The sequence below is a fragment of the Fundulus heteroclitus genome, chromosome 20 (genome assembly GCF_011125445.2).
Source record: "Fundulus heteroclitus isolate FHET01 chromosome 20, MU-UCD_Fhet_4.1, whole genome shotgun sequence".
Lineage (NCBI taxonomy): Eukaryota > Metazoa > Chordata > Actinopteri > Cyprinodontiformes > Fundulidae > Fundulus > Fundulus heteroclitus.
Genome location: NC_046380.1, coordinates 40,775,969 through 41,013,571, shown reverse-complemented (window position 1 = coordinate 41,013,571; position 237,603 = coordinate 40,775,969). Strand labels below are relative to the sequence as shown.

Here is a 237,603-nt window from a genome sequence, read left to right as displayed (position 1 = left end):
TTACTGACCTTTCGTGACCCTTGGGGTTTTTCCTCCTTTTTGAGGCAGTTCCCAGCAGAGGATTTTGCCAACTCATGGAGTGGCATCTCCAGGAGTTGTTGAACATAACCCATTAGCGGCTAACGCAGCATGTTTGCCACCCAGACGTTAGCTGTAGGAGATTCCTTGTGGAGCTGGTATTTACTGCCTGTATGATGCTTTGCAGGGGAACTACATACCGACTTTTGTCCTTGCTCAGACATGGTCCTTTGAATTATGAGTGTCAAAGGTTTCAATTTTGCCCTTTCTTGCCCCTGTTATACCCAGCTAAAACGCACCCATAGATACCAAAGCCACAGAATCCACTGTCTCTCTCCCCACAACAACATTTCTAATAAAAATCAGCCCTCTATGACAAACTCAACCATTCTGTCGACCCTTGCAGATCAAATAGGGTTAAAGGAGCACCAGAAGATGTATTGCTGTAAAAAAGACACCTGCGAAAATTCTAGTTAAAACATAGACTTACCAAAACTTTTCACACGTGATTTAGGTTGCAAGAGGAAGGTGCTCTATGAATATGGGCTCTCTATCTGCTCATGGCTGGGAGAGAGCTGTTTCAAAGGTTAACTGAAAACACACTCTAAGGGGAACAGGTCCAAAAAGGGAGTGTGTTTGGAGGGCCCTCTCAGCGTTGGAGCATTCTTTTGAGCCGAGCTTAACCACTGTTGGAAAGAACCCAATACGACGATCGAAAAAAGACCACCAATATCCTGAAAGGCCACTCCTACCTTCCACCATAAGCCTTGATTTGTCCAAAGGGCGTTTTCTTTAGGCACGGCAATAACTTTGAATGGATTTGTGAGGAAAAATCCACCATTTTGTAAAACAGTTGTATTTGCTTCCTTTCTGCACATAGGTTAGTTTGTTGCCCATGCATGGCACCTTTGAAAGGGGAACACCTGACAAGAAAACCGACCCATGAGTGAACGTTTAAACTCCACCCTACAGCTCGCAAAATGGTCAGTGTTCAGGTGCTGCTGGGCTTCATTACATACAAGAAAGGGTAGTGTGTTGATCTTGCTGCTTGGGCTATGAAAGTCCGATTGGGGCATACTTGGTGTTGTTGCGAAGGGCCTGATCAGACAGTTAAAATGAGACCACCAGTATCTCTGTAACCAGTTGCTAAGTGCCAGAACCCACCCACGCTGAATGGCCGATTCAGGCTTCTGAGGCCTTCTATTAAGGCATAAGCTGGAAACCTTGGGGCACCTGCAGTACTGTGAAAGGGGGATAAAAAAAAAACTTTAAAAAGTTCTGTTTTTACTACCAAAGGTCAAAATCTCTCTCCTTTTTCTGGGGATGGCCAATCGGCCTGAGGGCTCCAGATAGACAGAAGAATGCTAGAGTTGAAGGTTAGAAAATATTCTTCACAAATGTGGTAGTTGACCTTGTTTTGCCCATTTTTATCACATTTTATAAATATCAGATGTTGGTGACAAATATCTGGGATATATTTTTTTGCAACCACAAACTATTTTTTTTTAAACTCATTACAATATTGTCTTGTGGGGATATAAATTAATTATAAATGTTGTCTTTTTTAATCAAGTTTTTAATGATTATCTCCAACCCAAAGATAATAATTTTGTGAGAAATAAATTAAAATATCTTCTAAGTTGATTATTTCAATAACACAATTGAAAATAAACATGTAAAAAAACTTACAATATGTGCAAAGGACCCTCTGAATATAACAGTCCATTTTTAAGCAATAATTGTCTTTACAAAATGTTGTTTATTTTCAAACAGAAATTGTTACTTATTGTTGTGGGAAATATTTTTTCCAAAAAGTTTCAAGTCATAATTACCAGGAAGTCAATTAAATATTTTTTAATACTGACACTAGATGCCAAGCTTTTAAAATACTACTATAAATAGACCACTGCCTTTAAATGTGTAATTATGATTATTATTTATTATTAATAATCATTATTTTTATTAATATTATTCATTTATTTATTTATTTATTTTAAAAAGAAATCCATTTGCAAAAAAAATCTGTTAACTCCATATATATCTAATCTCAACAAGTAAAACAAGTAAAACATAGTAAAAAGCATCCTCTCTTCTTAATATAGAATGGACTTGGCTTTGAATCCTTTTCTGAGTGGCATCCTAAGTATTTGGTCACATGATCAGAACTGCCCATCAGAAAATTCCCCACACAAGCCAATCAGAAAATTCACAACACAAGCAATCAGAAAATCCCACTTATTTCGTTGCAGTGCAAGAGAGTTTCCATTAGAGGGTGATCTAGAGCAGAGTCATTCACACACTTTTCAGTGACTCCTATCTCACTGGGGTCCACCTGTAAAAATTTACAGGGTAATTTTTAGGGTCACAGAGCCTATTGCATGATTATTTTTGTTGACCAGCAAAATGTCCACACAACTGAGAATCTCCACCAATGTTGTCTTCCGTCAGGGATTGAGCCACACGAAGTATAGAGAGAACAATGCACACCACAACACACACACACACACACACACACACACACACACACACACACACACACTAACCTCCTGGGTGTCAGCTAGCACCAGGATGACGTCTCCCTGTTCAAACTGCAGCTGGCCTTCATCAGATGCTTCATTGCTCTCTGTCGCCACAGCCTGGAGTAAAGTAAGAAGTGCAGTTTTGTGATGCTTTATTTGTAGGGCAGAGAGATTTTTAATTCCAACCCAACAAACACTATAAGCTGTTGCTGTCCTGGGGTATCATATGCAGTTTTCTGCAAAACACTTTACGAAGCATTATTCTCTGTTTTTTGTTCAAGCAGAGTCTGGTTTAGGACTCAGACAATGCTAAGTTTGTGAAAACAGAGAAAAATCAACCAAAAGAAGTTTTTTTAATTTTTTTAATAATAACTCGCTGCCACTGGAAAGCAGTAATGTGTACCTTGTAGAGAAAGCCTGGTGGATTCTGGGAACTCGAGTCATCCCCTGGTCCCGGTGTTTCCGTCTCGTCCTGCTCTTTGGCTGGTAGCAGAGGCTGCTGGTCTGTGGAGTGAAAGGACTGGCGGGGGGGCGGAACTGGTGGAGCTTCAGTTTTGGCCTCCTCTGATGGCGGACTGCTCACGGCGCCCTGGTTAAGACTCTGCATATCGTCGCCATCTGCCAAATGAGGGGGGCCGGATAGTTCGAGGTTGGCTTCCTCAGACTTTGGCACGCCGACTCCAGAGTCATCCGACAGGTTAGTTGCGAGCTCAGCCTCGGCCTCGGCCTCCAGGTCCTCTGGACTCTGACTGCGTGTGCTCTTGTTGTTCTCATTGTCACACACAGACTGCCTCTTGGGTGTGTTTACGCCGCTGGAGCTGAGATCAGAGTCTGATGAGCTGACGCTTTGGGATGGGATGCTGCTGTCCTCTGGGGCAGTGCTTCCTTCAGAAGGGCTCTGAGACGGTTGGACGGGGGACGTGGAACCAGCCTCTTTGCCATTTTGCGTGGAGGCATGGATGGAGACGTGGTCGGCTGGGAAAGCTGTGTTGCAGGGGATGGGGTTGGAGATGGCCAAGGACTTTCTTTTCTTTGACTTGCCAGTTGTGAGGCTAGAAACCAAAATAATGATTATTGGCTCGGAATGCAATAACGGAACGTTATAAATATTGGAATATAAGTACAAGTGTGATAACAAATCAAATTCACTGCTTTTTGAAATGCAACTGTGTGATTACAAGGCGAATAAAAAGGTTGCGATGTGAAACACAAACTTAGTCAACAGGACTAAACAAGCTTGTAAAACTATTTTGATGTAGCAAAGAGGATCTGGGAAGGAATTTCATCACCATCTCCCTAAAAGCTTGAGGCAGTCCACTCCCCCACCCTGTCTGCAGGTCCCTACCAGGCCAACTCTGGTGTACAAGACAGTCCAGCCACTCTCCAAAAGCAAAGCTTCTGAAGCTGAAATATTTGTGAAGATAACACTTACTATATTATCTAGTTGGCATCAGTTGACCCCCCCATACTCAAGCACCAGCTACCTTCCACTAGTGAGGTGAACTTCACTTTCAGAATCCATACTGAAAGTGTACGCACAGCAAGAAATAAAATGACGCACGGTACATTAACTCTGGAAATAACAATTGGCTGCCGCCCAGTTCACACGGCACCCAGCCATTTCATCTCTATCCACAAGTGATCCACAAGAGGCGGGTTGGTTGGACCCACCCCACTTCGACCTTTTAAGCCCACGACTCCAAGAGAACGCCTTGGTATTTAATTTCCTGACAAGGCATTCTGTTCTGTCAGTCTTTTCTTTTCTCGCTCCATCCAGATATTTGAATTTATTTTAGCCGAACCCAGTTAGCCCCGGATAACAAATCAGTGGCCAAGACTAAACAACAGAAGAACCCCCCCAAGATCATAAGGGTACTTCAACCCCTTCAAATAAGTTGCTGATTCCAGAATACACATCTCACTGAACACAGCAGAGCCATAGGCTGCAGACTTACTCAGAAACGTAAGAGAAGCAATAACTGCTGCCTGTCAGGCTAGGACGGCTCTGAGATCACAGCAGATGTCTTGCTTTTCTGGCGACGGCTACACCAGCCAAACACCTGCTCTTTATACACATCTACTTTATTTGATCTCCTCATGGTTTGATCATTTTAGTGACTCAGGTAAGGAGAAGTCTTAGTATGGGGTACAGCCTGGACTCAGGAGAACTCGGCGCTCATCGACAGCTCCTGTGAATCAGCGTGTTGTGCGGATAAAAGATAATGGTCCTTCCTCTGCCATTTTCTCAAAAAGTGTCCACTCAATGGCAGTCATGCCTTCACTAAAACTAAATGTGGGCCTGATTCTAACAGGATTACATCGTTTTCCTGTCATTACAGAGCTGCTGCGCCGCATTTTGGGCCATTATCTGCAGGGATTACAACCGGGGCTATGAGACAAACACTCTAGAAATCCCCCAGTAATCAGTCACTGCATACTGCAGGGTCAGGGCAACCTGTGGCTTACACAGCACACCAACCGGCCCCTCCATGTTTCACAGCAAGAATCTCTTCCATAAACAAAGCGCGTATCTCATACACCAAACTGTTTTAGTTTCGGAGGCTGTCTCTCTTAGGAGGTCTCCTTTTAATTAAGCTCTTCTTGAAAGCAACAGAATTACTTGAATTTCAGGCACTTTTAAAGTGACAGCAGGATAGGTTATGTGTAATCCTCATGAACCCAAACAGGTGGTATAGTCAGAGTTATAGTGGAACAAAAGATTGGCACCATGGGACATTTTTACCGTACAGACAAACTGTATGGTACCCCACATAAAAATGTGCGAAAAGCATTGAAATAAATTATGTTTCGATTTCAGCAGCTTAATCTCACGTAAATGATCCAACCTTTCATTTGAAAACAACTATTCAGCAGGGAAAAGATCCCAGGTTAAAAACCGCTGAAACAAAAACACAGGTGGGACAGACAGTTTAGAAATGTTCTGTCCAGGAGTGATGCTGAAAAACTAGTCCATGCAAATAGTCTCCCGATTCTTTGAAAAAGAAGCAAGGCCACAGCATCACAGCTCATCAACGGTTGGGCATGAGGTGCTTTTCCACACATTTCTTCTTTATTTCACACCAAGCTCACATGTGAACAACTTAACACCATCATCTGTCTGAGCAAAGTTCAGCAAACTCCAGGTATTTATGAGAGTAGGACAGAAAGTGTATTTTTTTTCCTAAACTCACCACCGGAAAAACAAAAAGAATCTTTGGCATGTAGACAGCATCTAATGGTTGTCATGGAGACTCCAAGATGCTACCCTTTACTGCAACAATAAGCTTTGAGCAGGGTTAGGATAGTTAGAAACATCTCCACTGAAGGTGGATCTTTTCCAGCCGAGGGACCAGTGGCTAAAGTAATGGGCCTCTGTGTTACGTCTTATTTATACTCCAGGGAAACAGAACATTATGAATTACCAAATTACAATTTCTGATTAACTTAAAAAGTGTTCCATTTATTTTTCTAAGGATATTATAGAGAATTGGAACAATTGGTGGAACAATTGTTCCACCAGTTCTTTGGGAACATTATTTCTGAACATTTTTCTTTCTTACTGAATAGATGTACTTAAAATAAAAAGTTGGATTTTTTTTTTAATAAGTGTGCAATGAAAGAGGCAGGTTTATTTGAAAGCCTTCTACACGTTCACCAGGGATTCCAACAAATTTGGCTGAGTCTGTATATATACAAAGTTGGGACCAAAATGATTCATACCCCTTGTATATTTAAAATATGTATTTTCATTAAACCAACAAGTTTGTTTCTGACAAGAATTTTAGAGTCATCTCTAAAGGACAAATAAAATTATAGAGATCATAATTTTAAAAATTATTTTCTGCTTTTAATTTGCCTTATAAATAAAAGAAAATGCATGTGAAATGTATAATTTTCTCAACAATCAAGGAAATTATTGCTCCTCATTGTTAAACAGCTTTTTGCATGTTTCCACAACTATTTTGTTGATTTATTTTTGATGATGAGCTCTACGCCTTAATAGTTGGAAAGCTTCAATGCCATCACCCTCATCTTTAAGTCCATCTACAGATTTTCTATGATTCAAGTCAGGACTTTCACTGGAGTGCTCTGAAAACTTTAATATTACTTCCAGTCAAAATAAACATGTTAGTAAAATTAAAAGGATTACATTAAATCTAAATCTGCCAGGGGTATGAATAGTTTTGCCACCATCGGTAACTATAAATGAGATCAACGCAAAAACAACACCGTACCTATCCAAACCCTTGATGATGAAATTTTTGCCCGAGTGCTGAGTCTCCAGTTTTTTCATCACGTTGTAAAGTTCCCGGTTTAGCTGTAAAGGAAGCAGCCCGCGGTCATCAAAAGCGTCTTCCCAGAGCATTGTGGGACAGTGGGAATGCAGACGGTTGTGGGATTTCTTACCACACTCATTTCTTTATAAAAGACATCGCGCAGGTTTGAGATGTTCTGGAACACGGTCACGTAACAGCCGATCCGACTGCAGAGACAGAGAAATCAGCTTAAATTCCACCTTCATCTATGAAACGCCTTTTTCCCCCCACTCGGGTCACAAAGATTCCACCTAATCGGAGTCTGCTTTCAGTTACTGCTGCTGATACCTCTGATAGAGAACAGGCAACTCCTCCCGCAGCTCATTATTTATCTCTTCAAAGACATTCTGGGCTTTGTTGAACTCCTCCTCTGCCTGAGAAACGGGTTTGGTAAAATAAATAGAAATTAAAAAAAAAAAAAAAAGGTTACGGAAATAAAAACGGATACCACAACTGTTAGCCAACATGTTTACTCAACCTTAGTGATTTTGGCTTCATCCTTTTTCTTCGCACTCTGTAGAGCTTCCAGGTGATGACGAGTTGAATCGTAGTCCACCAGTTTGCGACCCCGCTTTGCAACTCGGTCCTGAAAAAACACACACATACCACACAAAACGTTGCACAAAAATGAGCATCAAAAGAAGAAGAGTTGATAAGACATGAAAGAATGGACATATTTGATTTCCCAACAAGTAATACCGTGCCGTTTTGCACAGGCTTCAACCAATCAGCCAAGTTTCCATTTGCCAGCTCCAAGTTTTATGTTAACTGAATGCTTAAACACTAAAAATTCCCATGACAAATGCATCAACTAACAGCAGGTACTCTAATGTACATTTGTTGGGGCTTAATAAGCAGATAACGCATTCATGACACAAGCTTTGATGTATAAATCTGGATAATTTGCTAATTCATTCATTTCTGTTAGAATCAAAGCTAGAACCATTGTGTCTTCCTTTTAGATTTTAACAGTCCTTAGGAAAATATGTAACCTGGCTAAATCAAACTCGACACATTGATCCAGGAATTAAAGAGAACCAGAGACACCTTTTTGGGCAATCGAGTATTGCAAGATGAGATTCCAGCTAAGCTGCATCGCTTTACCTTGACCTCAGGAAACTGGCTCGTGTAGTTCTCCATGGTGCGGACAAGCTGGTCACTTATTTTCTCCTCAAAGTCGTTCCACAGCAAGTCCTCGCTCTGAAGCCCAGGAGGAGACACGGGAGAAGAGACAGTCCCAAAAAAAAAAAAAAAAAAAAAAAAAAAAAAAAAAAAAAAAAACACACAACATCATGATTAAAGACACAACCACCTGAATCAACACAATAACCTAGAATTCTAAAAAACTGATTCTATCCATAATAGTCTATAACTTATAGTATAATACACAGAACAATGAATTACTCCCAGGTAAAGATGTGTAAAAACCCTGAAAACAATGTTTTAATTATAAATCCAACTTGAGTTTAACTCTGTGGGGGAAAAGCCCATGGCCTTTAAAAAAAAAAAAAAAAAAAAAGACATTTTCTACTCAAGCAATCTGACTCCCTAAACATTGCCTCAGAATAATGCATCTTGGGTAGGTTATAACAAAAAAAAAAAAGCGACATGACTTTTTTTAATTATTATGGGGGGGATTTTTGGTGGCATTAATGGTCATTTCTGTTGAAAGTAGGCTAACAGGAAGGGGGGCTGAGAGAGGGGGGGGGATAACATGCGGCAAAGGAAAGAGACAAAAAAGTTGAACATCACTTCACTAAACACCTCCCTTGTAGCTCAGTTCGTACGTTTGGGTTCGTTGTCCAGCAGGAAGATTAACTCCCACCTCCGTCTCAAGTCTTTTGCAACCTCCAACAGGTTTTTACTTCCAGTTGCCCTGAGTTTAGTAAAGCGCTGCCAGCGCCATATTACAGTGCAAAGTTGGTGAGTAGTGGATAATGCGCAAAGACGGTGTTAGATTTCCTCCACTTACAGCATTTGCATGCCGCCAAGAAATTATATTTTGATTTCATCCAATCAGAGATCCTTCTTCCACATGTTTGACATTTCCCCTTCTGTGATTGAGGCAACCATTTTGCTGCCCATTCAAAAAACCTTCTTAGTATTGTGACTCTTTCATAAAGGCCTGCGTTGTGCATACAAAGCGAATAGTTGTCAGCATTTAACAGTTCTTAAATTTAATCCAATCCAGTTTAACTATATGGCAGCGATTCACAGCTGGTGTCATCTACAGTCTCGCTGTACATTCCAACCCTGCTTTAAACGTCTCCCACGCTTTAAAATCCCACCTGGCTGCCGCTTTGCCGTCTGAAGGAAAATGATTGCACAGGATTTTATTTACGGGTATCAGAATAGGAAGTGATACAAAAACTGCTACACTTCTTATTCTTAATTTATCCATATAATTTTAACAGTCATGAATCATCATTTCACTTCACAATCACGCACTACATGGTGACGGTCTATCTCTATGTCCCAATAAAATACACTTAATAGATTTGTAGTTGTATCATTACAAAATGTAAAAACTGCCGTAAGTCATTTTGCAAGGCTTTGTGTGAACATTAACACACTAAACTCACCTCTGTAATGACAGCAAGGTCCTCCACGCCGTTCCAGTCCGATTCGTAAATGTCACTCAGGGTCATGGACAGTCGCTTGGAAGTCTCGTGCACAGCTGTGGAAACACATTGCAGGTCTTGAAAAAGGCCAGAAAATATTAGCAGGACTCTACAAGCTTCGGCTGAGTACGGAGCCTTGAGAAGGAATTTGTTTTAAAGAGTTTGTGGTCCCGTTGCAGCACCCACACAGAAAAAGCCACAACAACAGTTGTTTCCTGACTGGAAGTCGGAAGAGAACACAGAAACAACTCATTCTGCAGATGAATCATACAGGCAGCCGTTTTTTTTTTTTTGTTCTTCCACTGTTGGCCTTCACTTGTCCAAGTACAGCCCAGCAACCCCAGAAAGAATTGCAAAAGCCAACCTAAAATCTAGGAATAGATCAAATTCACTTCCCTTTTTACTTCACTAGATTTCCTGTGCAAACAGTGGTGATGTCTAAATGCTGCGAGACTGAATATTTGTGCTTAAACTCACTTTTCACTGCTGCATAGTAGGCCTTCACGTCTTTAAACAACCTGTTCCCGTCGATCTGTGGGTGAAGGAAAAAGCAGAGTAAGTCAAGAAGCTCACTAGTCACACAAAGTAATCAAATCTGTATGATTTTGGCCATTTCTGTCTCTTTTTCCCCCCTTGGGAACCTCAAACTATCGTCACGATGTGTCCGTTGGGTTGCAGCTCATCTCATTCCCCATTAGTTTACATACACAGAGCATTTTACTGACCACAACCAGCCTAAATAGTGGCAGCAGTTGATATGGTGAAGTGAAAGCAGAAAGCGTGTCACTGTGCACTTCCTTCCTGTTGCTCGTTAACACTTTTCTTTTACAACAGCCCTTGTTGTTTCTCAGAAACGTTAACATTGACCAAGTCCCAACAAGAGAACGTAGTTAAAAAGGGGCAACTGGAGGATACACAGAACTGTGCAACACTGAGCAACATAGAAAGGACGTGAAAAAAAGCAACAAAATCGGTCAAGTGTATCAGCAATTGCCAGCGGAGGCCATTTTGCTAATCTTAGCCAAAAAGCTAATGATTAAGCAAGCTCAAATAAGAGATCATGAACCACAGACAGAGGAACAGATACCATTTTGGCTTCACAGCCTTCCTCCGTGTTATGGAGTGGCAAGCTTGCTATGGAAATCATGAGCAAACTTGGATGCTGGGTATATTGAGATTTTTTTTATAAACGGAAGTTTATATCGAAGTAATTTTGGTATATGTTTTTTATAAAGACCACTAATACACAGAGGGTCGTAATGGAAACAAAATAATAGCTGCAAATCAAAAATAGGAGATAATAACCAATAGTCCTTAAATTACTTGGTGCCATGCATGGAATAGTCAGTGAACCAAGGTCAGGAACCAGCTGTCTGAGTCATCTGAAGGAGATTCTGTTTGTGTAATTTAATTAAAAAAAATACTTTTCACAAATGTCAATTTGTTGAGCAACCAAAACCTGATCAGTAAAATAGAAATAGACATATCCTTTATGGTTCCACAGTGGGGAAATCCAAGCGTACCTGTGGCAAAGATATTGAACAGTTATTAGTTAAAAAAAACCCATAAAAAACTCAAAGAAATGTGCAACTGAGCAGGGTTACCTTAAATTTACCAAACATGCATGTATATTAATGCATACAAAACATCAACAGACCATTTACAAGAATGAAAAAGACTGCACAAAGATCAGCTCGACAGCAAAATATGGATGGGGAAGCAAGGAGGACGAAAAAGAAAATCAAGATTAAGAGGAAGTGTTTTGTTAAGTATTTTTCTCAGACAGCTAATTTTTTTTTAGCATTGCATGACTTTTTTATTTTTATTTAATATTTAATGCATGATCACTCTTACATTAGTAGTTTGCCCTGCTTATTAGGAATAAGGGATGACTGAAAAAGAAAAGGGTCTAATCATTGACGGTTCTTTCAGGAGTAAATTATATATTCTACAGTCATCAACCACCATAGTAGGTACATCTTGTTTTAGCAGGTTGGACAACTTATTTACACTCAATACTCGATTCAGCTAGGTGATGGAAACAGTCATTTAGAGATTTTTCCACCACATGGTACCCAATGGTGCTCTATTGGATATAGATCTGGTGACTGTGGGGTCCGTTGGGCTTCAGTCAAGTCATAATTATATTCAAAAATCAATTTGAGATGATTTGGGCCTTGTGACATGGTGCATTATCCTGCTGAAAGTAGTGATCAGTTGGTGGGTGTAAGTGTGGTCAAGAAAGGACGGATATGGTCAGCAACACTACCCAGGTAGGCTGCGACATTAAAACAATTTAACTGGTACTAGATGATCTAAAAGGTGCCAGGAAATTACCCCCACACCATCAGCAGCAGGAGCTGATACAAGGCAGGAATGACTCATGCTTCCATGTTATCTATGCCAAATGTTGACCCTACAATCTGAAGGTTGCAGCTGAAATCAAGACTCGGCATACCAGGCAACGTTTTCCCAATCTGTCATCACTTTTTGGTTAGTCTGTGTGAACTGTAGCCTCCGTTTTTCACACCTGTTGTGTGTTCAGAAATGGAATTCGGCATACCTTGGCTGTTATTTGAGCCACTGTTGACTTTACGTTGTCTTAAACCAGTTTGTCCATTTTCCTCCTACATCAACAGGGACTTTTTATTCCACAAAACTGTCACTCACTGGATATACATTTGGACCATGAAGATCCTAGTAGATGGGCAATTTCTGAAATACTCAGACCAGTACATCTGACAAAGAATGTTTGGTTTGTTAAACAAAACTAGACCTTGGTTCGTTGCCGAGTGGGAATCAGCAATGCCCCTGATTCCAACTCATTGCTCTAAAGAAGATAGCCACATGTGTCAAATGCAGCTGTTAAATCTAAAAGTACAAGGATGACACAGTCAGCAACTAAAAAGATAGTATTAAAAGCGTTTTAAAAAGAGTTGATTCAGTGCTGTGGAGTGTTCTAAAATCAGACTGAAGAGCTTCAAGAATGCAATGCTTGTCAGGAAAGACAGTTAATTGAATGTGCACCATCTTATCAAAGGCTGTGGATATAAACAGCAGTTTAGAATTGGGCCTAAAAATAGCTAAATTTGCAGGATCCAGTCCAGTTTTACTACTGCATGTTTAAAATGATCAAGGACCACACCAGAGGACAGACTACTGTTGAGAAGTTCAAGTGCAAGATGGTCTATGCAGGGAAAATGCTCTATGCTGGGAAAATGCTCTTTAAAAAGTCAAGAAATGACAGGATCGTTAGAAGAACCTGATGGCCTCAGATGAGTAATAACTTCCTGCATAAACGACATAGTCACAGGTTTAAACCTGTCAAAGAGTAAACGAGCAGGATCACAGACTTTACAGCTCTTAAACCTTTTCAGTGAAAATGGGGAGAAAATAGTCACAGTGAACAGAGGATGCTTCCATAGAAACTAAGTAGAGTTAAAAGGTTAAGTAGAGTCAGTGGTTTTAAATTAAACACATGGTTTATGGGTGTTTGACAGAATATCTGAAATATAGCTTCTTTTGGCATCCAAACAGTTTTCTAGTAATGATGCAAGGAGTCCTTTAACTTTTGAAATCAAATCTCCAATCTTCTTTTCTTCCATTTGCAACACGCTCTGCGGCAACTACGGCATCACGAGTCGTGTCACTCAACCACGGTTCAGGTTTAAGTTCAGGCTGTCTGGCCTTAAGAGGCAACAGTGCCCATAACAGACAGGCAGGCGGTGTGAAACAATGAGCTACTTTCCTGCATCTTGTTGCACAAAAACTGTGATGTGAAGTCGCTGACTAAAAACAGACAAGAACTGAGCACCAGAGGAAAGGTCAATGATTCGGCACCGGGAGGCTTGAATGTAACTACTGCAAGTGGAACTTCAAATGGCATGGGCATGTGGTCAGAGAACGCTGCATCGAAGATTTCCTGGTTAAGAACAGGCAAACCATAGGATAAAACCAGATTCAGTGTGTTCACACTCTAGTGCAAAACCACACACACAAACTGCACAAGATAAAAGAGTAATTTAAAAAAAAGGATAACACACGAATATTAAAATCACAGAACACGATCATACTTCGCTTTTATCGGCCAAATTGCAGGTTCTGCGTCAGAATTGCCTCTGTGAGGCAGTACCTGCCATCCTAATTCTAATATGGCGCCTCATGGCCCATCGCTCCCATGTGGAGCTTGTGCAGAGGGATATCATGTAAATCTGTCACTCAGCCTGACATTCGCGCTCAATGTGAAGGCAACTTCACATTTACAACTGCATTCAAATACAGTCGCTATTTGCCATTTATCCGGCATTTAGTCCTGGCTGGAGTGGGCAGATCCACAGTGGCCCCCCCTGTTCACACGTACTCCTCCATCCGTGTGTCATCTGTTAAGCAGGAAGTACACTGGCTGTGTAACGTAAGCGGCGCGGCTTACGGGCGTGTTTTTTTTTTTAAAGCGTAAATTTACACCAGACGCTAACACGTGCGCTCCACAGCTGCGTGTTTATGCCCAGAGAAGAACTTTCGCCACATGAAAAGAGCATCTTGGCCTTCCTTCTGCTAGTTGATGAAGTGTTTTGAGAGGAAAGGCAGAGAACTCAGCAAAAAAATGGGGGTATCCCATCCAATCCAGTGTCAACTTGTGACTTCTACCATCTTGTGGCCGAAGAGAGACTCGACTACTTTGGCAGGGAATGAGCAGGAATACCACATCCTGTATCAAAGTTCACTTCCGAAAGTATGCCAAACAGGAGCGTATATGCGTCTGAAATTAGAACTTCAATCTAATTTAGGCATTGTGTAGCATAAATACAAACATATTATGAGCCTAGTGTATTGATTAAAATGAAAAGCTAACCTAAGCGTAGGACACGTGTATGCTGCGCTTATGTGCTGGAACCCTTCTGTATCTGTAATATTTCCCCATTAACATCACAAAGAAAAGCCGTTCTAGTCAATAGGGCATTTCCCAGCAGCACTGTGGTGCTACAATATGACAGAGATCCTTTCACTGTTGTCCGTCAGACATACAGACCAAGTCCATTTGTGAAGGATGACAGAGCGTAATGTGTCAATTTCTGAAAATCAGATGAGCCAGACAGGAAATCAGACGCAGGAAGTGTAATGCAGATCTGGTAATATTCTAAAATAAAAGGGAGGGGGCGGGGCTGTCTGGATGCATGCTCGAATCCAGTTCGAATTGCTGCGCAGCACATGTTGCAGTAAACAGACGGAGCGCACAAGGAATTTAGTAAGTGTCAAGCCGGCTTGAAAGTTTGCAATGTCGTCTGCAAACATCACAGTCCAGCTGATTTCTGGCTAACCTCATCTGTCGACCCATCAATCCCCACAGAAAACAAGACGGGCCTCAGAGCCGATCCTTGGTGCAGTCCCACTTCCACCCTGAACCCCTCTGTCCCACCTACAGTACACCTCACCATCCTCTTACAGCTCTCATACATCTCCTGCACCACTCCAATATACTTTTCTGCTACTACAGACGTCCTCAAACACCACAGCTCCTCTCTCGGCACCCCATCACATGCTCTCTCTAGTGTTGCATTCCATTTGCCTTGGACAACTACAATAGGAGCTGGGAATGGGGTCAACCAGAGTGAAAAAAAACTTTTCCAGTCGGACAGGTCAGGATTTCAAAATAAAAACAAAAAGGATTAGGAGGATAGGATTCTAATATGGCGCCGCCAGGAAAACAGTCGTTTAGGTCGTCGTAGCTCTTAGAAACGTCCTTCTGTTCAGTTCAGAGTTGCAGCCGCTACATGAAATGTTGATTTTAGACGCACTCTTACAACTGTGTCTTGTGAAATAAACATGTTTTATCACAGCTTACGGTTGTTGATACAAGGAGCAGCCACGCTGAATCCGAGAATCAGCCTTGAAAAAGTTTCCGAGGGGAAAGTCCAACTACAGCGGCTATCACAGTTGATTTTTCGTTAAGAAACAGGAATTTCTGAGTGCTGACTAAAAAACAAATGCAACATCAATGTCTAAAAACACAAAGCAGCTCCCTCTGACCTTCCCTCTACTTCTCCATCGACATCCTCAAAGCAAATAATGCACCTGCTGTAGTACTTTTCTACAACGTCACAAATAGTTGCAGTATTTGGTTGTAGAACCATTGTGCAGCTAATCCCTCCCAGTACCACGCTGTGGTACAGCTTGACCTAAATACAACTGGCTCACGTCACATCAGCTTTTTGGATGTGTTTAAAGGCCGCTCACATCGTGGCAGCGACGTCAACACATGGTGGCTCACACACAGCACCTCACCTTGTTTGTCAATCAGAGCAACATTATACCAGAAAAAAGGTGTTCATTTCACTTTCTAACATTGTTAAAGCATTAAAGTCAGTGAAGTAGGTCCGTAATTCACAACCAAGAAGCTAAAGTTAAAAAAATAGATAAGAAAATAGGGGTGTTGAATTGTATTCAGTTCTTCTTTTTCTTAAATCTGCCAAGTTTTATTTTAAAGCGTGTTTAAGATACCAAAAAGATTCCTCTTCCAGAACGAAAGTCTGAATTTGCAGAACAAAACTGTGTCACTTCTTACATGGAAGAAACATCTTAATGCCATCTCTTTTCTTTTTCAACCTGGAGCTGATCCAGAGAGCAGTGCCAGAGAAATAACAAAAAGTCAGACGAGAAGATAACAGAAGGCTAGTTTCTGTTTCAAATCTTCCAAATCAAGGCCAAGCTGATTGCCTGAACTTGTCAGTTGGCTTAATTGCAACATCAGAAACAAAACGCTGATTGTTTAGTCTCAATGGCAGGCAAAATCACAAGGAGGTTTTTGGTGAGGAGGCTGAAAAAAACTGCTGCTGAACTATTAAAGCTAGCTTTAGAGCAGAGCGGCTGATCGTGGTCTGCCAGGTGTTGCAGTACCTGTTGCTTGTTGAGGTTCTGGAAACACAGTTCAAATTGTTCATCCTTGGTCTCCATGGTTTTGCCCAGTTTCTGAAGAACCTGAGAAACAAAAGCACACGTCAGTGGGGGATGTTTGGTAAAACTTTATTCTCATTCCCAACAGTTAGAAACCTTTCCATACGGACAAGGAGTACATGAGCAAGAAATAAAGAGAAAAAATGAAGCTAGAGGTCAACTGGAGCAGCGGCATGTTGCGTCCTCAGTGCTCAAGAGATCTGGTGGTGAAGACGTTTCAGGCGCTCGGTTTGCAGATATGCTCAGCAGGAACAACAGCTCCTGAAGGAGAAAGATCTGAAGCACATTTGGAGCTATTGGGAGATGCAAACTTCTCCTTGTTTCTGGTTTTGTTTGGAGATGTGAGATGCTGAATTAGATGACTTTTTATTTCCAAGGATTTAACAGATGAAACAGAAGAATATAGAAGAAACAGACGAATATAGCTTCAAGTTCTTTTACCTCATTTAATGCATCACAGCACACATTTAAACTTTATCCGATTCTTATTAATCTCAAAAATGCATCAAAGTGAACGCTCTTGGTCGGTGAGTTTTGATTAAAAAAAAAATTGTAGTAGTTCTTAGTGTAGATACATTTCGTGAATAGATTACAGCAAAACAAAAAATTTCAGTCACAGAAGACGAATCAAGGAGAAAACTGGCTGCCGTCCATCTCTGGCTGATTGACTGGGCATCTCTGCATGTGCTGAGACCTCCTGCTAGGTGGAATTCTTTCAGTGAGCAGGACTCCTAGCAGCACAGAAAATCCACCACGGCCTTTAGAGACTACTAGGATATTGTGCCTAAGACTTCTTTTTAAATATTATCAAATGGCAAATATTGGTCTAATTTATCAAGGAATGAAAATTCTTGCCCGCCTCTTATTAAGGCAGTAGCCAAGCCCTCCTAAGCCCAACAGAGTGAAACTCAAACATGCAGTAAATACTTAACCAAACAAGAAAGACGTGGCTACACTTTACAATCCACTGAACACAGCTGTTTCAAAAAGGTAAACAGTTAAAACCTGTACTTCCTTCATTGTGGTTTTCTAACGGGAAAAGTAAAAACACATCCCCCCCTCCCCTTTAGTTCTTATAATACACAACTTTGCAAAAGTCGGTTGTTTCTCTTTAGGAGGTAAAGCACCAGCGCAAAAAAAAAAAAAAAGAAATCAGCCACAAGCTGTGAGAGAAAGAGGAAGCGAGAGGAAGTGCAGAGTCAGGAAGTGGCAACTTTTGTATGTCCGCACAGTTGTACAGCACTTGACTGAGAATAACAGAGCCCCGGCTGCTGTTTCCATCACAGCACAGGGAAGGCTTCAAATCCAGGCGCTTTTAAACAGACATGACAGGCAATGAGCAGCTTTGGTGCGCTTCAACGCTGCGGGGATGAGGCTTTTGTCTTTTCTCCGGAGGTACAGATAACAGTTTGCTCCTGATGAGGTCCTGCCTGGTGTCATCCCAGTTAGAATAAAGTAACTGCGTGCCCCGGCTGCCAGGATCTAGAAACGTTCTCCTTCCTGTGCGTAAAAGTTAAACGGAGAAGCCAGCGGTCCTCCTGCTCAGATCCACCATGTGCTTCTACAGAGTAAGATCAAGAGACTCTAACTGGCTGAGACGTTCTCCAGCAAACTCTTCATGACATGAAAGCAGTGAGGCGACAACCCACCTTCTCCTGCGCTCTATTCAAGGACTTCTGGACGCGCTTGGCGAAGAAGCCAGCTCCAGCCTGGAGGTTCTGGCCCGCTTTATTCTCGGCCATCTCTCTGGTCGCTCTCCGTTCAGCTGAGCTCGGTTCAGTTCTCCTGCGCTCTGCCGCTTCCTCGGCTGCGAGCTCAGCTCAAGGCGCTGGAGGTGGAGCAACAAGACGCACTTGCGAAACAAGCCCAAGCAGCGATCAGGAGCGAGCCGTCAGCATCACCGCCCGCCCACACCAGCGGCGGTCTCCCGGTCCTGTTCAGACCTGCGGGCCCGTTCTGCCTGTCCCGTTCCGTCCCCTCTTAGGCAACTGTTCCCGCCTGCGGCACCTTCTTCTGTGGGAGCCTTGCATCAGAGCTCACCTGAGGGCGATGGGCGTAATTTACGTTCCTCTCCAGCTGACGCGGCTCTGATTCCGCGACGTGACGCAGGCGATGCCGCCGTTAAACGCTGCGTCAAAAACAAAGCTTTACACTGATCACACCAAGAGACTGTTCTACAGTTAAGTTAAGAATGAAAGGATGTGAAAATGAACTTGGGTCTGTTTTAACCTGTTGGACAATATAAAATGTACACTATAAACAAAAAAGTGTAATTGTTGACTCGTCTATCTCATAATATAATAATTAATAAAGAACAGCAAATAAGCAAAACATGTTTTTAATGGGATGATATATAAAAAAGTGAATTCAATAAACAATGGCTGACTAAATTAGGTACAGTGAGCTTGATTGGGGAAGTTATGTGTGATTCTGTTTTAGGGGCAAAAAATAGAAACGAGTAAGAAACTCTTACCTGTGATCCAGAGTACAGGTGCTGGTCATATATTTAAAATATCATGAAAAAGTTTAGTTTGCTTTTTTCCGAAAGTTCATTCAAAAAGTGAAGCTTGTATATTATATTAATTCATTACACACAGACTGATATATTTCAAACGTTTATTTGTTTTCATTTTAACAATTATAACAACTAATGAAAACCCTAAATTCAGTATCACACAAAATTAGAATATTGTGAAAAGGTCCAATATTAAAGACACCTGGTGCCACACTCTAATCGGGTAATTACATCAAAACACCTCCAAAGGCCTTTAAATGGTCTCAGTCTAGTTCTGAAGGCGACACAATCACAGGGAAGACCACTGACTTGACCGTTTTCCAAAAGATGACCATTGACACCTCGCACAAGGAGGACAAGACACAAAAGTCATTGCTAAAGAGGCTGGCTGTTCACAGAGGTCTGTGTCCAAGCACATTAACAGAGAGGTAAAAGGAAGGAAAAGAAAATCGACGGGGTATTGTGAAGAGGAAGATGCGATAAGTCAGACCTTACAATGCTGAAGGCCACTATGAGAGGACCCTGGGCTCACATAACACCTGAGCAGTGCCACAGTCTGATGGACTCCATGCCACGCCGCATTGCTGCAGTAATCCAGGGAAAACAGGCCCCAACTAAATGCTGAACATGCTCAGACTTTCCAAGCTCATACTTTTCAGTTGGCCAACATTTCTGGAAATCCTTTTTTGTATTGGTCTTAAGTAATATTCTAATTTTCTGACATACTGAATCTGGGGTTTTTATTAGTTGTTCCGATCATCAAAATCAAAAGAAATAATCATTTGAAATATATCAGTCTGCGTGTAATGAATGAATATAATAGCAAAAAATCTACTTTTTCATGATATCCTAATTATATGACCAGAAGCAGGGTTTCTGGTTCCGTATCTGAATACACCATCTTTAAACTGACAATCCGTGTAAATAATCAAATTTGTAATCTGCCGATCCTTTTCTGATTTGCTGTCAGTGAGTGTTTTCCTCAGCAGTCTAACACATTCTATCTGGAGGAGTCCAAAATCATTGCAGGTTATTTCTTTTTCCCATGCAGAAATAGAGGCATCAGTAGTCTGGGTGTGTGGTTGTCAGCTGACCACTGATCAAGCGGTTAACTCGGCAAAGAGTGCTGTTTTAGTTGCAGCTTTAAAAAGTCTGTGACCACTGCTGTGCCTGTCAGTGACACAGTTAGTGGTGGTAGGGTGGAAGGTGGCTGCGTTGGTTTGGGGGTGTGATTGACATGTGTGTGGGAAAACAACAGAGATGAGTTATAATTGAATGAAAGCTGCGTTTAAACTGAATTGCTTTATTTGTCCCCCGGGGGTGGAATGACATTTCATTCAGCCCATCAAGAAAGACAAACATGGGTAGACTGTTGATGTATAGTTAAGATAAAGGGAATACACAAGGAAGTCTAATATGTCCGTTTTCACGCCGTTAAATCCCTGTAGACATTATTGGCTGATCATGCAGGCACAGCATCTTTAAAATGGCATTAGAGAGGCTGAAGAAAAATGGCTCTCCATCCCTCAATTATTGTCATGTGACATAATTAGGACACCTCATAAGTGCCTGTATGTTTTCAACATAATTGAACATATAGACATTTGATAAAACTTTTAACAATACTGAAATATTATAATAGAAAGAAGAACAATTTCAGGCAGGAACAAATTAAGACAACCCCTTCATCCATTCCCATTTTAAAATGGTAGAGATTAGACACAGGTGTGTCACACATAATTAGAGCATCATTACTCAGCATATTAAAGGAGACGTGTCCTGTTTAAATCTCAGACATGGTTGGTTTGCTCCTGTCCAGACGAAACGTCGAGAGAGCCGTCTGGCCTTCAGGGAGAAAATTGCACCAGTTTAAAAGCCTGGAAAGGTGTCAGCTGAGGATGAGCTGGATCATCGTCAGGAACCCTAAGGTCTAATCATGGGGCCTACAGTAGCCTCCTGCTTTTGTTGATAATGAAAGTGTGTTCCTGTGCGATCAGAAAGAGGATGTACAAGTTTACCTTTCATGGGAGGTTTCCCAAGGAAGAAATGTTTTCAGTCTGAGAAAAAAGTGAAGGGCATACAGAAATTTGACCGACAGAATGTAGATAAACCCAAGGCCTTCTGGAATACGGTTCTTTGGACATAGAAAGTCTAAAAGTAAGCCTAAAACACATTAAGTCTAAATATCTCACTGTTTGGACTTGAGAATAAAGGAGATGTGAAGCATAAGATGGAAATGTCCTAGTTTGGGGATGCCTGCTTTCTGCAGCAGGACCCATCAATCTGCTTGTTGTTATAGAATCTGTATAGAAAACATAACATACATTCTACCATGTATAAGAAGGCACTTGAAGAAAACACGAGACCACCAGGATAAACCAAAAAAATTAAGCAGAACCCTGCAATACACCAATTATGCAAAAACATAAAAATAAATACCTGTAAGTCCACCAAGGACTGGCTGAAAACTAAGAAAAGGAAATTCCTGGACTGAACCAAAGCCCCATCTTCATCTTGATAAATTGATGCTTTTTTTTTTCTTTCTGGAAATTATGAGAATATAGTCATAATATTGCAAAAATAAATTTTATCCTTTTTTTGAGAACTCTTCCTCCTGTGTCAAAATGAGCAATGTTGAGCATCTTGTAAAGTTATACTTTGGTATTGGTTTCCTAATTAGGGAAATAGTCAAACTTTTTTAGCAAATCAGCATCAAATTATTATTAGTGTCCGGGTTTTGAAACGACTATGGAAACGTCTGTGTGACTTTATTTTCGAAATATTACGACATCACTCTCGTATATGAGTTTATTCTCATAATGTCTTTCTTGTACCACTACTATTATGACTTTATTCTTGTAATTTCCAAAAATATATATATATTTTTAATTATGGTCATTGTAGATTAAAGAAAATAAATTACTGGCCACATACAAGTATATTTCCACAAGAAAAATCTGAAATTTTGAGAATACTTTGACATATTTGTGAGAGAAAAATTTGGACATTTCTGATGTCCAAAAGTCATACATTTTCAAGATTTTTTTTTGATTGATTTAAGACATAAATTTGCTATATTAAAACAATTATGGTATATCTCTGACATCATTTGGATCATCTCAAGACCCCTGGGATGGGGGGGGGGGGGGGGGGGGGTCCCGACCCCACCACTTTAGGAACACCAGGTCTAGACCATGAGTGGAAGCCGGAGCACCCAGGGAGAACCCATGCATTCAAGGGGAAGACATGCAGAAAGATCCAGGCTGGGATTTGGACCCAGGACCCCTGATGCAAGGCAACAGTGCCACCAACTAGGGTGCACCCTAGCTAGAAAATGCATTTAGTTTATATCTTTTAATTAGTAAAACAGGTCTACGTTTAGTTGGTTAAGGCCGAGTAAAAGTAATTTTCAGCCAGAGATAAAGAACAAATCAATTAGACATTGATCTCTAATCTTTTATGACTTGTAATTCATTAGTTCATAGATATATATGTACATTATGCACTAAATAACTGGAGACAACTGCGGGTCCATTTCCTAAGGACTAAACATCTTACAGGAATGGTGGACAAAATGTAATGGGATTTTTTTAAATCAATATAAATCTAAGGTCAGCCATTAAAGGTGCAGAGCAACTTTTAATGTACAGAAAAAAACTTTTTTTAAAATTCTTTTCCACAAGTGAAATAACAGGTTAAATGGGTAAATTGTCAGTTTGTTTGCAACAAAACCACATTGTTGAACTACTTCACTCTGAAGCTGATCACATAGTCTGTGAAATGTTTTGCCTGAGAAAATCCCAGATGCTTACAGATGCCACTGCGAGACTTTCAAATAAAAACATATCTGGTATTTTTCTAACATTGTCCCAACCTTTTGAAAGCATATATGTCAATTTTGTTTTTTCATTATTGTATTTATGTGTATCATAGTTTTATTTTATATTCATCATAATTTCATTGAGCGGTAAAGTAACATTAGTCATTCCAAAAAGGTGCTAAAAGAACACATTTATTGTAGATCCTTTGAATATTCAAGTCTCAGTTCAAAAGCTTCCCTTCCACTCTGGCAGCTTTCTTTCAGTCACAAATCACCCAAGATTTAAAAGTTTAACATTTTTCTGTCATTTATATTTGGTTACCTGCACTAGTGGAATCAGAACAAACTGCAAAATCTAAAGCAGTTACCTTTAAAGAAAGAAGGGCAAGTTACACAGTAACATAAAATTAGCACCCTTAGGCCCATTTTAACAGTTTATCTGCAAAAAATAAAAGAGTTGATATTGGGGTGAGTTACACTTTAAAGTCTCGTTATTCTGCATCACTTTTTCACTTTTTGGACATCTCTGGGTTGTTTTTATTGTGTTGTGAAAACTGGCATGCAGTGGCAGGATGCTGTTACTACACAGTTCAAAACAACATTTGCTACAGAAGGCACAGTTTCAGCCACTTTATACACTTTAAAAAGATATATGCCTCTACTTTATGACATGATATGCCTTTTTTGGCTCTTGAGGGCTGGATAAATTGCCTTGACGGGCCAGTTCAGGCCTTTCACATATGTGCTTTACAATGATTCAGAGAACACTAGACCAGATCAGACCTAGAGTGGAGATATGCCAAACAACTATGCACAGACCCCTTCAGATCAAAGAGCAATTTAGAGATTAATTTAAAGGAACAGTAAGTAATAATGACCCCTATTGGTTAAAATCAGAACAACAATGTGTTTCACCAAGCTACACCTTTTAGTCAACAGTCTGTTTTGCTGTGAATCTCCACTGAATACGTACTTCCACAGGACAGATATATGATGTTGTATTCTGTTCTATTTCTGGTCCGCTTCTCTTACTGGCCTCCATGTTAGCAGGCTGCTGCTCTTTTGCCCAGATAAAATACCAAACGATGAACTCTGTTTTGGAAGTTCTGGGAACTCTCATATGACTGGCTGAGGAACCAGGAAGTAAACGCAGGCTACACTCTGAACCAAGGTAGTTCTGCACGGTACCTCTGGGTTTAAAAGGAGAAAAACATGACAGATATTGTTGATGGGGAGGAACAATTGTTTATAGGTAATGTTACTTCCATCCCAGGTGACAAGAGAGAATGATTTTGGTTGATTTTACAGTAAATATCTGACTTATTGCTCCTTTAACAGCCATTCATGGAGAGATCATACAAACCGGCAGTCTGTTTAGGAATGTCCACCACTGCACTACGCTACTTGTCGTCTTTGTGGAAACTTCGGTGTGCAAATCTTTTATTTGTTTTTGTTGTTGTTTATTGTGTTGTTTTTATGTCAATTTTAGTAATAATGGATGTTGCATGTGTATTCTCTATAGGTTGGATGATTGACTGTTTGTAAATATAGGCCAACAAAAGTTTAAATAAAATAACAAAGGAGACACCAGCATTTAATAGATATTTACATGTCCAATAATAAAGAGTAGTAAAGTTTACGCAATTTAAACCTTCTCTCCATTAGTACAATTTATTTATTATTTATTTATTTTACAAATTAATTCAATCACAGTTAACCAACATACATAAATACCTAAACGCAAACCCACACAAACAGAAAACAACACAAACTTTATGACAACAAATCAAGACAGCAAACAGAAACAAACACCCAGTTATTTCAATACTTGTGATTAACATCCTAGTAAATCTTTGTACCTTGAGAAAATAATATCCTTTCATTTATTTTTGAAGTTATGTTTGGACTTTGTTTTTATTCCTCCTTTAAATTGTACCAAAATCTTACACCACTAAGGGGGAAAAAACCCCTTCTTGCCCTAAATTTAACATGCATCAACCCTAGACTCTACCACAGAAGTATTTCAAAATAGCTTTTGGCAACCGTTTGTTCCTTAATTAAACGTAACCTGTCTTATTTTGTGCCTTTATGTTTTCACAAAAACTTGCATCATGTTTAACTCTTATGACTCATTTTTGCAATAAATACTGTGTCTGTAATGAACCACCACTAACGTTTCCTCAGACTCCAACACATCGACCTAAATACAGCAGTACCAAAGAGCAGGTTTCACTGATTTGGCTCCATAGTTTTACATCATTGGAGGTTGGAAGTCACAACTATGCAATGTATTGACCTAAAATAACCAGCAGAGGGTGCTGTAGGCTATCAAATGGGATTTTTTTGTGGGCAGTAAAGAAGACACTTTATGGCCAAAATGGACATTAGGAGTGTGTTCCAATTCAGGGGCTGCATCCTTCGAAGGCCGCATTTGTAGGCTGATTACCTCACAGCGGTGCAACGAAGGCTGTCCAAATTTATGATTCCTTGAAAGGCTCTTTCAAATGCAGCGAACAAATGCGTCCTTTTTTTTCTCGCTTTGCGGAATGGGTCTGGTGTATCCTTAGTGGCCTACCTTTTCCCACGATTCATTGTAGGTTGAAGAGAATTGTTCAAATGGAAACAGCAATTACACAGAGAAGTGAAAGGGTGTTAACCCCGACAGGCTAGAAAAGCTGTGAATATGGTTGGACATTGGTGCCACAGCGGTGACAGATGCAACTTTGTTTAAAAAAAAATCTAACTACTGCAGGTGGCTGGGTTTGCGTTAACATTCCAATCACAGCTTGGAGTCCGGAGTCAGACCTCAATTTCAACGTTAATCTTCGGGAGATTAAGTCAAAGATGGTTTATTTTAGCCTGCATTGGCAGTTTGGTTTGTACGGCAGCCTGTTTGGGAGGCGAGAGAGAGTTGGATGTTTGAGAGGGATAAAGTAGTCAAAATGTCTGGGAAGTGTGATAGGGTTGAAGCTTCACTTGATAAAGGAGGGAACGCGTTAAAATAGCTAAACCCACTGAACAAACTGGGGGTTTAGAGCTGTTAGCCCACAAAAGTGGATGAGTCATTCAGGTGTGTAGGCGAGGGCCTAGGTATCCGAGTTTAAGCGAGTGGGGTGCTTCTTGTGTTTAAATAAGGAACTTGTAAAAGGTGTCATTTGTAACCTGTGTGCTAAAATGTCCGAGAGTGAAATTCAAGAAAACATCAAAGGAGCAACTGTGAGTGATGTAAAGCGATTAAAAGAAATCCCAAGGTGGAAATCCCAATGATAACAGATGCTAGAAAACGTTTGCCACAAAGTGTTTATTGAATGTTTGTCTTTTCAAGTGAAGGTTTATCAAAGACTCCCTTTAAATGTCAGCAATTTGGCCATGTGGCCCTCTCCTGTAACGCAGGAAGGCAATCAGCTAAATGTGGCAAATATCATGATTTTGTCTTGAAATGTCCCTTCTCTTGAATGCTGCAATAGTGGAGGTAGTCATATGGCCTTTTAGAGGGAATGTCACCAGTTTGTAAAAGCTAAACAAGTACAGGAAGTCAAAGAATAACAGGTTTATTACACTTAAGCCTTGAAAAGGGTAAAACGAAAGAATCATACTTCAAGTACTAAAACAAATCCTCCTTGAGTATCCCAAGAGGGGTGCAATAGCTCCAACCAAGAGGTATTTGTGGTAAATAATGAGGCTCATATTGCTTTTGTGGTGGATGTACCTTATGTGGTCCATGATAAACAATCAAGGTCTGACTTAATAAAATATGTGTCTGAAGCTGCTGTAAGGTTCTTAGGACAAAAGGATTATGCTCCCCAGGATCTCCATTCCTTTATGAGGGTCAGGTGGATTTGAGTCAGCCTGACATCACACTGGTTACACAGCTGCTTGATAATGAGGGGAATCTCCTTTCTTATCAGGAATGTTTTTGTCAATTTAATTCTCATTAAATTCGACATTCAGTTGCTAACCCTGCAGTTCTACCTAAAAATAAGTTAGGGACTGGAAATGTTGATATTACCAACAACATGAACGCTCCAATATAATTCTAAGATTATTTTACAAGAAGTAGAACGTCCCTCTGGAAGGACCTAATGGGCTCCTCTGTATGGTGAAGCAGACTGGACCCCAGTTTGGTTGATTGGACAAAGAAGATTCCCTTAAAAATGTTGCACATTTATCCTTCAAAAAATTTATATTAGAACGTTCTAAACTTGTAACTGATTACTCTCACTCTTTCTGTGAATGTCATGTTGAAGCAATTCACGTTTATTTTTCCATCGTACCCACAGTAAAATCTTCTGGACTGATTTGCTAAAACCGGGCTGAGAACTGCTGTCGTGGTTCCTCAGGAAATTTCATTGCCACAAAGCCAACTGGACCAGCTACAAACATGACTGCTTCCTTCAACAACTTTTTTATAATTTAAGCACCAAACACATCAATAACAAGAAACCTATAAAGACAAAAAGATATTTCTCCACAAATTCAAGCTCCCCGACCCCTGTACATGAAAAGCCCCTATGCACAAGCAATGATGTATACCTCCGGGTATTTTGTTTATTTTACCACTTTGCGTTAATTATTGTTCTCAGTGACTTAGGAACACAGAAATGTTTTTTGTATGTCTCTTAATATTCAATAAAAATAAAATATGGGTGGAATGAAGCGACGCTGGGTCAAACAGTAACGCTTGTGCTATTTACAGTGACATTATTGCTTCACGTGTATTGTGTGTGACACATCCAAATGTGTAAGCAGCTTCATATGCTTTGGTTCGTGAAATGGAGAGAGAACATTTTGTCAAACTTTTTCTTCTCCGGATTTAACTCGCATCAACCATGTGCGTTTCCGTCACATGACGTCAGCAGTCTCCTTTCCGCCTCAAGATAGAGTTCTCACTGTTGACCTCATGAAAGGTCAAGGAACAGGAGCTATAGGAGCTATGATTGGAACATTTCAGACAGAGCCCAAGTATATCCTTCTCTTCTGGTCTTTACGTCTTCACCGCCGCACAAGGACCCGCCCCAAGTAGACCAGGTTATTTGAAGGATGGAGTCTCTGAATTGTCACTCTAGTTTAACAAAAGTGCAATACAGAATGGAAAGACAGACTATTAAGGATATTTAATTTACTGGGAAACACTTGCTGCCTGCAGCTGGTCCAGTACAGCCAGAGGGCTCTTTACTCACGAGCCTGAAAGTGTGCAGCAAATAAACCCGTCAATGCATTTTTACCACAGAGAAGCAAATGTTTAGAAAGGATTTTCCACAGGGCTTTTTTAAATTATTATTTGTATTTCAGGTTTGTGCAAAAATAGACTGGAAATGTTAAAAATGTTCAGTATTAAAAAAAAAGAATTCTGCATCTCTTCGGGAGAAGTTTGTGTACAATTAGTTGCCTTTTGGTTTCTGGAGCTAACATGTTTTAAACATAATGATTGTGCTGATTTATTTTTAAGATCTCTGCAAAGTATGAGCAAAAGTTTATTCTAACCTGAGCATAGATAACAGCATTTATTTATTGTTTAAGTCCTTAATCTTCATTTTGTGTTAATGAACAACATGGTTATTTCATGTGAAAGGTTACATTAATGTCTATTTATGTATTTATTAAGTAAAAAGATTGCTGGGCCCCCCAAAAAATAAGCAACAGCCCCATCAGCTAAATTCCTCTGGAACCGGGTCTGGGTCAGTGTGTCTGGGGCTGCATCCTTCGAAGGACCCGGTATACTTGGGACGCGTCCTTCACTCAATATGTATGGCTCTGGAATAAAAGGAAGGCGTTATTGCCAGAGTATTATATGGTTTTTGTTTTAGCGTACTTTCACCAGCAGGTGGCGAAAGGCTCTAGGCTTTAATGCTTCACTGTTTCAATGAGCAGCATTAAGACATAAGCGATGCTCTAAGCTAAACTATGGTCAACTCCGGCCTTTCTGTGGTGTCTCTTGCCAAAACAACCACGAGTTAATAGCAGGTGAATAGGTTATCACAGCGCCATATTTAGCCTATTGATTAACTTTTATGTAAAGTTTGGATATTTTATCTTCCAATGTTCTCTGTAAATAACAGCATTGCTCTACTGACTGCCATTATCCCTTCTTTTAGCTCCACGGTGTGCTGCTCTCTAACGTGTCAGTTGAGTAATTCTTCTAGGGCGTGTGTTAATAGGTGACGCTGTGACGTACCTCATAGTACCTTCGTTTTATAACCCTCGATTCCGCGTGTGGGCGGAACTGTTCCGGGTCCCAACAGCTCACTATGATGCGTACGGTGAACGCGATGACACATAACGAGCACACCCCCATGGGAGTTAGATAAGAAATGCTGGAGACGTTTGGCGCGGCTGTTAGACGACTACCTGCTGGCGGTGGTGCGGTAAGAAGCGCGGTGTCTCCGGTATTTTGTCGCCCCTAACAGACTTCAGGCGGGGTTTGCTACTAGGAAGAAGTCACTGGTGCAGCTTGTAAGCTTTTAGTCTATTATCTCTGGCAAGTCGTCTATCAGAGCTTGCTTTGCGCAAGCCGAGGGAAATAGTTAGGGGGAGAAAATGCCTCCTATCAAGAATGACACCGGCAAAAATGAACTCAAAACTCAGATTCAGCAGCTCATTGACTCCAATCAAGTGATGGTCTTCAGCAAAAGCTACTGTCCATATTGTGTTCAGGTAAGTTAGCCTTTCTTGTGTTTTGCCTTATTTGGCAGACTTTGACTTTATCCGGGTCGGTAAAACTTATATTTTTTTTCACCGCGAACTACACGGGATGGGCTCGGCCTAAGTGCTGGAGCGTTGCCTCGACGCCGCCGGGGCCTCTGTCTCTTTAAGAGCCAGTTCCAGGTTATCCGGCGGTCCGAACGACGTGGTTAATCGGAAACGGAGCTAACCTTGCCCTCACGTTCACGTTCATGGGCGGCCTGCAGCTTGCCCGTATGAGGCAAAACGTTAGCTTGCATAATGTCTTGCCCTTCATTAGTCACCCTATAAACTAAAACCTGGCCTGTAGTTCAAGTCAACTGTGTTTAGGTATTTATGTAGCGACATACCATGATTGTGCCATACCGGTAGTTGCATACAACGACGGTTCTGACGGTCTCTAATCAACCATTTTCCTTCTAGCATTGTCGGTCTTTGTAGTTTCGACTAACGTGAGCTAAAGAATGGAGGAACCCGAAGTTATTTCCTGTAAGTCCAGCTCCCTTCAGGATGAAGCATCATTTTCTGACAGTGTCTTTATTTTCTACGCTGGACGCTGAAACATAATCAGCCCCTAGTTTCCTGTCATAGCAAGCTTCCAGTTGACCCTTGCAGCCATCCGTACCCTGGCTGCTGTTGCCTTACGGTATGGATGGACGATGCGGGCTGCTGTATGGCTGTGACTGCATCTCACATTAATCGTAGCCCATAAACACAAATGCCTTTACAAATATTTGGAAATATAACCTATTAAAACAAAATTCAAAATGGGCTTCATCAAAAAAACTAGCTACAGAAAGTACAGTTGTTTTTTTTGTCACTCAACCCCACACATTAACTGCAATTAAATAGATTTTGTAATTCATTTATATTTATTACTGCTCTCAAGGAAGCAAAACTGCAAACAAATGGTCAAAAATTACAAAACTGACAATCCTGGCTATTTTGGGGGTTTTCAGGCACCACTAATTGGAAATTACCACTGCCATGATAAAGCTGAAATGTTTTCACCATAACGATAAAACGATATGTTGAATGTCCACCCTTACTGGTTAAAGCGCGCTGCACCATAGGGCTGGACGATAATTCAATAACAATATATATCGATCGATAGACGTGTGGCGCAATAGGAAAAAAAAAAACGGTCGATAAAAGTTCTATAGACAGTTTTCCTTCCTTCCTTTCAGCCCATCATATCTGTTGATGCTACAGTCACTACTTCCTGTCAACCAATCGTAATCGCGGACCCAGGCACGCCGTCACAAAGCGCCGCCCTCACAAACCACAACACAGAGCACGTGAATATGTCGCAGCAAGGAGCGGCGGAGGAAATTTCCCAAAATGGGGTTTTACTCATTCACCAGTCTGACAGAAATAAACCAGTGTTTGTGAAATTTGTCAGGTAACACAACCAACTTGTTTCATCATCTAAGCCACTCGCAGCAGCGCGAGCAGTTTCAGCCCCGCCGCGGCACCGCGTCCTCAGAGGAATCTTATGGAATTTCTTCCAAAACAAAGCAGGTATAGCAGCCAAACTGGGCTCTCTTCTTTGTGATAAAATGACAAAGCGTCCAAGCGGCATAAGGACATCACGCATGCAGTAACGTGCTTCATAGTGATGGATATGCTGCTGTTGTCTGCAGCTGAAAAACCTGGCTTCAAACAACTACTTGCCACTCTTGAGCCCGATATAAAGTTCCTGGCCGCTATTTTTTTTTTCTTTTCTAACAGTGCTTCCTAGATTGTGCAACGAGTGTGCAAAATAAGCTGCAATCTGTGTCTTCCCACGCCACAACCTCGGACCTCAGCCCTGCATCAGCCCCTCAATTGACTATATAGACAGAGAATGGAACCTGAGGAGTAACTAATGTACTATTCCCACCTAAATAGGCTATTCTATTTATTTATTTATATTATATATATTTTCTATTAAATTTTATTTATATAGCATCAATTCATGAAACATGTCATCTTTTGGTCATTTTACTGTTCACTTTATTCTTTGTCAGTATTTAATAACATCATCCAGGTCTCTTAAGTTGAGTTATTTTTCTTTTAAAAAAAAAAATCAGTTATGGGTAAAAATGTTGGTTAAATAAGGATTTAATTGGGATTTAGTGTTTGTGTGTTTTTTATTAAAAGTATGTCATTTAACAATATCATAAGAGCCAGGTTTTAAATCTTTTTGATAAATATCGATATCGATCAATATAAAAAAAAAAATGTTATCAATATGCTTTTTTTCTATATATCGTCCAGCCTTACCGCACCATATTAGGAAAAGTTACGATGTGCGATAATATCGCTACGTGTTATGACGCTCAACAGTGGCTCAACATCTCACACACCAGGTTGGACTGAAAAGGCTGCCTCTGTCTGAGACCTCCTGGACAACATAAGCCCACTCTTCAGTGTTCAGAGGGCTGTGCGCTGTCACTTCCCACTTCTGTAGAGCACTATGTGAGGGGGGGGGGGGGGGGGTCAAAGCTTGAGAGCGTTCTGACCTGTGCTGTGGTCCCGGGCCGTAAACTGTGTCTCAGACGCTTTGAGGTGAAGCTCTGCTGACAAGGAAGGCTTTTTGCCCCAGTTCCCCAAATGCTGCGCTACCTCTGGATGAGACCAGGGCTCTGCTGCTCTTCCACTTCTACACTTTGTGGATGATAAAGGGAAAAGTTGATGCGTATAAAAATAAATCGCCCACAGAACTTAGCAGAGCGGTGTGGAACTTCAGTGTGAAAGGTTTGCATATCTATACGTGTGACTCTGCTCCAGCATTGCGCCGCCTCGGCAGACATGATTCTCCGTATAGACTGCGATATTTTATCAGGCATGAAATGGTTTGGTTATTTCAAAGCGGGCTTAACGCAACAGAACACTGTCTTGGTCTGCAGGTGAAGGACCTGTTCAAGGAACTGAAAATCGAGTGCAATGTGATGGAGCTGGATCTCATGGGTAAGACTAAAGACTCCTTATCCTCACTTTGGGGGGGGGGGGGGGGGTTCACTACAGTGACGATGGTGAACAAAACGTGGATCAGAACATGTCAACAGAGGAAAGGCTGGCCCTAATCGGCTGGCCCATCTTTCTGGTCTGTTGTGTTTGATGCTTCTGATTCCAAACAGGTCAACATTTAAGTGTTGTTTTTTTTTTTTTTTTTTTTTTTTTTTTTTTTTCTCCCTCCATTTCGGGTCAAAGTCCATTTCCTGTTGCCACATCTAGAACCACTCTGATGCCAGAGAAATGCCCCCATGTTGGGGCAGACTGATGCCAACCTTTCTGGTACCAGCATTCAGTGGTCAGTCCGTCTCCCAGGGCAACGCTGACCAATCAGTGCAGACGGATGTAGCTCATTGGTTGGTTAGACGCTGACAGAACTTTAGCAGCCTGTTTCTAAATAAGAGCCAAAGCCCCCAATGATGGCTATACATGTACGCACACTGAGGCTTCTTTCTGAGAAATATACCAATGTTGTTGCTCAAAGGAATCCAGAGTGCCTTTAAGCAACAGCAGAGTGAACCGTGATGCTGTCTCATCCTCCGCTGAATAACACGGCCTCATTCAGTTCAGCGTTCTCCGACACGGAGCTCTGTTCCTCACCGCGTTGCTGCACAGCGCTGCCGACAGGCTTCCTATGCACAACCCCGACACGCCTCTGTCCAGTATCGGTACCAGCGTACTTTCTGCATCCGATCCATCCCTCAGACGTTTCTGATCCATACGCTGCGTCTGCTTTAATGTTTTCTGCTGAAAAGTCTCCTGTCTCCGCTAGCTGGCTGCTTGCTGTGGAAAGGAAGCAAGCTTTTGAGTTTTGTTTGGACAGCGTAGCCTTAGATTTTTATGATCCACTTTACATGTGGCTTACATATGTTAAATTGATAAAATTAAGATGGTAAAGACCGAAGTAGAATAAAAAAATTAAATCAGTAAGGATTCAAATAAAGTTAATTTAAAAGTCTGAAAAAATAGGGTAAATGGCTAAAAGAGCTCTGGTACAGGACAGTATCGGTATTGGCAGATGCCCAAATTCTGGTGTCGGATCAGAAGTGAAAAAAATGTGTCTCTCTACTGGCAGCAGGAACATAAACTTTGAATAGATGTTGTTGTTTTTATGCAGGAACTACATTTTTGGGGAAGTTGAGAAAGTAATTTCTTCATGGCTCTGGTTGAGCATTATGGGAGACTGAAGCATCTTTTCTGTCTGAAGTAGTCCTGGCGCCATCGATCTAGAACCCGAGGCTTCCTGCAGGCAGGACAGAGTTGGTGGAGCAGAGCTCGTGTTCTGCTGTCTGCCCCGTTTTTCATGCGGTTCGCTGACGTCTGCGTGTCTTTGTCCAGAGAATGGAACCAACTACCAGGAGATGCTGCTGGAGATGACCGGCCAGAGAACGGTTCCTCAGGTCTTCGTCAACAAGACGCACGTCGGTGGTTGTGACAAAACGATGCAGGTGAGGACCTGGCCGCTCTCATCCACGGTCTGCTGGCTTCAGATTGGAAAGTTTGTTTCTCAGCTCCGTTGTGTGAAAGTTTCCCTTTGATGACTCGGTGGGCTATAAACAAGCAAAGGTGGGCTGTTGTACGCACCAATGAGCTGAGGGTTTTGTTCTAACTGCATTGTGGGAACTGTGTCGATGCTCTGCACCAGGCCCATAAAGACGGCAGCCTGCAGCAGCTTCTCAGCGGGGAAACCCAGGCGTACGACTACGACCTGATCGTCATTGGCGGAGGATCTGGAGGCCTGGCGTGCTCCAAGGTGACGGACTGTAGTTCAGCTCCTGCCGCGTTCCTCTGAACGCTCATGATGGGACTGAACAATGTCTCAGAACTTCAGAGAGAACGGCAACATGTTGACCTTGTGGTGACGGCAACATTTCCAACGCTGTAACATTGTGTCCACCGACAACAGGAGGCGGCCTTACTGGGGAAGAAGGTCATGGTGTTGGACTTTGTCGTGCCCACGCCCAAGGGAACCTCCTGGGGTAAGGTGCCTCCCCCGATGGAGCGGGCCTGGCAGCCAGCAGGCAGTCTGACCGTCTGCTGCCTTTAACAGGTCTCGGTGGGACGTGCGTGAACGTTGGCTGCATTCCCAAGAAGCTGATGCACCAGACGGCCCTGTTGGCCACGGCCATCCAGGACGCGCGCAAGTTTGGTTGGGAGTTCAATGAGTCAGGTGAGACCGCCGGGGATCCTGGCTCCGGCTAGGCAGCCGGACGAGGGTTTAACCGTGTGTCCGCGTGTCCTCAGTGAAGCACAACTGGGAGACGATGAAGACGGCGGTGAACAATTACATCGGCTCGCTCAACTGGGGCTACAGGGTGTCGCTGAGAGACAAGAAGGTTGAGTACGTCAACGCCTACGCAGAGTTCGTCGAGCCGCACAAGATCAAGGTAAACGGCAAATTCTACCATTAACGGCACACATGGACAAAGAAAGCAGTCGATCAGAAAAGTTTAGCCTGCATAAGATTACTGTGGCTCCCTTAAACAGACCGCTGCAGCTGCTCGTCTTTATAAGGCACATATTTGGTAACTGGAGACGGTCTGGGTTTAAGTATAAATTGTGTCAGGGCCCGTAGGCTTGTTGGGGAACCAGACGTGGCAGAGAGGCTGCTTCATGCTAACAGAAGCTGCTTAGGGATGGAGGAGCAGATCTGAAACTTCAGGGTCATCCCAGATATCCAGCCAGGCCTAGAATGTCAGTCTGGCCTTTAAACGGGTCACTGACACATGATCACAAAGATTCTGTAGCCGTAATGAAGTTGTTGTTGTTGAATCTCTCTGTTCAGCCTGAACCTGAGCTGCTCAGCAGAGCAGGGCCAACGAGCTTTTCAGCGTTCAGACTGCGGCCAGGTTACATTCAACAAAGGTTTTACTCACCTGGCTGGATGCAAATGCATGCCGCACCTTTCAGATTTCTTTGTTTTCTTTCACTTAACGGTGGTTTGCTCCTGTCTGTTGGTCTATCTAATGAACGTTCAACACAAAACATCAAAGCTTTTGATTGAATTTTACAAAACTGTAAGAACCAGGCAAGCTGCATATTCTGGGATGTTCCTGTGAATTAGCAGGGAGTTTGGGTTTGGTTCTGTTCTTAGAGGAGGTTAAAAAGACCCATCCAGATGTGCTTTTGTCGCTTCTGGAAACACTCCATCCTGTTAAAGGCAGCAGAGCATGGATCTGAAGCGTCACTGTTCGCTATTGCAGCCGTTCTGCTTCACTTCCCGCTCCACGCTGAGGAAAGGCTGTTTATGCAACTGGGTGGAAACCAGAGCTCTGCAGCGAGAACGTGCTCATAAGTCCGCCATCTTCCTCTGTGTTCTGTGACAGGCAACAAACAAACGGGGAAAGGAGACGTTTTACACGGCAGCCAGATTTGTCTTGGCGACAGGCGAGCGGCCGCGTTACCTGGGAATCCCCGGCGACAAGGAGTACTGCATCACCAGGTGAGAGCCCCGCCCCACCCCGCACCGCAGGAAGCTGCTTCTGGAGCTCAGCGCCGCTGGGGTGTGTAGGGTGGACTCGCCTGTCTGTCCACTGCTTAGTGCGGCCTGCCTTTCTAAAGGGTTTAAGCCAAGATGGCCGTCGGCGTAAACTTGAGTTGTAGTTTAAAAATTAGAATCTTCCCAGAACTGGAAGCTGGATCGTGTTAGTTGGTCTTAATGATCTAAGCCAGGTTTGCAGATCGTAGCTCCTGCTGCTCTGCAGAGTTCATCCTAGAAATGAGCAAATCGTCATTAGATCTCCTTTAATCTGCTTGGAGAACTATTTTTATTACACGTTAGAACAGCAGATATTAACACGCAGTAGAGCATGAGAGGTGGCAGGAAAGTAGACATGGTTTGTGTTTCTCTGCCTCTGCCCTAGCGATGACCTCTTCTCGTTGCCCTACTGCCCGGGAAAGACGCTGGTCATCGGCGCGTCCTACGTGGCCCTGGAGTGCGGCGGCTTCCTGGCCGGCCTCGGCCTCGACGTCACCGTCATGGTGCGCTCCATCCTGCTGAGGGGCTTCGACCAGGACATGGCCAACCGCGCTGGAGAGCACATGGAGACGCACGGTGTCAAGTTCATTCGCAAGTTTGTGCCAATAAAGGTTGGTGTGCCTCCTGAAATCTGTGGCAGCCTGTGAAGCTGTGAATGTGACCTTCAGGCCAATGAGCATTTCTCTGTGTGGGTTCGTGTCAGATCGAGGAGCTGGAAGCAGGCAGTCCCGGCAGGCTGAAGGTGACGGCCAAGTCCACAGAAACGGACGAGATCATCGAGGGCGAGTACAACACGGTGCGTGTTATCAGCTCATCCCGCAGCCCGGCTGTTGCTCAGCATTCTTCATGTTGCTGTGGAATCTGAAACCAGGAAATGTCAACGAGTTCCTCGTTCATCACGGCTCTGATCAAATCTGTGTGTTTTTCTGCTCCTCAGGTGCTGATAGCGGTGGGTCGGAACGCCTGCACCGACAAAATCGGCCTGGACAAGGCAGGAGTCCGAGTCAACCCAAAGTAAGTCCCCCTTCGTCTGCTGCTCCTCGTGGTTCTGTACGTTCAGCCGCGTCACACGTGCCGCGCTGTCCCTTTAAGGCTCGGCGTACAGTCACAGTGATTCAGCAGTTCTGGGTCCTGCTGGGGATTTGTCAGGAAGAGATAAGAGCTGGCTAGTAAGCTGAGAAGGTTCCTGTGTTCAGTGTCGGCGTTCAGTTACAAAACTGATCCCTCTGTTCAGAACCTCTGACGGCTCGGCGCTGAAGCAGCGTCTCAGCAGCGTGCAGGACGGATCCAGCATGAACCTGACGCTTCGGGCTGGAAACACTTGGAGAACGTGGTGTGAACGACTTGGTAGTGGAGCTCTGTGAGGCCAGCTGGGATTAGAGTCGGCTCAAGTGTTCTCGGTCATGTGTTCTGGTCTGATGACTGGAGCCGGGTCTAGGGGCCATGAATGGGCCCCCGGGTGGTTCAGTTGTACGCTGTGAAATATTAACGCTATCTTGATGAATGCTGCTGCAGCCCTGTGCTCAGGATGACCTTCGACCCGGTCGTTTATCTCTGCTGAGTCAGAGGAAGGAGTTTCTGCAGCTCTCCTGTGTGTTGGGAGCCATGTGGGTAAAAACAATATATATTGATCAATAGACGTATATCAATGCTAGAAAAAGGGTCAATAAAAAGTTCAATAGAATCAGTTTACCTTGTATATTATTATTATTATTATTCATTCATTCATTCATTCATTCATTCATTCATTCATTCATTCATTTCATTCTCCCAACCAATCACAACGCAGACCAAGGAACCAAGCACTGCCCCCTTCACATAGTTCAGAGAGCAGGTGTTTCTTTCTTTTTCTTTTTTTTTTGGTAAAAAGTTGGTTGGTTTGTTGAATCATCGATCAATATGATTTCTATTTTATCAATATCATCCAGCCCTATAAAAACCCACATGTCCTCCTTTGTTGGGTCATTACTGGCTGATAGTGGGTCTACCAGGAGTAGGATCTACCCTGCAAAGCTCTTCTAGAGAACAAGATCTCAATAAAACACAGATAATCAGAATTATGCAGTGAAGGGAAAATGTTCCATGATTAAAGGGTTTCTGTCAGAATGGACAAAGCTGTGACAGGAGGGATCTGTGTTCAGCCCTAAGTCAACTCTGTCTAAGCACCTTTTACTGCATCATTGCAGCAGATCCTTGATGCATTTGGTCTGGACTTTGACTAGACCATTCCAGCAGATGGGTCTGAACCGTTGAACGGTAGCTTCAGATGAGAGTTTGGTGTCGCTGAGCTGCTGCTGCTGCTGCCCCGGTCCTCTGTCCTGAACGGTCCAACTTGTCCAGCATCCCTTCTACTCAGACTGCCCCAACCCGGTTCAGGACCAGAATCCCCACAGCACGGCGCCGGCCGCTTTTCACCGTGGTCGTATGGAGTTTGTTTTCCTCAACACTGAGCCTTTATAAAGTCTAAATGAGACGCATTAAAGCTTGTGGTGGTGATGTGACGAACGGTGAAACAGGCCTTTGGAAGTCCCCATGGCGACGCTTCAGCTGCTCTCATGGCTTCTGGTTTAGCGTTAACAAACTGGATTAGTTTCCGCTGATGTGCTGGTTCCAGCAGGATGTTTGCAGGAGAGACACGGTAAAAGTAACTAACTCTGACAATAAGATAGCTGATATAAACGCTACGAGGTCACGGCTGCAAAGGACCTGCATGGACGCCGCGTCATACATGTCATCGTATTATTAAAAACCGCCTGTTTTCCTGAGTCCGCTCGCATGATGCCGTCTACATGTTAAATAGAATCTGATGTGGTCACTGTTGGCTTTGTGAACAAAGGAGCTTTATTTATTTCTCTTTTCAGAACCACCGTGGCTTAATGGGTCTAATTTATGAGTAACTGATTCAAACTCGATGTCAACATCTCCTGGCATTATCCATGGTGACTTGTGTCATATGGAGGGTTAAAAAGGACAAATTTAAATAAATGTATCATGTGAATTTACCATTAAAAAATGAATGTACCATTGATTTAATACAGGGCTGTGCAGTGGGCAGTGCTGTTGCCTTGCAGCAAGAAGGTCCTGGGTTCAAGTCCTACCCTTGCCCTGGGTCTTTCTGCATGGAGTTAGCATGTTCTCCCTGTCTATGGCAGGCAGCACAGAGACAAACAGGACAAGCCACCATTTTTTTACACGCATCTAATGCCAATTTAACCTAACTCGTGTTTTTGGGAGGAAGCTGGAGTACCCAGAGAGAACTCATGCGTGCACAGGGAGAACATGCAGAAAGACTCCAGGTGGAACCCTTCAATGATTTATTAAATAAAGGGTACATTTATTTCTTAGAACATTTACTCTTTCTATTGTAAAGTCACATTTATGTCATTTAGTCCCTTTTTAACCCTCCATAGAGCCATGAATGGGTTTTAATCTTTGCCTTTTAACACAAATGTAACTTTTTCCTTCCTTGGATGCATCCCTCCTCATTGACCTGTGACCCGTTTCCCAGGAATGGAAAGATTCCCGTGAACGATGAAGAGCAGACCAACGTGCCTCACATCTACGCCATTGGAGACATTCTGGAGGGAAAGTGGGAGCTGACGCCTGTTGCCATCCAAGCCGGGAAGCTGCTGGCTCGTCGTCTCTACGGCGGATCGGCTGTGAAGGTACGCCGTGCGCCTCCTGGCGACTTGTACTGAGTCCCTGCTGCGTGGTGGCTGATGGGATGCCTAACGAACGTCTGTCTGTCTGTGCCCAGTGCGACTACATCAACGTTCCCACCACCGTGTTCACCCCTCTGGAGTACGGCGCCTGCGGCCTGTCGGAGGAGAAAGCCACTGAGCTCTACGGACAGGAAAACATCGAGGTGAATAATTCATGGTGGCGCATCAGGTTCATATTAAAGGATCGGGTGAGGCTTGGCCATGTGTTTGATCCCTGCTCTGCGGCGTGTGTTCAGGTCTACCACAGTCTGTTTTGGCCTCTGGAGTTCACCGTGCCGAACCGCGACAACAACCGATGCTACGCCAAGATCATCTGCAACAAACTGGACAACGTACGGTTACGCCGTCGCCTCTAGCGGGTCCTGATGCTGGCGTCAGCTGCTGGGATTCATCGTAGTTTTCCTCATCTCCTTTCAGGACAGAGTCATCGGCTTCCACTACCTGGGTCCAAACGCAGGCGAGGTGACGCAGGGCTTCGGCGCTGCCATGAAATGTGGCGCCACCAAGGAGCAGCTGGACACCACCATCGGCATCCACCCAACCTGTGCCGAGGTAGGAGGAGCTGTCCTTTGACTAGGGTCTAACGCTTTTGAAACTGTCGGCTTAAAATGATTATGATCCAGCCTGGATCATAACGACCACGCCTGAAGCGTGATTGGGCTTCACACCGCCTCGCTACTTCCTGTATGACGGCTTCTCCACGCTGCGTGCCTCGTCCCCTCTTGGTAAAAAGATGCAGAGCTGAGTTCTGGATCCGTTCTGTTGAGCTGATGCATGCTGGGTATTAGCTTAATAATGGAGCAGCATTACTCCTTCATTATGCTAATGTCTAGCAGTGCTAATTATTGCTCATTAAGATGCTCCGGGTGTCTAACATCGTGTTCAGGTTGTCCTTTCTGCTTATCCTGCCCTGGTTCTCAGGCTGCTGTTAAAAAGCCCAAATAAAAGTTGTCATTCTGGCCTCTGCGGTTCCAGTTGCTGTTGGCGTTGAACGTTTCTGAAACGGCTGACTTGTAGATCTTGTTGGCTGCTATGAAAAAGATGTGTAGGGCTGAACATCCTGCTTTTATTGCAGCGATATCCGTTTATGTGGCTGTTTTTGGATCGTGGGCTCATGCTGCCGTTCTCTCCAAGGTTCTCTGAGCCTTTGGAAGAACACAAGCTTGATGAGCTGTAGTTCTATGCTGCCACCTTTACAGCTGAATTAGTTTTGTTTGTTTTACACATTTCTACACGAGGATCCAGTGTTTGCTGCCTCTCTGGGCTCTTTCATGACCATTTCTCCTCTGCCCACAGGTCTTCACCACCTTGGATGTGACCAAGAGATCCGGCGGAGACATCACCCAGAGCGGTTGCTGAGGTTAAACCCTGCTTGTTTAGCAGCCTGCTCTCACATTAGACTCTACCACCTGTCCACCGGTACCTGACCCGGTGGAAGATGCTTGCCTGCGCTCTGATGGAGCGAAGCGGCGAAGCGCTAAGAGTCTGAGCTGAGGGTAGTCTGCTGAACGGCGGGGTTACTCTGCTCGTGTTTCTGCTGGCCTCCACCGGCGTGTCCCTTCTCAGAGGAGCTCCAGCACACACTGCCTGCACGGATGTGTGTGTGTGGATGTTTAATGACGTCCTGGCCCGTAACCTAAAATACTGAGGTGGGCTAGGATCGATGTTCTTCTGCAGGGGCGCCTGATGGTGGCTCACAATCCTTCGTCCAACTCCCCAACTGCATCGGCTTTGTGTTGCACCTTCTGCAAGCAGAGGGTGCGTAGACTGAAAACTGCTTGACCCAATGCGTGGCTCTGGTGTGTGTACGTCATTCCACACGTTCCCCCTACCTTGAATTCAACATCAGTCTGAAACGTGTGCTTGTCACCGTCAGCAGGATTCTTGTAGGTTTAGTTAAGTAATGTGCTTATAAGAGAACAGGAGCTCTTCTGAGCGCGTAAACGTTCAAGCCTTTTGAGATCTGCTTTGCAATTTTCCAGCTGAACGGAGATTTCAGCCGGAGTTGTACTGGCAGTCCATTTATCGTGTGTGTTCTGCCGCTGCATTTTGTATATAAAGGTATGTTAAGTCTTCTGTCAGTGTGGGACATTTGGTCATCTGTTAAAATGACAGGTTTGCTCATGTCAAAGTCTTTTAGACAACTTTTTCTTCACATTTAATAAAGGATGTTATTCAGCACAAACGTGTCGGACTGTTATTGCTCATGTTGACTTAAACTTTAATGTTTACTTCACTTTATTTACTGCAAACATCACAGATTTACTTTATTAAGGAGGCATGATGCTTTGTTTGGGCTGACATTGAATCAGACTAAAGTTTTCTTTTTTTTCTTTTTTAAGTTTGGCTATTTATCACATTTATGCTGAATACAGAAATTATTTGTTCATATTCAGAAGTCGACCTGCAAGATTAGTTTGCCATAGCACAATTTTATGAAGGTCCAAATGATAATGATGGCACCTCAGAGGTTGATTCTCAACGTTTAAGTTAAAAAGTCACAGCTGAGCTGGGGCTGGATTTTAAAAGACCGTGTTTATTTTTCACAAAACAACCTATGGAGAAGATGGTTTTTCATTTTTCAGACCAGAAGGTGCCCCGTTCATGTTAAAGTAATTACAAGTCCTGTAGCAACATGGGCTGAACGACTATGGAGGAACATGACGTTTCCCTGCTGTTCTCTATTCACTGGATTGCTGATTGGCTGTATACACGTCGCTGTGAAGCTACCAGCCGCCATATTGATACTCCCCATTTTCCTCCAGTAACTAGGGAATACGTGCACTACAGCATCGAACAATGATGATTTTTCTCATGTTCAGGGGGGGCTTAAGTCAAATGCCATATAGTTTTATGTTATGTACTAACACTATCAAGTACTGAGAAAGTCATGTGGTGAAATATTTTTGCATGGTGTGTGTATATATCATGCAAAATATTTCAGCACATGACTTTCTCAGTACGTGTTAGTACATCCACTGACTAAAATTAGCTGTGAAACGTTTTTTCACTGCCAGAGTAGGGAGTAGCAAGATGGCGGCCAGTGACTTCACTTTTACGGGCGAAGCATCAATCCAGTGAATAGAGATCAGTGCGTTTCCCCCAGAAGCATCCTAGTAAAAAATCACAAGCTTGCGTATGCTCTCCAATTAAAAACGTCTCCATTTTTGCAGACGTCTGAAAGTAAAACTGATGTGCTTGATTATGACCTTTTACATATGGAGGATGCTTACAACCCTGCTGATGCCATCCCAACAATGACGTAGCATGTCTGCTGCCTGTAAGACGGAATAGTGAGGAAAGAACACACGATGTGGAAATCTTGAAGCAATCACAAACAAAAAAATCAAGCTTAAGCACAAATGACTTCCAAATGGACAATGTCTCTAAGCAGTTACAAGTTAAGCTCTTTAAGGACAACTAATCAGTACTTTTGAGTCACCCTCACAAAGCCCTGATTTGAGTCTCAAACATTTAGTGAGCAGAGGTGGAAAGGTGAGTGTGAGGCATACAAATCTGACTCGCTTACGCCTTTTCTGTCAGGAGGGATCGTCCAATATGCCAGAAAACTGAGAAGCATGCGGAAGGCTTTCCTATTCAGTTTTTTTTCTGAACACCATTACCAAAGTGTTTAGCATTCAATGCAATTGTGTTCTCATTAACAAGCATTGCACACATAGCATGAACCCAAACAACAACTTTTTTAGATCACACCAGAATTTATTGACACAATAACTTTACAGTTAAAATAATTTAGTCAAACTCTGGTTATGACTAAAGTAGTAACTTTGAACTAAAACATCAAAAGGGAAATGGCAAAAACAAGGCAAGTCTCAATGTAGCGATATCAAATTCAAGGCAAGGCAAATTTATTTATATAGCACAATTCAGTACAGAGACAATGCAAAGTGCTTTACATGATTAAAATATAGGAAAATAAAACTAAATAAATAAATAAAAGCAGGAAGGAACAGAATGTAGAAACAAAAAAGAACATTAAAAACAGTTTAACTAGAACAGTCAAAGGCAATTCTAAACAAATGTTTTTAATCTTGATTTGTTTTCTGGAAGTTTGTTCCAGATAAGTGGAGCACAGGAACTAAATGCTGCTACTCCGTGTTTGGTTCGTGTTCTAGGTATGCAGAGCAGGCTGGAGCCAGAAGACCTGAAAGGTCTGGAGGGTTTATACACTGATAACAAGTCTGTGATGTATTTAGGTGCTAAGCCATTTAAGGATTTATAGACTAACAGAAGTATTTTAAAGTCTATTCTCTGAGATACAGGGAGCCAGTGTAAGGACTTTAGAACTGGGGTGATGTTCTCTACTTTCTTAGTCTTAGTGAGGACACGGGCAGCAGCGTTCTGGATCAGCTGCAGCTGTCTGATCCACTTTTTAGGCAGGCCTGTGAAAACACCGTTGCAGTAATCAATTCAACTAAAGATGAATGCATGGATTAGTTTTTCCAGATCCTTCTGAGACATTAGTCCTTTAATCCTGGAAATGTTCCTCAGGTGATAGAAAGCCGACCTTGTAACTGTCATTAGATGCTTTTGGAGATTCAGGTCTGAGTCCATCACTACACCCAGGTTTCGGGCCTGATCAGTGGTTCCTAGCTGAAGCGACTGAAGCTGTGTGCTAACTTTTGATCTCTCCTCTATTGGTCCAAAGATTATTACTTCAGTTTTGTTTTTATTCAATTGGCGAAAGTTTTGGCACATCCAGGCATTGATTTCTTCTAGGCATTTACTCAGTGCCTGAATTGGTTCATAGTTACCTAGTGACATGGTGATGTAGAGCTGTGTGTTGTCTGCATAGTTATGGTAGCTGATGTTGTTTTTTATTATCTGAGCAAGAGGGATCATGGAGAGGAGGGGACCCAGGATGGACCCTTGGGGAACCCCACATGTGATTTTTGTCGTCTTTGATGTAAGGTTACCTACTGATACAAAAAAGTCCCTGTCCTTTAAGTAGGGTTTAAACCAGTGGAGAGCTGTACCAGAGAGGCCAACCCAGTGTGTGTGTGTGTGTGTGTGTGTGTGTGTGTGTGTGTGTGTGTGTGTGTGAGAGAGCAAAGAATGTGCAAGCTGAAGGACTAGATGTTGGACAAAATGCTGTTTTAGATGTAACAGGAAAACAATAGTGGGGAAAATTGACACCAGGCTAAATGAGCTGGTTGAGCTTGGGGCTAATTCACAACACGTCTGACACTGCTACTGGAGCATCGCCGCAAAGGGGAACATAAAGTTAGGTTCCTGTATTCCTGCTGTATACCGTGGCAATCAGAGACTAAGAAATGAAACATTTTCACATTTAACAGGACTAATAACAAATTCAGATGATTAAAAGGCTTTGTCAGGAAGAAAATGGTCTGGTAGCCATAAAATACCTCACTAGTGAGCGTCACACCATGTCCAGCTATGCTAATATAAGCAGGCTGGTGCTTGGGCTAGACACAGGCCCAAGCTTAGTGGTACCACTAGTCATAATGTTTTGATACAGGAATTTTTTATTTACCTGAAACATTTTTTAAACTGAAAATAAAAGATTTGAAACTAAAAAATATATATTTTTAGCTTTTTTTCAGATTCAAGTTTTTTTTTTTTTTTTACACTTTCAGATTTTCTTTTTTTGTTTGAAACTTTTGGCCCTGTTTTGGTGTGCTAAGAGATAACATGGATGTGGAATCGTGACAGCTCAACACACAGGGCTGGACTAAAATGTCCCAGCTGTTGCACTCTGGGAAATGGTGCCAGCAAGGGAACCAGAAGAAGAGGCTGTGCTGGGTAGAGCTGTGGTCGGACTCTCCTGCTCCAGGTGACGGTTCCTCTGTTTTGATTAAAGAGCATGGGATGTGTCCAAGACATCCCAAACAACTTACATCAATTAAGCAAGTTTTTTTTTTTTTTTTTTTTTTTTTTTTTTTTTAAACAATCACATAAACAGAATATCTTTGACATTTTAAAGACATTTCCAGTTCCCACAGTTCCTGAATGCAACAGCTGGGAAATTTTAGTTTTGGAGTTAGAGAAGCTCAGCTCCGTGACGTGGTGACATATTTTATCATGGGACAGAAGGACCATTTCTGGGGACGGCTTTGGCCGAAGACAAATCATCCAAAACGGGGACTGTCCCTGGAAAGCAGAGATGTCTAGTCACCCTGTAGTAGGCCCATATGCTAACTGCATTTTTAAACAATCTTTTTAGAATTTACGTGATTACTGTTGATAATATTCTGTCCCATTCAGTATTTTTACCCCTTATATAAATTATCAAAGAAATAGGATTTAGGGTACTCTGTGGGAATAAGGGAATTGATGACATGGGCCCAGCCCCAATACTCCCGCTACAGCCTATGCGCCTCTGTAAAGTGTGTACCTAGTGGAAGTGGACATAAGGGTTCCAGTGGGCAGGTTACAAGTGTGCAAAATTGGAGAATTAGGACAGTATGAGTTACGCCATTGACTGTGTGAAGAACTGCAACACCAGAAATTATGGATAGTCACTATTTTTACAATCTTTACTGCTAAAAATTATTAAAATTGCAACAAGCAATCATTTTGAGGAGAATAATGTACAGGAACTGACATTTGAGAGGATTGGGCATAGCAGAGTGGGTATTGCCACAATATATATATATATCCATCCATCCATCCATTTTCCAAACCGCTCATGGGGTCGTGGGGGTTACTGGTGCCTATCTCCAGCGTTCACTGGGCGAGAGGCGGGGTACACCCTGTGCAGCCCTGTTATTTATATATATATATATATATATATATATATATATATATATATATATATATATATATATATATATATATATATATATATATATATATGCGTGTGTGTGTGTGGATTGATAGATAGATAGATAGATAGATAGATAGATAGATAGATAGATAGATAGATAGATATACATACCACAAATAAATTAAAAATAACCAAACAAAATGTTGTGTGCCTTTAGATTAGATTAGAATCAACTTTATTGTCATTACACAGGTACAGGTACAAGGCAACGAAATGCAGTTTAGGTCTAACCAGAAGTGCAATAGCACCAAGTGCAGGATAAACAACGGTTCCATATGTACAGGACATGGATATGTACTGAATAAATATAGAGATGAATACTATTATAAACAGAATTTTACTGATAGATTTGTCCTATGAATATAATGTATAGATAACTAGTATTGTGAACTAAATTTACAGCTGGATATGTACTGAATTTAATATACAGGAGGATATTACTATAAATAAATAGTTTTTACAGATATGTACAATAGCATAATATACAGATGGCTGTTATAACAGAGTTTACGGGTGAATATGTACTATGAATATATGTATAGATGGCTATTACTATAGGCAGAATTATGAGCATAATATACAGGTGGCTATTACTATAAAATGAATAAATAAAGTTTGGACAGAATTAAAGTGCAGTGGAAGGTAATTGCATATTACAGTTAAAGTACGGTATTGCAAATGTATATGTAAACAATTGGTATTGTGAATAAACAGTCGGCAGTGCAAATCAATATTCAGTCAAGGTGAGTAGTGCAAGATGCATATAAACAGTTGTTACTATAGTAACAGTCAGGAGTGCAAGTGATCATTATAGTCTTATAAATAACAAAATGGAGGTAGGTGTGAGGAGGGAGAGGAGAGTCTATCAGTATATAAGGGGAGTGGGATTAATCTTTAATTAATGACAGCACCATGTTATGACATTGTTTTCCTTTGTTACACTAAATAATTAAAATAATAATAGAGATTTGATATTTTTCACCACTATTTGTTTATTGTATTATTACAATATCTTCAACAGCTGCTGTGGGGTAAAAAAAATCAACAGAGCAGACAGGAAGCATAACTGGTTGCTTACTTTTTTCAGAAACAGTCACTTTCAGATAAAACAAACCGAAGGACTCACGTTGAACGAACTGAGTGTAGCCAGTAAGGTAAGAATGAAACCAGTCAAGGCATGTGTGAGTGATGCCAATTGAAAAGGATGGAGGTAGAAACTGTATTGAAGGCCGCACCCAGATCCAGAAGAATGACAATAGAACGTAGACTGGAGTCAGCAGACGTCAGAAGGTGATTTTTATGAGGGTGGTTTCAGTACTGAGGCGGGGATGGAAACCAGACTGGAACTGTTCATAAAGGTTATTATGAGTCAAATGAGAAGGAAGTTGGAAGGCAACTTATTTTTCAAGTACCTTGGAGATCAAAGGTAAATTAGAAATGGGGTAGTTGCTGGGATCAGAGCCAGATTTCTTCTGTAATACACTCAAGTGTGTGATGACTAAATGTGTTCTTTAAAACTGAATAAGGTGAAGCCAGGGTGTAGGAACTCGTGGAAGTCCTTCCCCATGATGGATCTCACAGGGGTTGGACTCCTTCAGAGCTGCCCATTGACATAGCTGTTAAGAGGAGGGTGTCTGGTTTGGTCATTTCAGGGTCTCCTCTGCATCTTGACTGTTTCTCTCCCTCAGTTTCCGACTCCACGGTCTCCCCTTCACCTCAGGTCAAGAGTCTGGGTGTCATCCTCGATAGCACTCTCTGCTTCACCTCTCACATCAATAACATCACCCAGTCTGCACATTTTTATTTACAGAATATTCATTGTCTTCGTCCCTCCCTTTCCCCACACTCTGCATCAGCTCCTGTCCAAAGACTTGTCACAACTGTAACTCTCTTCTCTGTGGCCTCCCTCAAAAATCGCTCCATAAGCATCAAGTGGTTCAGAATTCAGGTGCTTGCATTATTACCAAAACCTCCTCGTTTCACATCACCCCCGTCCTACAGCAGCTCCAAAGGCTCCCAGTTAGATTCAGAATAGAATTCAAAGTCCTTCTGTACACATTGAAGGCCGTCCACAATCTCACTCCCCGCAACCTCTCCTTCACATCACTGCTCCTTCCTGCACCCTTAGATCCTTCTCTTCCATTCACCTCATTCTTCCACCTTCCCCTGTCAGCACCACAGGGAGCAGAGCTTTCTCCCACTCTGCTCCTAAACTCTGGAACTCTCTCCTTCCGGCCATCCACAGTACTGACACTTTTTCTCACTTCAAACTGAGAACACATCGGTTCAAGAATGCCTACTCAATGTAATCGCCTGTTCTATAAAAGCAGTTTTTATCATGATTTATTGTTGATATATTGTTGAATTTATACAGTATCTTTAGGTGCTTTCAAAGGCACTGTTAAATTAAAATTATTATTATTATTATTATCATCATCTTTGCTTTTGATGACATGTTTGGCCCTTTCAGGCCTTGATCTCTGGAGCACACTGAACAAGTGCAGTTCATAGCTAAGTCAGAACCAGCCAGGTCTGAGCCAGTGGTTCTCAAATGGAAAAAGTGAACTATTCCCTTCAGATATGCAGTCAGTCTCTGCCTCAGGTAGAGTAGTTTACCTATGTTTGCCAGATAGAGGCAGATAGACGGGTTGGTGAGTTTTTTGCAGTATAGTGCAGATGCTGCTCCAGTCTGTTGTGGTGATGAGACTTGATTCACTAAGCCATCTATGATCCAGTCCTTATGTATGGTCAAGAGATACGGAGAATGGGATCCAGGGCACAAGCAGCTGAAAGGAACTTCCTATGTAGGCTGAGCGAATTCTGGCATCTGATCAGGACGTCTAGGTGCAACCGTTTGGAAGTTCTCAGGGGGGGGTATGCCAGGGCAGACCCAGAACTCACTGGCTTGGTAATGCCTTGAAATCCCAAAGAACGAGCTGAAGGACTGTTTCTAGGGAGAGGGATGCTACCTTTGTTACTTGTTTACGATAATTGGATAATAGAAAAATTAACAAGGGATACAAATCATGGCAATGAAATTGTCTGTAATTTAAAAAGTCTTTGTTAGCAAATAGGATAAGATAAGATAAGAATTCCTTTAATGTCCCTCATTGGGGAAATTCAGGTGCGACAATATCAGGATTTAGTTCTCCCCCTCCTAAGTGATGTGTCCTACACACTTATAGTATCAGTAAACCTGCGGCCCCTCGTCCTGCAGCGAAGAATGAATAATCAAAACATCAGGTGGGAGGATAATGTGGGCTGCTCGTGCACTGTTAAAATGGATCAGAATCATGCCATTGAAGTCTTTTCACTTCACCCGCATCAGAGAGCCCGGGGGAAAGAATAGCATCATTTCCTCTGCGTATCTGTCTCTGTAGGACTATTCAGCCTCTGTGAGTGGCCCTCCTGATCAATGGCGTCCAGGCTGGTGTGAAGCCTTTGTCAGGCTCAGGTGCTCACATCTGAAAGCTCCATCACCTGCACGGGCTGCCATGACAACTCACTCTTTGATGAATTTTATTTGGCAGATATCCGTTTGGGTGAGGGCAGTCAGTGGGGACATGAGCTAATTAATGATCAGCCTGCTCAATGTGTTGTTTGCGTACGTTTTAACATGTAATGGAATGAAAAAGTAGCCAACTAGTAAACTACCAGTATCTCAGTTGCAGAGTGTTTTATTTAGGATGTGGTAAGTCTCTTATTGTAAAGGTAGCCTATTCATTCTAGGGTTGTCCTGATGCAAAACATCTTGAACTAGTTGATAGTAAGAAAGACACCTTATTCCATCTTCAATATAACCTTTTTTGAAAGTATATGGTTCTTTCTAAAAGACCACATGTCATATTGATCACAATACGACAAAATGTTCCTTGCATTAATTAGGGCAAAAACAAGAAGTGTTACGTCGCCACATTTCAAAAAAGTAGCTGATTTAGAGGAAATCTATACACCCTTTAAAGAAATATATTCCTTAAATCTAGTTGTGTCATTATTTTATATACATTAATATTGCTTATCTTTAGTGAGTATCTGTGTACTGCTGTTTTCCTTTCACTGTGCTGCTGATATACATACATTTTCCCACAGAGGGACAAATAAAGGATATTTCTATTCCGAGATAGTTTTTTTTACAGTGTAGACAAGGATCTGGTCCATGGAAATGTGTTCAGCAGCAGCCCATCTTCTACACTGCCACCACTCAGTCCTGTGTTTGTCCGTCACAGAACCAGACTCATCCATAGAACCAGACAGGTCCAGCCTGCAAGAACATAGTCAAGTCTGCAGACAGGATCACCAGAGCTGACTTTCCCTCCGTAAAGGACTTGTACAGATCTAGGCTCAGAAAAAAGAAAGGTAACATCACTACAGACCCCACACATCCTGCACATAAACTGTCCAGATACTTTTACCCTCAGATTGGGGCAGCAGAGTGCTATTCACAAAAACCAGCTGCCAACCCAACCCACAGATTTCTTTGAGTTTTGACAAGCAGCACTCATTCCTCAATGCACCTCATGTGCATTGTCAATGACTTTGCAGCAATCCCTCATACATGTCTGAGTAATCCTGCAGCATATCTGAGCAGCAGCTCCTTCCTGTCCTGGGAAACGGGCGGTCATGACATTTCTACTCAGACTTGTTGTTGCTCGGTCACTCCAGGAAGTACCTATTTTGATCGTACCACCCCTGCCCAGTAAACAACACACCCACTTTCTCTAATCAGCGAGCAGTGATGTGAAGCAGAGCGTGATCATTTCTGCTCAAAGTTGATACAAAGTGGCTCTTTTAGCACCTAATCTGCACAGCAATAGCAACTGCTCTTTTTTCTCTTAGCTATAATACGTCATAGAAAATATGTGTTTAGTTGACTTTGGAAGGCTTAAAAAAGCAGGATATAGAACCTTTAAATTGTGTTTGTGTACATGGATTTTATTTGTAGTCTCACATGTTCGATTTCTCCCTATTTCTAATAATTCTAACAAAGCAAAAGCAACAGCAGATAAACTTTAAATCATTGGTATAAATAGTCGAGCATCATATAACCTTTATGAAGGCTATTTCAGGGTCAAACAGCCCGCCCTGCAGGACCTGTTAGGAAATGACTAAACTTCCCTGGTTTCTCACTTACTTGTGTCATCTTTGTGTCATCACAGTTTCTAATTTTATTATCATCGTCGTGTTTCTTTGTCACGACTTTGTGTCTCATGCCTTGTTGGAATTCTTGCCCTGATCAGTTTGGATCATATATATTTGGACAGAAATGTGTCAGGGTTCAGTTTTGATTTGGGTTTACTATTTTTTTGTTCTTCCTGCTGTCTGGGTTTAGTTAGGTTCTGGCTTTTGTCATGGTTAGTTCAGTTTCCTCCTACCACTCCCACTCAGCCTTCCCTTCACTCAACATCATTCAACACCTACTCCTCGCCTGTCTGCCTGGTTTGCACCTTCTGACCATTTGTTTTCTGCCTTAGTGTTTTGATTTGTATCTCTGCTGGTTTCTGGATCCACCTGTCTCCCCTCTGCATCTCAGGCTGAGTTTCTGGACCGTGTTGACTCAATCTGCAAGTATTCACCTGGATTAGCTGTTATCCTGCTATGGTTCTGGTCTTCATGTATCCACCCTGTCCTGCTGCTAATCCTGCTGTTACTCTGGCCTTCAAGAACTCATTCCCTGCCGTGCTGAAGGGCCTGCTGCTGTGCTCTGGTTAACTCTTGCTGAGCTGCGGACTCTGTTGCCTAACTCATTCATGGACTATTACTCCGCTCTGTACCTGCCAGTCAGCTCCTGCATCCTTTATTTCCACCTGGATATAGACTCTGGTTAATCATGTCATCATTCACTTTTACAATAAACTCTCTTAAGACCAGCTCTGTGTGTGCATGCTATGTCCGGGTTCATCCAAAGACTAATCATGACAAAATGAATAGGAGGCTGACAGCACAGTGTGTGGGGTTTATCTGTTTTGCGTAGCTTTGTAGTCATCAGTGTGGGTGTGTAAATTTTTATTTTTTTCAGTTTTGTGTCCCATTGTTCTTCTCATGCCTGATTTAGCCCAAAGTCTTGTGTGGGTCCCTGCTTTAGTCCAAGGAGGTCATCTTTTCAGTAGAGGGTATTTCCTCTACAATGTTTTACCACCATAGCTCTGAGGATCACATTTCAACCAGTGTCTTGTAACTTTTTTTTTTTTAAATGCAAGTATCAAAACTTTGAAGAGATTAACATCTTCAATTTGAGACAAGCCGTCCGCCAACAATCCCAGGAACATTAATCTAGGATCCTTGGGGTTCTTGGAATTGAATAATTCCTCAAAGGTCTTAATTTCATCCCCAAAAATGTTGCAGTTGTGTACATGACCAAGAAACGTGACGAGTTGGCATTTGTGTTCTAGCATGGTCTTCAGCATTGCTGCAGTACTCATGACTTACTTCTTATTTGAGGTGTAATAAAAAAACAAATCAGGTTTTTTCCATTTAAATCCTAGTGTGGTGATTCTACTTTTATTTGTCCATCTGCTTCAACACACCTGAGTCAAATAACTCTGGAGAACTTGACTGCATAGGAGGTAATTCAGCCATTTGATTCAGGCGTGTTGGACCAGGGACACATCTAAAAGTTTCAGGATACTGGACTTCAAGGAGCGGAATTGAGGACCACTGCTCTAGTGGAAGATTCCTGCCTCTCGACTGATTTCCTGTTGATTTCTTGCTCCAGGCGATTTAACTCATGTCTTAAGCTTTCATCATCTCCTTTGAGTTCTGTTTTCAACTCCTTTATCACATTAATTGCCTCACTGGGTTCAACCTTGATAGTAGTGCTTCTGTCACTGCTGTTAGCTTGGTCCGGGTTGATATTGGTTGGCCTTTGTCACCAAAGCATCTTTCTTGGGTTTTTGCTATTGTCTTTAGTGGTTCTTCCCCCACTCAACAGCTTACACTGATAAAATTCAGATTACCAAGTTATTTCGGGGCACCTTTTGGGAGAAAGCGGGTTCAATGTCCATTCTACTGCTTCATCAGCCAACCACAAGTCTGTGGTTTTTATGAGTCCCTGTAGTTGCATTTGTTCTGCTGACACCATCTCATACCTTTTAGTTCTTTTAATCATTTCATACCTGACTTCAAATGGTGTAAATGGTATACCCACAGTTGAACCTTTTGTACCAACCATGCATCAATTCATACCTACAAGGGAAAGGTTTTCCATACCCACTTTGACACCAATTGACGTAATGAGATTTTTTATATTCTGATAGCCTACTGTAAGAACATTCTTTCAATAAAGTCAGGATCCCCAGGGGTGTGATCACTCATGGTAGCTCCCTGAAGATCCTGCAGTTGGTATTTATGTTACTCTTTTGCTATGTTCATCCTAGGTCCTTGTGTTGTCATCTGTTTAGTTTCTGTTCAGCATTTATGTTTATTATATTTTTGGGTATTGTTTTGACAAGCTCATTCAAAAAGTCAAAGGTTCTTTATTGTCACCGTGTTTTACTGTGGTGAAATTTCTTTTTGGCCACTCCAGCTAGAGTTGTAGCAATGGCAGGGGTAGATTGACTAATGGATGGCAGGTGTGGAGAAGGAGCTGGAAGAACAACTGAGGAGAGAGAGCTGGTGGCAACAGGGGACAAGAGAGCAACAGAGGAACATGAAAGATAATCTAAATGTAACTGAGGATAACTAGATACAAGGAATAAACTAAATAAATTGCAGAAGGGACCTGAAACTAGGCTGATCTGATAAATACCAAATATCAAGAACTACTTAATACTAAATACCAAGTACTGTGTAAACCGTGACAATGCTTGGCCTATTATCCAATACCAGGTTCTGTTTATTCCCTGCTCCTGTCAGCTCATTAGCCCTCCTTTCCTTCAGCCTTATTGTATCACTAAGCTCACCTGTGTCTAGTTATCCACCTATTATTTCTCTCCGTCTCATCCCCTTTAAGTTCAGCCCACTATGTCAGACACATTGTCAGGTCCTCCGTCTTCATTCATGATTCTGCCCTGTTCTGTTCCACCCATGATGTATTCCTGGTTCCTGTATCTTGTAAGCCTTGTTTTATTCATTAAATCACCTTCACATAAACATGCGGCTCCTGAGCGCTTGTCTGACTTTGGTCCAGTTCCAGAAACTTTGACAAGTGATGCATTGTTTGGTGTTATCCTGGTTTGATCAGGGCCCATTAGAGTCCATGGCTCAACTGAGGATGAGAACCAACATAAACATAACCTCGTTGTAAAGCTGTTGAGTCTTGATGATGTCCCATCCCCTGTTGTTTTCTCTATGCTTACCTCTTTTGTAAGGTTTTGTTAATTTTTTTTCTTTTCTGGATACTGTGTTTTTATTCTTCTTTTTATCCTTTTCAGAAATTCTATTTAATAACAAAAACACTCAAGGATATTTATTGTTTGAAGAGATAAAACATTGTACTTCCAGAAATATCAAATCAATATATTGGCTATTGAGGCAGTTTGTATTGTCTATGTATTGCTGTTTAACTGAGAGAGAAAAAAAGGCTTGTTTAATCAAGTGACAGGGCCAAAAGTGCTCTTAAAACTTAAACATTTGGGAACCTCTGTATTAGATAATACCGTTTTTGGTAGATATTACTGAAACATCACAAATATTTAATGAACATCTACTGCTATACAAAGCAGCAGCGCTTTGAGGTATATTCAAATACTTTTTTGATCTTAAAGAGTGTTTTTACACCCGTTACCATAAAACTGCAGCAAAAGCAAATCCCTTTCTGATAGAAGCAACCAACAATAAGGAAGTGGTATTTGAAAAAGAGTCTACCAGACAGGAATGAACCACAGTGAAGCTGACTTAAAAGACTTTACTTCCTTGTATTATGACTGACTTAGTTTATGGGAAAGTAGGATTTCTCTGGGTGGATTTTAAAAATGGCACAGACAAAAGCGAGCAATTCTTTTGATTCATGCTTCCCCCTCATGGCTTTGGTGCGGGCAAAGCATGCCGGAAAGACTGAGAGTTCCCAGAAAGCAGTGCAAGCCTGTTTACCAAGATGTTGAAAACCAACCCTGTCTCACAATGACTTGCTAATTTCAGCACGCGTCTATACATCGCTGGCCAGCACCGACCACATGGTGAAACCCATAGTTATGCAATCGAATCTCCCATTGCAGCTGCACTCTCATGATGACAGCAGTCCCCTTTGTATTGTACTTTCTGCAAATCAGTAACCCACGTCACATAAAAGCAGTTGAAGCAACTGGATGTCATTTTCATACGTCTCACCTTGTGTGTAACTGCATGTAACGTTACCTGGTTATTGATTAATTTTTGGTTATTTCTACAGAAAACAATCTGTTCATTTCCTGCAGGGAAGCAGGACAGTCCTCTTAGAACCCTCCCATCCATCGTTTGGACCCACTTAGACCTGCAGGGTTGGGGGTAGGGCACCATGGCAGGGTCTCACAGAGAGACCAATAGACCTAGCAGTCATGTTCTCAGTCTGTGGAAGGAAGGCGTCATATCTGTAAGACATTATCTTCTAAAATTAAAGTAATTACATTTTCTGGCCACCTTCCACAGGGCTAACAAGTGAAAAAAGTTGTTGTACATCAACTGGAGATTTGTGTGTTTTTGCAGCAGGTCCAGCAGTACTACCTGCTGATTGATATGCATTAGTCAGACAGCAGCCTGCATGGTTTTCTTCCTGTACTGAGGATATCCACGCTGCTGATGCTAACAGCCAGCAGCCTGTAGAGGGCAGACCTGTCCAACAAATGTCTGCATCCAACAGTGACCTCTGAGCATCAACTTTATGTTTCATGTGACATGGCATGGCACACTGTACGTCACACCGATGCATAATTCAAATGAAAAAAAAAAAGCTGCATCAAAGTGTGTCAAATCCAACAACTAATTTTGACAAGCAATCTACATCCCAACAAGGCATTATAACAGTTTTTTTGCATTGGCTAGAATGACTTCAGTCTGTCCTGTTTTCACAGAACATTCCCTATAAATCAGCACAAGCTTCCTCTCCTTCCTTTTTCCAGCTAAAAACATGTTGCAGTGAGTTTTCAGCTCAGCTTTCCAAGTAGAGGAGGAGACCCCACAGCTGAGATATGAGCCTGAGACTGAACTACATTTTTCCCTTGATCATATTCTCATCCCTCTGCATGCATGGCATCAAGGAAAGTAGAGGATATTTTAGAAGTCTGTGAGTTTTTTTAGTGAAATCAGTCAAAGTTTCATGGACTTTACACAAGCCTGTTTTTAGGAATTTTTGTTTGATTTTTTTGTTCATTTTTGTTTTCTTTGGTCAATATTGTAATTTTAGTTGTTGAAAACCTTTGAACCCTTAGATACTGTTCATATTTAATACCTTCATGGTCCCATAAATGCCTCCATAATAACTTTATATATACAGTGTCTGGATCTATGCAGCAAATGGATTTCTGAGAGAAGGCAGTGTGAAGTTTTTGTCTGGTTTTATTTATTTTTATTTTTTTGGGGGGTGGTGTTCAATGTTTAATATCACACATTACCAAGCTCTACTTCACCAAAGACAGGAGAGCATTACTTTGGTGAATTTTAAAAAGGTTCTAGTATTATTAAACATTTATTTTTAACCACTAAACATTTTATCCACCAGTTAGAAGCATGTAGGTCCCGCACAGTTCAACATTTTCATTCCTGACCATTTTGTGTAATCTGCTTCCTGTTTGCGACAATGTTCCATATTGGCGGACAAGGTGTCATGATATGTAGGGCTTTGTGTTTATTCGGTGTTAAGTACTTAGTTGCTTATACATTTAGGTTCTGTTTGGAGTTTAAATCTTTAGTTACTGGGTTTCTCATTTGTAGTTAGGTCCAGTTCCTGTTGTATTTTTGTTTAGTCTGGTTCTTTCTGCTCTCTGTATATTCTGAGTCGGTGTCTGTCTCGTCAAAAATGTAATTATGGTAACATGTGATGACAATATAGATTCTTGATTGTTACCTGATCACGACCAAGTTCTTGTTTCATGGATGTCCCTGTCTCACCTTGCCCTCCTCAAACGCTTCACTGGATTCTGATTTCTGGACCTCAGCCAAGTTTATGCCCCTCAAATTAGACCCCTTGTTTAGCCCACAGATCTGTCTGCCTGTCTCTGTCCTTTGCATGACCCTCTCCTGTCCATTGAATACTCTTCTAGTCTGAGGCCCTGTTGACAAAACAAACAGGTTCCAGAGTGTGATGGTTCGAAAACGTCCCGGTCTCCGATGTCGCGTAAACAGGACAGAACTTTTCTTACAGAGGAATCCCTGGCTTATACGCAGTATGACACAAATAAGTGGAAATGAATGCACATGCACACAACATTAAGGCTGCCTAAACTTTTAATCACCACAGAAGAAAAAAAAACAGCAACAATGGTGGATAGCAGAGTACTGTTTGTGCTGCTGACTCTTCTAAATAGATACATGGCCCTTGCATGCACTGTTCAGTTTCTACGCCTGTACCTCAACCATCAGAGATGTATATGATACAGGTCGAGGGGACGAGAAGGAGGGAAACACTGACTGTTAGAAAAAGTCTGATTTCTGCCTTATAGTTTGTTAACCTTTACTGTTCTCATTGGGCAGAGTTCAGAGTAGTGAATGGATATGTACAGAGAAGAAACACAGCTACAAGACACTACTGGACGCAATCTGGGAGGACAAGCCAATGGTGGGATACTTTTGTTAACAATGTAGTCAAGTGAGAAAAATGGAGGGAGAACATTTGGAAGTTGAAACTATTGGCTTTGAGTGAGGAACTTCGCCCCTGTGTTGAATCCGAAAAACAGCCAATGCTTTTGGTTTGTCACAAGCCGCTGTCTTAGTTATCAGGGAAAATTGTTACGCTATTTCTGTTAACCTGGGTCCAAAGTACATTTGGTTGCCTTTCATTGAGTTGAAGCACTGATCACAGGATTTAAAAATGCCCATGGTATGCCTCAGTGTTTAGGAGACATAGAAGGGACACATAAAAAAATAAAATAAAACAACCCCCGAATTACTCCACAGACTATCTACAGAGAGGTACTCTGTGTATGACTATGAATACAGATTAATGGATGTTGTTATTGAGTGCTCTGAGAGTCTTCATGATGCGCGCATCTCGCCATCTGCGACAATAAATGGTGGTCTCAAGAGTAGAAATATCCCTTCACTGCAGTGGCAATGAATCTAATATCCTCCTGCAGAGGAACCGATTCCAGTTTTCCTTTTGGGGGACCCCGCCTACCCCTTATTGCCTCATTTGTTAAAAGAATATTCAAATGGTGGTGTAACTCCACAGGAACTATATTGTGGACTCTGGCTGTACAAAGCTTGCACGGTACCTGCGAGCTCAAAGCCAGATTTGCATGCCTAAGGCGACCCATGGACATAAACATTCACGATCTGCTGCTTGCAATGTATGCATGCTTTGTGCTTCACAACTACTGCGAAGCTTGTAAAAAAGATGTGCATGAGCACTATGTTGGTGGTGTCACACAGGGTTATTGTCAAGGCCAGTCTCCCTCAGAGAGCAACAGTTATCTAACAGACACAAATGAAAATGCTGGGAAAAGAGTAAAAAGAGTTGTCACGAAATACATGGATCCTTGAAACATACTTATGTACTTAGTTTAGGGATAAATGTCCACAGTGTCATGTTTATACTCTGCGAGATTTACTAAAGGAAGGGAAGAAGGGGAATGAGGATGCGGGTCTGGCTGGGAGTTTCTGGTCACAGACTGTCAAAGAATTAAAAGGGAAAGGTGAGCGCCAGCAACAGGTAAACTGGCTAGATGGAGTGGCAGAGGCAGATTTATTGGCAGGATGATGAATAATGAACCTCTACGGCACAGCACCGCATACCTTACGCACTATAGACGCTTTAAAAAAGTCTGTTAACAGTTTGTTAACCATTACTGTTTTCAATGGGCAGAGTTCAGAGTTAATTTGCCAGGTTTTTGATAGAAAACTATGACATGATTAATGTTTTTTAATTATTATTTCACATAATGTGTGATGTTTATCCTGCACAATAACAACTTGGTGAAAATTTAACTGCTGCGTCAGTGTGCATCTTTTGATTAGATTTTTTACAGCAACACAGGAGGTTAAAGTTAACACTCAAAAACAAAACAAATTCATAAGACAACATGGAATAGAAAAGGTCCTGAAGTTGGCTTCCAATTGTAGTTTTTATTCCAGAAAGGGTATCCCACCTCAATTTTCAATAACTTCAGAATCTTCAATCTGTTCTAGCTCATAATCCCAATATGTAGACTCTTCAAACGTGGATTGGGTTATTCCACACTAGTTTTAGAATTGCACCAGTTCTAATATAATCCACATGCAAAAAAATAAAATAAAAAGAATATGTTTTGTATTGAACTTTGACAAGTAAAAAATGCTTTACAGACCGTAAACAGGCTTTGAATAATTATGCTATTAATGTAAAATTAGAAAAACCTAAATTCAAATGGAGCAGATTACATATGCTTGAGATAGTGAGCAGAGGTGAAGTAGCTCTTTAACTGTTTCCACAAATTAGAAGCTACAATCGGAAGCTAACTTTAGCTTTGTCCAGAATCCATGGTCAATCGATGGTTATCTGGAGTTACATTACAGGATCCATAGTTTTACATTGTCACACTCTGTAGCTTCATCGAAAAAGGCACTAAAAATATTTTTTTCCCTTTCCAGAAGTCAAATCTGTTTTTTGTTTTTTGTTTTTTTTGCTTAAAACTGATTTTGCATTCAGTAATAGAATAGTCATTAGAAATAACATAACTACAGTTAAAAAAGGAGAGGGTAGTTTCTGTCTTTTATTTTATTTTTATAGGAAGCATGTTACAAATAATTTGCCATTTGGTCATTTATCAATGGCTATTTCCCAACGAGTGTCAGGAGCGCCACCTGATGCCAAAGCAGCAGGGGTAGCCGTTTCAATTTATATTTGTATGTCTTGTTACTTATATGCACTCTTTGTTAAAGCTTTTAACCTTGCATTATTTATTTTTACTCTAACCCTAAATGCTGCTTCTGCTCCTCTTAAACAATGCTGTGTGGGGTAGGAAACATTTGGGACCCAATATTCTTGCACTGAACGCTGAATTGTACGCCATTCACAAAGTAGGGTCTCCACTGTGACCTGGACTACTAAACTTCTGCATTTTACATGACGTTTTACTGGACAGCTCTTCACAAACTCTTAAAGGGGCAAAGTCCCCTGCTGTTTTTTTACTAGAGGTGGTCGCTACAACCTTTTAGACAGGAGACCCAACCAGACCGACAGCCATGAATCTGACGGCTGTTTTGGACTCCTCCTGAATGGACAGATTTCCAGCCCGCCCCTACTTACGCTGCCAATCCAGCCTGACAGAGAACGAAGGTCTTCTCCCTGTGAGTTTTTTTTCCTAAAGAAAAAGGCTAAAAATGTAGATGAACAGATCAAATCCAATCCAACTTTATTTCCAAAGCTCTTTAAACACACAGGGACCAAAGTGTTGTACAAAAAAACCCCAAATATAAACAGAATAAAATTCTGACATATTGATAAAATAATATGGGGAAAAAACACAGAACAAACTGGCATAAAATCAACAAACACTAACATCCTCTTGAGTATTAGAAGCCAAGATAAAAAGATGAGTCTTTAAAAGAGATTTAAAAATGCTCAAAGAAGAAGCCTGCCTGATCCACAGCGGTAAATCATTCCAGAGTTTGGGATCGGCTAAGGAACACATATGTAACATGTTGCAGATAAGTGCATCAAAAAAAAAAGTCATTGCATTTTGAGCCACATTATGAGGTAAAAGGTAAAAATGTTCCTCCTTACTATATGGCGGGTGGTTAGGGAGCCGGGCGTTTACATCTTGGAGAGGCTGCAAAGGTTGGTGGTTTGAAACTACCTGGGTCCCTGAACAAGACTCTTGGCCACAGATTGCTTCCTGTGTGCTCCCTAAGGGACTATAAAGGGAAATCTAAAAGGAAAATAAATTTGTGGAACCACAAAATCCATGTTGCTAGCACAAGATGTATGTTTTTTTTATTTCTTTATTGCTCGCAAGAAATATACTTTTTTACCTTCTTGTTTCCAAGAAACAAGAAAGAAAAAATGTGGCAAAATGTTGGACCTCCAACGTTTGCGTGATCATTACAGAAAAGTGTGAATATAAATGAACGGATCTCTTTCTGTCATGTCTGCTGATACCAAAGCAGCACTCATTTACATCCACTTCCAACACTAGATTGTTGCATACTTTGCGGCAGAATGTAAACGGAACGTGTGCAGTATTTTATTGGATGATCCAAGCTTGGGGCCAGAGGATTTGTACCCCACGGCCGTCTACTGAGATCGTGTTGGGCATGCACACTGCGATTTCAGATGTTCATCATTAAAAACAAACGTTGGTCGGCTGGCCCCAACGTCAAGGCGCCTCAAGAGGATTTAGATATATATAGACACAAATGTTTTTAACTGAATTTTATTGGTAAGGGGTTCGGCCTTTTTTACAATATTACTCTAAAGAACGATCCTGTCCCACTGATTATTGTGAACAGAAGAGCTCCACAGAGACATCTGGTGGGGCCAGCAGAAACCCATTGAGCTCCCACAGGAACAGCTGAGCTCTCTCTCTTCTGTTACGCTGCCCCCCGATGGTGACCTTGTGTGAGTTTTTAGGTATTTTTGTTTCCCTGTGATCAATTTGTTCATTTTCCATCAAAACCAGTGTCCTGACGGTTTTGCTAGAGTCAAAAACACACAAAAAAATTTCATAGTGGTGAGATAAGGCCTTTAAAAGGATGTGCTGTGTATTGTAGAAAATGGCTGATAACACCTACATACATATATTTCCTTTTTGTTGTTTGATGCTAAAGAATTTACAGAAGAAGTACTTTTTTTCCAATTGTCATAATAGAAGAAGATAATAGGGTATTTTCTATAAAACAATTTTAGGAAAAAAACACTTCTTTAACCCATTTAGAATAAAGAGTGCACAAAGAAGCATGGTGAATTATTTCTGGAGACGACATGTGAGTATGTGCTGGTGGTCACGGTGTTTACCTGAACTCGTCCACCTGTCTCTTTCAGTAACTGTTTAAAGAAAAAGCCAAGTGTCCAGACCCCGTGCCTGCCTAAGCCTGTTAATTATGCTCATTGCTACCCTCACCGACCAGATCCAAGCTGGCAGCGTTTCGCGCCAACCTTTAACCACGTAACGACTCAGCTTGACACCTCTTGTTAGTTTGGCCAGTCTCTTGAAGAATGTGCTCAGACTTGTGGCCAGCACTGACCTGGCAAACATCAGCCATCATTCCATTCGCAGACCGTAAACACAGACAGACTTCACACCAGCTTTCCATTAGGCCCACGGTTTGATCAGTCGCGTGTTTCCGAACCCGTCCTGACTACTTCTAGGGATCTGATTTGTGACTCCTGGGACGATGGACCGGAGGAATGCGGGGGAGGTCAGAGGTTAAAAGTAGCTCTGCGGGCTTCCCCGTACCGCTCTAATTAGCTAAAGATGGGCTCCAGTTTTGGGATGGATGGATGGAGCTGCCTGAGGAATCAGGACGGAAGCAGGCATGTTACACACCATTTTAGTAAAATGATTGCACTCATGTGCCCACATAGTAACCAGTTTTAACATATAATAAAAAGTACAACTTTTTCTACTCGCCATTTTGAAGAACAATAATGTTGTTTTTATTTGACAAAATCTGTGTATACGTAACAACAAGTAAGCAAGTTTGAATTTATACCACTAAAACACAAGTTTAAGGTTTCTATAGGTTCCTGTAAAGCTGGACATTTAAAAACAAGACTGGTTTTGTATTCCATTATTGATTAAACTATTCTTCCTGATAAAAATGAACACTTCACATATGCAAAACATCATTCTTTGTAGGACAAATCATGTCATGTTTTCCATTCATGTTGATTTGGGTTTCTGTTACAGATACCCATGATTACATTCGACATATCTAGAATAAGCAATGCGGAAATCTGACACAATGATAGCCAGGAGAAACTGGTGTGTCGCTTCGGATACTGTATCTACAACACAATTCTTGCTGCTAATAAGTCTCGTTTCAAAACTATTCCACGTTTCCATAATCACATTCTGGATGGAACTGCTGTTGAATTAATGTTAAAATTAATCAATTCATCCATCCATTTTCTGATCCGCTTTATCCCTCATGGGGTCGCGGGGTGCTGGTGCCTATCTCCAGCGTTCTGTTAAAATTAATAATTCATAATTTATGTTGTTAAATTGTTTAGATAAAAACTTTAAATGAGAATTCTTGTGTGTGTTATAAGGTAAAACACAGGTTAATTTCATAGTGTATTTTAGAAGTTTGTTGTTATCAGTGCTGTTATGTTTTGGCCAGGAACCAATGTTAGTACCTTTGTGCTGCTACGGTAGAATTAAATGATGCTGCACTGTGAAGCTAGACTGCAAAGCATGATCTAGGCGTGTCAAGAACCTCTCTTCATGACAAGCGGCTAATGAGGTATTATTACTTGTTTTAGTGATGGATTTTGTTTATACTTACGCAGCGCAGCATTTTGTTCTTATTTACTTCATGTACAGCCTTTGTTTGAGCTGATATATATTTGTATTTGTACAGTTATCATGGCATGAAAGTCATAAAAGGAGTAAATGGAGTGGTATGTTGAACGACATACAGACATATTAAACAGCATGGGAGAAGAGACGAAATAAATGTCAGTTAAAGAGAAACCGATCCGTGTCTGTCGTGACGAGAGCTACACTGCATATCCAACAATACATGTTTTTTTTATATTAGTATTTAGTTTACATTTTTTAAATAATACTTGGTTATTTACCTTACCTGTCACTTGGCAACATCAAAAAATGTAATTATGACAGAAAGTGAATCCTCAGGATTTGTATGGTCCTGTCTGGCATAGGAGGCAGAACTGAAGACGCCATTTATTTAGAAGTTCTGTCTCTATGTCCACCTTTTGCTTTACAGTTATGGTACAAAAGTCACAGAGGTTAGGGAGTTTGTCCTGCAGTTAGCGGGTTGCCGGTTCGATGCCCCACTCTGGTTGTCTCTGTTGTTGTGATGCCATCATGTCAATATGGACCAAACTCCCTGAGGAATGCTTCCAGCACCTTGTTGAATCTATGCCACGAAGAATTGAGGCAGTTCTGAAGGCAAAAGGGGGTCCAACCCGTTACTAGCATGGGGTACCTAATAAAGTGGCCGGTGTGTGTATATGGTCAAACTTATACAATCCTGTTTTTTATGTTTGAAAATTTGAATTGTGGCCCCTGCGACAGACTGGCGACCTGTCCAGGGTGTACTCCGCCTCTCGCCCATTGACAGCTGGAGATAGACACCAGCACCCCTCGCAACCCCAATAGGGATAAGCGTGTTGGAAAATGGATGGATGGATGGATGGATGGATGGATGGATGGATGGATGGATGGATGGATGGATGGATGGATGGATGGATGGATGGATGGATGGATGGATGGATGGAATTGTGGCCCCAACCCATAAGGCTATTGCTTGTGTAATGCACTTGAAAACAAAGCTCATTCTGATGAGGGAAAACATTTTTGAAACTTGTTCCTGCGATACTGATTTCATTCTCAACACTTTTCCTTTTCAGTATTTTTTTTAGTTTTTCAACCTTTATATATTACAGGTTGTCTCATTGAGATCCAAGATTTTATTGACAAGAAATATCTGTTTTGACAAAACATAAAACATTTACAAAGACATTGATAGTGAAAAAAACTAAAACGTTCAACACAAATTTTAAAAAGCTATTAAAATATGAAGTAAAAGTAATAGCACTTTTGTGTGAAGATTTTTCTATTCGTTAAAATAAGATTAACTTGTCCCTGTGGATGTCCTGTGATGCACTGGGGACCTGTCCAGGGTGGACCCCGTCTCTCGCTTAATGACCACTGATTATAGGCATGTGACCCTGCAAGCATAAGCAGGTATAGACAGTGGATGGATGGATGGATGGATGGATGGATGGATGGATGGATGGATGGATGGATGGATGGCCAAAATGTGAACATTTTGGTCCTCACTCCGCTCATCTTAGGTTGAGCGGAGTGGTGTATGCAGTTCAGTGCAGTGAGGAATGTTCTGATCTTTATATTGGAGAAACCAAACAACCTCTCCACAGACGCATGGCTCAACACAGGAGAGCTACCTCCTCAGGACAAGACTCTGCTGTCCACCTACACCCCAAGGACAAAGGACACTCTTTTGAGGACCGTAATGTTCACATTTTGGACAAAGAAGACAGATGGTTTAAAAGGGGCGTGAAGGAAGCCATTTAAGTTAAGAATGAAAAAACAACTTTAAACAGAGGAGGAGGACTTAGGCTTCAACTCTCAAAAACTTACAACACAGCAAGAGGGTTGATTCCTTCCAATTATCACCTCAAACCTCACCTCCAAAGGTCTCTCCTGTAAGCCAGGCCAATAACGACCCTAACGACTCCCCATTGCAGAGGCATTTGCAGGCCAACAATTACCTTGTCGACTCCCCATTACTTAGGGGGAGGACCTGTTTCGGTTCAATTTGCATGTTATCTAAGCCATAACAAGGCCTTTGTTGGGCAATACTATAAAGCTTGGAACTCCACACTACTCCAGACATTTTGAATTGAGAAAGCTTTCTGGATGGGAAGCAAAACGTCTTCAAACTTCGGAAAAAAGTCCAGTTGTTTTTTTTTTGTTTAGTTTTTTTTACTTTTTTGAAATGACATGGCTTTTTGAAGTACAGCTTTCAGTGTTCTGGTCCTGCTGGAGGAGTTTCTAGGGACCCTTGCTTTGCTCTGATCCCACCCTTACTGGTGAATCCAGACTAATTTGGGAGCCTCCCAGTTTAGAGGAATGACCTAACCTTCCATTAGATTTGTGACACTGGTATAACACGTGTGAGTGTTTGCAGGGCTGAGGCTTTGTAAAGAAAGGTAGAATTATCCCGGATAGGGATTTATTTTAACTTCAAAATAAAAGCACAAAAAGTTCTTCACGTCATTTGATTTGTTTAATCTTGAGTCGTATTTCTTCAATTATTTTTACAACTGATAAGGCTTTCTGTAATAACATTCAGTTTTTTTTACAGTTTTTATTACAAATAAGTTGCTTGATAAGCTTTTAAAATTAACTTTAACTGAGTGAATTAAAATTAACTGAGTGAATCAATATGATTAGGTATATTAGTATGTAACAGGAGAGGTGTAAGACTTATTATTTGCTTATAATGTTTTTTTTTGTTTGTTTTGTTTTTTTTGCCTGAAGTAATAAAATCAAAAACTGTAAATGCAAGTCTTTCACAGAGACCCTGAAACAGCTCCTTAAGTTTCAAAACTCAGGGTTTTTAATCAAATCCTGCATCAAAATTAGATATGATTGCTGCCAATCCTATTGATGGTTTGTGTTACATTGATTTAGTGGCACATTACTGGACGACCTTCCATGTTCATTAAGTGTTTGAGCGCATAAAATACTGTGAAATGTATTGCACTTGGCTTGTATTGCTAACAATAGATAAGCAGCTGACGAAGTATTACGTATTGGATGTTTCCTACTTGCAGATGGATCACTGTTAGATAGAGTGTCTTCATTTCCAGATGTAAATACTGACCTCTGGGACAAAATAAATGCAGCATATTGGAGTTGAACATAATTTGTTCAACTCCAAAGTATGGAGTTGTTGATAATGTCTTTAATTTTAAAATAAAACAGGCTTTCTCAGTAGGACATGTTTTGCCCCGATTCTCAAGAATCTGTGTAGTAATATTTCATTTTTCTTCGCATATCCATGAATTTACAACGGATAGATATTTGTTATGTGAAAAGGGCACTGTTGGCTGTGTGAACCAGAAGGAAATGTGTGGTGAAATAGGGCAATAACTGGCACATGCTGACCACATGCTGACCAGTTTTAATATTAAATTAAATCTCTGAAAATGTGTTTTTGCTGACATTTCTGAGCTAGGGTGAAGCCCTAATGTTTCAGGATTCATAAAATGTCTCTGATTAATACGGAAGAGGGTTATACGGAAGAGGATTAGGGCCACTCATTAAAAAAAAAAAAATCTGACCTTTTTTCTCAGAATTCTGAGATTAATGTCAGAATTCTGAGAAAAAAGTCAGAATTGAGTAGACTTTTTTTTTTTTTTTTTGAGTGGCCCTAATCCTCTTCCGTATTTAAGAGCATTCTTGTTCTGTTATTAAGCTTTAACACATATGCTTGCCTGAAACATGGCTGGCTTGAATACTGCTATATATTGAATTTTTTTAAAAACAATTTTAGGGATATTTGGGCTTTAAAGGGGGGGGGGGGGGGGGGGGGACTTTGAGCTGGATTTCCGATTGGGAACTCAGAAATTCCGACTTCAAAGCTTTTACTTTGAAGACCCCGAGCGGAAGTCCATTCAGTGAGACGCGAGCTTGACCTTCCATTTAGGAGGAACCGTAAACCTCTGGCTTCTGGGGAGAAAGGGGTTTGGAAAAGGCGCCGCTGGGTCAGATAAAAGCCCTTTAACAGAACCGGGCGAGCCGGTGGCCTCCGCTCGGCAGTAATGAAGGCCGCTCGCTAGTTTTTCCAGCAGCGCACAGAAACGCCTCATTAGCCGGCGGGGGAACAGCGGGCTCTCGTTTCCTCTGCTGCTGCCTCCCCAACCTTTTATTCTCCTTTTTTTTTGTCTCTCTCGCTCCTCGTCGCTTTGTCCTCCGGCGCGGACATGCAAACATGTGCAAGAAAATAACCAGGGCCGGGAAGCGTGAGCGGGCCGGCTCGGTGCTGCTGTCGGTCATAAAGTAGGAGGAGGACGGGGGACGGGTTGCCGCATGAACCGGGGCAGGAGTCGCTCGTTCCCGCAGGCTCAGGATGAGGAAACCCAAAGGGATCCGGATGGTTTCTGCCCTGTGTCTGGGATGTTTCATTATGGTCATCTTCTACTTTAACAGCAGCCTGAAGCCAGGTGAGCCCGAACAGAACTGCGTCTGAGCAGAACCAGCAGAACAGATGAGAACAGCCTGTCTGTGGTCCGATGTGTGAGCACAAAGCGCTGGGAGCTGTGATGCAGCTCACTGGATCCCAGTCAGAGACAAAAGAAGTAGAGGTTCCCCCTAAAGCCTGCTCAGGTGTGGCTGTCTGACTCCTTCAGGTTAACTCGGATTATTCCTCATTATTGTGAGGCAATCCTCAGCAGTCAGCTCTCAGCAGGCTAAGAATTTACCTTTAAGGTCCTGGTCCTCTAATAATATATAATATAATAATAACAGATTTCTTGCTCTGTGCTGCTTGCTTGGTCACATATGTTCTCCAGAATTTGGACCTCATGTAGTAATTTTGTGACCACGTTTCACGCTGTACTTTAGAAAACCGATTTTACAGGCTGAACCTGAAGGTGTTTATTGGGATGAATGTGACAGACCAACACAGAGTATAACCTCTGTTTACGTGAAGCAGAACCAATACGATTAGTGGCTTTCCCGTTTTGATCTTCTGTCCAAACGGTAATCCATAAAGAGGTCGGTGTTCGTGTCTGGCCACCCGTACTCCGATACCCCCAAATAAAATCAATTGGAGCCACATTGTCTAGCTCAGGGGTCTGCAACCTGTGGCTCTGGAGCCGCATGTGGCTCTTTGGACCTTCCACAGTGGCTCTTAATAACTTTGGCTGCAAATTATATTTTTATTATGGTATTTAAATGTAGTAATGATAATAAATGCAGGTTTGGAATAGTTGCTCTTAATTTTCACAACATAATGATGCTAAAATTGCCAGTAATATTTTATTTTAAATCAGTATTGTTTTCATTATGTTGGAAACTATGATTTTTTTTTTTTTACATCATCCACAAATATCAACATCCTGTCCATCCTCTTTTTTTATACCTCAAAGTAGACATAAAAGGGAGTTTCTTTAATGATGACAACATATTTCCTACAGTAGATCTTTATCAAAAATTATAACTTGTCTTTTTTCAACAAAAGGCCAGGCAACATTTGCGGCTCTGAACGGGTTTAATTCAAGGGGACTGTAGGCAAAATGGCTCTTTAGACCGTAAAGGTCGCAGGCCCCTGGTCTAGCTGAACACAGCGTCCTCCATGTTGAAAGGCGGTGGTGGCAGCGGCATGCTGCGGGGCCAGGAGGGCTGGTCGATGGCGGAGGCTGAATACAGGAGGATCCTGGCAGAGGCTTCAAAGAACGGCCATAAAGATGCAACCAGAGCTACGATGGAGCGCCTCAGATCAGGGGTGTCCTAACTTTTTGCCTTTAGAGCCAAAAATGTGACATTGAAAATACACAACTGGCACAAAAGTCAGATTTTCTTTTTTTTATTCTTAATTTTTTTTAATGCAAAATCCATTTTACTTTGTTGCATTTTTACATTCTCAGGAAGGAACTAAACCCGATATTTCTTTCTATATATATAAAAAAAGATCTAAAACCTACAAAGGGTTTTGTAAAAAATAAAAGTAAGACAGCATACACCTCTTAAATTTTTTTGGGTTGATTATATTCGCCTGGATTTATAATTGGTTTGTATTTTAAGCAGCAGGAATAGGATTTAGCTTATTCTTGCTTCATTCAGCCAAGTTTAATAAATTGGTGTGCCAAGTCTGCTGTTCAGGAAAAAAAAAATCACTGGATGTTTGTGGTCTTATTTACTATCAAAGGTAATTAAAAGCAAAAAACATGGTTGAGATAAGATGAATATTTTGTGTTGCACCTGACCTTTGTCCATTTAGTAGGACTTTAACGTGTATGTGCCTTTTATTGAAAGGCCTCGTCAGCGAAAAATTGCACCCAAACATTTTCTTTTCTGGATCAGCCGCCTGGAGCTGGTGAGCCCAAATTAATAATGTCTTTGAATTGTGCTGAAGGGCCACACGACACTTTATAGTCACCCCTGGTTTAGATTTAAGCATATTGATGCATTAAATTGGCCTAGTCCAAGTCCAGACCTACGGCCAACGAAGAATCTCTGGCAAGACGAACACGTATGCTAACCGACAGCCTCCATAATCGGAACGTTCTTGAGCTGTTTATGTGGAGAAATTCGGCTCTACGAAGTACTGACTCGGGAGGTTAAATGCAGAGGGCGTGCTGTGATGCTTTTCCTGCTTTGTGTTGGTCTGTCACAGAGGTCTGCAGCCTGCACCATGCAAAGAGGCACCCTGGCCCTTGTTCCAGCCGATTAAGACTCGTTTAGAGCAGCGAATGTTACATGACCTTTCGAAAGAAGGCAACCTATAATTTTTATATCTACTATAGGAAATGTGTTGTCATTTTTTTAAAGCCTAGTTTTAAATTCTATTTTTAGGCTTTAGAATGAAGAAAATCATAAAGCATTTGCTAAAAGAGGATGGAACTTAAAAAATATTACTGGTATTTTTAGTGTGGAAATGAAGTAGAATTATAGTCCATAAGAAACTGAAAACCTGCGTCTGTTATTTTATCTTCTATCAAATATATTAGTTGTGTTTATATATTTTTAGCCAAAGTTATTAAAAGCCATTGTGGCAGCTCCGGAGCCACAGGTGGCAGACCCCTGGTTTCTCACATCTCACTGCAACACGCTGTGCATCTTGACTCCAGGATTTCCCCGGGCGTGTACATCGATCGCCACCGTGGCTGCACTTTGGGCCCCTTATCACTTTCGCTCATCCCTCTCTGAGGATGGGTTCAGTAGTCGAACAGATTAGTGGAGCGCTTCCTCTGCTCCATGGAGGAAGGCTGGGAGCGGTCTCAGCTGACTGGTGGTGGGGGTTTGGCCCTACAACCGCTCTCAGGTCCCATTCCTGTACCTTACAATAGCCCCATTCAACCGCCTGCAATCTCAGGCCCCTTCGAAAAGCATCTGTGGTCCTGAGAGTTCTGGCTGTGTGTGATGTGTCCTCGTTTAAAGACCCGTCTCCCTCTCAGGCAACCTACCGTGACATTGCTTGGTGAGATCTCTGGCAGCTCATATTTAAACGGATTAAATGTACATAATGTATAGTCCTAATATATTCAAGTCATGCTTTGAAAATTCCATTAGCTCCTCTGTTGTGGTGATACATTATTTTAAACACGTCCACTCCTTTGGTCTTGATGAAGCCACTCCCTACAGCATAATTTCCTAAGCTGTTTGATGTGCTGGTTGCTGATGTCGTAATTTTTTCATATACCATCAAATGACTTCTGAGAGCTGCGGTCAGCAGTTGTCCGTCCATCGTTAGAGCTGATAGGAGGGGCAAATACTGGGCTACGTGATGGCATTTAAAGAACCGTTGGGCTGTATCGCCACAAACATGGCTGGCTGGAGTCACGGTAGACGTTTAAAGAGCCAGCAATGACAATATTGTGCAGGAAATTCCATTTGGATCCTTAAGTTTCAGGGGCCTAGGGGCCCATGTGCTTCAGTATAAGGGGGTCCCTGAGAGCGTTAATGTGGCTTTGCTAGGCGACACATTTGTTTGTTGGGCTGTGCATAAAAATCGATACAAAGATTAATATTGATGTTTTTAAAAACAATTTAATATCAATAATCTGGCTTTCAATGTCAATATACCTCCCAACCCCTAGGGGGTGCTATTGCAGCGCACCATTACTGTTAACAGCGAGGAAGTGCTGTTCGTCCCTAAAAGCTGACATTTGGGCACAGTTTTGGTTTCTGTGATACGCTAAATGCATTGAACCAAATGTACTTTATTTTCCTGTTAATATATCAGTGTTTAATAAATTGAACATAAATATATTTGGCTGGTTTTGTTAATTGAATGGCTTTGGGCATTAATTTGAAAGTAGTAAATATCGATATTGGAGTCAAATCAAATCAAGCTAAGCTATATCGAGAATCGTATTGTATTGGCTCATCCTAGATGATACCCAGCCCTATTTGTTTGCTTGTTTTTTGTTATTTACTTACAGTTCAGTTTGTTTAAATATACCTGTTTAAGCAGTACAGTTCAGGGAGTTCATTTCTAATATGTTGATTTAGATACAACTGTTTTTTTTTTAATTGATTGAATGCAAGTGTTGTGATTGTGCTGAACCTCCTTTACTGTGTGTTTTCGCTCATTCATGTCGGTTTGTAGGGATAAACACGTTGCTGAGAGTCATGAGCTGTCTGCAGAAGCTGATCTTACCTTGTTTCTTATCAGATTGTCGTCGTTATCACCACCCACTGACACCCCACAGTTATTCTCCGTGGTTAAAAGACTTTCTTGGCCTCTTTTTTGATTTTGTCCATCTTTTAGACAGGACCTATTGTTTTACCGGCTTCTTCATATGGGGATAGAAAATCAAATAGTTGTTCAGACTGATTCATACAGCAATCAGTAGACCAGGGGGAATGTAGGGTTCAATATGTCTTCCACATATGAACCTTATGTAGAAGCTCGGGTCAAACCAGTAACCTACTAATTGACAGCCAGTGACTATAGTTACTTTAATAAACTATTTGAATTTTTTCAGATTGTAAAGTCATTGCTTGTTCCTCGTCTGTTTGTGTCTGTAACGATTCTGACCCAATCACACATGATCTCAAAGTGACTAAATGTGAACCTATCCTTTACAGAATGGGTTTTAGAGTTTGTAGTTGGTGATCACTGAGCCTGAATAAAACCTAATTAAGGGAGAACACCAAACGGTTAAATTCCCCTGTGGTCTTATTAATAACTGAATAATTGGCTGATAGTTTGCAAACTGAAGAGATAATAGTGTCCAACGTGGATATGGTCCATGGAGTTTTCTGCTCACTCTACCAACTGACCTTACACTGTTTACTGGCCTTGAATTTGTCTTGCACATGTTTTCGATTCAATGCTGACGGTGTGCAAATCAAAATCCCAAAGATGAATGAGGCCGATTCGAGTGCATAACTGTGTAAAGATTGATTGCCTCTGGTAGTTTTGCTTGTATGTAGTTCAAATGCACTTGGAATGCAGCACATCCTTCACAGATTAAAACTGCCTGCTGGCTTTGAATTTCAATAAATTGGTGTCAGAAACAAGCTTGGGCAGTTGATCTGCATTTGGAACTGCTGAACGTCCTCTTTTCTGTTCCTTCTGGGATAAAGGTCATACTGTAGAAAAAACAAAAAAACAATAGAAAGCTGCAAGAGAGCACTGAAAAAAACAGAGCAATGCACTGAACGGTTTTGGAGTTGCACATTTTATGGGATTGCAGTTTTTTTTAATGCGTTGGCACACCAGACTTAGAGCAGTGATCTAAATGTAGAAAACTACAAATTCAATGTGAGTTTACAGTACCTGTAACATGTGACCTTTGGTCCACTATAATTCAAGAGCTCTACACAGATATAAGTAATAAGAATAAGCAGAGATGCACCAAAAAATGCAGATAACTATAATCATTTGATTTTAAGCTTGAATGGTTTTAACAGATAACCAGAAACCATGACCATACTGTCTCTATAATGTTTTTTCAGTCAGATTTTTTAATGCCCGTTTTGAAGTATCATATTAGAAAAGGTTGATGGAAACAGCAAAATTCAAAATAACTTCTTCAACTTTGCAAAAAGGTTTTTACACTCGCTTGAGGTGGTTTTTGGATTCTGCAAAAGAAATGTTAATGCACAAAACGAGAGACGGAAACACATTCTTTGAATAAGTTCTGACGTAGCGAACATTTACCTCACATGACTGATCGCCTGTTCCCGCCGTTGCCGTCTTCCAGGATATTCCCATAGCGCTCATAGAATCACATTTCTTTCTGTAAGACTCTGGCCAACATGTAACATCACCTATACTGGTGGATATGATGGAACAATTACAACTTGCCTGATAGCAACACATTCCTGAAAATCTCCCTTTTTTAAACGTGTGGTCCATGCTGGTTTGCAACATCTACGTTTGTTACAGCCGTGCGTAATGTCAACGTCTGATGACATCACACTTTGCCTAGCCTGGTTAATTCGCTCCAAATCAGTAGATGGAAACATGTGTAATTCACATTTTCTTTTTTGCGACATTTTAAAAAAATTGCCCAAAATTGGCATGACAATTATATGGAAACATGACTTATGACAACAACTCTTATACCTACAGTAGATACTGTTACTGATTCAAAAGCTGTGAAATCTAGAAAATCCGTATCATTAAGTTGATCAAAAACCAAGTTGGAGAAAGCACAGAAATGTAAGGCGCTGTTTAAAAGGAAACTTTATTTTCTATAAATTATTGAAGTCATGTCTGGTTCTTTGGAGACTGAGAGAAAGGGAAAGAGAGCAAGACTTAGGGCAGATAACAGACTTAATGATGTGGAGCAAAAGAGTGTTTTTTTTTATTCTGTGAGCTTCAAACCTCATTTGTGAAAACTAAAATTTAGAAAATTTCTGCCGCAGAGATTATAGCAGTTATTTTAGGAAAACGACAAATAAAATTTTGTTAACAGAAAAAATAGCAAAAGCTTTACAAATCACAAAGTGTGCATTAAAGCACCCGTAATCGGTGAACAGTAACCCAGTCCAGTCTGGACCAGACCATATGTTTAGGAGCCAATGCTTGTCTAATTCTGAAATGTTATAAAATGATATGATTTTTGTATTTATACGAGTAGAATAAAGGTTCAATTTATATAAGGACTCTGAAATACACGGAGTGATTAAATCTGGATCATTTTGGTAATTTAGGTCAGGGTTATCCATGTCCGGTTTGATCACACCAAGTACTTTAGATTTTGAACTAGAAAGATTCAAATCCTTCAATCATCATCAGAAGCTGATAGTTGGCTCGTTGCAGTATTCTCAGCACTTCATCTCTTGCCTGTCACTCCATTATTACAATAACAATAATACTAAAGCTCTCTCACACAGTGTGGCGTCGCCTCTGCTCTAGAAATGAATAATTTTTAACCACTTTATAGATGATTTTATGTTCCTACATGGACCTGGCTGGAATTTGGGTTGTATGTTACGCCTTTGCCAGGGTCTTCCTCCTACATGGTCCTGGAAGTAGGACTAATGTAATTACACTGCAGATACAGATGTGGACTGACAGCTTTCATGTAGTTCGCTCTTGCGATTTAATCACCAGCACATCCTTAGACCACCGCTTGGGGCTCAAGGCAGCCATCTCGATTATGTTCAACCCATTCCTGCCCTGTCTGGGCTTGACACGAGGCCCTGACAGGAGGAATTATCTGTTCAGTTCTTCATCTGACCGCATGCTGTGCATTGAACAAATATGTTCCCTGGCTTCCCTGCATATTCCTGTCTGGCAACAGATTTCATCACTTGAGTCTGGAGAAAACTTTTAGATGTGACATTGGAAAATGAATAGTGCTCTGCAAAATAAGCACACTCGGCCTGATCTTAATAGTATGCTCTGCAGCCTTGCCTGCTGAAATTAGCTCTTCCTTCCAGCTGCTGTCGGTTCTCCTCCCATCTTGGCCTATGGGATGGCAGATCTGAGCGGCCCTGCTGCCTCCCGTCCTGTAGTGCTGCATGTTCATGACGCGGCACTACAGGAGCCTATTATGCAACAAGTACTCTGGTTTCTCAGAATCTGATCAGTAACATCTGTAGCGAAAGCTGTCACATTTTAAATGATTTCCAGGTTTGTCCTTTCACTGATGAAGTTCTTCAGAACCCATCAAACTGAGTTCCATAGAATTGTCTTCAAAACTAATAATTTTCCTCATCGGCCGTGTGTCCAGCACCACGCTTTGGGTGAGTGTTATATTGTCGGTCTGCATCGTCACCAACACCTTGGCCAGATGCAGATGTCTGTGAAAAGACCTGGCAACCTTGTTGGCAGACAACAAATGTTACGTCACGGACACTAGAGCAGACCTTGGGGTATAAATGTGCACATTAGTAAAAAAATAAAAATCTCTTCCTACGCAGTCTGGGGAAATCGAAAAGTATGGAATTTCGACAGTACTGAAAAACATAGGCCTTTCTAGACTTTATTCCTTGTGACACAACATGGTCCAAATTTTCTAAATGCATCAGTCCACAGACCAGACAGGTCAATAATTAAAAGTCTGTCTTTGTTAGCCATTTCTCTACAGTGGTCAGAGAAGTCTGCAATTTGGAGCGGCTGTACTTATGTGTCAATATACACCAAGGATTCATCCAAGAGATGAGATGATATACAATAATATTAATAAAAGACTAAGACATGATTCTTCAATAATTCCAAACAAAGTTTTTTTTTTACTTTATGCAAATACAGGAAAGGTTTCACAACTCACAAACTGTTTGAAGAATAATTGATGAACATGCAGTCGAGGTTTGACACGAACATATGTGGTGGTTTTTATGCTTGTCTAGATCTAAGGGGCTCTTAAAGCTATAGGCCTGTTAAAACTCTGACCAATCCTGTCTTTCGGTCCGAATGGAAAGAACCAGTCAGATACCTTCATGTCTCATCCCACATGATTGGTATGTGGGACACTGGCCAATCATGTGGCACCCCCCACAGCTGATTCACATTGGAATCTGAAACAGCTGGGGGAGGAGGGGAGGGGGAAGGCTATTTGCTTGATGGTGCGATCTGATTGGCCAATATATGAATTTGGTATTCAATTTAGACATCAACGCGGCCTGATCAGTGCACAACAGATCATATTATACCCCACCCCCTGCAAAAAAAGGCATTTGTTTTCATTGCCTCTTTAAGGAATATTTATACAGTGTAAAATGATCTGGTTCAGGTTTGACGAGCATAAGTATTGTAGATGTTCTAGATCAAACTCTAGAACAGTATTTTAGTTTAGTCCCGACAGGAAGCTGTGAAGCAGAGGCCAACTCTAGCGTCATCAGCAGTGGCACCCCCAGAAACGTTTCACAGCAGTGCCCCCCTTGGGGCCACTAAAAGTCACAGGGGGGCAAAACCGGTGACTGGCTTTGAAAAATGCTTTGAGGTTGTAGTTTTATATGATAGGAAACAACACAAAAACTACCCTAGACCATTTGTCTTTTGTTTTTACAAATTTATATTATATTTCAGATGGACTAGAAATGAGCATTTAAGGTCTCGCTGCCTACAAGTATTTTCAACAGTTTTATTTTTAAATGTAAATATCTGTGTATGTAGTCTTGGTTTCAGGGCAACAGACTGTCAAATTAAAGATCATTCGCATTTCAAGTCCACATTAGTTCAATCAACTTGCCCAGCTGAAGCTCTGGTAATTCAAGAGCAACTTGGCAAAGTGTAGACATCTCATGGAACTCTTCCCTGAATGGTTCAACGAAAACTGTCAGCTCCAATAAACTGTCGGCGCCACTGATCAACAGCGGCTAACTTTTATGGTGTTCTCACTGCTTACAAATCCTTCATGTGTTGTGTGGGTCAGCTTTTTTTTTTTCTGTTTTTGGCTGAATACCCGCAATGCTTCGGCATGACCAGAAGTCTTTATTAGCCGCCTCTGTCAACGCAGAAGGGCAATTCAAAAATGGCTTCCATTCTTTACATTTTTAATAATTTGAGATTCAGTGCGACACGATCACATCCCTAACACAGCCATTCAAATACCATGTGCCAAAAGCAGGCCTGCGTGTGTGGATCAGCCAGCTGAAGCCTGGCCCCACACATGTACCTCAGGGTCTCGTGCTTCTATGCCTTTTGAAAGGGTCAGAAAGTCTGTCTATATCTGCATGCATTCCTCTGAGGCTCGATAAACAGAAACTTCACACTCAGTTAAAAGGATCAGCGATTTACTTTTACAGCGTTTCTGGTAGTAAAGTGGCCCTTTGGCATAAGAAGTTGAAAAGGAGAGGGGCCCCGTTTTCCCAGTGGAATTTCAACAGAGCTCCGTTCATAGCCAGGACAGGACGGACATACATCGGCCTTCCAACGTTTTGCATTTCCTTCGCTGTGGTTGTGCGAGGACTAATAGTAGAGCTGCTGGGTTTTCACACCAGACAAGATAAAACTGGATTTTCCCTCTGGAAATGTTCCTAAGTGGGTCGGATCAATGTCACTAGACGTGGTTTAGGGAACAGTTTGAGTCTCTCGCCTTTGAAGGTGTATTTACCACTGTACAGTATTCTATTCTGTTTTACTCTCTGACATGTATCAGCTCCGATCGAACAATGTAATGGCTTAATTTCCTGATGTTTTCACCTACCCTTCTGTTAAAACCCGAGAACCAACCAGTTGGCTCTGAAGGCTGATGCTGCATCAGCAGGGAGATGATGTCACACAATGAGCTCCTTAATGTGTGCCATCGCGGCTTGTTGCGGAAACCCGCCGTCTGCCAGGTGTTAGTCATTTCCTAAATCCCTTCAGACATTACCTTTGCTCACTGCTCCCTGGTCTTGGTCGAAGAAGGAGACAAACATGGCTTTGGGTGTTTTAATGTGTGCAACGTGGTTCTGACTCACTGATTTAGAAAGGCAGCAGATAAATCAGTTGCATTAAAGAAAAATGTTCAGGTAGGAGGATCCCCCGATTATCTTCATTTCTGGGATTTAGCCTCCCTGCAGACGTAAATCCATTTAAGGAAAAACAACGTAGCTGTAAAACTGGCCTCCTCTGCACACAGCCGCAGAAGCTGAATGGCTAGATGGAAAATAGGCGTTATCCTTGTTAATGAATTATAAGCCATTGTAGACTTGTTTCTGACATAGCATTCCCCTGTGAGCAACAGTGAGCCAGTTAATAGTATTTCCACACTTTTTTCCACAGAAACTCCTGTTCTGTGGATGACACAATGAGGCCTAGCATCCTAGAGAGGCAGACATTATGAGGAAGTTTCTACCTCGAGCCTCCCTCAGAAACAAACCCCCTTAGTGAGACCGCGAGACGCTTCGTTTTCATCAATTTCTGACAGCAGAATATATAGACTGTTTATATCCTAAACTAGTTTTCCCAAAGCATGCATGTTCAGTCAGTGCCAGTCAGAATTTTACGTACTCATTGTCACCATGACAACGATGTTAATTTTGAGCATTAGAACCAATCCTTTTACATGGGGGGGGGGGGGGGGGTGATGTCGGAATATTCAATCACATCCAACTTGCGTGCACAAGTTTGAACTTAATCCAGTTTTCCTCTGATCCAATTTAGGTTAAAAAGATACCTAAACCCCGTTTACACTACCCTTTTTTAACCGAGCCGAGACCAGTCCGAGCTCGGTAACCAAGATAACTCTGGAGTGTAAATGGTAGGCAGACTGAACTGGACCGAGCTAGACATAACCGGACCGCGCTAAATGCAGACCAGTTCCAGTTGTGGTCTTGGCCTGGTTTTTTCTGTCCCGGTTATCTGATAACGAGCGCATGAGCAGACCGCGTCTGGTTTACACTTCAAGATTTTAAAACTGTTGGCCGATTTGTAAAGCCTGAAAGACACTACACATGTTATAGCTATGATAAAAATCGTAGCTACAACAGGTTTGCTCCTACAGTGTGTGGTGTCTGGTCAATTGGCTAGCAAACACATCACACACCAACAGTTTTCACTCAGAGCAGATTTGGATGTCAGACGGGAAATCTTGCTAAACCCCTTGAGATTAAATGTGTTTAGAGTAAATACACATGGACAACGAGGAAATATAATGGCAATAGTTTGTGGACTGATTATAACAGAGGAAATCTTTATGTTGGCTACTCAATGAAAATAGATGTTAGTGTGGGATTTTTTTTTCTCTGGGTTTCCCCTACCTTGCTTTCTGATTGGCTACTCATCAAAGTCAACAGGCTCCGTGCTCATTTTCCCACTGGAAACACCCCACACGCTAGGATATCAGGCCTAAACAATTCAACATGTTGAATATCCCCAATATGAGATCGGAGCGGTCCCAACATCCATCCGAGGGGACCAGATCACTCTTTACCCATCACGGACTGCATGAATATCTCTTAAAAATGATCTAAAGAGATACCAGGGCATGTCGGAAGGTGGAGATCGGGACCAAAATTCAAGCTAATTATCCTGCTGTGTGAACCAGCCTTTACCTAGTCCATGCATTTGTTACTTCAAGGTTGGACTATTGTAATTCTTTACTATCAGGAAGTCCACAAAATGCAGTTTAAGCTATCAGCTGATCCAAAATGCTGCAGCTAGAGTTCTGGTAAAAATCAACAAGAGGGATCATATTTCTCCAATTTTAGCTTCCCTTCATTGGCTTCGTGTTAAATCAGGAATAGAATTTAAAATTCTTCTTCTAACGTATAAAGCCCTTAATAATCAAGCTCCATCATATATCAGAGCTTTGATTACCCCGTATGTTCCTAACAGAGCACTTCGCTCTCAGACTGCAGGTATACTGGTGGTTCCTAGAGTCTCTAAACGTAGAATGGGAGGCAGATCCTTTAGCTATCAGGCTCCTCTCCTGTGGAACCAACTCCCAGTTTTGGTCCATGAGGCAGACACCGTGTCTGCTTTTAAGACTAGGCTTAAAACTTTCCTTTTTGACAGTGCTTACAGCTAGAGTGGTTTAGGCTACCCTGAGCTACCTCTATAGTTATGCTGCTATAGGCTTAGGCTGTTGGAGGACATCAGGGTCTATTTTTCCCACTCTGCTGAGTTCTACTGTTCTCCAATTTGCATTGCTTGTTGTAATTTTAGCTTTTAACTTTTTGTTCTCTGCCATTTTTTATTTATTTTTTCTTCATAGCAGGTACAACTGGTCTGGTGGTCTGTTAGCTGTGACATCAGCCAGAGAAGACAGATCACCTGCTGTTACCATATAACGTAGAAAGGGTTCCTGGATCAATGTGTGTTTCTGTGCTTTTTGTGTCTCTGCTCTGTCTTCTCTAACCCCAGTCGGTCGAGGCAGATGACCATTCACACTGGGCCTGGTTCTGCTGGAGGTTTTCCTTCCTGTTAACGGGGAGTTTTCCTCTCCACTGTCGCTTCATACATGCTTAATATGAGGGATTGCTGCAAAGCCATGGACAATGCAATGCGGACGACTCTCCCTGTGGCTCTACGCTCTTTCATGAGGAGTTAATGCTGCTTGTCAAGACTTGATGCAACCTGCTGGGTTTCCTTAGATAAGAAATGTTTTGACCAATTTGTATAATGTGATCCAATATGTATAATTTGATTGAATTTGAATTTGGAAAGTGTCTTGGGATGACATGTTTCATGAATTGAACTGAATTGAATCTGTAGAGGTAACACATTTGCTGCAATACCTGCTCTCCTTCAGTACACTAATTCTTACTAAATGGGTGAATAGTTTGCTGCATGTTTATACCTGATAAGGTATAAAAATTAATGGGGTCATTTCAGTAAAAACTGGCCTTTAGAGATGACACTAACATAATTGTAGCTCTATCGAGCTACAATTATTTACAATGCATAAAACGTTTTGTTTTGTAGTGTTACTGCAGAGAAAAGAACAACTGTTTGTTGCGTCATGCATCAATAAAACTCACATTAAAACCCCTAAAATACCTGAAATTACATGCAGCAGCAATAAAACAACAGCAGTGGGCTCCTGAAATAATATTTTTATTGTAATATTAGACTTGTAACATATTGCTGTCATGATGCATAAATATACACAAATATGTTGCCGGTCGTGCAAATAGAAACAGTTTCACTGCGGTTAACATAATTTTTAATGACTGAGACAAAAGATCCCATATGAAGGTGTAAATATTAACGCTGTCACTGAAAACAGCCTGAAGAAGGAGCAGTTTGTCCCGTGAACCTGCAGCAACACTCTCCAACACACAGTTTCAAAGCAGACAGAGTTCAGACAGGCTTTATTTTATTATTAAACGTGTGATCCAAATATTTGTCCCGGGTGAATTATTCCTTAAAAATATCCTAGACAATCTTGCATGTACAGATATAGAAAGATTATTTACATTTTATTTATGTTTCATTTATAATGATGTATGATCATTTACCATTTTTGGCAGATTTCTTTAAAGCATCAACTGGGGGAGGGAACGGAGGGACAGGAATGGGGGGACTGGGCCCTGGAAGAGTATCCCTCTTCTAGGCCTTCCTAGGCCGGTAGAATCACTAAGATTACAGATATTACAGTTTAAAGTTGAAATGTTTGGCCTTTGTACTCGGTTACCTCTACAGTCAGGCACTTAAAGCTTAACTGTGTGCTTTTTATATTAACTGAGTCCACTGTGTGTGCGCCAGTGGGTCTCGGCTCATAAGCAGCTTGGCACCTTTGAGTGGCCAGAGCACGCCCAAGTGAGAAATACATGAACACGCTTACTGTTGGTCCCCAGAGCTAACTTACCTGACTCCGCCAGATAGATATGCTCCGCATATCCATCTGGAAACCTTCCGTTGAAGTAATTTTGGGAAGGGGCGAAAATACTGGTTAGCTGATTGGCCTATGTTGGTGATAGACGGGCCAAATAAACCAATCAGATTCGTCGTCGCTCGTAACAGAGCGATGACGAAAACACAACAACAAGCCAAGCTACTCCTGCTGCTGCAGGTAAAGGCTCGTTAGCTCAGCAGAGAAATACTCTGTAATTCCGATAAAACTTGCTCGATAGCCACGCTAACGCTAGTTTCATCGGCTGAAGCCGCCATGTTCTTTAGACTGAACTGTCGATCTTCACGTTGCGTCACACCTCAACCCGCCTCAAAGCCAACGCTGATTGGACGTTCGTTTGGTGAACGGCTCCAAATTTTCTTTAACGGAGAGCAGCGCCATAGAGATTGAAAAGCTCTATGGCTATGGTACATTGTTCTTTTTAGCTCTATGGCTCTGACGGAGAGTAGCCAGACTGATCTGCGAGTGAAACCTTGAAAACTCGCGAGATCAGGATGGTCTCACGAGGCTAAGAGCTAACCGCACCACAAAAAAGGCTGACTTATGACTGATCTATGTTAAAACAGCTCTGGACCATAATATGTTTGTAAAACGATGATGCTAAATTGAATATTAGGTTAGTGTTAAGCTTGTTGCCTAAGGAGCCACATTTTAATTATTATGTCTAGAAGAGGACTGTCTGGGACCATATGAGGTGAGCAGGTAGCCGCTGGATGAATAGCAACAATGACTGGACCATATGATGGTGCGGATATTACAATTCAGTTTTATTTATACAAAAGCATATATCATCTAAAATGAGACAATAATCTGGCTCAGAGGGCTCTCATTGCTCTTTACAAATATTGGTTATAGGAGTTGGACTTTCTTCTTTTGCAAATCTTAGATGCTCATACTTACGAGACAAGTCTTTCTCAGCTCTGCGGGCTACTCCCTTGTTTACTGCTAGCTGTTTGAGCAGTGAGATGCCACAGATGTTCATGGTACCTGTAGTTTTATTGCACACATGTCCCGAAAAGTGCATGCCTTGTGAGTGTGTGTGTTTCCTGAACTTGAACAGATTTAGTGACAGGTTTGCTGTTGTTGTTGTTTTTTTCTGATCCTCAGAACCTCTGGGGGAGCGCAGCAGCGGGCAGAAATCCCGGAGGAGCCCCCTACAGACGCTCTATGAAGGGGACCAGGTCAGTCCTGTGTAAACACGTTCACCTGTTCCAGATGCCTGGACACTGTTCTCCCATTTGTTTGTTCGTTTTGTGCCAACACACAAAAAAAAAAAAAAAAAAAAAAAAACTTTGACTTCTCTGTGTGGGGAATGAGCTTTGCTCCAGAAGTCCTGTGGTTGATTATAGGACTTTGCAAACAGACGGCATTCTGCCACATTCGTTTTAGAAAAAAGAGACTGAAAGATGTGATTATTACTTTTTCCCAATCATGCCTATGATGGATTCCATTTCACTTGCAGTTATTGTTAAAACCTGTTACAACTGCATATGCCTCAAAGTCTAAATAGTTCATTACAGCTAAATGATCTAGTTGACAATGCTTCCCTCAGTTGATCATTTTTTGGAGCTTAATTTCAACCATCTGACTGTTTGCTGCCTTGATGTTGAATTTTACAGTAATCAACATCTCCATTTCCCAGTTTAACAATAGAAACAGCATCCTGAGATGATGAAACTTATTTTATTCACTAATATGCTTTTAGTGTTTACTGCCAACTCTTGAACACCATTGTCTACTTCAGCACCACGCTTATTGTTTTCGTCTTGCTCTGTTGGTTGCGCTTTTGGACCCTCTCGTAGGGTTCTGATCATTTTTTCTTTACACACTCATTTCTATTTTTCCTCTGTTTTAGCTTTTAAATGCTTTGTGTAGCGACTCAGTCATCTGCCACAGCTGTTCCCAGTTAAATCTCTGTGTGGAGAAGGAAGGTTTCATTTTAATAAAACAAACAATCTCCAGCGGACTTTCTTAAATCAAATTGCTTGTGATATTTTCTTTATTTCCCTTCCACTTAAGGTCCAAGCTCCAGATAGAAAAGTCAGCTAATCTGTCAGGAAGGCCATAGCTCTACAAACTTAGAGGTTTGGGAAAAACAAATAAAAGCCCCCCCCCCCCCCCCCCCCCCCCGACTTAAAATGAAACTGTAGGGATATGAACTGGAAATGAGACATGGCTTGATTTCAGTTTCATTATATTATATGTAATGAAACATATAATGTGATGAAATATAGTATTACACATAATATAATTATATGTTGTGGAGAAAAAACGTGTTCTTGGTATGAGAAGGAGCACAGCTCTGTTATTTATTTATTGGAGATTCAAGCTTGCTTGTATCAGGGCTCTTATCTGTTGAACTCACTGATAGTGTGTGCATTTTAGCAAACACTATCAGAGAAAAGAGTGACAATAATTCAGTGCATACATGATTTATACAGGAAGTGGCGTAGAAAAAGAACTACAATGATTGGTTGTGGAAAGCCGTGAGTCACGGTGGTTGGCCCTGGCCCTCCATCATTGAGGCACAGGTTGGTCTCAGCCTCAAATTCCCAGTGACTGCACCCTGGAAGGACACACCTCCTCTCTCTCTCATTATGCTTATCCCTTCTGCTGCTATGTGTGAGGGGACATAATTAGCATTTTCCTCTATCTAGGTCAGGGGTGTCAAACTCAGGGGGCCGGTGTGCTGCAACTTTTATACGTGTCTCTGCTTCAACACACCTGAGTCAAATAATCAGGTCACCAGCAGGACTCTGGAGAACTTGACTGCATCCTGAGGAGCTGATTCAGCCAGTAGATTCAGGTGTGGTGGACCAGGGAGGCATCTAAAAGCTGCAGGACACCAGATCCCGAGGACTGGAGTTTGACACCCCTGATCAAGGGAATATATGTGTACGGAGCAGGCTTGTTACGATACTGAAATTTCACACTTGATACCAATACTAAGAATGCACAATACTATTTTCGCTACAACTGCTTTTTTGAAGGCACAGGGTTCCTTTTAGTTGAAAGCAAAGAATATGCTTTATTACAATATTGCAATATTTTAACTTCCTTAATTAGGGCAAACCCAGTAAATATGAGACATTTCAGCCCTCAAATAGAGAAATATATTGTGTTACGTCCTTGGGGTACATTCACACCAGGCGAATTTTAGCAAATTGTTCGCCTGGATTGGCTGCCGTTGACATTTCATCTCTCTCTCACAAACAATATGCACTGACAATGCAGTCCCCGACACACTTCAACAAATAGGAAGAGCATCTATCCGCTTGCAGGCTCCTCCTGTCTGTTGAACTCAAAGAGCGGCGAAGATGGATTTTACAGAGGAGATGGGTTTTTTTTGTGCGAGTCACAGTGCTCTCTGTAATGTGGAAAGCCGAACAAAAGCGTCGGCGCCCCTGAGTCCACCAGTTCTTCCTGAGACGCACCAGGTTCGGCGAGTACCACCGCCTGTAGCTGTGTGGATGACGGTCGCTTCCAGCGGTACTTCTGTCTTTCCAAAAGTGAGCCTGAGGAGCTGCTGCCCCGCGGCAGACGGATATGCCCCCGGGACGCAACCTAAAGGCGTCTTCGGTCAGTAAATCCATCAATGCTCAATAGAAATATACCCTAATTGTACTGTCTTGTACTAAATATGTAACACATAAAAAAATAACATTTTGTGCTTAAATAAATGGATGCAAATTGACAGAAAAGTTTTTTTTTTTAACTTGAGCAAAATTTCACTTTGTTGTATTTGAGTTCGGTGTGAACACAACTTTAAAACTTTATGGAAGAATGTATTTTTAATTTAGATTTGTAGTTGGTTATCTTTAGTGTGCAACTGCGGGCCTCCATTTGCCTGTCAATTTGTAGTTCATTCATTTTACTGCACCAACCCTTTTGTGTTTGACACTTGTCTCGTCACGTTTGCTTCTTCGCTCGTAGCGTTAGCACAGCTAGCATGCGGCGTCGTTCAGCTTTTCTTCTTTTTCTTGTCCATCTGCCTTTTAGGAAAAGTTCCCACCAAACAACACGTTTGTATTTGCCTTGTCGCTGAAGACGGTTTCCCATTCCTTTTCTTTTTTTGTGTCTGTGTTTTGTGTCTCATGTTATCAGAGTTTAAAACTCGGTGCAGCAGCTCATTGTTTTGGTCAGACGAGTGACCCAGGGAGGGAAGAAGTTGTGTGTCTGGTATCAGAGCACTTTGATCAGAAGAAGCACGAAAATCTGGGCAAATCTTAATGCATCAGTTTGTATCGATTTTGATGCAAATTAGTATCTTTGAATCATTGTTTTTTAGTACTTAGTAAGTTACAATGTTGGAATGTTCTACTTTTCAGCTATCCTTGTAGGGCACCAGAGTTGTAGGGGAGCGTAGAAGAAGAAAAGGGGGAGTGGAGGGAGAGCTGCCGCTAAGTTCTGCTGTTAAGGTTACAGTCTGTTTTTCCTTCTGGGTTGTTCTTTTAGACGGCTGGTCTGGTAGTCGTTGGCGTGGTTACGGCCGACAGTAACCCATCCTGTTAGCAATAAAATAAGTGTTTGCCATAGCCTGAGCTGTTATTTGGCAGACACTATAGTATCAATTATTTTGACAACCCTAGTGGGGAGTGTGCATGCTGCCAAAGAGTGCGGACTCAGGGGTGATTCACATCAGGAGCATCTGCTTATCAGGATGTGTGTGTAACAGGGCAGCTTTGTAAAACAGCAGCTGTTCACAGAACGCTGTATCCAGTTAAAGCTATATTTGGTAATCCTGTTCAGAAACACTTTTTGTTATTCTGAGTAAAATGGTCCTTCCATCCTGATAGTAGTCGATACATTATGTATTTAGAAAAAGGAGGTTAAAAAATAGATCCCTGTGAAAGCTGCAGGCCTGTTAAAACTCTAACCAATCCCTGCTGTTCGGTCCGAAGGGCAGACATTTGTCAGAGGATTGGTCCTGCCCCCGCTCCCCTCAGTCCCTTGAGTTCTGGGGGAATGGCCTTATCTATTGGTTGTCCCACATGCCAATCATTGTGACGCGCCCACGTAACAGTGTGCGTTCTCATTCCTTCCTAGTTTCCACTTGCTGGTTTGCACGTTTGCACTTCTAGTGTTTATGTGTTCGGCTGGCTTAGTGGTTAGCTTGAGTGTTAGCCATTCACTATAGCTCCACTGCTCTGACCGTATGCTTTGAACATGGCTGAGAGTCGCAAGATGCAAACTGTGTAAGAAGTTTATGACAAGGAGAGGGAGGCCTAAGCTGAAAGAAATAAGACCAGAGACAACGTTAAATATTATTGAAGTTAAACTTGGCTGCTGTAGCTTGTCTCTCTGGCAGGTGTTTTTGGGTTGGAGTAGAAATGAGTTTGTTTAGCAATGTTTCTGGTGCGACTCACTTCCACAGTGTTTCTTCACATCGTGCTTCCCTCCGTGTCAAGTTGAAAAATAACTTTGCCAAACTTGACAAAAAGCTCTCTTAGAATCATGTTTCTCTGGTAACACCCAGTGACAAACTGTTCCGCTTTCTGTGTTGTAGCAGCATTTTATTTTCTGTGACGCAGTTTCCTTAACAATCGGTATGCATCAAAATCCTTGTCATTTTAATTCTTACGAGCATCCCGGTGCACAGCAGCTCAACAGATATAGATCGACAGCCGACACAGCACTCATTGACAATGACTACAGCTCTGCGTTCTTTGTTTCAGAAAAGGGCATGTCAAATAATGTTTTGACTTTTCCGAAATTTGACCCAGTCAAATGCGGGACATTGTTTCTGTTTATGGGACAGCGGGACAACCGTGAAAAGTGCTGTACAGTCCCGCATAAATTGGGACAGTACCGCACCAACTGGGACATCTGCTCACCCTAGGTAAGACGGTCTTGCTCATGCGAGATACAAAAAGGGACTTGGGGAAGTTTCCGGAAAAATCGCCGACTCTACCCTCAAATGAAAAGTTGAGTGGAAGAAAGATGTGTGGTAAAAAATGTGCACAAGCATAAAGGGATGACTGCAACCCTGAGAGAACTGCAAAGCGAACCTTTGGGGGAGCTTCACAAAGCGTGTGAAATGTAGCTGGTGTCATGCTGCAAGAGCCACCACACACAGACATAATAATAATAATAATTGAAATTTATTGATCTCAATAAAGTTGAGAAAGTTGTAATTTTCTAATAGGAATCAGCACCTGGCCACACAGACAAAAGTACACATGGCTGCTTTAATGGCCATGGTATTACCGGGCTTCACTGGTCAGCAGACAGGCCCGGACTAGACCCACAGGAGAATCAATGGGCTTTTGTTAGGAGTTAGATCAGAGACACCAGAGCCAACAAATATTAAAATAAATTTACTTTTTGATGATATTATGAATTGCCTCTGTGTTGCCAAATGCAGCTTGAGATCTAATTAGACACAAGCTATACATGCAGTACAATCAGATTCAGTAGCTCATTCAAGGCCAAATATTAAACTGCGGTCTGTGGAAGGAGCCAGCAGAAACTAATAAATATTCACTCAGATGCATTCCCCCATCCTGAGGAAGCATCAGGCTTCAGGGGAAAGACAGACTTATTTTTCTTCTTTTTAATAGGAAGAAGAAGAAGAAGAAAAAGGTAGATTTTAAATTAAACCACTGAGCTGTTTTTTCTTTTCTTTTTGCCCAGAAATGTTAAATCAGCCAACTATTTGATTTATTGAATTTGTTCTGGTGAGGCTACACACTGGCAGTAAGACCCAGATTTCACGGCGCAAACGAGATTAACGCAGAAAACACTGATTTTCATCCTCTGTGTCGGGTTCCTGCTGAGACGGAGTAAAAAGCTCCGGGTCGGTCCAGGAGGCGACTCAGACACATTCCTAAATGGAAATGTAGCAGGTTTGGTGCACGTCTTTCATCGTGCTACACTTGGTTTTTCCTGAAAACCAAAGCCTACGCGTTAACCCTCAGCGTGTGCTCCAAACCCCGCTACTGTCTCCGAAGGAGGACATGTTTGCCTTGGAGAGTCCCGGTTGCTATAAACGTCCCACATGGAGAGATTTAAAGACGAGCTCCACAGAGACGATTGGAGTCAGGTTGGGCTTTAACCTTTCCTGAGACGACCGGCCAGCATTGGCTGCTCAGAGCTTAACCCCTCAGTGCTCCCTTGATGTTCTGGTGTCTGTCAGAGGACACAGAGAGCCAGTCAGTGTGCGTCGGACACATAGGCAAACTCTGGAGTTCTTGCGCTGTGACCGCTGCAGTGATGGGCCAGCCCGAGTAAATAAAAAGAGTAAATAAGACATCTGTGCCAATGGGAGAGCAAGATGAACTAGATGACCCCTCGTTTCACCGGCTAGCTGCACGTTCCAGAGGTGGCAAGGACCACCCTCTGAGGAGAATCTGATCTTTACTCACTCAGGGGAAGCCAAGTCCTTATTACATCCAGAGTTATTGGGGATGACTTATATATATATATATATATATATATATATATATATATATATATATATATATATATATATATATATATATATATATGTGTGTGTGAATATATAGGCCTTGAATATATTTAAAACCGTTTTTACATTACAACTGCACACTTGAATATATTTAGTAGAAGGAAAAACATAAACGGATGCTAACATTTTCTTAAAGCAGAAATCTGACGTTTGAATCGGTACCATTTACAGCCACTTTTACCACAATAGCAGCTGCTGGTCTGTATGGGTTTGTCTCCAGCTCACTGTTAATTGCTAAATAACTCCAACTAGGTGTGACGCTCACAGATCCCCTCCACCTGCTTTCTTCCAGCATTGTCCCGTATTCAGCTCCATCAAAACGTTCTGTGTTTAGGTCTCATCTGGCCAGAGCATATTCTTCCGTGTCCCCTACACGGCTTGTGGCTAACTTCAATCAATCAATCAATCAATCAATCAATCAATCAATCAATCAATCAAATTGTATTTGTCAATTACAATTTGCATTGCAATCGAAAAATCAGTTCCAGTACAACCGTCCATCACATACACTTAAACTTTACTTGGTTCTTCCGACAGACGGCATCCTGACAACACATCAGCTCTTTCAGGTTTCCCATCAGCCTCTTGCCTGCTCCTCTCATTGATCCTCCATTTACCAGGCCTGCGTTACAAGTAGTGAGTTGAACGGCACTCTGTGAGATGTTCTGATCACTGGATATTGTTCTATAACCCGACCTGTCTGCTGTCCCCTAATGTTCTCCAACAAATGTTCTCTAAGGTGTTCACATAGCAGCTGCATTCATACTGAGATTCGGTTCCACACAGGTGGACTCTGTTTACTTCTCAGGTGGCCTCTGCAGGCGCCTGGCTGTGGTGGATTCTATTGAGGAGATTAAAATAACTTGCTTCATTGTCAAAGATTTTCTAAGATGGAGGAAAACTGTTTCCTTTCACTTCCCACTTAGTACTTTGTGTTGGTTCATCGCATAAAATCCCAATATGAGACGTGGGAGTTTGTGGTGTTCATGTGAGAGGAAGTGGAAAACGTCAAATGCTATGAATTTATTTACTTGACGTGTCACTTTTCTGTCTGAAAACACGCCGTCCAAATAGGATCTAAACCGGAGCTGCTTGTTCCTGTTCTTATTTCCCCCCCAGGCCGAGTCTGCTGTACAGGCCATCCATCAGGGTCGGCGGGAGCTGCTGGAAGAAGCCTGCCGCTCCTACACCCGCAAACGCCGAGTCCTCATCCCCGAAGACCTGAAGCACGTCATCGTGGACGACCAGCACGGCTTGCTGTACTGCTACGTGCCCAAAGTGGCCTGCACCAACTGGAAGCGAGTGCTCATGGTTCTGACCGGCGTCTCCGGAGACCACAAAGACCCGCTAGCCATCCCCGCCAACGAGGCCCACGTCCCAGGAAACCTCCGCACTCTGTCGGAGTACTCCACCGCCGAGATCAACCAGCGCCTGCGCTCGTACCTCAAGTTCGTTTTTGTGCGCGAGCCGTTCGAGCGGCTGGTGTCGGCGTACCGCAACAAGTTCACGCGGAGCTACAACACAGCGTTCCATAAACGATACGGCACCAAGATCGTGCGCCGGCACAGGCTGGACCCCCAGCCGGAGGCCCTGGAGAAGGGAAACGACGTCTCCTTCGAGGAGTTTGTGTACTACCTTGTGGACCCGGCGACCCAGCGGGAGGAGCCCTTCAACGAACACTGGGAGCGGGTGCACTCGCTGTGTCACCCGTGCCTCATCCACTACGACGTGGTGGGGAAATACGAGACGCTGGAGCAGGACTCCCGCTACGTGCTGCAGCTGGCCGGGGTGGACGAGCAGCTCCGCTTCCCCACCTCGTCCAAAAGCACCCGCACCACAGGAGACATGGCGGCAGACTTCTTCAAGAACATCAGCCCCTTCTACCAGAAGAAGCTCTACAACCTCTACCGCATGGACTTCCTGCTCTTCAACTACTCTGTGCCAGCCTACCTCAAGTTCAGATGAGGGCGGGACGTCATTCCCCCGCCTGCCTGGCCTGAACTTATGGACGGGTTTCTCTTCCCGCAGGTCTCAGCACAGACTTTTAACGGAACAGCAGAAAAACTCGACCGGGTTCTCATATGCGAGCTGCAGAGAAACGCCTCTGTGCTCAGAGCGGACGAAGGTTGTGGAGGACGGAGCCTCTGCCTGACGGGGCAAACGAGATTTTATCGGAGCCGTGGAGTTAACCGTTGGTCACTGGCTCTGAATGTGTGAAATGCTGTTCAAGCTTTGGTTTACTATCAGTCCCGCTGTTTTCTGCTGTTTCAAAGGTTAATTTGCACAACAAGCGATCTGTCTGCCGAGTGCAGGAGCCGAATGAGTTGGATCCACGCTGTAAACCGGGAGCTAAAGGGAAGTCAGATTTTCTTGAAACGGGTGTGTTTGTCCTTGGTTTGAGCAGGTCAATAAGATGGCCTGCCAATGCGATGAGTATGTTTAGCCCTAAAATAAGATGATTAGATCTATTCACATGAAATAAGATGATGGAGATGAGTTGTTCCTGTTTTAAGTGCAAAAATCTCATTCCATTGGCAGACCATTTAAACGTGCCAGCTAAAATCGAGGACAAATGCAGTCATTTTAAGAAAATCTGGCTTACTTTTAGTTCCCCGTGTGCAGTGAAAGGGTGTGTGGACAGCGAATGTCTCCAGACATGTGCCTTGGATCATGGGCCTTACTTTCTCTCCAGGCAACAAAGACAGCTTTTCTAACTGTGACTCTTGTTCTTGTTTTTTTTTTTTTTTTTTTTACTGTAGGAAAAAAAAAAAATTTTGTGTAACTATTATTTTTATTTATTATTTCTAGCTCTAAAAAAGCCAAACCAAACTAGGTGTAAGTTCTTCCACGTCTTTCGAATAAATGCATCTCAACAAGATGGTGTCTTTACCTTACATGTTTTATTCAACTGAACAAATCACAACCAGTTATTGCCATTTTCAAAGAAATCCGAAAAGCTCCACACTAAAAACAAAACATCGGATCCCAAACACAGTTGTTTGTCAGCTGGAAGACGTACTAACACTCAGACGAGTTTGATACCAGAGACTGGACTCAGACCGAGGCCCGGATCTAGCTAAGATAAACACGGAACAGGTCCGTCCAGACTTTTACAGCATCTGATTTAATGCACACCCAGTTATGTGTTTTTGGCCAAAACAAAAGCCTCTGCCATCTAACATTAACAACAGGCATACGGACGCACCGGTAGTTTCTGCAGAGCGGTCCGTTCGGAGCTCATTGTGAACGGCGCACAAATATTGACCGAGGACCAAAGTGCAAAAGATGTTTACAATTCATGTCTCTTTTCATATGACCACCTTTGTCTCTGCTGGACAGGCCTGATTTGTGCTCTAATATGGGCTACCTTTACTGGAGAATTCCCCCCTACTGAAACAAAATGCTGAATATTGGTCTTTGTGCTGTTGTTAGCCTACAGCTTCACACACAGGGTAGCAAACATAGGGTCTCATCTATTTTAGCTTGCTCGCTTCTTCTCTACGCTAAAACACCTTCATTGTAAATATACGTCAGCCTTTTTCAACGTTGACTTTTTTTATCTAAATGTTGTTTTCTATACACCCCTCCGGGTCAGAACATGAAGTTCCCAGCTCTCAGTTGCCTCAGCCTCAGGTGTTCCTGCGTCTGTGTGGTACACCTGCTCAGCGCAGCCCGTGCCGACTCTGTGAGCTCAAACGGCCCGCGTCCTTTCAGCTGCGGTCCCTCGGTTCTGTTGGTATTCATTAATCTTGGGCTGCTGGCAGAGTCTCCGTCAGGTTGAGGTTCAGGCTTTGAGTTCTCCCAACGCGTTGAAATCTCACCCCTAAACCACCGGGCACCAGGATTTATCTCGCCTCCCCTGGGGCAGCTTTTGTCAAGATTTTAGTATTTAGCACCGTCCATAATGGATTTAGCCAAGTTCTGCTAATGAGAAGCAGCGTCATAGAATGATACCACCGTGCCTAATTTAAGTAGACGACATATTATGTGCAGTAGACGGACAAGAAGAGCGGCTATGGGATTACACTTGAGCTGTTCTTGTTCTTTAAATTCCTCATTAAGTGATAGAAATGGACACTCTACAAGAACCTTTGAAGCATGGTTGTGGTACAATTACGTTCCGATTCATAGTCAAATTGTCCCATCTCTAATCCTCTCCTAAATGAGACGTAAGCTGACAAAAGGAACCACTCGTCTTTCATTGTCTTAAGCTCAGCGGTGTGCTGCGGCCCAACAGGAGGCACCGGAGCAGAGTGACTGCCTACTAAATGTTTCAGAGTCCAGTGCCACTAGAGCTGCCCTCGGTGAGGAATCTGAAGGTCAGCGCCAAGAAAGCGGTCCCCAGCAGGTCCCCCAGAGCTGTGAGGTAGGGGATGGAGTAGTTGTCTGGATCCAGGCTCCTCCTCCACAGCCAGCGGACCATCAGGGCGGCCGAGTAGAGCAGGATCACCACCTGGGTGAGGACAACATCTGCTTATTTTTCCAATAAGAACACTGAACGCTTTATGGTGTCCTCAGATAACAGGAACTTTTAAAAAGGATTGTGTTTCTTGAAGGAAAATGTTTCTAACCTGAAGCAGAGCTGCACTTAGGTAGCAGATGATGAACGAAGCTGTCATGGGGGTATGGCCTCCCTGTAGCAGCTGGACAGTGTAGAGGAAGAGGAGGTGACCCGGGACCACCAGGGTGAGCAGGACCCTGGCTGATATGGAGTTCACATCTGGATAAACATAGAGACGGGAGTAAACATCATTTCTTTCTCCAGTACAACAGTCATGGAGGATCGCAGCGAAGGAGTCAGAAAAAAACAGTAGAATCTCCAGTTTATCAACCGTGTCTGTTTTTGGGCTGCGGGAGGAAGCCCTCGGCTGAAGATACAAACTCTACGCAGCAGGGAACCAGGCAGGATCCTGCTCACGGACGCACCTAGCAGGAATTTCCTCTTGGTTGCGGAGTTTGAGGGGTGTGAATATTTTTTTTGCAAGCCTCTAAATAATGAGCCTGAGTAAATGTCCGCTATAAAAAAAAATAAATAAATAAAAACTATTTGCATTTTCAGGGCATCCTTTTAGCCCTGAACATAAAACACATAGAACCGGTTCTACTGATTATATTTTTGTAAAACTAAAGATTCTGTGCAGACCCAGCTGCTTTTCAGTGGACACTTTCTGTTGCGTTTGACCTGAGGAGAAGAAGGTGGCACAAGGTCCTGGGCAGTCGGCACTCATTTTCAGTGGAAGAGCTCCAGGAACGCTCCAGTAATGGAGGAACGTAGACATCCTGCTCGCCTGGATGGCCACGAGATTTCCTCCAACACCTGCGAGGACATGGAAGGAAGCAGAGTAGCAGTCGTCGTTTCTAATTTTAAAAACAATAATGTAGGAGGTACGGATTAATTAAGGTGTTGCGTTTACATGTCTTTAAACAAACATATCATTCTCATGTTCCTTTATGAAGAAAAACATGGGCCTGTTTTGATGTGAGAGGTGGGGATTTCTAAAGGCTGAACACTGACTGCAGAGTCAACAAACGTAGAAGCAAAATTTGCTGCGGTCCAAACAACCACTTTACTGGAAATCTATTCAGCAGCCTTTCCCAATTCTGTTTCTCATTGCTTCCTCCCCCCCTCGCACTGTCTGGAAAGGGATTGTCATGTTTGTGCCACAGTTTTCATCAGCCTTCTCACCCCTCCGGCTGGTTTTCTGAGCAGCAGAGCCCTTTGCTCACGGAGCTTTGACGCACACGGATCATTGGAACAAAACAGGGGAAGTGTTTCTGGTCAACAAGGCAGGAGAGGAGAGCCCTGCATTGGAATGCAAATTCACTTCCTGGACTGGGATGGCACAGAAGCTGGCCCAGAAGCTGGCAGAGATGGAGCAGAAATGGGACCCAGCGACTGCATAGTTGACATTCTGGTCAGGCTTGTGGTGTATGTAAAGATCGTTGTTATTCCTCTCTGCTTAGTATGCCACTTTGTGGTCAGCGGCATTTCGGTCAGAGAGGATCTGCTCCTCCACGCCTCTCTGAGGCCCCTTTGACATGAAGGCCACTCGGACAACAGCACTTTCATTCCTTATGATTGATGAAGGCCTGAGACTTGAAGCGGAGCTCAACCTCAGCATGTGTTTGAATTTTATGGTGAGGCTCTGTGAGGGTAAAAACATTAATCCCATTATTCCCCATGAGATTTACAGTTAGCTTCCAGCATGGATCAATAATTTCAACATGTCATCCACTGGTATCTGATTTTCCCCTTTACTGACAGTTATTAAGTAAACAATGGAGCTTAAAATCAGTTCTCTAAAGAGATAAAAGTCATTGTTATGAATCCCACCTGTTCACCCTCTATGTCAGTAATTTAGAGAAAGTTTAAGCTTGTGGAATTATTGCCCTGAATTTGTTTTAACACAAATAAAAAAAATGTTTATTGCAGAATAATATTTAGTTTAAAGAAAACTAATCAGAATCATCACACAAATCTCTCGAGACCCACAAATGAAGGATTAGTCTTGAGCCACAATAATCCGCCAATAAAGTTTCAGCTCTAAATGTTTCTGCCTGAGAAAGATGGATTGTTGTAAAATATGGGAAAACAGAACGTTATGTCTGCAACCAGCTGCTAAGACCACACTTATACACTGATCCTTCCCAATGAAAGTAGCAATGTAAAGTAACTTTGAGGCTGAACTGACAGTGGCCAAGTGGCTTGTGGCGTAATAACTTTTCAATGGGTGTGTGTTTTGTCAAGCTGTAAACACGCTAACAAACTGACTCAAGATTCATAAGTGGTTTTATAAGAGGGTTCTTGTCAGATAATAATTCATTGCTGAAGGAACTTCTATTCCACCATAACACAATGCTACAGTCATTAGTAGCCTTTCTGGTTATGAAAAAATGTGCTGTCTGTTTTGCTTTACTTCTTGTATAGTTTCTGTGGAGTTAGGTTGCTAGCTTATATTTTTATGTTATTACAGCCCAGTAAGCCTTCAGTTCTGACCTCTAGGCTTCAGAAAGAAAATGTTTATCTTGATAATGTTTTTCTTATTAAATATAAACGTAACATCTTTGACCTATTTTTAACAATGGTACTGGTACTTATCTATGTGCAGTAGCTAGCTGCGCAGCTGCGGCTAATGCTAGCTTGCGTATCAACCAAGGAACAAATCAGCTTCAATCTGTTGTTTCTGAATGTACCACCACAATACAGTACATCACTGGCAGCATTTCTGGTTACGAAGAAATGCTGTCTGCTTTGCTGCACTTTAATTTTTATATAATGTCGCTGCTGAGTTGCCAATTTACAGTATATTCTTTCAGCTTCCAATGCCCAGGCAGGCCTCTAGGCCCCCATTTATCACTTCTAGGCCATGGGGCAAAAATCTTTGTAATTTTTCACTAGAAATAGGTTAAAAAAAAATATTCATAAACTTCTACACTGCTGCTTATCTAACTACCTGCAGGGCAAGTGTAGGACTCAAACCCAGGACCTTCTTGCTGCATGGCAACAGTGCTACCCACTGGTTCACTATGCAGCCAATCCCAAAACAATAAAGCTGAGATATAGTTTAAGTGTAAAATTAAGATACTGTAATTTCATTAACTGCATGGCATTCTTCAGGAGGAATGTAGAGAAGACTAGCCTATAGCTTTTAGCTATCATGGCCCTGGAAACCCTCTTATTTCCACTATGATTTGACAAAAATGTATCTTTAATCTTCTTTCAAGAAATCTTAATAAGCCTTTTTGCTTTATTTGCCATGATTTCTTTTAAATGCCAAGATTAAAATTATCCATATCTATTTTTATTGAGACATAATGGTTTCATTTTCAATGTTATTGTCATTTATGTTTGCTGAAAACAAAATGTATCCATCAAACAAAACAAAATCTCCAAAAAGAGACACCCCAAGTTGAGGAATTAGGGACAAAGACCGAAGTTCTTAACTTTTTTCAATAATAAAGTTATAATACGTTTCTAATACGTTGTGTATATTATACTAGTCTGTTAAGTGTTTTCTGCTTTATGAGGGTGGGTAAATTGTTTAAACTATATCTTGTACTTTTAAATGAGTAAAGACCTTTTTTGACTCACCGTTGATGATGGGAGTGAACACAGCCATGCCTTCAAAGTTGGGATTGCTCACAGTTTTATCCAGAATCAGACCACCAATACTAAAAAGATTAAAACATTACAAACATTATTGCATACAGTGTGTCAGAACTGAATAGTTTTGCTGAAACACTGTTTGATTCCTGGTCTTGGAATTTTAATTTAAAATTTGTAAACCTCTTTACAATTTATGAGATGTAACTAAAACATAAATAGGTCAATAGCTTATTATCCAAAAGGGAAAAAAAATAAAGGACAGACTTTATTTCAGTATCTTGTGTCTGAACTACTTTACCATCTTTGGTATTTCTGAATAGAATCTCATCTGCAAAAATTGTCGTAATGCAATCTTTCAAGGTTTAGAAAAAGGTTGTGGGAGATTGCTTGGTGAAGGTGCCAGGATTAAGGCCTTGTCTTCCCCAAAAATAGGGTGGGTGGGTAGGTAGGTATAAATTTGTGTCTGTGGGATTAAACATGATTTATAATATCCCTACATTTTTTGAAAGTAGGGCGTATCACTTAGAAATCTCATGAATCAATCTTTGTGTTCAGATGAGGAAAGGTTAAAATGACGTGTCACTGCGTGGCCCACCTGCTGATAGACATGGCCAAAATAACTGGCTGCCAGCCTGACTTTAGGACCTCTCTGATTGGTGGACTGCGTCTTGCAATGCAAACCCACACAGGGATGAGGAGTAGGAAGAAGCCACACACAGCGGAGGGCAGGTACCACGTGTCTGGAGGACAGCAAAAGAAATGATCAGCCAAGAAAATAATAAACCACGTTGTTATTTGAACACAATTCACTTTTAGCAGACAGCAAAGACGCCGTTCTGGCTGTGGTGTTACTGTTACAGCTCTTTATGGCACTCGACAAGAAGTTAAAATTGACATTGCTGCCCTCCTCTGGTTGAAACACCCATTAAATAAGTAAACATTTTGACATCTAGCTGCATAAAAAAGTCATTAGTTATATTTTTATAACAAGCTTTTCAGATGTTTCTATCTACATACATTCCCTTCAGCTACTCTGCATCTGTGATGTATGTGTTCTTTAAGGTGAGCTGTGTCTGGGACCTCTGTAAGCGAAGAAGAAGCTGCTGACACCAGCCAGCAGGGACAGGGTGATGAGGTCACCGAGGCTAGCAGCGATGGGCGTCGCCACGTTATCCGGGTTGACGCCCACCTTTCTGGAGGCAATAATCACCGCTACCACCACCAGCCCTGAAAGGCACACACATATCATAACCCACTAACTGTGTTGTATTCTGTATATTTTTTCTACACATCATGCAACAGCTTGCGTCTTCGGCCAACCTAGAGCGAGCGCGGCGATGAAGGCAGTGGTGATGCTGCTGGCACACAGGATGGCAGCCTGGACACCATCCACTCTCTCTCTGGTCAGACAACCGAGGACCACAGCAGCAATGGCTGCCAGGAAGCCCACAACTGTGGCCTGAACCTGGACACAAATTTTACACAACATTAAATATGAAGTGAAAGTTCACACATGGAGGGAAGGAACCACAAACCTGTGTTCTTGCCGATAATTCATCAAGAACTCAAGTATGTCAACTTTTGAGCTGCTGTTAGCTAATAAACGCTAACCAGCTACATCTGGAAGCTTCAACCGAACTGTTTAGGTTCGGTTGAAGTTGAACCAATGACTGAGTGGAAAGTCAAAGTCCAGTCAGTTGTGAGGAAACCTTAATGATACTTGACCAAACGGTGCCACTGATATATCGTCATAGGCCATTGAAGAAAATGAGGAATAAAAGGTACCTTTTTTTTTTTTTTTACAAAGGTATAAACAAAGATTTTACACGTTAACAAAGAATCAGCTTATACACGTAACTCTGTCAGAGTTTTGTTGAATGTTTTAGTGTTCACAGCTAGCATATTATTTTTCTGGAAAGTCTGATTAAAGCCACCGTGAGACACAAGCAAACTGAGTCAAGAGCAAAGGGCTGCAGACAGTTTTGGAGCTCCACTGGTTGGTGGAAAATGACAAAAACGTGTGATCTTTTACTCATACGTAACTCCCCAGTTAGTCACTAGTCTACAAATCCACCTATTCAGTTGCTAATAATTGTTTTTTTAAACTGTATTGAACATTTACATGAACAAAAGCAAATATCTGTGGTTTAAAGTGGTATTCATCTGTAAAAATGACACTGGCTAAACACTAAAACCTGTACGTTAATTCTAACCTGTGTAAAACAAACAAAACAAATACTGGCCCATAGGAGTCTAGATAGATTGTATTGGACTGTGGGAACCCTTATGGAGTTTTGAGTTTTAGCAATTTATATCTTTATATATTGTAATTTCACTGAGATGTATACAATTTTCTTCTTTGCTTCTTTTTAGCAGTATTCAGAAGGTCAATTTTAAAGCCCTATATACGGTAGTCTAAAAGAAAATAGTAAAAAGAAAGCGCACCCTATATATTTTAGGGTTTCAAGTAATTTATACATGGTAAGTTTTTTGGGAGTGTGGTTAATCTTTCAGAAAATAGCTTTTATTACACATGTCATGTCACAGCATGTGACAGAGTGTGTTTGTGTGTGTGTGTGTGTTCTGGTTTGACACCTGAAATTGCGAAAATACCACAGTGCTCCTTTTGACTACTTACAGCACTAAGTGGCCAAAAGCAGCAAAGGGCAAATCGCCCTGGCTTCCAATTGGCCGAAGCAGACTGATCCAGACTTTGCCCCACTGGGGATGGGAGCTAGCTTCATGTCAGAAACCATGCTGTTTGTCTTCTTTAAAGTTAGGGTCACCCCTGTCTCTGATAATCTGTTTCTGACAGTAATTGCTGGTAGACATTATAACCATCGCTGCTCCCAACAATCTCCAGAAGTGTGTACATCCCTACTGCTTTTGGAGTCTTATTCATTCTTTTAGACAGTCTGTTGGTGTTCTTCATGCACAAATATTCTTGCACGTTTTGCAAATTTCTTAAAATCCCCCTACTCAGTTGCACACTTCTTTAATTTATTGTGTATGATAGCTACAAAATCAGTGTATTTTTGGTTTATGTTATAAATCTAGTCTTTGTTGCTGCTACAGCAGAATTTCCCCAATGCAGAACAATAAAGGATCTTTGCAATATTCTAAATCTAGATTAGATTAGATTAGATTAGATTAGATTAGATTAGATTAGATTACATTAGATTACATTAGATTACATTGGATTAGATTGAACTTTATTGTCATTACACAGGTACAGGTACAAGGCAACGAAATGCAGTTTAGGTCTAACCAGAAGTGCAATAGCAGCAAGTGCAGGATAAACAATGGTTCCATATGTACAGAACATGGGTTTTTACTGAATAAATATAGAGATGTATACTATTATAGACACAATTTTACTCATAGATTTGACCTATGAGTATAATATATAGATAATTAGTATTGTGAACTAAATTTACAGCTGGATATGTACCGAATATAATATACAGGTGGATATTATAGGTGGAGTTTTACAAATATGTAAAATAGCATAATATACAGATGATTATTATAACAGTTTACATGTACTATGAATATATGTACAGGTCGCTATTACTATAGGCAGAATTGTGAGCATGACATACAGGTAGCTATTACTATAAAATTAATAAATAGAGTGGACAGAAGCTATTTAAATTAAAGTGCAGTGGAAGGTAATTGCATATTAGGGTTAAAGTACGGTATTGCAAATGTATTTAAACAATTGGTACTGTGAATAAACAGTCAGCAGTGCAAATCAATATTCAGTTATAGGAGAGACCGTGAGTCTTGCGATCTACTCGCGCTGCCATCTTGGTGATACATCTACCTTAATTAACAAAGTTTATCTTAATCTAGTGTCTGCTTAAATTTTCTGTTATATTCAGAAGGTCAAAACTTCCTATAAATCCCCACAAATAACAGCTGGAAGAGGGGCTTTTCATCTGAGCTGCTACGGTGAACTGTTCTGAAATGAGATGAAGACGTAACGATGCCAGCAGAGCTGCTGGAGCTAGAAGTTGTCATAGGGCCACCTGAGAAAAGACAGTGTGTGTGTGTGTGTGTGTGTGTGTGTGTGTGTGTGTGTGTGTGTGTGTGTGTGTGTGTGTGTGTGTGTGTGTGTGTGTGTGTGTGTGTGTCCACCTGAATGAGGGCCATGTTACAGCACACCAACCTCCACCGCTGCCGGGCCTCGTCCATCTGCCCAGTGTTGGCCTGTGAATGGGAACAGCTTTAACGTGACCATTGTGTGTGACATTGTGGAAACTTGTCAAAGTGCCAAATGTCTCGCATTTTCAAATCAAGACTGACAATATTAGTTTCATTAGAGATATTCTTTTAGCCGTGTGTGTGAATGTGTGAGTGATTTTTTTGCACTCACTGCTGTTGACAGCCTGGATGCCAGAGTCATCTCTAGATTTCCCTTCAGCCCCACCAGAGCTGGCACCAAGATAAACACCTCAGAGATCTCTTGGAACACCTCCCAGTGCTGAAAAACGCAAGGATGGGGTTTTATTAACAATGTTGATATACATCATGGTGACAAAAGCAGCATTTTAATCCAGACATTCAATTCAATGATGCCTCTTTTATCTCAGAGGTCCTTCTTTCAGAGCTATAGAATTTAAACCAGACATCCACATTACATACATCCACATTACATTACATTCCGTTTTTTCTCATTGTCAGACATTAAAGGGGACATATCATTCTTTTCAGTCCTTCCTTTTCATTCTGAAATCATTCAGCTGTGGTGTACATAAAGTGGAACTGCAATTCTTTGGTCTGAATTCCTCGTTAATTTACCCCCACGTTCTTCCTCTTTTCCCCTGTTCTGAGGTGCGTCTGAGAGCAGCTTGTTTTGGTGCTGTCTCTTTAAATCTAAAGGAGGCCCTTCACACCCCTCTCCCACTCCAGTTCACCCAGTTCACCTATTTTTTTGGAGTATGCTGAGGGACGGTGTGATGAACAACCGGACATTTTGACTTTTCCACATGTAGCTCCGGCGTTCTTGAGTCTGGACTATAAAATCACTTTGATTTTTAGGCACTTGGACTACTTTACTGCATATTAAAAACAGAAAGTAAATTTAAAAAAAATTATTAAAATGCGATTTCAATTGAAGTAAGCAGACATTTGAGGTTATTTCATGATTGGGAAGGCTCTGTGCCTTCTGAGCTTCCTCACAGAATTTGGTACCTACAAAAGCTGCTGTTTGGTCAACCGAAGAGAATTTTAACAAATTATTTTTGTCCTCAATATATCATATATTGGAAAGTGCACTGGTGCCTCCTGCAGCAAAACAGCCACAAAATGTGACACTGACTCCCTAGGAGTTCACAGTTGGGCTGGTGTTCTCAAACTTACAGGACAAGTAATGGTCTTTTTGACTAAACTCTTCAATTTTACTTTCACCAGACACCAGGTCTTCAGAAAATAACGTATTTGTCTTGGAGTAGATTTGTAAACTGTTGCTTTTGGAGTAATGGCTTCTTCCTCACTGAATGACACCCTCCTACCAGCTTCAGCGAGCAACTTATCGATGTCTTTCATTCCGGGCTTGATATGATCATTTAACACAGAAATAAGCTTGTCTCTGGAACACTGAACCTGTCTAATTCCTGAACAGAACCTGTCTAATTCCTGAACAGTAGACGGGTGAACATCCCAGAATCAGAGCAGGAGAAGGGCCACACTTCCCTCCTGGTGGCTTGGCTGATGTCTTTGGCTTTTTCCATATTGTCACAAAGGAAGCCAGTGTGTTTAAGGTGTTGCCTTAACCCTTAATTGCCATTTGTATCATGTTTGCTACATATGTTTATGTGACCTTTTTTTTCCAACCTGATTAATATTTATGAACCCTAACAGCCAGTTGTGTACAATTTGAGACACTTTGTCTGCCCTCTGCTGAATTATACCTGCACTGCAGGGACTGAAAGAGTCTTTTTTTCCCTTTTCAAAACGCTCCCACGAGGTTGGTCACGCGTTTTTTTTTTTGCAGGAAAGTTTTACTTTAGCCAGACACTATTTTTTAAATGAATATCAATATTTTTAAATCAATAATTACCTTTAAATGTGATTTCTTTCACAATAACAATGATTCAAAAACTATAATATTTATGGTATATTGACTGTTTACGGAGAATTTTTAGATGTCAAAAAGATTAGAGGAAGAACAGAGAAAAAGAAGATATCAACATGATATTGGATTGCTCACTAGTGACGGAGCAGTTAGGAGAAGATGGTGAGGATTGGACTCCCCAGGCCATGCATGATGAGGGAAATTCAGAGAGCAGTCTATCAGGATCAACGTGTTGCCCAGACAAGCACTGAAGTTGTGGTCCCAACAACAACTCTAATCGCAGCCAGCAATTAATCAGTGAAGGCCAAAGAGAAAAGGAAAGTGTACATCCATCCATCTTCTAACACATCTATCACTTTTAGGGTCATGAGGGGTGCTGGTGCCTATCTCCAGCAGTCAACAGGCAAGGTATGCCCTGGACCAGTCTATCACAGGGCAACACAGAGACAAACATTCACACCTAAGGAGAATTTAGAGAGACCATTTAACAGTCATGTTAGAACCCAGAGAGAACCCATGCATGCACAGGGAGAACACTTGAGGACTTGAACTTGTCCTCGTATGCCCTCAGATGCCCTGTTTCAGAGCTTATTGGGAGATGGAAACAAAGCTTCCTGCAGTTTGTGATGTGATGTGTGGAGATCTGATTCTGAAATTGCTGATCCTAGCTGTGGAAGCTCAGGCCATGGTTACTAAAACTACAAGAACGCTTTCTCTGCATTCCTCCTGAAGAATACTATGCAGTTTATGAAATTACGGTATCATTCAAGGAAAAGTCTCATCTACGTGTCTACATGTCTGCAAAACCTCATAAATGGGGTTTCAAGATGTGGGGGCACGTTGGACAAACTGGCTGTCTTTATGACTGATATGCGTATGTCCTTCCATACAGTGTAGGGTTGTCAAAATGTATTGATCTCAATATAATCGATACTAAATTAGCGCTGAGATCTCTATGAACTGACCCATTCACATTTGCCCAAATTGATGCACTTCTTCCAGGTGCAGCGCTGCAACAACAGAGAGACTCGGCCACTCATCTCAATGATCTGCTGCTGGAAGTTTAAACTCTGCTAGCACGCGAAGTTCTGACAGAAGAAAATATGCGACAAATGCGACCCTCTTTCTCAACAGGATAGACACAAACGTCTTGTTCCGAGGAACGTTGCCTCGCCTATAAGGCAGACATATAAGAAAAAACAAAATTGCTGAAAGACGGCAAATGCTAAGCTATCCTGTAGCCACCTACCCTGTTGCTGTGGTTGATCACTTAAGAAATGGTCTACAAAATGACCAGAAGAGCACAAACTGTTGCAGGCCTGCTGCTGAATACATTTGCATATACAACATCCTTGTTCAAACTGTAAAAAAAAGCATGTTTTGCGTGTGCCAGAATCATTTTCAAAAAAAATTTTAATTTAGAATGATTCTTTATTTCTCCCTCGCTACTAAAATCTTGGTATCATCAACAAATTGTTAGGAAAATAGAGGCAGACAGTGGCACACTGAAGATAAGCAATCATGAAATACTAAAATAATTTCATGACTGAATCAAAGGTACATGTTCCCATAAATAAAAACACTTGTATTGTTATCTTTTCTACTGTTTTGCCAACAAGGAAGTGACATTTAAATGATATGTTTCTCTAACCGAGGGCTGAATTGGCTTGTTATTGGCTTTGCACTGATTAAAAATGTTTGTTAGGTTTTTCATGTTGTAATTAACAATATAGATTTTTATTTGCTCTTGTCCCAGAAAACTTTTTTTCGCTGTACCTGAAAATTATATCGACCAAGTATTTTTCTTACTATCAGTATTGCTTTCGAAATGTTTGTATCACAGATGTATTTAAAAATCTTCAACTATGCATGGTTGTCCTCTTGTGATGATAAGTGAACTTTACCTGGTCACTGGGCACACAATCTAGATAATCACACTAATTTCCCGAGTGGAAACTGAAACCAGATTCTTTATGATTTTAGCCTCAATTGGAGGTAAAAAGACAAAAAAAGAAGCGCTCTGGTGAATAATCTGAGAGCCCTTATGGATTTCCCTGTGGAGAAGTAAGTGGACAAATCACCTGGGAACAAGCGCTAGTAGCTTCTTCTCCAGCGAGAGGGAAGTCTGTGTAGAAGTTGTACATAAAACGGCTGCTGGGATGCACGGTGGTGCACTTAGTATCATTGTTGTCCTGCAGCAAGAAGGTTGTGAGTGCAAAACCCTGGTTTGGCCTGGGGTCTTTCTGCATGGAGTTTGCATGTTCTCCCTGTGCATGTGTGAGTTCCCACTGTGTACTCCACCTTCCTCCCACAGTCCAAAAACATGACTGTTGGGTTATTTTGCCTCTCCAAACTGCCCTTAGGTTTGTATGGTTGTTTGGTGCCCTGTGATGGGCCGGCGACCTGTCCAGGGTGGACCCCACCTGTCGCCCAATGATTCAATTCAATTCAATTCAATTTTATTTATATAGCGCCAAATCATGAAACATGTCATCTCAAGGCACTTTACAAAGTCAAGTTCAATCATATTATACAGATTGGGTCAGATTATACAGATTGGTCAAAAATGTCCTATATAAGGAAACCAGTTGATTGCATCAAAGTCCCGACAAGCAGCATTCACTCCTGGGGAAGCGTAGAGCCACAGGGAGAGTCGTCTGCATTGTACATGGCTTTGCTGCAATCCCTCATACTGAGCAAGCATGAAGCGACAGTGGGAAGAAACCACTGGAGCTAGGCACCAGTGACCCCCCACCACCCCCCACCTCAACACTGCATGGATAAGCAGGTTGGATTTCTCCTAAGAAGAGCCAGTTTCTAGAATGTGGTGATGTTCTCAAAGATGAAATCAACTCACATCAGACCACACCTTTCAACCAGTCAACAGTTTTAGAAAAATATCAATTAAAGTCCCGGTCCTGTTGTCATTTTACTTGTACTTTGTGAACTTATTTCCTTGATGTAGTACTTTTTATAAAGTGTTTAAGAACCACCGGTTTGGTTCCTACCAAGATAGTGTTGTTGTTGTTTTTTTCACGCAGATAAAACAGTGAATCAATATATAACAATGAAAATATGACATCCTGCTCTGTATTTATGCAAAATAAACTAAAAATGCATACGATATGACATTATCCATACTTGCACTACGTCCATGACCATCCCGGCTGCCACCATTCCCAGCCCAGACACCAGGTAAGGGAGCAGGACCTGTCTCACAACGCTCCGTGAGTTTTCTGGAAGGAGGCTGTGGGCTGAGCGAGTTAGCTTGCAGGTGAAGCCCCTCAGCTTCTTCCCCTGGAATTGAAGCTCCAGCGCCAGATGTGTCACCACCATGGCTGACGGATTTTAACCCATCGCTGCTTTAAGGCTCAGCTCTGGCCTGAGGTGTTACATCCCGTTCCCTGTTACTCCAGGATCTGTTACCTCCAGTGAGACTCCTTTTGACGTACAGCTGACGGTTGTAGGACTCTCCGTTTGCCTCAAGTCTAACTCAGACAGAAGCTCAATGTGGGTGGCATCAGAAATATCCTCAGTGGGGGCATGGATCACTTCATACTCCGTGGTGGAGTACACACACACACACACACACACACACACACACACACACACACACACACACACACACACACACACACACACACAGGTCCACTTAATGCAGCTCTGCTGGGCCTCTTCTGACACTATGTGCGACTGACAGATCCTCACACACACACACACACACACACACACACACACACACACACACACACACACACACACACAGTCCTCATTTATCGCCTCACGCCTCACTCTTCAGCAGCCGGGCGGCCGAGGCGGAACGCTGGAAGCCCGGTCTCTCTCGGGGCCAGAAGAGGGTCCACCTCCTCTGGGACAGGGACATCCAAAAGGTCAGGAGCTTCCTCTCAACCCTCCTGCTCTGCCACTCCTTCTCCTCCTTCTCTTTCAGCATCTCCTTCTCTTTGTCCACGATGCTGCGTCGTTCTGTTTGAGCCTGCACACTGCATTGGAGACCCTTCTTCATTTCGAGGAAGTCCGTCCAGGCTTCGACCCTCTGGCTGAGCCTGACAGCGTGGCCGCTTGGAGGAGGAGGATGAGAGACACTCGTCCTCTTCAGCCAAGTGGACCACACTACACCAGGGCTCCTTTCCTCCTGCTTCCTTTAGAAACTACTTCAGAGGAGACTGCAGCTGTCCCCTCTTGCGTTTGAGTGCTCCTCCTCTCCCTGCAGCCCGATGTCTTCTCTGTGAGCTGCTGACGCACTCGGGGCAGCAGCAGGTGCCGTACCTGTCGCCAACACGTGATGCTGCTGCTGTCTGGGAAGGACACGGTCTATCCTTCTCGGCTGGAGGTGGGGGAGAGAGACACATGCAGCCGCTATCTGTTCTCCCTCTCTCAGAGATCAGCTGTTTTTTTTTTTTTTTAGATAATTATAACACAGTCCCATTTGCTCTAGGGAAGAGAAAAGAATCAAAGCCTCCCCCCCACAGGGAAACTTCATCTTCAGGTGCGACTGGAAGCTAAACTTGAATCTAGTTGCGACGCTGCGCCCCAACAGTGTGCAGGCAAGGGCACGTCCTGAAAGCCCTCACAGACACTCAAACGTGAGGACGGTGACTCAGTGGAAAATTGTCCTTGAGACATGGCTGTCCTCCCTGCAGCTCCCCCTCCCGACTCATGAGACAGAGGGACACATCCCGCACAGACAGACAGGAACACAGCACATGTGATGGTACCCACTCTGTTTTTTTCACCCTTTTTGATGTTATACCCACAACCTAGAATCTGCTCTGTTTTGGTGGGATTTCATGTGAGTGACCAGCACAGAGCGGGGCACGATACTGAGGTGGAAAAGAAGTGATTTACAATTTTGTTTTGTAAATAGCAATCTGAAAAATATGCATTTGTATTCAATCCAACTGACACATCGAGATATAACCCAGTGCGCGCAGTTGCATGTAGAAGCCCCCCTGATTAGTAACTGGAGTCAGTCTGTGTGCAGTCTAATCTGAGCAGAGGCTGTTTTTGACTGTATAGTTCACAATGTGCTTGTGTGGGATGGAGCTCAACTTTCCCTGTGACATATTCACTTCTGAGTGTCGGGTTGCTACGTTTAGTTATGTCCAGCCGGGAAATCTGAAGGAATGGCGTTTTCTCTGTACTCTGTCACTAAAACCGAGTGACGGTGAAAGACGGGAAGAGCAGAGGGAGCTAAATTAAAACACAAAAAGACAAAATAATTTAAAACAAATGCACAAGGAGCAAAACAAAAGAAACAGAACACAAAGAAATCCAGCTGTATTGAAAGACCTTAACGATATTAGTGTATCAAACACAAGTGAGAATCAAAAATACATCAAGCTATGGATTGTGATGATTGGTTTACTTGACAATTGTGTTTGTATCCAACTTATTGAATGTATTTTAGTGCCTAGGAACTTTCTAAATTTACATTTAATAAAACGGTAACTGTCCACATAAACTTAGGGTAGACATAAAATGTTGCTGCATATTTTTATATCTTGATAGTTCATTAAAATGAACAACCAAGGGGGTGGTAGTGTATAAAGCCCCTGGCCACGCTACAATCAATCTCTTTTCACCTCCTGCTTTAAGCAGTATAGGGGAGCCTCTCCTCATCCTCTGCAGAGGATCCTCGGCTGAGTCGAAGCTAAGTGCATCCCTGCCCTTTCCAAAATCGGAACTTAAACAGTTGACTGCCATAAAAACAGGCTGTTTGTAATGTTTCTCAGCTGTTGCAGGAGAAAAGGTGATCTGAAAATCACGCCTCCAAGCTGTAGAGGGAGCCCAAGAACACAGCCATGCCAGGAAGGCCGTGCAGAGGTCCACGTCTCCATCGCCCGAGCGTAGACCACCGGAGATCCAGGCAGGACTTTTTGATCCCAGGCCGGGATTCACAGCCGGCCTGAGCTTCTTTCATCCCTGAGCTGCTCTCATCCTCGCTGCCTTGTCGCCACAACCAGACAACAAGCTTCACTCCTTCCAATCATAACGCCCAAAATGGACCGAACGGACACCGAGGCAGAGGTTTGGCAGAGAAATGAACAGGGAAGCTTAGAATGGTTTGCTTTAAGGGTGTTTTACTGTTGTTGGTGTTGTTCAAGCTTTGACCTAGCTAGGCGAGGCTAACAGTGCTAGCTCCCACTGGCGTTCTCAAAACAAAGCTTTGCTGGTATGCTTTGAGTGTGATTTATGGTTATAACTAACTTTATTTCCATAAGGGTTTTATAATATATTAATATTGTGCTGTTCGGTACGACCAAATAGAGCTTAAAATCATTTTTAAATTAGCGCAGAATGTCCGCTACCATAGCGCTATTAACTTCCCGGATAACATTAGTGCTACGGGCCTAGTAAACATAACTAGGATTTGTTTTTTTAAACATATTGTTTGTCTTGCTTCGCTCCACAATCGTTCGCTAATGCTATGAGCATTAGTACATCATTAATAGCGAACATTAATGTTGATGAAGGTATTTTCTATAACTTTACATCAAGCTAATGAACGATTGCTACAGCGTCCTCTAGCTTCCTAAGTTACCTATTAGAATTTTCATTATTTCCCAGAGAAATGATTACATTAAAAGAAATCAAGTGTCCTAAAGGTTATTGGTTTGTACTGAGCAAATCATTCTTTAAAATATTCTCAAATAATATTTGTTTAACTCAGGATTTGCATTGTGAATGGGTTGAAACACATACCAAATGTTGTTCTAAATTACTTAAACTAATTTATTCTAATTCCACATTCTTTAAGATGAACTTTGGTTCTCTAACTTGGATCTGCAGTGAACCAGGATTCACTGAATCATTCTGATGATGGTTTTCAACTATTTTATTTGTCCTTTTGTTTCTTTTGTGTGTACATAGTTCTTTTTATCCTAATTTTGCTTAGTCGTTTTAGTTAAGCTACACTAGCCTAGTAGAGAGGGTTTGTTGATTGAAATATAGTGTTAATTCAGATAAACAACATTCTATAGTGGTGTTCTCTGGATGTTGATTTTATTTCTGTTAGTAAATTCTGTTAATAAATTCTTGAACTTGGTCATGGACATAGTGCAAGTATGGATAATGTCATATCATATGCATGTGTGTGCAGAGTTTGCTGTTAAAAGAATGCCAGAGCTTGAATCATCCCTTTCAACTATTTTCCTAATATCAGCTGTTTAGGTTGATATTCACTGGACAATACCTAAACAGACAGAGAATTATTCAATAAACATTAAATAACTTAAACAGTGCATAAAGGCACAACACAGGTACTTTTTGCAGAAAATGATAGGGAACCAAAACTTTGATGCTCTAACAGTGCAAAAGAAAATGGAGAGAGAGGGATGTTTCTCGTGGTGTAACGATAGCCTCCTTTATCACCTTTGGGACTCATGATAACTGTTGCCAACTGTCCATTCTACTCTAATGCTGGATAAGAGTTGCTAGATGTCGCCATGGTCGATATGCTCTCGTCTGTTCTCGTGACACACATTTTCAGAGTGGACTGATCTCCATGCAGCAGCCATATGGTTTTTATGCTCTGGGTTCAACTGATTGCTCCCTACTGAGGAGTTTAAATGTTAAAACCTGGCATTTCACTTGGCATTTCATCTCCTTTTAGACCTGATCTTGACGGCCTCACCTGTCAAAAGATACTCTGCTGGTGTTAAATCTACCAGTTCAGTGCCACAAGTCTTCTGCTGTCATTATTTTTATATTCTACGTACATTGTAGTTAGTCTGTGTTGACACAGAAAATAAAATCCATCCTGCGCCTGATAAAAATATCTAACTCAAAAGCAAATGGCAAATTCAACATTTTTGTTGCCCAGTCTTCTCTCCAATCATTTCTTGTATGGAGACTGTCGTAGACCAGCTCCACCTTATCTCTGAAATGTGTTTGTTCATCGCCCAGGGTCTGGGTCACCTCACAGAACCTGCTCGGTCATCACGACCTCGTCACCCGTGGCACAGATTACAACCAGATAACACCGGACTTGGGTTCAGATTCCATGCAGGCTACTGGAAACAATTCATTTTAACTCAGGAAAGAAAAAAAGAAATTGGAAATGAAATGTTTGGAACAGTCAGTCTGCAGACTACATATTATAATAAAGAAAATAAATGCTAGCAAAGGGCTTTTTCTTCTAAACATAACTCCTTCAGTGTTTTCTGGACCTCCCTGGTTCCCATAGCTGTCAAGTGATAAAGTTTAGCTGCTGCGTCACCAACCTGCGCGCGGTCCAGCAGCATCCCGGCCGTCACCATACCCTGCCCGGCCAGCAGGTATGAAGGCAGAACTTGAAGGCACGTCGTCCAGGATGACTCTCCACAGGAGAGGTGCAGCTTCTCTTCTCTCATCTTGTCAGGACAAGACAACGGTGCTGCTGAGATTCATAGCTTACTGTAAAGCTGCCGGTCTTCAGTTGCCCAAAGGCCCCCCGCTCTGTTTGTCTTTCACCTAGCAGGCCAGCCTGCCCCCCTGCCCCCTGCCCCCCTGCCCCCCTGCCCCCTGGGGCTCGGTCCATCTCTCACCATCGTTTCATTTGCTGTGAATCAGGAATCAGCTACTTACTGCTGACATCTGAGGACCCATCAGTACATCAGCAGCTGGAGATGTAACACCATGAATTTAGCTGGGGATGTGAGACACAACCTTCATTCTTCTACAGCAAGATTTTTTATGACAGTCCAACACGTAAAATTAGAGAATTGTGAAGTAGAATAAAAATATTTAGGATTTTCATGCTGTTTTCCAAATAAATATGTGCACAGTGGGGCATGCATGTGCATTCAGCCCCTTGAGTAGTAACTGAGTGAATACCTAGAACCTTCCTAGGCTGCAGTCTTTATGGGGGATGCCTCTACCAGCTTTGTGCATCTGGAGACTCAAAATTATTACCCAGCATTCTCTGCATTTCTCTGAAAACATAGCTTTTTCAAATGGACTGAGGCGTGGACCGTTCCAACACTAATATCTAAACCCTTCTGGCTGTGACATTTAGGTTGTTGTTTAGCTGGTAGTTGAACCTCCATCCCAGTCTTTCTCTCTGCAGCTTCCTTGTTCATTTGACCTTAAATCCTCCCACTGCATGACGCGGCCACCACTGTGCTTTCCGGTGTGGCTGGTTCGCTGCAGGGGAAACACAGCGTTAGTGCTGCACCTCACACGGTGCTTTACGAAGTTTGGTCCCATCTGACAAGAGCATCTTTTTCAACATGTTTAAATGTTGCCTGGTAACAAGCTGCAAACAGGGTGTTTTATGGCTCAACCACTGCATCTTTAGTTCAGCTCTTTAGTGAAATCCATATTCATAGTCTGCACAAGTTTTAACAGATTTCCCACCTAAGCTGTGGATCTCAGCAGCTCCTCCAGAGTCACTGGCTGGTTTTCTCTCCTCTCCTGGCCTGCTGCTGCTTTAGGTGGGTGGTCATGTTTTTTAAAGGCTTTCATTGAACAGACACCTGTGGAATCTAGAAAGTTTTGGATATTGTTTCCTAATCTAACTCCTCCTTAGACTCTCCACAGCTGTTCCTTGGTCTTTATGGTGCTGTTTGTTCTCCATCGCTCTCTAACAACCCTCTCAGGCCTGCACAGGGCAGCTGCATTCATACTCAGGCTGAATTACACACAGATGGACATGCGTAGGTAAATAATTAACTGGCTTTTGATGGCAATCGGTTGTAATGGGATTTATTTTGAGTTATCAGGTTAAAGAAGGTTATACATAAATGCACAACAAACGTGTGGCAAAGAACAGAAAAGTTCAAGCGGAGGGGCACGGTGGGGGTCGCAGGGGGTCGCGTATACGACCCATGAATGGAGCCCTCATTCCGCGACTCAGCCGTCCCGGGCTCGAGTTCCCGGCCCGTGGGCCGTTGCTGCGTGTCTTCCCCGTCGCTCTCAACCCCATTTCTGTCAGCCTACTGCGAAATAAAGGCCAAACCGGTCAAAAAAGGTCAAGTGGTTCTAATACATTCTCAAAGCATTCCATGATAAGTAAAAAAAAAACTTACAAAGGAAATAGGTCCTGTTGAATGTTAGAAAAGTGAATATAAGAATCACTGTTTTGAAGTTTATTGGGGCATTTCAGGAAGTCACAGCTTTTCCTTTGTGTAACAGTATAACGATAAACAGCTTTGTTTTTACAGTATTCACTCTGTTTGATTTCAGTACCTATAAAAAATAAAAGTGAGAGGCCTCTCCATAGTACAGAGACACCGCCCAGCTGCTATAAATATCCAGAGTAGCCCTCTGCCTGGGGCACGGCTCATGTTATATGTCAAACACTGAGCTTAAACACGAAGGCGCCACAGAAATCAGTCGGACTTGTTGTCTTTAGCTCTGCTGTGTTTGCTGCTAAGCTGGGAGGATTCTCAATTCTCTCCTCAGGGTCTTCTGTCCTTGCTGCCGTGTGGGAGCTTCACGGATGTTTGGCTTGAGGTGTTGCATCCTGCCTCCTGTAGGCTGTCGCTGGCATGTGCTGGCAGAGGTCATCCCCTCCAGGCTGTCATGTGGCTCCAGCCGGGTTTAAAGTCACTGCAAGAAAGCAGCAAGGTCACACAGAAGAGAGCAGCTCAGCAACAGGACGAAGCGGTGAAGGTCTGATTCTCCTTCAACATACCGAGCACTTGGCAACATTTGCATTGTTTGCGCCATCTCAGAAATACATGAATGACTGGGCTATGTTTTTATTTTTGTGGTGAATGTGAAGTTGAAAATGTCGGACTCAGCGGGCGAGAAGAACCGGATGCCAGCGCGGGTCTCGATTTGCCCCAGCAGGCCGACCGCGACAATCAGACTTCAGGATATATACGTTCCAAAGCCTCCAAAAGCCCCCGTTCGGATCCGTCCGCCCTCTCCAAGACCCGCCTCTGGGAGGGAACATGGTCTGAAGCAAACCGCTTCCAGCGATCCGGCCACCAAGGCCAGCCGGAGGAAAAGGGCCCAGTCTCTGTCTTCGGCTTCAGACAAGAAGAGAGTGCCCAGGAGGGTCCAGGTGCGGTTTGTGGATGCGTTGGGCCTTGACTTAGAGGAAGTGAGGGTCTTCAGGGTTCAGCAGGACCCCCTGATACCCCAACATGTGATGTTCAGGCTGCTGATGAGCTCAGAACTGGCTTTTGGAAAGTCCCCTGAGCTGAACCTACCTTACCTGAGGCCCTGTTTCCCTGAACACATGGGAGCCCAACCAAACTTCCAGGACCGTCTGCGCTCTCTGAGGGTCTCTCTGGAGCAAGTGGTGTGCTCAGACCACGGCATAACAGGCACCATACATGTACTAAATTTAGCTTATGAGAAAGAGGTCAGAGTGCACTACTCTTTCACCAACTGGAGAACACACACTCACACAATAGCTTCCTGGGTATCGGGTGGCCCCCCTGGTGACCGCGGCGCTCCGGGCACCGACATCTTCAGGTTCCGTCTGCCTGTCCCGCCCTTCATCTTGGAGCCAGGAGCCCTCCTGGAGTTTGCCATCTGCTACCATGTAAACGGATGCGACTTCTGGGACAATAACAGCGGCAACAATTACAAACTTGCCTGCCACAGCTACAAGGTGACTGTGCCAAAGGAGTGCGAGGACAGCATGCTGCATTTCACCTGAGTGGCCACACGAGGGAGCTCTAACTCCTGTTAGTGGATGCGCGTGAACGCGTTAAACCACTTACCTTAGTATTCAGTGTTCCTCGGTTCATTTATCAAGTTGGACTTTTCTGGTTCGTCAGAGACCGACACACACCTATGCAGCAAATGTTCTATTACCAACATGAGTCAGACCTATTGCTGCAGGTACTGTATTTTGTATTCAGTAGAAAGTAGAACTAATAAAAACAAATCCATAATGCATAACTACCAGTTACAAGTTACTCCTTCATTCTAGACATAGCATGCTTATGCTTCAGTAGATCCATAAAAACACTATTTAGGTGAGTTGTGATTTCCTTTGTGAGTGCTTCGTACTGCCCTGGGAAAATAAAGAGTAGGTTGAAGTGCAGACTTGAAAGTTCTTCACCACCAAAACACGGTGAAAACAAAAACATGCAGCTGTAGTTGCAATGGAAGGTGGTTTTACAACTGAATAACTGACGACTGAATAACCCCCCCAACCCCAGCCTTCCTACGCCCCAGGGCAATACATTTATTTTCTCAATGAAAATGATAATTGTCTTTCCACTTCTCAGTTGTGCACTACTTTGTGTTGCTCTATCCTAAGAATAGATATTGTGAGGCCTTGTAACAGAGAATCTTTCCCAGTCTTTTCCAGTGTAGCTGTTGCACAGATGGAGCAGACTTGATGATCTGCAGGCAGCCTGAGCTGAGAGAGTTTTCTGCTGCAGCAAACAGGGCTCTGACCCCATTCCTGTGGGACTTGTTTTGTTTTATAAGGAGGATTATGGGGAGAAATGTTTGCTTGACCTCGGATCTCAGACTGCCCCGACCTTTCTGTGGAGTGTTTCCAGAGATGTAAGAGCCCAGGTTCCTGAGTGGTTCCTACCAGGTCATGGATGTTGCCTCATCAGAGCACTCCTCCGTTCCATCTGTGCTAGTCTTTGCAGCTGTTTGACACGCCTTAAACCAAAAATGTTGTGCCATCATCCAAAGCCTTTTCCAGGCTTTGCAAACACTACTGTATTTTTACAACCTTGTTTTACAACATGTGGTTTGGTTAAAGCCAACTTAAAACGATTTATTTTATTTTACTGTATTATTTTCTTATGTTCTGTTCATGTACAGCACTTTGAATTGCCGTGCTACTGAAATATGCTTTACAAATAAACTTGCCTTGCCTTACTTTACAGAGCTGAGGAAAAAAAATCTGCCATCGTGTAAACACTAGATGGCAGCATTGCTTATATTTATGTTATCTTGGTTGATGTTTTTTTTATTGCAGTTGTCCAATAATTTGCTCCAATCACCAAGGAATCAAAACGTCACCTGAGCTGAACATTTAAAATGTTGAGACTTCTAAATTACTATGGGGATGGGAATTACAAGAGTTGTGTTTGGAGTAAGATCATATGTTTTAGGATTATATCAATCATTTCTAGTTGTCAACAAACGGCTGTGAGTAATGTTATGTAGGAAATAGAGTGGGATATCCTGAATTAAAATGTATGCTTTGTGTAAACTAAACTTTCATTTGTTGTAACTGATTAGTTGTAAACTGAAAAAAAAACCCAGCTGTATGAAAGAAGATCTTGATGAAAGGTAATATTTTATCAGCACTTCTTTGTGTCTTCACCCTGATCAGAGATTAGTGCTCCTTCTGACCACTGATCATTAAACCACTATATAGATTATTATATCCAGACATGCAAGTGTTACTGTAGCACAGACACTTGCAACAGGAAGTTAGAAAAGTAGCAGTTTCAGAGAAATATTTCTATCAGACCATGTTAAGAGTATCTGGCCAAAGCTACTATCTGGGTCGAAAGCAATGTAAAAAAAATATACTAGTTAAGCAATTATTTTTAAAACTGCCTTGAGGACCCTTAATTAGTTCATTCATTATTATTATTATTATTATTATTATTATTATTATTATTATTATTATTATTATTATTATTATTATTATTATTATTATTATTATTATTATTATTTCACCTTTTTTAACCAGGAAACGCTTACTGGGGTTAAAGATGTCTTCTGCAAGAGGGTCCCAGCAGGACAGAAATGGTTCTAGACACAATTTCCCATATTAACACATACAGTAAAAGCAAACACAAAACTATAAAGGCATTGGGGGGGTCGTGGCCAAGTGGTTAGAGCAGCATGCTTGCATTTAGAGAAGGATGCAAGTACCCGGTTCGATCCCCAGTCACGGCACTCTGGGTCCCTGGACAAGACCCTTAACCCCTGATTGCTCCCCAGGTGCCACACAGTGGCAGCCCACTGCTCCCCAAGGGGATGGGTTAAGATGCAGAAGTGAATTTCTCCATTGTGAGATCAATAAAGTTCAATTATTTATTTAAAACTAGCAGAGATGATGTCCACATTCGTCCAAATGTTCATAGAGACCAGGCAGATGGAGGAGCAGCATATTGAATCTCAATTCAGTATAAGCCATGAAAAGGTAAATGCTCTGTGACAGTCACATCCCAAATTCCTTTGGTCAGTATAGCATAGTAGGCATGTACGTAGAAATTCAAGAATACTTAGATATAGGCCTCTAGCTACAGGCCTATGTATCACATTCCATTTAGTAGCACAATTCTCATCATAAGGTAATTAGGGACAACAATATCTGACTATCCTGTTGTAAATAACCATAAACTGTAAAGTCGATAACAATCAACTGCAACAATACGCCGATTTGATGGATTATGACCAAGAACACACACAATGCAGTGTGTGTAGAGACAGAGGCTCGGTACCAGAGTCACCAGCAGAAGCATGGTTTGAATCTGAAACTGCTACACCCCTCCTTGCTAAATCTAATTTTAGTTCCTTGGACAGGACAATTACTTACAACTGCAAGGATATATGCAGAGTTGAAACCTGCAATGAAGAGACCATTGTCGTTTTTATCATTATTTCTGACCAGCGAAAGAGCAACACCTGCAGTTGGATGCGCATCCTTCCCTCCAGGGGACAAAAGCATTGTGTGATGCTGCGGTCAATGTCTGATCTAAACCCAATTCAGTAATGACAGTAGTGGTGAGTAACAGCGGACATTGTTCTTCATAACATTAGGTTACTATGGAGACTGAATACAAGCTGTTGGACAGATGCTATTGCAAACCAAGGAGTTACACAGGCTTCTTAGGAAACATCTTCCTGCTGCATGGGGGTCAAGAGATGTGACAGAGAGTGCTCCCTTCCCAAGTGTTATTTCAGTTCAGTTCTATTCAATTCAGTTTTGTTTATAGCATCGATTCACAACAAATCCAAACTCAACAAAATATATTATTATTCGATCTAAGCTACGCAACAGTCTTTCTAAGGAAATCCAACCAACCACAAGAAAAAAATAAAGTCACCGACTTACAGCAATCACTCCTCCTGACTGAGCATGTAGCGACAGTGAATAGCTGACACCATTGAATCATTAAGATTACAAGCAATCCCTCACACTGAGAGTGCATGCAGTGACAATGGAGAAGAGAACTCCCCTTTAACAGGACGTGAGCTCCAGCAGAATCAGGCTCAGTGTGAGAGTCCAGAAAAACATATCAGGTTTTATTAGTTGTAATGTCTACAGGATAAAAACCAGTGAACACAGTGAGTCAATATCTCCCACAGCTGTTTTTGTCATCTATAAAATGTTATATTTCCAGTAAGAGTTTGGTCAGTGGCCCCCTCCAGAAAGGTTTTGCAGCTTCACAGAAAGTCAGGACATATCTGACCTCTATGATGGTAAAACAATACAGAGGTAAAAAAAAGTTAATGGCAGGAAATAACTGTAGAGATGGTGCAACTGGAAAGTAGTAGGAGAAAGTAGCAGAGTGAGACAAAGTAAGTTATGGCACCCTAACTATTTCTTTACATTATTGAAATCCCTTGGACAAGAGACACACAAACGTCTTTCAATGTAGAGTTTTGATAGATTACCTGGATCATCATAAAATGCAGTTTTCAACTGATGTTCCCCCTAAACCTAAAAACTGGCTTTGCACCCTCAGAGGCAGTGACTGCTGTCAAGCATTTACGATAGCTCAGTGACACACACCTTGTTAGCTTTTCCACAAACCTTCCTGTACACTGCTGTTCCCATGTATGGGCTCTGTATGTTGAACTAATTTATTACACCCCTTTGTAATCAAAGCACCCGGTGGAGTGCCCTATCCTGCCCACAACCGCTAGTCATCTCCTACAGAAGGAGCAATGATTGCAGCCTTGGAGGTTCTCCAGGGGTAAGTGATGAGATCCCATCTAAATGTCATTGTGAATCTGATAACCGTCTTTTCTCAGCCTCTTTGAGCAACCGTTGCTTAGACGTGCTTTTAGGTGTCATATGACGGCGCTGTAGTAGAACACAGTGGCAACCAGCTTGGAGGCACATTTACTTATGATGTGATGTTTGGTAGAGCTTACATAACAAGGCACCATGTTAGGAGGGTCATACAGCCATTAACCAATCTTAGCTTACGCTGGAGCTTGAGTTTCAGCAATTACAGGCTACGTCAAGAAAACCCTGTTTTGGCATGTGGATTTTTAGGATAACAAAACAGCACCACTCACTGTGATATCTGTAGATTCCACCCGTTGGCTTTTAAGGGTTACCATAGCTGAAAACAACAGTTTCCGGCAGCACTCACTCCGAGTGGCGATGACGCAAGACGCTGGAGAGATTTACTATTTCCAATACTTATTTTTAGGTATACAGAGTAGTCGCTCTTCCTCTTGGCTTGAAACTGCACAACATATGTTAAGCGTGTGTGCTAGCTAAGACCCAATCCCAGCTGAAGGACACCCGGAAGTAAGGACATCCCCTTCTTTTCTGATGAGAGCTTCCCCCGTTCCTCCCACGCACCTCCACAGGATTTGGACCACACGATGGACTACCATCAGCCGGCGCCGTTCTCAGCCAGGACCTGCTGGTTTCATTACTCTAAACTGTGAGGGGTTCTGGGAATCCTGTACAGTTTAAATGAACCTGCCACCTGTTCTCACAGTGACGCCAACACCATGAGAAGAAAGTCAAACGTTAGTCACGAGCCTTGTATAAATGTCCATACCCCTGAAATGCATAAAGACCTGCAGCCTAGATGTGGTTTACTCGTGGGGTTGAACACTTCCATGTCATTATGCATTACTTTGTGTGCTGAAACCCTACAAAACACAAAGAACAATGAGGTTGTAACCTGATAAAAGATGAGGAAAAAGTTGAATATGTTTGCCAAGCACTGTATGTGCAGGTTTGGTTTATTTATATTTCAGCATCAGTTAATAGGCCTTTACTTTATTAAAGTAAGGTTTTTCAAGGGCGTCTTGTCCCATCATCCCCTCTTCCTGTGTTTAAGTGTGAATCATCAGACAAGGGAGAAGCACTCACCAGTATTCTCCTTATTCCTCAGGCAGCGTGAAGCAGCGGTACAGAACATCAGACGACTGACCAAACTCAGTAGTCAGGTGAACGTCTTTCCCTGAGGGAAATCCGCCTGGCTAACCCGCTTAGTAGGACATTACAGCTGAATTAAAGATCGGGTCACTGCCTGCATTTTGTGAACTAAATGGTGTTAATCTGGCGAAACAAGTTCAGCTTTGCTCCATCCTCCGTATTTGCCTAGTAAAGCAGTTCAGTGACTGAGGTTAAGCATCATAGCCTAATCACGATCACCCCTCCTAATTCTGATCTCTATCATAAAAGCAACACGTCCAAACCTAGAAATCCTATTCATTCTCAGCTGTTTTGTTATTTTAGAAAGCATAGATACAAATGTTAACTGTGAATTGTTGAGATTTCTGTAAAGATCATGCTTTGAACAGAAAACAAGCAAAAATCCACAGAATGGATGGATATGCAGATGGATTTAAACAATGGGAGTCACTAAGGACTGAGATCATTTTCCCCCGCATATTCAGACCTGGGAATCCTTAAATCAAATTCCATAATCCTCCATTGCACTGCAGAGGAACCCTGGCATCCCATGTTAGTAGCCTCCTGCTTTGCTGCGGCATTAACACGGGACCTGAAAACAGCGTCTCACGCTGCGACACAAGACAAACGAGGCTTGTTACAAATAGAAAACTTGTATTGTGCAGACAATAAATAGTGCTTACAAAGGGGCTTCTGTCTTGTACGCCGACAAGGTTTCTGTTTAAGAACATTTTACACGGCTGATATGAAACCGATCAGTTGAATCATTGAGACTCGGACACAGCTCGGGGATGTGACTAACGTTACTGGGGTGGGACTAGTTCACTTCTTCACATGCAACCCCCCTCCCAAAAAAACAAACAAACAAAGTCTTCGAAAATAGTCTGTTTACAAAAAGAAGTCCCTGCTCGTCTCCTGGAGATCCACGGCCTAGAGTCCTTCCTGCTCCTCTGACAGGGGGGACAGGTGGTGAAGGAGGGGTTCCCCTGAGCGGAGGCGGAGCTTGCTGCATGCGGCCTCTCCTACCAGCAGATCCCCAACTGGAGACATAGCCTCCAAGGTTTGCTGTACCCAAATATCAGGACGGCCGCTGACTGTGGGGGCCCGGGGTGGGGGGGGGGAGGGGTGGGGGGCTCAAAGACCCTGTGCCAGATCTTCTCTGACCGAACCAGATTTAAGCAACTCTTCACAGAAGAAACCATGCTACGGCCGGTGGAACCTGCACAGCAGAAGGAAATAAAGCAAGGGGGGGAAGAGTGAGAGAGGTCTAAAAACAGTGTGTAGTCAGTGAAACTATTATTAGCTCGAGGAACAATGCTCCTTAAAAAAACGGGTTCTGGTGTGAGCGCTGCCCCTGCTAATTCAGCTCCAGATGACATAAGCAAAACGCGAGCTGAACAAGCGAGGACATTCATTACGGCGGCGAGCTGGTCCAAAACGGCCCGACTTCTCATCTCATGGGGACTGGGCGGAGCTAAATTAAGGCCCAGCTCTGCACTCCTATTGATGTGAAACAGTTGCACAACATCGCAGGGATGCTGTTACAGACGGCCAGCGGCGACGCAGGCAAGAGAAAGAACGGTCGCGGGCGGGCGGATTGGCGGACTCGTGCTTACCTTGTCAGATGCTTGCTAGAGGAATGGACTTCCATCTCGTTGCTCTTGAACTCGTTGAGCTCCCTCCTGATGGCCGCCTGGGAGAACAAAAGCAACACGAGCTCAGGTGTGGAGCCGCTCAGGTGTTGAAGCTTAAGTAATGAAGCTGAAAAGGCATCTGTTTTAGGGCAGATTACGTCAGCAGAAAGGAGTTCACGGCGGATCCCAGTCAGAGAAGAGTTGCTTCGCCCAGATTAACTAACATAACTGTAGGTCTGTTTCATCTAACTTCTGATTTCCACACGTTTATTTACCTATTCATTTTTACAACACATTTTACATTACACCTCTGTGGAATTCGATGGGTTAGCTATTTTTATTGCATGACAGGGTTTCGTTGTATGGGTTTGGCGCCTACCTTGTCAGCGGCTGACAGTCTGGTCCACGGCTTGTCTGCGCGTCTGTCGTAGTCCTGAGCTTTGGCCACTTCCACGTAGTCGCTGAAACGGATCAGGATCTTCCTGTCCCGCAGCTCGTCCACCGTCGGCCTCTGGTTGAGCTGGAGGACAAAGACCAACGTCAGCATTCAAGGCGTCAACGAGGCTGTTAAAACGAAACCGCAAACCCTGAAGTTTTATACATTTGCTTGAATCGGTCACTTCTTCCTCACCTTTCTGTTTAGCCGCTGCTTTATCTCCCTCCTCTCCTCCTGCTCAATCTGGTCATTTCTCTCTGTTAAAACAAAAAATACACATATTGACATGCTAAAGTAAATGCTCAAAGAGCTCTGACTGGGCATATGCACAGGTCCTAAGCATCCAACGGCAGCTGTTCAACTGCTCCTCTCTACGCTGGGCTGAGAGGTGACGTCTGAAAGCACAGGAGCAGTCAGGTCACCAACAGGATGTCTGGTTATTGATCCCTGCAGCACGTTTCAAGCCAACTTCAGTGCAATCCATTTCTTCGCTGCAAATTTGATTTACTATATTAAAACACGCACTTTTTGTTGCTCTCGTGCATCACACAGACGTCTATTTGCCTTTTCGCCAGCGAGCGCCTTGTGCTTTCAGTTGAGCATCCTCTGAGTTGCTTTCGGAGTGAGAGCGTGTTGCTGCGGGGAGGAGGACGAGGACAGCTGCTGAGTGTTCACAGGTGGTCCGGCGTACCCAGGAGACCCAGATCAGAACAAAATGTGGGACGGTGACGACAGAAACACTCGCATCACTACTACGAGCTGATGCGTCCCTCCTTCACAATTAAGACCACGGAATTCAGAGCAAATACACGAATCAGAAGGGTTATAGGATTATCTAAGACCCTACTGAGGTGAAGAAATACCCCAGGAATGTTAGGGTCACTTAAAGGGATTAACAGACACAAGGAAATTATTTTATGAGCGTAAGAGCCATGTTTAGATTCCCAGTGACCCAAAAAGCAGGACTGGCTCACAGTGACACATCCAGCTCAGCAGCAAAAGGCACCAAGTTTAAAGAATGCCTTTTTCTTCAAATGCTACTGTAGCACTGTGGTAATAGGTTTGAGCTTATAATTTTATAAAGAGGTAATTAAATGATTCGCTTCCTTCCTGTTCTTTTTCCCCCATTAGATCTCTCAGGGTAGTTTTTTTTATTATTCCTAGAAAAAGTATTTTGATTCAAACACAGCTAAATTTTCCCCCTTAAAACAGAACTATAGTGCATTTTTGCTGCTGCGGATATCGTCAGCAGAATGGAATAATCTACTGTTTGTATGGCTTGTGTGTGTGGAGTTAAACTGTTCATATTTTGGAAAGCAATTTATTTAAAATTGTAAGACGACTACATTATTTTGAAAATCCTATTCTTGAATAAAACATAAAATATTATACATGATCGCTCATACAGCCCAAATTAAGTCCTAACTCATTACTATTATAAAGATTATCATTTTACAATTAGTATAAATGGCAGGCCGTTGCTATGGAATATAGTTTGGTACTTTTAAAGTCGCTGTAAACAAATAGAGCCATATATGACTGGGACTTTGAGAACTTTACTTTGTAAGAGAAGACTGAAGTTGTGTCCAAGTCTCCGCTACTTACGCTTTAAGATGTTGCGGCTCTCCAGCTCCTCCACGGCCGGTCTCTGGCTCAGTCTCCTGCGGAAGAACACCAGAATTACGTTCTGGACCATCTTCACACCCTAAAAGCCGCCCAGCCTCGCGGCTGCCGGCTAGCAGCGCTTCTTGAGGGGCGCGTGCGTCCGACGAGCGCCGCGCGACCACTTGGTGAACAGCGGCTCCCCACCGCGGCTTCTCTCTCTACTGCACCATTTTAAACTCCACATCGGGAAGGAAAAAGTCCGGCTGCGCGTTGGACAGCACCGCTCCCTGCCAAGAAAGTAGCTACAAGCACGCTTTCCCCGAAGAAGGCAGCACAGCTCGCATATTCCAAGCAGCAGCGGAGAGGCGGAGAAGGCGATGAGCTGGAGAGGGAGAGACCGGGATGCTGTGCTGCTTCTCCGCCTGGTACTCGCCACATTGCTCGGAGTTAATGGGGAGGGGAGGGGCGGAGGGAGGAGGAGATTCCTCAAACAAACACACACACGCGCGCGCGCCCATCCTTGCTTTAAGTGCAATGTGGAGACCGTGCGTTGACTTCCATAGACTTGCGTTCATTTTCAAGCTTTTTTATGGCCTAACCGTAACCTTTACCAGATACCTATCCCTAACTTAACCAAAACATAATTGACAGCTTCGTGCCAAACCGAGCCCCTACCCCAGAAAAAGATGAGGACCACAAACAGGTCCTCACTTTACTAGTAAAATGAGTACACTCACGCAGAGCTAAGGGCACGGAGCTAAATTCTGTTTTTCCAAACATATTTATCTAGCTTCGTGTGTGTGCGTGCGTGCGTGCGCGTGTATGTGTGTGTGTGTGTGTGTGTGTGTGTGTGTGTGTGTGTGTGTGTGTGTGTGTGTGTGTGTGTGTGTGTGTGTGTGTGTGTGTGTGTGTGTGTGTGTGTTTGCATTTCGTCTATCCAAGTAACTTGGAACTGGGGATATAACGACAAATTTAATATCAGAGCTAACAATAACATACTTAGAAGGAAAGTGCAGGTATAGATGGAAGTGGAGAAAGAGGTGCAGTGGATGGGGTAGGGGGATACGGGGATTGGTGCTGAGGCAGGGGATGCTCTCTGAAAAGTCTTCAAGTTTTACAGGGACACCACAGCTCTGGGGCTGCTCATCAAGTCAGTTCGCCACCATGTCAATTGCCGCACAAGCAGCGTCTGAATCGTCTTGAGAGAACCGGCACTGCAAGCCGACACGAATCAGTAATCATAATCCAGTCCAGGTTTGCCCTCAAAAAAAGTCAACCAGGGCAGTTGTCCACTTAGTGTTAACAATGGCGGTTATAAAACAGGTCATTCTAAAGGATTTAAAGTCAGAACACCTTCTAAAGTAATTATTCTATTATCACTTCCAAGATGATATCAGATACTTGTTACCCAAAGTCCATTGAGGCTAGCAGAATGATTGCGTTTATAACAGCGGCCCTGCCTGTCTTAGCCAAGTTTGGATGCACTAATGCGCTGCTGGACAGAGTCTAGGAGCTTCGGCAAACTTCTGTGAGATAACAGGACTTAAAATACAGCTAACTGGTCACGATTCCCTTGACAAAATGGAAAAGGAGATCATATTAGGATCCACTTTCCTAATTCAGGCGACAGGAGTTAGATCACACTGTAATAAAACGAGCTGAGCTGGAGCCGTCCTTCCTACCACCAACAGAGACAATGAGAGGAGCTGAAAGTGCAGAGTGAAAAATGGGATGGTACATTATCTGGGAACACAGTGTCACACTCAGGAGGATAATCACTCAGTCTGTCTACCTCAGAGTAAAGTGAAAAATGCTTGTTTTTTTGTTTTTTATCTATCTGTATACACAACAAGGCAAATTGATCCTCACGGAACCCTGAAATTACCAATTTGGCTTTTATTAACAGACATACGGTATGGTTGGTGTGCTTAGGTGGCTAGGTCTCTACATTTCAGTGCATATGTAAAGTGTTTTAGTGGCTACAACACATCACACAAATAGGTTTTTTTCTGATAGTTTTTGATGCGATTGAGCAACATCCCCAGATTGCTGCTGTTTTCAGCTTTTATTGCCACATTACGAGCCTGAATGCTGATGAGTGTGAAGCCGGGAGCACAACACGCAAAGCGAGAGCCCACTCAACACACTCTAATTAGATCTGGCCATGAATATTTAAATGTACTGTTCTCAGCAAACAAAGCTGGCCGTGATCTGCACACTGTTCCAGCATTTCTCAGATTTTTTTTTTTTTTTTTTTTTTTTTTTACATATGCTTGTCTCTGAAGGAAGATCGTGTGCATCTAAAATACCCTCAGAGCTTCATTCAGAAGGACACCGCTTCCCGTGGTTCCATCATAACCCTCCCCAGCGGTCATAAGACAGGGACTGAATAAAACACCACATACAGGGCCTTAGAAAATATACACACCGCCAGAACTTTTACACATACTGACACATTGCAACCACAAACATCCATGAAATTAGAGGGATTTTATGTGATTAACCACATAATGTGCAGTCGTGCACCCTTGTTGACAGAAAGCCATTGGAGTTCCCATTTAGAGCTTCCCGCAAGCTATGGAGGAGACGCGGTAAACGGGGGTAATAAAACATTTTGGTTCACATTCTAAAGTTAACACCAAACATGACCGTGAAGAGGCCATTACAGAAACATGCTGATGGCAGCATCGTGACGTGGGCATGACTTTATTCAGCAGAGTTCATTGGAAGACGGGGCGATCGAAGCACAAGGCAATCCAGGAAGAAAACAAGTCAGATGCTTAAAAAAAAAAATCTAAATGTGGGTGGAGGTCTACCTTACATTAGGATAGCAATGCTACACACAACCAGAGCTGCAATGGAAGGGTTTAGATCATCTGTTGGAATAGTCCAACATCCAGATCAACATCCAGTTAGGGATTTGTAGAGAAACCTGAAGATTGATGATACCCTCCATCCATTTTAACAGAGCTTCAGCTCTCTTGCAGAGACGGTCGCAAAGAATTTAGTCTTCTTTAGACGTGCAAAACTGAAGGCGAGATACTCAAAGAGGTTGACAGCGCTACCTGCAATGAAAGCTGGTTCTACAAGGTATTGACTCCAGGGGGCTGAAGACGCAGCAGCTCCAACTTTTCAGATTTTTCATTGTGAGAAATGTTGATAGCATATATCCATTCATTCTGCCTCACACTTTTATTCTAGTTTGTTGGGCAGTCACATGAAAGCGCAATAAAACCCACACAAGCTGACCAAATGTAGAGTAGTTCAATATTTTTGAAAAGCACTGTTCAAGCAAGCTTCCTCTTAGATGGTGTCTTCGAAACAAGACGAGAAGCTGCATTACCCAGAGGTAGCTCGGAGTAGAGCCGGTGCTTCTCTGCAGAGTGTGTGGAGGTGCTTCAGCCATCTGGTTTGGAAGTTTTCTGGGCATGTCCAGAGAGGAGGAGACCCCAGAGGAGGCCTAGATTACATATCCCTTCAGGCCTAGGGGTACTTTAAGTTTCCTCATAAAGGGGCTGGGTAGTGTTCCTGGGGAGAGGATGTCTAGATGTCCCTACTCAACCTTTGACCTGCAGAAGAAAATGGCCGTCTGGATGAACCTCTAAATGGTACCTATCCTTTTTTCAACATTACTTTAGGAAAATATTGGCTCGGTGGCATTACATTACATTGTTGACTTCCCGAAACGTGAGTTGAGACTACAAACAAGACAGTAAAGGGAGGTCTGCAACATTTGGTCCAAAGCCATGTGAGCAATGAGAGTGAAAGGCACCTAGAGTGCATGTCTAAAATAATCTCCCTGCCCTGTGATGGCTTCAGCTGTGACTGGGATTACTTGTGGCTTAAAAAACAAGACCACAGACACGGCGATGCTCAAAGCTGAAGCGAGTCAGGGTGCTAAATGGAGCAGAGCTACCGTCTGATCTTTGGGCCTCTGCTGAAAACATTTCAGGTCAATAAGATTTGCCCGAGTTCACAGAGAGAACCAGAAAAGCTGGATCAGATGTATGCTACATTAGAAAATATTACTGCTGTGCTTTAAAAGCATTCAACTAAATCAAAATAGACTAAAAGCAAGTGTGAGTCAGCGTGGTTCTAAGTCGGCCAACGAACGGGCTTTAGTCACAGCCTCCTGCAGCGATCTGTGCTTCACGAGCCCTCACCCACTCACTGGTCGGAGCAAAAAGTTTCTCGTTGGTTGGGAAAACTCACCAGCGTGTCAGAGCAATGAGCGGTCTGGGAAAGCGGGGCTGATGGGAATGTCAGCCCATCAAAACTGGAGGGGAATGGGATGAGTCAAACGACACTGGTGAGGCGGTGGCCTGTTAGTGCTCACCGAGACGTGTGCTAATCTCTCGCTTCTTTCTCTCAGAGACACAGTCTGGGGATGACAGTGATGTGGATTCTGAGTGAGTCCAGGGTGGGCCGGGGGCCGGGGGCCGGGACGGGATGGTAGTTACAGGGAGTTGTGCCAAGGACAGCCAACCAGAAGCTGATTATTTAGGAAATCGGTGGATGAAGAGTGCTTTCAGTCCAGATGTATTTCATCATTACTAGGTCACATTCGTATGAGACTGTGGGTCAGAAAGATGTTGCCTTCTCCCTCATCTACCACTTTACTCATAAACGCCAAGATACAAAAACAGTCTCAATTCTTGCATCTACATTGTAAAACCTTTTTAAAGGCTCATCAACATGAAACATTGAATCAACCACAACCACAAGCAGTATGGTCCAGCTACTAACACTGCAAGAGGCCTATCAATATTAGTCAGCCTATAGGTTGCTGCTTCTGAGCAATACCTTCTCACGCAGAGACCACTTCAGGTGGTTCTGTTTAGCTGTCTTAATCCAGCATGGCACAGTGTTAGAGGGGCAACTGAGAGTGAGGTTCTGTTTAAAGGGGATAAGGAGGTAATATCCCAGTTGCTGTAGAGAACTCTCATACAGAAGTTTTTCATGTAGTGTACATCCAGCCAAAGGGTATTTCTAACATATAAAAAAAACTCCAGTTTCAAACAACTTGTGGCTCTTAAATGCAATTTTGTGAACCTTTAAACCTAACAGTCACCACATTTGCAGTGGCTATTTACGCTAAACTACCTTCATTTACTCTGGAAATGAAGGGAGATGGAACACGAAACAGAACATGTAAAGCGTTTCTGGGCCGAATAGACACCAATTAGAAATGTAAGGAAGTGTAAAAAAAAATGACAACAAATCAATAACATAGCTTTTTCCTTTAAATCAGCACAGTTTAGCTTGTGACAATGCATTTATTTAGCCATGAGCAGTAAGTGCAAGCATAAACTAAAATTTCGAATTTAGGAAGTTATTTATGTTCTTATTGGTTGTAGAGTATGATACCAGCTAGAAAATGAGAAATGTGAACACATGACAGGGACACCAGACCTAATGCTGGTGGCCTGTTTGTGAGAATGTTGTAGAACGTGTTCAGTGTTTTCAGTGTGAAACCATATAAGAGTCTCTGCATGCAAGGCTTTAATCTGCCTTAGATAAAAAAAAAATGGTCTTAAACCGGTTGAAACGTAAAACATCCAGTGATTTTAATTTAATTACTTTTTTTAAAAAGCTAAAACAGCTGGGTGCATAATGTTAACAAAATTAACAGTGAAAGACAGCAATATTTTGAGCAGTTTTTATGGATGTATCTTGTTACTGTAGCTCTTTGAATATTACTACAGAAATGCAATTGTTTTGTTGCTAGTAGTGAAAATGAATCGGCCAATAATGGTTCACGACGAAGTGTAAATGTGTTATGATGTTAAGGCTAACAACATACAGTATCTGTTTATTTCTAGCACTTAAGTCATTGGTTACGTCTCTGATCACCGGTGATCTTGCCCTGATTTGGGAATGGTGGAAAGCAGAGAGAGAACGAAGGATGTTCGGAGTGGGCGCCAAGGCTTTAAGACTTCTGACATTTCAATTACTGGGTACTTACAGTGTGATCTCTGGAATAAAAGACTCTAATCACTACCTATGGGACAAAGATTGTGGCAACATGTAATTTGAGGATTTGACTTGATGTTATGTGTGTATAGGCAGTGTCATCTGGCCCTCGCCTCCCTCCCAACTGCTTCACAGGATCTGCCAACTCCATCACTGAAATTGGAGTGACGCTCGGCTGTGTCGCTGCTCACCAGAACGGAACCGCTGCAACCGGAAAACGCTCTCTCGTGACACCACGCTCACTATGATTGCGAATCATGTGCGCATTTTACAATGTATATTTGGGAAAGGTAGAAGGCTATGGAACTTGTAGGCAGCATGGAGGCCTGGGATTTTGTGGCAACTGCTAAACCTCCCAGCAAAGTCAGTAGATTATAGTGCTAAAAGTATTGGCTTTTCAAAACTATTCATTCCATTTGGTCTATTGTCACACCATAACCACAGACCTCAGTGGCGATGTGCTCAGCTCCCCTTTGTACAATCTTTATCTGCAAGTCTTTTGAAGTCCGCCTCTACCAGCTTTGCACATATTTGCCCATTTATTTCTGTGCAACAAGCTCAGGATTAGTAAAATTGAATAGAGATCATCGTTGAACATCAATTTTAAAGGTCTTGGAAGATTTGAGATTATGCCATACGCCTTCCATTTTCAGATGATGGATTGATGTTTTAAGTGTGGGATATCATTTTATAACCTCATCCAGCTTCAAATTACACCACAATATTTTTCTCTGACCAGTCTGCTGCGTTCGTTGCTCTTCACGATACTATTTGTTTACCAATGTTCTCAAACATTGTCATGATCGCGCCACTGATGCTGATCTGATTACTCATTCTACACACCTGTTTAGCTCCGCCCCGTTCCTCATTACCATTCTCCTGATCCACCTGCATCTGTCAGTATTTAACCAGTCTGAAGACCAGTCATCAGTGCCAGATTATAACTAGCCTTTCGGTGAGTCTTATCCAGTGTTGTTATTTCTGTTTGACCTGTTGATAATGACCCGATTTGCCTTCGGAGATTCTGAGCAAGCCCGACCCCTGTATAGCTGTTCTTCCTGCCTTCTGACTGCTAACTTGTGTACCGAACCAGACCTGCTATCTGACCACCGGAGCCTCCCTGATTTCATCTAGCTTGTTAGTTTGCCTGTGTGTCGATCTGTGTCCCTACTCTGCGTCCAGATTCTGCTCAGTATGTTCCTGCACTTCTGATTTCCCGGTTTTTGAGTAAGGACTGTTTTTGTGACCACAAGCTCTGTTCTGTCTCGCTCATCATTACTGCCTGCCTGCTTATTCCGGTTCCTATCCACGACCTGTCCTTAAATAAACCTTTTTAATCATACTTCCTGCTTGTCTGGCTGAATACTGGGTCCATCTGTCCCGCTCATGACAAGCATACCTCTGAGCCCCTCGCAAAACAGCTGGATCATTTACCCAGGGGAAATATCTGTTTACCAGGTAGATTCTTTCGGAAGGCAGTGGTGGCAATGGGTTTTATTAAGGTGTGTCAGAGTGCAGTTGGCTAGAGACATACTGTGCCACACTTTTCAGATTTTTATTTGTAAAAATACAACTTTTGCAACACAAGTTTATGTTTGCTGCCACTTTGGACAACCATGTTGGGTCTCAAAGGGCCGTCGATTACATTATCTGTTGTCCTCATCAGAAAATACGCGGCAGATAGGAGAGAAACCCCCTTTTTACGGGCTAAAATCAAAAAAGGAAGCCACGCTCTCTATTACAAAGACCAAAGACTGATGTGGCAAACTGAAGTAGGTTTTCATTCCTTTTACTGACAGATTATAGTACAGCACCCGTAAGTCACTTGAGTAACACTTTGTATGTTTCATAATGCATTCTGCTTTGAGCCTGGCTCTTGTTATGTATGCCTGACAGTTATGAAAGCAAAGCACTCAGGCATTTGGGATTTTGTGGGACCAATAACTTTCCAAACCGCCTTACTTTGCCCAGAGAACAGAATACATAAGAGGGAGGGAGACCTGCGCAAAGAAGGAATTAATATTTCATTTGGGGAGAAACGGATTACAAAACTGAAAATACACGCTGCCACAAGGACCAGTAAGCCAGCTGCTATGTGATAGACTTGGCTGCCTTGAAACTGCTTTAGTGTTAAATAATCTATAGGAAAGAAAAAATCTTAAATTGAAACACTTGATACTTGTGTACTACTGTCTGAGCACAATATGCTTCAGCATTTGGATTCCTGAATGCTCACATAGCCAGCCGTCCTTCAGTCAGCTGTTGTGTGGGCAGTGGGTTTCTGAGTTATTTATAGCAGCACTGGACAGCTGCTTCACACAGTCAAGTTGTGTTGTCAGCAGAAATCAGTCTGTAGGCCACAAATATCCAATTATTGGGTATTTGTGGCCTAACAGGCTCAGTGTTCTGGGAGGAAATGCTAGGTTCCTGCATAGTTCTCATCAGTCCTACTTCAATGTCTTTATTCTTGCATCTGTGATGACTATTGTCTCCTTAGGATACAGTTCTGGTCTGAGGTTTGTTTTCACAGCAAGAATGTCATCCTCTGTCATTCAGGATATGTTGATTAGGTCTGCACAATATAAAAACATCATGCAATGACAATATTACCGGTAAATATCGTAATGACGATATCTGTTCTTATACATTACCCTGCATTCTTTTTTCTCAACAGTACTCTGACCATCTTATGTACATTGGAGTGCAAAATGTGTATTTATTGCAGTTGAGATATCAGCCTATAATAATTGCATTTTAGTCCTCTGTTATATTATCACTGTCAATATGCAATTACACTAAATTTTATATATATTTTACAGTTTTAATGACAATCCTGAGTACTTAGCAGAAGGTGAATGGACTGTTTCTCTTTCAACCTCTCATCTAAAAAGTTTTTCAGTTCTGGAAATGGGTTGAATAACACCAATACGGCAGTCAGGGCCATTAATAGGACAGTGAAGGATACATGAGTCCCTGGTCTCAGGTAGCCTTTTTCGATGAAGGGTGGAACATCTTCAAGAAAAAAGACGTTTGTTAAATTTATTTATAATTTCTTAGATCTGTTGCTTTTCTGATGATTCATGATTGTACCACCTAAGACTGCATTTACTTTAAAAAAAAAAAAAGAAAAGAGAAAAGAACTGGGTGTATGGTCAGGATGTCCAAGAATAATTCAGACTCAAAGTCGTTTCATCTGAGGGGGACAAAAACATTATTTCACAGGAACTGCTCCTTCACACACACACACACACACACACACACACACACACACACACACACACACACACACACACACACACACACACACACACACACACACGCACGCAGGGGAACATCAGTCCGGCTCATATTTTAAACAACGAATGAGGGCCCATGGAAGCAAGGCTGGAAAAGAGACTCTATACGAGGTTAACTCTAGTCCTGAGAAATCAAAATTAGCTTCAGTTTCACTAACTTCTCAGATTGTCTCCTTATTTCAGTTTATCTAAAGTCATTATTAACTGAACGGTTTTCATAGTCTAGTTGTAGATAAAACAATTCGACAGAGAACCTTTTCATATTTGCACCAATATCATGATCTTTAAGAGAACGACCAGCTGTTGTTTTCTCTGAAAGCAAACAATTACCCAGAACAGAACAGAAGTGACAAAGCTGTGCTGATCTGACATGCAAGGAAACCAGCCTACAACTGCCGGTAATTTGGTAACCCAGAGCTTTGATACAATGCGTTTCAAATCCAGTGCTTAACAAATAAATGGGAATTATTCTTGCCAGATTTGGCTCCTTGTGTCTTCGTTGCTTTGGATTGTTCTTTTCTGCAATGGCAGCGACAGCTTTGAATGGCATATACAGTACATGGTAACAATGTGGAAAAACGTGACCCTACCAAGCTGCACAATCAGGGATTTTTTTTTATTGCTCATTGGATGGACGATCACTAGGCTCTCAGCATTTCACAGAGAATTGGTCGGGCTGCAGGAAATCTCTCCTACTATAGCAAACTCACATTTATATAACGATGCCTTCAGCTGAGCCCACAAACATGAGTGCCCGCATAAAAGCCTATAAAGTAGATGGGGATATATAGCAATGCAGTAAAACCGAGGCCAGCTCCCCAGAGGAGTCCTGCAGGCAGGACGGGGACAGTTCAGTCAGGAAGGAGGGGAGTGGGGGAGAGAGAGAATGCAGCGTTCCAATCAGCAGGACCAGGCCTGCAGGGCGGGGGGGGGGGGTCTCAGCTGTGACGTACATAGACAGACCATTGATTCTGGGTGCTGATGCACCACTTGCACCGCTAAATTTAGAACGAGAGGGTTCCCTTCTGCTATACTGGGCTCGCCCACTGCTCCGCATCCTGCTGCAGAGCGGCACAGTCAAGTAACGGAAATCAGAGCGCCGTGCCAGTTGCTCAGCTGTTTATCACAACAGAAATAAAAGCAAAATAATGACAGGAGTGCATCTTTTTTTAATATCAACAAACTGTAAGCATTTGTAAAAGGACTCCTTCAAATACATAGAATCTGCAAGCTAGAACAATGACGACGAGGTGCGGCAAAGTCAACCACTTGATGCAGCCTGCCGGCCTTCCTTAGACAGAAACGTTTGACCAACTGCTGATAAATATTCAGCTAAACTTTATTATATCATATTCTAGTAAAGAATATACCACAGACCTTCATAAGCTGGACTATGCAATGTAATGTAATATGTAACGTGATCTGAATAGCACTATATTTTGTGAGGTACTAGAATAAATGGGATAGATCTGATTTGAATACGAACCAATAAAAATTTAGATAAATGGATATGAATATGACTTAAACCTCTCTGCTTTTTACAGTGTTTGGAGGTGACAGTTGCTGTTGAACTGGGGCTCTATAAATAAATCCTCCCGTCTAAAAGAGAACTGAACAGCTTTGCAATCTGTAGTCTTTTTTTATTATTTTTGACATAAGTAACACATTAGCAGTGGTGGGCAGAGCTGCGCTAATCCACAAACAGATAATTGTGGAACTAACTTTGCGTTCAGCGCGTTAGCGTTCACGCCAAGTTTAGAACCTGTTTGCGGGCCAGTTAGCTTCCACTACATTGAGCTGCGATACCTGTAAGTACGCCAACAACGTTCACAGGATATTCATCACTGTCCTGGCTCTCACTACACATCCACACAGACTTCTCTACAGCCGTAGCATTCACGGCTACACAAAAGAGCATTGCTGATATATCATTTCTGCTTTAATCCTTTCATGAGATTCATGGGTGGGGGCTATATAGATCACAGATGAAGCAAACAAAGGGCCGTTATAGACTTCGCTATGATTCAGCTCCACTTAAGGCTGGAAAAACTCTAAAGCAGCTTTAAAACTTACAATATTGTGAACATAGTGTTACTCCCAAATATTACATTGTGCATTTGCAATGTTGCTTTTATGGATCACTGAACTGATAAGGAAATCATCCAAAGCAAAATCTTGCTCTTTGAAGACACTTTAATTGATAAATCATTTAAACTTTTGGGGGGGTTGAAAAATTCTTTTTGCAACTGTTTTTCAATCGCAGCAGAAGATTTCTCACCTCAATAAAAAAATAACTAAAATTATGAGGCAACCAGCACAGACTGAATCACCAAGAGCCACTTGCATCACAGGACGCTACATCAATAGCCACGTGCACACAGCTGAAATGAGATGAATGCCTTGAAAACCCTACTCCCCTTTCAGGATGCTCGCTGGTGTACTGACAATGATTCAAAGTGAGAACAGTGCATTCTTTTCAGGCTATGATTGAGGTTGTTCTGTTCCTGTGCCGCCCAAGGCCCTTCACAGCTCTGCTGCTGCAGGAACCCCAAACAGGACAATTAGTTCTAACCACCTCCACAAACATGGCTCTGCCCTGATCTTTCAACGTGACAGAATCAGCGTGATTCATGCAGAGACAACACGAGCGCTGGGACAGAAGGGATGTTTAGAGAGCTGCTTTTGTTGCTGCTGTGTGAGCTTCCAGGAGGGACTTGTCATGTGTCCCACACACCATGGAGGTCTGCGGGACACAAAGGAGGACATGGAAGCATCACCCCAAACAGTGGCAGGCCTTGGCTGAGCGGGGCAGTGACTCAACTCATGTTGATGCCTCAGTCCTGCAGTCCATCACACTACGAGGCCAGAGGGCAGCACCTGTTTGCAGATGTTCACAGCAACACTTAGGAAGAGCTTTGCTTTCTTGGTGTCTGCATGGGACACCTGTTGAGCAACATCTGCTTCTCCGACTATTTGAGAGTAAATGTAGATTTACTCTCTGTACTATCAATTTAAAAAATCCATGGCAACAATATCTTATTATATTTAATGTGGATCGTTGGCAGTAAGACGGTAGCCTCGTGAGACCATCCTGATCTCGCGAGCTTTCAAGGTTTCACTCGCAGATCAGTCTGGCTACTTTCCGTTAAAGAAAATTTGGAGCCGTTCACCAAACGAACGTCCAATCAGCATTGGCTTTGAGGCGGGTTGAGGTGTGACGCAACGAGAAGATCGACAGTTCAGTCTAAAGAACATGGCGGCTTCAGCCGATGAAACTAGCGTTAGCGTGGCTATCGAGCAAGTTTTATCAGAATTACAGTGTATTTCTTTGCTGAGCTAACGAGCCTTTATCTGCAGCAGCAAGAGTAGCTTGGCTTGTGGTTGTGTTTGTGCTCGTAACAGAGCGACGACGAAGCATGTTGATGAGTACGTCATATGCTTCGTTGATCTGATTGGTTCATTTGGCCTGTCTATCACCAACATAGGCCAATCAGCTAACCAGTATTTTCGCCCCTTCCCAAAATTACTTCAACGGAAGGTTTCCAGATGGATATGCGAAGCAAATCTATTCGGCGGCGTCAGGTTAGTAAGACGGAACAATCGAAAATCAAAGGCCTTAACCAGAAGATACACGGAGAAATCGGTTAAGAACTGGAATAGATTTTTCATTTGATCGGTAAATGCCTGGTCAAAAACGACTCACACGTTTTACCATCCATTCCGCCGCTTCGTCGCACTGGCAGAAAGTGTGGGAATTGTAGGAATTTGTCACAAGAAATGTAGGCAATAGTACGCTCAACTATGAAGGGTGATATAATTGCGGAGTCCGCGCGGCTCACAGTATCCATACAGTACGCCCGAGTATGTGGGAGCCTTCCGCTGTCAAAGGGTTTTATCTTCAGAGTGAATCAGATAGTTGCTGAGAGTGACCCTGAGTAAGGAAACAACAGATGTTCCTATCTTAATGAGGAGGCATGGTTGACCCCGTTGCTAGGTGTGACGACGGCCTCTAAGAGCTGTGATTGGTTGACACAAGAAGCAAACAAGAAAAAAAAAACACAAATGCACTCCTAGTTATCAAAGGAGAGAAATTAACAGATTAGACTGGATTAAGAAATGTGTCATGATGATGAAATTTTGCAAAATCAAATTATTCTTACGCAGCATCAACCCGTTTGGAACGCACCTTATTTAGATCCTCGTTATTACTTTGAACGATCAATCAATCAACTTTTTTTTTTCGCCAGGTTTGAGGGTAGAAACAAGGAATATGACTGAATTTGAATATTTTTATGTTTACCCACCATACTGGTAATTTTACTACTTCATCCATTTCATATTATTGTGCAATCACCTGTCAGTACTTTATCACGATTGGCTGCTTGTATAAAAAGGTTGAGAAAAGCGAACTAGACAGAGGAGCAGCGCCTCAGTCCGCACAGCTGTGGGAGGAGAATAGAGGAGTGTTGAAAGGTAACTTGATCGATGGATCACGGTGTGAAGAGAAGGACTTTGAAGCACATTTCTGCAAATCAATGCAACTTATTCTCTGCTTTTACGCACCAGCCTGGAAAGTGAGAAGTGCTCCATGCAGCAATCAAAAGCCAGAGAGGAGGTGGCATCACACAAGCAAGTTTCTAGATGATCATTTAGGCTGCTGATATTATCATGTCCAATACAGCAAGTACTCTCTCACCTCTTTTATATCTTCCAAATATGCAAATAGAGTACATATTATTGTACTTTATCTCGCCTAGAGTGTGTATTTATATAAATATAATTTGACTTTTCCAATTGCTTTAAATTGTTTATTATTGAGAGCATTTTAGTCTGTTAATAACATATTTCTCTGTACATTTTTCAACTTTTATTCATGATCCAACGTTTTTTCTATTATTCATTTATCCTCAAAAGATTTACATTACTAGACCTAGTAATGACAAAGGATGAGGGATGATATGGTTCATCTTATCTAGATATTAATCAGTTTATGATTGTTAAAGAAGTTTATGTGCTCATTTCCACATAGTTTAGATGGTGGATCAGCCAATCAGCTCTCTCTGTTTCCACCATCTTTCCTGCTTAAGGCAAGGCAAGGCAAGGCAAGGCAAATTTATTTATATAGCACAATTCAGTACAAGACACTCTTAGGCTCACTAAAAGTCCTCCTCTCTACTCCTACAATTTATTTTCACTTGAGGCACTCTCTTAAGGCCTAGAATGCTTTGTGAAGAACTTTCATCTTACTGAGATAAAATTCTCAAAAATATCTTACAATTTTAGAAATTCTAAGATTTTTTCCTAAAATGGCATCACTTAGAGCTACTTTTAGTCTTAGGATTCTTTGTGATCTTTTACCAGTCTGTGATGCACAGCACCAATCAGCTACTGGGTCATGAGGACACCAACACTCTCCAGTGTGGACAGTGTTACTGAGTGAAAAAGACCTAAAGTTAGTTACTTTCAGCAGCAAGAAAGTGTCTAAAGAGACCTAAGAAGGAAACTGTATTCTCTACAGCATCTCCAGCGTTTGCTGATAACAGCATGGCTTAAAGGAGCACAGCAAAGCTGCTCTTTTTCATCAGTTTAAGGCTTTTATCCTCCATCTGTTATGGATCATCCTGGATTTGGAATTGCTGGCAGCCTTTTGAAAATCTCAGAGCAAGGGTCTCCATTAGAAGTCATCAATTATATTTCAGTAAGGTTAACTCAAATACAAAATGAAAAAAAAAATTCTAACAGTAATTTTTAAAGAGGACAGTTTCTGTTGTGGTTCTGAAGTAAATATCTTTGTTTCCACACAGCCTGGACCTACACTGACTGTAGCAGTGATAATGATGCCCCCTGCCCATTATCACTTTCTGGGTTAGAAACATTAATGAATATGTTATAAAAGAAAACGTGAGTTCCTTTTGCTGTGGAAAATCATGAACTACTTGATTTCAAACACTATAAATCACGAAACTGCATGTGGCAAAACAGTGAGAGTAGCCAAACCATCTTTTTCTAATCATTTATTTAACTGGTATATTACCAGGAAGTCCCTTGAGGAGCACAGCAGTGCACAGTATACAAAACAAAAAAAATTATTAAAGGCAGTTAGTCTGTAGGATATCCAGCATGGTGTATCTGTCTCTCTTATTAAATTCATACCACATATAGCTAAAATTAAATCTACATTCAATTAGCACATTCTGGCTGTTAGTTGCTCATGAACCTGAAGGGTAAATTGTGTAGTTTTGTTAAAAAAATGTCAAATATCACATATGCTGATTCTCTGAGGCTGCCTTTATCTCACTTTAAGGACCAAGAGGAACCTTATGCTATTTTTAATATGATTGTATCTGGAGCTTTAAAAATAAGACACCACTGAATTTGTTGTGCAGTATCAGACCGACCCCTCAGCTTTTCTTCATGATTTTGGCTTTTCTATCAGTGTTGTTTTTAGGTTCACATTAATGCATAAATACCAGCACAAAGTAGTGCATATATATGTTTAGTGGAAGAGAAATTATAGGTTTCTTAAAAACAAAGCCATTAGTGAAGAGACTAAAAATTTTCTTTCTTCAAATAGCTCAGTCTCAATCAGAAATGGATGATAAGCAAGTACTGCCAAAGATTCTCACTTGGATTTAGCTCTAGACTTTCATTCTACAGTTGGGGTGGTGAGTTCAGACTCATGTGCATTATACCTTTAACACCACACACAGCATTCTGCATGTGGACCAAAAAGTACATTTTGGTCTTTGACAAGAGCATCATCTTCTAGATATTTGATGTGTCCCCATCAGGCATGGGCCACTTACCAGTTTAAACGTGTACCGCAAAATCAAAAAGTTGCTGTTTCAAAACCACTAAAACATCTCTGTCAAACCCTTCCTACTGTGCAAACTTTTTAATACCTTGTCAGAAAGAAAGTGGAGCTGAAATCCCTCAGGTCATGTGCAACCGTATAGCAGCTCATGTTCTGTGATGGCTGAAGGTGGTGAGCTGGTCGCAAGAGTGTGATGAAGTTGTTGGATTGAGTATTTGATTAGCTTTGAGTGAAAGGCTAACATACCAAATACCTCCGTAGCTTCAGCTGAGCAGCCCTTTAGCTGAACGTGCATTACGTATACACATTATTCATACTTGTGATTTCTGTTGTTTCTGTGCACTTGTAACGCTTTATATTTAACCTTCTTTACATCAAACACCTCTTTGAAATCTAAGACACCATAAAAATTTCCAACCTGATCCAATGAAAAGATGATTGGTGTAGCGCAGTATAGCTAGCCTGATTTGTCTCAGGATAACTGTGTTTCCACTGCTATAATCGCTGTTAGTTGTAAAAATCGTTTTAGATTTCTAAAGCTTAATTGAGTTAGGTGCCAGAAATGACACGTATGAGCGCATACTTAGGCGCACATAAAGGGGAGTAAGACCCTGCAGGGGAGGGAAATCTCAGCACGCCTGTGATCTAAAAACAGCTTCCACTGACAATTATAGTTGACTATGACAACGCATTAATGACTGCATTTTTTAAGAATTAAATTAATTGTTATTAATAATAACTTTAAATGCAGAATTGTTATGCTCCACATTTTATATGTTGTTTAAAATAAACAACTTTCTTTTATTTCTTTTAAATGGAGACGTTTCAAAATAACAGTTTCGGAGATGTAATCATAACATGATACCGTGATATCTTTGCCGAAGGTTATCTTTCTTACTGATTTCATTGAATAGTGACTTTCTTCTTGCAAGTCCTCCATAAGCGCCAGATTTGTGGAGTGGGCTGTAACGTTTCCCAGCTAGAAAATCTAATCACTGCAGTTATGAGGCACTGGATGCGCAGCAGCCTGTTTCTGTCCCCTCTGACCTTTGTCCCAACCTAACCTAACGCTGTATGCAGACTGTCCATGTCCCTGCATCGTCCTGTCACATTGCCCCTTATGACACCAAATTGATCCCTTCCTGTTTTTATTACACAAGGCTAATCAGCAGCTCAGTTTACATAAGCTGTGTTTGGGTCGACGGTGGGTCATGTAATGCACCTTACACGTCGGAAGCCGTGCTCCTTCCAACGCTGGTCTCCGGGGTGATCAATAACAAACTTTATTACATCTTCTGCAATTACTCGTTAGAATGCACCCATGTGCTCACAGAGAGCTCACGTGGAAGGAAGCGTTCCCTGGGCAGCGTCGGCTCGCCCCTTACATCGTGTGCAGGACCCTATGCAGAATCACAAGCAGCAGTGAAATGCCTTGGGAGAGGGTGCAAGGACGACAGGTACATGGACAAGCTTGATGGTTGCTGTGCAACTTGTAGGATATCAAAAGACATATCAGAATTTTTTTTTTTAATTTGAGACAAGTTTAAATGCCAGTAAAAAAAATTGGGTTTTTAAATTAGGTTTTCCATCTAAAAGCTAATGTGCTAAGGCAGGGAATCCCACAGCTTCAGAGCAGCTACTGCAAAAGCCCAATCTCCTTTATGTCTCAACCTGGATCTGGGAACAACAAGAAGATGGCCTAGCTGGAGGGTGCAGAACTGAAAGATCACTTAGGTAATGGGAGCAGTCTATTTAAAGATTTACAATCACTGACACTCCAATGCCAACATGAAGACAATAGTCATGATGGGATGAAATGTAAGCATGGACGACCTTCTTAAGGTCACCAAAGCTAGCTCTCAGGACAGCATTTATCGGTTCGTTAAAGTTTAAGCTGCTCCAAAATGACGGCCAGGTTCTGGTAGAGTGTCTCATATAATTTCTTAAAGAGCCAAAATCTAGGAGGTAAAAGGATCCAAAATGCAAGACCTCTGTTTTGTCTTCATTTAGTGCCCTCCAAGCCTTAACTTCGTCTAAACACTGAAGGTCTTTTACCAGCTAAGCACTACTACAGTTCCCTTGATGCTTTGTCCTGCGATGGTTGTAATAAAAGCAAACCCATGAATCGAAAGGGGTCCATCTCCAATGAGTTTACAGAATCCTGGGAGATGTTTATGCTACAAACACTACACAATACCTCTCACACTTTTCTATGTTGCTTTTGAGATCTTTATGCCTACCTTACGACATCAGACATGATCTTTATGGTCTGACTGATGGTCTTTCAGTAATCAGGCCTGGGTGTGGCCTGTGAACTTGAACCAATCTAAAATGTGGTTAATCAAAGTTAACCCATAAATGGTGCCACTGTTGGCTTGCAGCAAGAAGGTCCTGGGTTTAAATCCTGGTCTGGGCTCTTTCTGCATGGTGTTAGCACGCTCTCCTCATAGCCATGCATCCAGGTACTCAAGCTTCCTGCCACAGTCCTGTTCTCTCAAAAGGAGGAAATCAGATTTCCTGAAAGGGTTGGTTTGGATGCATTTTGCCCTAAATAAATATATCATCATTTAAAAACTCTTGGTATTTACTTGGATTATCTTTCTCTGATATTAAAATTTGTTTGATGATCTTAAACACTGGAGCGTGGGAGAAACAAACAAACAAAAAAAAAAAACAGGTGGAATTTTTAAGAGATCCTCTTTAAAGCGCTTTATAATCAAATGCAAATAAAATCACATAGAATATATCCTGATATGGCATTTGAGGAAATAAAAGGTAAAATGATCTTAATCTTACTAAACGTGATTTCAGCTCTAATAACTGATTAGTGGGCATATGCATTCCTGGCACGTGCCCACTTAACTTTACAAATCTCCACATGCTTCGTTCATTGATCCCACGCGGTGAAAATCTAAACCACTACCGACTGATTAATCAGGTCAGAACAGGAAATGATGCAGTCCTATAAATCAATTCCTTCCTTCATGTCTCCTCATTTACAAAGTCAGGTTATGACTCACATACCGTGCCGCTTACATGACATAGAGAAGGCTTCATCTCAGCAGACCCTGTAAATGTGCTTGTATCCTCGGTTGGTGGTTTCTGAAAGCTATGGGAAACGCTACATAACCTTATCATGATCTTGCCAGCCACCTACCAGGTTACCCTTTTTTCTTTCCGGTGCCGAATTGACCTCAAGCTTTCAAAAAGACCACATTATTTTTTACACAATCCAGCATAACACAAACAGTCATGGTTGACAATGGGAAATGATTTGCTCTGGCTTCTACTGACGCAGAGGTTCATAAACATCAACAGGCTTTCCTCTGAACAGACTCATAATGCGTCCTTTTAACGTCAGCAAACTGAGTCAGCACAGAGGCCCTCTTTGCTTAGTGGAGCTAGTTTAGGAGCAGATCTGCCCTAAAAGTCTGGTTTCAGAATTAGAGGCTTCTGCAAAGTCAGATTTGCAAACACGTAGCGCCTCCAATAGCTTTATGAGCTGCTGCATGTTTGATGCTTTACTGTGAGGCATGGTAAAGCTACGATTTACAAAGTTACAGATTCAAATGGCTAAAATATTCTGCCAAACAATTCCTAGCACTTGTCAAAGCCCTTCCACTGCAAAAAGAAAGGGTTAAAGTGCAGTTATCTCCAGCTGTATGGCTCAGAAAGTCTCTCTGGGTCCTGAGCAAGAGAATGCTCCCTGGGCGCTCCACAGTGGCAGTGATTTGTAGAAGACAAAATTAATTGGAATGACAAATAAAGATGATTATTTTTAACCCATCAGCAATTCGCTGCTGGGCCGGAAGAAATTTTTTTTTTTTTGTGGAGAGCTAGAGGCGGGATGTTGGGGAACAGCAGCCAATCAAAATGTTTTGAGCGTGTCCGTTTTGTTGTTGATCAGGCAAATTTAAGCCATAAAAACAGCAAAAATGCTGCTGTTTAACTGCGGTCTAGCAGTAGTAAAGAATGTGTCCGATCTTGCTGTACCTTATTTTGAAATCCCCCATCATGAAGTTAAAGTAGGTCAACGCACCGCTTGCAGCTGGTTATTTTGCCCTTAATCCATAAGCGTGTGTCTCGACTCAGTTCTTTACCGCCGTTGATCTTTTAATATCTTCAGGCTGTGTTCATAAATCTTGCTCTAAATGATGTTTAACACAGGTTTTCCAGCTGCTGGTGAGTTTTAGAGATTATGAAGCGCTCTCACCCGCCGCCGGTTGTTTAAAACAGCCATAATGACAAGCGAAGGGTCTCTGCCCTTTGACCCTTGCCAAAAACACTGAATTAGTCTGGGAGGATCGAGCAATAAATGAATAAGTCAATGGGACCGGGCTCTTGAGTGGTAGAAAACCACTTTTTCACAGCAAATTAATGGCTGGCTCCAGCAGCAGCACAGGTAAAGGATGTGTGTGGTGGAAATGGCCCTGTTATTAATGCAGCCGTGTTTTAAACAGCCGGTCTGACTGCAGCCTCTGTCTGAGCAGACAGGCTGACTGATCATCTAGCTAACATCAGCTCCTTGGTCTCCCAGTGTTAGTCAGTGAGCGACACAGTGCCAATAAAGAGGTAGTTTCCTGCACTTTAAAACTACTACATTTACTCTATTTCAGCTTTGGTTTCAGGATCAAAATCTAAATACGACTGCATTATACTACATGCTGTAATATTTAATTGTATGTTGATTTGCAGCAGTGAGAATGGTTGTTGCTTCTCAGGTTTAAGAGTTATTGAATTGTGTTATGTTAGGAGTTTTGTGTAAAGAGCGTGAAACCCTGTTTTTTTTTTTTTTTTTAATCCAACTCAAGGTTATCATAATGTGAATAACTCAAAGCAGCCTGGGTTTGATTACTGTAAACAGTACGTGTCTTTGTACCAAAACCAGATCAGACACAACAGTGACCACATCTGCATTTTCACCTGGCAGCTGAATTAGTCGGCTTCTCGGCAGTTTTCAGTGAGCATTTTGTTAAGCAGCCCTGCTCAAAGCAACTTGAAATATGTGCAGCCAAAACGTCAAGAGAGCGACTATTTTACTCTTTGGCACACACACTCCTTTGCCTTTTATGTAAGGCTGAAAACTAATATGCAGTTGTCAGAAATTTTCCCCATAAATCCCGATGTTGTAACTAAACCTTCTCCTTTGACCCTGGAAGCTCCCAGCACAGCCAGCCACTGCAGTATTTAAAAAAAAAAACAAGGAACAACCCAATCAGAGCCCTTGTAGTAAGAGCACACTGCCTGAGATAACCACAAACCCGATTACAATGTTCTGCACACTCCACCTTCTCACAAACCCCCGCAGGAGAGAACACCAGAGAGGCCAATACTGGTATACTGGTAGGAAAAGAAAATTCACAGAAAGGTGCGGACTGTTAACAACAAAATCTGTGCCAAAGCAAACCGGTGTGCTACACCGCACATACTGTAGCTCAGAGGTGCTCAAAATGTTGTCTCCATGGCATGAATGAAAGACCGATGAGGTTGCAGGATTGTTTTAAAGAGCTGGAACAGATTACATCAGCAACTCCAGCTACCTGGTACATTTTCTCAGATTCTTGGCCAATATGAAGCTCTCATAAAAAAAAAAAACAGTCTGCGTGACTGACACAGCCAGCAGGCTCAACAAGCTTTACTTACGATAAAAGTTGTAAGTAACAACAGCTGAAAAAGCGCTGAACAATAATCAACAGCAGACGTGGAATGTAACCAATTACTGGAAATTAAATAGAACTTTTGCGTATTTTCACTTTTAAAAGCAGCTTTTTATTACTTGTGCTTTTATTTTTACTTGGGAATGTTTTATTTTAAGTCCCCTCCATAGCAGAATAAATAAATGAGGATAAAGATGGGGAAAAGTCTCGCCTGGGATAATATGCTGTGCTCAGAAGTGGAGATTTGGGAACGCTGCAGAATCCTGGGAGCGCGGCCAGCTAACGCTGATGAGTGCTATATCTACATCTTCTGCTTTAAACAGAGCTCAGAACTTGTAGAGCCCATAAAATCTGCAGCTGCGACAAGGTCGGTCAAATTCTAGGTGGATAACATGTTTGTTTCTGTCTTCATCAGTGTAAAAAGTTTGGTGATTTTGCACACTTTTACACAGAAAGGTTCTCTACGAGGAAACTTTACTTGTTTACATACTGCAAGTAATAAACCAGGCGATACAATCTAAGACACAGTCACATCACACCTGACCTATGTTCTCAGTCAAAGTATGTTGGCAACAACAATTCAGACTTTTTTTTTTCTTTTAAACTATTTGATATCTTACTATGGTCCTTAATGTTTTACTTTGTTGGAGATGGGGGCGCCTGGACCCTGTAAGGACTAAGCCAGCGGTGTCCAAAGTGCAGCCTGGGGCCATTTGCTGCCCCTGGACTCATTATTTGCAGCCTTTTAAATGCGGCTCACCAGGACAGGTGCTTTGATTGTGGTTAGAGACTTATTAATTATACATAAAAAATTTTAATTGTTAAACTTAGAATCTTACAATGAAAAAATGTATAAACAGCACAAACTATTTGTATTTTAATACCACTGCCTTTTACATTTTCTTTATTTTGGTAGTAACTGGGACCTCATCTATCACGTGACTTTGGTGCACCCAGATTTGATTTTAATGAATATTTATTAAACATGGCTACAAACAGCAAGTGCTTTCAGAAAAAACACTGACCCAAATCCTGTTCTCATTGCTGTAAATAGAATAGATTTTTATTTTCAACCCAGTCCAAAGTTATTTGCAAACTAGATGTTTTTTTTATACGGCAAATGTGCAAAACCCTTATATAGGTTTTTGATCTACAATGATTTACTCACTAGTCTATTGATAAATTGAAATATTTTACAGTTTGTTGTTATGCTAGTAAGGAACAATCTGAAATTAACTTCTGGGATTATGGTATTTTTTTGGGCCGGTAATGGTGCATTGTACGAGTTTTCACTTATGGAAACAATAAATGGATGCTTTGTCATTCAATGAGTTGACCAAATCAGGATCAGGAATAACTAATTATGCCTTGTCAATGCTTAACATAAACATAATGTTTTATGTTTTTATTGCAATAACTTGTCCTGTGGTTTTCCAACAGTTTAGGCATTTTTAGAATTTCACTTCATGTCTGTTGCCTCCTGTTCCTGGGACATATACAAAATGTTACTCAAAGAACATTTTAGATTAGATATATTAGATATATTAGATAGATACATTCTCTTGAATGAAGAGCAAAGTTCCATCAGAATAAAATCCACCTTTACTAACTTTCAAGTGCAGAAGTGGAAGGGCGATGAGCTGGGCCCATTTTCCATCTACAGACTCAATGGACTTTGCCATCACCAAGTCCCCTGTATGCTAGGTTTAAATTGGGGGCATCAAAAGAACAACTGTCTCAAAAATAGCAACAAATCAACGATAGTATGGCAAAAAAAAAGAGCAAAGAATCCAATTTTTGCATTGGTCCAAAGTCCAGACCTCACCCTCACTGAAATGCTGAGGGGGGACCTAGAGGGAGACTCACAGAAACAAAGGTCTGCAAACCTGTGGGAAATGAGTAAATGTTGTTAAGGGGCCGACATTTCTCCAAAAAGATGTGAAGGACTGTTTAGTTCATACAGAAAAGGACTACTTCAAGTAAATGCAAATAAAGGCGACTATACAAACTGTTACCTCCAAAACTGGACCGACAGTCAGGGAAACTGTTGTAAGCGAGTAAATTAGGTTGGGTTTATGCTCCATCTGTAACTTGTTTCAGCAACAGTTGCTTTTCCAAAAGAAAGCTCCGCTGTATGGAGCATGATCACTATGTAACAACAGCCAAACAAACTGGAGGATAAAGATTTAAGTAAACTGGTGTAAACTGACCTCAAATTAAAACTTATTCCATTTTCACACAGTAAACAAAAAAAATTAGTGATGCGATAAATGTGAGAATAATTTCTCCTCAGTTGAGGTTTTTCAGAACAAACTTGGTCTACAATGTGCTGTTTTATTTTCTTTGACGGAGCAATAAGTAATGACACCTAGTGTTGCAAATTGGAACAACACATGCACAGCCTTTCACTGACAACAGTTTATGCCGTTTCCTAACCGGTTCTGCTGCTGCTGTGAAACTCGACTGAATTTTTACTTCCACAGGATCGGTCTATGCTGCCGTTTTCTGTTCCATCTCTGCTCCGCTTCTCTGACTTCCACGTTTCCAGGCTGCTGCTCTTTGCCAACATACCATACTGCGCTCTTTTTTTTTTATCATCCTTGGGAACTCTCATATGATTGGCTCAGAAACCAGGAAGTAAACACAGGCTACACACCGCACCAAAGTCATTCCTCTAATTTTGAAAGGAGAAAAACTTGACTAAGACATTGTTGATGGAGAGAACTGATTGTTTTATAGGGAATGTTACTTCCATCCCGGGTGACAAAAGAGATTGATTTAGGTTAATTTTACAGTAAATTTTTTACTTATTGCTCCCTTAAGCAAATAGAGGGAAAATCGTGACCTAATATAATGAAACTGTGATATCACTCTGTCATAATACCCTACTGTTGATGGACTAATAAAAAAAGTAGTTGTGCTTATTTATGGAAAGAAATATCCTCAGGCATAGCTCTGAATAAGGAAAGCGTGATTGCTTTTTATGGGTACATTAGGTGTTACAAAGGGAAGACAAAAGCAGGTAAAATGTAGACAAACAGTGATGTCACGTGAAATGAACAGACATACATAAGGTAGAGCGTGATGAGAGGGGTGGGGGTCTGACGGGGGAAGCTGACGGGATGCTGATCTTGATCCACACACAGCGACTCACTTGGCCAGCTTCATCTCTATCTGCTGGCGGATTTCCTGTCGCTCTTGGTCGCTGCGGACTGGGAAGATGTTGCGGTCCTCCAGCTCCTGTTTGCTGGGCCTGTTCCGAAGCTTCACCGCTAGCAGCTCTTTCCTCATCCTGCGCGGCAGCGTTCCTGTTGGAGTCAAGCACAAACCTGGGTAAAGGCCTGGTGGCTTTCAAGCTGCCATCATGGACAGATTTAAAAAGGCTGGCACGTGGGAGGTGGGGGGGGTTGGGGGCATGAAAGAAAGCCTCGCCAGCCCAGCTAGAAGCTTTGAACAAGACTGAACATTTATTGTCGACCGACACCCATTGATGTCCAACCGACACCCTGCCCCCTCTCCATGTTTTCAGCTCTGTCTGAAGTCAGAGAGCAGTGCAGATCTAATAAAAACACAGAGGTATACGGGATTGATTGTCTACCAAGACCTGTGAATGGAAAGAAACGTGCAGCACGGATGGAGCTGCAACGTTGAGACAGCAGAGACTGCACCAAGTCACTTTCTGGCCAGTGCTGTTATAATATAATCTGCTTACGACATGGGTTCCATTATATTTGATATTTGGTCTTCATAACATACAGTTTTGTTTATTACAATGTTGTCATGATGACATCTTCACATATACTGTAAGCTGAATTTATGTAATTGAATGAAACACAGTAGGACATTTATTTGTGTAAATGCCCCATGAAATCATTTCCCCCCCAAACTCTATTTATTCGTTTGATTTTTACACAGTAAACTAGCAGTCAAAATGTTAAATACACATTTAAATTGGCCTATTTAAAAATGTAATGTTGCTGGCCCTTTTAACATATTATTTCATGTTAGAGGAGCTGCTGCTCCCGTGTGGACCCATCATAAATAGAGAAGACTTGTGCAGATTATTATACTGCATTTTTGTTTTATTTCAGCCACTAGATGTCACTGGATCCATGCTGAACATTAAAGGGGACATACCATGCAAAATCCACTTTTTTGCCCTTAAATACAAGTTGTTTTGTACTTAGTCTCTAGGGGGGCAGAACAGTTAAATGTAGTCTCACTAGGAGTTGCGTAGATATCTTTATATTCTGTTTTGGTCATATTTTTCAAGCCGTTCAGTTTTCTCTCTTCTCTATTAACTTTTTTAACTATTACATCCCAGTATTTGCTGCTCAACAAGGTCATGGACTTCTTGCTTACCAATGTTGTGAATTCACCAAGTTTATCATTTTCACCGTGATTTTGTAGTCCAAGCAGAAGGATACTGAACCTACAGGTGGATACACAGAAATGTTTGGGTGTATTAACCCACACAATTCATTAGTCTGTCCCCCAGCATGCTACAAAAATGGCCAAACGGGCTGGAGGGGAACGCTCTGCGACCTGGAGGGGGGCAGTGTGTGAAGAACGTACCAACACGAGTTGATCTCAGACGCGCCTCAGAACAGAGATAGAAGAGGGGCTGAGGGGCAGCAATACCGAGGAACTGGACCAAAGCATTGATGTTCTGCTTTATATAGACCACAACTGAATGATTTCAATGTGAAAAAGAAGACAATAAAAAGCTTGATATGTCCCCTTTAAGACATAAATCACAAAGTGCTTCACATTAGACCAAAACAACAACAACCCAAGGAGCAACAATACATTGACACAAGTCATGTTTTACATACCATCCACAGTAATGTGAACTTATACTCTGCATTTTACAGTCCCATGTAGGCTGGGGAGTTTTCATAATGCAGCCACTAAGTCTGACTCAAATGCTCCATCAGCAGGTCATAAAATATTTGGATTCTGCCTTATTCATGAACCATTATGGTCTTGAACTTAGAATATTTGCCTCATCTGCTTCATTTCAACCCTCTTTAAATGATTTTATGTAATTTTACAGTTTTTGAGGACTGCTGGATTTAAGTTTTATAAATCATCCGATAATTCTAAAGTTACAGACCACCACACACACACACACACACACACACACACTCCTAACCTAGGCAATTTAGAGATGCCAATCAACCTAACAGACATGTTTCTGGGCTGTGGGAGGAAGCCTGCTGCAGCAAAGAGGACACATGCATGCACACGGAGAACATGCAAACGTCAGAACCCAGACTCGGATTCAAACCTAGGATCTTCTTTGCTGCAAGGCAACAGTGTTACCAACTGCGCCACCATGCAGCCACGCTATGAATCCCCAATACGGTCATTTATCAGGAGCACCGCTTTGGACTTTTCTACTGAAAATGTCAGAGTTGAAACCCATCCTACAACAAAGAGACAAAACTAAGCTTCAAAGAAAAGCTGTAGGGCCAGAGGTCAGTCTTGTCACTTCTGTGGAGAGATACTCTAAGAGAATGGCCATGAAGATACAAATGGCACAACAAAGGCAGGCCGAATAAGACGATTCTGGTAGAAATGTGGAAGAAGCAATACAAATAAAATTTAAAGTAAATGCTGAATTAATATATTATTATTTAGATCCCACCAACCAAAGGCTGGAAGCGTACGTTTCCACGTGTGTGTTTATTACATCTGGCCTGATGTTTCTGCCCCACAGTTTAACAGTTTTTACCCAGTCACAGTCAGATGTCCAGGAATTAGGCCACCAGAGCAGATGCTGCTTGGCAGCTGGAAGTCAACGCCAGCAAGTCTGCTGTTCATCGTTGCTTCTAATCGCCCCGTCACTCCTTGGCTGCAAGAGCCATCAGCAGAGATTATGTTGCTTCACTCTCCACTGGCATGGCGCCTACATTCAGTTAGCTTTGTTTGTTGGGCGGCGAGGAGACAAAGCAAATATTAAGCCTGTTGCCAGCACAACCTACCAGAAATCACAGACTCGTTCCAGCTGTCCTGGTCGCTCATGTACTGATCCAGGCGACGGTTCTCCTTGTTCTCATCAGACGTCTTCTTGCTGTCCGACTCCCCGAGCGACTCCCTCTCTGTGCTGGATGTCCGAGACAGCCGTCCGTCCGGCCTGCGCTTCGGAGAACAGCGACCTTCCTTCGTCTGGAAACTGGGATCACATGTCACAAGTTGGGTCTTTCATTGGCAGATTTGGTAAAGTAACAAAACAAAAGCTCCGGTCACTGGAAAAACAATTAGAAACTAAACAATTCAACTGAAAACAATTGAAGAGAACATTTTTGTTAAAAGGAAACCTACAGTCTGGTTTTAGCAGAAGGTGCTCTGATGAGACTAAAACTGAACTTTTTGTCCTGCAGGTAAAATACTATATGTGATGGAAAACTAACTCTGCATATCAATCTTAACATACCATATGGCCACAAGTAAATATGGCAGGAGCAGCATCATGGTGTGGGAATGCTTTTGTTCAGCACTTACAGGGTAGCTGGTAAGAGGAGCTATATATAGAAGCTGCCAAAGGGTTGAGACTGGGGCGAAGGTTCACCTTCATGCAGTGGGATGATCCTAAATATACAACCTGAACTACAAGGGAAAGGTTCAAATGACGAAATCCTCCTTCAAAATGCTGAGTAATGATGCTCTCCTCATGCGTAGCTGATGTTAATGGGTGCAATCTTAAGTAGGAATAAATGTGGGAGTGTACCAATTTATTCTTCGCCCGAAATTACATTTTTTAATTACCCTTTACAAAAAAAAGATATATGACTGAAATTTTTCTGTTTTATTAAAACTGATATTGAATGTCCAAATATGCTTAAATCTAATTGAGGATCAACACTCGAAGACTAACGCTGACTCTGAGCTTGATTCAGCATTTTTTTCTGAAGAAATGTTCCAAGCTGGGAGGGACATATCCCAAAAGATCTGAAGCTGTATTTGCTACAAACGATTGCTCTACAAAGTGTTGACTCATGGAGACTGAACACAGATGCATGAGCCACTTTTCAGACTTTTATTAGTAAAACTAATTGGAAAACATGTACCATTTTCTAGTAGCTTTAAAAAATACATTTTTATATTCGTTTCCTGGGTTTTTAACGGCACTAGTGGCTTGTTTTTCACACAGTAGGCTGACCTGAAAGTGGGTTTGAGAGAGGGGAGAAGACGTGTAGCAAAGGACCTCAGGCCGGAAATGAACCCGGGTCAGCCACGCTGAGGACAGACGGCCTCCATACATAGGTCATACTCACTAACCCAGATCACACCCCAGTAGCTTTAAAATTATGACTACACTGAAGTTTTATGGTTATAAAGTGACTAAATGAGGAACAAACGTTCAAGCGGTGTATTCATTCCCAAGATCCAGTGTCTAGAAAATTTTCTCAAACTCTCCTTAAATTTCAACAGCAACATTAAATGATTTGCAAACAAACAGACTGACCTCTCCTGTCTGTGCTTGGTGGCCAGAGCTCGATGCAGTTCCTCAATTATACAGCTAGGGGGCAGGGGTTGGTGCAGGGCCCCAAGGTGTGGAGACCCCGTGGGTGTAGAGATCCTGCCTCTCAGCAAGGATCCATGGGGTTCTTTGGGGAGCGTGAAGTTCCTGGGCAAAGTGGCTGGAGACTTTTTCACCGGTACTGGAGGAGCACCTGAAGAAGCAAACAGTCAGAAACTCTCCACAAACTACATGTCTGTGGTCGCTGCTTTGTCGGGGTCAACCCACCGTCTAAGCTGCCCAGTCTGGTGAGCAGTTTGACAGGAAGACTTGGTGGAGGAGGGGTGCTGGCTCGTCTCTGAGGTTTGGCTGCCACCACTTCCTGCTTTCCCTTGGCTGCCTCTGCCGTCTCCATCGTCTGCTCCTCACTGGGCTCGCTTACGGACGTGCTCTCATCTTCTCCGTCTCCATCCTCGCTCTGATTGGTTTCTCCAACTGCCTTCAGATCTTCAGCCACATCTTGAACTGAAATGAAGCAAACACCAGAACCAGGTTTGGTTTGTTCCTGTCTCTGTCGCCACCTAGTGGATGACAGCAGACACGCGGGACCATCTTAGTAATTTACTGCAAACTTTTATTTTCCAGAAACTCCGGTCCTTGGGACCTCAATGTCCTGCAACTTTGAGTTGTCTCTTTGGTCTGACAGCAGCCTCCTTAGTATAGAGTCAAACTCTGCCATAAGATGATTATTTGAGTTAGGTGTGTTAAAGCAGAGACTCATTTAAAAGTTGAGATGCCTGGCTGATAACATCAAAACACAAAGAGCGAGACGATATCTAGACTAGAGGAGACAAGGTGGATGTTTTTTTGACACATATTAAAACAACTATCTGTTCATTTTGGTTAAAAGCCATAGAATATGTCACAGCAAGTATTAAATCCTTTCCATGGCCATAGATGTATGAAAACAAGCACCTAGAACCATGCAGACTGCTTCTACAAACATGAGTGAAAGAATGGGGGGCTCTTACGCTAGAGTCTAGACGTATTATATTATATAATAATATAACAATAATATCCACAATCAACTGTTAGCGGTATTGTGACAATGTAACGATTGGGCAGGAAAGCAACCAAGTGGTAGGCCACGTAAACTCAGAGCAAAGTCAGCAGATGCTGAGGCACAGGGTGCTCGAGGGTCGCTAACTTTCTACAGAGTCACTAGCTACAGGTCTTCAGACTTCATGTGGACTTCAGATTAGCTCTGGAACAGTGCACGGAGAGCTTTGTGGAGTTGGCTTCTTCACTGGACATGTTCCTCTGACAGGTGAGGCTGATTTGCTGTGTTTTTATCCTTTGCAAATGTGCGCAAACAAGGCAAACAGGTAAGAAGGGGAGGGGAAGAGTGAGGCGGGTTGCAGCTGGAGTGGAGGTAGAGAGAGTGCTCAAGCTCCACCTACTGGTGAAATACCGCTTATGGCTCCTTTTAGTGAACACCATCCATGCATCCATTCATTTTCTAACACGTCTATCCCTTGTGGGGTTAAGCGAAGACCAGTTGCTTTAATTAAAACTTAAAGCAGTACCCTGTAACTTTTAGCCACTAGGGGCGCTAGATCTGTAACTTCCAGGTTTAGCACACATGAAGGCCACCAGCAAAACTGCACTGTCGCAAATTAAACAGCCTCCCCCTGTGTTTTGGAATCTGATAGCAGACCAGCAGATTGAGAATTCATGGAGTTACTAGAAAAGACAAGGCCACATTCACCCCTCAAGATTAAATCCCACATCAGAGAACCAAACATATGTCTGACCAGGGACATGTCATATCTGTTTTCTTTTTTTTCTTTTTTAACAGCAGGATGAGCTCAGACTGCTGTAACCTAGAGTGGTCATGTGACCTAGACCAGTGACTGGGTCACAGGACCCATTCAGCTCTCTCCATATTTGAGATCCGACCCTTTCATGTTACGTAGGCCAGTTTTTGAGAAGGGTGCTGCTTTAAAGTCATAAGCTACAACTGTAACCTATTTTGTGTGTGTGTGTGTGTGTGTGTGTGTGTACTTGCAGCTGAATGAGAATATGTTTTTCATATTTTACCACCAAAGTGAGGATCTTTTTTGGGGGGCTAGGACTGAGCCCTCATTCACACAGATCCGTGCATTCTCCGTTCCGTCACAAATAAAAGCCACTCTAGTCAATGGGGCATTTCCCACAGGCTCCGTGGCGCTACAGCATGACAGAGAACCCTCCTCAGTTGTCAGAAATACAGATCAAGTGTATTTGTGACGGATGACGGAGCGAAATAAGTCAATTTCTAAAAACCAGAAGAGCCTGAACAAGAAGCCAGAGCTACACTAGAACTACACTATTCAAAGTCCAGACCTCAATCTATTGAAAAATCTTTGACAAGCCATGAAAATTTGTGTTTTCATGGCTTGTGTTTTCTCTCCATTCAATCAGACTGAGTTGGAGCTATTTAGTAAAGAAGAATGGATAGAAAAACTAACCCATGTGCAAAATAAGATCCGAATTGCAGCTGTGTTTGCAAAGTATTGACTCAGGGGCCTTAATACAAATGTATTTCACCTTAATAAACTGCTTGAAAAAAAATACTGTCTATTTTGGTCTATTGTATACAATCACAATAAAATGCCTTACGGTTTATGGTTAGAAAAAGGGTTCTGAGTATTTTTTGCAAGGCACTGTAGAGCCAGGGTGAATCCATACGGTAATTTGGCTTCTTGTAAATATTGATTATCGCAGCTTTGAGCTGGTAACTGTAAACCTTTGACCTAGATCAACACAAAAGCATCAGCTCTGAGCCTTGTGTCCTCTCTGACCCCCTGTGCTGGATTCTACCTGCTGAGGATTCCAGATCACTTCCCAGGTCCTCGCTGGCACTGGCCAGGGGGGCCCCGTGCTCCTCGTCCCTGTCCTCGCCGTCTGACTGAGTCGGGGTGTCTGGATCCTCCCCGTTACTCCCACAAGCGAGGTCCGACTCTGCAGACATGGCACAGAAAGGACAGCGGTGAGTCTGTGCAGCATTTGGGCATCATGTGGCCGAACAAATAGACTGTGATAAGCCTGGAACCGTGTGTGTGCATGCTTGGGGGGGCAGGGATGGGGGGGGGGGGGGGGGGGGGGGGGGGGGGATCATCTCTGGTTTCACACCTGTTTCCATCTCCCCAGGGCTTCGCCTGATTAGCTCGTCTCTCTTCTGCCGTACAGCTGCCTTCTTCTCTGCTGCTGCAACAACACAGACATTCATGAACTGAAACAGACCCAAAGAATGTCTGGGAAATTACAACTACAGTGGTTTCCTTCTTCTTGTCCTCAAGTTGTTCCCCAGAGAACGGAAGGAAACCGCCGTCTGTCACAGCGCTCACCTCCAGGGGGCTTGGGCTTCTCGCTTTTCTTTTTCCTCCACTTCCATGGCTTGAAGATGCGCCCCAGGCTCGCCAGCTTGCTGTTGCGTCTGATGGGAGGCGTGCGGACTCCTGAGACCAGGCAACCGGAATGCAGCGCCCTCTGCTGGTCCATTACATCTACAACACAAAGCGGCTGTTTTCAAAAACAGAACAAACAAGCAAAAGCCGTCACAGCTTCTTTAATCTCCCCTAACACAATTGGTTGAGTACTACGATCCATTCCGCCATCATGTGAGAGAGGAATATTTGTGGGTCAGTGGCTGTAAATGCCTTATCCAGCCTAATTTCTGAGGAGAAGACAGAATGGCATTGTTCATGTGTGACTCATATGGTTTGGGGGCAAACAGACCTTCCTGGGCCGGAGACCCACTCACAATGGGATGCTTTGGAAAACGAAACAGGGAATAAATAAAACCTGCCTTCTCTCAGGGTCAGCGCAGACAGCTGCAGCCTGCGCTGCCCACAGATTGTATTATTCTGGGAAGTGCATGTGGTGGTAAAATCCATGGGAGTTCATTGGAGCACATTTGTCTAAACCTTGCACCTATTAAAGCTAGAACGATCCAGAAAATGTTTGTGGCATCTAAAGAAACAAAAGGGGACCAAGACTGTAAACGTGACGACGCGTACAAAAGCAGGAGGTGGTCAGTTTGATGCTTTGAAACGTGTTACCAGAACGCCAAGGCTGACAGGCATCAGCAATGATGTTACAGAAGGCACTGTTGCTGCTATTCACTCTGCCAAGTAGTATAAAACAATTTCCAAACTATCTGAAGTCCATCCTTCTGAAGCGATTTGTCAATCGTCCAAGGATCGACATCACCGTCTTTAGATAAAAGAAGCGGACGAACAACTTTTGCCGTCAAGGCCAAGGATAACACTTGACTGTGTCCTGTACCCTCATCCGTTTCTCTGCCTGACACGAGCGTATTCACACCTGTACGAGAGGTCTGCAGCGAAGGGGGAAACAAACTCTGGTCTGTTTACAGCGTACCAAATGTGGCAGGTGTGAATACGCCCTAAATCATTCAGTTGTGGTCTATATAAAGTGGAAGTGCAATGCTTTGGTCTGAATTCCCCTCTAATGTTGGTCCTCAGCTCTTCTTTTGCACCTGTTCTGAGGTGCAACTGAGAACATCTTGTTTTTGGTGCTGTCTCTTTAAATGCAAAGGATTCAAACCCCCCTCAGGCCGCAGAACGCCCCACTCCACCCCGTCCAGCTGTTTCTGTAGTATGCTGGGGGACGGTGTGATGAATTGGGAGCGTTAATGCACTTAACAACTGAACATTTTCACTCATCCACTTGTAACTTCAGCATCATTCAGCTTGGACTACAAAGTCGCAGTGAAATATAAAAATTGCTGATTCACGAAATTGGAGACCCTGAAGTGCATGACCTTGTTTAGCAGCCCTGCAGCCCATACTGTGACATAGCTGTTCAAAAAACATAATAGAGGATAAAGAAAATTGAGTGGCTTGTAAAATATGGCCCAAACAGAATATAAAGATATTGTCGCAGCTCCTGGAGAGACTGCATTCAACTGTACTGCACTCCTAGAGACTAAGTACTGTAAAATGCCAGCTCAGCTGATTTCAGCATCCACATGTGGTAAAGACGACTTAATGAACTTAAACCTGAGCATCAGAATGGGGAATAAATCATGCAATGTCCACTCTTTTAGCCCTTAAATACATTTTGTTGTGTAGTGTTTGCTTTGGAGGACATGGTTCATCCAGGCTGAGAGACAGCAAGAGAGAGCAAGACTTTAGCAGGAAGACTAAACAGAGTTTCTTTGTTTATCCTTTTAAGCCATTAACCTCTCTCCATTATAGAATGTCCTGGGTATGGACATGTTGTACGCTTTCTGGAAATCTCAGGCTACATTTTCTAGAATACAGAGTTGTTGTCCTTCAGTAATGCTGGCTGCACTAACTGTGCTAATCCCTCATATAAAGTGCAAAATGAAAACTCTGTAATTATTCTGGCTCTTTTAAATGTATCTATATTTTGATTATTCTGTGACATAAACACACACAGTGTGACGTCACCCTTGTTTTTGATATAAACAATTAATGACCACTCAAGGCAGCAGGGCTGGAAGTTTTTTGAATGCTGTTTTAATAGCTTCCCTTCGTCGTAACGCTTAAAGAGAAATCTGAGTCGACTAAAGTGGGTGCTGGCAGCTCAGAGCTTTCCAGGAACAGGTGCTGGGAAGTCAACCACCAAATTCTGATTGGTGCATCTGTATCGAGTCGACCAAGAACTTTTCTGAATAGGAAGGTTTTTGAGTTGAACGTGAGGCCATATTTTTGACAGCTGGAGCCTCGGTTAGACTGGGTCAGAGCGAAGAGCCGTGAGAGAAATCGCTACAGCAAAGCGACAACAGAAGAGCTGAAAAACTTGTGAAGCCCAGTAAAAAATTTGTTGTTGTAGGACCTTAACTAAGCTAAAATCCCAGCATGTAAACCTTGCGGAAAAGGATCAAGATACTGAATAAAGAGTGGGCCGATATTTCTTCACGGTGATGCTAAAGTTTACACAGAGGGACACTTTGTGTGGGTTGACCGGGTCTGTTTTTTTTTTTTTAATGTCTTGACCAGTTTGATAAGAAAAGAATTTACAAACTTTTGACAGGACCGTAAATCGAGCAACTGTTCAGACGTAAGCAGCGGCAAGAAGAACGTGCGTCACGTAGCTCTGTTGGGTAACCCACATAGCTGCAGATTCCCTTCACGTTGATCGACTAACTGCTTTAAGGACGCTTTGATCTCTTGCCACGAGTGGAGCAAATCAACTGCCTCCCTCCTTAGCGGGGCGCCCTGACATGTTTAAGTCTGCAGGATAATCGGTAGGAGAGGCGTCCTAGAGACAGACAGACGGGCAAAATCCACAGAGGCTAACAGAGCTGACTTCTGTTATCCTCTTGCAAGAGATGGAGAGTGGCTTGGAGAAAGGACAGAAATAGGCCCTCCTACACAGTCTGGCTTCGACAACAAGATGACAGCTCAGGGAGCCTACAGCTGAGTCGTGGGCAGCCGCCGAACGGCTTCGTGAGCACCTTTAGTTTCCATCAACAGCTTCTTAATCCACTACATCTGTTTTTCCCCCATCCCAGCTTAAACTATGATTCAGATTCACTCAGACTCCAGACTCAAACTGCTGGTGGTTCGTGGCGGAGGGTTCTGCAGGTACGAGCTGATGAGTTGGGAGCTTGTTTGGGCACACGAGCGGTAGATACACCTGGATAAATATACCGGCACCCGTGGTAAAAATGCATTAAAGAAAACAATAAATTAGCTCAACACAGATTCATATTTCACAGGATACAGGATGCCAACCTGAAATGGTTTTGAAAAAAAATCCACCCTTTAATTATAGTACGTTTAGACAGGGGAGCGATTCTGTTGCAAGAAATTATTTGCTTTTAAAAATCTTTTGCAGCACAATTATTTATGTTAAAGTGTGTTTTGACAGGTCATCGAGTCTCCATGACAACCATGGCTGACCAACCAACCCATTTGTTGGCAAGGGAAGGCAGAAGAAAACACAACAACACGATTTTCTGTCCTGCCATTACGAGCATAGAAAGGCCGTGGGGGGAGGGGGGGGGGGGGGTTGCTAAACTCTGCACGGACGTTTCTTCGACCAGGTGAGAGTAAGACCGAGCTTCTGAGCAACGGCTGCTCCAGAACAGCGGGACGAAGGAACCAAAGGACGAATATGTGGTCCATATCTCTGTGGGCCTGTTTCTCCTCCAAAGGCCATGGGAACCTTGCCAGAGTCCGTGTTATCAGGACTACTAGAAAGAGCAGGATATTTTAAATCAACAACTAATGGCATCTGCTAGCGGACTAGAAACAGTTTCTTGCTAGATCTTTTACCGGTACAGTGATCCGAAGCACATGACCAAATACACACAGCTGGCGTTCTACAGAAACAAAATAAACAGTCTGCCATTGCAGTCCCCAGACCTAAACTAAATCATAAACCTGTACGCTCCGCTAAAGAGAAAAAGAGCCTGAGAGAGGACAGAGGACTCCAGATGATAGAGAGAGGTTCTGTAGAGGGGAAGGGTCAAAGATCCCTCCCTCTATACTAGGGGTGTCAGACTCTTTTCTATGGTGGGCCACTCTGACATCATGAAGTCATTAAAAGGGTCTTTTGCCCTGGTATAGCTGACACTTTTGATTTCATGATTTCATTCCAGTCCACATATAATTGTTAAAAATTTCACTGTAACATAAAAGTAGCACCCTTAGGCCCAATTTAAACAGTTTATCTGCAAAAATATATATTGGGGTGAGTTACACTTTAAAGTCTCATCATTCTGCATCACTCTTCTTAGACATTTCTGGGTTGTTTAAATGTGTTGTGGAAAAACTGACATCTAGTGGCAGGATGCTGTTACTACACAGTTAAAGCAAATCAACATTCACTGAAGAAGGCACAGTTTCAGCCACTTTATACACTTTAAAAGGATATATGTCTGTACTTTATGACATGATATGCCCTTTTTTTCTCTTTAGGGCCGGATAAATTGCCTTGATGGGCCAGATTTGGCCCGCTGGCCTTGAGTTTGCCTTGAAGGTAGAATGGGGCAGCTACCAGTGATCACCTTGCTCAACATGCCCCCCCTTCACCCAATGCAATAAAATAGGTTTATTTATAAGGGGTTTAAACATCTCTGCTAGGGTTGCCAATACATGTATCTGGTACTGAAATATGAGAAACATTTTCCCCAAACACTACATGATAAGGCAGCTTGTAGGCGTTTATTTAACCAGACAAGCTGCATGGGTGAGGGCAAGAGATGTCAACAGCCTTACATCAAAAACGTGCATTCATGCAGAACATGAATGGCAAAGCAGGAAACCAAAGATGGCAAACTTACCAGCCGCCCTAAATGGAGAAAAACAACGAATCACAATAATAGAATGCCGGGTCTTCCCTCACAGCTTTAAGAAGCGAAATCCATCACAGACCCGGGGCCACAGACAGCGTAGAAGTCCGCCACAACCCCGTAACATAACATATGGCATACTATCTCTCACTGCCACAGCTGCCCGATCACTAATCAATGTGAGAAGCAGGTCAGTCGTCCAAACTGGGCGTGTCCGCCTGGGATGCGGTGAGGAATCCAGGTCAACCGCGACACGCTCACCCAGGGTCAGCGCTGCTGTTGCCGTGGCAACCACGCCGGATGCTGCAGAGCATCCCTAGGAGGCAGAGAAGCCACCACGGCGCGAGGAGCGCGGAGTTGCTGGGTGGATGGGAAGGCTGTTGCCACACGGAGAGACACGGAGCCGCAGCCAATCAGGGCCCGGCGTGCGCCCCGATGCATAATGCAAGGAGGAGACGCTCATTTTTTATTTGCAAGCCGCTCTGAAATATTCACGCGAGGAGACGTAAGGTTGAACGTTGGGGGTGCTGGCTGTGCAAAGTACAGGGAAAGGATTCTATGGGGGGGGGGGGGGACTAGCAAAGTCAAACGTATAACATGTCGCTGTGCACTAGTGCCGCTGCAGCAGCACTAAACTGCGGATGGATCCGACCAGAACACCTGGAAATGTCACCTCACGCCTCTGCTCCGTTCGGATAACAGAAACACACAAACACAAACACACTAAAAAGTCGCTGAACTTTTGATTCAGAATAGGAGGTCAGACCTGGGCGTGAAACATTTTTGAGCTACAGTCTCCACTCAAACGTTTTTTTTTTTTTTTTTTTCTAAACGACAACTCTGTGGACACAGAGTTATGGTTTTAGTTTTAAAGCCCTTTTATAAATATTAGGGAGGGGGGGGGGGGGGGTAAGCTAACCACGGCGAAAGACTAAATGTTTTCGAGCATCACTCACTGATGTAGCAGTCAGGTATCCAGCGCTCCTCCGGTTCTCCGCGTTCACCTCATAGGTTCCCCAACAACTGACCAGACACGGAATACACCGCAGCCTCTGGATATTTTTGGGGAGTGAAAAAACAAAAACAAAACACCCTGCGTATAACTCCCTGCGTCAGAAGTTATCCGAAATGTCGGCTTAATTCCGACGGGAGCCGGAGGGCCAGCGCGAGCGAGCCGGCGTTCCATCTGCAACTAGCTGCGCGTGTTGATGTAGCCTCGTGTGGGCCCCGCCCCTCTGGACGGCAGGAGGCGGGGGAGGAAAGCGGCACGCGCTCAGCCTTGGCCGGGAAACCTATACACAGCTAGTACTTGGCAAGTACTACTTGTGTAAAACAGAGCAGAGTTTGGAAATTAGGAAAGTATTTATTTATTTATTTATTTATTTATTTATTTATTTATTTATTTATTTATTTATTTATTTATTTTTACAAACGTTAACAACTCAGATATACACACAAGGATGTTGGAAAAGTTCTGTGTAAATTGTTATTATATTCAAGCCCGTTCAAAGCAGCGGACATTCAGCATCAGAGCAGGAAGCCTGCAGCTGGGAACAGTGGTGGTTTTTGCATGAATGGCTCCCTGGGCGAGCTTCTCCCACCCCAAATACACATAATGCTAATGTGGACAGGGCCTTACTATGCATCTTCTTTTGGACTTTAATAGTTCAATTATATTGACTGTAGAATAACAAATGCATTAGAAAGCACATTGAATCCCACCAAAGACAGGTCCGGGCCCTGGGATGAACATATTTTCCAGTAAAATGTCCATACCAATCATAGAACAAATGCCAAAGACCCTGTGAAGATGCTGGCTGAACCTGATGAGAGAACCTTTTTAAGTTCAATGAGATCATTACAGGCATGGGCTGAGAGGCAACTCAGAGAGGAAGAAGCTCTCACTCTAAAAGCAACTTTAAAATGCCAGAATTGTTTCAAATACACTCCATGAAAATGACTAGGGTTTTTTTTTTTTGTTTGTTTTTTTTAAGACATATCCTGTGGTTACATGAAACAAGCATCATGTTGTGGGAATGCTTTGACGTGAGAGGAACTTGTGCACTTCATATAATAGACGACACCTCAAGGAAAAAACATGTGAAACGTTAACAGAAAATCTTAAGACACCAGCCAGGAAATTAAAGCATGGGCTCAAATGGGTTTTCCAAATGGACAATGTCCCTAAGCATTCACCAAATTCCCAACAAAATAGCTTAAGGACACCAAAGTCAGTGTTTACATTTGGCCATGGCAAAGCGCTGATGTCGATCTCACAGACAACAAACCTGACACAATTACACCTGTTCTGCCAGCGGCCAAACAACCAACAAACTATCATCAGAGGATTATGGAAGGATACCCAGTCATACAGTTTCAAAGGAATTTAAAAAGAATTTGAAGAAAGTTAACAAAATTTTTTTTAAAAGAAGATTAAAATTGAGCATTTTCTTAACATTTATGGGAATTCTTTGTTCACATAATATTTAAGAAAAGGGCTGTCAGACAATCAGACAATTTCTGTTAAAGTGTTGAAATGAACCTTGGACAGGATTAAGAGTCGAAATGCAGCTGCTCCTGAGGAAATACCTGTGGATGTGTTTTTGTCTAGGCTGTTCAATGAGATCTCAGAGAGTGAGAAGACGTCTGGGGAATGGAGAAGTATGCCGGTAACATGTTTTCAAGGGCAAAGGAGATGTGTAAATTTGGAGCAACTACTGAGGAAGAATGTTAGTGTATCACACAATGAAGTTATGGGTTAGAGTAGTAGAAGCTGGACTGAGGTCAGAAGTGAGCATCTGTGAGCAGCGGCATGGAAAAAGTACAACAGATGCAGTATTAGTTTGGGGGATGTTGATGTAGGGGTAGAGAGAAGGTCAGTGGGAGCTGCATTTTGTATTTGTAGGTCTAGAGCAGGGGTTTCAACCCTGGTCCTCAGGATCTACTGTCCTGCATGTTTTAGGTGCTTCCCTGCCTTCACGTGTTTGAGAGCTGTAAGACAGTAGTGAGGTGTGCTGTAGGCGTGACAGAAAAGAAGTGGGTCCGCATCAAGGATCAGCTCTGAGCTCTTCATGTTTGCTGTGAGGATGAACAGGTCAACAGATGAGGCTAGGCAGTGATCTGTGCTGAGAGCAGGAAACAGGTGGAGGAAAATTTAGAGAGATGGAGGTTTGAGGGATGTTGAGTACATCTGCAGAAGGATGCTGAGGCAGGATCTACCAGGCAGGAGGCATATTGAAGCCTAGGCATGTAGTTAAACAGGACATGATGGTAGTTGGTGTGAGAGAAGATGCAGAAGTTAGGGTTAGATGTAGACAGCTGTTGCTGTGGCAACCCCTGAAGTCGGAAAGCCAAAAGAAAAAGAGTGTTAAATCATAAATGGAAAAGATTGATTTTTGACCAAACAGCTTCCATAGGACATCATTTATATGATTTCTTCTATATATTTCCAGAATTTCTGGCATAATTGCTAGTCCAAGACTGATCATTAATTATTCACTCAGCAATACGCTGAGTGTAAACAAAGCCTCTGTGGTTTCTGATCGACCTTTTAGTTGGCCACACACACATTACCAGCATGCTGGGAACGCTGTGTTACATCAGCGGTAAATAAAGTCATGTCCGGATGTCTCCTCGGGGGACACAAGCTGTAAGCAACAACTATAAACAACGACGTAGGATATGCAGCAAACTCAAAGCTCATTCAACATTTATGGCAGTTCATTTAAAGCGTAGGACCAAAGACGGAGGGCATTGACAAACCGCGTGCAGTAACGTGCTGCAGTAGCAGATTTACAAATTCTAAAAGCACAGGAGATATTTACAGAAGGCTGTTGTTTAATGGTTGAACAAAGATTACTTTGTGAGCTTTTACATCAACTAAAGACACACATTTTCTTGGCAGAAACGTCTTGCTACATTGAGAAAAAAAATTTAATTAAGAAACTGATATGCCAGTTGTTGAGCTTGGAAAATTGGATCCCCACAAAACAAACACCATGGCAAATAGGTTTACTATGTTGTGTAGTAGTCGTGTTCTATCAGTGGGAGACTATGGGAAAAAGTGCCGGCTGTGCTGGTGTGTTTCAATTGAAGAGGAAAACATAGGAAACTACAAATAGGGTTCTTTACACATTGTGATGTGGACATACTTTATAAATGGGTGGAGGGATGGATGGATTTAGGTAACTGTACAAGGAAAAAGAAAATAGTAATAGTTTTTCAAACTCAATGTTTCTAGTTATTTCAGAACTTAAAAATGGCTTCATTCAATTGTCATTGTTCCCAGTCCATTCTCCTTAGGGCCCACAAACCCTGTGTAGATGTGATGACCAGAATGGAGGAGCCTTTCATTTAGAATATAGGAATATAGGAATATATATATAGAATGAATATAGAAATCAGAGATGCTAAAGTTTGGAAAAAGGACTGAACTTTAAACATGTTTTGCCCAACATACCCAGATGTGTTTTATACATTGTTTACTTGCATGAACCTACCCAAACACGGTGCAACAGGGCCAATGCAATCCTATACCTCAAAAAGGTGAACTTTTCTGCTGCAGAGTAGAAGCTAAATAAAAAAATACAATTAGTTAACAACTGAAAAGGCACGTCAACTAACATAGATTGTAAACTATTTTAAATGTACCAGAATGGTTCTAGTTTTAGTTCTTGAACTAATTTCATAATATAGACAGAACGTTATTGAAAAATTAACATTTTACGGAAGAGCGTTATTTCTCCAGAACAATTACGTTTATGTTTTTATTCATGTCTTTTGGTTGTCTGTTTACTTGAAAGTGCTGCGCAAACTGTTTTCTACAGAAAAAAAATATATAAAAGAGTTCACTGTTGATCGAAATGTTCAGCATTTTTAGAGACTTTAGAGCCAAAAAAATCTTACTTATGTGTGGTATCAATGCTTTGGGTTTGTTGCGTGTGTGTGTGTGTGTGTGTGTGTGTGTGTGTGTGTGTGTGTGTGTACGTGGGTAGTCACATGGGAGACCACAGCTCTTTAGGATTGATTGCAAACCTCAAGTGCAAAGTGCTCTGAGCTTCAGAGACAAGCCGCAGACTGAATGAATCAAGCAACAGTTGTTGAGGTTTAAAACACTGTCAAACGTATGCCGGTTGGACAGTAGGCTCACAGAAGCAAAAGTGTTGAATGTGGATGAGTCTAAGCACCTGGGGTCAACGATTCAAAGCAGAGTCTCCAGGCAGCATGGCGTGGCTGGGAATGAAGGTCAGGGGTGAGTTGTGAAAGGAAGAGACGTGGCTGCAAGACTTCAGGCTCACAAGACAGAAGTAAGACCTGCGAATATGTATGGGCTAAACTTTGGAAGGAAGCTGGAGTACACGCAAACCCCATGCAGAAAGATCCCTGCTCAGGATTCTGGGACCTTCTTGCTGTAGGACAACAGCAGTAACGAATGAGCTGCATTGCAAATGTAATGAAAAGAGTAAAACTCCAGCCTTTATATGTACAGGTAAGACGCTAAAAATCCAAAACATCATGGATAAAATAAAAACAACATTTTTAGATTACATTTATTACATGGTCATGTCGTTCTCTCTACAAAACCTAGAAGGTTGGATACTGGTGAGATGTCGCGGTTAATTTTACCATAATCTCCATGTTGCTATTATGTCAACACCAAAAGCTCCTCAATTTTTTTAAACAAATTATTTTGATTAAAGGGCAGCACAGTGGCACAGTTGTTACCTTGCAGCCTGGGGTCAAGTCCTAACGGGGTCTTTCTGCATGAAGTCTGCATGTTCTCCCTGTGCATGCCTGGGTTCTCTCTGGGTTCCTTGTCTTCCTCCCACAGTCCAATAATTCTCAATAACAAGAACGAAAAGCACAATAGACCTGTCCAGGGTGTACCCCGGACAGTGTGCCCCGCCTCTCGCCCATTGAACGCCTGTAGATAGGCACCAGCACCCCCTCGCCACCCCATGAGGGATGAGCGAGTCAGAAAATGGATGGATGGATGGATGGATGGATGGATGGATGGATGGATGGATGGATGGATGGATGGAAAAGTGCAATATCTTATTTCTGGTTAAATTAAGATCAGTCTATTTGCAATTGCATTTGCCCATAAGCCAACAACTGTGTTAGTTTCTTTAAATGAACGTTTAAATCAAAGTGATTCGTAGAGCAGAACAGAGTCAAACAGGGCTTCTTCTGTCGCACTGCTGACTGACTTACAGCACAAATCCCAAGTATCTACAGCCCTGCTGTGGTTCCGCTTCAGTTCTGCTGCCCTTCAGATTTGCTGAATCATCGATCCGGCGTGTTGTTCGGCCTTGGAGCAGATGCCGTGTCACGGTGACAAATGAAGGACGTAGCAGTGGGTAAGAAACCACCTCCGCTGTCTCGTGCACGTGAGCAGGAAACATAATGACGCCTGGGATTCCTCTGAAGGGGATGTTTCGGGCTTTTAAGGGGGCCAGGATCTGTAGGTTGGACTCACTGCTGCCCGACTTTAAAAGGGGGTTTGTGATGACAGATTTCCTCCCCAAAGCCCAGGTAGATGAATTTAGATTGGCTTTTCTCGCCTGCCCAACAGTCTGGGTACTAAAGTATTGAGCTTTAGGAGTAAATTTTGTATTGATAAATAGTTATTTTATTGGACATACAGGACACCTACCTGTTTGATATAATGGGCATAATTCCTTAGTGTGTTTTATGTTTACTTTTATTATATACATATACATACATACATACATACATACATACATACATATATATGTATATATATATATATATATATATATATATATATATATTATATATATATATATATATATATATATATATATATATATATATATATATATATATATATATATATATATATATATATATATATATGTATAATCGCGATTAATCAGGGCGATTAATCAGGGCGATTAATCGCGATTAAATATTTTAATCGTTGCCCAGCCCTAAGATATATATATTTATATATATATATATATATATATATATATATATATATATATATATATATATATATATATATATATATATACACACACACACATACATGATGTGATACACAGGAGTGTAGCATTTGTCTAAAATTGTACACAACCCTTTGATGGCTCTGAAAGTGAGCAGCTCTACCATTCGCTGCTGCACAGGGTAGTAATGGGAGAAGAAGATAGCAACAACAAAAGAGAAATGGAGCAGATCAACAACTTGTGGAGCATATTCTGTGAACAGTACATGAAAATCTAGGCTGATATTGCTATGCCATATTAAACAGTTAAACACCCGACAATCCTGCACTGCATCACTCTCATTGTCACATGCCACATCTCTCGCACTCTGGAGCACAAGCCATTTGTATTTGGAGGAAACTACGTGACTGGAGCAGCCATGGGCTGTTGATGGTTCAATTTCATTAGAGATTAGACTATATTTACTAAGGACAACTCTGCATGTGGTGGATGGTCCTCAGGTGGTTCTAAGCTAAAGACACAACACTTTGATGCATTTTGGCTATATCTGAACATTAAAACCACACTTCTCTTCTAAACCTCAAACACTTTAACAGTTTCTCAGCTGGTCTTCGGAAAACCTTGAATTTTTTAAATGGAAATGTCAGGGATGAATAAACCTTTTCTGCAAGACTTCCTCGGGTCTCTTTCTGTCTCTCTCTCTCTCTCTCTCTCTCTCTCTTATATGTATATATATATATATATATATATATATATATATATATATATATATATATATATATATATATATATATATATATATATATATATATAGTCTTTTGCAAGCATTTATATGAAACAAGCATGTTTCATATAAATTACAATGGGAGTAATCTGTCAAAAACTAAACACAAAAGCCATTCAAAATGTGATGTGCTGCCAGATGCAAAGAAAAGGACCAGACAGAAAAAAGGTGGTTCTCAGACTGTGTTTATAAAGTGTGGCACGGACATGTGAATATCTACACTTAATCCAAAGGCAATCCAACCAATAAATGACGAGTCTGTGCAGAGATTAAAGGTTTAACAGACTCATATTGCTTTCAGAAGCACTGATGCTGGACTGTACTACGACCTGAATGGTAAACAACTAGAACTGACTGAAAAGAGAACAACCAGTGAAGTGAGCAATCAATAGACCAGAGACAGACAGTGAAATCCATCATTTTTCACTTCATCGGCTTTGATCTCTATTTGAAAAGTCAAATACTAAAAATTTGGATTTCTTTTCTTTTCTATTAGATGCATCAATACTGAGAACTCCCACTGTTTTTGGTCAATAAACACATCAACCCTCAGCATGTACTTTGATGCATTTATTTTTAGTTTACTAAAAATCAGAACCAATAACCATGCACTCACTGACTCATACCCCAGGGCCATTTAATGATTTAAAGGAACACGCAGGTACCCCGATTCTAACCCATGGACCACTGGAGATAGACACGAGTCAATGGATGGATGGATGAATAGATCGATGGATAATCTTTTAGTTCCTAAATTTTTTAATTTAAACTCTCATCTTTGTTAGGCAACCTGCACATTATATTTCTTTTTCCATGTGTTCCAGTCTCCTAAAAATAATCAGTATTAGTTCAAACTGGAATCAGCAGGTAGCACCTTTCAGAAATCCCAAATATCTGTACCAGTGAGGAAAAACCTGATTGCTGCTTCCCTGGAGCCAAACGTTGCTCCAGGATTTTGATAGGAAGTTGCAAAAGGAAAAAAAAAAAACTGGAGAAAAGGCCAGTCTGTGAAAATGAAATGTGACAATCTCTATTGTGAGCTCAAGCCTTACAAGAACCGCAGCCTGGCACAGATTGAGCGCTTCCACTTTTCGCTCTTTAGGCTCAAATTCTAACGGGACTTCTTTGTGTTCAGGACCAGCACTTCGATTCAGCAGACCGATTTTTTTGCAGTCGCTGCACCCACCCTTCCTCCCTCAATACATCCGCTCAGGTCGGAGTGATCTGCCTCTCCATCCACATTCGGGGCTTCTGCGTTTGCTTTAATTACGGCTGCCACAGTGTAGTACTGCTTTGTGCGACGGAGCCCACGCTACGCTGTTTCTGTTCTCCGTCGCAGTGGGATGCACTGTGTGTTTTGTAAAAAAATAAATGTCTGAAAACCACTGGGCTCTGGGCGTCCCGAAGGCTCTCCGCAGAGCAGCCTGCTGCGCTGCTTTTCCGGTGGCCGGCCGGTTAAATCCCCCTGTAGTGAGACGTCGTCGGAGGGATCAGTAGGGCACACTGGCGTGCTCCATGTGCAACATATTGCTTTTACTCAGCTCTAGGATTTAGGTCAGCACATGAAACATTCATAAAAAGATACATAATGTGTAAATGGCTGACAGCTTAAGTCAACTAGTCTCCCCCCAGCGGGCAGTTGCTGGGTAGATCTCTGCTTCTGCTTCTTCATGGAGCAGGAAAACATGCGACTGCACTGCCAGAACACCCGAGACCCTACAGACAGAAAATAAATGGGTACACGTGCAGAACAGCATCCATTTGAACACACTGGGGCAGTTTTACTCAAATACAATGGCTGCGTGAATTATTGCCAGACAGAGCACAATAAAGCATTAAAGCAGTGATGCAGTGACCTTTATCGGTGCGGGAAAGGGAAGGAAGCGGCAAAGGCTTGTCACTCACTTCACTCATTTCTTGTATGATTAACCCTCTCTTTATTATTAACCATATGTGCAAACGTGAGCAGCAATTTTAAGTCTCAACACTACACAAGACGCCAATATTGTTGCAGTGGAGGCCTCAGACTGTGTTGTCTGTGTTGGGGGAGGGGAGGCAGTGTTTGTACTGTATGTGGATGTGCATGTGGAAGGGGGGGGGGGGGGGTTTGTCCAGTTTCTCTATTTCTGTTCCTGTAGCTGTTAAATCACATCTCTTCCTGCTCACATCTTGCCTGGATTCAGCTTTTTTTTTCTACTCTGAAGGTAAAATTAATACAACAGCTCATTTATTATTCATTTACATTTCATGACATTCCATCATGTAGCCAATTTTTTTTTAATATAATTAGAAACGGTGTAACTAGCTTAGAGCAAAAATAAATAGAATGAATGAAAGAAGGAACTTTTTAAAGTAGGACCAATGAATGTTTGGTGTATGGCTCCACAGTAGAAAAACCATGCAATGGCAGTAATAATGGTGAATATTGCAATAACAATATCAGTTGCGATACATGGCTATTTTCTTCTCATTCATCACTCTGTGACCTTTAGCATCTTGGGCAATGTCCTCCATGTCATCGCGAGTGTCTGCTGCCGTGAGGCTCTGTCCAACTGGCTAAATATTACATTAGCATAAAAAATGCAAATTTATAAGACTTGGGATATATTAGGCAACAGTTACTGAACTCCAAACTGTCCTTTGCGATAGAAATATTGCACACACTGGTATCTGAAAGACTGTGTATTTGCAATGTATTCATAGTTTTGTCCCACATCAAATAAAAATGGTGTCGTGGGGATGGTTGAGATCTTTCGGAAACAATGTTCTGTGCAGGTATTATAGCAATAGCTCTCCCATCTGTGGTGAAAAGAGGTTGCAGAGAGTTTATAGAAAAGAGAAAAAGGCTCATGGCTCGTCCGCTGGTGCCCCAGTTTTAGCTAATTTTGGCTATTTAAAATAACTCCAACTGAATTTATTGTGTTCATATATGTGGGAAACAACGCTAGATGAGGAGATGTTAAAAGACTCACTTTCACAAGAGGCCGTTGGTAAGTTTGTTGTTTTAGGAACCAAATAACACACCAATTTTTTTTAGTGTGTCCTGTCTGGTAATGTAGCAATCAGAATTGTTGTTTTAATGCCAAAAAAAGAACAGATTTTACTTTAACAAGTGGAGCCTTGCTGCTTTCGCCATAGGTTCCCGCTTCATTTATACATGCAAAAAGCTTTATTATATTTTATACTGAGACAATTTCATGTTAAATGGACAGAAACGGGAAGGTAGAAGAGGAAAAAAAAGAAGAGAAACAGATGAGATCAAATGCTAAAAGGGAGAAAAGGAAAAAAAGGGAAAAAAAGGGAAAAAAAGGAAAAGAAAGGAGAGAGCAATATAACATCCTCTGAGTCTGAGTCTGCTTCTACACCTGAGAAGAGGGATATAAAAAGAATAGCAAAACCAGCCGATAAAGTATTAGAGGCACAAACAAGCAACGCCTTGATGCGATTACTGAAGAATATACAGTATTATTTAATACGACATGTAAAAAGTGACAGCTAAAGATAATAATAGGGGTTTTCTGTATAAACGTGAGTCTGTAAGTGCCTGGATCCTGGCACCTGTAGGTGTTTGTGAGAGTGCTCTTGTGTATGTAAGGTTTATTCATGAGAAAAATGCTCAGTAGTGGTTGTGAAGAGCCTAAGACCTGCCCCCCCCAGAGCACCGAGGCAGATGCCAGGGGAACCAAAACCCCAGATGTCCAAAGGGATCCCCTGAGCAAAGGTGCCCAAGATGGGCCAACCCAGGGAAAGCTGCCTCCCCCATCTGAGGGAAGACCAGAGATGGGCCCCAAGAACCCCCCCCCCCAACAGCCACAATGCCGAAGCCTCCGGGAGCCGCAGGGACGAGCCCGTGAGCTCCGCTGGCAGCCTGCTATGCCGGACCCCTATTCCAGCCATGACCCCAGGGACCCGAGGCCCAGGACGGGGCCCCCGACAGAGCCACGGGGGCCCAGGCCCCGCAAACTCAACTTAACACTTGAGTGTTGGTGTGTTGATGGAGGCTCCCAACTGTATCAGTCTGACCGACCGGCTGATCGTCACTCGGTGCGGATCATTTTCAGTAACTGCGCTGCAGTGTGAAATATAGCATCCTTATTGTTGCTGCCCAGATGTTGCAAAATGCTTCCCTTTAAGTGGACTGATGAGTCTCGGCTGATCAGCCTGCAGTCTCAGCCAGCGTTGCTTTAGCACAGGTGTGTGGCTAAGAAAACAGCAACAACCTAATTTGTGAAATTTCAGACCACTAATAGCATAGTATCCCACAGAGATGTACATTTTCAATTTGAGTTGTTTAAAATCCAATAAACTTTTAGCCTTTCACCACTCAACATGACAAACTATCCCTTAATAAAGTAAGAAAAATATGTGGAGTTAATCACCTTAAAATTGGGTGTAGCTTGGGATACTGATGTGGGATAAGCCTCAAACTACAATAACCCCTAATGGCCCCAGTGATAGGTTGAGAAAACATCTTTGGCTTTCAGGGAGAGATGTATTTGTACTCAGCACCCCAAAGTCAAATTGGTATTTTGAGTCAACCCCGGCGTCAGAATCCAAAGTGGCTGTGTACAAGAAGCAGTGAGAGTCATGTTATTCGTTTGCTCTTCTGAGAACCCAGTAAACTGCCCTACTGTTAAGTCAGAACATGTTCATTTACTAGTTATATACTAAAAATGAAGAGAAGTACACTGCTATCAACTTATAGTCTATTTCTTCGGGTAGTTAGCCTGATCACTGAGCACAACAAAAAGGTTTTTCTATTTGAAACTGGAATATGGTTACGTTTGGTCGGATGACATTTCCAGGTTAGAGCTCAAGCTTCTGAGACTAATGGAATGCAGGAAGATGTCTTCCCACTTCAAAAGGATATTAACATGATATAAATCATTTAACATATAGCATTTATAGCAGTAGTTTTGGCAGTTGTAGCATTAGTTGTTGCATTTCTGTTTAAAAAAAAATATTTTGATTTAAATATTTAAAAGTGTTATGTCACTCACGGAGAGCAGAAGTCATAATATTTAAAAACTGATATCATTCCTGTTTTCATACAGTAAAACGGTCGCACTGGCTTATCCTATAGTGAGAATCTTATAGTTATTATATTCAATTCAATTTCAATTCAATTTTATTTATATAGCGCCAATTCATGAAACATGTCATCTCAAGGCACTTTACAACTATATTATATTATATTACATTATATTATATTATATTATATTATATTATATTATATTATATTATATTATATTATATTATATTATATTATATTATATTATATTATATTATATTATATTATATTATATTATATTATATTATATTATGTTATATTATGTTATATTATATTATAGTTTTTGGCTAGTATCAGACTCTACATCCCTGATGTTAACATTAAAATGCTGTTTGGATATTTAGTTCAGCCAAATTAAATTTAAATATTCGGTTTGGCAGAATGTGTTTTCATTGGGAAGGTCATAGTTGCAGACTGTGGGCCGACAAGGACATTTTCATTTTCAATATTAGAGTCCAGTTTTGGATGGGCCCTGATTCGTCTGTGGCAAAGTGACTAAGCGTTACTCACTGCAGGTATAATACTGATTTGTCATATACTCCCGAGAGAACCCCACTTTGCTCACAATCTCATGCTGCATTAGCTTTCAGAGAGGATTCATTTACATTTGAAACACAGCAAAGGTTCACAGGACTTACCTGAGGGACATTTTCTGCACATTTCTTGATACTGTTCCATGTGCAGAGCCCTTGAGTGCATTTCTCTGTGTGTTCTTGTTACTGCTCCATCTGAATCACATGACAGTCTCCTGCATAATGGTGCTTGTGTCCTCTCATTAGATTAGGCCAGGGTGATGTCATGCTTTGTCCTGCTTTCTGTGATGCACCTCAGGGTGCTGTAGTCAGTGGGAGCCTGGGACGTCTCTGCAGACTGCATAACACCATGGGAGATGACTTGGCAGAAAAAATGTGTAGATATATATTCTAATGCACCTCTGTGCCACTGAGTCTTCGCCAAGTAATTTAAAAGAATCAATGCTGCTTAAACTCAAGGGTAAAACCCACGCAGGGCAGCAGCCCATAGGGATATATGAGTAGTCACATGGCTAAGTGGTAAAACCTTCATCACTGTAGCTCATCTTTTGAAAACTAAAACAAGCAAGGGGGAAATGATCATTTATAAAAAATACTGTACGAAGAGCTGGAATGTGAGAGAAATAAAGTATTGACTTTCATTAAATCAGAAGATTCCAACACTCATTCCAACACTGCTTGCACAGTATTGAAGCAGCTCCTTGTAAACCTCGGAGCAGGCAGCTGCGTAATCCTGACTCCGATGACATCCAGTGTGCATCCTCGCTCAGTGTGAAGAACAACCTTGTACAGCACATTTGTCCCTATTCTTTACCAGGCAAGCCGAGACTGTCACCTCACATATTTAGCCCATCTGCCCTCTGGTGGCTGCCAGACTGACTGTTTCGCTTTTCCACCTCTTTTTCTTTAACCCGTGTTTGGCAGCATTTCCAAACCTCACACAGTGTTCCCTTCGGTATTACTGTTCGAGTGTGTTCAGACGTCTACAGGTCATTACGTTGTCACAGGACAGCCGTTGTGATTGATGTGGCCATTCTGAGTTGTGGAAACATCAGGAAAAAAAAGAGCACAAGAAACTGGAGAAATACCAGGGGGTCAGGAAAGAAATAGAAAGGCCTAGAAGGTGAAAATAATAGTGCCTGTGGTCATTGGAGCACTTATGGCAGTAACCCCCACTCTGGAGATGTGGCTCCAACAGATACCTGGAGAAACATCAGACATCTCAGTCCAGAAGAGCGCAATTTTCGGAACAGCTGAGATCCTAAGAAGAATCCTCATGTTCCCAGGCCTCTGGTATGAGGGGTGGGTGAGAGAGCAGTTTGTATCTATATCTATATATCTATCTATCTATCTATCTATCTATCTATCTATCTATCTATCTATATATATATATATATATATATATATATATATATATATATATTCATCAGTCAACCCATTCATCATCACAGCAAACAAGAAGGAGCTCAAAGCCTACAGCACACCTCACCACCGTCTCGTAACTTTTCATTCATGTCCTGCATCACTTTTCAGACTTCATCAAACCATTCAGCTCCATTCTCGGCAACCTGTCATGTGCTTTCTCTAGATCTCCAAAACACAATGCAGCTCCCTCTGACCCTCCCTCTGCTTCTCCATCAACCTCCTCACAGCAAACACTGCCTCTGTAGTAGCCTACTGATGGGCTATAATGTAAAAATCCTTATAAAATGAATTGAAGTCAGTGATTGGATTCCCACTTGCTTTTCAACAACTGTACAATTGTTATCTAAAAAACAGCAGCACAAATATACAATTTTTACAGAGGATTTTACCAACATACAAATTATAATTACTGTATTTTACTGTATTCTTATTTTTTGTCTGCACCATCAACACCAAGTCAAATTCCTTGTAAGTGCAAACCTACTTGGCAATAAACTTGATTCTGATTCTGATACATTAACTCTTTGGTACAGAAAACTCATTGATAATCAATCTATTCATGTTTGTTTGTGTAAGGTTGAGATGGAACTGCACATAAAAACGGCCCTTTATTAGCCAGACTACCAACACAAAAAAGACACAAAACTGTCAGATGACTTTATACCCAGTGAAAATAACTCAAAAATAGTCCAAATAACTTGAATGTATTTTTTCTTTCATTACTTCTTATGGAAAGTTTATGTTTGTCTTAGAAGGGATAGAAAGAGATGGAAAGCCCGTGTTTAACCCATTTTCCTTTTACATTTTGCACATAAGTTTGTGTTGCATTTGTATCCTAAAGAAATTACATAAAACTTCAGATATATCACTAACTAGATAACATACATGGAGAAACCTAATAAAAAACATATAATGTAGCAGAAAGACTTTCAGTATTCAATATCCCGCATGAACCATTTGCTAGGTTATTGCAAGGGAACGCAAAATAATACTGTAATAAAACAAATTGTCCTCCAGCCCATGTCCTCTAGGGGGCTCCGCAAACAACCAAATATTTATCCACTGGTAAGTAGCTTCTGCATTTTTCAGCTTGGACTACAAAATTGCTCTGAGAAATAAAAATTGCGGATTTACGAAATGATTAAACCGGAGGTCCATGACCATGTTTAGCAGTTCCACGGCAAATATTGTGACATAATTGATCAAAAAAACGTGATAGAAAACAGAAAACACTGAACGGCTTGAAAAATTATCCAGACAGATTATAAAGATATCTACGCAGCTCCTGGAAAGACCACGTTCACATTTTCTGCATTTCTAGAGACTGGGCTGAGCATGCATGCAGGCAGGTGTCAGCTGCCAGGCACTGGGCTTTCTGTTCTCTCAGTTCACTCAGAGCTCTGAATTTAGAATGAGACAAACTGTCTTATATACAGGCTTGCTGTTTAATAAAACATCAGACAAACAAATAAAAGGAATCCCAAGCTCATCATCTGGCCCCACATTTTCCCATTTGACTGATAGAGAGGACTTAGCCGAAGCCCATCTGCAGCTGAGAGGTGAGAGCGGAGGTGCAGCGTGCAGCGGCTGGGCAATAAGAGCCTTTGATGTTAGAGCAGCACGTCAGAGAAGAACAACAGCACCCACTTTAGTAAGGACAAGAGGCCCATGAGTGGAGAGGCTCTCGCAGGCTGGAGGCAACAGGACAACAGTAAGCGACACGAGGCGCTTCACTGCGCATAAAACATTGACAATTTCACTCTTTTTACATGCTGGCAATTAAATGTTTTCGACCATGATTTCTGTCTAAAATCATTTTGTTAAAAAACAAAACAAATCGGTGAGACCTATTCCTGCCCTTGTTGCTAAATCACTTCGAGCACACTGCGAACGCTGAGACAATCAGTTCACCAGATTTGGTCCAAAATGAATTTAAACAGTCACAAAGGAACAGCTCGATCCATCTGAGCGAAGAAGACGTTTGGCCCGCTTTCGCAAGGTCGCTGCTTTGTCAGAAACTCCTTTAAGGAGTGAGTGTTGTTCTGCAAGGAGGATTTGCACAGTCATCATCTTACCTGCAGTAGACAGTTCTCTGACGGGCCACACACTGGGCCAACAATGATTAGCTCTCACTGCGGAGCTGAACTAATCCTCATTGGACATCTTTAAACTACAAAAAACTGCTTCATAGTACTATATAAATATAATGTTTGGTACTTTTTAATTGATAAAAAAATATTTTTTTTTCTGTCAAAAAATTAACTGCTGAAATGTTATTAATAAGCCACATGGTTATAGAAATGTTTTAGTTGACAGAATGTTTTTAACTTGTAAAATATGGAATTCAGAAAATCATTTCTAAAGCACTAGTGATAAAACATAGGTAAGGCAAGTTTATCTATATACCACCATTCATATACAAGGCAATACAAAGGGCTTTAAAGGAAATCAAACGAGAGAAAAGAAGAAAATAACAAAAACTTTTAAGTTTTTTTTCTAGAAATGAGAGCTTGTCATGTCAAACACTTAAAAGCATTGCATAAAAGAAAACATTGTTAAACCTGTTAACTCTTACAGGGACATCTGTGTCTCAATGGAACGTATTTCTGACTTCTAAGCTTCGTAGTTTGTACGGGAGGCTTCTTCTGGTTCCAAAATGGCTGTCTACGCCTTCCTCCTTTGAGTGACACCTCCTTTGACCAACTGCGTTGATCTGCGGTTTCCCCAGGTTCAACGATATTGACCATATCTCATTTCTTAAACTGAGATATCGTTACATCCTTAAAAGGGTTACCTCCTTTTAAATTAGCATGTCCAGACTTTCTCCATTTTGGCAAAGTTTGAATATTTGGATACCTCTTGGAGAGCGCCTAGACATAGCCCCAGGAAAAAAAACGGTCCAGAATAGTCTTATTTATTTTTTTTTTTGCTATTGACTTTAAATTTGACCCCGCTCTTTTCCCCAGAGTGATTCCAGTATGAGTTCCGGTCAGTTCCTGTTCCAGCAACACCGATTTATTCTCAAGCTCTTTTAAACGTTCATTTCCTGTGTCGGCTGAATTATCGGCTCTCCAGATTCTGTCCAGGCGTTTTATTTTATATACATAACAATTCTATGCAAAATGTCTGGTTTGTGCCTGATATGGAATGAAATCAAACAGTTTTTACATGAGCTGAGACATTTGTACTATTTGCCAGGAGGACGTGTCAGTGGAGGACCCCGGAGGCTAGCTGCAGAAAGGACGAAGCTTCTTTTATGGCGAGAAGTTTTGGTCTTGATAGACCGCAGCCTCCTGCTAGAGTGACTCAAAAAGTTTGTGTCCAGGGTGGGAGGGGTCAGCTGCAATCTTTCCTGCTCGCTTCAGAGTCCTGCGGGGCATGCAGGTCCTGAAGAGAAGGATGGTTGCAGCCAATCAGCTTCTCTGCAGAGCAAATGATATGCTGCCCTGCCTTTATCCATGGAGGTGGCAGCAGAGTACCGGATGGTGGTGTAGAAGTCCACCATCAATGTCTTTGGTGGGGTGGACTTCAGCTACTGCAGACGGCACACCACTCGCTGAGCCTTCTTGGGGATTGAGGGGATGTTCAGATCACACTTAAGGTGTCGAGATGATGATGGTGACTGGGGAGTCATGAGGGGAGGGTGGGGCTGTGCTCTTTCTAAAATCCACCACCATCTGAGTCTGTAGGCAGACTCCTCTCCCCAGAGAAGAGTCCAATGAGGAGGGTATCATCCATAAACCTCAGGAGCTCAGCACAGCAGTACACATTCCCACCTTTTTCCCAGACTATCAGTTAGCATGTCATGATCAATTGTGTCAAGTAATACCAAAAGATCAAGTGCTACTAAAACAGAAGTTCCAGACCCATTACAATTAAGATGATTAGAATTAAAAAAAAAATACCAATGGAATCTCAGTGCTATGATGTGGTCTAAGCTCTAACTGGATATCACTGAAGGGAGTTTTTATTATTATTATTATAGAGGAGTAAATCAGTCAATAAACAGCATTTCCAACATCAGCAGAAAATGCTAGATGTGTTTTAAAATCCATGTATGGCATGTTTTCATATCTTTTAGATGACCATTTGATTTTTTTTTCTAAACTAATTTCATGTAATTATCTGAATCCCTTATTCCAGAGAAATATTGGACACGTGACTAATTTCTAACGAGATTTTTTCAATCCACCAGCCACAGTGGCTAGTGAAAATACTGCAGCCATCCTGGTGGGTTTTTGCCTTAAGCCCTTGAGTCTGGCTGGCTGCACAGACCATCACTAAACGCTATGCGCAGCACCTTCAAGCATTTAAGTCAGCCAATCCTTGCATGACTCAGCTGTTACTGGGCAATGACTTACGCAAAGCGTGCACATGAAGGAGTAGGAAATCTTTGAGAGCGAAGTTAATTTGGTTCGAAGAAATCGGTCTTGGACCCATCCCCGTTCTGACTAGCCATTGATTAGCCATTGGTCAGAACCTTTTCCTGTTTCTTCAAAATAGCTGAGTTATGTCTACTGCAGCTAAGATGCTGAAAACTAAAAAAAAAAAAAAAAGAAGACCATTCCATTAAAAGCAGAAAGTCCTTGCTGCAAAGACAACATGGTGCATAAATGGGACACGACAAAGGAGACACTTCTGGAGCTCCCAACCTGAGACACACGGTACCAGTCAACGTGTGGCACAGAGAATACAAAGCTCCAAATCCATTGGCTCTATAATGACCACAGCTGCCTGTAAAACTCAACTTGGATTGTGAAAACGGACCTTAGAAACCAGCACCTTTGGGGAAAGCTAAAACTAACCTCTCATTTTCTCTATTAGCATCTTCCCAACATTCTACAGAGCTGTGGTTTACGGTGTGCTGCATGTGGCTGTGGTACTCAGACAAGGCAGGAGAGAACACCCTGCAGAAGAAGGCGAAGTGAACCGAGAAGATCAGTGTACCTACTTTGTTAGGTACACCTCCTCAATTGCATATTAACACAAATGGCAATTCCACCAAATCGAGGCAACTGTTTTTAGTTGAAATTCAAACCAAGCCTCAGATTGTAAGGTTTAGTGCCATTCTCTGAGCTTTTCAATTGCAGCGGATCGACTGAGATTTTCACACACAACCATTTCCTACGTTTTCAGAAAATGGCCTGGGAAACGGAAATACCCGGGGAAAGCTAGTGTTGTGAAACAAAACACTGCGCTGATGTCAGAGATCAGAGGACAGTTGGGGAGACTGATGTGAGATGATAGAAAGGAAAAGTAGCTCAAATAACCACTTGTCACAACCAAGGTAATATACCATCCCTGAACACACAACACGTGAGCAAATGTGCTACAGCAACAGAAGGTCACACCGCTTCTGTCAGCTAGGAAGTGGAGACCGAGGCTACAGTAGTACACAGACTCACCAAAATGGGAAAACAATACATTGGAAAAATGTTGCTTTGTCAGACGAGTCTGAATTTAGCTGCAGCGTTCCGATAACTGGGTCTGAATTAGGCCAAAACAACACGAAAGCCTTGATCCATCCAGCTTGGTTTCTAAATGTTCAGGCGGCCGCTGGATGTGTAATATTTTTCTACATGTTGTGTCCTTAGAGCAAAGGGAAGAGCGTTCAAATAAGTGCTGCTCAACATATCACCAGTTTTTATCACTGTACGCGATGTGCATATCGTAATGGTCCGCCTGGACAGCAATGAATCCTCGCTAATTATTCAAGCTCCATGCATCTAGGTTTATATGTCTGGAATATATTTGTTGACACTTGGTTCTGAAAGGAGCTTTCAAATGTTTTACAACAGAACAAGGTGGTAAGGGGGCGTATCATTAAGAAAAAAACTACGCTGACGTTGTCAAGAGCTGCTTTTTTAAATAAGAAAAAACATAAAGCAATTCATTTATAGTTTGCTTCTAGAAGCTGGATAGACTCCTCATTATTTGAAGTTTACATTTGCCAATTAACCCAAACAGGAAAACTTTTTGATTAACCATAATTTACCAATATTATATCATAGCGTACGTTTTCCTAATACCTTGCAGCCCTGATTCAGATGTAGTTGCTGACTCTGCATATCCTTTCATGTCTTTTGGTGATGACAAGCAGGAGTATGGTCCATGTCACAAAGCTTTAATCATCTCAAACTGGTTTCTTGACTATGACAATGAATGCCCTGTATTTCATGGCCACCCTGGCCACCAGATCTCAGTCCAATAGAGCACCTTTGGCGTGTGGTGGAATGGGAGATGAGCAGCAGATAAATCTACAGCAACTTCAGAAATCTATGCTACGAAGGATGAGCCATACGAGATTATGCTGCTTATCCCAGAGAACCATGGTCTCCTTTAGTTAAACGCTGTTTGATGTTCAATGAAATGATAATGAGGGATCGGATTTGATTTAACAAACATAAAGCTCCCTCCCTGGCCAGCTTGCCGACAGCGATCTGCTTGTAAGGCTGGAATTTCTGCCAGATATTCAGGTTACATCACCGTATTTGGACCTCAGTCTTCTTTCAGGTGGCCTCTGAAAGGGTACATGATTCTGTTTTGGATGCATTCTGCTGACAAGGAAATTTTTCCAACTGCACCCACATACTGCTGAATAAATACAGCATTTCTCGCAAAGTAGCACAACATGAGAGGTCATATAAAAAATTTGATTTTGCAGGGATTCTCAATGGAGGGCCTTGATTGTGCCACCATCAGAGATCTGTTGCTTCCACTTCTATCCCTGCTGATGGACAGAATCCTTCAAGCACTGACATCAAAGAGCAGGGTTAGCGCCCAGCGTGAGGGGATAGGGAGGAGCAGGACGACTCGCTGCACCTGTCTCTGTCTGACGCTCCAACGGGGAACATCCTGCTGCAGAAGGACGCCGCTGGCCTGGGAGCTGTAGGCTGGTGGGCGGACATTGGGTATTACACAAGGGCCGTTTTACACCCTTCTGATGTTGACTCAGAGTTTCTCAGACAGACACGAACACGGTTGCGTAACCACAACATCCACAAGAACATGACCAGCGCTGAATGGGAGAGGCCATGAACGCAGCAGCATCAGTCAGCCGCTGAGCCAAAGGAACCTGGACATCCTTCCTGCAGCCCCCCACCCCCCCCCTGGTCTGATGATGGCGGACCACTTCCCGCTCCAAACGCGGCGGAACAGCACATACAGTCACTGGCAAATCTTCGCGTACCCTTTAAGTTTTCACATTTCGTGAAGTTACAAACCAACATCAACATTCAATTGGGATCGGGGTTCTGCTGTCAAGTGGAAGGTAAAAAAAAAATGACAATTTTTGAATTTTTTCCCCCCAAATAAAAATCTAAAAGCCTGGATTTGCTCAAGCTTCTGGTTCCAGCTTAGTTGACTGTTTTTGTGTTTTTTGTGGATCATATTTTCAAGTCTTGCCACTAATTCTTCAATGGAAATAGATTCTGACTTTGACTGGGCCGGTTTACCACAACGCTTTAATCTAAGCCATGACTGTAAGTTTATGGTCGCTGCCCTGCTGGAAAGTAAACCTCTGCCTCTAACCGTTTCTTTCCTGGATTACCCTGTCTTTACCGCCATCCATTTCCAGAAATGTTTCCTACCATCTTCCCTGCCCTGGTGAAGACAAACATCCCCACAGCATGACGCTGCCACCACCGTGTTTTTACTGTTTGTGCGTTCAGGGTGTTGTGCTATATTAGGTTTTACACCACACACATGACTTTGCATTTAGTTTTGGTCTTATCTGAACAGAGCACCTTTTCCACGCGACTGCTGTGTACGCTACACAGCTTTTGGCAAAATCTGAAAGGTACTTCTTCTGGCTTTCTTGCAAAAATGGCTTTCTGTTGTCCACTCTTCCATAAATGCCAGATCTGTGGAGCAAATAGTTACCCTGTCGACAGAGCATCCAACCTGAGCTGTGGATCTCTGCCACTCCGCCTGCATTACCACGGACCTCTCTGATTCCCTGATTAATGTTCTCTCTCTGGATCTTGGTAAGATTACACTTGTGCCATACTCTTTGTCCAAAGATTGGGCTCATGTTTCATAACCCAACACTGCCTTTAACTTCCCCACTGACCTGTCTGCTGGGTTCCTTGGTCTTCACGATGCCGTTTGTTCATAACGTTCCCTAACAGACCTCTGAGCCCCTCCCAGAACATTGTCTCAGGATTTGTGCCAAGACAAAGTTACACACAGGTAGGCCCCATTTACTGATCCGGTGGCCTCTGAAGCCAATTGGTTTCACAGGATTTTATTTCGGGGTTACATCATAAAAGAGGGCTGAAGAGATTTTCGTGTTTGCGCGACAAAATGCCCAAATCTTCAAGGTTATAGTATGCTATACATTTACAAGATACTGCGCAGGTTACAGAGGAGAACCATGCTGTAACGAAGCCGATCAATCGGTGTGATTTAAACAGTAAGAGGCTTTTTTTTTTTCTGTGCGCATGACAGCAGATGCCTGAGCATCTTCCCCTGTTCGGCTGTCAATCCGCAGAATATTAGCTGCAGGCAGACAAACCCGCGTCAACCCCCACACCAGGAGCTCTCAAAGCGCTTCGCCAGAAACCTGCTCCTTGGCTGCCGAGCAACAGAAAGCACGTTCCCAAGGACGTCCTGCAGGAACGGGAATCCCACCTCAGCACTAGAGGCCGAATTCAAGGCCCCAACTGGTATTTCACTTGGAAGGGCTTACGGCTGCTGCTGCTGCTGCAAATCCCGGGCTGTGCTGGAAAGGCGAGAGAAAGTGGAGCAGACAGATGAGCACCATGTCGGCTCACAGTTGGAGAGCCTGGCAGTGCCTTCTGCCATTTGGATCACCATGGAAACAGCCAAATACACCATCAGCACTCTGCTCAGCTTATGTAGAGGCAACATGGAAAGGGCAAACTGCACATTCTAGTTTCATTTTGAAGCAAAAGCATCATAAATGCAATGATAAAAAAATATATGCAGTGAGGGGGGAGTGACTTTATATAATATCTCCGTTATTTGCATATAGATGCGTCTCGCAGACTTGTATGACACTGTAAAATAAAAGCATCTAAAACAGCACGTTAGAAAGCACGGGCAGTCACCACGTGATGCTCCTGACATTATTAGGGGGCCCCCGCAGCGCACAGCGCAGCGCAAAGTGCACACATGACGGCGCATGTTGCGGAATCACGGAGCACGCGATCGGGCGGTGATCAGGTGAAGCCCGGCACGCGCGTATGATTCGCCCCGCTCGCATCAGCGGAAAACAGACGTCCAGCGCGCGCTCTCCTCCTACCTGGACCGCGGGCTTCTCCCGAGCGGACCTCGGTGATGCTGCTCGGGTCACTCTGAGATCTGGCGCGCTGCACCACGCAGTCATCGTCCAGGCCGTCGGATGGTGATGGTGCTGGTGGTGGTGATGAGGATGATGCCATAGTAGGAAGAAAAAAGGAAAAAAAAAAGAAAGCGAAAGAGGCGTGATCACCGCCAACCGGCCAAGGTCAGCGGCATCAAGTGGTAGGAGCTGATTTCATGCGCTCCGCTGCTGAAGCTGCAGCTCCTGCTCCCCGACATGCAGCAACGATGGGGAAATCCATTACGAGCGCTGCATCATAGAGAAGGTCGATGGTGCCAAAAACACGTGATTTCTCCCCCAATCTTTTCTCGTCTTTTTTTTTTTTGTTTTTTTTTTTGTTGCACACCCTGGAGTTAAAGATGGGGGGTGGGAATGGACTGTTCCTTCCACTAGATTTGATGACTAATAACAATAAATAGGCTTTTCTCAGTGATCTTATGTCTTCAAGAGAACCAACAACATTTTTTATGAATGGATAAATATTATTATTATTATTTCCCATACATACCATTAAAATTGCTCGATGTGTAAGATGAGTTTCTTCTGCTTACCACAGCTGCCTCTATTGGCAGGATTGGCTGGGCGCGTGATGTGATGCGCTCTCGTTCACCTGGCTACTTTGTCGAGTCTCCGCCGCCATTGACGCATTGGCGAGAGTACATGGGCTAACTTCAATATTTATAACTTTCTTACCTCAGAAAGCATTACAACAACAAACAAAAGACCTGTGCAGTTGTGTTCTTGTTGCCCCAGAGTGAGAAAATTGTTTGCTCATTTTACTAGTAAAGTGAAGACTTTGATGTAAAGTGAGGTCTGGAAAAAGGTCCTCAATTTAATTCTGGGCTAAGGGTGAGGTTTAAGACTGAGGTGTCAGCTAGGTTTAGGTTAGGGTTAGGTATAAACCGGCAAAGGTTAGGGCTAGGGTTAGGCCATATAAAGGCTTGAAGATGAACGAAAGTCTATGGAAGTCAAAGCACAGTCTTCACTGTGTACAATAAATAAGGATTGGTGTGTGTGTGTGTGTGTGTGTGTGTGTGTGTGTGTGTGTGTGTGTGTCTTTTGATTGCATGTGTTTGATTGCCAGGTGTGTCCATGCAGCTGGATTGTCAGGACCAATCAGGGAGAGCTTAAAGAGTGTCAGATCCCCTGAGGCAGATGCCAGATTGTTCTGACTCTCAGGGTGGTAGTCAGGTCTCCTCTACTTTGTTGTGCATTACCTTTTGATCTCCCACGCTTACCTTTTATGTCCTCCTTCCAGGAAGACGCCTGTATTCCAGTCCACGATCTGTCCTCTCATTTCCAGTCCTCTGCCTCGTCGTTTTCTGGAGTTCGCTGGAGAACTCACCTCAGAATCCCTAAACCGCTCCTCTGGCTGCGGCTCCGCTCTGGATCCTCTGCCGAGACCTCTCCTCACACCACCACCCATTATGACTCACTTCAGTTTATTTATGTGCAAACCGTTCATCAGATTTTGTTTTCTTCAAACCGACATCTTTGTTTTTCAGTTGAACTGTAATTAAAATGACTGATCAAAGTTGAATTTGTTTTGTGCCACAGAAACAGGAATGTGTAAGTTTTGCCGTTTGGACACAAATTGTGTAAATAAATGTTGGGTTTTCAGTTTGTTTTCCAGATAAAAATCTTTTATTTTGCTTAAATGTGACAGTGTGGATCTGTTACGGTAAACCTCGATCATCCAACCCAAACCCATCAGTGCATCAGCTTTATTCGCTTGCTCCAGATCTTTAGTGTTGCGGCACCACATACAGGTCTGGCATAGCCATTACAAGTTCTTGGATCATGTCTGTGTATTGCTGTAGATGAAGACATTTTTGGTAAAGATACCACGTTGACGAGAAACCATTCTGAAATTGTGATTTGATTATTTAAGAATGATTCACCATAAAGCTGATGGACCCAGCATCCCTGGCTTTGTCGACGTGTAACAAGTTTTTTCCTGTGCACTAAGTACATGTCACGTTTCTTTGCAAAGTAAATTTATTCAACACTTTGCAGTCAACACGCATGCAGGAACAATGTCTACTAAATTACTGAAAAAATGTCCCGATAATTATGACCCATGGAAAGAAGGTTTGTATTTTCAGCACTATCTGCCTTCCGTACTGTGCAGTCATGTGGGGTGTTACCCTAAAGAACTAAAGGTTTTCACATTGATCTTTTCAACTTTAACATTTTCAGTACATTATATTATGTTCATTACAAAGAATTAATCTGAACAGTGTACATAAAAGGACGGTAAATATCAGGCTGATACTGTTTAGGAGCAGTGAGAATAATTGCAGTTATGATGACAGAGGCCTTTGTAAATTTTTGTCTTTTTTTTCCATTGAATGTTTTTGTTTCTGTTCTGTTTTTTTGTGTGTCAAATTTAAAAATTTACGGCTAAGATCGGCTTTTTCACCACTACTTAACTCTTTCTCTCACCAGATCAGCAAAATGTCTGTGGATTCGGAGAATTTTGGAGTTGCCACAACAACTTGCTAACTAATTAGGACCCTGCTTCGCTCTACTAAGAGATACATAACAACTACCGGTTAGTAAGGGTTAGGTAATGAGGAACTCCTGAGGCTTTACAATATGATTGTCCCAGACCAGTAATTCTGGGTAACTGCAACACTTTTACAAACAAAGCAATAAAGGTCAGACATTTATTTCTCATTTAAGGCTTGAATAGAATGCAGCTGGAGGCCTTTCTTACATGCTTATGTAATAATGTTATATAATAAACACAAATCTCCCCACCGCTCTGATAGACCCGAACACACAAGATAGAAAACTCAAGAAGCAAGACAGAGAGGAGTTGCGCTCTAACACATCCCTAAAGATCATTATGACCTGGATGAAAGAGAAATCTTCAGCATATTCTTACATTACTCCTAGGTGATTTTGCTTAAATGGGCATACCGTTAACACATACTCATTTATCTCTATCTCTGAATACGGCCCCTTGCAAAAATAATCGTCCTACATGTAAAATATTCCCAAAATGTCACATTATAGCCACACATGTTAAAGTATTCTGTTGGGATTTTATGTGATCAACCAACCTGGAGTAGTGTATAACTGTAAGAAAGAAAGAAAACAAAACAATAGTTTTCAAAGGCTTTCAAAATCAAATAATAATCTGAAAAGTGTGGTGTGCATTTGTGTTCAGCTCCTTTTACTCTGATACCAGTTCCAACCAACTGTCTTTAGAGGTGACCTGTGTCTAATTTAATGTCAGTATAAGCATTTATTCATTTATTCTGTGAAGGACTCGGTGCTAGTTTGTTAGAGAACATTAGTGGACACCACAAAAAACAAAAACAGCAGCAACAACAAACAAAACACTTGACAGATCAAGTAGAAAGCATGAACAAGTTGAAAGCGGGATTAGGATATAGAGCACCTGAACTAAAAAGTCAAAAAGAGAGCATTCAGCAAAGAAGCCTCTTGTCACTCACAACTCAGGGCGGATTTCTGTTTGGGGTTTTTTCAGAAGATACTAGAGGGATGATCAGAGTTGATAGGAAGAAGGATGAAACTATATACAGGACAATCCTGAAGAGAATATATTACAGGTTGCAAAATAAATTTGAAACTGGAGCAGAATTTCACCTTCAAGCAGCAACAATCCTAACCATACAGCCAATGCAACAATAGCTTGGTTTTAACTATATTAATGTGTTTGAAGAGCCCAGTGCAAGTTCAAACCTGAATCCATTAGCAGAGAGTGAAAATAGATTTTTCCGGACACTGTCCATCCAACCTGACTAAACTTGTTTTTTTTTTCAACTAAGATTTGGGGGGTGGGAGATGTCAGTGTGCAGGTGTGCAAAACTACCTACCCCCATAACACTGCAGTGAAGGGTGGTTCTGAAGTATTTCACAGATTAAATGTGAAGGACTATATTTCTACATTATGATGTGATTGTATTGGCTGTGATTTATATTAAATATGGGTGTAAAACAGATTTATAAATTAGAAATAGATTTAGAAATAAATTAAAGGGTTAAGAACAGAAACTTGATTTTAATCTTTTGAGGCGGCACGAGCTTCATTCCACCACTGGGGGGCGATAAAGAGAGAAAGTTGATGGCCACCGGCCGGGTATTGAAGAAAATAAGAAAAGTGTAAAAGCAACATGGCGGAGGAAGGGAAGGTGGGCGAGAGCGATGCTGATAGTCGGTTAAAGGATGCCACAGAGTCAGAGGATTCCGCTGAGGATGACAGCTCCGAGGGTTCTGCAGCTCAGCGTCCGCAGGACCTCAGGAGCGTCCTGGTGACCAGCGTCTTAAACCTGGAGCAGCTGGACATTGACCTCTACAGGTAATCAGTTAGTCACTTCTGCAACTCTGGGAAATGACTACATTTAGTTTACTGGAAGTTTGAGCGGAAAAAAGGAGGAACAGTTCGTATAATTGTGCATTTAGGGAGACGTTGAACCACAGAAACTAAAGAATATGTGAATGCCGCGCTGACTGGCTGTCTCTGTCCGGTGTAGCGGCGCCTCATCGCACTGTGTCAGCTGGACAGCGGTGGGCCAGATCAGCTGGTGCATATAGCAGCTGTTTCTAAAGGATAGGTGGCTGCCTCGTTGCCTGATCAAAATGCTGCAGACATAAATAAACGGGTTGGAGATCACCAAAATCCACTTAAACAGGAGAGTGTACTGAGCACAGTTCAGAGGTACCAGGTAAAACATGAACCGCAGCAGTCCAGAGCAGATCTGGTACCTACACCGGTGTTCTCTCGGCTAAATCTTTTTTTGTTTTGTTTATCGCGATTTCTATTAGTCACCCGTGTTCATGGAAAACTAGTTAATTAACTGTGTAGCTTCAGTTATCAGAATCAGAGTTAGACATGCTTTAATGATCCCAGGGGGAAATTACTTAAATTAAAGGGGTCGATGAGGATCGCTCAGGCAGCACTTTATTGGTCTCTGCAGAAATGAGAAAGATGAGAAACATGCTCCAGTCTGAACCGCTGCTTCTACCTAGACAGAACTTTGGCTGACATGTAGTCTCCCACGGCTTGAGAAGGGTTTCCCACTCAGCAGGTGCAAAAGCAGCACTATGCAAGATGTCTTGTCATGATCCATGGGGTATGCTTCTCAGATAATTTTGCCCGAGTTAGTACCCAGAAGGAAAAAAGGAGGATTACACTCTTCATGTTTTCCACCAGTAAGTAAACGCTGTTTTTATATAGCCCCTTTTAACTAATCAAAAACCACAAGGAGCTTTACAATAAAAACAGCCGAAAAAAAAAAAAGTCCTGACTGAAACGCTTCACAAATCTCCCAGGTGTCTGGAAACCTTTAGAGCTGACTAAAAACAACTTTCTGAAAAACGTCAGACAGAAAACGTTGTTTCGACATTGACCTGTAGTGTTGCCGAAAAGCATCTGGACCCTAGTGTGAACCAGATAGTGTAGACATGTAGTGCATAGCGCTTTACACGTGTGACTAAATGCTGTAATCCCATTGGAGGAAACTGCTCACTCAATCATTAAAAAAAAAAATAATACTAATCACTATAAGCTGTTTTTTATGCTTTACCACTTTAATACAGCATCATTGGATAATCTAAACTATTACTCTAATCAATAGTCAAATGTAGTGTATTAAATAATATTTTAGTCTTAAATTAGCAGATTTAATTAAAGTCATCAGGGCTTCAGTTCTCTTCATGATTATGGTAGAAAACCATGAAAAACACTCCCAGATGCCCCAGGGTATTGGCTCATGGCCAGAATTGGCCAGTTTTTATCTTAACTCAGAAATCCAGCTTATATCCGATCAACGATCCCTACTCGCTGCTCAGCAACACCACCGCCCTTTTGGTGTCAAATAGTTTTTTACTGGAGGAGAAGGACTCTAAAGTAGTTTTTATTATCAGTGAACTTTTTAAAAATGAAGTCAGAGGAAGCGGTAGAAGGTCTGCGATGGTATTTAAAGAGCACATATGCAAAGTCCACTTCTTTAGCTCTTGAATTAAATTTGAATGCAGAAAATGTGAGCTGTATAGATGTCTTTATATTATTTTTGGGTCATATGTTTCAGTCCTTTCGTTCTCTATTACGTTTGTAGCTGCAGAGCAGCTAAACAAGGTCACCTTACCAATTCTGTGAACAGCAAACAGTCTGGATAGGTGTCGAAACGTTTAAAAAAAAACAACTGAGCAAAAGTCTGGTTGCCTCTGATCCCGATAACAGAGAATTTGCATAGGCAAATTTTTGCAAATCCGTCTTTTTTTTTTTTTTTTTGTCGCAGCAGTTTTGTAGTCCCAGCTGAAGGATGCCAAAGCTACAAGTGGAAAAGTCAAAATGTTTGGTTGCTGGGTGTATTAACCCACACAGTCTATTACACCGCCCCCCAGCATAACTACAAAAATGACTGATGGGGTGGAGTGGAACGCTCTGCAACCTGCAGGGGATGGCGGGTGAAGCGCCTCCTTTGCATTTAAAGAGCAAATGGGGTTGCTCTCAGACGAACCTCTGAACAGGGGTAAAAGAGGGCTGTGGGCAACAGTGATGAGGAATCCAGACCAAAGCATTACAGTCTCACTTTATACAGACCACAACTTGATTGCAATGTGAAAAGGAAGGCACTAAAATGCATGATATGTCCCCTGTAAAGGGGATTATGTATTATCTAAGGCAACGTTCCCAGTGAGTGATGCACAAACCTGTCTGTGGTTCCTTCAGGCCATGACAGGCGCCTGAACAGACAGCAGCTAGGCTGAACAGGCTTTTATCCTCTCATGGCTTTCAGCCTGCTCTGAAAAAGGCTGCATTAAAAAAAACAAAAGTTACGGTAAAGGCTTGTGCAGAACATGAAGATGAACATTACCGTTGGTAATGCTAACTGTGCTAATCGTAAATATAAGATGTAATGTGAAACTATTGCTTAACTGTGACAGTCACGCTGTCCCCGTTACTCTCTGTGAGCTACGCTAGGCTACAACAGGTAAATATACATCAGACAAAATGGCCAGGGCTGCACTTAAAATATAGTTTTGATTTATTTATTTTTTTTATAATTATTGATGTCGATCAATATGATTTCTATTTTATCTCGATATGCTTTTTTTCCAGCCCTAGCTGCTCCAGTAAGATATTAGGGGGTTAAACTAATTTGTCTTTATCTTCATTTAAGAGTTGAACAAAAAAAAAAGGCCTCTGCTTTTTAATATAAATAACAAATGGCTGCTAATGTTAGAACAGCTAGAAAAACAAGGCTTTGAATGCTGCTCGTTAGAGTTTTTAAATGTTTACTCTGCTTAAAAACTGGAGATCCAAAAATCTGCCACTAAACTCAAGGATCGTTATATCTCTTTAAAAAAAAAAAGCTGTAATTTTTAAACTAAGTTGCCGACAGTGGACTTTATCTCCAAGCTGGAGCGACCGACATCAGCAGCTTCTGCTAAAAGTCAGGCCCGTGTGTGTCTTCCTCAGGGGAACGCACCACTGGGTGCCCCGCACTCAGCGCTTATTTGGGGGTCAGATCATCGGTCAGGCTCTAGTGGCAGCAGCCAAGTCTGTGGGTGACAGCCTCTATGCCCACTCCATCCACTGCTACTTTGTACGAGCAGGTAAGACAGGCGGACAGAACCTTTCCTCAGCATCACAAGCGTCTGGAACGTTTGGTCTCCCTGACAAGGACTGAAACGTTTCAGCGTGTACAACATTTATTTATTTTTTTAGGTTTGTGAAACACTTTTGTTGTTGCTTGTTGTTTTTTTTCTCAGGGGACCCTAAGGTGCCGGTGCTATACCAGGTGGACCGCACCAGAGACGGCCGCAGTTTCACAGTCCGCTCCGTCAAAGCCATCCAGCACGGTCAGGCGATTCTCATCTGCCAGGCTTCCTTCCAGGTCCTGCAGCCGAGCCCCCTGCAGCACCAGCTCCCCATGCCGGTGGTCCCGCCGCCCGAAGACCTGCTCACTGTGGAGGAGCTGATCCACCGTTACCTCAGGTACTTTTGGCGCACAGGCTCCAACTCTGGTTTTTGTTGAAGTGCGACCGGCTGATCCAGATTTTCTTTCTGGGAACAACCACACACTCGTCTTAGTGAAACCAGCTTCGATGAAGCGAGACGTTTAGAGCGAATTTATCGACACCGAGTATATTAAAAGTTCCTCTGAATTTACTATCGAGCTGCTTAATACTGTGATGAGTGATAGCAAATCAAACGGTGGGAAGGTCTGAAACGCTGAGACACACAAAAAAGGGGGATATTCCATGATTTCACATTTGTTTTAAATTTTGTAGATCAAAGCCAGAATATCACTGGAGTTTTGAACTTACAGTACCCATTGTAGCACGATTAAACTGGTTGTTGAGATGACTCTAGTCTAGATGAAAGCAGTTCTGAGCAGGCCCAGTAAGAGATGGCACCAGGTTATCCAACCAAAAGTATTTATTGCTTTTTTTTCATAGTGTGATTCTTTTCTTTGGCCTAAAACCTAGAAATAGAAATCCAATTGGGATTCTTTAAGCATAAATCAAAGCAAAGTTTAGCTTTATGAATCTGGAATCTTTCAAAGACACATGCAGGATTTTTCTGCTTGAGGCAAAATAGATTTGGCTCTTGTGCTGAAAGGTCGCTGACCCCCCTGGTAGAGGTCAGTCATCACGCTGATAGCCTCTGACCCGACAGTCTCACCACACGGGTCACAGCTTGTAACTCTAGCATGTAACGCTTCATGGGCATCCTGTAAAATAACTCTAAGGCAGCTCTCTCTGTGAAACAGATATTTAGGACAAATAAAAAAGTGATTAAAGTGTATTTCAGTGGTTGTCACCCATTTGCTTCAATTTCTTAAATTGCTATTAGAACCACACTAAATAGTTTCTGTTGTCATCTGTGCTATGGCCCTTCCTGAAATCAGTCTGCTGGGATGAAAGTAAATGACAGCTTCTGTAGAAAGTGTTGTGTTGACCTGAAGTGATTTTGATCAGCAAATGAAATAAATCACGTGAGGCGAAAACCCACCTTGAGTGTGCTTCTTCTAAACAGACAGACGCTTGTTTTCCCAGTAAACCGGACCTGACGGAAAGCGCCAAACAAGGCCTCAACAAACTTCTGGCGACCGAGGTGCCCGTTGAGATGAAGCCCATCAGCCCGGCACACTTCCACAGACACGCTCCAGGAGAAGCGAGGAGGCTGTTCTGGGCCAGAGCACGGGGACACATCGGTAAAACGCACACGGGCCAATCAGAGCAGGCAGAGGCCGCGTGGCACGGCGTAAGCAGAGTTTGCTGATGGCGGTTTGTGCAGGTGAAGGGGACATGAAGCTGCACTGCTGCGTCGCCGCCTACGTGTCGGACTTCGCCCTCCTGGGCACGGTGCTGCTGCCGTACTCCAAATACAAGGCCCGCTTCACCGCCTCCCTGGACCACGCCATGTGGTTCCACAGCACCTTCCGCAGCGACGAGTGGATGCTGTACGAGTGCGACAGCCCGTGGGCAGGTCAGTACGACTGGTGGCCATCAGCTGATCTGTCTCCTGTTTTACCGTTACCACAGAGGGACAGTTTTAACACATGTGTAAAAAAAATACAAAATTAGTCTTATTTGGGAAATCTGTCTTTCATTACACTAGGACTAAACTAGAATGTTAAAGTAAATACTTTTGGAAGCAGCGGCCAATACATTTCTCCAAACTAGTTGGCTGCAACAGATTATCCCAATCAGCCGTGGTCCTTCATCCTGATGGGGACAAAGTCCATTCCAGCTGTGGCTCAGGAGGAAACAGAACCCGATCATGAGGGATGTTGTGGACCCAGCCGGTCTCATGAAAGGGGGTTTCTATTAGTAGAATGAATATATCACAATGTTGTTCGATCAACAGAGATATAGCATTGATTCTACTTATCAGACATCTAGTGTTGTGTTGGGAATTATTTTTAATGGTAAAATAATTGAATCTTTTTATTTAACAAAATTGAATCTTCTTTGAAAAATCTAAGTTTTCCTGGTTAAAATGTCTGGGAGTTTAAAAGTTTTCTGGTAATGTTTTTTGTTGGTCTTAATTATTAACCATAATCGACTTAATAGGTTTTACATTTAATGAAACTTGCAAGAACCCTGGAAACAACCTCCATATACTTCATGAATGATGAGGACCGCTACAAGTAGCCAAAATACAACCAAATCACCAACTCCTACACACATTTCTCTTTAAGAAGATATAAACACAGAAAACATTTGAGGGAAGAAACATTTCTTAATAGCAACCAAATACTAACTGATGCTCTAAACGAATTCACTCCTCGCACATATTTTTCTTTCTTGGAATGGTTTGAATTGGTTCAAATCTACATTTTTAGTCCTGAAAAGTTTGAACCCAGGCTCAGAGTAATTCATGTTAAGAACAAAATGTTCTAATGTTATTGTGAGAGAAGCAGTCAAAAGATGTTTGTGTTCTGTCTCTGATCGGCACAGGTAGCAGCAGGGGCCTGGCTCAGGGCCGACTGTGGAGAAGAGACGGGGTTCTGGCTGCCTCCTGCTCTCAGGAAGGCGTCCTGAGAGTCAAAGCAGTCTCAGAGAACAGCAAACTGTAGCGTCGTTGCTGTAAGATTTCTACCGAAGCCATAATCAGAATGATTTCTATTGTTTTAGAAGAAAATAGGAATGAACTGTTCATCTTATGGAAGGGTTGCTTTTTACGGTGTTCAAACATGCAGAACACACACAAAGAGATTTACACATTTATGGAGCAAAAGGTACACTCTTTCTGACTTGTAGGGTTTTCTATATTGTAAATGCATATAAAAGGTTCTGCTGTGGAGCAGCAGCACCGTGGGATTGTCCGGGGTTTGATTCCAGGTCTCGGACCGTTTGCTGCATGTTTACCCCTTTTCTTTTCACCCTTTTTCCATTCCAGTTACTATTCAATAAAGTGCCAACTAATCTGAACCAGTCTCCAAAATGATATAAGTTTAACCTGACGTGTAGAGAAAAACACACCAGATTCCTTCTCAGTTGTAGATGTGATGCTTTGTTTGGTCCCGCTGGGCCAAGCTTCAGCTGCTGGACCGGACGACACATTCTCCGACCCCGGGAGGAGTGTGCCGGGCCGTCGGCTCCCGGAAAGACTGCCAGCCGTCTCTTTCTCTCGTTTAGACCAGCGTCCCTTCACACTTTCCTCTCCAAGATCATCGTTCCATCTTGGCGTTCTGCACTCCCGTTCTGATTGGTTTAGAACCTGGTAAAGACGAGACGATATAAAATGAAAAACCCTGGAAATGCACCAGGGTGTACCTTCTAACCATGACCGTGTAGAAATCAAGAGATTGTCTTTCAGCTTGAAATGTTAAAATGTCAGTATGGATAACTTTTATTTAACAGTCATTACAGGATGAAAGTCTTTTTTTGTTGTAAAACTAGCATATCCCCACTGATTGAAAAGGTTACCATAGGATATTCGTCTTGGAGGCATTCATGCAGCAGTGTCAACGGATCTGATTTGTAAAAGAGTCTCCATAATGTCATCTCCTTTCTGTTGAAGGATCAGCTGCAACGTTCCTGACCTCTGCTGTCTTGATAACATTGCACACAAAGCTTGTTGTGGTGAACCCTTTTTTTTCCGATGACTACTGAAGAAACCAATGCTGTCTTAATTATTGCACTAATGTCAACATTTGTTGCCTTTTAACTTGAATATGAAACGGAAAAATGTGCTCTGTTTTAACTGAAATAAATGGGTTTATGTTGAAAACCTGCGTGATGTGGTCAGTGTGTGTGAGAGGTTCACGTTTTGAGCCTTGCTTGTTGCGGCCATGGTAACCGCATCTTTTTCTATGTGACCAAGATGATGGTGAGGAGCCCTGTAACTTTTCTTTTCCAACACACCAATACGTGCCATATATATGTGTGTGTGTGTGTGTGTTTTTGTTCAATTGAGCCACAAACATGTGAAGAACACTGATCATGTACACCCCGCCTATTTTAGGAAATAATTTTTTTCATGGGACAACAATGAAAACAGTTATTTTTTTTAAGGAAGGTACTGAAAATGTATGTAAAGCAATAAAACATGTGAGGGTAGATATTCCAAAAATCCAGGAGATATAAATTCACAGTTGGAAAAAGTATCTGGCATTAAATAAGACTGAAATCAAACGACTAAGCCTCCTTAATCCAGATTATAAAGTACTGTCTTACGTAATAACAAACCGACTGGAGAAAATCCTTCCTAAACTTTTCCATGTAGACCAAACCGGTTTTATTCTGAACAGGCAGGGAGCAGATAAAGGTGAGCAGCTGTTTCATATTGTCGGCATGAATGCTGTAGATGCCTTCATTAGACATTTAAACAACGTTTTAATAGGCCCATCTTTTGACTAAAGGAATCCTGATGGACTCTCCTGGGGCCGTAGACGGGGGCCCAGGCTCGCCTGCCTTCTTCTCCATCGCCATAGAGCCATAACCGTTCCTTATTTATTACCGGCACAGAGGAGCTTCAGCTGGTGCTTTATGATAGTATTCATGTCTCAACTAATCAAATCCTTACCACCTCTCCTTACATGTTTTGAATCATGCAGTGCAGCTTCTGGCTATGAAATTAAGGGGGAAGCGTTTCCAGTGAATAAGACAGAACAGCAGATGAAAATGTTACCTGGTTCCTTTAAATGGTGTTCTGGTAGTTTCAAATGTTGCCCTCATATCACAGAATCCACCAAGAGAATAATTTACCATTGATTAGTAAACCCTAAGCAGAACTGCAGCGATGGATGAATCTCCCACCTTTCGTAGGTACCGTTAACCCAATCGAAATTAATCTTCTACCCAAAATGATTCACTTATTTTATTGTGTTCTCTTTAAAGTACCTGTGTTATCTTTTTAAAAAGTTGGACAGGGTAAAATCTTTATTCTCATGGCAAAAAAAAGCTCTGAGGCTTAAACTTCTTACTTTACAGCTTCCTTTTTCTAAAGGCAGACTAAATCTTCTACATTTCAGACTCTTATTATTTAGCTTCCCGGTTTCTTGTAGGGGCGGAAGCGGATCTAGTCAAAAGGTAGTGAGTTGAGGTGGGTCTAAATAGAGCAACAAGAATTCAGATTATACCGTTAGAAGTTATTCCCTTTCTGGGCTGAAGAAAGAACTCCATCTAATAAAAGCTCAGCTCAGAATATTGCATCCGACCAATAAAAAAGCAACATTTTTAATGCAGCTTCAGCAGGTGAGCCTGGGAGAGGCAAAGCGCCAGATCAGTGGGTGACCTCTATCACAATAACATGTTTGCCAGTGTCAGTCAATTATCTGAATTATACTGCTTAGACTGCTAAATCCATCCGAGATAATATCGGTATCTACTAAAAATACACTAATAGAATTTAAGATTTTCTGTTGAATATATTACACGTCCATCCCTCAGTCTGAATAGCTGAGGGATGGAATCTCTGACTAAAGTCAAAGGTGTAAAGCATCTGTTGGGGGATCTCGTTCACATGTTTTGGAACTGTGCACGGTTGCAGTCTTACTGGAACAGGCGTCCCAATAACCTCAGACGTGTTTGGACCTCGTTTTAGACTCTGATCCTAAGATCCGGATTCTTGGAGATGTTGCAGCATGATGCTTCAGGAGATACTTTGTTTTGCCGGCACCTACCGTGGCAGCATAGCGCATCCTCACAAACTGGGAATCTACAGGTCCTCCAAGCCAGAAAATCTGGATTAACTTTTGTCAAACGGCAGTCCTGAAACGAGCCACCATTCAGTACGGGGGACAGCATTTATTTGTTTATTTAAATTTTAAAGGATATGCTCCTTGAGATGAAACCATCGCGTTTTCGAGGGATCCTACGGAGCTTGATCGGACAATGACTCCTTTTTGAACATTGTAACATCAGGGACTGACCGATATCATGCTTTTCGGGTTTGTTTGCAGCTCCTAAATGTTTGTGCCAAATGTAATTGTTGAAGGGAATTCCAACCGTACCAACGCTGCTCTTTAAAGAGAGAGTGTGAGGTCATTGTAGTTCTGTTTGTTTTTAGTTTAGCATAAAAAAAGATTGTCTACTGTTGTTAAGTATATTCACTAGAAATCTTTGTTAATGGGTGTACATTCTCAATAAATATTATATAAATAAAAATTTAGAAAAAAGAAGAAAGTTTAGGTGATGAACCTTTTGGAGGAAAAAGGTTGAACAAGCTAAAAAGTCTTTGCTTGGTGACTAATGCCACTCATGGTGCATCTTCATTTGCTCCCTGTCACTGGAAGCCTTACTGGGATGCCTCAAGTTACACGGCGTACCGTGGACCCTAACTGGGGTGCATCCTCACCGGAGGATGCACCCCAGTTAGGGTCTTATGGGGTGCATCCTCACACGCGGACAACATCCGTAAACATCCAGAAGACCCTGATCCCTGATGGAAGAACTTTGGACAGAAGAGCTTTGGACAGAAGAGCGTTTAAGACACAAAACCAACCCTTTACCCATCAGTGGGCTGAGGAACACAAGAACAAACGACTTCAAAGAAGAACAAGGAAGTTTGACCTGAATATCATATACTTTCCAAAGCTGCATCATCCAGAGCATCAACAGGAACAGTTAAGTCTGATCTGATGTCAGAGAGGAGATGTTGATTTTGTGTTTATATACATCACAAAGTAAAGGGGGGCTTATGAGTCAAATCTATGACCCCCCCCCCCTCCCCACAACTAAAAACTGGCCTAAATCTGGGACAATCTATTATGGTTGTCTAGGTTATGTATAAGTTTCTAGTGCTCACATAATAATCTTTCATAGTCTTTCCTTAACTTTTCAGCTTCCAACCCAGAAATCAACAGGATAGGAGAATCACGACTCCATCTCTTGCTTGAATACAGACATCTCTATAAATGCAGAGCAACACAAACAGCATCATCTGCCAATACACTGCTTTTTCCCAATTCTATTTTTTTTATTACTTACACATGGGTTGCCCTAGAATTTTAACTGAACCCAATAGAAACATAAGTGGTTTAATATTTTTGGAAACGTTGATTTTTATTGTTTCTCTGTTGAACTGTTTGGATTTTAAAACAAGAGTTAAGTTTAACAAGATATCCTTTAGTGTTTTCTTTAGGTTTACGTTGTTTTTGAGCCCTAAACTGCAAAAAATATATGTGTTAAAATAAATCTGCATGTTGACCTTGGCTTTAAGACTAATTTATTTGTCTTTGCACTTTACTCGCGGAATCACAAATTATCATGAGCTTGGCAAAGCAACCACTGTAGACAATATAAATAATTTCAAATGTGGTATTGATTATTTTGACATAGAAGTATATTCGCGGTTAGCTAACGTTTATTAAGCTCACGTTGTCTGAGCATGCGCAGGAAGAAGGCAGGCGAGCTTCTTGCTAGCTCACGAAGCTTTTCACAACAGAACAAAATGAGAGATAACGCGACTAATTTGTGAGTTTTTACTTATTTGTTTATTTTGTCATACAGACATCTTTGTTGTTACACGTTGATCTTATAATTAGTTCGAATTAAAAAGTAAATTTAAAGTTTCGTTTTCTGCCAACGTGCCCACTACGGTAGGGTAACAATTTTTTAACTTACAACATTTACAAAACCTTCTTAGTTTGATGTTTTTCTATATTTGGGGGTTTCAGATTCTTCTCTACTATTTTCTGTCTTATTTTTTAATTTTATTTTTTACAGTTTTTAACTAGTTTAGTTAAAATTTGAGGAGATTTTCTGACAAAGCATGGTGGTAGGTTGGAGTGGTGGCGGTGTGCAAGCCCCAGTCACCTAATGACAACTTTTTCTCATATTTACCCAAACTTCTTTATTTCCTAAACTGTTAAATCAAACTAAAAACACCACGAATAATGTCTCGTAAAAGACCCCCCCCCCCCCCCAAAAAACAAACAAACAAACAAAACAACGTTAGGTTTATGCAGTCAGAACTTACAGTAACTGCAGTAAGCCATAGTCTCCACTAGAGACCGCTGTGAGCGCTGGGTATGCTCTATTGTCAATGTCGTCAAAAGTTTAATCAGCTTCAATCGCACAGCGTTAGTCAACCTAATAGAATGACACCTGCAGGGACTTGTACCCAATTCTAATATAGTTGCGTTCATATTAAAACGTATATGTAAGGAAAGTACCTTTTTAAAACTTGTTTTAGCGTTTAAGCGTCCTATTGGAGGAGAGCGTACCACGTGACCAGCTCGGCTTGTCTTTCCATTGACGATTTTAGTTTGAGTTGGCTCGTTTACCTTTATTTGACTCCGCAGAACAACAGCAGTAACGCCTAATCGACATTTTCTATCGCCGTTAATTGATTTATGAGCGTACAAATTTTGACGTTCCTAAACCATGAGTCAAAGTGTGGTGTGGCAGAACGACATCCTCTCCTCCGGCGTGGTTCTGGTATCGCTTCTCGGCCTTTTGGCTAAGATCAAGTGTAGTATCTGTTCTTATCAGTTTAATATCTGATACGTCCCCTACCCGGGGACCATATATTAAATTGATTTTTGGAACAGGGAGATGGAATAGGGGCTTGCTCCGTCCACTCCACGCATCGACCTGGTATTGCAGTACCTCCAGGAACGGTGCACCCCCTGAAATGTTAAAGGAAAACACTGGAGTTTGTTGTAAACTATTCCAGATTATGTGATTGCTTGCTATGAAAAGTATTATTATAGTAACGGCGTGTGCATGAATTTATGATTTAAACATTTATTTTCTACATTTCATGCTTGCTTACCTTTTATCAGGCATTTACCGTAGCATTGACTGGTTTATGGGAGGTAGAAAGCAGCCATTATGTGTCCAGGTCAGGGGTCTGCAACCTGTGGCTCCAGAGCCACTACGGGCTCTTGGGACCTTCCACAAAGGCTCTACACAATTAAGGCTAAAAATGCTGGAGAATGATGTTATAATATCTATATTTAAAACTCGGGGTTTTAAATATAGATATAATAACACATGCAGGTTTCTGTAGATTTTCAGTTCTTTCGTGTTAAAATTCTGCTGAATTTCCACAAATGAATGCCATAAAAAGAACTTTTTTTTTCTTAGACTTTTTTTTTTTTACATCATTAAGTATAACAGAAATGAAAGTAATGATTAAAGATAACATCAATAAAGGCATTTTTATCAACTACAAAAGGAGGTGATTGCAATATGATGTGATATGATAAAGAGGCTTGGGGAGGACTTGGGTTAAATATTATAAGTAAATATCCATCAGGGCCTGTGCGCACTGTGGAGAAATAGAAGGTGTTGAGCATGTTTTGGTAAAATATAGAAAATACACAAGAGAAAGAGGAACTGAGGAGGGCAATAAGACTTTCAATAACTTAATTAATATATTACGTCAGCCTGAGTCACATACCATTGTTAAAGCAATGCTAAAGTATTTAAATCATGCAAAACTAGCGATATATCTATCTATCTATATATATATCTATATATATATATATATATATATATATATATATATATATATATATATATATATATATATATATATATATATATATATATATATATATATATATAGATAGATAGATAGATAGATATAGTCCGGCAGGTGGCGGTAGCTCAGCGATTCCGCCATTCAAATTCACAGAGAAAGAAGAAGACACTTCTCCACGCCCCTCGGTTGCTATGTAGGTAGCGCCCATAGTTACCACCTTATCCCATGATGCATCACCTCTAGGAGAGCTTTAGGATACTTATTTAACGCTTAATAACATTACGGACTGAAGTAATATTGAACTAAAACCGAGTCGTACCTTTTATCCGTTGCCAGTGCTCCGTATTTAATCAGATATTAGCCAAGCTGACCTGAACGCGGCTATCGTTAGCTAGCCGCAGCGGCTAACGTTAGCGTCTCGGCCCGGGGAGCGCTGTCCGCTATTGATGCAGACTGAAACATAGAACTTTAAAACGGTAAGTCGTAGGCACTACTTCTGTGTTTCAAATAAAGCTGGCTTATATGTTTTTTATTGTATAAAGCGGGACAATATAACCGTGCTAACATTACGGTTAGCTTTCAAGGCTACAAACAGCAGTAATGTGCTGAAGGGATGAGACTTTGTCTAACATTCGATGGCAATCTCTTTTCATCCAGGTATACAGAAGCAAGGGAAGACGAAGTTTGGGTTTTGAAAAAGGATGGAGAAAGAACAACAGAGTTTTATAATCTTCAATGCTTCAAAAAGGGAGCTGTTCGGCACCAACAATGGCTACAAGTCCATGCAGAAGAAACTGAGAGCGCAGTGGAAGATCCAGAGGTAAGAGCACTGACCTGGCTGTGGTCAGCAGCTGTAGAGCCTTTTAGTACACGGCTACAGTTGTGTCTCAGTGGGCTAGAATACCACCTGAAAGGAAAAAAACTGTAGCAGTTCAGTTCAGAACATCAAACTACCGCATAGATCCATTATTGCACAGGGTCTTAGCTTTCAAGTGTTTATTTCTTTTACGTTCAATGATCATGGCTGGCAGCTAGCAAAAAAAAACCCAGACGATGTTTTTCTGTGAATTTAAATGTTATTTAAAACCAATGAAAATGATTTCTAATACAGAAATCTTGCGTGACGGCCGTGTTATGGCATATAGGGCCAAGGGGGAGGCTCCTGACGCTACAGCTGTTGTTTGAAAAATGAAGGTAAGTCTGAAGGAATGAAATTTGCACAGTTGGGGATCATTTGGGGAGCCGTGTCGTTGCTGGTGCTGGTCTATGGTAGCCTTCCCGATCCAAATTCCGCAGGAAGCTTTAGAGCTCTTTAGGCCTCCCACGGCATGGACAGATGTTTCCATTTCTGTTTTCTTGTAAGTGGCGCAAAAATTGTTGTCCATAACTTTGAGTTTATGTCCTAAAGGTTCACATCCATTTTGGGTCAGTGTTGAGAGTGATCAGAAGGAAACTTGTGATGTAAAAGACTTCCTTTATTTCTATCCTGACAGAACGTTATCATGTCTCCTCGTTTCAGTGTTCAGTATCAGAAGCAGCGGGGAAGCTGTGAAAGAGTCTGGATGCATTGACTTCATCAGCTTAAATAAAGAAATGTGTTGCTGCAGATGTGCTGCACACCTTTATCTTGCTGGGTTAGCAATAGTAGGCTCCAAAGGAGAGTGTGATGAAAGTGTGGGTTACATGCAGTTAACTTAGCAAGCCAGATTGATAATGTACTGATATCACAAAGACGAACAATAATTTAGCAATATCATCTTTTTTAAATATTGTGGCGACCTAATTGATATATTTAAGACTTGGAGTACTCTTGCTCTGGCTTTTTTCCTCACTCCTATAATGCATGTAAATGTGAAATGTAGACAACAGCAGGACCAGTAAAGTGCACATTTTATATGTAAGCTAGTTTATGAAGCAAAAGGAAAACTAAGAATTTAAAACCGATTGCGTTCAAGAGCAGAGAACACTCTGAGTAGCTCGTCTTCCATAAGTTCTGCAGGGCTTTTGAAGAGCAAAACACATTTTGTTTCTCTTTCAGTATAAAGGAAGAACTGTCTGCAGAGAGGCTAAAAGGGGTCAAGCTGTGGGTAACCGCCGGCCCCAGGGAGAAGTTCACAGCGTCAGAGGTGACAGCAATAACTGGCATATTTCCCTGCAGTGTAATTATACAAAGTCTTGGGGAATAAAGCTTGTTTTAGCATGCTGTTAGAACCTACTTGTCCCCTTTTCTTCACAGCTGGAGGTGCTGAAGCACTACCTGGACGGAGGAGGAAACATGCTGGTCATGCTGGGAGAGGGAGGAGAAATGAAATACGACACAAACATCAATTTCCTCCTGGAGGAGTTTGGCATCATGGTCAACAACGGTGCGTGTAGTGAAGTTTGATGCAGTTTGTCCCCGTTAGAGCCGTCACCCATCTGGCGACTGATTCCTCTCCCTCCTCCTCTCCAACAGACGCTGTTGTGAGGAATGTGTACTACAAATACTTCCACCCTAAGGAGGCTCTTGTTTCTAATGGCGTGTTAAACAGGTCCGCTGTGAGAGGAAGTTCTTCTGGTGGTAACGGACTCTTTGATCTGTCTGTGGTAATGCATTCTCCCTCTTGTTCAGAGAGGTCAGTCGAGCTGCTGGCAAGGTGGTCGCAGGAGTGATTGAAGATGAAACTGTCGGAAACAACGCCCAGTAAATAACGTTCTTTCACAACACTGCTCCCTGTGCTCGCTGCTCTCTTTCCCACTTGGATGCAATTGAGTCGACCTGTCCGTGTTTCTACAGGGCTCTCACCTTTGTGTACCCCTACGGAGCCACGCTGAGTGTGATGAAACCTGCCGTGGCTGTTCTTTCAACCGGCTCGGTCTGCTTCCCCCTCAACAGGCCTGTCCTGGCCTTCTATCACGGAAAGGCGAGAGGATTTATTTTTACTTCTTTCACATATTCCACCTTTGTGATAAGGAGCGTGTGTAAATGTACGCTGAACCTTTTTTATTTTGTTTTCCATCCCAGGAGTCTGGCAAACTGGCTGTTTTGGGTTCTTGTCACATGTTCAGTGACCAGTACATAGACAAGGAGGAGAACGGTAAAATCATGGTGGGTTCAAGTCTGCCGTATTTTAAGAAGGTTTTGTGAAGTGATTGGTGAACTCCTGAAGAATAGGCATGGGCTGGGAATAGCAGTGCAGAGGTTTAAAAAAGATATGCTTTCCAATATGGATTTTAAATGGTACCCACATATCTGGTGGTATTTATTGAGATAAGATAAAGTAATGATAAAGTATTTACAAATTCTTGCTGTCTTTTTTAGGGCAGGTGTATAACGGACTGCATAGAAATGCAGCCACAGCCACACAGACACATATACTGCTCTTAGAAAACAAACGGAAGCCTAAGCAAGAATGTTATCACAAGACTGCACAGAACAGCATTTAACCAGATTATTGATATTTATCCACGCGCTCATGGAACCAACTGGGGAGAAAATAGTAAAAGTAACGATCCCAGCAGCACTATTGTCAGTTTTTGGGGCTTTTAAACATAATTGGGATTTACCTTGTCCCCATAAACCAAAATGTTGAACTATTAAGGTAAGTGGTAGACTAATTGCCCTTCCCTACTCTCAAAGCGGCTAATTTTATCTCATGCCGTTCTGTTGATTAAAAATCCCTTTAATAAAATACCAGAGAAAGTACCCGGTTACCTGGCGTTTTCTTCGGCTGTTTGGAACATAGGGTATTGCAGTGCTGCCCCTCCTTCACTTGTTGCTGCACAATCCAATCCAACTTCGTTTATAAAGCATTTTAAATTACTAAAGGGACCAAAGTGCTGCACAAAATACTTTTAAAACCTTACAATGTCATTGTAAGGAAATAAACATAAAACACAGAAATGGAATATAATTAAAATACATCAGCGGGGATGCAATAAATAACGAAATGAGCAGAAGCTAACATCAACAACATCATGAGTTTTAAGATGAGGTCTAAAGTCAGACAGTGATAACGGTCAGCTAGCTGAAACCAGACATCTATAGTTATGTCTCAGTTAAAAGAAAGACACATTTGGCTTTTTAGAAACATTACCCATCATAAAAGATACGCTGGCAACTCAAGCAGCACAGCTGAAAAATAAACCAGCTAATATCAACCTATAATCTCTGCTTTTATTGTTCTATAATTAGTAGAGCAGCAAAACCAAAGACAATACTGAGCAATCTATGCTTGTAAACGACTACTTATTTTCGTGTTTATTCTATCCGCATTATTTTCCATGGAAATACGGAGACAGCGAGTTGATGTTTTTTTTTTGTGAGAGACTTCTGGTCAGTCACTTCCTTTCACTGTTTAGCTGACTAAAAAGCGATGCGTGCAGCTACTTCGTCCCAAATTACTCGTCATTATGATTTCGAGGAAGACCGGGAGCGTTTGTACAGTTAGAGGTTGTCATAATAACGGGTGTAAAAGAAAGGTTTACGTGGAGCAGGAGTGTTTTAATCATCAACCGTGTACAAGAGCAGTGAATTCGAGGCACCCTACTTCCTTTAACACTGATACTCTAAAAAATAAACTAGAAATAAAGTTACAGCTTCATTCTAAAGCTAACTTACATTTTAACGTGATAAGCTAGCATCAAGAGTTTTGAGACCACACATCAGATTGGTACAATTTCAAACTTCAAGCCTAAACATGAAGTAGGCAGAACGTTTTGATATCCTTTTACAACATCCGCTCAATCCCAAACATTTAGCACTGCTATCTTTGAAAATTAACTGACCAGCAATCTAACCACAACAAGGCAACAGCCCGTATGTTTTTGACTCAGACGATTCATTAGCCTACCTTCCATAAGGTTGCAGCTGCATGACTGAAGGACTTCCCCTGGAGCCACAGCACCAGAGCGCTCCGGCCGTTTCGGTTGTGCCGGTTGATGTAGTCAAGATTCATCAGAGTGAACTACAGACATGCTATGGCTTGAACGGACCTCGGCCTCCACAGATACCAGGTCATCGATGTTGCTATTTATTAACACCGAGGCAACTTTTCCACTGTGGAGGTTCGCCTCGGTAAAGTCGCATAGCAGAGCCATCCGCACACAAAATCGTTAAAAATGTCCTTGTAGGTTAATATGAGGCCACTTCTTCATGTCATCCTCTCAGTCATGAATAGTTTGAGGCTGTGGCACTGACCTGCCCTTTCGATCGCTCTGCAATATCTGGAAATGTTGCCGCGACAGTTTATCATTTCAATCAAGCTAATGTTATTTGGCCGAGGGAAGTGCTGAAACGCAAGTGCCGCACAAAAAAAAACGGAAGTTGGACCCATAGTTGGACCCATAGTTCCGTGTTCGAAAATAAGGTGGATACTTTTGCCAAACGTATATCTCAAAGTCTAAATAACTATAAATGTTAACATTACCATAGCTGTGAGATTTTATTGTTGTGCAGCAGTGAGAAACTTTTTTCTTTTGGTTTAAAGTAAAAGCAGTTACCGCCACGCCAAACTCACGCTACCGCCACGCCAACATTCCCAAAAAAAAAAAAAAAAAAAAAGTGACGCTAACACGCGGTTTGTTGTTCTCCACAGTCGCGTTCGGCTTTATTAATAATATCTCGGGAAGTGAAATAGATTATAATATGTAATACTCAACAAATAATCCATACATATACCCAATGATGTTTAGTGAGGAAACCAAATTGTTACTTTGTTGGCCTCTTTCTGCTCCAGGGAAGTTGTGCTTCAGTGGCTTATGTCTGAAAACATTCAGCTGAATCAGATTGATGCAGAGGATCCAGAGGTGTGTAGATTGGGGCCATGGTGGAATATTGCCAGTAAAGATCCCTGTTAGCCCATCTCCTTCTTTGTGACGTCTCCTTTGTCGCCCAGATTGCGGATTACACGATGCTGCCAGATACCGGGAGCTTGTCAGAACAGCTACGAGTTTGTTTACAAGAGGGAGACGAGAACCCTCGGGATTTCACCTCCCTTTTTGATATGTCTTTGTTCAATTTGTCCACCGGCAGTTTACCAGAGGTCATAAGGTATGTGCAGCACAACCCTATTGTGCCCCACCCCCCTCCTTTTCTCATAGCTAAAACTACCTCTTTGCAGTGCTTTTAAGCAGCTCAATGTGAAACATGAGCCTCTTCAGCTCATCACGCCACAGTTTGAGACACCGCTGCCTCAGCTTCAGCCTGCGGTAAGTCTCTGGATTTTACGTTCCCAGAATAACTACAATCAGGTCCAACAGCATTTCAATAATAGATGTTTCCCCCCCTCAGGTCTTTCCACCTGCCTTAAGTGAATTGCCTCCTCCCATGCTTGACCTGTTTGATCTCGATGAAACGTTTTCCTCTGAGAAAGTACGCCTCGCCCAACTTACCAATAAGTGTAAGATTATAATTCCAGTATTTGAGTTAATTTTAGACACTTCTTCCTATTGAGTTGTTTGCTTGTATTAAGTGCATTTTCATCACTTTCTATTCCAAATAGTGAAACAGAGACTTATGCGCTGCACCTTTACGACATTTCCACATTTCATTGCATTTATTTCAGTAACTTCAACCCATTTTTGAGAGATTTCTTTGGAGACTATGAAACACAGCAGATATGACGGGGATAAAGCTGTGGAGATGTTTAGAGCAGGAATAGGTTATAACACAATAATCTAAACTTTAGGCACCGATTAATTCTGGTCTGGCACAACTGCCAGCCTACAAAGACATAGGAAACTATTAATCAGTGCCCACTTTCACAAGGAATCCAAAGACTAAAAGTAGATCTTCGAATCTTTACTTGGGTAAGATAAAAATTATTCTTAAAGCATCTTGTAATGATTAGTGAGGAGGACTTTTAGCAAGCCCATGGCTCCATCCGAATACCCTTATAGAGTAAGGACTCTAGCCAGAGGTCTAAAGTGTGTCAGTGGTCTCCATGATAAGTGCTGTCCAAATAGTAAGGAAGGAGGTAGGAAAAGGAGCCTGTAAACGTCATCTCACAGCTAGTTTAGCCTAGGAACCTCGCAACGTCTCTAACCAGCTCTATGGACCCATAAGGAATCCCACAATCCTTTGCGTGACATGACGTATCGCCACAGCCCGGCTCACAGAAATCAAAGAAGATGTTCTGGGAGTAGAGGGCGTGCACTTTGTAATTCATTTTCGGAAGGCTGTAGACCTGGATTTGACTACAATCATCCATGTGCGTTTCCGTCACATAACGACATCAGAGTTAAAGGCTGTCTGAACGTTGGTACAGAAGTCTGAAGCTCCTTTCCTCCCCACGGTAGAGTTCTTGCTGTCGGCCCCATGAATGGTTAAGGAACAGGACCTAGGAGCTATAATTAAAGCATCGGTGCGTAAGATTTTCGCCCTAAATAAATTACAAACAACCTCGTTAAGAGTGTAACAACTATTACGGAATCCGCTGAGTGTCCAGCAGTAAACCTGCAAATTCCATATTTGTTTTGAACCCCCGCTCCTTAATGTTTTTCACTCCACCTGGTAATAATAGCTGCGCCGATATAGCCTCTCGTTTTCTCCCGGTTATTGTTTTCTTTTCTTGGTTACTTTGTCTTCCCTATCGCTGGGCGAAGAGTCTGGATGGTGCTCCATTTCAACAGAAAACAAATCGAATGATCTACGGTCAGTCGTCCTTGCTCGTTTATACTCCTGCCCTGACAGCATGGCCTCATATAGGAGACGGATAAGGAAAATGTGTGCGGCTGATAAGTTTGTCCCCTTTCAGCCACTGAAATCAGAAATGGTGACAATGGTGCACATCTCTCAGTGGGTGCACTACCAGCTATGTATTTATAAACTCATTGTAAGTTATAAGAACACTTTCATTTTTGATGCATTAGACTTTGCCAAGTTAGGAGCTCTGAGATTCTTTCTGAATATGGACTTGTTAAAATAAAAATATTGCTGAAAGAAAGCCCTAAGATGTACAGTTGGTTGTTTGCCACACACCATCTGGAGGAAAACACATGCTCTACTCAGAATAACTAAAATAAGCTTGTTTACATGCAAAATTATATTTATGGAGAAATGATTAATGGTCTCCATTACCTAACACTTTCCTGCCTTACGGTGCAGTTTTAGGTGTCCTACATATGCCTGGTCGGATTTTATTCCAAATTAGCTTCCTTCAGGATAAAAACAAGGAGCTTTGTTTTTAAGGTCTCTGCTTAAAGCTGGTTTTGGTCATTAATTTTGTTCTTGAAGCTTTAGTTAGAGCCGCAGTTCTGTCTCAATAAGCAGCCCTCCAGGAAGGCAGGAACCAAATCTGTCAACTAACACCAAGTCTTCTCTCCATTTGACTCTTTTTAAACCAGGCACTGATGACGATCTTGAATTTTATGTACGCAAATGTGGGGAAATTCTGGGTGTGACACCAAAGCTGGATAAGGAGCAGAGGGATGCCAAGCACATCTTGGAACACATTTTCTTCCAGGTGGTAGAGTTCAAGAAACTTAACCAGGTGAGACAGCGTCAACAGTCAGTGGTAAACCTTTACTCTTAGAGGCTCAGTGTCCTGCAAGTCTTAGACGTGTCCCTGCTCTGACATATTTTAAAAGGTGACCAAATTAACTACTCATGGCAGGTTACCAGTTTGAGGAATAATATCGTTAGTCAACTCTAAAGCTGGGACATATTTAGGACTTGCAGGGTACCAAGCCCCGTAAGACCACAGTTTAACATCCCCAAATCTACGGTGAGGTAAAATGTTGGGAGATTTAATTAAGTGTTTCAATTCTTGCAGGAACATGACATCGACCCCGAGGCACGATTCACTCCACTCTGATTGGAACCATCATGTTAGACGTTTTCCTAATGGCTTCTACATAAACCCCATGGTGATCAAGACTGAATGATTTCTGTGGCAAACACTACGTATTCAGCAACGTTTTATGTTACTTTCTATTTAATGGAAACATGTATACAAATAAAAGCATTTACTTTAATAATTTCTTAGAACAAAAAAAGAAAAAACACTTTAAAGTGTGTTGATATTTTGGAAGCTAGTCCTTCCACCACGTTTTCTGCTGGGGGAAATCATGGGGAAACCTCAGGCAGCGACTGCTGCTGGGGTTTTGGACTCCATGTTTGTTCCTGAGTGCTGGACTCCATGAAGACCCTGGGGCTGTTGCTGCTCTCAGATTTGATCATAGAGACATCCCAAGAGACATTCGAGGCCGTGAGATCGCCATACGACTGGTCAAAACATGTGGCATTTTTGGGCTTTTTGATGTGCACCTGAGGTGTGGAGAACTTCCCCTGCAGAGGGATGCAGAGGTTACAGTTGTTTGACTCCTTCACGCCGGGTCCATGAGGTGAAAAACCCTCACAAGGCGAAATGGCATCAGATGAAAGGCAGAGGGAAGCCAGGATGGATGGCCTGCGGTCGAAGCCGTCAGCTGTGGTGTTGTTGAAAAGCCGGGATGTAGACAGCTGGTCCAGAGACAGAGCAGACAGCAAACTCTGTTCCCCAAAAAACTTCCTATCCAGCTCTGACGGGGAGGAGCACTCAAAGCTTGTCACATCTGGAAAGCAAAACATTCGGAATAAAAAAGGTGACCTCTTCAGATGTAAATTGGGCTGTGTTCAAAAACATTGACCTTACCGGGGAAGATAAAAGCTTTCTCCATGTTGTCCATGTCGGCAGTAAACAGCTCAGCCAGTTGCAGGTGGGTTTTATCTGTGGTGGCTGCAGCTTAATTGACCCAGCTGGAGTCTGGGCAGTTCATCAGGCTGGATCAGGACCAGGAAGTACACAGAACCTGGCACTAGTACAAAGCCTTCTGGAACTTTGTAAAGGTGTAAAAACTTTTTTATATTCACAGAGTCACCAAGTCTGTTTTAAAACATATGGTTCTAGTAGGAAAGGAAAAATATAGAGCTGTTATATGATTTAACATCTCTCTCTCTCTCTCTCTCTCTCTCTCTCTCTCTCTCTCTCTCTCTCTCTCTCTCTCTCTCTCTCTCTCTCTCTCTCTATATATATATATATATATATGTGTGTGTGTGTGTGTGTGTGTATATTTCTTTTTCTTTATCAATTTATTAATTTTCAATTTAAATAAAAAAAATACAGTAGAATTTGTGAAATTAATTACTGTGAAGTCCATACCCACTCAGACCCGGCCCAGAGTTTTGTAGGGCCTTGGGTAGATTTTGATTTGGGTACCCACAGCTCATGAGCCACCATAGCAGCACTAATATTATATTGTTTGCTGCTTCATTGTTTTTTGTTTTTTTCTTGTGCTCTCGACATGTTTTACTAGCAGACCAGCCAGACATTCCTTACCGTTAATGCAGGAATAGAACAGGCCCCCTGGCTTTCTATACTGCTCAAATAAAATAAAATAAAGGGAACACTTGACACAATGTAACTCCAAGTGTCCCCTTGGAGTTCCCTTGGAGTTTAAGTATACAACTTAAAGGATATCCCATTTATGAAAAACTAAAGCCATTACTGCCTTGTCTTTCAGGAAGCAGCACAGGAAATAATTTCCATTAGAATAAATGCTCACAGATTTCCCATGGTTGAACTTTAGAAAACCTAGATTTACAGGTAACCAATGCAGGGACAGGTAATTTAAACAAAGGGAGCCATTTACACTCTCAACAACGAATTAATATTAGATGGGTAGCTTTGCAGGACTGGTAGCTACACTGTGAGGTTTGGCATCATGGTACTTATTGCAGCAATTTTATTATTTTAATACAGTTTGACTTGATTTCCACAGGCATACTTAACAAAAATATACATAAATTTATTAAACTCAATAATTTCATCAATTGAATTGCAGTTACCCTATAATACGGTAAAAGGTTCTAAGCATTTAAGGATTGACACCAACAGCACATCTGTTTAAGCTTCTGAAAAATGGGGGGATAAGCCAAAGGAATAGGTCAGTAGGAGTAAATGAAAAAAAATGGATAAATGAAATGGAAAGATCAAATTAATTTAATTAAAATGTATTTGAGCTGGAACAGGATGTAAAACAAAGACATTAAAAATTGTCAAAAGTCTTTTCTTTGCATCGCTTTGTCATCTCAGGATTATAAAATATTTGACTTAGAATTCTGGGCTAGTTTTCCAGAGTACTGGATGAGCTAACAAATGTTTGGTGGTGGAGATATTATTTTTAAATCAGTATCAAATGTTTTTATTATTATTTTTACTTTTTGTGTTACATCCCATTCCGAATGTAAACTCAGTTGAGTGGGCAAACATGTCCACCAGAAAAAAATAGGCTAAAATTAGTAAAGATTTTGCTTTCTCTTGATTTCGTAGGTTAAAACTATGCTAGACGCCTGTCTAGCAAAAAAACTTCAACTTCTTTTTCATTAACCGGACCTCAACCGACCCGGTATCATACGGACAGCGCTCCCTCTCCATTCATTTCCTATGGAACGTGTGCAGACCGTCGATGTTTTATTTTGAAGGTCCGCGATACCCCCGTCGTCTTCCTGTTCGCCTCGCTGCGCACGTCCACTGCGCACCCACGTCACAACCCTGGTTGCTCCGCGGAGAAGGGCGCGAGATAGAAATTGTAGAGCGCGGACGGAATGATCGTTCCGCCGCAGCTGATTGTAGCCAGGCTGCAGAGTTTAGCTCCAACATCGAACTTGCCGCACCGCTGCCGCATTGTTTAACATTCAGACAGCGGAGCGATATCAGCGGAGTTCATTGGCGCATGACGTGCAGCGGCGGCGGGCTGACCGTAAACAAGAGGAAAACAGGGACATGTCCTGGTTGCCGCGCGGGTAAGAGTCTTACGTCGACTCCCCGGAGGTTTAGAAGTCTTTTAACGTAGTTTCTGCTTCGTCAGAACGGCGTAAAAAACTGTTTTGCTGTGTTGATAAATAAAGTTAGGCGGGCCTGAAGGTTTATTTTTGAACTAACTCACGACTGCCGCCCTTTTTCCGGAGCAATGAACGCAGACTGGGCCCTTATTCTCCACCAACCGCTTCATTTTCCCCCCCGTAAACACAGACAGAATGGCAAATCGCTGCTTTTAATCTCCCAAGCTCGTTTAAACCTCCGATCTTGTTCAAGAAATGTGACATTTCGCCTCCAGCTCCCACTTAAACAGCTTAAACCAAACCCGCGGAGCCTGCTTTCCTCCGGGGAGGACAGCTCCTAATCTGTCAGCCCTGTTTTTGTCTGGTCTCCAGGGAGGATGGAGACGAAGCCATGCAGCAGGACACCGATTCCGACGTGGCCGAGCAGAGGGACGGAGGGAAGGGGAAGGTGAAGTGGACGCAGGAGGAGGTGATGATTGTTGGGACGTGTCCCAGTCGTGTCTGTGTCTTTTGTTTTGGGCCAGCCAGCCTGAACAGGCCTGTTGGGTGTTTGCAGGACGACCAGCTGAAAGCACTGGTCCAGACGCTGGGCTCCGGTGACTGGAAACAGATAGCCAGCTACATCCAAGTGAGTGATCTTTCCGATCTTCGGCTTCGGCCGTCTCCTTCTAACGTGGGTCAAAGCGTGGCCATCATTTGGACGTTTTTCCCCTCCCTCTGTTCTAGAATCACACAGAGCAGCAGTGTCAGCACCGCTGGTACAAGGTCCTGGATCCAGAACTGGTTAAAGGTCCGTGGACCAAGGAGGAAGACGAGAAGGTGGGTAGCGCGTCGGCTACGGGCTGAAAGGCAGAATATTTGCCGTGCTTTGCAAAAATAAATCGCGTACCTTTAACATTGTCACGTCTTGTCAAGCACAAACATCTGTTTTGTTTTGCTGATCTACATGCATAGATGTAGATCAGTGGAAAGAAGAGATGCACACTTTTCATGTAAAACAGTTGTTTGTGTGCATTTTTAATGGGCAAACACGTCAAAAACATCGCTTTTCAAGCCTCGCCGCTGATTCTCAATTGAGTTGAGGTCCTGGCTTTGACTAGGCCATTGTGACGAATAGCCTGCACGGGCTTTGATCTTTTCACCGTAGCTCTGGCTGCATGTTTAAGGTGGCCGTCCTCCTGGAAGAGGAGCCTCTAGCAGGTTTTCTTCCAGGATTGTCCTGGAGTTTGGCTCCATCCATCTTCTTAATAATTCCGCTGAGCTTCCCTGTACCTGCAGAGAAAATGATTCAAGTGGTGAGGAAAACGATAAAGGATGCAGAGAGGGAAATTAAGTCGTTCCCCAGTAGGGGTTTCTTGCTATTTGCTCGTGTCTTCCCTTCCTTTCGTGTTTTTGCTGCATCTATTGAAGTCTTCGGTTATAAACTGCGACAACGTGGTATAGCTGGACGCATCTGAAAGCCATTGCAAGTTGGCTCTGCACTCGCTGCGATCGGTGAAAACACGAGAAACCCCTCTCCCCCTCTCCCCCGGCAGGTCATAGAGCTTGTGAACCGCTACGGCAACAAACAGTGGGCAATAGTGGCCAAGCATCTGAAGGGCAGGCTGGGTAAACAGTGCAGAGAGCGCTGGCACAACCACCTCAATCCCAACGTGAAGAAGTCGTCGTGGACTACAGAGGAGGACCTCATCATCTACAAGGCTCACTGCCTGCTGGGAAACCGCTGGGCCGAGATCGCCAAGCTGCTACCTGGAAGGTCACCAGAGTCTTTTTATTTTTATTTTATCCATTTGGAAAGCCCTTCCTTTTGTCCCTAAGAAATCTTACGTCTGCAACGTCTGTTCACAGGACGGACAATGCTGTCAAAAACCACTGGAACTCCACCATCAAGCGCAAGCTGGAGATGGGCTTCTACGCCCGGGAGGTGTTCAGACCCAACGAGCTTGAGGAGCTGTTGGCGCGCTTAAATAAAGACACGCAGGTAGGTGGTCCCGCCTCGACGCTCCGCTCTAAGGTGCACGCCGCAGCATTGTTGGTTTCTGATCCAGCGTTCCTGGCTTCTGTCACACAGGGCGCCAGCGGCTCTCAGGACGCTCCAGGCCAAGAGGCAGAGCATCAGCCATGCCTCTCTGTAAGGATATGTTACATCAGTGACCCACCTGAGCTCACAGTACCGTGCAAAATCCGTGGACCTGTCCACGTTTTTGTGTTCTGTCTGTTCAAAGTGTGCAGAACCGTGAAGGGGAAGGAAAATTCAGTTTCAGAAGTTCCTCACAAGAAATCTAAAAACATAACAGAGAAAATCTGATTGATAAAGAAATAACAAAAAGAATGGATTAAAAACTGAACAGTGTAAAAAGTGACAGATTTGCTTTGGTTGTTTTTAAAAGTGTAGATCCACTTTATATTTTGTAGAGCCAGCTTTCGTTGCAGCTACACCGCGGGTCTCTCCCAGCTTTGCTCAGATTGTTTTCTATTCTATACAAACCGGCTCAAGCCCAGCTATTGGACGGAAAGCATCAGGAAACTTTCATTCTTTTAAGTCTTGCTACAGGTTATCAGTTGAGTTTGGATCTAGTTTCTGACTGGACCCCTCTAACAGAAGAAGAGGCTTTAATGTAAATCTGTGGTTCTGTGTGGGGCTCACTGTGCTGGGAGGGGAACCTTCACGGGGTTCCTGTATTTTCTTTCTCTCCAATCGGAGATCAGAGGACAGTACGACAGGTCCAGGAGGGAAACCCAGACACCCCTCTCTCCAGCTGGTTCTGGGAGATCCCAAGGCTTTCTCTTGGGATCTCCCGGGTCACGTTGGGTATATTCTCCTCACCTGGGGGCCAGACCACCTGAGCTCTACTCAGAGCTCTGCCCAGATGACGGAGCTTTCCGCTCCATCCGTGGCTGACGTCAGCCACCCCAGACAGGAAGCTGGAGCTCCAGCTCCGCCATGAGCTATTCCTGGTGAGAGTCAGAATGTGGAGGGACCAATAGACTGAGCTTAGCTCATTCTTCACCTCAACAGACCAGGAGGATATATTGTAAATTGCAGCGTATAGGACCCTAGTCCATCTACCCTGCTTCACCTCACCATCACCTGTGATTTGGTGTGGAGGAGCTTTACTGACCTGCAGATTTCCTGAGCTCAACCACACAGAACCCTTTTGGGAAGGATTACTGCGAGTCAGACTGGCTCCTCCAAACTTTGAAGGCGGACCTCACACATGTGCCTCACAAAGACTGGTCAGAAATCTCAGTCTTAACACCTGCTGGACATGGCCACCCCTCCCAGAGGAGCGGCAGCTGTTACACCTGCTAAGGCGGGCCTGCGGCATGTTAAAGCCGCCGTGCTGAGAGTGAGATGTAATTGTTTATCTGCATTAAAGTTAGGTGACCCAATACTTGAGGCGCTGCGCTCGAGACAAAGACTCACCCCGCCCACGTTTTGGCAGTAGATGGCCTTTCTGGGCCGACCTGAAGAAGACATGGCGCGGCCAGCTGGAGGTGGGCACCAGGCGGCGTTCCAAAGCCAGCCTCCATGAGGAGGCCGTGTCCTCCCTCTGATGAAGTGACTTCTGGGGGCAATTGTTCAGACAAGGTTTTTATTTAGGGGCATCAGAGGAAATGGGACTCGCTGAGAATGGCAACGTTTTTAAACAAAATCATTGTCCTGCCACTTCACATGCACAGCTTGGTGTTTGTCTGTCACACTAAATCCCAAATAAGCCTTAAAGAACTGCTTTGTGACTATAGGGCGATGTAAAACGCTTAAATGTTAGCGCATCGCTAACATCTGGATGACGTAGTCGGTGAGCTCTGGTGTTTCTCCGCCATCTGCAGGAAACTCCGGCTCCCGCTGCCGAGTCTCCCAGCGAAGCAGAGCCGTCCAAAGCCGTCTCCTTCCTCAAGGACGGTTCCAGCGACAAGACCGAAGAGGACAGCAGCGAGGAGCCGAGCGGCACCAACTGGGTGGTGGACGGCTCTGGGTTTCTCTCCCCGAATGGCCCCGCGCTGAAGGAAGTGCTCGACATGGTGGACGGGGTAAATATGAACAACGCAGCCGACAGTTTACTAAGCATACCGGCGTTATGAACAGAGCGTGACGAGTCGTCCCCGTCTGCTTCAAGGACCTGGACGGCTGGTGCAACCTGGCGGCGTTTGACCTCCCCGAAGACAGCCCCAGCCCCGAGCGGCACCAGTTCCGCCTGGAGGGCAGCGCCCTGCAGGAGCTGAGCAAAGGCAGCAAGGGGGAGCTCATCCCCATCTCCCCCGGAGGGATCAGCCCACCGTCCATCCTGACCCGCCGCGGCCGCAGACGCGTCACCTTGTCTCCGGATAGCCGTCACTCTATGACACCCAAGAGCACTCCTGTCAAAATCCTGCCCTTTTCTCCGTCTCAGGTAGGTTGGAGAGGGCTGGAAAAGGCGGTCATCGCATTAACCAGTTTACCAACAGGGAAGTCGCTGTTGTTTGGCCTAACACAAAACAAGGGCAAACTTAGACATTTGAAGCTAAGCCATATAATTATAATATTCAGATTTTTCTTTCTTCTTTTTTTTGGGTTAATTACATTGTTTTAGTGAGCCAGAATTATAATTGAAATAACGCAACCTTAATAGTGACTCATTGTATGATGGAAATGGTGGTTTGTGGCTGCTTTCAGCGAGTGGAAACGACGTCCTGTGATGTTGGAGAAAGTGCAGTTTCCATCCAGACAGCGTTCTAAATCTCTGTGCTGCTTCTGACTTCATTCTGACTCAGTGATGCTCAGAGAAGCAAACTTTGAGTTGTTTTCCCTCCGTCACAACTCCCACACCTAAGTGTTGTCGCATGACACCATATAGGGGTCGCAAGATGATCTAAAATTTCTGACTTTCCAGTGTCAGCGGCTTTATTTGAATGTAGCAAATGCATGCCTGTTTTCATGGAAAAATATATTTCAAAATGTATGACAGAATTTAATTTTTTTTTTTTTTTTTGTAAATGTAGCGTACTCCTCCATGGGCAGTAATCTATTATCCATCAACAATGACAGTGACACGGTTTTGCTTTTTATTTGGAGATTACAAGGATAAAGTCACACGGACAATTGCTCGATCATTTCTAAATCCTGAAACCAATAATAATTTGATGCTGACTTGCTAAAAAGATTTAGTATTACATTTAGGGCTGGGCAAGTTAACGCGTTAATTTCGCGTTAATTCATTAGACTATTAACGGCGATATTTATTTTATCGCGCATTAACACATGTTGCTCACATGCTTTCAGTCAGTGTCAGTCAGGCAGCACTCTCCCGCTCCCCCTCCCCTCTCGTACATGGCTCAGCGGCGCCAGCCAATCAGCACGCAGGCTCAGCCTGGCCCGCGCACTCAGCTCTTACACAAACTTAACACACAAACAGCTGAGAGAGAACGCAGCAGCGAAAAAACATGAACAGAGGATGTAGCACCGTTTGGCTTTATTTTAATACCGTAAATGAAATCAAGCTGTATATTTTGTAAAAAGCCGGTTCATTTCAGTGGAAACACAACAAATTTATCTAAGCACGTGAAAAAACATGAAAACGTCGAGCCCCAGAAACGGAGAGAGGAGACGAAACTTCTGTCATTGCCCTGACAGACCCACAGACGTCTCTGACTGAGGCGTTTCAGTCCTCCAGGGAACATCCAGGTAGATCAGTGGATGGATGGATGGATGGATGGATGGATGGATGGATGGATGGATGGATGTTACTGCAGCCCACATATAACATGTAATTAAGACCTTGAAAGAACCCAGTACATATATTAAAAAGAGTTATTTAAGATAAGATGACATTAGCTAATCCTTTTTTTATCCCACGACGGGGAAATTTATAGGATTAAAGCAACAGGCAGGTGCACACAACACAGACAAAATTACATAAGGATTGAAATATATAAGAGGTGGATTAGCGAAAAAACACTGAACATAACATTATTATTATTATTATTATTATTATTATTATTATTATTATTATTATTATTATTATTATTATTATTTAATTTTAATAATAAAATAAAAACCACAAAACCCAAAAGGTCAACAGTTTCATGATACATCAAGCTTAGGGACTGGCTAATATACAGCAGGTCAAAAAAGGCCATATTTTGGCTGCAGTGCTGCTGTTCTCTTATGAAGAAAAGATCAACTAGTGCACTAAATTCAATAGATGGGTTGAAAATATCCAGTATAAAATAAGTGCTACAAATGTTACAACACTTTTGTTCATATGGCAGCAGAACATTAAAATAAAAGTGCTCTTTACACTACTTTTGAATTCATTCTTGGAGTTTGTAAATACAATGCGATTAATCGCGATTAATCGCGATTAATCAGGGCGATTAATCGCGATTAAATATTTTAATCGTTGCCCAGCCCTAATTACATTAGTGAAATCGATTCCAGAGTAACTTTACAAGATGCTCAATATTCCTCAGTCTAACACAGGAGGAAGGCTGTTCTCCTAAAATTATTACTTTATTCTCCCAATTTTATGATTTTATTCTTGTAATTTCCAAAAGGAAAAAAAAAAAAGATCCATCCCCTGCCAGAAGGGGTCGCCGGTCTCCTGCGCCGTTATATAGTGGCAGGTTGATACGTTTAGGAACCCCTGCACTAAGGTGTGCCGTGTCCATACCGTCCAGGTCCGGTCCCCAGCCCATTTCTCTGTGCTTCTCTAAACTGAAGGTGTTTGAATCCTGACAGGACTGTTAGTTCAGCCCATTCTGGCACCTCTGCTGCTAATTTCCTGCCTGTCGTTTCAGTTCCTGAACCTGTGGACGAAGCAGGACTCTCACGACCTGGAAAACCCGTCCCTTACGTCCACGCCAGTGTGCAGTCAGAAGGTCATTGTGACCACGCCGCTGCAGCGAGACAAGACCCCCCTCACCCAGAAAGAGAACTCAGTGTGAGTAAATAAAAGCTGCTGTTTGGTTCTGGCTGCTGATTTGTAGCTGGGTGCATTTAATAAGTCTGCGTCTGGTGTTTCTCAGGTTCGTTACACCCAACCACAAGTCCGAGATCTGCACAACCCCACGGACTCCGACGCCGTTCAAGAATGCCATGGAGAAATACGGCCCGCTGCAGCCTCTGGTGAGCATCGCTGGGAGGGCCCGGGGGGGGGGGGGGGGGAGTGGTTCCCTTGTTTCTCTGAGATTACCGTCATGTCCTGCTTTGCTTTCTCAGCCTCAGACTCCAAACCTGGAAGATGACATCAACGAGGTCATCCTGAGAGACGCGGGCATAAACCTGGTCGTGGTCCAGGCCACGCCACCGGATCAGAGGCGCAAATCAGCGGTAACAGCCAATCAGAATCCCTTCTGGTTAAGCTTTAGTAGCGTCAGCTCTTAAAACATCCAGTCAGCAGACCATGGACAGCCACTCATTCATTCATTCAATCATTCAGCAGTGTTGAGATTTTAGCCCTCTTCAGCAGCTAAACTCCAGCCATTCCGGTTGGATTTAAGGGTTTGGACCTCCAGCCGTGCTCAAATGGGAGGGAGAAGTCAAACTGTGCTAAACTCTTCATTGTTGATCTTCGGGAGGAACGTTGTGGTCGCAGACGTCTGAGATCTTTGTTGCCCCTCTGCCGTGGCCGACGGCAGGTGCTGTTCGAGCCCGTTTCTGCCCTCAATTTTGTCTTTAAGGAGATGAGACCTTGATCCGGTCGAGAAAACAAGATTTAAACGTCGCAACTTCTACTTTATCTACGGAAACGGACCTACGGGGTTGGATTATTTTTATTTTTTTTGTTTAATCTTTGTTTAGTCTCACTGGTTAATCTCACACGTGTCTTGAATAATCTTTTCCCGGGGGGGAGAGCCAGACATCGTAAGCTGTTTGGAGAACCCCTCACTTCTCTTGATGACAGTGAACGATCTGTATCTTTTAATAGACGACGATTCCCCTACATGCTGAAGAATCTTCTTGGCTGGATATTTTCTAAAAGCCTTTACCAGTGTTAAACACGTGTGAGATCTATGGGCATCCTCACCTTTTATTGTGTCTCTCGGCGCCATTTCTGCTCTCCGAAGGTGGACCAGCAGAGCGAACGGCTCTCCTTCCAGTGATTCCAGTGTCTTTCTTCACAGAAAGTACCAAAGCAGTTATTTGTCTTCTTGCCCCTGCCATCTCTAGCTTTCTAGTTTTACACGATTTTCCACGACTTGTCTGATCCCGCGCCTCTAGAGGGCATTGTTTTCGTTGACCCCCCACCGGTCAATACCTTTATACATTCTTGTTGCACGTTCACAACAGTATTGATAACCCTCAAACTTTCACATTTGGTCAACGTTACAACCACATCCTTCACTGCGTTTGAAGTGATTGGCCAACACAAAGCGGTGCGTGACGGTGAGGTGAAAGGAGTTTTGGGTGAATGAGAACTTTGTAGAACTACCTTTAGGTGCCGTTCACGCTGCTGATCCTTGTGGGCAGCTTTCTGCCTGCTCTGAGAAATGAAGCACTGAAGCGTTTCCCTGAATTTTCTCCTCGCAAAACAGTTCTGGCTCAGTCTGGATGTGGAGTGTCTGTAAACAGCAAGTTTTAAGTCCTTCAAAAGATTCTCAGTTGGTTTTGGGTCTGGACTTGGACTGAGCTGTTCTAACTCATGAATATGAATAATTTATACCAACCCATTGTTCGCCGGCTGGATATTTAGGTTACACTGCTGAATCTCTGCAGCTCCTCCAAAGTTACCAAGGGCGTCTCGCCCGCTTCTCTGAGTCCTCCTCTCCTCGCCCAGCCTGCCGGTTTATCTGGACAGCCAAGGCCTGGTAGTTGGGACCGTTTTTAACTTCGGTTGGTGGATTGGGCCGTGCTGTTTCAGGTGCCGTACCTTTCCTCGCAGCTTTCCCCCTGAGCTAGTCACTTGTGTTGTCCAGCAAACCTCCGAGGCCTTGCCAGAACAGCGGCATTTAAACTCAGATCGAATGACACACAGGTGGACTGTGTAACAAAGTAAAGGTAAAAAAAATAAAGTTTGAGCACAGCTTGTCATTTTCTCTTCCCTACGTAATAATTCACTGCTAATTCTTGATTATATACATTCAGGTTTTGTAAATGGGAGAGAGTTCAGAGAGAATGCATCTGGTCCAAGGCACTGGAAAAGGGTCTTTAGCTAAGACCTAACCAGGATGATGCTGACATTTTTCTACCTGGCTCTCTTTTATTTGCGTCTGACCTCAGCACCGGCCCCCTATGAAGAAAGTACGGAAGTCACTGGCTCTGGACGTCGTGGACTGCCAGGCGATGCCAACGTCCAAACGCAAATCCAGCAAGGCTGAAGCCAAGCGAAACATCAAGGTAAAGTGGGAGCGAAGGGGAATAGTTTGTATGCAGACTCGCCGCTCTTAAACTCCGAGCTAATCGTCCGTCCTTCTTGGTCGCAGGAGGAGCCTGTTACCGTTTGTCTCAACTCCTCGTCGTTTTGCAGCAAGAGGCATGAAAACATATTAGACCAGGGCTTCCTGTTGGGACCGAGTGATACCACCATATTTCCCAGCGCAGGGCCTCCAGCGCCTGTAAGTAAACTGGAAGAAAAAAAAAGTGTTTTTTGTTGTTGTTTTTTAATCACAAATTTGTTTCTTATTAATGTTTTACGTTTTATTTTTGGCAGATGTCAAAAGAATGGAAGAAAGTCGTTTGCGGGCAAACTAAAGACCAGCTCATAATGACGGAGAAAGCCAGACGCTACCTCCGCTCTGCCAACGGCCGTCCTCCCACCCGGGCGCTGATTCTGTCCTGAGATCCGTCTGTCTCATACGGGGGGGGGGAGGGGGTAAAAGAGATAATGTGTAGTATAAAAACAATGAAGCAGGAATCCAGACACCGACAGTTAAAATAACTCAGAGTTTTGGTTTTAGATGTTGGCTCCTCATGAACCCCTCACTTATGATTGTTGTTGATCTATACTTGTTAAAAAAAGAGCGGTGCTTGTAAGCATAACAAATCAAGTGTAAAGTGTTGCCATCAGTGAAAAGTCTGGGTTTTACATGCATAATGTATCGGAAAAGTAACAGTTTTGACGTGTAAAGTACAAGCACTCAGGGTAGCATCACCATGTCTAGTCATTGTATGGAGAAGATGTAGACCGGCTGATCAATGGTAGGTTGAGCGATGATGTTGTTCTAAGACCAAACAAACACGGGGAGAAACCAACATGTTGCAAAGTTAAATGAATAGTTCATGAATAAAGTTGACCTATTACTACCTATTAGAGGGGGGAAAAACTGGTTGGGCCCGGTAAGTTTTATGCTGCCAAAGTCCTGAAGCAGAGAACTTCACTGAGCACTGTGGACAAGGTTGACTTGTTTGGCACTCTGTAAATATATTTAGTCTAATGTTTTAACTCTTGTGACATTTTGTCTTGAGTTGGAATAAAAAAAAACATTTGCATGTTCAGCTCCTGTCTGTCTCTTATTTTATTTCTAGTTAACCTTTATATTATTCTAATTCCAAAATCCCATTATCAAGAGAGACCTGTTTGATAAAATAAAACATAACATTTTCTAAATTTAGTATCAATCAAATATGTTACTGAAATATGACTTGAGAACAAGAGCAAGATTTTTCTTTTTCATTAAAAGAAATTCAAATTGTCCCAGAGGAACCAATGTGAATAGTTTCAGATCCTGCTGTACAGTATTCCATGTTGACGGGGCAGAGTATGAAAATGATTTATACACACATCACAGTAATCAGGCAAGAAGGTCATTAAAACTAGATGCTTCCATGAACTGAAAGAAAAACTCAATTTCTAAAGGAAACCCCTAGTTTTATCTTTAGCTTCTTTACAACCTTTTCATCATGTGGTTTAAGGGAGAGCTTATTGTCAAGTTTTACGTCATGGTACTTATGTTTCAGCATGCTCTATTGGTGAACCTGTTATTGTTTCTATGAAAGGAAGAACGTTCTTCTAGAAAGTCTGTATAAATTAATTTAGCATCTCCCATGGCTTGAAAAGAAAATACATCTGAATTAAAGATATATTTTTCTATTAAAGAGGTTGATTGGCAATACAGTTTTTGACATATCTGACCTTTTAAAACCATGTTGCTTGATGCAGAGTTCAAGTGGAACAATTGCAAGTTAATTCAATTCAAATTCAAAAACACTTTATTAATCCCAAAGTGAAATTAAATAATACTCATCCCCTGATAACAAAACTCATAAATCTTATTTTGGATATATAACCCCATACACAAACTCAGAAAATGCTAAATATTTAAAATGAGTGTAAATATAAAAGAAAAGCAACAATAAGAAAATGTACTGTTTCTAAGACAAATCTCTGTGTGTTTTCTTTTTATCTGACAAAATTACATTGAGTGACTGTAATATTCATAATGTACCGTGACACTTTGCAATGCTTTAATTTCCTACTTTATTAAGTTATTTACAGAGACACATACCACCCACTACCCCCATAGAAAACAATCATTTGGTCTTTTACGTCCCTGTGGAGAAGTTTTTGGTCCACTGTTCTCTGCAGAATTGCTTTGATTCACTCATTTAAGGTTCTCCCCAAACATCTTAGTCAGATTTAAGAATCCACTTAGGACGACGTGTCAAAACATTTTCTAATTGATTTTAAAGTATTTAATAGCTCAGATTACGTTTACAAAACACCAACCGGTCTGCTCTGCGCGCTGTCGTGCTTTTATTCTGAAAGCAAGCCGGAAGTCATCCATAACCTGACAGGCTTCTCGCTGAGACACCCGGAAGCAGTCGTAGGTTTAGGTGACGCTGCATTAGACTGCAAGACATGATCCGGTCCAGTGAGTATATTCGCACCATAAATGTTTCTCTTTGTGTCTCGCAATAATTTTCTTCATTATTTTATGTTAGAAGTGAATATTTAGTTAGACGGTTTGACGAAAACGCCGCGTGCAGCACGCTCTGCGATGCTTCCTGTCGATGTTAGCCCGTTCGCCTCTTAGCTAACAATCCAGTCTGCTGCGGGGCGAACCTTATCTCACCGAATGAATGAATGAATGACCGAATGAATGAATGAATGAATGAACGAACGAATGAATGAATGAATGAGAGGGAGGTTGTTGTGTGTATCGCACTCGCTCCTACGTAGCGCTTATGCTGAAGCAGGCGTTCAGGCTAACCGTTGGGTTCGCTAACCTCGGCCGTGTGTCTGCAGAGCTATTGGGGTTGCTCCTCCTCAGCCTGGCTCTTGCTGGGGTTCAGGCGCTCACACCGTCTCACCACCTGTCCCTGTCTGATGTGGCCCGGCTGCAAAACCTCCTGAACCAACCTTTCGACAGCCTGGAGTCCGCCTACTACTCCGTGGTTGGGCTCACCAAGCTCGGAGCGGCTGTTCCGGACCCCGCGGTAAGCTCCCCTCACCTTAACCCAGGGCTGCTTCATTGTTCTGAGCTAAAGCTGCCCATCTCACCTGTTATTGCTGCTACCACCTGTGCATCGGATGCGCAGACGACTTGGCCAGTTGTAACCCGAAGCGGTGTTTTCCTGCTAAATGTGTTTTCCAGGAAGTGTGTCAGTTCCTGAAGTCCCAGCTCGACCCCAGCAGCGTGGATTCTCTGTTCTTCGCGGCTGAGACCAGCCAGGCCATCTCAGGGTGTGAGGTACGGACGTGGCATCCTTCCAGCCTCCAGAGCCACTATTGGCAGCTCCATTTAAACACATCTGGCAAAAGATAGAATGGATTCTCCAGGAAAATCTTCACTCAAGAAAAGTGGAAACAACAAAAGTTTCAGATCAGTAAAGGGGAAAGGAAAAGATAATGGAATTTATATATAATAATAAAAAATAGTCATGCATCAACTTGTGAGATTGGTGATAGTGGACCTCACCTATCAGTAACTCTGGTGCAGTGATGATCGTAGCACAAGTTCCAGGGTCCTCATTTATAAAGCTTGTGTACGTGTAAAGCAGGGCCCGAAACGTGCGTATGTCACTTAACACGCAAAGGTTCGGATCTATTAATAATAAAAAAAACTGGACAGGAAAATGTGCGGCCCTCGCGAAATTGGCGACGCAGATGGTTAAGTGGCGACCTGCAGCAGAACTGCATCATGGTTCCTCTCAGACGTTCAGTTTATATTATATTAGACTTTATTAGACTAGACTTTATTATATTAGACTTTAATCATCGGTCCACTTCATCTTAAGCCTTCAAAGCCCCAGTGTTATTTGCTGGTGAAGATTCTCAGTCATCCGGGTCACGATCAATCCAAGCATAAATAATCCTTAGTGTTATTGATGTTTGTGCTGGTGACACCTTTCAATAAAAATAAAAAAGACCATAAGCCAACTTAAATCAAAGTCAGCACAAACTTTAATGTGTGTTTTCTACCATCCCATTCCTCTCCCCGATGATCACCAGGGTGACGAGAACCACAGACTGACAGGTTATCGTGACGAGGTGTGAGTCGATTATAATAGCTGTCAACAGTCAAATACACTTGTGTGTAATGCTGCTGCAAGACCTTGCAAATGGAAGAGTTAGAAGGAAACGTGGTTCCAGGGGTCAAAGGGTTCCTGGCTTATGACAATGACTGGCTGATATTTCACTGTAGACGCCAACGCTTTACATTCCGCCGTAACCTACAAGGGACAGTGGCTACACCTCCCCTGGTGCTGGGTTCTAACTCGCTCCCCAATCAACACGCGGCACACAGCCGCTGAATGTCCCGTCAGCTTCCTGAAATGCTTTTTGCAGTGCTTTTTTGGGGGGGCATGGATTCTCCATCATTGGGAGGGAAACCTCTCATTTCTCCTGGTCTCACAGCCTTAGAGGGATTTCAACACAGCGCAGCTCCGTGAGACTTTCCTCCAACTCAAAACTGCAAAATCAACTTTACATTTTTAACAAGATTTCTTTTTTAATGTGGACATCTGAGTTGTTGCCTCTGATTTTCACATTTAACGAACATTTCATAAACAGTTTCTTTGTTTTTTTTTTTTTTTTTCCTCTGGGTTGCCATTACACCATGAAAAAAAGATCAGCTGACCCGTTTTAGTACACCAACATTCACGGGGTGCTTTGCATTGGCAGTTTATGGTTGAATGTGGGCGTGTAGAGGGCAGAACATGAGGCGGAACCGGCTATGCAAATGTTCAGGTACAGCAGTGATCTATGAAGGGAATTTGCGTGCTGGTGCGTGTGGTTTTATACATCTAAATTATTTATGCAGTACACACGTTTTGTATGGATTCTGCACTATGTCTTTTAAATGAGACCTCAGGTCCGATTCATGGAACAGTGTTTACACCGGTCTATACCAGAGTCCAACAGTATGCTACATACTTTGTTTCATGGATCAGACATGGAGCTCGTCCTTGCCATCATTACTGCTCCTAAACTTCCACAAAGTTAGCAGTTATGCCAATTATCACCAGGAGAAATTAAAGCTGGCAGCTGCAAACATCCAGGCCTCTGATCCATTGAGAGACGTATGACAGATCAGTGGAGTGTTTGGGTCTGAGGGAAAGAAAAGGGATCTGGAAATACTCCCCAAAAATCATTATAGAAAATATAATAAAAACATGTTCCAGAGAACATAAAATTTTTTGGAGTATGTTTCCTGTATATATTTTATATCCATTATCCTTTCCTGTATGTTTCCTGTAGATTCCTGTATCCAATGAAACCAGAGACCTCCTTCTGGCAGCAGTCAGCGAGGACTCCTCCATGTCTCAGATTCATCGAGCGGTGGGCGCTCTCAGCTCGTTGGGCCTGCCTCTGGCTTCACAGGAAGTCGTGGGTGCGCTCACAGCGCGCATCAACAAGGAGGACAACGTCATGGCGTAAGTGTCGATGCGGAGCACAGAAGCGGTCTGTGCTGCGGCTCCTGTGCGTTGAACACTAATTCACACCAAGCATCTGCTGTCTTGGCGCAGCATCATCTCAGCTCTGCAGACTGCGTCCCGCCTGTCCCAGCAGGCAGAACTGGGGGGGATCCTGGAGGAGATTGAGGTGAGTTCTACCGCCTCCACTAGGTGGTGCTGCGCTGCTGCTCTGGAAAAAGCTTTGAGATTTCTTCCTTTTCAGGACCTGACGGCTCGTTTGGATGACCTGGGAGGCGTCTACCTCCAGTTTGAAGAGGGACTTGAGGCCACCGCCCTGTTTGTGGCCGCAGCGTATGGCCTGTCAGACCATGTAGACGTGCAGCCCCCTCTCAAGGAGGTAGGATTTCTGTACAATTAGTCATCAGCTTCACTTGGTGCTGCTTTTCTCTAAAAGCCCTGAAACCGCGCTCTCACAGGACCAGGTCATCCAGCTGGTGAACTCCATCTTCGGCAAGAAGTCCTGGGACTCTCTGTCCGAGGCCTTCAGTGTGGCGAGTGCCGCCGCCGCTCTGTCCAACAACCGCTTCCAAGTACCCGTCATCGTCAGCGCTCAGGGACCAGCCACGGTGTCCCACAGCCAGCCAACCCTGCAGGTACAGCCTTTCCTCTGGCTCTCACTAACTCTGCCTCCCTCTCTGGGGTTTGTACTGACATCACTCTGCTGTCGTTCACAGCTCCTGGTCACTGATGTCATGTCTCAGCCTCTGGCCTCAGCCAGTGTGCTGGTGGAGTCTGCGTACGCTGTGGCCTCCAAGAGCGCCGTCCTCAACCAGGCACCTTTCACTCACAATGAGTACGTCTGATCAGACCCATAAACACTGGCTTCTAAAAGGCGGGCGGGGGTGTTGAAATGGATTCTAAAAGCAGGAGAGGATCCAGGCTCATGAAGCCGTGTCATTGCTCGTATGAAATACTTTATAGTTGAGAAAGATCAAGAGTTGCTAAAAAATAAAGCATTTCCTGTGCTGTTAGATGAAGGGATGAGCTCAAAGTAGCTAAAAAGCTAAAGAGAAGCAAAAATCCTCACAGGCTTGAATTGTTTTATGAGGAAAATCCACAATGATTTTACAAGAAAGCTGCTAAAACGTCCCCTATTGCCTTGGGACTCGTTTAAAGTCTGTCTGGTAGCCTCTAGCTGAAAGAGCACTATAGTAGTTCCCTTTCAAAAGCTTTAACCTTTAGAAATCTGAGGAAACTCTACATTTCTATTAAAAAATAGTTAAAGAAACAGTAAAATATTTTCCAAACGATGGTTTCTAAATGTCAGAAGTCATAGTAATCATGTCCCGAAGGAGCAAAACATTTTGAGGCGTGAATCACTTAGGGCTGGACGATAATTCAATAACGATATATATTGATCAATAGACGTATATCGATGATAGAAAAAGGGTCAGTAAAAATTTCAATCGAATCAAAGTTTTCCCTTCTTATGCATTCCAGCTATGTAGGTTAATATTACAGTCATTACATCCTCCCAACCAATCATAAACGCAGACCCAGCTCCGCCCCCTTCAAAGTTGGTTGAATTAAGTCTTGAATTTGAATTCAGTGTTTGTGAGTACTGTATTATACAACAGCTGCACTTGAAATATATATTTTGAATTTGTTGATCAATATTGATCAATATTTCTATTTTATCAATATCTTTTTTTTTTTTTCTATATCATCCAGCCCTAGAATCACTGTGATGGAACAAAGATGGCAGGAATAGCTGAAAACGCACACTGAGATGATCTCACTGCTTTAAACACACTGACCCTCATTCTCTACAACATGTTGACTTGTTACATGAATTTTTACCTAATTGTGAGGATGGAAAAGACAGGGTAGGGAGAAAAATGTTGGAAAACGGCTTTAGTGACCAAGATGTTAAAGGCATTGTTGATGAAACGGAGCGAGGGGAGTGTTGAACAGGGACTTTAATCATTATCCTTCTTCCTAGCTGGGCCACAGCTCTGGTTTTCTCATAGCTCTGCCTCAATAACTGATGAATCCCACGTTGGTGCAGCGGATCTCTTTCACTCTCTTGTTCTCTCTTCCTGTTTTTAGTGGCGTCTTTGAACTCAACTTCATGTCCAGCCGGCCGGCCAGTGGATATTACCAGTTCACTATCAACGTGGGCGGGGACAGCCGCCTGGTGGCCAATCAGGTCGAGGTAATGTTGGCTTCACCGGTAACTTCACCACACGGTCCCTGTGTAGCGTTAGCGGACGGAAAAGATGGTTATTGTTTTACGTTTACCTGCTGAATTCAAATTACTAACAAGAGTTTATGTGGTGTAGTGCTTAGAAAGAAACCAGAATGAACAGGTCAGACCGCGCCATCAAAGAATCCCCAAATCAGACCCACACACTCCACAAATGAAGTCTAATAATAACTGCAGCTGCCTGACTCAGTGGAGGCTCAGCGTCTGCTGGGGTCTTTGGTTCAGAACCTGATTAGATGAAGGCTTAGCGATGTTGCTAGATGACACAAGCTGATTAAATACTCTTCAACACCATTTTGAATATAATTCACAAACATAACTTGATGAGTGAAGAACGCCGAACGTGAATACTTTTACGTGTGAAGGCAGCGCCTGCCTAGGTTGTTCTGGGAAGCTTCTCAAGGGCAGAAACAAACGGCTCAAGTTCTTGTAACACACATCCTGTTATAGATCTGTTGTTGTTGTTTTTTTGTTTTTTTAAAGAACTAGAGCGATAATTTCCCAAATGTTGTTGTGACTCAACTTGCAGCTGAAGGTGAAGGTTTCCACGGAGGTTTCTGTCACCAACATGGACCTGTCTGTGGTGGACAAGGACCAGAGCATCGGCACCAAGACCAGCAGGTCAGGAAGCGCACCGGGGATCTGGAGCTGAGGTTGTGCAGCCCTAACAGCCCCAAACCCTTCATGCTGCGTGTTTTTTCTTCCTGTGCTGTGATGATGATGCAGGGTGCAGTATCCCTCCAAAGCCAAGAGCTCCTTCACAGCAGACAGCCACCAGAACTTCGCCATGTCCTTCCAGCTGGTTGACGTCAACAGCGGCCAGGAGCTCACCCCTCACCAGGTCTGGACTTCCGGCTGCGTGTCGTTGCTGCTCCCATCAGTACCGCTCATTAAATGATCCAGGCCGGGAGCCTGAGCTCGTGGCTCCGGCTAACGTTAGCCGTGTGTGTTGTGTCCGTCAGACCTTCGTGCGGCTGCACAACCAGAAGACGGGCCAGGAGGTGGTGTTCGTCGCTGAGCCCGACAGCAAGAAGCTCTACAAGTTCGAGCTGGACACGGCCGAGCGCAAGTCGGAGTTCGATTCCATGTCTGGCACCTATTCGCTCTACCTCATGGTTGGAGACGCTACCTTGGAGAACCCCATCTTGTGGAACGTGGTGAGTGTCTAACCGGGCTCGGTCCTGGGAAGCAGTAGCTCCTGGTTCTGTTGGCCAAGCTGACGTTTAACCTGCCGGCAGGCCGACGTCGTCCTGAAGTTCGCGGACGAGGAAGCTCCAGCCGCTGCCCAGCCAAAGACCCTTTATGTTCCCAAACCAGAGATTCAGGTAACGGCCGTCTGCTCTCCACGCCCGGTCCGCCGGGTCCGCATGAGAAAGGTCGGTGGTTTGAGTCTTTGTTTCTGTGCAGCATCTGTTCAGGGAGCCGGAGAAGAAGCCCCCCACCGTGGTTTCCAACACCTTCACTGCGCTCGTCCTCTCCCCCCTCCTGCTGCTGCTCATTCTGGTAACGTTGCCAAATGGCTTTAAAGTGTTTTCCGTTTTATTCTGCTGTTTTTTTTTTTTTTTTTGCTCTTGTGTAGTTCAGAAATAGCTCCGCCGCCCATTTAGCGGCCCGCCTAGTGTCTGTTGGTATTCAAAGCGCCACTCGTGGATTATTTGTTGCTTTTGTGTACATGGTCCTATTTTCAGAGGGACCATGGTCAGCGGGATGGCCAGTATAAATATAATACTTGTTTTAATTAGAAAGCACAAACAGTCCTGCGGTTCCGCCTGGGTGGCTTTGTCTGCCGAGTGTTGGCCATTGTTGCTGCTAATCGTTGCACTTTGTTGGCGATGAACGACGCGTCCAGCTGCTTTGTCTGCTGCTCTGACTGGAGACACTAAAACACATCTCATTGTTAAACCCCCCCCCCCCCCTTTTCTCTCTCGTCTAGTGGCTTAAGCTTGGAGCCAACATCTCCAACTTCAGCTTCTCTCCCAGCACCATCCTGTTCCACCTGGGCCACGCAGGTAGGTTCCCACACGCGTTCTTTAATCCTCCTGGAGGAATCAGGAAATGCCAGTGCTGAGCGATGCCTTGCAAAAGCATTCTTCACATTTTCTCCTCTTACAAACTCAAAATGAAATAGATGTTATGTGGGAGATCGGAGCAAAGTAGGGTGCAGCTGTGAAGTCAAAAGAAAATTCTACGTTTCAAGAAACAGAAGTCTGAAAAGCGTGGCTCGTTTGTTTTCAGCCTGCCTAAATCGTCTTTAGAGGCGTGTCTCTACCAGACTAAGATTAGTGCGTTAGTTCTGCTGCTGGTTTGAGCGCCGCCGTTTTAGTTTAGCTGGTCACCACAGACGCTCAGCCGTTAGCGCTATGCTACGCCAGCCTGGTTTACTGTAGAGGATGGTTCCCTCAGATAGCGCTGAGCCGAGCTTGAGTTGATTTAGGGCTGTCAGAGTAGTCTGCCACACTTTTCAGACTTTTGTTAGTAAAACATGTTGAGAAAATAGGGAAGTTCATGGCGTATCGATGCTTTAGCAAGGCGCTCTGACTCCTGGTTGCTGTTTTTATCGCCATGGGAGCAGCGAGACGAAGGGGCTGTAAAATCTATCATGGCTTTAAATGCTGCGGAGGTGAGTCACTGAGCCTTCTCTGCGCTGTCGTTTCAGCCCTGCTCGGCCTGATGTACGTCTACTGGACCAACCTGAACATGTTTCAGACGCTGAAGTACCTGGCGATCATCGGCGGCGTGACCTTCCTCGCCGGGAACCGCATGCTGGCGCAGAAAGCAGTGAAGAGGTACGTATGCTGAGGGCGGCCGGCACAGCCAGCTCATCCCTCGGCCCTTTCCTGTGACCAGGACTCTGCTGCTTTTGGACCTCTTTGTAATTCTTAGCTGCACACCTGAGGGGGGGGGACTGTTCTGTGTCTGTAACTACGATGGGGCTTCAAAGGATAATTTCAATCTGAAGGCCTGTGCCAGAAGAAGAGCTCATGAATAGGAGAGAAGCGTAGCAACAGAGATGATCAGAGAGGCCAATTTCCCCCCCATCAGTATGTAGAGCTCCTCATGGGCCGGAGTGTGCAATTTGTCGTCTGTGACAGCGACTGAAGAGGTCGCTTTGTAATTGGTCACTTTGGCTGGCCTCTCTCACGGCGGCCCGTTTTCCTCTTTAGGCGAGCAGAACGTAGCGATTAATGATTTCCCTAACGTTGTTTCCCGGTCACGGCCTTTTCCTCCTGCCTCCTTGAAGCTGCTCTTGTCTTTTTAACCCTTCTCTCCACACCTTGCTGTCTCTTTCCTCCTCTTTCAGGATTGCTGCAGAGCAGAGTAGTAGGTTGGCAAAGTATAGGAGCCTTCGGTAAAGCACCCCCCCCCCCCCCCCCTTTTGTAACGTTCTGCTTCCAGGCTGAAGTAAGAGCATCCACACTGCATCTCCATAACATGTGGCAGCGTGCATGGCCGTGTGGTGCTCTCATTCTAACCCCCCCCCTCCCCCCATCATGACCATTACAACCAAAGCCATAGCAGCAACGTAGTCGTCCTTCCTTCCATTGTGCTCTGTGATCATGGTTCTGGTTGTACCGTACGTTCTACGCTCCACCAAACCGTTTGGCATCGTCTTCATTGTCACATTTTTTTAGGGGACGCATTAAAACGCATGATCCAATCCACTTGTCAGTTGCACCATGAATTCATCCGACACGAGTAAAGACTGACGTTTTCTTCCTCTTCCTACAGAATGGAGAAAAAATGAGGACGAAAAGAAGAAAGTGACGGTGATCTATCTTTTTTTTTTTTTTTTTTTTTTTTTTCTGTTCGCAACAAAATCAGACTATGGGGGAAGAAAAATGGCACAGAGGTTCAAGAATCCAATTGACGGTTTAAACATGCAGTACGGCTGTGTTGCCAAACGGAAGAGACGGAGAGCCGACACGGTCTCTGACAGAGCGGACAGATTCTGCTGCAAAGCTACTGATCATTGCACTTCACCCTCCTCTCATCTTCTCTTTTTGTCCAACACAGCAGAGTTTTTCACTGAGCTGGGATTTTCTTTGTGATTTCTTGATGAAATTTGGGTTTTGTCCTTTTTTTTTCTTTTTTTTTTTTTTTTTTTTTGTACATTCCTCTTTTGTTGATGCCCAGTGCCCATTTCACCTCAGATAGGAGCTTCTTCATCGATGAATAGCAATTGGACATAGCGCTGACACCTGGATTCATATTAACCATGCTGATGCATTTGGCTGTGGTACTCTTCTATTTTCTACAGAAAAAGAAATTTGTTGGTAATAAAATATGGGCAGTTTCACAATGTTTTTGTAATGAAGATGGGAAAATAAAGAAGCTGAGGTGAATTTATTCTTGTTTGGGGTTTTTTTTCTTACTTTTTTTTAGGTCACATGAAAAGGAAGCTAAATGTTCCTAGAATCTCTCCTCTGAGCAGAGCTCTTAAATTGCTGTTTCTGTTTTTGTGTGTAGAAGTTAGTTTAAAAAAGGTTTTAAAGGAGGCAACTAAGGTAACTACATGAGGACCTGAATCCTTCTGATGGTCTTTTTAAGCCCTTTTTCAGTGTAGTGGTGAAATAAATTTGCCCTTGACCTATTTAGCTCTTCATTCTTATAAGAAAAAGAAAAAAAA

At 42.5% G+C, this 237,603-nt stretch overlaps 11 protein-coding genes and 1 non-coding gene across 18 annotated transcripts; 8 read left to right on the top strand and 4 right to left on the bottom strand.

The window, feature by feature from the left end:
• Nucleotides 1-2,561: 2,561 nt before the first annotated feature.
• LOC118556190 (bridging integrator 2-like) lies at nt 2,562-18,459 on the bottom strand (the record flags this gene model as incomplete). The annotated part of the gene is given in 11 exon segments (XM_036124560.1): nt 2,562-2,654; nt 2,941-3,589; nt 6,773-6,855; nt 6,945-7,020; nt 7,142-7,227; nt 7,332-7,439; nt 7,958-8,053; nt 9,436-9,530; nt 9,952-10,006; nt 16,369-16,449; nt 18,075-18,459. Coding segments are annotated over 11 exon segments (1,515 nt in total), but the record flags the coding sequence as incomplete, so codon positions are not given.
• A 10,605-nt stretch (nt 18,460-29,064) lies between these two features.
• Nucleotides 29,065-41,819, top strand: txnrd3 (thioredoxin reductase 3). Its single transcript, XM_012874786.3, has 16 exons — nt 29,065-29,414; nt 32,333-32,393; nt 33,777-33,886; nt 34,084-34,191; nt 34,345-34,417; nt 34,489-34,608; nt 34,683-34,825; nt 35,765-35,880; nt 36,302-36,527; nt 36,620-36,712; nt 36,854-36,930; nt 39,425-39,581; nt 39,674-39,781; nt 39,875-39,970; nt 40,056-40,190; nt 40,935-41,819. Exons 1-16 carry the CDS (start codon nt 29,298-29,300, stop codon nt 40,995-40,997), a joined length of 1,803 nt encoding a protein of 600 aa, XP_012730240.2. The 5' UTR covers nt 29,065-29,297; the 3' UTR covers nt 40,998-41,819.
• Nucleotides 41,820-67,896: 26,077 nt separating this feature from the next.
• Nucleotides 67,897-93,024, top strand: LOC105934667 (carbohydrate sulfotransferase 11). Its single transcript, XM_012874774.3, has 3 exons — nt 67,897-68,434; nt 83,786-83,859; nt 91,266-93,024. Exons 1-3 carry the CDS (start codon nt 68,341-68,343, stop codon nt 92,109-92,111), a joined length of 1,014 nt encoding a protein of 337 aa, XP_012730228.1. The 5' UTR covers nt 67,897-68,340; the 3' UTR covers nt 92,112-93,024.
• LOC105934656 (solute carrier family 41 member 3) lies at nt 92,894-112,712 on the bottom strand. Of its 2 annotated transcripts, none has more exons than XM_012874762.3 (10): nt 112,576-112,712; nt 102,632-102,739; nt 102,394-102,465; nt 99,574-99,718; nt 99,334-99,480; nt 98,849-98,993; nt 98,239-98,318; nt 95,329-95,463; nt 94,718-94,866; nt 92,894-94,599 (listed from the first exon to the last, which is right to left on the bottom strand). In XM_012874762.3, exons 1-10 carry the CDS (start codon nt 112,702-112,704, stop codon nt 94,420-94,422), a joined length of 1,290 nt encoding a protein of 429 aa, XP_012730216.2. In that variant the 5' UTR covers nt 112,705-112,712; the 3' UTR covers nt 92,894-94,419. The 2 variants fall into 2 exon arrangements, with proteins under 2 accessions (XP_012730216.2, XP_012730208.2); XM_012874754.3 differs by lacking the exon at nt 112,576-112,712 and adding an exon at nt 107,474-108,024.
• A 2,020-nt stretch (nt 112,713-114,732) lies between these two features.
• ppp1r3db (protein phosphatase 1, regulatory subunit 3Db) lies at nt 114,733-116,336 on the top strand. Its single transcript, XM_021322734.2, has one exon. The coding sequence runs from the start codon at nt 115,065-115,067 to the stop codon at nt 115,944-115,946; it is 882 nt and encodes a 293-aa protein (XP_021178409.2). The 5' UTR covers nt 114,733-115,064; the 3' UTR covers nt 115,947-116,336.
• Nucleotides 116,337-122,019: 5,683 nt separating this feature from the next.
• On the bottom strand, nt 122,020-187,705 carry phactr3b (phosphatase and actin regulator 3b). 4 transcript variants are annotated; one of them, XM_012874727.3, is made up of 13 exons: nt 186,644-187,705; nt 157,652-157,810; nt 157,437-157,511; nt 157,125-157,265; nt 154,551-154,787; nt 154,269-154,476; nt 152,785-152,975; nt 149,952-150,105; nt 125,058-125,113; nt 123,648-123,709; nt 123,396-123,536; nt 122,999-123,075; nt 122,020-122,601 (listed from the first exon to the last, which is right to left on the bottom strand). In XM_012874727.3, the coding sequence occupies exons 1-13, from the start codon at nt 186,780-186,782 to the stop codon at nt 122,586-122,588; spliced, it is 1,656 nt and encodes a 551-aa protein (XP_012730181.2). In that variant the 5' UTR covers nt 186,783-187,705; the 3' UTR covers nt 122,020-122,585. The 4 variants fall into 4 exon arrangements, with proteins under 4 accessions (XP_012730181.2, XP_021178396.2, XP_012730188.2 ...); XM_021322721.2 differs by having other exon boundaries at nt 157,437-157,508; XM_012874734.3 differs by lacking the exon at nt 186,644-187,705 and adding an exon at nt 163,551-163,798.
• Nucleotides 187,706-190,707: 3,002 nt separating this feature from the next.
• acot8 (acyl-CoA thioesterase 8) lies at nt 190,708-198,425 on the top strand. Its single transcript, XM_021322715.2, has 7 exons — nt 190,708-191,033; nt 194,160-194,296; nt 194,453-194,678; nt 195,743-195,900; nt 195,984-196,175; nt 197,150-197,278; nt 198,216-198,425. The coding sequence occupies exons 1-6, from the start codon at nt 190,849-190,851 to the stop codon at nt 197,266-197,268; spliced, it is 1,017 nt and encodes a 338-aa protein (XP_021178390.2). The 5' UTR covers nt 190,708-190,848; the 3' UTR covers nt 197,269-197,278; nt 198,216-198,425.
• A 3,648-nt stretch (nt 198,426-202,073) lies between these two features.
• mybl2b (v-myb avian myeloblastosis viral oncogene homolog-like 2b) lies at nt 202,074-226,348 on the top strand. Of its 2 annotated transcripts, none has more exons than XM_021322698.2 (15): nt 202,074-202,111; nt 216,304-216,400; nt 216,488-216,559; nt 216,658-216,750; nt 217,467-217,687; nt 217,780-217,912; nt 218,003-218,062; nt 219,766-219,966; nt 220,053-220,325; nt 222,712-222,854; nt 222,940-223,039; nt 223,133-223,243; nt 225,134-225,250; nt 225,337-225,468; nt 225,564-226,348. In XM_021322698.2, the coding sequence occupies exons 1-15, from the start codon at nt 202,089-202,091 to the stop codon at nt 225,690-225,692; spliced, it is 1,905 nt and encodes a 634-aa protein (XP_021178373.2). In that variant the 5' UTR covers nt 202,074-202,088; the 3' UTR covers nt 225,693-226,348. The 2 variants fall into 2 exon arrangements, with proteins under 2 accessions (XP_021178373.2, XP_021178378.2); XM_021322703.2 differs by lacking the exon at nt 202,074-202,111 and adding an exon at nt 215,628-215,892.
• Nucleotides 203,080-203,270, top strand: LOC118556684. The gene has a single exon (XR_004927297.1). It is a non-coding gene; the product is annotated as a U2 spliceosomal RNA (small nuclear RNA).
• Nucleotides 204,284-213,724, top strand: ift52 (intraflagellar transport 52 homolog (Chlamydomonas)). The gene is made up of 14 exons (XM_036151501.1): nt 204,284-204,604; nt 204,786-204,948; nt 206,167-206,254; nt 206,365-206,494; nt 206,584-206,659; nt 206,740-206,811; nt 206,905-207,031; nt 207,133-207,220; nt 209,851-209,915; nt 210,005-210,159; nt 210,230-210,317; nt 210,400-210,508; nt 212,454-212,599; nt 212,882-213,724. Exons 2-14 carry the CDS (start codon nt 204,830-204,832, stop codon nt 212,921-212,923), a joined length of 1,305 nt encoding a protein of 434 aa, XP_036007394.1. The 5' UTR covers nt 204,284-204,604; nt 204,786-204,829; the 3' UTR covers nt 212,924-213,724.
• Nucleotides 213,100-213,927, bottom strand: si:ch73-303b9.1. The gene is made up of 2 exons (XM_036151500.1): nt 213,743-213,927; nt 213,100-213,662 (listed from the first exon to the last, which is right to left on the bottom strand). Exons 1-2 carry the CDS (start codon nt 213,774-213,776, stop codon nt 213,175-213,177), a joined length of 522 nt encoding a protein of 173 aa, XP_036007393.1. The 5' UTR covers nt 213,777-213,927; the 3' UTR covers nt 213,100-213,174.
• Nucleotides 226,349-227,640: 1,292 nt separating the features above from the next.
• Nucleotides 227,641-237,323, top strand: rpn2 (ribophorin II). Of its 2 annotated transcripts, none has more exons than XM_021322691.2 (18): nt 227,641-227,724; nt 228,099-228,289; nt 228,448-228,543; nt 230,553-230,728; nt 230,822-230,897; nt 230,973-231,107; nt 231,187-231,363; nt 231,445-231,563; nt 232,820-232,925; nt 233,506-233,597; nt 233,703-233,817; nt 233,939-234,133; nt 234,215-234,301; nt 234,384-234,479; nt 234,910-234,985; nt 235,633-235,762; nt 236,278-236,325; nt 236,706-237,323. In XM_021322691.2, the coding sequence occupies exons 1-18, from the start codon at nt 227,712-227,714 to the stop codon at nt 236,719-236,721; spliced, it is 1,944 nt and encodes a 647-aa protein (XP_021178366.2). In that variant the 5' UTR covers nt 227,641-227,711; the 3' UTR covers nt 236,722-237,323. The 2 variants fall into 2 exon arrangements, with proteins under 2 accessions (XP_021178366.2, XP_021178369.2); XM_021322694.2 differs by having other exon boundaries at nt 236,278-236,378.
• The last annotated feature ends 280 nt before the right edge of the window (nt 237,324-237,603 follow it).

Coding starts and splice junctions, on each gene's coding strand:
- si:ch73-303b9.1 (XM_036151500.1), bottom strand. CDS start 213,776: ATGGACAACATGGAGAAAGCTTTTATCTTCCCCG. Junction 213,663..213,742: donor GAAAGCTTTTATCTTCCCCG/GTAAGGTCAATG, acceptor TTTGCTTTCCAG/ATGTGACAAGCTTTGAGTGC.
- ppp1r3db (XM_021322734.2), top strand. CDS start 115,065: ATGTCGGACTCAGCGGGCGAGAAGAACCGGATGCCAGCGCGGGTCTCG.
- LOC105934667 (XM_012874774.3), top strand. CDS start 68,341: ATGAGGAAACCCAAAGGGATCCGGATGGTTTCTGCCCTGTGTCTGGGA. Junction 68,435..83,785: donor TAACAGCAGCCTGAAGCCAG/GTGAGCCCGAAC, acceptor TCTGATCCTCAG/AACCTCTGGGGGAGCGCAGC. Junction 83,860..91,265: donor CGCTCTATGAAGGGGACCAG/GTCAGTCCTGTG, acceptor TTTCCCCCCCAG/GCCGAGTCTGCTGTACAGGC.
- ift52 (XM_036151501.1), top strand. CDS start 204,830: ATGGAGAAAGAACAACAGAGTTTTATAATCTTCAATGCTTCAAAAAGG. Junction 206,660..206,739: donor TCTAATGGCGTGTTAAACAG/GTCCGCTGTGAG, acceptor CCTCTTGTTCAG/AGAGGTCAGTCGAGCTGCTG. Junction 210,318..210,399: donor TGCCTCAGCTTCAGCCTGCG/GTAAGTCTCTGG, acceptor TCCCCCCCTCAG/GTCTTTCCACCTGCCTTAAG.
- acot8 (XM_021322715.2), top strand. CDS start 190,849: ATGGCGGAGGAAGGGAAGGTGGGCGAGAGCGATGCTGATAGTCGGTTA. Junction 194,297..194,452: donor CTGCTACTTTGTACGAGCAG/GTAAGACAGGCG, acceptor TTTTTTTCTCAG/GGGACCCTAAGGTGCCGGTG. Junction 194,679..195,742: donor CTGATCCACCGTTACCTCAG/GTACTTTTGGCG, acceptor TTGTTTTCCCAG/TAAACCGGACCTGACGGAAA.
- txnrd3 (XM_012874786.3), top strand. CDS start 29,298: ATGCCTCCTATCAAGAATGACACCGGCAAAAATGAACTCAAAACTCAG. Junction 32,394..33,776: donor GATGGAGCTGGATCTCATGG/GTAAGACTAAAG, acceptor GTCTTTGTCCAG/AGAATGGAACCAACTACCAG. Junction 36,713..36,853: donor TCGAGGGCGAGTACAACACG/GTGCGTGTTATC, acceptor TCTGCTCCTCAG/GTGCTGATAGCGGTGGGTCG.
- LOC105934656 (XM_012874754.3), bottom strand. CDS start 107,668: ATGGTGGTGACACATCTGGCGCTGGAGCTTCAATTCCAGGGGAAGAAG. Junction 94,867..95,328: donor TGCCACCTTCTTCTCCTCAG/GTCAAACGCAAC, acceptor ATGTTTATCCAG/ATGTGAACTCCATATCAGCC. Junction 94,600..94,717: donor TAAGTGCAGCTCTGCTTCAG/GTTAGAAACATT, acceptor GTCCTCACCCAG/GTGGTGATCCTGCTCTACTC.
- phactr3b (XM_012874727.3), bottom strand. CDS start 186,782: ATGGCATCATCCTCATCACCACCACCAGCACCATCACCATCCGACGGC. Junction 154,477..154,550: donor CAGACTGGGCAGCTTAGACG/GTGGGTTGACCC, acceptor TTGCTTCTTCAG/GTGCTCCTCCAGTACCGGTG. Junction 123,537..123,647: donor AGCAGCGGCTAAACAGAAAG/GTGAGGAAGAAG, acceptor TTTGTCCTCCAG/CTCAACCAGAGGCCGACGGT.
- mybl2b (XM_021322698.2), top strand. CDS start 202,089: ATGAGAGATAACGCGACTAATTT. Junction 202,112..216,303: donor AGAGATAACGCGACTAATTT/GTGAGTTTTTAC, acceptor TCTGGTCTCCAG/GGAGGATGGAGACGAAGCCA. Junction 219,967..220,052: donor TGCTCGACATGGTGGACGGG/GTAAATATGAAC, acceptor GTCTGCTTCAAG/GACCTGGACGGCTGGTGCAA.
- rpn2 (XM_021322691.2), top strand. Junction 228,290..228,447: donor CGGCTGTTCCGGACCCCGCG/GTAAGCTCCCCT, acceptor TGTGTTTTCCAG/GAAGTGTGTCAGTTCCTGAA. Junction 235,763..236,277: donor GCGCAGAAAGCAGTGAAGAG/GTACGTATGCTG, acceptor CTCCTCTTTCAG/GATTGCTGCAGAGCAGAGTA.